The following is a 266,815-nucleotide window of genomic DNA, read 5'->3' as shown; positions in this document are numbered from 1 at the left end:
TTAATTCAAAATGATGTGACTGTTCACATTAAATGTCACCTAAGATGATATGAAAATGTGGTACAAAGACATTGTTGAATAGCATTACTATTGGTTTATTGTTTAAGCATCAATAAACGTGCTCATTTTTATTGATGACAAATCATTTAATTTGTAAATTTAACCTCTAAATTTAATCTTCATAACATTACTGTTTAAGAAATGTTTTCCGCATGCACTTTTATTAAGTTTTTATCCAATACTTGCTCCATATTTGAACACAATAAACAGAAAAAGAATGTGAAATAAAAAGTACTATCTGATTTTACTTTATTAGTTTGATTAAATTATTATCGTTTGTCCAGATTTAATTTATTTCTTACTTTTTAGTGTACATAATGTTTTAAACAGAGAAGTAGAATAGTCATTTAGTAATTTGAATGTGGTTTATGACGGTGGACTTGGGGCTGGGGGCCCACAAGGGTCTTGTCGGGGGAATATTTTCCAAACTCTGGGCGAGACAGAGCGGCTCCGTGTTTCCGCGACTACATGTAACGATCTGATCGTTGGATCCCGGCGTTTGAGAGGGCGTGAGCCGTTGGATTAGAGTATTACACTCGTTTTTTAATTCTTGTTGAAGTTGTTTGTGAAGTGTTGGGATGGGTGCCGAACTGCCGCCTCTTCGCAGCTTTGAAGGAAGAGAGAAAGAGAGAGAGAGAGACAAACTCCGAGTTCCAATGAGTGGACTGTCAATGACTCAGCCATCCCACTTTCGTGACTAATCTAATCACACTCTCCTATATTTTACTCCCTCAATTTTTGCCTCGCGACTAATTTATTCATAAAAATAATTTAATTGGTAATTTACTTGCAGAGGTATTTGTTGATTTTTTTTGTATTCCTAACTTGTACGGAGTTGATGGTTTCTTTTATGAACTTTAGTTTAGTCGATTATTTTTAGAAATTTTTACAATCAGCTAATTTTTTCATTATGTGAAGATTTTGAAATTTTGAAATTTACTTTATTTGATCCATTTTGGTCACATTACATATGTTTGATGTAAAACTTCAATGCTATATGAAGGTCAGTTGACTCACCTAGAGAGATAGAAAAAGAGGTACGAAATTATTCTAAATGCTATTACAACCATCTTAAACAGTCACTAACTCAAATGTCGGAGCATTTTTGCAAGTCTTTCATTCCCTCATTGTTGGCAAGCAAAAATGATGTCTATAGTTTCTTGACGTGATTACAAGATTACTTATTTGAAGATTAGAAGACACGAAATTGTTTTTGCCCCAACAGGGAAGCACAAGTATGAAAGCATCAGTTAGCAGGAAATATGAAAATATTTTTGCTCACCACCTTGTTTATCACTGTTAAATGAGTTTGAATTTCGAGATTTTTGTAGTAGATATGCACAAATCTCAAAATTCAAACTCATCTAACGATGATAAATATAATGGTGAACATACACCACACTAAATGATGGTAAGCAAAAATGCATTCTGAGAAATACACCTGTAGGGCCTCGCAGAAATTTGCTTGCAGAGTTTTAGCCGCAAAGATCTTGGTCCACCGGGACCATTTAATATCAATGGGCTGGGCTTAGAACGTTTTTGGTCAATCTCAGTCGAATGGTTCAATCTAACTGTTGGGTCGGATTGGGCTAGACAATCATAATCCTGGTTTTTTCTTTCTTTAAATAATCATAATCCTAATATTATTAGGGATGTGCTATTCACACATCTCAAATTACTTCTCACACATCTCTTGTTAATTTTTATCTGTTGATCTTCTTTAATTCATTCAATCCGACAACCAAAAATTAAAAGGATGTATGAGAAGTAAAATGAGATATGTGGGTATCACACCGCTATTATCATTACTACCAGCTAATTGGCACACGCAGAGTGTAAAAATTCTCTGTGGCCTCACTGTGGAAAGCCATCTTGCCTATTTCTATTAAATCTACTTCCATACTCATATTTTTTTAAGCTTGATGCGTGTGCCAATTTTTTTTTTTCACTCAATTCATTGGATTATGAGTATCCATTTATGCTTTAATTTATAAAATCAGTATTAAGCTTAAATAAATAAATAAACGACAATACCACTACTCCACCCCCGTCACTTATGCCAAACGCTATCCCAGTGAAACCCATCTAAGTGGTGGCCTCGTCCAACGCTCATCACACGCGCGCACCCCTCCACCTACCTAGCCCACCCTCTACCACCTAACCTCCACAATTCGATCCACCACCCACTCCTTCGAACCACTCATGATCTTGTTCCCACACACCCCGTCCTATGAGACCTGTGGAGCCAAAAATATTCACAAAGCGACACGTGGATTTTTGATAAAAGAAGACAAAACTACCCTTGGGGCATACCGGGATTCTCACGCGCAAGCAGCAGGCAATTATCCTTCAACCAAGTCAAAAGTGCCCAAAATAGGTATCAACTTAAAACCTAATTTATTCATATATTTCCTATTTCATTATTTAGCTAATCAATTAGCTAAATATTATACCTATTCCATAATTCCTAAAACAAACCTTCTAAAATAATGATAATTAGCTAATTATTCCCTTAATTAGCATTTAGACCATTAACTTTACCCTAACTCCCACAAAAAGGCCGGCCATCTTTCATCCTTCTACCTTTTTTCCTTTATATGATAAATAATTAGCCAAGTTAATTAGGGAGTTATTGGCTAATTATTTTGTAACTCCTAATTAAACCCAAAAAACCCTAGCCACCTCCTATCCCTATAAATATACTCCCATTCTCACCAAAAAGAGGAGAAAAAATTCCAACACTTTGGCAAAAATCCCAAAATTCTCTAAACACTCTTTCTCTCTAAATTCTAACTTTGGCATCGGAGGTTTTTCGGCCAAAGCCCCCCCATTCATCGTGGGCGCGTGAGGCTCTTGGCCTTAACCTAAGGTGTTAATTGTTTTGTAGTTGCAAAATCGTCCAAGATCGAGGAGGAGAAAATTTGCATCCACAAATTGGTGCTTTCATTGAGAGTTGAAATTCATACTCGTAGAAGACTCTCGCACAAAAAAGTTTTTTCTTTATTTTTTTAGTCCATTTGAATATTTTTCATACGTTCTTATTATTAGAATTTTTTACTTGCAAAGGTTCTTTGATAAAACGTATAAGCAAAATATAATGGCTAGAAATTTAGAAAATTCCACAAGTGAAAATTCTAATGTTCAAGAAATGGGATTGTGGAGATCCGTGAGGCTAAATGCGACAATAAGTGGAGCAGCACCACCACCACGAGTTTCCACCATGGGAACCACCACGGTAGCTACCTCGGTAGCCACCCGTGGCGAGGTCCATAGTGCCTTCACCATAGCTCGAGCCGTGCCATCCAAGGCTCACGGCATCAAGGCCACGGCCCAAGTCGTGCCATCCAAGTTTGCACGGGCCCGGGCCCAAGCCTCGCATTCGCTTGCATCACATACTAAGCAGCCTGCTCCCGCCAAGCAACCTGCTCTCGCAGCCCAGCCTGCTCCCGCCAAGCAACCTGCTCTCACGGCCCAGTCTGCTCCTGCCAAGCAGCCTGCTCTCGTGACCCAGCCTGTTCCCGACGAGCAGCCCACTCCCGTGGTCCAGCCTGCTCCTGCCAAGCAGCCTGCTCTCGTGACCCAGCCTGTTCCTAACGAGCAGCCCACTCCCATGGTCCAGCCTGCTTCCGTCGAGCAGCCCACTCCCGTGGCCCAGCCTGCTCCTGCCAAGCAGCCTGCTTTCGTGACCCAGCCTGCTCCTGACGAGCAGCCCACTTCCGTGATCCAGCCTGCTTCCGTCGAGTAGCCCACTCCCGTGGCCCAGCCTGCTCCCGTCAAGCCACCCACTCTCATGGCCCAACCTGCTCATGCCGAGCAGCCCACTCCCGTGGCCCAGCCAGCTCCAGTCGACCAGCCCACTCTCACGGCCCAGCCTGTTCTCGTGGCTTTCCAAGCAGCCCAAGCCTCGCATTCGCTTGCATCACATACTAAGCAGCCTGCTCCCGCCAAGCAACCTGCTCTCGCGACCCTACCTGCTCCCGCCAAGCAACCTGCTCTTCCGGCCCAGCCTGCTCCTGCCAAGCAGCCTACTCTCGTGACCCAGCCTGCTCCCGACGAGCAGCCCACTCCCGTGGTCCAGCCTGCTCCTGCCAAGCAACCTGCTCTTGTGACCCAGCCTGCTCCTAACGAGCAGCCCACTCCCGTGGTCTAGCCTGCTTCCGTCGAGAAGCCCACTCCCGTGGCCCAGCTTGCTCCTGCCAAGCAGCCTACTCTCGTGACCTAGCTTGCTCTTGACGAGCAGCCCACTCCCGTGATCCAGCCTGCTTCCGTCGAGTAGCCCACTCCCGTGGCCCAGCCTGCTCCCGTCAAGCCACCCACTTTCACGGCCCAACCTGCTCATGCCGAGCAGCCCACTCCCGTGGCCCAGCCAGCTCCAGTCGACCAGCCCACTCTCACGGCCCAGCCTGTTCTCGTGGCTTTCCAAGCAGCCCAAGTCGGCCCAAGACTATCTCAACTATCCGGACCTACCATCGAGCCGGGGGCAGTCTCACCATATTTTTTCATGGAATTGGCATTTCCCAACTCAAATCTCGCGCCCGGAGTCTACCACCATTCCACTGCACAAGGAGGCGCATTCCTTCCAAGCTCTTCCAATCCAACTGGCGAACAACACTTGTCTCGACAAGTCATAGAGTTGATGAGCGCCCTTGCACAACAGACAACCTTGGTGAATCAACTTTTGCGGTGAATCAACTTTTGCAACGCATCGGGATCCAACGTGCCCCAGACGAGGTATCCCGAAGTAGGACAAGGGCAGACAGACCTTTCCAGCAGCATCCCGGTAAGCAGCCACTCGACCAGCCACGAGCCGAACGTTTAGGCAGTGTACATTCCCGTCTTAGCACGCGGAGGAGCATGCACTCTCGACTAGGCCCACGGATGAGCATACATTCACGGTTGGGGTCATACTCTGATAGTCAACATAAGCAACCTTCCAGACAAAATGTTCATTCGCGGCTAAGCCCACAATGAGCATCTTCCACCTCACATCAGAGTAGGCAGCACGATGGACGGAGAGAAGCAGTCACTTAATCCTGCTCAAGTTCAACTAGCAGCCTGCGAAGAACTCGCTCGCCTGGTAGGAACGCACCACATGCACTACATCCGCGGCATAGACGAGCCAAACACATGGAAGAGCAGCCTAAACCAGCAAGTCATGGCTGGGGGCAGCTGAGAGCTCCGCTACCCCAACAAAGACAAATTCAGGAAGAAGTAGAGAGACTATTGACCAAGCGATTGCATGATTTCCAACGCAACGAGGTCATCGACGAGGCACTACGACGAAACATGACCAACATAAGCAGGTCATCCTTCACGGACGAGATCGAGCAGGCAGAGCCTCCACTCGAGTTCAGCATGCCACATTTCACATCTTTCAAAGGGGATGAAGACCTGGAGAGACACTTAAAGCACTACCGAAGCGCAATGATCCTTTATCGAAACAACGATGATCTCATGTGCAAGATATTCGCCACCACTCTACAAGACGAGGCGCAAGATTGGTTCTACACCCTGCCGCCACAATCCATCCGGAATTTCTACGAACTTTCTTTGGCTTTCACTAAAGAATATTCATCTTATCACTCGATCAAAAAGAAGTCTGACCATTTGTTCGACGTCAAGAAGAACCCAAATGAGTCGCTTCATGACTATGTGAAGAGGTTCAAAGTAGAGAAGTAAAAAATAGTCAGATGCAACAACTCGATAGCTAGAGCAGCATTCCAGAAAGGACTTCTAGCAGACCACCCGCTATTCGAAAAATTGATCATGAAAGAAGATCTAACTCTAGTAGACTCTTTTGCTTTGACAGAGAAGCACGCACTTTGGGATGAGGCTCGCCAATGCACATTCAAAGACTTGAAGAAGTACCCAACATCACCTCCCTAGAAGCAGCGGAGGACTTATTCGCATGTTTGACGGTATCTAAAGTAGCAATAAGCTCTACCATCATGCGAGAAGAGATGGGGGCCCGACTATCTGTATTCTACAGTTTAAAAGCTCTCATCGATGCTATTAAAAATTCAAAAGCTAACTTTGACGATAATTGTTGTAACCCAAAAACTTAAGTTTTACCTTCAAACGCAAGCAGTCATCATCATGACGCACTATTCCGTCGAATCCAAACCGGTGATGATAAAGGCGTAGACCCTAGCAGATGCAAAGTTTTCTGACGAACGTAACAACTCGGCCCAACGACGCCCCGAAGGTAGCCGAGCATACTTTAGCCACACCTGCTCCCTCAATGGAGATTTCTAGCGTTTGTATGTCGACGGCGCATCCAACTACGAAGGCTCATGAGCAACCGTGTTTCTTGCCACCCCAGACGTTTCAATGCTCAAGCAGGCGATCACCCTAAACTTCAAAGCATCTAACAACGAAGCAGAGTACGAAGCCCCACTAGAAGGCCTTCGAATGACAAAAGACTTGGTGGTGAAAAAGCTTTCCATTCATTCCGAGTCCTAGCTAATCACCAGCCAGACTACCAGGGGCAAATGCATGATGATCGTGGCAACCGATTACTTCACCAAATAAGTAGAAGCAGAGCCCATGACGATCATGGTTCAGACGGACATAGAGCGCTTCATATGAAGGAGTATCATTTACCAATTTGGCATCCCTTAATCCATTGTCATCGACAACGGCCCGCAATTCGTGGGCAAAGATTTGGCGAAGTTCTTCCAAAAATATGGCATCAAGCAGCACATGTCTACGCCAAGATATCCTCAAGGCAATAGGCGGGCCAAAGCATCCACTAAGATGATCCTCGACTGCCACAAGAAATCCCCCACAAATAAGAAAAGAAAATTGCCAGACGAACTCCAAGGATGTCTATGGGCATATTGCACAACCAAAAGACGAGCAACCGAAAGGAGATAGCCACAAGTTTAGATCTGGCAAACGAGAGGCGCGAACAGACTATCACTCGCATCGCAGCCTACCAGCATCAGCTCCTCTCCAGCTACAACAAAAAGGCCAAGATCCAGCAGTTCCAGCCTGGAGATCTGGTCATAAGAAAAACCTTCATCACTGCCAGCAGAAAAGGCTCAAAAAGTATGGATCTCATCTGGGAAAGTCCGTACAAGGTCAGCAGAGTAGGTGGCAAGATCCGGCAACATCAACTCATCTCCAGCTACAACAAAAGGGCCAAGATCCGGTAGTTCCAGCCTGGAGATCTAGTCATAAGAAAAACCTTCATCACTTCCAGCAGAAAAGGCTCAAAAAATATGGATCTCATCTGGGAAAGTCCGTACAAGATCAGCAGAGTAGGTGGCAAGATCCGGCAGCATCAGCTCCTCTCCAGTTACAACAAAAGGGCCAAGATTTGGTAGTTCCAGCCTGGAGATCTGGTCATAAGAAAAACCTTCATCACTGCTAGCAGAAAAGGCTCAAAAAATATACATCCCATCTGGGAAAGTCTGTACAAGATCAGCAGAGTAGGTGGCAAGAACAATTACAACCTCGCCACCATAAAACGACAAAAAGATCGAAAAACAGTGGAACGTCTACAATCTGAGGAAGTACCATGTGTGACCTTTCGCTACATCAAAGCCCGAAGACTCAAGCAGCTCGATGGGCACTACCTCACCAGCCGAGGATTATCCAGTTGTTATGCAGTTTTTACCTTACATCTCAGTTCTCGTTCGTTTAACTCGTTTTTCAATGAGGAATTCAGAAGTAATCACGACTTGGCTTGGCTGCATGCTTACAACAACTGATCACTCCTGCACTTCAAAAGAAGACCGCGCCCTTCTTAGGGACTTACCGCAGGAATTGTGCCCCTCGAGGGACCAACCATGCTCTCCAGTGCGAGAGGGTAAACTAATTGCTCTCTAACGCGAGAGGGTAAACCAATTCCCCGACACCCACATGGGTCAGCTCTCCAAGAATGAGAGGATAAACTCTACACTTCGAATATCCAGACGTGGATGAGCCGGGCTGCCCTAGTATAACTAGATGCACGATGGCTTGCGCTGGGATTCCTAGAAGTAGCCGCAATGGTCCTTTTCAAGGCTTAGCTAACTAAAGGATTGTGGGTCTCTTGGCCTAATCCGTGGGGAACCGGGCCCTAGAGACGGAGATGGCACATTACGCAGTACATCCGATAGACGGCTACCCTGGAATCCTAAATCTGCTACCGAGTGCACTAAGGTAGTCTACGGATTCCGGAAGACTGCCTACGACTTGCCATTCGAGCAGTAAAGCCGCACTAGACTTATACAACCACACATTCTTATGAAAGGTTAAACAAGCTAGCACGCATATACGAAGTTTTATCCACTGCCGACATGCTACGTAGTCGATAAGCTTCACCTCTGCCAAGCACGGAACAACCTATACCAAGTCCTAAAGTGTTGTGATACTTGCTACGCAACCTACGGAATTTGAGAAAGTCAAGGTTAACAGCCTAGTGGTTACGCGGACTTGTCTGCTTCTATAAGTAAGGCATCCGGCTGCCAACCCTATGGCTAACAACTTTGCAAAGTTCTACACCAACACCTACGGCTGCATAGGCCACGCGGGCTTGTCTGCTTATAAAAAAGTAGTATGCCTGCCACTAGCCTATCAAGTCTAAAGGTTAGGGCATGAACAAAAAAAGCAAAGATGAAGAAAAGCAAAGGAAAACATGTTTATAAACAACTAGCAAAGGCCGATGGAGTTCAAGCAAAACAAGAGTTACAAGGAAAAACAAATAAAATCCTAAAGGCTACCTAGAATACTATAGCAGCTTGGACATCCCACGACTACTTGGTTGCCACACCTTCAGCAGCCGCAACGCTCTTAACAGCGGTATCATCTGGCGCTTCACCCTCGGCTGCCCCAGCCTGGGCATTAACTTCTCCAACTACTTCACCAATGGAAGCCTCAAAAGGAAAATCAAGTAAGTCTTCCGGAGAAATAAAAAAGGTCTCGAAACCCCGAGCCCAGCTTTTTCACCTTTCAGCTGCTCATCTTCCTCGAGCAGACCAACATGGATGCTCTGCAGCTCATCCACTTCCTTCTTCAGACTTTCGTTGATCTTCAGTACACCTTAAAGTTCCAACACTTAGGGTTCAAGCCTATCGACGATTCTCTTGAAGTGGATCACTTGATTATAAGCAGCAATCAACTTTTCATCCTTTGCATAAACAGCGAAACAAAGCTCAGAAACTGCAAACTCAAGATCTTGAATCTAAGGTATGTAACATCCAATCTCTTTCTCTGCACTTTCATGCTTAACTTGGATCGCGTCAAGCCTAGTCTTCAAGCCAACGATCTTTTAACGAGCGGTCTCAAGCTGCAAATGAGTGGGGGCAGACATATGAGACCCCTTCAAAGCAACAAGCTCAGAATCTGCCATAGTATTTGTCGTCTCCTTAGCAGCCTTGCTATATCTGTATCATAGCAAGTAGAACAGTCCTTCTATAATTGGGTCGTATACTTCGCAAACGAGCTTGGGCAAACACCTTTCTGACGCCATCAACAAACTTGGCACAAGTGTCCATGTTTTCAAGAGATCTGGTTTCAAAAGCATATAGATCTCAGCAGCCCCTCCAGAAGCAAGCTTAGTGGATTTCTCACAGCTGCCTACGCAAGTAGTTTCCTCATTCCCAGCAGGCGAATCAGTCTCAGCAGCATAAGGAATGGGCCTTGGCGCCACTTTAGCAGCAAAGTCCACCTTATCGCTCTTCATAATAGCAAGCCTCTCCAAAGATGAACCGGACTTTGCTCCCAACAGACGTCTTGGTACAAAATTCAGCACTAAGAGCATGACAGAACCTTTATGCCGAACAATCCTATCAACAATCGTACTAGCCATTCTTGACATGGCAGGCGCCACATGCTCAGATCTAGCAGCCTCATTTTCATCCCCTTGGAAAAAGTCAAGTCAATCACAAGCCTGGAGGCAGTCAACGAACCCGCGCGAGCGAAAGAAGTCTTTGGTTTTTTCTCAGCCGGTATCTCTGGAGCAGGCAGGGAAGATCCCTTTTCCCACCTTCACTTGCAGCAGGATCCACAACAGTGATTGGACGAGCCAATGCATCCGCCTTGATCCTATTCATCTTCTCTTTTGGGAGCAGCCCACGTTTCTCCTGACGAATAGAGCTAAAGTAGCCAACGCCATTTGTGGTACCTAGCAAGGGAGTTCAACCTAACATTCCAGCAGCTCATGAGGCCCGCAACCTCTTCATTTCTCTCATTCACCAACCTAGCTCGCGTCGTGTCCAAAAGCCTAAAAGGACATGAACCATGTGACTCGCCTAGTACTGCGCCACGGCGCCACAATCCGCGGCCCCAGCCACACAAGCTGCCCTTGGTTCTAGCTAAGTCAAGCAGCTTAAAACAGTGGTCCCTGCCACAATACCTCATTGGCCCATGCCAAGCCGACTCCTGGCCCATGCCAGCCGACGTGCCGCACCACCCTGACGGCTGCCCCGCGGTAGCACCATCCAAGAAGAAGACAAGGAAAATTAATTTTTTCTTACCTCAGTGCGGCACGAAGAAGATGAAGAAAACAACGAAAGATGGTCCTTTGCACGGGCAAGATGTAGAAGATTGCTAGAGGAGGGGGAACAAATATCCTCTGAGCTATCTCTCTCTTGTAGGGTAGAATAAATCGCTCTCCAAAGTTGATTTAATAACCCACTTAAGGTGGACTTAAATAGGCTTTGAGAGAAATTTATTTCCCTTTCCTAGAAGGATTTAATTTCATATGAAAGAGAGAATCTATATCAAAATAGGAAGCAGTCCTAAGTTTCCTAAAGCAAGAAGATCTCTACACCTGCTGCCTTTTTCTGCGAGCAGCCCAACAGGTGTGGGGGCATTTGTGGAGCCAAAAATATTCACAATGCGACACGTGGATTTTTGACAAAAGAAGACAAAACTACCCTTGGGGCATACCGGGATTCCCACGCGCAAGCAGCAGGCAATTATCCTTCAACCAAGTCAAAAGTGCCCAAAATAGGTATCAACTTAAAACCTAATTTATTCATATATTTCCTATTTCATTATTTAGCTAATCAATTAGCTAAATATTATACCTATTCCATAATTCCTAAAACATTCCTTCTAAAATAATGATAATTAGCTAATTATTCCCTTAATTAGCATTTAGACCATTCACTTTACCCTAACTCCCACAAAAAGGCCGGCCATCTTTCATCCTTCTACCTTTTTTCCTATATATGACAAATAATTAGCCAAGTTAATTAGGGAGTTATTGGCTAATTATTTTGTAACTCCTAATTAAACCCTAGCCACCTCCTATCCCTATAAATATACTCCCATTCTCACCAAAAAGAGGAGAAAAAATTCCAACACTTTGGCAAAAATCCCAAAATTCTCTAAACACTCTTTCTCTCTAAATTCTAACTTTGGCATCGGAGGTTCTTCGGCCAAAGCCCCCCCATTCATCGTGGGCGCGTGAGGCTCTTGGACTTAACCTAAGGTGTTAATTATTTTGTAGGTGCAAAATCGTCCAAGATCGAGGAGGAGAAAATTTGCATCCACAAGACGCATCCCACCCAAACCTAACCCGATCTGCGACGTTGACAATGGAAGAAGAAAATAGAGAGATAGAATGAGAGGGAAGAGAGGAATGTGGCGAGAGATTGAATTTCCAAACACGGTTTATTATCATCACCTGACTGTGAGGTCCATATAAAAAACAATAAAATTTTTGTTCATGAAATTACTAAATTGCCTATTATTTTTATTTATATTCAGTTTTGATTAGAGGGTTATATTAGTAATTTCATACAATTTTGGTTGACAACCAGAGTTATATTAATATAGTGTTTAGATTTTTTTTGAAAAAAAATGTTTTGTTAATAGTATTGGCCAAACAAAAATTATGGAAAACTCAACACGAATATCACAAACAAAAAATCACATCTTAAAAAAGCGATGTGCTTGAAAAGTTTCACGAGCATAAAGAAGAAACGAAAACTAAAGACAAATATATTATATAAGCATCTTCTTGTATCTACCAAAATTTAAAGCATTTCTAACAAACGTCAAGTCATGTATAGTACAAGAAATGCTTTAAATTTTGGTGTTGCAATTTTTTTGCTGATGCTCAATACAATAGTTTACTGTATTAGGTCAATACAGTAGTTTACTGTATTGGGTCTCAGTAAAAAAAAACTTTCTCAAAGAAAACCAGACCGCAATAAATTTATAGCTTGAGCGAAAAATCAAGTGCACCCCAAAACTCACCTTATCAGTGACAACCTCCTGCACCAAAACAAAGAAACAAAATATATCATAAGAAGCACAATCCTAATATTCAAATATACAAATATAAGTTTCCAATATATATATATATATATATGTGTGTGTGTATGTGTAGGTACACACACACACACACAAATATAAAGGAGGGCAGAGTAAAAAACTACAACATTCAACACCGATATTATCCAAACTTGGTAATTATCACTTGCATAAACTGTCAGGTGTAGAGTTTTATCATAAAATGTCTCGGTATTAGTTTGAGTGAGTTTAAGATATTGAAACTCTTTTTTTCTCAGAAATTGAGTCGATGTGAGATATTCAATAACACCAGCATTCGATGTTTTGTTTCCATAAACTGCAACTCATAATTTTACCTTAGTAGACTCCAACTACTACAATAAACATATGATCTATTTTGTTTTAGTAATTACATGTAAAAAAGAAACAAACGAAAAAAGGAATTAAAATTTTGATCCATATTTGAATCCCAACGGTCATTTTCCTTTCATATCTTTATTTCTTTTTCATAAAATTACTTTGCTTTCAATCATGACTACTGTGGATGCTTAAAATTAGTCTTACATGGTAAAATCCACCTCACCCCAAAGAGAAAATAAAAATTGAAAATATGGATTTTAATTGTTGGAGGTAAATGAGAAGTGGGCAAGCATTTTTGGTGGTCGATACAGAAGCCATGTGTCATCTCACAGATGAAAAATCAAATGTGGGCAACAATAGCACTTCCACCTCTGCTGAAATGGTCACAAGACTCACAACCCACTTACATAAGTGGTCCTGCTCGGGAGAGAGGTTACAAATATGAGGTACGGAGTTGTGACGATATTTTAAATTAATAATGTAATATTATGCGTTCTAATTTTTTATATATGGATAGTATTATTACATTGAAATAGCGCTATCATGATGGTATATTTGGTCTAGCTGAGAAAACAGGTGTGTTCCTTTATCACCTGTGGGACTCTCCGTATTTCTATCTTTAACATTGTGTGGCTATGTATCAAAGATAATTGTTTCGACGATACATAGTAGTTTCTTAGTGTTACGGTATCTCTACCTCCGCATACAAGAGACGTAGCCGGGTTGAGGGGTGTTGGGATACCTGCTGTGGTCGGCCTACCAAACAAGAATGCCGTCCAACATCAAAAGTTTACCCTTACAGTCATCAAACAATACAATGAACTTGACCCGAAGAAGCTTCTTGGAAGAATCGATTGTGTGGCGGTGTGAACATACATGTTTAGGTGCACGAACTGCGCTAATCTTCTTTCCTAAATTTGACCCAGCACCTCATCACAACAAGAAGATTTTTAATTGCCATAAACACTCACGACCCATGAATCTAATACCATGACACGTCATAAATTAGGTCATCAGCCCAGATCTGAATACGTATTGAAGATAAAAATCAAAGCCATCAAGCGGCCAAACCAAAATACTGACTTTGACATGTATGACTGGTAAGTTTAACGGCACTGTATTTATATTTAAGAAAAAAAAATTAAATTCGACGCACAATAATGTGAGGATAATATATAGTGTAGTGTGTCATATATTTAGATTGGGCCATTGACCCACTCCTAACCACACTTATATTGCCCCGACTTAAACACATATCACTAGATATTGAGTTTTATCACAAAAGTCTTCAGTGATAATAGAAATGGAACCATACACTTGTATACTTATTTTTATTTTCTCATATGGGATGAAACTTACATTCAACACAGTACACATTGTTTGACTTCTCTCATTTTTACATGTTAAACTGTGATTGATCAGACAAACTATTATCGATTTTTCAACTTGTCGTCGTGTGTAACGTCTTATTTTAAAAGTATATTAACCAAAAAGCACAGTACTAACTTACTGTTGGACTCTATGAAAATTTGACAATTAGTGAGCTCCACTCCACAGCCACCACGGTTGAAAGCATTATTGATTAGGTAGGCATAGTAATTGCAATGTTAAATATCCTAATCCCATTTGCGATAGAAGAGCATCAAAAGGGGGTCTACGATGCTGTAGTTGCCGAGTAGGTTAGCCGACCAACTAATAAATCATTGGGCTTGCAATTAGCTCACTAGTTAGCTACCAGTTTATTAATTCACCCCCCCTCTCGCGTGACGAAGTGGACATGTTCTCTTGATGTTGAACTCTACACTGCATGAGCAAGAGATCACAGCCACAAGAGTTTGGGGCTTTTTACAAGTGGAGTGGGGCCCCTGCTGAGTAAGTTGATAGGTCAGTGTTTAACTTTTTTTTTTTATATAATTCGGTGCACTCCCCGTTATCATAAGTTAGAAACCTTACCAAATATGTATTTTAGTGCCAAATGAGCCGGCGTGGACAAAAGACATTGTGATGTCAAACCGACCAAATTAAAACAGTCCAAACAGTAAGTTTTGGCTTTTACTCGAGATAATTGTAGTTTTAGACCAAATCGGAAAAGAAACTAAACGTTGGTGTTAATATTAGTTCATTCGTAGTTTGAGATGTAAACTAAATCAGATCGGACTGTTTTTCAGCCATAATTTATAGCGTGAAAGGAAGATATACAAATGTGTACGGTTGCCCTCAATTCTAAGCCATTGCCAAGACTTTGGGAGTGGACTCGTGGCAAGATTGCCATCCCACGCGGTTTACAGTTTATTCCACCAGTTGTTGCATTTTATACACTTAGTAGCGACTAGCAAGTTGACTGGGAGCTTCATATATTATTCCTTAATACTAGCATATGCTATACGTTATTATATGTAATTAGAACACTACTCCTTAAATATATGTTCTTCTCCTACACGCAAATGCTACTTGCCGTATGTAACCCATACTCTTGATTCTTCACCTTCCGGCCCTCCCCTAGTCGAGCAGAGAACATGTTCAATTCAAGGCTACGGTTATTTGCCTTGGTCAGTTCCTCAAGTAACCTATAATTTAAGTCGGGTTGAAAAAGTTTGGGCTTAATTTGGTCAATACTCTACGCAAGTGGTACTTTATCTAGATACATTCATTGTATATGCTTTTCTCCCATTGTGTCGTTCAAGGACGTTCATTGTGACGAATGTCATGTCCCCCCCTTTCAAGAAGAGAGAAATTGAGAAAACGTAATGCGCCATTCCTCTAGCAATGGTTGTTAAACTGAAGATTGCACAACAAGATTTATCTCTTGAACTATCTCAGAAAATTGAATTAGAATGTATCCTACTTATCGACAATCAAAGAGCACCGCTTTTATGCATTCACTATATTTAGTTTTACATATTGAAGCAACGTATCGCTTAACTGTGAACCAATATGCATGTTTTTTGATATCAATGTAAGCATATCTCATGGCAAGGAAATGGCTACTTGCAATCTACCTCCCGTTGACAAATGGGTTAGGACTTTTGGTAGCGTTGAACGTAGAAAAAGTCAGATGCGCCCTGGTTGCATCTAGGCAAAGGCATACCCGTAAATATAAGGCGCCAGATCGCGCCACAGCAGGGGGAAGTTGGGAACTAACCAAATACACATAATAAATAAATATATAATATATAGAGATGAATGTGGCCAACTTGGTCACTTGCTATTTGCACTTACAACGAGAAACATTCTACCATTTATAAATATTTTTTTTAATCACCAAAAAAAAGAAGAAAACAACGTTGATTTGTTCTTTTTAACACATGGTAAACGACCTCAAAGGTCTGTAGGTATGGCGGTGGGTCGTGGCATTTTTGCTGACTTTTACCGTAACAGGTGTCACTCTGTATTATCGGAAAAATTGGGAGAAAAAAAATATAATAAGCAGAGAAGCTTCTTTGGGTAAGGTCCTAATATCCACCTGGCATCCAAATCTATTCCACTAGTTCCACACGCGAACACCACATCCAAAGCCCCCAACTTCTATCCTTCTTCTTATCCAACCCAAGTTTTTTACTTTGTTGATCTCTTCCCCCTCAGTTGCCACTCGCCACCTTAACATACCTATCAATTAGAAAAATGAAACAGTTCAGTCTCATGTTCGAGTCACTTAAGATAAATCATTGAAGAAACGAAAATATTTTGGTAATGTCAATCGATATTATGCCTTTTCCGAATTTGCTCATGAACGTTCCATTTCATTTTGAGTCAGTTAATATGTCAAAACATGCCACTAGCTCAACAATCAAAATTCGAAAGATCTTCTTACGAATTGAGAATTAATTTCATCCACTTTATAAAAGCAGTAGTAATAAAAAAGAAATGGCAAAAATAAAGTAAGTTTGGTAACGAGAGTATATTAGCAAGTGTTTAAGTTGAGGGTGAATTGACACAAATCAAATCATAAGGCAATCCTTTATTAACTTGTTCTGGAAGAAAACGATAAATAACCGACGTGCACGTGCATTTGTGCGTGAACGTAGTGAGCACTATGAGAGAGCGTGAAATGTGTGCAGAATGTTTTACATTTAAAAACCGTCACAAAAACACGCACTCTGCCATTTCTCTCCAAATACAAAACCAACATGCGCAAGCGCAAGCGCAAGCGGCCTACTCTTCCTCTCCGCCACCACCCACAACTCACGCCGACTCGGTTTTGACTCGGTTGCGCCACTCATCCACCAACGTAAATAACACGCCATGAAATTAATAAATTAAATAACATCTGTGCTTCGCTGATTAATTTTGGAAAAAGAATTAATTGAATATTCCAATTACTTCAACAGCATGTTTATACAAGAACAAAATAATCCAAACCCGTAAAACAAATCAAAGAAATAACTGAAATTACACGCCGGATATTAATTCCAATATTTAATTCCTAATTTAATGTCTACAGAAGCTGATTCGCAGAGTCGACCGGAATCGTCGTCCTAATTTTGTTGGTCCTGTGAAGTCTCGGTTTTGGGCTTCATCATCAGTAGAAGCCTGGGCTTCTTCGTCGGGTGGGGGCTCTCCACTTCGTCCTCGCCGGAGATGAAGAAGTCGCGGGAGAACTCGGGCAACGCCGGCAGGTTCAGGTCAAACGTCTCTCGGGGGTGGCCGTGGCTGACCGCGTGAGAAGTTGACCCAACTCCCTCAGAGGAAGTTATAGCGCTCGTGGTAGCGGTGGTGGTGGCTGTGGATCCGGCGGCGCCGCCATCGTAGTGGCAGCGCTTGTGGCCGCCCAAGGCTTGACCGGTGGGGAAAGACTTGTGGCAGATGGAGCATTCGTGGGACCTACCGGAAGCGGTGGCGGTGGCCGCGGCAGAGGTTGTTGTGGTTGATGACGTGGACGGGCCGTCGATGGCCGATCCGGCTGCAGAGCCTTTCCGGTGGCTGGCCTTGTGTCCTCCGAGCGCCTGGTAGGAAGAGAAGCCCTTGTCGCAAACAGAGCACTTGTAGCTCAGCTTAACCGGCGGAGATGCTGACGTGGAGGGCTCCATAGAAGGGGATTGAGTGATGATCTGGTGTGAGGCGGCGGAGTTTGTTTCTTTAGTGGCTGTGGCGGCGGTGGCGGTAGTAGAGGCGAGGTCTCCACCTCTGTTTCCGCGGGCAAGCATGATGAGGCAGATGGCAAGATACTCCTCCTCGGAGTGAGGGGTGTCGAGGCGTGGACGCTTGGAACGCTTGCGTTTGGTCCACGGCTCGGCATAGCCGAGGCTGGAGGCCTCGTTCTCAAATGGGAAAGGAGAGGCTCCGGCGGCTGTTGGCGAGTTGAGAGCTTGCAGAGCCATCTGATGATGGTTGATAAAAAATTTTAAGAGGTTCTGTTTTCTGTTTTTAGAGAGAGAATGGGAGGAGAGAGAGCTGAGAGAATTGAGAGTTGAGAGTTGGAAGTGAGAGTGGAAGTAGGGGAATGGGGGGTATATATAAAGGGACGAGGAAGAGAGGGGAAGTTGCGTGACAAGTGGTAGAAGTAAGTGTCCGTATTTAAATAAATATCATATGTTCTATTTTTTATTATTTCGGAAAATTAGAGAGAGACTTGAGGAACTTTACCACGTTCAGATTTGGGTGGGGGGAGGTTGAGTTGAGTTTTCTTGGTGGCCAAGGAGGACTGAAGTCGGTCAAACAGTTGAAGTGGTGCCCCTCTGGGTGCGTGGGCCCACACTGGACTCGGTTTGTTTGTTTTTTTTTGGGTAACTTTTTAACTACAGAAGACTTGGGGCTCAAACACCAAAGACGGTTTCAAAGTCAAGGGTCTGGAGAGAGTGGACACTTTCTAAATCTTCTAATTTCTAAATAAACGCGGTCCGGATTTACGTGTAATTTTAGGGTTTCTGTTGTACTGATTATCATGTGTTAGTACGATTACATTTAATATTGGAAACTTTAACAAAAAAACTTGTAGTACTGTTTATTTTAATGAAAAAAATTATATTTTTATACTAAAAAGTGAATCATGATACTATTCAATTTACCATTTATTTTGTCTTTATCGTTAAAACTCAAAGTTGTCAAACTTTTTTCGTTAGTTTTCTTATAATATTTTGGGATTAAGTATGTTGTTGCGGGTTTTGTTCGTCTTAATTTTGCACATTAAGTTGCTTGGATTATAGCGTACATAATTTAATTTGTAAAATTTACAGATAAAAAAATATAATTTAAATCAGCAGAACATAATACTATGCATGTAATTTTATACGTAATTTAATTTCCATCATATAGGTTTGGATATTTTAAAGGAAACTTTAATGAAAAGCATCCGGTACTGTTCACTTTAACGAAAAACCACATTTTTACACTAAAAAATCAATCTTGGTACTATTCACTTTACCCTTTATTTTGTCCTTATCATTAAAACTCAAAGTTTTCAAGCATTTTTCATTAGTTTTCCTTATTTTAAAATCTGTTATAAGATTGGAAAAGATAATAAATGCGGTCAGTACTACGGTCTGATGGTATCTCTTTTCATTCGAAAGTGAGAGATCTTAGATTCGAATATCATGGATGGTGAATTCGATATCAAATTAGGTTGCACATTGTGCGGCTTAGTCGAACTCTCCTTTCTCCCAGTGTAAATATATCGATGTACTTAAAAAAAATTTAAAAAAATAAATAAAAGGCTTTTAGTCCAATCTAATTTCCAATTTCCAATCGGAAGAAGCCGACGTCGTATTGATCCCCCACATTCAAGGAAGCACAGCGACTTTTTCCTGGTGCTTTCGATCCCTTCACACACGTATTACTAGATAATTTCGGAGAGTTTATCCGGTTGGAAGTTGGCATCTTAAAATCTCAATCAAAACACCACCGTCATTGCTTAGTTAGGGGGTGACTAAGGGCCTAATCACATGTGATGTCTCGTTAGTGTGGTGGAGATTAACTGTGCTTAACTAGTGGTGCACAGAGACTGTGGGCGTGGGGTCTTTTGTGCAAAGCCTAATTTTAGGCACGCCATTTGCAAGGGTTGGGGAAATCTTTGTCTTTAATTGGGCTTTGGAATCTGATTACTATAGAAAATCTTATATCACGTTACTTTAATTAGCCTTCCTATCACAAATGCCATAAAAACTTTGATTGGTATCTCATCATGTTAGCATTAATTTTCTCAATGACCTAATGAGCATTCCACAATCACACAAATGAAATTTTGCTAACTGCTAAATGAAAGGATAAATGCTATCTAAATTTGCTTAAAATGTAGTACTACTAACGCATTATTTTGGTTCACTTTACGAGAGGTTTCTTGATTTGGACGCTTGTATCACGTAGTTGTATGATCAAGACTCATTAAGATGGATCATAAATGAGCAAAGAGTGCCTGAATACATGATATAAGCATAGGTTGTAAGTTTTTTTATGGTCTTAGAAGTAATGATGACTAGATAGCGTGACATGATCATACGATGTAATTTCTCTTACTTTATCCAAATAAATATGAGATGACAGTAAGTTCATAAATCGACTCTCTTTAACTAAACCCCTTTAGCATTCCTTTTAAAAAAAAAAATTCAAAAATATTGCTTACATGTTATGTATACGTTGTCAAGATAGCTCATCACAATTGTAGAGTCTTGTAATTAATAACTTTTTTTACGGAATTCCGTCTCGTTTTATATTTAGTTACTTTCTTGTTAGTGTGTTTCAATTTCATCGGTCTCTATTCTAAAATACAAAATAGTGAATTTGTATTTCATATCCTACTTTCTAAATTAATGTACTCGTTTTTGCAGCCACAAATACCCTTAACCAATCGGAATATGCTAATTTAAATGCATCTTAGGACCCATATATTGTCGTATACTCAACACTCACCACTATTCTCAGTCGTCGTTCATATTACAAATTTTATGTTTGACCTGGAATATAATTTATCTCATCATTTTTGGGTCAGCTTTCCGAAGAGACCTTTTGATTATTCGAAAAGGTGAGAGTTCAGTACTAATATTCATCAAAGAAATTAAAATCCGGTAAATAATAAAATAATAAAATTGAGGAACTAAACAAAATGCTGTACAAATTGTTTTCTTACTCTCTGATCTGTTTGAATTTGACTCCTCCATTTAGATGGCTTTTCTTGGATGTTCGCCTCTCGTGCTTGCTGGAAAGTAACAAGAACATATGCGAAGCCTCTGGATCCTTGAAACGTGGCTATGCCGACTATATTTATATCTGCTGACCTAGTCACTTGTTTTTGCTTTTATCGTCGGTTCATCACTAAGATATTTTTCTTTACAATTTTTTACCCATTTTCCCCCAAGAACAACATTTAACCTCATGGGTTAATTGTCGTTTTTCTATTCTATGTCATAATTAATATTGCACTAAGCTGGACTGAGAAGCGAAAATAATTTGTACTCGAGATGCAGTGTAAATTACAGTCAACAATTAGTCACAAATGTTACAATTTTAAGAAAAGTGTGAGTATTTGTTACTTGAAAGAAATTAATGCCTTAATCCCTAAGAAATTTACGTGGACGCGTATGGGATTCGAAGCTCACACTCCACCTATAAGTTATGAGGGACAAGGAGCTGCCATATGGCCTCGTACTCAAGGGCCAGGCCGGTTGCTGCCTTATGGCAACTGCATTAAGAAATAAGGACACTCAACAGAGAGGCATGGCCTACCCTTTGAGTTTATCTACATTTCCTCTTAATTCTAATTAAAATAACATCATTAATAAGTTGCTTTTTGGCTAAGAAGAACTCGACCCGAGATTTAGGGTTCGACATCACAAAAGAAGATGAAGAACACGTACCCATGAGTTAGGAAGAAATTGTTGAGCACAATCAGGTCATGTGGTATAATCAATCTGTCTATTGCGATATAAATAAATAACGAATTTATATTTTAATAGAAATAAAATTAATTCTCTTACGTCGTGACATGTGTTCTATGCGTATTTCTACGGGGTTGAGGACGACGACACATGGCATTGAAAATCATGTTTTGCAATTTGGATGTTGCTACGCTACCATACATATATATACAGGGGCACCCACAAAGTAGATGCCGTTTTGCAACTATTTAAGAATTATTAATTATATTTAATTTTTTAAGCGAGATATAAGAACATCATGCGGTTAACCACTTGTTGAAACGACAAGTAAAAACAAAGCAGAAAAAACGAAAAAAGGAATAGAGGTGGCTTGGGCATGCAAAGATAAGTGTTAAGAGTAGTGAATAGGTAGAGAACTGGGAAGGTGAAGTCACTGCTTACCTACGATGTCGTTTCGTTTAGCGAGCAGCCGGTAAACGAGCGCTTAATTCTAAATTTCTACTTAATCAACCATACCCAGATATACAAAACACGACTTCCATATTTGTCAAAAGAAAAATAAGAAATTAATTTAGAAGCATCCCCAAGATTCCCCCGCTTAACAAAATGCGACTTTAAAAAAAAAAAAAAAAAAACATGCGACACATGATTTTTCTGACGTATGTGATTACTGATTAGATTAGATCTGGCAAGTCTATCTGCAATATAAAATTATACTTTCATGTCAAAAGCTTAAAGATTTTTTTCTTCGTAAGCACATTAACTTTTGTACAATGTCACAGTAAATTACGATAACACTAATTGTTAAAATCATCACAAATATATATCGTTATCGACGTGAGTTCGAGGGAAAATTCTACAACCAACTGGGGAGTTTAAATAATTTCGTGTGAACTGCTAGTGATGTGCAGCAGAAGAAAATAGAAAATGTGATGAAAAAAGTTGTGGGGTGTTTGGAACCGTGTGACGGTGGGTTTGCATGTGGAAGAAGCTAGGAAGGGGCCGCTTTGAGATATGTTGACGCGCGGTTTAGTACAGTTACAAAGGCGGCATACGCTGTCTGAACCCTTTCATCCTTTCCTTGCGTTTACGTCAGTGGGCCTACTCAGTTGTACTTGTAAAGTGAACTATTTGGTATATGAGGTATTTTGATCGAAACCCATTGGATATAAGCCCAAGGCCCATTTTGCTAAAGTTTCGAGGTCCAACAACTATAACGTGGAAAAATCACTTTCTGCAAATAAGTACGTGTAAATACACATCAATTTACATAACACCGGAGAATTTAAGGCCTTTTAGCTAAAATAATCTATTGAGATTGGTAACTCTTCACTTTTATCTTCGAGATTTAAAATCGATAAAAATGGTTTTGATCATTCAGTGAGAAATCTTCGTATAATTGAGGGTATTTTTGTCAAATCAACTCCTTCACTTGAATTTGTGGTTTCTTCAATTTAATTGAGATTTTTCACATAAATTCTATAATGATTGAAGGTAGGAAACACTTTTAACAATTTTAAATTTCAATGACCAGAGTGATGAATTATGACAATTTCAAACAACATTTTTACTAAAAACTCGAGAATTTAAGTCGGTATGTGTAAGGAATATTCACAATCATTTCGCCGCCAATACCCTACTTTCTCCTGCACAACAATAAAATAGTGGCAGCATGAATCATGAGGAATTGAAGCATTGCATATGAATAGGGTCCGCGCTGCTCCTTTTCCAGCTCCAATATGCCAAAAACTATTGCTGGACTTAAATATTTTATAAAAGTGATGATGTAAAGATAGCATGCCTTTCCGCCGCCCACAGCATCAACCACACCCTAGTGGAAATAATTTTTCCCTTCATGCACAGTTCTGTTTATTGCTTATGTACTGACAAACAAACAAAAAGAGTAGCGTTTTACCTTCAATTCCAAATTCAATAACTTTGTTCTTTCTTCGCGAGAGAAATTTACATACGATAAGCCACAATCACATTGTCAAATAATATTACAAAGTTACCTATAATTTAACAGGTGAATTTAATTTATTGACTGTACATTTAATGTCTATCATATTAATCGAATTATACTATAACATGTGAATTAGTAAATCAATATTGTGAGTGCCGTCATACTACAATAGTGCATCTTAACAAATCACGAAACAATAATTTTTCATATGACCAACACAGAGGTGGCGTTGGGGGGAAGTGAAATGTGCAATCGTACAGAGCCTCCAAAAAATTTTTGGTATCTTATATTTATATGTAATAATGTTATATATTAAAAATATTCTTTTATTAGCATTTTAAAATCTTATAATGTACTTTTTATAAGTGTAAATTTTTTTATTTCTAAATAAAAAAATTTGGAGTGCACAATGAGATAGTATGAGAGCCAATAACAACACCTTAAAAAACGATTTTCTTTTCAATTTTATTGTATAATAATGCTATATATTCAAGTGAAACTTTAAAGTTAGAGTTTTTGAAGCTTTTTTTTTAGGAAAACTAATGAAAAGAGCTTGAAAACTTTGAGTTTGAATGATAATGACAAAATAAAATGTATAGTGATTAGTAATATGATTGACTTTTTAATGTAAAAATATGATTTTTCGTTAAAGTGAACAGTAACGGGAGCTTTTCGTTAAAGTTTCATTTTTCTTTATTTGGTTGCGTAAGATTAAACTGTTTTTTATTATTTAGTGAAGATTATATTTGTAACTCTTTTTACTTATTTAAATTTGTAAACTTACATTGAGTCCTAAAAGTTATTTTGTTTTGATTTACGTTATTATTTTCTAGTACTAATATATTGTCTTATTTTTTTTAAAAATAAAAACTATCTAAAAAATGGATTTTTTTATAAATTTTGGACAGGGCCCCGAGCGGCCTGACCAACATTTTCCATATGCGTTGCGAGTTACGAGTTTAACATCAAACTTGCGTGAAACCGAAAAGCCCGCTGCTGCTCGTTGAGAGTTGACGGGCCCGTTGCTATTTTGTTCTGATGCTTCAACTTCAAACCATCTCACTTTTCTCGTCGAATTCCTTCACTTTCTCACCCGCCGTAGCCTTCCGCACTCCCGCAGCTAAAACTTTGTCCTCCGCCGCCGCCGCGCTTCCCTTCATTCGTTTCCCAAATTACCGATCCGCCCGCCCTCCCCCGTGCTGCTCTGGTAATGCTCTAAATCCTGCAAATCCTCAGCCCTGAATCTATCGATGAATTATAAAATGTGTATTTTAGCATGTTAATTGTCAGTGTTGTTTTGAATAAGGATGGATCTTTAAGCTTAGAGCATCGTAATTTCAATTAAATTTCAGAAATTTTCCAGTGTTTTCCTTCTTTTTTTTTTGTCAAGCAATGGGTAATTTGGTCATATGAAAAATAAAATTCATGGGGTTGGTGGATATTTTTATTTATTTTTCTCAAAAAAAAAGAAAAAAAGGTGCAAGATTGTGACTATATAATTTCTGAGCCTCTCTGTTTTCCCTTGTGTGGTTAGTGGGTAAGAGTGAAGCACTGAAAGTTGAAGCAATGGCGGCGGAAGACGGTCAGGATCTTCGCCTTGCTAGAATTTCATCTGCTATCAGAGTCATTCCGAACTTCCCCAAGCCAGGTACTTCTTTTTTAAACATATTATGCTGTTTGTAATTCAATTATTTTGCATTATTTTACAGCATCTTAGTTTTTGCTTTCTCATATGTAAGTAGAAATATGTTTTTCTCTAGTGGGTTCGACTCGATTCGATCAGGTTTTGGAGGTTTTAACTCACTGTTGGGTCCAATTTGTCATCTGGGTAGTCTGTAATTTCTGGGTTTTAGTTGATTTCTGGCCTCGAATGGAGGTGTTTTGGTGTTTGAATATGTGAGTTATGCTTGACTTGACTTTTTGCGGCAGGGATTTTGTTCCAGGATATTACCACATTGCTCCTGGATACCAAGGCTTTCAAGGATACTATTGATTTGTTTGTTGAGAGGTACAAAGACAAAGAAATCTCTGTTGTTGCAGGTAATTCAATACACGATCTTTCACTTTTAGCCAGTTTACCCTGAATTTGCTTGTTCACGAAATTTTAAGGGCAGTTCAGTTGCGCACCACCTATGATTGGTGGTCACTTATGAGATAAACTTTTATGGATAAGTATGTCATTTATGCGCAAATTTAGTACCTTTTATTTTTTTAAACTAAACCATATCCAGAGCATAATCTTCAGCATTCTGGCATTGCAGTTGTGTAGAATTTTAGCTTAGGTGGTTCTTATTGATTTAGTGGCTGTTTCGTTGTATATACTGAACGTCGGGTTGTGTTTATGGTCTGAAATTTTATTATGACATAACGCAGGTGTTGAAGCTAGAGGTTTTATATTTGGCCCTCCTATTGCCTTGGCCATTGGGGCAAAATTTGTGCCCTTGAGGAAGCCAAAGAAGTTGCCTGGTAATCTATCACCCCCTTTTCCTTTTCCTCCTTTTAAACTGCATAATTTTTTTAGCTTTGAGAAGTTTCTCTGTAGGAGGGATTTGAGGGATTCATTGGTTAGTGACTGGCTTACTGGGAGAATTAGGATAATTTAATTTTTACTCCATCTCGTTAAAATGTCTTTGTGATAAAATTCACAACATTATTTTTTATTTAACTCACATGATGTATTGATCATGTATACATCTTTTGTTACAATGCAAATGCTAACTGATCCAGTTACAGTCTAGTTCTTTAGCCATATGTTGGACATAGTGCTATACATAGTTACGTTGAGAGTAACAGGAATGAGTGTTTATGCCCTTGAATAGTGATTTTGCATCACTTTTGATAAAACAAGAAGGGTAATCCTCTCAACGCCCATAAATTAAATCAAAATCAGACATTCACATAGACGCCAAAATTCACCGTTGCTTTAAAAATATCACAACGAATATAACAAGCGCTGGGTTAAATATCTTTTTTCCTTCAGAAAGTTTGCTCCTTTGCATGAGAAGTAGTGTTATTGGATCTTGTGGCTTTTCCAACCGCCAATTGTTTAAGATATCATAAACAGTCAAGTTCTGCTATGTTTATTTTACATTTTATTTACCCGTCAAGTATCATGTGCTTTCAATAAATATAATTCTCAAGATGGAATGTAATCTCATATGTTTATGGTTCTGCAGGGAAGGTTATTTCTGAAGAGTACTCTTTGGAGTATGGAACAGATAAAATAGAGATGCACGTGGGAGCTGTAGAAGCCGGTGAACGTGCCTTGATCATAGATGACCTCATTGCAACTGGGGGAACCTTGGGTGCTGCCATCAGGCTTCTTGGTAGTTTATCAAACCACAAACTTTATGTCTTAAGTGTTTATGGTTGGAATTTTTTCCCTCAACTTTTATTCCCATTTGGGCGGGAATTCAGACGCATAGCATAAAACAGGTTCACATCTCGATGTAGGAAGGGGTCTATTTAGAAATTTAGGCATACGACCAATTCAAATGTAGATTGGGAATTCAGCACAAAATTTTACCTCAACGCATGGTCTAATAGACGGTCAGTGGAAGAATTTGACTGTCTTTTTAATCAAAAGCCTTCATGCATTTAAGTTAAATTCTCTAGCTATTGACCAAAAAAAAAAAAAAAAAAAAAAAAAAAAAGAAGTTAAATTCTCTAGCAAGAAGCAAGGGTGTGGCAACAGGAGAAGGATTCTCTCCCCTTCCCTCCCTTCCTACTTGAACGGTTACGGTTAAGCCACATCAACATCTTATATTGATTTTTTTATAGAGACAATAAGACAAAAAGCAAAGTGTGTGAGGAGGGGAGGGAAGGGGATGAGAATAGGAGGGGACAAAATCTACTCCGTGGCAACATGGTGACAATGAGAATTCAGGCACTAGTTTAATGCATTATTTCAATGTTTTAAGTCTGCCGCTGCAAGCATTGTGATTGTGTATTGTCAGTTTCACATTTGGCTCAGGGATATGAGGCCTTGCACAACTCACATGTTTGCTTTTTCTGTTGCAGAGCGTGTAGGGGTGCATGTCGTTGAGTGTGCCTGTGTAATTGAATTGCCAGAACTAAAGGTATGACATTAAAACACCCTTGACTTGTTGATGCTTAAGACGGAATCTGGATTTTCGTTGTATATTTTGGTACATTAAATGCACTACTGATGTGCTTTTATGGATCGTTTCAGGGTCGGGAACGATTGGGGGAGAAACCATTGTTTGTTCTAGTTAGCGGAGATGCATGAGCATGGTTTCTTTTGGGGCTGCATATTTTCAAGAAACCAACTTGATTGTTAGCAGGGGCGTACGGTTGATTATCGGTGTGTTTTCATTGGGTGATTGAAGAGCTAAAAAACACTTTGGTACTATGCAGAGATAAGTTGTTTTTCTGTTTCACTTATAAATCTGGTAATATTTTATCAACAGATGATTTAAACATCAAGTCGCCAAAGTGAAATTATCTCAGTTATCTCGTATTTTTCTCTTCAATATTTGAAGGGACATCAAGTTTGAATAATTTTCCTCCTTCAATAGAAAAATAATATTCTCGAATTGCATCCCTCCATTCTTGGTAGATGCTCTTTATCCAAACCATGAATGGAATTGAGCATATTCGGGTTTGGCCAACTGATTAAGAGCATCTTCATAGAAGATGTTATAAATTTTATTTGGACTGCTCTGACGATTAAAAAGGTGATTTTCAGTTTTAAATGAGATGCCATTGCTGCTAAATTTGAAGACGACATCAAAAGTTTTGTTTTCTTTTTTTTTTACGGGCTTACATATTTCTTTATTTTTCTTCACTTATTGATTATTTCAAATTTGACTCACTTAATTTTATAAGTAACTAAAATAACATTTTAATTTGAAATCATTTGGAATGTGAGACTTTTCAGATATAAAACTGAAATTTGGCGTCTCAATTAAAAATGGTCTAAGATAGTATTTTTGAAGTTGATAAGATTAAGATATTGTTTTTCGTACATTATGTCCGACCTAGAAAGCCAACAGTCTTTGACTTCAAAGTGTTATAGTATTTAAAAAGTAATTAAGAAGTATTATAAGGCTAAAATAAATGTATTAAGTTAGGTGCTGGGTTTTATTCTCCATTAATCAACACTCGGTTATGCAAAAAGGTGAATGTGGCCACATCACAAAGTTAGTATAATATAATGATTATCGGCTAGTCAGTATCAAAATATTATCTTTTAACCGATTGGCTACGATAACAATTAATAATCAAAATTTATCAAGCTATGCTAGTTTGGCATTTGACATTGTCCAGAATCTGCATGACTTTGTATTTTGTCAAACCAACTGTTAATTTGATACTTAATCGATGTGCTATATATGAAGTTGGAACAACAAAAAGCAAAAGAATAGGACAACGACAAGCATAGCGCCTTGCCTTAAGTAATTTAATTAGAAAGATTAATGCATCTTTATTCCCTAATAATCTTATTAATTTAATAGGATTAATGCACCTTTTTATCTTTTATACTAATTGATAAAACATCATTGTCAACCAAAACTCTATGAAATTACCAGTTTAACTTTCTAATTAAAACATGAATAAAAAATATAGGGCAGAAATGTAATTTTACACAAACAAATTTTACTGTTTTTTTTTTCAAAACGTCATCTATATGTAATCATAACATATCTCTAATTATAAAAATAAAATAAAAAAGCTTTATGCTCCCACATTCTCTATCACTCTCTTCCTTTCTCCTTCAATTTCAAAAACAAAAATAAAAAATTTTCTCACACACTTTATGTGTGCCCATATGCTAGTTCCCTTAATAGAAAGCGTATCCTTGTGATCATTTTCAAAGGATTAGTGCTTTTTTTATTCCCGATTAAGTCTCCATTAACTCTCCCTATCAAGCTAAAAATGCAATGGACGTGTGATTTTTAATTAACTGGTTACAAGAGTGGTTAAAAATACAAGCTACTTTGACATTATACGTCTATATGCTTTACAATTTTTAATTAAATTTGATGCTCAAGTCATGTACTATCAGAATTTGGTTACAATAATATGTATCACTCAATGGTACGAGTTTAATTTATGCAAGATCTAACTATTGCAAAAATCCATTAAATCTCTTTATGCATTACCCTTGGTTTTCCAAATCACTTAGTGGCACAATGTCTACTCATTTCAAATGTTTGGCACAATTATAAGTAATACATTTTAAGTGGTAACTAAAATATGAGACATCGGGATCACTTTTCTTTGTAATTTAATAATTTTACTAATCCAGTTTCAATTATCGATTGTATGATTATGTTTGCAAATAATGAGCTAATTAAATTGGAAACCATCAAATGACAGTTCATAATGTTGAATCAACGAATCAAATTGCAACTAAATATTAAGTGTTGTATTAATTAATGACACGATACTTTTGTTCTCTCACATTATAATAGATGAATAAATAACATTAAAATAATAAATATTAAGTGACAATATCATTAAGTGATACGATAAAATCGTTCTCTCAAATTATAATAAGGTGAGTAAGTAACATTAAATGAGGGTATCAATCATGCATGAACACAAATTCCTCACGAACAGCAACGTGCTGTTCCCATGCTGGCAATTTTTTTCATCTTTCAAAAACCCTATGATTGCACACGTTGCATGATATATGATATAGGGTTATTATTTATACTTCACACCATCTAAGCACCTAACTTTAATTGCTCTTATCAAAGATGTGTGTATATCTACAGTCATATAGCCTCAACACATCTTTATTCTCTTTTGTTCATTAATTGTTTGTTGATTTATTCAATTCAACTACAAAAAATTGATATAGGTGTGTTGAGAGAAAATAAAAGTGTGAGAAATCATTACTATGCTTAAAAACATATGCTTCCCTTACCATTTATTTGCATCATCGTTTGTACCATCTCTATGTAGAGTCTAATACAATGTGAATCTCATGTCTATTTAAAAGAAGATTCAAATGATGGTACAATTAGATGATAAAAATAACATTTTTGCGATAGAAGGACATGACCAAGCGCTAGCCTAGCTATTTGCTTAATGGCTATGCATGCTTTTTTAGGTAAATCCTAATGCAAGTTTACAATTTTTTTAGGAAGGAGAAAAAACCAAAAGAATGAAATCATTGGTGCGAAAGGGCACGTGGCTTGAGCTTAGGACAAAAACCATGAATCAATTAGGTTTAGTTTTGGTAGTTGATGAAACACAAACAGATAATATAGTTGTTATTCTTTGGATTTGTTAACCCTTGAATTTGTGGGAGGAGGAGAATGTATGCATTGGCCAGACGGAGTTTTATTTTCTCTGATTAAGGAATAAAATCAGATTTGTGGGAGTTTTCAAATTATGGGTGTGTAGATTTTATTCCCCAAACAATTACTTTGCTTATGTGCTTTTTTCTAGGGTATAAAGTTTTTATTTTTGTTTCTTCAAACTTTCAAACGTCGTGCAATGGCCGGTACCGAATTTCCAAAATATAATGAAGACATTATCGAACTTTCGTTCCAACAACCGATATACAGTGCCTAATAATATATGCAGAAAAATGGTCTCTTTCTGACGCGTGGAACTTGAGAACTCCAGCACAAGACGCGCAGCAGCTGGATAAAGAAGTTTTAGTGAGGGACAGTTGGGTACGTGTTCTCTGTTCATACCCCCAAAACCCTAGCTAGAAGGCTTTGCAGTTGGCTGCTTAATCGAATCTTAAAAGTAAAACTCACTGTCGACATAACAAAACAACCATCTATAGATCGAGTTATACTGGATTATTATATAATACATTGTGGATTACCTCTCTAATAATTTATCGATCGACGTCATACTAATTTTGTTATATATTTAACAAAGTTCATATATAATTTTATGGGACAATTAGGTTCACATCATTTTTTTTGTTATTTTCAATTTAGAGAACCCTAGACATTTTCAATGATTAAAATCCTAGTCATTTTCAATTTTTTATCAAGGTCCTTGGGTATTAATAACATAATTAATTATTTGAATAATAAAATATTTTTATTTTTAAATATATTCCTTTAATGTTAAAAATGTTACAATTAGTATATTTATATTTATGGCTAAATTTTTTATCATATATTTTTATTTTTAGTTTGTACCTATTTTTAATTTACAAATATTTTTTAATTTGTACCAATTTTCTTTCATTTTTAATTTGTACCCATATATTAGTTTCTTTTTGTGCCCATATTTTTTAAAGTTTTATTTGTGTTTGTACCCATGTGTATACCGTCACGTGACATTGTATATTTGATCAATAATAGAAAAATTACATATGGTATATTTATGTTTTATGCCTAAACTTTGTATCATATATTTATATTTTTAGTTTGTACCCACTTTTAATTTGCAACATTTTTTTTTTTAATTTGTAGTATTTTCTTTTTAGTTTTATTTTGTACTCATGTATTAATTTCTTTTAGCGCCTATATTTTAAAAAATTCATTTGTATTCATAATTTTTAATCTTTTATCTATACCCTAATTTATTTCTAATGTACACATTCTTCTTTATTAATGTACCACTTTGTTATATGTGAAATGTACCAATTTTTTTAACACTATGGATACATTATTTTGCCATTTATTATTTCTTATTTTTACATAGTTTTTATCCATTTATTCAATCAAAATATTTGAATTTTTTTATTGTAACCGTTTCTAATAGTATTATAATGAGAGATTTAAAATTTATAGGATTATAAATCTCATAAAATATCAAACAATTAATGTCAAAACTATAAATATATATATATATATATATATATATTAATAGTAATATAATGAGGTGTACAAAGTCAATGGACCTTGATCAAACTTTGAATACTATTAAGGTTTTAATAAAAAAAATGTTAAGGATTAGGGACCGCATCCAAAATATCCCTAATTTTATTTTATCAAATTTATATGTTACCATATTGAAGTTGTAATACACATTAGATAAGACTCAACTTCATCGATAGTTTTGATTCATATATAGTTTCCTAATGTAAGATGCTTATGCTGCCATACATTATTCAATTAAGAATACAAAACTTGTGATTGTGCGGAGGGAGCATTTTTATGTGTGTCTAGTAAGAGAATATTTTCATGATAGATCATTATGTTTCCAATTCCCATCAACATTAACAAAGGTTTGATTACGCTCTTAAAACAATGCACCAAGTTCAAAATCTTGAAGGCTGTGATTATTGACAAGTTTTGGAGTCAGTGATGGCTGTTAACCCAAATATATGGTCGTACCATCCTTGCCACTCATTAAAATACCCAAACTACTCTTTGTTTTGTTCTTATTTTCTAGAAGATAAATGCTAAATAGACTTTCTTAAAAGTGAGGTTCTTTATAAATTTTCTGTCATCTCATATTTTTTACGTAATATTTTGTAATGGTGGTATAAGAATTAATGTTAAATTGTTAGCAGAAAATTCATGAAAGTTTCACTTTGAGAGTCTCCTTAGCATTTCTCTTTATGAGACATAGAGAAAACTGCTGGATGACATGTCCCAAAGAGGCATAGCTAGAAAATAAATGAAAATTCCTAGGGTTTTACATTTTTTCTCATAAAAAAAAATTCCAAATCCGCAACTATTTTGAACAATGGCATAACCTAGCTAGTTTAAAGCAGTAGATCAAATGGCAGGCCAAAAACAGATGCTGATCACTTTTGAAGTACTTAGAGATATGGAAGAGATGAGGATGATGAGTTGAACTTGTAACCAGACATTTAACTTTACAGATTGTATAATGCTAGCTTGACGGTAGATTAGATATATACATATATAACAGTGTGAGTTTTTAGGGTTTACAAGGTGAAGACAAAGAGCGAGTTCTGCGGTTCCCTTGTCGGGGTTTTGAGTTCTTTAGAGAGCTCCCACGATGTCCTTCTCCAAAATCGGCCGTCCCTATTTTTCTTAATTTATTCCGCCAACAATTCTAATGGTTTCTATTGTATTCTAATATTCAGCAACACACCATCCACGTTCTGATTTTTTGAAAAGTAGTTTGCGCATGCTCTTGTTAATTACTTTCTCAATTCAGTCTTAAGCATTATCACAACTTAATTAGTTTAGAGAACCCTACACTGGATACCCCGACTGTATGAGGTGGTCACTTCGTATGGTACTCTTTACTTGTAAGTGAGAGGTCTTAATTAAGTTTAACTCCGGTAGATGACGAGTTCAAAACCAAATTATTATCAATGACCCATTAAGTAGTTTAGTCCAAATCTCTCACCCCTTAGTGTACATGTATGATTTGTATTGGTTAAGAAAACCCTAAACCTAATTATTATGATTTGTATTAGTTTAGAGAACCCTAAACCTAATTATTAAACAAATCACTAATTAACTGACCTTTCAATCATTTTGCTTGGACTCGTTTTTTGTTCCTAATGACACCAGTTTTGAGCTTTCCTCAAGGTCTTATGTGGTTTAATCCCGTTGGACCTTCTTCTTATTTTAATCACATCATTGCATGAACTTGGCTTTCTCATGAGCTGTACTTTGCCTGGTTGTGGGCCTAGAGTGGACTCCTGATATCAGTTACAGAGAACTAGGACAAACCCCCCATCCCAACAACAATCATTGGGAATTAAGAATTGCATTTTATAATTGCAAGTCAAATTCTGTTGCAAGGGGGGCCGACGGCCCCTAGGGTTGAGTATATAAGTGTTTCTACTTCCTTGCTTATCCTCAGTGCAAACATTTGAGCTAAACAAAATATACAGAAGGCCAGTGCTCTTTCTTTCCTCTTCCGTTTCATCGATTTTGTCGGGATCCTCTTTTTCTCCTGGAAAAAAGGAAGGGGATTGAAAAGGATCTTTCTACTCCGAAAAAAAATGGAAGCCGTTGGTGTTTTTGCTGATGGGGAATGGGAATCCTTGAGCAGGTTGTTTTCCTCCGAAGAGGTTGAGTTCACACCACATTTTCTTTCCCAGGGAAATTCATTCCCTTTCCAGCACAATGAGGGAATGGGATTTGAAACCCTAGAAACTTTTTACCCTAATATTCCTGGAGTTGAAACTTTTTCTCACCTTCCTTCTTCAGATAGTCCCAACTCTAATGTCTATCTTTCTTCTCAAGAAAGTTGCAACTATGGTAATAATAATCATGGCAATTTCACTGCCATGCTGAACCAGGAAAATTGCTACTTTAGAAATTCTTGCAATTTCCTAGTGAGTAATATTGATGTCTCTGAATCCATGGATGTTTATATGAATCATGATGAAAAGAGTTTCGCCTCCTTCGTCCCGGATTTTTCCAACATTGTGATGCATGGAAGTGAGTGCAACAAAGAGGATTCCAGCAGTGATAGCCAACCGGCTGTTGTTTCGGTTCCTGAAAAGGAATTGCGGCTCAAAAGGGTGCATGATGCGCCGGGAAAATCCAACAATGATGCATCCAACTGCAATCCGAAGAAGAAACCTCATATTTCGAAAGATGTAAGCATCATTTAAAGATTCGAACTTTAGATCAATGCCTTGGTTGGTTCTAGTATTTGTGAAGCAGTTTTCTAACTGTGAATTCCACACATTGCAGGCAGAGAAAAGTAAGAAAAATAATGTAAGGCCAAAGAAGGGGCAAAAGGGTAATTCAAATGTGAAAGTCAAAGATGAAGAAGAGAGGCTGGAGAGCACAAGTTCTTGCACCTCTGAGGATGATAATGGTTCTCTGGAGATCAATGGAGCAGAAACTTCAGACCCCAAATCTTCATCTGCCCTAAACTTGAATGGGAAGACCAGAGCCAATAGAGGGTCTGCAACTGATCCCCAGAGCCTCTATGCTAGGGTAAGTAATTACGCAATATCTTTGAAAACTAAAAACGAAATGTTTATCAAGAATGCCCATACAGTTTCTTACGATTAAAGTTTTGATTGGATCTTGCAGAAAAGAAGAGAGAGAATCAACGAGAGACTAAGAACCCTACAGCATCTTGTCCCTAATGGAACAAAGGTTGACATCAGCACAATGCTTGAAGAGGCAGTTCACTATGTCAACTTTTTGCAGCTCCAAATCAAGGTAATTAATAATAATTGTTACACTTTTAACTGCAGAAGTATGCACAAATAGAACAAGTGACAAACTGTTAATTAAAATAAGAACTAGAGGATGCTAAACAGACAATAATAGAGTACTAAATCATGGTTTACACACTGTTTATAGTCTGTTTAGTGTCTTTCAGTTATAGTTCTTATTAAAGTTTGTAACCAATTTTATTTTTGGACATTTATCTTTACCAAATTGTCAAATTTCTTCGCCAAATTAAATTAAGCGGTCATATGGCTTTGATTATTGATTAATTTTCTTGGTTGTATATTGCAGCTTTTAGGCTCAGATGATATGTGGATGTATGCTCCCATTGTTTATAATGGAATTGATATTGGTCTTGACCTGCAGAAGCTCTTTCCACTTCTATGACACAACAGCAGCAGGAAACTGTCGTACTTGCTTTCCCTTTTCATTTTTTAATTGTTAATTATTATCGAGATATATAATATATAATTTAACAGCTATATAAAATGTGCAGAATGAATGTATACTAATTAATTTAATTCCCTAACTTTGTAATGGGGTTTATTAATTAAGTTAAATAAATTCCAGTTTCGATCACGAGGAGAGAATCCTCTGATCAGATTGTTATGAACACGTATGAACTCAATACGCAGGCTGTACTGATGAACGTTAAGGCATGCGACCCCCTTGGACACGGAATATAATTAATAATATTTAATAACTATCTTCATGTTAATTGTTCTAGTTTGCATAAATATTGAGAATACAATCTTCGATGTCAGATTCTGATGATGGAGATCCAAAAACATATGTGAAAGTACAGTTCATTGGAATTTGGCAGATGGATTTCTAAGCTTCGTGCGACATTGTTTCAGGAATATATAATGTTAAGGAGACCAAAATTTTAAACTAAATGAGGTGTCATCAATAAGAAATAAGCACGTTAATTGACACTTAATTAATAATTCAATCATATACAACCGCATCACTTAATTGCAATTTTGGTTTAAAAAATTTGATCTCCCTGGTATTACCATTGTTTTAGTATTGACAATGTCACATCTTGACCCGGGCTCGACTCTACCGTAGCACGATATTGTCCGCTTTGGGCCCCGACCACGCCCTCACGATTTAGTTTCTGGGAACTCACGGGAGCAAAACTTCACAATGGGTCACCCATCGTGGAAATGTTCTGGCCCCTTTCTCGCTTAACTTCGGTGTTCCGATGGAACCCGAAGTCAGTGAGCTCATAAAAAGCCTTGTGCTAATTGAAGGTGGGCATGTATAGATAAGGCTTAGAGAATCCACCCCCCTGGACGATGTGTAATGTTACAGACAATCAACTATAATAGTTAATACATAAAATTAAGAATAATTAATACCAAATGGTTAATATTTGTGAGAAGATGAAGAAAGTAGAGCCATTTGTGTTACTTGTCTCTTTTCTCCATATGAGAAGGGAATTTGAATTCAGAACATATTTCAGATCTCACGTGTATATATATGTGGATAAATGGCAAGCTACACGAAAAATGTATAGCTAGATCTATGACGGATATGTTAAAAAATATTTATAAATGAGAGCTTTTTTTTTTTTTTTTTTTTTTTTGACAAAAATTGTTTCTTAAATTTTAACAGCATAAAAAATCAGCATTTCACAACTCTACAATTTGGGATCACGAACTGAAAAAGAGACCCATGACTCATTTTTGAAGAATTTCTACCCACTGGGGGACTTCCACCCGGAACATGAACAAAAAGGGTAGAGTTGGGAGCAACCCACTTATCTTTCATACGTAACCGCGTGGTTAAGTTGGTATACAAAACATAGATAACGTGATATATTTGGTACATACAATTAATATAACTTCTCGTCCTGTTGGGGCAAAGAGAGATTACTGAGGAAGGTACATAAAGTATTCCCGGGTAGGAAGCGAAAAAACTAGCACAAATAACCAAAAATATGAGTCTATGACTTGCAAGGTTGTAGTTTAAGTGGTTGATTTTCAATTCCGCTTCTGCCAATATCACCGGACTTAAACGTTCACTCCCAAAAAAAATTTCATACATACGATTGTTTCCAAAAACACTGAAGCTGGAATGCGATTACTGGATAGGTTTAATTATTAATTTCTTTTTTAGTGCCTGGGAACATACTTCTTCACTTCTAATGACACAGCAAAAAGCTGTTGCGTTAAGTACTCAATAATTTCAGTATCAAGTTACATATTAAAATAACCCTCATCTAACAACTGTTAATGTCAAATGCAAACTAAGACCATCTCCAATCCTGACCTAAAATCTAAAAATATTTAGCCCAGAAAATTTAGGTTTTAGCCCAGAAACAGATTTTCTACTCCAACCCTTTTGACCTAAAATTTTAGCCCCAGATTATCAAAAAATGAATTAAGGCTATTTTTTTAAATTAACTTTAAAAAAAAAAATTATGTAGACTATTCTAAATTAATTTTATGAACATTTTAACCTAAAAATATTTAAATTCCAATAAATTTTGAAAAATCACTAAATCAATATATGAAAATCATGATAAACCACATAAACTTAAAAAAAAAATTATTCTAGCCGTTGGAAAAAAATATTTAAATTCCGATAAATTTTAAGATTATTCTAGCCATTGGATTTAAACTTGGACCGTTAGATCTTTTTTTTTTACCGTTAGATTTGATTATATTCGATTTAAGTCGTTGGATTCGATAAATATATAAATATAAAAAAAAATTGAATGTGGACCGTTGGATTAACCAACGGTCCAATTACCACCACCACCCGATGAAGAAAAGTAGTCGTTGGCTACAGGACAAGGCCCACTTTTCACTCTCATCCGTGGGTCCCAACAGCTTTTGTGTGCTAAATTTGTGACCTATATTTACCTTCATTTTAAGTTTTAGGTTTTGGGTTGGAGTGGATTTGGAGGGGGAAAAAAAGGGGAAAATTTAGGTTATAAGCCACCATTGGAGATGGTCTAACAGTTCGATAAGGGTTTTTTTTTCTATTCGAAATGGTATTTTAAATGTTTTTTTTTTTTTGTTAAGAAATACAGTTTTGAGCATCTAATCTTTGATCTGACTCTCTCAGATTCTGAAAAAAAAAAAAAATACATATATATGTTGAACAAGTTCATTGGAGGGTAGCAGGTGAGCTGCCAGACTTTCTGGCAAGCCCGCGTTCATACGCCATTGTTTACCATATTTAATCACTATTAAATAAAAATTAATACAAATAATAAAAGAGAATAAAGCACGTTTGATCGATTTGCAAGAACAGTGCTGCATATTGTACTTAATTACGTACCTTGATAAATATTGGCAATGGAATTTGTCTGCTCTCAGCTCCGCCAACATTGAAAAAAGTTGTCGGTTTGTTTTATTCCATATGAGCTAAAGGCCATGGAAATTTATCCGCTCTCAACAACGAAGTGTTGATACTGGAATAAATAGGTTGAATTAATGTAATATAAAGGAAGAAAATTGAGATTTCATTATAAATTAATTAATTAATCGTATATTGAAGTATTTTTTTATAAGTTTATGAAATTTTGGTAAACTTTCAATGTGTGATATTTTTCACATCCTTACCTGTGAATGAATTTTAAATTAAACATGTGAATAACACAAAATAAGTGACATAAAACATATGTTGCTGTCATTTGGCTTCAGATATATATGGGCCAACGGACAAGGATTGTCTGCCCTCCTTGTTCCTGTGTCCTCCCATGCCCTCCCATGCCCTCCTGTTTGTGTGGTCACGGTTAAGCCACGTCAATATTTTATATTACTATTCATTTTGTCTTATTATATCTATAAAAAATAATATAAAATGTTGACGTGGCGTAACCATGACCACACAAAACAAGAAGGCATGAGAGGATATGGAAACAAGGAGGGCAGACAATCCTTGGCCATGAGCAACAAGCCCTCGTACCATGCTTGGATCATCAAGTCTCAACATAATCTCAGATATTATAAAATAAAGCAATGAACAGAGAAGAAGATTTCTAGGATAGAGAGAAAATGAACAGATCAGATGCATAACGATTTATAGTTAGAGATAATATTAAATGGGTAAATTACATAGTAGCCCCTCAGGTTTGAGGTCTATTGCAATCTTATACAACATCTTTAAAACATTTCACTTTCATACCTCAAGTACCATTTTATTTCAAAATAATATATCCGTTAGATTTTCCGTCCATTAATCCGTTAAATGCTGACGTGGCTGCCACATTTGTGCCACGTGGCTGCCAAATGTGAGCCACGTGGCAAAAATAATAATTTTTTAATTTTTTTTAGAAACCTGTCTGCCACACACACATATATATATATATATATATATATTTTTTTTTTTTTTATTTTATTATTTTTTTTTTTTCTTCTTCTCCTCCTCTTTCTTCTTCTCTTCTTCTTCTTCCTCATTCTTCTTCCTCCCATCTCCTCGCCCCCATACCTGCACCTTCAACCCAAAACCCATAAAAAAAGAAAAAGAAGAAGAACCCCAATCCCATATCCCCCCACACCCAGATCCCATTAACCCCCCTCCTTATCCTCCCCCCGTGAAACCCATAATCCGCCCCTCCCCCCGCGCGAACCCAGATCCCCCCCTTCTCCCCCTGCGCGAACCAAGATCCCATGCATCGTCTACCATCCTCCACCCCCGTGAACCCCCCAACCCAGAAAGAAAAAATCCACCCCCTGCCCCCGCGAACCCCCCCAAACCCAGAAAGAAAAAACCCCCTCCCTCCCCCCGCGACTCAACCCCCCTCCACACCCACCATCTTCCCTCCTCTATACACCCCCCACTCCTTAAATCCACACCCATTCCTCCCACCTCACGAACCCGGCGATGATGGGATCTGAGTTTTTTTTTTTCCTGGGTTGCAGGTAGGGGGTCGGGGGAGGAATATGAAAATGGGGGAGAAGACAGGAGGAGGATGAGGGGTGGGGAAGACAAACTGAAGGGCTTTTTTTTTTTTCTTTCTTTCTCTCTCTCCTGGGTTGCAGGGAAGAAGATGAAGATGGTGGGGGTTGAGGGGAAAAGAGGGTAGGAAGAGGAGGGATAAAGTTTCAGTTTTTTTTTTTTTTTTTTTTTTTTTTTAAATTTAGAAGATTTAGGTTTAAAAAAAATTAAAAAATTATTATTATTGCCACGTGGCTCACATTTGGCAGTCACGTGGCACAAATGTGGCAGCCACGTTAGCATTTAACGGATTAATAGACAGAAAATCTAACAGATGTATTATTTTGAAATAAAATGGTACTTAAGGTATGAAAGTGAAATGTTTTAAAGATGTTGTATAAGATTGCAATAGACCTCAAACCTGAGGGGCTACTATGTAATTTACCCATATTAAATTATCTAATCTAAGAATTAGCTAATAAAAAGAGGTAATTTGTTTTAGGTCATAAAATATTTTTAACACAAACCTTTTACGATGTTAAGGAGTGGTTAATGAAGTGAAATTTTATTAATATTGATTTTGTTTGAAGAGAAAAATTATTTTACTAATTTGTTTTTATTAACCTATGCTAAAAAATAAAATAAGAATTGACTTATGTCGAAATATGGATTTGTTTTTTATTTTTTTTTATTACATCAATATTTTTATATTAAAGGAAATGGGAGTTCGGCTAAGTCACACAATAGGCAACCTAATTTGGTATCTAATTCGTCATCCACAAGATTCAAAACTAAGATCTCTCACATCCAAGTGAAAAAGAATACCACAAGACCATAGTATTGCATGGCTGGAATTGTTTGTTAATCTAAACTAAATTTCATTTTCAAGATACAATGACCAGCTAATACGTATGTGCAATAATATATTAACATAAAAGAGCAATGGTAATTTTGCACTTCAAATTTCTATATTTAGAAAGAAAAAAATATTTAGGGCATCTACCATGGAGAAATGTAAATTTGAGATACAAAAACTATATTTCCATCCTATTTTACATTTTTGGTAAATATAAATGAAAGTTCAATTCCAACTAGAGAGATGTGAATTTAAGATCCCATTTAACTTTATCTCTATAATTAGTAGGACCCATCCCCAAAAGAGGAAAAAAAGAATGTAAATTTAGGTTATTATTTACACCTTCTAGCGAAGATGGAAAATTTAACATTCCACCGTTGCAGAATTTTCTGGCAAAGATAAGATGTAAAATGCTAATTTCAAGATATTTGGAATCTCTCATTGGAGATGCCTTTACGAGGAGTGCACGATTAGATTTTTGAAATGACAATAATAATTTTCCATTTTAATTATATTTATAGTGCTCGTATGCGGCCTTCTCTCACAAAAATTGGGGTCACTCATAGGGCCTGATAATATCTCAACATGAAAAAAACTTGCATGAAACGAGTTCAACGTTATGTAGTGTTTCATTTCAATAATACAATGTCTTATAAAGTGAAACTAACAGAAAAAAATATTATATTATTAAACTGAAACACGATAGTAACAGTAAATTTGTTCCATATATGTCATTATCCCTATACAATAATTATTGTGTGTGCGCGGCCGCATATGTCATATGGGATGACATGCAATATGCACGCCACATTCACCATGCAAAAAAAAAAGTTGTGATTGTCACTTCCAATATTCACCTTGCAAATAGAGGGATGAGTACCGAAAGAATAGAGACGGAGCAAGTTTAGGGGTGGAAAAAAATACTGAAAATTCCAAACCTAACAAAAAAAATCTCAAACCGAAAAATCCCGAAAATTTTGGTACCCAATCCTGAACCGATCTTAAAATTTTGGTACAGAAATCGGTCTCACATTTTCATTCGTTCGGTAATCCCGAACCGAACCGAACCGAAATAAAACAAAATATATTATTTAATTTGAAATATATATTTGGAATTGTAACAGCCGTTGGATTTGGTTGAGAACTTGAGATTTAATCTCAACTGTTGAATCCAAATAGAACCCTCACTCAATCACTCTCTCTCGACCTCACCTCACCCTACTATCTCATTCTCACCAATTTATCTCAATCTCTCTCCTCCTCCTGATTTGCCATCTTTGAATTTGGCCACATCACATAAGTGACTCACCTCTCTCTCAACTGACCTCCCTGATCTCTCTCTCGACTTTTCATCCCTTACTAAAAAACACATTGCAGGAATGGCAGCAGCTCAGGTGATAGCATCGTCAATCCTCACCACGAGTTTGGCTTCGTTTAAAGGACTCAGACCTTCAAGCCTTAAGCCTTAAGCTTTAAGTTCACTCAGTCTCAGACTCTCTTTGTCTTTATGTCTCTCATTCTCGAATTCAAAGCTCAGCAGCCACCTACCCTTTCACAATCTAACTCCAACAAACTCTATTCACTCTGGCCACCACCACACCTCATGACTTCATCCCCCACCACTGATTATCTCCAGTCTCTGTGTGTGTGAGGTTTCAAATTAAGGTTAGGGTTTCAAATTGGGGCTTAGGGTTTTGAATTGGGGGCTCTGGTCAGGATGAGGACGCGGGTCCGTCTGACCATCTCTTCACTCTGTTTCTCTTTCTCGACCATTGATTCATTGTCACTCTCTCTTATTTCAATTTGGGTTTTTAATGTAGGTTTGGATGATTTCAATTTCAATCTGGATGATTTGGATTTTGATGCAGGTTCGGTTTTAGGAAATCCCGAAATACCGAAAATATTTCGAGAATCCCAAAGTTTTAGTTCGGGATCAGTCGTTGGATTCTTGTCCTGAAAATTTTCGGTTCGGGATTTAGTATGCCATTTTCAGTTCGGTATCCCATACCCAACCAACGCTAAGCAAACCTATCAGTCTTATAAAAGATATAAATAAGATATTTAAAACAGTTAATTAGAATTAGATGCCTCATTTTAGATTTTTCTAAATTAAACATTTGTTACTTTTCAACTTTTGATTAAAGTTGTAGACATCGAAATTTCAGTAAATAAATGTTGACCGATAAATCAAAGTGTCAACGCTCATGTATTACATAAATTTTACACGTAGCGTGTGACTCAACGAAAATTGAAATGAGTTGGAAAAGTCATCAAATAGGACACGTGTCAACACCTGGCAGAAACGACTTATTTCATCTGGGATATTATATTCAAAATTAGGCCTTGGAAAATTCTATAAATACAAGCCCATTTCATTCATTTGAGGGGAACCAATTCATATTACACATTGAAGCTCTGAAGCTCTGAAACTCCAAAGCTCTCAAGCATCCAGGTTCCCGAAGAATCAAGAAAGCCTTCTTCGTTCTTCGTTCATCGTTCTTCCAAGATCAAGCCCCAACGGCCATTTGGATCAACAATCATCCACCAATTAAAGATCAAGCCCCGACGGCCCTTGAAGAAAGCACCATCGTTCATCATCCGTTCATTCAAGATCAAGCCCCGACGACCCTTGAAGAAAGCACCATCGTTCATCATCCGTTCATCCAAGATCAAGCCCAACGGCCCTTTGGATCAACAACGTCGGCGAATCCACACACATCCAACCGTTCTTCAAGATCAAGCCCAAAAGCCCTTGAAGATCTGTTCATCACTGTTTCTTCAAGATCAAGCCCAAAAGCCCTTGAAGATCCACTCATCACTGTTATTCAAGATCAAGCCTCAAACGGCCCTTGAAGAAACATTCATCCTCAAGATCAAGCCCCAACGGCTCCTTGAAGATCCGCTCAAATCCACCTTCAAAGATCAAGTCCACGGCCCTTTGAAGAAACTTCCAACAGTTAATCCAATATCAAGCCCCGACGGCCCTTGGATCAACGAAACATCCACAAATCAACACCTTACGGAGATCGAATCAGAGGATCAAAATAGAGAGAGATTGTAACCCAAAATCATCAAATACAAATATTTGTTTGTGCACGTCGTTTCTTGTCTCTTTCGTTTCAGGAATTTTCCGTGTTCACAACCAATTCATATTACACCTTGAAGCTCTGAAGCTCTGAAACTCCAAAGCTCTCAAGCATCCAGGTTCCCGAAGAATCAAGAAAGCCTTCTTCGTTCTTCGTTCATCGTTCTTCCAAGATCAAGCCCCAACGGCCATTTGGATCAACAATCATCCACCAATTAAAGATCAAGCCCCGACGGCCCTTGAAGAAAGCACCATCGTTCATCATCCGTTCATTCAAGATCAAGCCCCGACGACCCTTGAAGAAAGCACCATCGTTCATCATCCGTTCATCCAAGATCAAGCCCAACGGCCCTTTGGATCAACAACGTTGGCGAATCCACACACATCCAACCGTTCTTCAAGATCAAGCCCAAAAGCCCTTGAAGATCTGTTCATCACTGTTTCTTCAAGATCAAGCCCAAAAGCCCTTGAAGATCCACTCATCACTGTTATTCAAGATCAAGCCTCAAACGGCCCTTGAAGAAACATTCATCCTCAAGATCAAGCCCCAACGGCTCCTTGAAGATCCGCTCAAATCCACCTTCAAAGATCAAGTCCACGGCCCTTTGAAGAAACTTCCAACAGTTCATCCAATATCAAGCCCCGACGGCCCTTGGATCAACGAAACATCCACAAATCAACACCTTACGGAGATCGAATCAGAGGATCAAAATAGAGAGAGATTGTAACCCAAAATCATCAAATACAAATATTTGTTTGTGCACGTCGTTTCTTGTCTCTTTCGTTTCAGGAATTTTCCGTGTTCACAAAAGTGCTTTTACTTTTAATTAAACTTTATATTCCAGGTACATTCTTAATTTAAGTATTTTATAAATTCTTTTAAATCCATTTCTATGTAAAAAAAAATGCACTCAATAATATTCATTAATTTATTGCTATTTTTATGGAATCTCATCCTTTCCTCAATTTAAGGATTCAATTATATCTACTGGGGTTCAAGATTAATTGGATGAAATATAGTTTTTCCAATTTCCAACTCAACATTTTATATAGATTATAAAAAAACAAGAGTTCATTTATAATTAAAATTGAGATGTAGACTAGACTGCCTAATTTCATGCAACTGAAAATAAATTTGAATTTTTTAACAACTACTTATAGTAGAAACGTGAACTAAGAGTTTTCACATTTTTATTTTTATATAAAATGAGTCCTTATTCCAATAATTAATTAATAAGAGTTGACAAAATATTTTTTAGTGCAATGTTTTAATGTGAAAAGTTATATTTTTTTGGGTTACACAACTTACACATAACGTACCATAAGTTTTGTACGTACCAAAATAGGGATAATACAACGTACTAATAACTTGGTACGTACTAAATAAAGAATTGCATAACGTACCAAAAGCAATATTTATAACGTACCAAAATACTTATACGTACCCAGATTAAATTTATATAACGTACCAATAATGTACCAAATGATTGGTACGTTATATTTAATATATATGTTTGGTACGTTATATTTAATATATGTGCATGTTATATTTCATAATTGTATGTTAATAGGATGTTTATGTGTTTTTAGAATTTAAAACAACAAATTAGTTGAATAAGAAAAATTCATTTTGAACGAATTATAATAAGATAAGATAGGAAGTTTGTGGTGATTTTAGAATATTTGTTATATTATTTTCTGAACTAGTTGGTTAATTAAATACAATAAAAATCATAATTTTAATTAAAAATTAGTAGAAGAATGTTTGATCAAAAGTTTAAAAGTTATAGATATTTGATTAAAAAAATTCAAATTTGAGGCATCTATATCAAAATGTCCCTATTTAAAAAGGTGGAACTGGTTTCATTACTTGCATGTATTTAATACAATCATTATCAAAATAATTGTGAACATCTATATGATTTACTTATTAATAGACATTCTTGGTCAACAAAAAACTAAGAAAAATAATATCATACTCTTTCATGCATAATTAAAAAAATATAGGAAAATAAATTCATAGGCATTAAAGTAAATCAAACAAAAATATGTTGTTGTTTTTTCTTACCTCACCCAATGTGTCTAAATAATAATAAAAAATCCATATTTTATCTCTCATACATTTCTCATAAACTTCTTGCTCTTCTATATTATAGTTTTTTATATTTACAAACAGATATATATCTAATGCAATTATTGTTTGACGGTCTAGATAATAATTGTGTTAGATACATGTAATTGTAACTGAAATAAGTATTATAGTTAAATCTTAATAATATATATATAATTAAAAAACACAAAAATAGAAAAATAAAATAAAGAATCAATAGCCCACCAGCCAGTGTAGGCTTTTCTCGCCGGAGAGAACATGAGAGAGAACACGAGAGAGAACATGTCGAACCGAAACTCTCACCCCCGGCCCGCCGGAAGCAAGGGTTTCCCAAAACCCCAAAAGGTCTTCGTCCCCAAGAATCCAGACCACAACAATCCAATCCCTCGAGAGCCCAATCCCAACCCCACGCTCTCCACCTCACTCCGGCAATCGCTCTCCAAGCAGCAATCCAATCCCGAAACTTCCCCCGCTGCTTCGGCACCGCCGTCGGGGAGCAGGGTTCGGATGGGGGAGAAAGGAGAGTGGGTGCCGAGCAGAGCTCAGGGTGGCAATTTCGTAAGTTACTTACCTCAGGACGAGGCGGTGGCGGCTGGGCTGGGCGCCAACGAAGGTGGATTGGACGCCCTGGAGTCGCAAAGAGTGGTGGATCTTCTTAACAGAGAGCTCTCTCGCTTGCTGAAGTTAAACCCAAAGGAGTTTTGGCGACAAGGTAAAATTACTGCTACGACATTTACATCTCGACTGGCAAAAGCTGGAAACTTCACATTGAATATTCAATTTATTGTTAACATCTCACTGTTTTTTGTTGATGGTGCACATTTGTTGTCAGTGGCTAGTGATGCATCGTTGCATGAATTTCTGGATAGCTTCCTACAGTTTAGGAGCAGGTGGTATGATTTCGCTCATCGCGGCGCCAAGGAATTGGTGGCGGGGGTCATTGTTGGGGAGTTCGAATTGAGCCGGCGTGTTTTTATGGTGTTATATCGAATGTAAGTCTGAAGTTGTAAGTCTAAGGTTGCAGCTGTGCAGCATCATATTCTGTTGTGGCATTGTTATTATCGCTTTTCCTATTCACTCTGAGTCATTGTAATGCAGATCTTCTAATAGGGATCCTGGCGCTCGTCTTGCTGATATTCTCAGTCCAAAAGATCATGAAGGTGTGTTCTGTCATTATGTATTCTCTTTAAATTGTTATTCATAAAGTTTGGCGGGCGGGATAATCCACTTTGTTAGAACAGGATTAATGTAACCCTTAAAGAATTTGGATCTTACTATGCATTACTTTCTGTCGGTTTCGTCCATAACATCATTTGCTTCCATATTTTTCTCCCAAATTTGTGCAGTATGGTAACTGATGTAATTCGTTAGAAATACCGTACCATATACATACATGAGATGGCTTTTGCGTCCATATTAGAGTTTGTTGGGTGCTTTTAGGTCTACCGTAGAAGTCTGCATCCATGTCCTATATTTGCATTCGAGTTGAATTTATCTCATTGGAGAAAATATGATTAGGATGGTTTTGGTTTGTTTAATATTATATCGTAATAACCGTTGTTCGCTAATTCCACATCTAGTTCTTTTGCAGGAGAAGAAGTTGCTGGGCTTGCCTACGTTGTTAGACATATGTGCTATATATGGCCATGAAAATGAAGATTTGACCAGAGTGCTGGTAGGGATTTTATAAATAGTGGCCAGTGCACTCTCTCTCACTCGGTCAGTCAGTCATTTTTGTTATTATGTTTTTCAGGTTGGCAATGCAGTGAAAGCTCATACTAGGATCCATGACAATTTGACTGCAGTTGCATCACATTTCCTTAGCATTGTCCAAACAATGTACCAACGTAGCAGCTCAGCCTTGGAGGTATATCGTCAAATCTTTTAAAGTCAAAAGTGACTGATTCAACCTTTTATTCCATTCACCCTGTTTAGTAAAGTCGGTTTTATAGTCGTAAGCGTTGCTACACCTCAGCGTTCAGGAAGCTTCGTGAAATAAATAATGGAACTCATCTGTCCATTAATAGTGTTGATCAAACTTTTCTGCCTATCAAATAATGGTTAACTCTATACTAGTTATGTATCTCTTTAATACACTTTAATTGGTTTTTACTGGAAGGATTTATAAGCACTCCTGATATCTTGTGCAGACCCTTTTTTCCCATGGAAACTCTGGAGTACATGGATCCAGCCGTCTTCTTGCTGATTTATTGGAAGTGAGTTGCTTTCTCTTCTTATTGATTGAACTTATTAGGACAACTGATTCCATCCTCATCCTCCCTCTACTCCTTTTCAGTACTTAGTTGCAATTTGAATTAATTCCTTCAAGAGATTTAGGGCTGGTTTGGTATTGCTGTGTGAGAATAAGCGGCTGTGAAAAAAATTAGCAGAGTGTTTGGTAAACTTTTTTGTAAAAGTGCTTTTGAAAAAAAAAGCAGTTTGATAGTGGGTCTTTTCATTAAAGGAGCACTGTAGCTCCGTGTGCTTTGAAAAAAAACCAGTTTTCCAAAGCTACAAATAGCAGCTTCAGCTTTTTCCTTTGATTTCAGCTTATTCTCACAGCAGTTTCCAAAATAAGCCATTATTTTTTCAGTTTACCAAACACCTAAAACCCTCACAGCTTTTTTTCATTGGTGTTTTTTTTTTAAGCACCTGACTCCCAAACCACCCCTTAGAGTTATAGTGGGTTTTAATTTGGATTTGTTCAGCTGCATGCTGTACAAAATTAAATTAAATTAAATTTTTAGAAAAATGGGGGATATTATTTATGGAAGTTGTTGATGTACAAACCGGAGGGGTCTTGGAACAACATAAATTCGATCGTGAATCTGCAAGAAAGTAAAGAACACAAAGATGTATCGTGGTTCACCCAAATGTTTGGGCTACGTCCACACTGATGTTGATATTGTTTCACTCTGAACGGTGAATATACAAGAAGACTAGAGGCAGTGTGCTCTCTAGCCTATTTTCTGTGTTTGCCCTCTCTGAGATGTTTTCTCTCTTCCCATGGCCTAAACCTTGACCTCTCATAATAAGGAGAGTGAGGAGTCCTTTTATAGAATAAGGGCTCCTCACTTATTACATATTTGCCCCTTTATTTATTACATAATTACATTTGAGTCCCCCGAATATTTATACGAGGTCTAAATACGGAGACCCTAAATATGGTACAAACAGTAGTCCCCCAAGTCTTCAATCAAGAGAATCTTTTGGCTGGAGACTTGAAATTTAGTCCATGTGTGGGCCGAAGTAACTAGATGTCGTCTAGAACTGATACTCAATATGAGGCGGTGCTCAATGTGAAATGATGCTCAACTAGAAGTAGCACATGTTGCGAGGCTACTTGGCAGGCGGCGAGGCGGTTGTTCAGCAGGCGGTGATGCGGTTGATGCTCGCGGCGAGGCGGTTGCTCAGCAGGTGGCGATGCTCTCTAATGATGGTGAGGGAGTCCCTTTTATAGAATAAGGGCTCGCTCCTCAATACATAAATGATGGGCTAGAGTTGATGCTCGCGGCAAGGCGGTTGCTCGGCAGGCGGCGATGCTCTCTAATGATGGTGAAGGAGTCTTTTATAGAATAAGGGCTCGTTCCTCAATACATAAGTGATGAGTTAGGAGTGATGCTCGCGGCGAGACGGTTGCTCAGCTGGCGGCGATGCTCTTTAATGAAGGTGAGGGAGTCCCTTTTATAGAATAAGGGTTCGCTCCTCAATACATAAGTGATGGGCTAAAAGTCTCTCTCTAATGAAGGTGAGGGAGTTCCTTTTATAAAATAAGGGTTCACTCCTCAATACATGAATAATGGGTGCTCTCTAAGGGAGTCCCTTTTATAGAATAAGGGTTTGCTCCTCAGTACATAAATAATGGGCTAAGTCCTCCACATATTTTTCATGAGGCCTAGTTGCGGAAGCCCAATATATGGTACATAGTGTAGTCCCCTAAGTCTTCAGTCAATAGAGTATGTTGGCTAGAGACTTCAAATTTAATCCATGTATGCCGAAGTGGCGGTTGATCAGAGGCAGTCTTTGTATACCATGCACTGAAGCTTTGTAGGTGAAGCTTTGAAAGTGAAGTTTTATAGGTGAGGCTTTGAAAGTGAAGCTTTGAAGCTGGAGCTTTTGTAAATGAAGCTTTGAAGTCGGAGCTTTGTAAATGAAACTTTCGAAGCTGGAGCTCTGTAAATGAAGCTTTGAAGCTGAAGCTCTATAAATGAAGCTTTCGAAGCTAGAGCTCTGTAAATGAAGCTTTCGAAGCTGATTGACATGAGTGATGCTCATGAATGTTTATGTTGATTGACATGAGTGATGCTCATGGATGTTGAGATGAATGATGCTCATGAATGTTGACATGAGTGATACTCATGAATGTTTATGTATGATTGACATGAGTGATGCTCATGTATGATAGTGATTGTCATGAGTGATGCTCATGTATGATTTCTTGCAGGACGGGTTGTACTTTTGATCACCTGGTTGGTGATAATAACGGCAGACTGTTAAATAATTTTGGAGTACTGGACGTAATTTTGATCACCTAGTTGGTGATAATAACGTCAGACTGCCGAATAATTTTGGAGTACTAGACGTACATTTGATTACCCTCTGGTGGGGTTATACAGATGTCTCCAAAATATAAGAAAAGTAAATCATTAGAGATCATCATGAGCACGTGGCTCATCAGTCTATAAGTTGGTAGACTTCTTTAATCAGCAAAAATATTGATCAGTGGATCTAGTTGCTCAATAATTCCTGATAATAAATGACAATATAAGTACGACCGTATAATGAATAAATCAAATTGACAAAGTTTGTCAAGGTAAAATATTGTTTTGTGTGCTTTCTATGAATAAATGATTTATTCAGTTGTGTGGTAAATCACATGTTGTATAAATCAATAACGTGGTAGTAATTATGTGATATTAGAAATAATAATTATATTATTTAATCATAAGTCATCATGACATAAAAATAATAAAATTATTATTTTATAATTAGTCATCATGACACAAATAAAATAATAAGATATTAAATAAACAATGATATTGAGAAAACATAATGATGTTTGCTGAAAAAGAAAAGTAAAGTTTTCTTTATTTTTTTTCCTTTTGTCAGATGGCAGACGAAATAATGATAGAATTAATAATAGAGTGATGACAGATGGCAGACGGAATAAAAACTTATCTTTCTTTTGAATTTGGTGGTCTGTAGCTTTTAATAAAGCTTCCTGCACGTTCTAGCCTTGACTGTTCAACCAAAAGCAAAAGCAAAGACATCTTATCTTTCTTTTGAATTTGGTTGAACAGTCAAGGCTACATCTTGATCAAGCGGACCCTCATGGCGCCGTCTGTGGGAAACGACACAAAAAGCTATGTCGGTTCTCTTTCATTTTTTCATCTCACCACTGTGGAACCTCACCACTGTCCACTGTGGATCTGCAGAAACCAAAAAAAAGGTCGTCGTACCCAGTGCACAAGGCTCCCGCTTTACGCAGGGTCTGGGAGAGGTGAATGTCGGCTAGCCTTACCCCCATTTATGGAGAGGCTGCTCCCAAGTCTCGAACCCGAGACCTACCACTCATGGGTGAAGGCACTTGCCATCGCACCAAGTGCGACCTCTTATCTGCAGAAACCAAAACCCAGAAGAAAAAAAAATGCAATAAGGAAGCCGAGCAGTTTCAATGATGCGATCTCCGCTTCTTTGCCGTGCCGATCCTGGTCTCTCTTCGTCTTCCTCTGATTTCAAGCTCAGGCCGTGGACTTCAGTGTCGTTAGTCGATTCCGAGAAGGAAAGGGTGTCGGTTGTGATGTTCTTCATCCCTAAATATGAGGCAGATATTGGGCCACTCAGAAGCTTAGTATCCCCCCAAAACCCACCACTGTTCAAAAGGATTGGGACGGAAAAGTACGTGAACGATTTCTTCTCCCGCCATAGGCTTGATGGAAAATCGTATTTGGAGCAGATGAAAATCCAAAATGTTTGACTAATGGCTGATCGATATTTCTGGAAGGTCAGGGATGACAAAGGTGTACCCAAACAGTGCAAATGCCAATATTGTCCCTTCCTACGAGCCTTATAGGCTCAAAAGTTCCGGCTCCGACGATGAAACCGCGACGGTCCTCACGGTGTGGAAGAAGTCTTTGCTGCTCAACTGCAATGGGTTCACAGTGTTCAACCCTAAGAACCCCTACTGGTTCAAATGTGACCGATTCGTGTTATCTGCTGGACACGGTTGTATGTTGCAGTATGCTCTGCTCCACCTTGCTGGATACGACAGTGTCAAGTCACAGACATCCATCCACTTTCATCAAGTGAACAGCTAGAGAGAGACCACTAAATTCAAGGCTTGAACGTGCAGGAAGCTTTATCAAAAGCTACAGACCACCAAATTCAAAAGAAAGATAAGATGTTTTTGCTTTTGGTTGAACAGTTAAGGCTAGAATGTGCATAAAGCTTTATCAAAAGCTACAGACCATCAAATTCAAAAGAAAGATAAGTTTTTATTCTGTCTACCATACCATGTGCCATCACTCTATTATTAATTCTATCATTATTCCGTCTGCCATCTGACAAAAGAAAAAAAAATAAAGAAAGCTTTACTTTTCCTTTTCAGCAAACATCATTATGTTTTCTCAATATCATTGTTTATTTAATATCTTATTATTTTAGTTGTGTCATGATGACTAAAAAAGGTCGTACCCAGTGCACAAGGCTTCCGCTTTACGCAGGGTCTGGGAGAGGTGAATGTCGGCTAGCCTTACCCCCACTTATGGAGAGGCTGCTCCTAAGTCTCGAACCCGAGACCTACCGCTCATGTGTCATGATGACTAATTATAAAATAATAATTTTATTATTTTTATGTCATGATGACTTATGATTAAATAATATAATTATTATTTCAGATATCACATGATTACTACCACGTTATTGATTTATACAATATGTGATTTAGCACACAACTGAATAAATTATTTATTCATAGAAAACACATATTACAATATTTTGCCTTGACAAACTTTGTCAATTTGATTTATTCATTATACGGTCGTACTTATATTGTCATTTATTGTCAGGCATTATTGAGCAACTAGATCTACTGATCAACATTGTTGTTGATTAAAGAAGTCTACCAACTTATACACTGATGAGCCACGTGCTCATGGTGATCTCTAATGATTTACTTTTCTTACCTTTTGGAGACATGTATAACCCCACCAGAGGGTAATCATAAAAAAAAAATGGCAAAATGTCGGCAAGCCCAAAATAGTGGGCTGAAATGTTATGTGGAGGGGGAAGGCCCATATGCCCAAAAGAATCAGACCTTATGGCTTCAAACTCCAACCTCCATCCCTCCACTTAAGGTTCACCCTCTATTATCACCAACCAGGTGATCAAAAGTACGTCTAGTACTCCAAAATTATTCGGCAGCCTGCCGCTATTATCACCAACTAGGTGATCAAAAGTACGTCCAGTACTTCAAAATTATTCGGTAGCCTGCCGTTATTATAACCAACCAGGTGATCAAAAGTACAACCCGTCCTCCAAAACATCATACATGAGCATCACTCATGACAATCACCAACATACATGAGCATCACTTATGTCAATTATACACAAACATTCATGAGCATCACTCATGACAATCACCAACATACATGAGCATCACTTATGTCAATTATACACAAACATTCATGAGCATCACTCATGTCAATCATATATAAACATTCATGAGCGTCACTCATGTCAACATCTATGAGCATCATTCATGTCAATCAACATAAACATTCATGAGCATCACTCATGTCAATCAGCTTCGAAAGCTTCATTTATAAAGCTCCAGCTTCAAAGCTTCATTTACAGAGCTCCAGCTTCGAAAGCTTCATTTACAGAGCTCCAGCTTCGAAAGCTTCATTTACAAAGCTCCGACTTCAAAGCTTCATTTACAAAAGCTCCAGCTTCAAAGCTTCACTTTCAAAGCCTCACCTATGAAACTTCACTTTCAAAGCTTCACCTACAAAGCTTCAGTGCATGGTTACAAAGATCGCCTCCAAACAACTGCCACTTCGGCCCATACATGGATTAAATTTGAAGTCTCCAGCCAACAGACTATTGACTAAAGACTTAGGGGACTACACTATGTACCATATATTGGGCTTCCGCAACTGGGCCTCATGAAAAATATTTGGGGGACTTAGCCCATTATTTATGTACTGAGAAACGAACCCTTATTCTATAAAAGGGACTCCCTCACTTTCATTTGAGAGCACCCATTATTTATGTATTGAGGAGCGAACCCTTATTTTATAAAAAAGACTCCCTCACCTTCAGTAAAGAGAGATTCTTAGCCTATCACTTATGTATTGAGTAGCGAACCCTTATTCTATAAAAGGGACTCCCTCATCTTTATTAGAGAGTATCGCCGTCAGCTGAGCAACCGCCTCACCGCGAGCATCACTCCTAACCCATCACTTATGTATTGAGGAGCGAACCCTTATTCTATAAAAGAGACTCCTTCACCATCATTAGAGAGCATTGCCGCCTGCTAAGCAACCGTCTCGCCGCGAGCATCAACTCTAGCCCATTGAGGAGCGAGCCCTTATTCTATAAAAGGGACTCCCTCACCTTCAACGCCACAAGCCGAGCCAACCAAGGCAACATAAGCCACAAGCCAAGCAGCCTTGCAACATATGCTACTTCTAGTTGAGCATCATTTCACATTGAGCACCGACTCATATCGAGTATCAGTTCTAGACGACATCTAGTTACTTCGGCCCACACATGGACTGAATTTCAAGTCTCCAGCCAAAAGACTTTCTTGACTGAAGACTTGGGGGACTACTGTTTGTACCATATTTCGGGCCTTCGTATTTAGACCTCGTATAAATACTCGGGGGATTCAAATGTAATTTGTAATAAATGAAGGGGCAAATATGTAATAAGTGAGGATCCCTTATTCTATAAAAGGACTCCTCACTCTCCTCATTAGAGGAGGTCAAGGTTTAGGCCGTGGGAAGAGAGAAAACATCTCAGAGAGGGCAAACACAGAAAATAGGTTAGAGAGCACACTGCCTCTAGCCTTCTTGTATATTCACCATTAAGAGTGAAACAATATCAACATCAGTGTGGACGTAGCCCAAACATTGGGGTGAACCACGATACATCTTGTGTTTTTTACCTTCTTGCAGATTCACGGTCGGATTTATGTAGTTCCAAGACCCTTCCGGTTTTGTGCATCAACAGAAGTTTTAGTAACCAAGTTTTTGCTATAATACAGCTAAGGAAACTCTTTTCATAAGGAATTCAAGTGAACCCTTTTGTTTTCTTCTGCGGGTTGGATCTATGATGTTTCTATATGATCATTACTGTTTTCTGCTTCAACTTTCAAGATATGAGGATGTTGACATACTTATGGTACCCTGTTTAAGATTTTTCTCCTTTCTTGGTAGGTTATGGACTTCATTAACGATGCAATTGTATCCATGGATGCTTTCCTAACTGCATACGAACCATCCGCTGTCTTCTTTTTGTGCCCTGTTGAAACCAGGTATCTTACCTTTGTTTAGCAATGGGATTTTCTTAAACTGTGATCTAAAGCTTGATTGGTAATGGCTGTACTCCACAGTAAGAACATGTGGATGCATAAGAAACTTGAGTTTTCCTATGGGCTTGGCTGTTTCATTCAACAATCAGAAGGTGTATCTTAGAATTGAGATTTCATCAGCATGTTTTGGTGGTTGTCTAGGAGTTTTTGTAGTGGAACCTGCTTGTTTGGGAAATCAAGTTTTTTTAGCAATAATGCTGTCAAAAGTTTCAATAATGATGAAATAATATATCTTTGCTTTCTCTTTCTATGCAGTCATGGGAACGAGGGATTACTAAGTACTCTAGCAAGGTTGCATGATTCATTGCTTCCATCTTTGCAGCGTGGGTTTCGAATAATTTCAGAAGACGGAGAAGATAAAATGGTGTCTAATATTGCTTTCAGTTTGAAGATGTTATCATTGAGAATTGTCAGATTTGGTTGGAAACTATTGGATTTATGCTATCTAAGTGATGATGCCTTCAAAGATAACCTCCCCATTCCGGCTGCTGCGGAGATGTTTCCAGCCAAAGTGGAGGATCTTTTCATTAGAGCAGATATACTGGTTCAAACTTTAAGAGAGATTAATGGAATTTCCGTATGTGCTCAGGAGAACCAGAATAGGCAAACATTTCTTCAAAACGTTGAAAAGAACTTCAACATTATGAGCAAAATGGAGAATTTACAAAATACTGGTGAGCTATTACATGCTATTACAGTATAGTGTAATTGTATGATTTTTTATTGGCTCGTTTGGTATAATTATGCTTGAAGAAGCAAATTTATATGTAGTCAGCTTTGTTTGTGCAGGGTGGATAATCATGGATGATGAGCAACTGGGCTACGTATATGTAATACTTACGTCTACTCAGAAACCCATAGTTACGCAGCAGCCCAGTACGAAAGCCGCTTTGACGAACAAAAAGGTGCAGATAGATGAAGATGTTGCAATTGTGGAGTCACGAATCAGTCAAATAAAGGACCTCTTCCCTGAATATGGAAAAGGTTTTTTAGCTGCTTGTCTTGAAGCCTATAACCAAAATCCTGAGGAGGTTATTCAGAGGATTCTTGAAGGAACTCTTCATGAAGATCTGCAGTCCTTGGATACGTCATTAGAGACGATGCCAACACCCAAGACTGCGACCGTTAGTAAGAACGATAAAGGGAAAGAAAAGCTAGTTGAGTTTACAGCACCACACGCCACTGGTACAGCAGCCGTTGTGAGGGATAAACAAAATGGTGGCCCTTTGGTTTCATCATCCTCATCACAAGGAAGGTTTGTTAGGAAGTCTAAAGCAGACATGCCTGACACTGATACACTGGATGACAGAAATGAGAAATACATTGCAAAAACTGCTGCTCTTATTTCACAGTTTGAGTATGACGATGAGTATGATGACTCCTTCGATGATCTGGGTCTGAGTGTTGCAGATTCAGGAGTGGGGGAAAGCGAGATATTTAGTCAAAAAAGCAGCTCAATTACGGGTGGGCCGTGGGAAACACAAACTGGAAGTTCATCCCAGGATGCAGCTAATTCCAAATGGGGCTCCAGAAAGAAGCCCCAATATTATGTCAAGGATGGTAAGAATTACAGTTACAAAGTTGCAGGTTCGGTTGCAGTTGCAAATGCTGGTGAAGCATCATTAATTACTGAAGCACAACAAGAAATGATTCATGGCCTTGGTCGTGGCGGCAATCTTCCTCTTGGCGCGGTTAAGAAGCTGACAGAATACTCGGAGGAGCAAGACAAACAATTTGACAATTCTCAGGCCGAAGAGAGGGGTCAGATGGATGGGAGAGGGAGAGGGTTTAGTGGGAATGCTAGGGGCCGAGGAAGGAGAGGTGAGGAGCAAGATAATAGACAAAACGATAACGGTGACGGTGAAGACGGAGAGAATGCCGGAAATCAAAGGGGGAGGAGGGGAAGGAGAGGAGGAGGCAGAGGGGGAGGGGGAAGAAATAATTTCAGGAAGGACCGGGCCATGAATAAGCACTTTTCTGGTTTAGGTGGCTTCTAGATACAATAAAATTGCACGGACATGAATCCTACGATATTATTTTTTCGATTTCAAAAACTGATTAAAATAGTGAGTTCCACCTCGGTGCTACGTAGCATTAGAAACATAATATAATCCATTTAAAAGAATGGAACTCTAATAACAAACTCAATAAGGAACTACAAAATTTTCTGTCACAAATGACTGATAGCCTTATCCAACCACCACCAATTACATTACCACACAATGAAATAAGATTGTTTTAAATTCGTCTACTAAAAACCGATAAAAGATAAGCACGTGAATTTTTTTTACGCATCGTCCCCCAAATTAGCTGCAAAGCGGCCGATATTTTTACCCTGCGAGCACACAGAGAAGTGAAAAAAAGGTAAGAAGAAAAGTATAATTCAAGAGCCAGCATGTTCACCCTGAACACGTTGAAGCAAAAGCGTTCACAAGCATACCTCGGATAACATTCGCTGCTTGTTAAGCAGCTGGGTCCTGGCCTTGTTTTGTACCGAGTTCGGTGACTTAAACATCCTCTGTAACCAAGACACAACATTAATGAATGACTAGAAAATTAGCCACCAACAAAAGAACACCTGCTGCAGACCTATGGAATATCAAAACTAAATTGGAGTGGTTGTAAGAACAAACCTTTTCACTACCAGATAGACGATGTTCAGATTCCAACAGATTCTTTTTCTTTGGATTGAAGCCAAGAACATCCTGGAGGAGTTCATTTTCCTGTTTCAGAAGATGTATTATTCCATTAGCCTTTGCATAACCAAAGAGGAATAATACCGGCACGATCAAGAATAGATATGAATTTATCTGGTAAAATGATGAAGAAATCATATCTAGGGGCAAGGAAAGCAACCTGCATGTGCTTGATAAAACCTCCTCCAAGAAAACGCTTCAAAAAGTTCAACTGTAAATGTTTCAAAACGAAAACGAGTCAATGAATAGAAATGAATAAGTAAATAAAAATTTGAATTCAAACGCAGGGAGAGAAGAGGAGGCATGAGAGGGGACCTGTATCATCTGCGACCACGTTGATGTCTGTAGTGATTCACCACCAATCTTTATCGAAATTTCAGGAGAATAACCATCCTAAATTGAAGAATAAGATCAGTATACAGGATCGATAAAATTAAGCATCCATTTTAATCACAAGGGTATAAATATACCTCAAAATATTCCAAGATATCCCGAAACGTGTTCCGCTGACTACTAAGATCTTTTTTAGCAGAACTTTTGCCACCTGCTTCGGCTGACAGGTTTCTGGCTTGATTAACAATCTTCGCTTTCAATCCTTGTATATGTACATATTCCCGAGATTTGTTTCCTACTTCAGTTGAGCCATCACTTGATGTTTTAGCGCCAGCAGTGAACTTCTCTAAACTTCCAATCTCAAAAATTAAAGCCAAAGCTTCACCAGCAGCCATACGTATGGACCGGTCATCCTTATCTAGCAGACTAGATAAGTATGTTATGGACCTGCATTATTGGCCAGAAAATAATAGGGGGAGTTATTATAAACGACTCAACGTCAGAACTGTTATAAGTTTCTGTGCTGCAAAAGTATTCACACTATGCAGGTCTTGTATTCCACAAGGTTGCTGCATCAGCCTGGTTGCAGCCAAAGCCTTAGTACATAAACGGATGTGGTTCGAACCATAGATTAACATGCAGACCAATCCTTATCAAACGAAAGAAAAGCAGGAAAAATAGGTCACTGATAAAAATTTGCTCACTCTTGCCAGTCTTTCGGATTAAGATTCCAACCCTCTACAGTTGTAAGAAGAAAGGACCATGCAGACACCATGGTGGTTATTACTGCTGCTGACAGTTTAACTGCAATCACCTAAAAAAGTTAAAGAACGGAGAACAGTCAAATCATGAAACATTACCTTCACCAGGCCCATAAAAGAAAATAAATAACGGCGTGCTCGCGAACTTTCTGGAAATATAGCTGGAACATGCTTGCTTACATTGGAACTCTGTTTTGGATGAACTACTTGCCACATAATTTGCATTGACTTTTCTGTTTGCTCTGGGTCACTACCACCAACAAAAGTGATAATAGCTAAACACTCCAGTAACTGCAATTAAAAACCAAATTGTGTGTTCAGAAAAAGAACAACAGGTTCAGTATCATGATATGTCCAACAAGCAGAAAGCCCTTGAAGCTAAAGCCTAAAGAAGTATGATATCGCTACCGCTGATGTCTTTGAAACTTCAGATCCAGATTTGAAAGCCTGTGAAATCACAGGTACTGATTCTTCCAGTATTTCCTGAGCATTGTCTCCACATCCAACAGTCAAAGCCAATAGTCCTACAAGCACACATGAAAAGATTAAAAACTCATTTTGATACTTGGGGGAGAAGTATAAGAGTGGGAAAGTAGCAAAGGACTAACCGATCACATGAGATGCCAAACATATCTCTTTTGAGGAACCCTTTTTGATGCAATTCAGACACTGATGCAATAACGTTGCAAACCTGATGAACAACAAATAAGTTTTATGAGAATCAATGCAAAATACAAAAAGGTAACAACTAAGGCATCCTGGGTCTTAGGAGCATAATTGAACACAATCAAATGCAAGTGCTTACTTCTTTTCCACAAACTGATGTTGCAAGTTGCTATTAAACGAGTCAATAATTGCTGACAAAGCTTTTTCTCTTGATGAACCCCTGCACATACACAGAGTTTAACATTTTAATAAGCACAATGGGAACGATTAAACACGCTTTTTCCTCTCTTTTGCCGGCTATTATTAGTATCATTATAGAACATAATGATCAAAAAGTGAGTATATACCTCTTCTCATACAAAGCATCTACAGCTTGGTCGAGTAAACTATCCCTATCCACTTGCATATCTTCATTCACAGACACCGATATATGATCGGAGCGCATAGTTGACGTTGAACTCACGCTACTATTATCATCATCGCTGTCCATTATCGCAGCATTCTTACGCTGAGAACTACCTGCCAATGCCAAAATCCACACTAACCTCAACACCAGAAATTCCACAATTCCTATCCATCAAGCCTATCTCTTTGGAAAAGAAATTAAAAACCCACATGTACTATGAGCTCAATCAAACATTAAAATCAGCAAAACCAAAACTTGTTGCAATAATTGGAACCAACCAAAAATTAATAAATTGCAAGCAAATTTGGGATCTCAAGCAATCAAACGAGCAACTTCCAATTAAAATTAACGAATTGAAACATAAGAAATTATTAGAAATAAGAAGACCCTAATTAACCACACACAAAAAATTCAAATTGAAAAGTTAAAAGGGATGAAGAGCCTTACGTTTCCCCATAACTGTGAATCGTATGGGGGATCCTTACTATACTTTCTAAATCCCTAGTGCGCTTTCTCCGTCAGAAAAATTTACAAGGGCGACTGAAAATCTTAGAAGGAGGAAACGGAGGAGGAGAGCGCTGCCAAAGAGAAGAAAATCTGACGAGATGAGCAAAATCGAATTGGTCGGAGACGAGAAAAAACTGCGATTCAGAAAATCCCGAGAGCAATTCAGCCATTAATAGAATTAGGGTTTCCTGATTTGGGGCTAAAATACCTCTTTCCGCTTAGAAATCAAAATTTGGGGAAAATTGAAATCTGGAACATTTGATTTCGTAAGGAGCCAAGTTTCGTGCTTTCGCATTTGCTTGGTGGAATTTTAAAAAGGGAATGTTTAAGTTTGGATGCAAGGGATATTCGGGTGCTAACATGTGTAAATCAGGTTCACGGAATCGATAGATTTTTCAGTATGATCGGTACACATAATGTTAAACCACGTGTTTCTAAATAAATAGTGGGATATGTGTGCTAAAAAGTTAATAATTTAAAAAATAAAATTTCTCACAATTCCTATTAAAACACATGGTGTATCACTTGTGTTCCTGTTACAACTAAAAATTTCTCTATGAAATCGTATGGGTTACGACGTGGCGCGTTGTGAACCGCTCAATTTGATGACGCTTGTGATAGGATTATGGGGTTGGAGTTGTTCCACCCGCGAGTTTGGAGAGAGCATTTTTGCCGGGCACCATATGTTATAACAATTATATATATTTCATAATACACCTAATTATCTTAATTTTGACATTAAATGTTACATTTTCAATTTAAAAAAAAATAACCAAAGTTAAGTGAAATTACACACGTCAAATGATTAGGTGTATGTAGTAAGCAAAAATGCTCCTGAGTTTGGAAGATGGCAGACCACCAGGAGAGAGATTAAATCTTGCACCCAAATTATTGAATGACATGTATAAGCTTAATTTTATTTATTTATTTTGTTGTCATAAACTTAATATGTGTCCGTGAATAACTAGAGTCACATATAAGTGAAGCACATGTGATATGTGAGTTTTGAAAGAGACACGTGACTGAAGCAAAAAGTTTCATTTCTGGTTGGAAACTGCCTCTTGGATGGAGTAGAATTCTCTCCCTTACTATTATCATCTTCCCTATCCTTCTCTCACATATTGACGTGAACCGTAACCGTTCAAGTATGAGGGAAGAGATAAAAAGAAGAATTAAGAAGGCGTGATTCAATCCAAGTCTGCTTCTTGGCCATGGTTGAATTTTAGTGTGATGTTCATACGGTTCACGTGGTCGTATTACAATTGATTTTATATATGACATGACGTGATAATTTACAAACACACGTTCTACAGCCAATAGTTCGTGGACACGTTGGTCACTTGGTTAAGTTGTGGTTGCGATTGATACGATGTACCACAACACGCAACAGGCAACACGCAAAACTCAACGTCGACGATGCAGCCTGAGGACGAAACAAAAGCAAAAATATTGGGGTTGTCTTTTGGGCCGAACAGCCCAACCAACTTGGATTTTGGACATCTGAGCGAGATTACTTGCTCGGACAATATGGATTGGACAAAATTCAGGAGGATCCCTCTTGCGTATTTTGAGCAAAAACTACAAAAATAATTGAAAATAATTTATGCTCCAAAAAATAAGATATATCATAACATACTAAGAAATCTTTCGTTGTTGTAAAATCGACTGTGGGTGCAGTGGAATAAATGAAACAAGACACAAAATTTACGAGGTTCCTCTACAGTCAGTGTGACTGGAGTACGTCCTCGGGGCAGCAGTGGTGCTTTCATTATAATTTGAAATAATAGGAGTACAAAGATAACTCTCTCTATTATCTCCTCTCATCTTCCTCTATTTTCTCTCTTCCTCTTCCTTCTCTCTCTTCCTCTTCCTTCCTTCCTCTCTTTCCTTCCCGTGAACTCCTCACATTCATCTATCTATTCTTCCTTTATATAAACAAAAGAAAGCACTATTCACTTTACAAATTTTCCACAAATGAATAGTGAAAATACTGTGCATAAATAGTAACAAACTATTCATGTGGACCATCCACATAATATTTACAACACTCCCCCTTGGATGGCCACAAGTCTTCGATTGACTCGTTAAAATCTTGATCTGTCTTGGATGCTCCCCCTGATGAGTATCTCCCCCTGATTTCAAATCATTTAGGTTGATCGTTGATTGTTCTGCTTTAGTCTCTTAGTAAGAAGAGTTGCTAAAAGAGTTGCTTTACTTATTGTTAACTTTCCACAGCCTTTTTCTTGAACTGGGTTGTAGGACTTTCTGCTAGACTAGCATCGAAGATCGGAATTTACTCCTTTTATCTGGAGCGGAATTTGATTCAAAAGTGGTGGACACTTGATCTTGAATCGGACTTGTGATTTCTTCAAGGACTTTGGGGCTTGATCTTGAATGAAATTGTACCGTGAAGAGCTTCTTCGACTTTGTCGGGGATGAATCAGCACGTGTTGGTTGCGCTTGTCTCCACATGCTCCAATGTATCATTTTCACTTTCCTTACTTGCTCCCCTTGCTTAAGTAGTATTTTCACTGCTTTCCCCCCCCCATGCATATGTGGCATCTTCTCTTGTAGGATTTGTCCCCTGGTGCAGAAGTGGAATGCAAACCCTTGCATTTGGATGGTTCATCACTTCTTGGTGACTGGAGACCCAACTCCAACCGTTGAAGATGACTACTCGAGAGCAATACTAGGTAAGCAATCAGGAAAGGTTCCAGGCAATCGGTTCCTTACCGGGAGTTTGAGTGGAGGTTCCGACATATTGCTTTCCTTATCCTTGTCTTTGCAGGCAAGAACATGGACAAAGGAAAGGACAGGGAGATTGCATGATATGAGATAATCTTGCTCTGGTCCCTGAAGATATGTGATAATCTTGCTCTGGTGTGACATGTTTGAAGATGTATTCTCGGAGAGGAAGAAAACTGAGTATTTCGAGATGCTATGTTGAAGATGCATTCTCGGAGATGAGGAAGAGCTAGGTATTCTTGCAGTGTTGCGAGTCTGCCTTGTTATGGAGAACAGATGTCGACATATATAGAGATTTCTCAATAGCAAGTGGTGGTGCTGTGCTTTTACTCTTGTCAGCAACTGTGGTGTAAATAGAACAGTAAGATTTACGCGTTTTCAACTTTGTCAGAGATCTTTGACAAAGTTGCACGCGATATCTGAAAAGCTGAGATTACGTCTGAAAAATGCCAACGAATTTTATTCAGGAAAATCTGGCTTTTGAAATTCGGAGAGCGGTGCCTCATCGATCTTTGAACAAGTGGCTCTGCTGCCTCTTCTTTTATAGAGACATCAATTGTGTTCAAGAGTATGCTCAGAAAGTTGCTGCTTGTAGAAATTTCCCCTATCTTGCACCTTTGAAATTTTATTTGACCTCTGTTTTTCCTTCATCATTTCTGAAAAATGACTTGCCCATCTAACATTTGCTTAGATTTGAGTCTTAGGAGTGATACAGACGAGCAGCGTCAGGATAATATATGGCGCCCGTCCTTCTTATCTTCTAATGGTCCTCTTACGGTTGGGGACTCTATGATGAAGAATAACATAACCGCTACTGTGGTAGCTAGGAATCTTCTCACTCCAAGGGATAACAAGATCCTTTCAGAACGGTCTGAAGAGTCGGCCGTTCAAGACTCATTGGCTCTCAGTGTTCAGTGTGCTGGCTCTGTGTCCAATATGGGCCAACGCCTACTTGCTCAAACTCGCCAAGTTGAATCATTGATGGCGGAAGTGGCAAGTCTTAAACAAGAGATCAGAGGGCTTAAGCACGAGAATAGGGTGTTACACGTGCTTGCAAATAGTTACTCTACGAGCATGAAAAGAAAGCTCGTCCAACTGCAGGAATCCGAAAGTCGGATTCAAAGTGATCACCAGAGGTTCGTTGCTAGATTCCGAAAGCAACTGATGCCTTCCCCTTCTGGTGTTTTGCTAAGTACTGGGGTGCCACATGATCAATCTCCAGTGCCTCCCCCTTCTGGGGTACTTCCGAGTACTGAGGCTTCACATGAGCAACCTTTGTGAAGGCTCCATCCTGTTTGTTTGTTTTAACTCATGTGTATGTATATATCTGTAATTTCTTGGAGATATTAATAAATAAGCTTTATTTCATTCAATGTATTGTGCCAAATACAATAAAGCATATACTTCACTAAGATGTGGTACTTCTGGACCAAATATTAATTTATCTTTACCCTCACGAAGATAAATGATTATTCTTAGTGTCTTCATCATATGAGTATTCAACTCATAATCTTCAATCCATATGGTTCTTTTAATATCATAAATATCATGGATAAGATTCGTGTTGGTAGATTGTTCGATCTGCAGCTCGAGACAATAATTCCTTCAACACTTTATAATTTTTCTAGACTCTTCAGGAGTCCCAATTTAATATCATCAACTCTTCAAGAGTTCTAATTTAATGTCATTGACTCTTGCAAGAGATTTTAGTATGTTGCAACAATATCATAATGATAGTACTTACTAAGGCAATTTATATCATCCATTGGTATTGAGTACATATTTTATGTTTTACCCTTCAGAGGCTTACTTCAAGCAATTTGAATCCTTCAAGGGTTTTCTACACTTCATGACACATTTTCCTTTGGAATTTATACAGAGCAATTTGCTCCCATGTATACTTGAGGGATTTACTTATGGAAATATAATGTGGGCGACTCACAACCCTTCGTATATAATTCTCCATTCATATGAACTCGTTTACAACCTTGTGTCATATCATGTAAGTGTATTACACTATATTACAAATGCCCATATATAACCTCCTTGGTTTAACATTCTTTGGCTATTTGTATTGTATTCAAATATATATAGGTTCATTTGCCCACGTTCTTACAAAATTTGTAATGGAATTGCCTTTCTCCATTTTGGCCAATAATTTTTCTTTTGTCGACGAACAAAAGAACGTGACTCAATATTAACACAGCTCATTGATGAATTTAGTAGCTACTTGTAAAAACCAAAATTACCATTGGTTATCATCAATCCGTGATCCCATATTCTCATGTGCATGCGCATGCATAAAAGCTTTTCATTTCTTTGGATATCCATTGCCTCTTCAAGGGCATGACGCTATCTCTTCCAGGATAGTCATAATTGAGAGAATGTGGATCATAACCTCCTCTTGAGTGTTATAGAGCTTGGATTTTAATCTCCACTTCCGGGAGTTGAGTCATTGGAACCTATATGTCTATTATGCTTCATGTATGAGACATCAACATTCCCATGTCTGTGGATTGTCCTATCTGGGACGTGTATCCATGCGGTGACTGTCATGCTTCTGGCATGCAACAGTTATGCTTCGGGAATGCAATAGTTCAGTAGTGCCATATTATTCTTCTTTCGAATAACTGAACCTTTTGAGTCTAAAAATCTGCCATGCTTCAGGCGTGCAACAGATAAATCATTTACTGTCTCATTATTTTATCCAACTGAGACATCAATTCTTGTAGGCACATTTGCAGTAAGTATATATGATTTCATCACTTTCGTTGCATCATTCAATTATTCATATTTCATTTTCTCATTGATTGCTTCGTGAATCAAAATAAGACAAATTCTCTTCGTTCTTCTGGAACGGTCTTTTCTCATCATTCTTTTGGAATGATATTTTCTCATCGTTCTTCTGGAACGATATTATTTTCTCCCCCTAATGGCAGGAAAATTGTCTTATCAAAATGACAGTATGCAAACCATGCGGTAAACATATCCCCAATCAAGAATTCCAAATATTGAATGATAGATGGTATTCAACATCAATGCCTAATCTGCAATGATGCCTCATTTCAGTACGTTGTGGTAGTCTTACAGGCACATAGACAACACAACAAAAAACTCGTAAATGTATAATGTTTAGTTGGTTCCCAAACCCGAGTTGTACTGAGAAGTATTGATGGTTGATAACATATCTCAACCGAATTAATAATGCATCATGTAAAGTTTACATGTCCCCATGTAGAAAATTGGCAATTTCGTTTTCATGAGCAGAGCGCGGGAAATCAATTTCATTCGCTTAATAAAGGCTTCTGCTAAACCATTTTGAGTATGGACATAAGGAACTTCTGGTCCTTATTTAATAGTCTGTAAACTGAGACTCTTATGGCTTTTATTACAATTAAGTTAAGGCACTGCGGCACTTCAAACTAATGGTACTCATCTAGGAACATCATGTCCTGATCTTCAGGATCAATGGACTTCATGCCAGATCCTTTTGTATGATGGAACTTCGGGTCCAATCATTTTATATGATGAGGATCAAGAAACTGCAGGTTCTGATCTGATCAAGGAACTTCAGGTCCTGTATATACTCATAGTAACAAAAGATAAGTACAATAAATAAATTAAAGCAATAGACGGTAATTCCAGCCATAATGAATAAATTGCATTTAAGTAAATAAAGTTTGTGACAAGGGCTTTAATTCAGCACCATCAAAACTTAAAGCAATAGGCGGTAAAACCGTCCATGGTAAATAAATTGCTTTAAAGTAAATAAAGTTTGTGACAAGGGCTTTGATTCAGCACCATTCACATAAATATCAAAGCTTTAAAGCAAAGGGTAATAATTCTACCCACTATAAATAAATTGCTTTAAATAAATAGAACTTGTGACATGGGCTTTAAACCAACACCATGCACATAAATATGCCAAAACAGAAAATACAATGATTAAGTCCTCATGTTTTGCTTTTTCATTTTCTTGGTCTGCCACTTCTTTTGTTTCATCCCTTTTATTTTTATTATTATTTCACAGTTCGAAGTCATTTTGGTTACTCAGTAAATAATAGTAACAATAAGTTCCAATTGGTGTTCCTCCTCCGGTGAGTTTCGAAAAAGTCGAAACGGTTCCCATAAGTTTTGGAGTCAAGAGTGTCTGCAACTTATGAGAAGATCTAACCGTTAGTTTTAATTCAAAATTTAGTATGATATGGATAAGAGGATACCAAACAACTTTCGTGAAGAAACAATTTCGATTTGAGCTATCGAAATGGCGTTTTGGTACTCATAAGGTGGCTGCCCAGTTTTCTGCGGAAATTGGAAACTGATTTGGTATTTCAGACATCTGCCACGATCGCACCGTTAACATTTTCTGAAATTTTGATATGTTGTAGATACTGAGCAGACGAACAACTTTCAAGAAGAAAGTATTTCAATCCGAGGTCCGCAAGTTAGAGTTCCGAGGCTATTTACATGGCTGTCAAATTCTTTACGAATTTTGAGTATGTACTCTTTTGCTTCTGCAAATGATGATATACAGTCATACAACAATATATATAGTTGCTTCAAGTAAATCAATTGTACTGAGATTTGAAGATGAAATGAAAATTGTTTCTTATCTGTGAGATTCCAGCTGAAGGAGGTGAACAGGATTTGTGGCGTTGTGCTTTCCACTGACATGAGAGCTTCTCGTGCTGATAACGTGTTGTAAAATCGACTGTGGGTGCAGTGGAATAAATGAAACAAGACACAAAATTTACGAGGTTCCTCTACAGTCAGTGTGACTGGAGTACGTCCTCGGGGCAGCAGTGGTGCTTTCATTATAATTTGAAATAATAGGAGTACAAAGATAACTCTCTCTATTATCTCCTCTCATCTTCCTCTATTTTCTCTCTTCCTCTTCCTTCTCTCTCTTCCTCTTCCTTCCTTCCTCTCTTTCCTTCCCGTGAACTCCTCACATTCATCTATCTATTCTTCCTTTATATAAACAAAAGAAAGCACTATTCACTTTACAAATTTTCCACAAATGAATAGTGAAAATACTGTGCATAAATAGTAACAAACTATTCATGTGGACCATCCACATAATATTTACAACATTCGTAACTAATATAATTATAATATTATGAGAGTTAGATACAAGGACTTCCACGAAATAGGTATAACACTAAGGCTGTACCGAGAATGACATTGTACCAAAGCTAACACTCACTCCAATTTATAAAAAGTTCAAATGCATAACAATGTGAAATTAATTACTTTTAAATACCGTCAAATATCATTCTTTATCTTGTAAAATCAACGACATGTTCGTTCAAATGTTATGTACCACATTTTATTTTAAATACGTCACATAAAAAGTGCTTCTAATCATAAGCACTTTTTGTTAACTATGTACTCGTTTGGATGCACTCTTAAAATAAATAAAAGCGTTTTTGGTTAAAATATTCTTTAAAAACGCTTTCAGTCATTTTAAAATCACATTCAAATGAAACCTACGCCAAATTCCTATAGGCTCTGGACAAACAGATATTCATCCATAACAATTCCCATTTCACATTTCCGTTGAATCTGCAACCGTTAAAACGTACGGTGTCACATCATTGCTAAACTACCCCATTTCGTCTCCATCTCAACCTCTCCGGTCTTGCTGGTCAACCATTTTTTTTCACTCCAAATCTTGGATTATTCAGTCCTGGGATTATATTATCCGACTCTGTTCCCACTAGATTTTCTTGGTGGAAATGCAGCAAACAGATAGAAGGAAAAAAAAATGAAGAGAAAAAGAGACGAAAATGGTGATCCTTTATCGCGGGACCTTTCTTGCCGAGAAAGTGACAGCTTTTTCTTCAACGGAGATTGTGGAGAAGACAAACCAATCCTCAATCTCAACAACTATTGTGATGGCTTTGCACTGGAAGAAGACCACTTGCAGAACTTAATTCTCAGAGAGATCGAATTTGGGTTCGAGAAAGACGAAGATTTGGTGATTCCCATTTGGGTTTTGAACGCTCGATTGGAATCCATCACATGGGTTCTCCAAGTTAGTCTCTATCTAATCTCAAAAACCCAATTTCTTGTTTTCCAAGTTTCGATCCAAAAAGTTGTTTCGAATGGGAATTTGATTGTGTTCCTGTCATTGGTGTTTCTTGGATTTCAGAGAAGAAGGGCTCTTGGATTTCATCCCAGAACAGCATATCTGTGCATGACATACTTTGATCGGTTCATTTCCCTGAGACAAATCCCTGTAAGATTTAGTTTTCCCCTTTTCGGGCTGTGTCCAAACGATAATGCCAATGTGTTTTGTACATTTGTATTCCATTCGGTGTTTTAAATAGCGATTGTGTAACGACGCGGTTCATGTGTTTGCAGGTTAATAATAAAGAAGCTGTGTTTAGATTACTTTCAGTGGCGTGTCTATCTCTGGCTGCAAAGATGGAGGAGCAGAACATTCCATCACTGTCACAGTACGAAGTCGAAAATCCTCACCTTTTTGAAGTAAAACTGATTCAGAGAATGGAGCTTACGGTGTTGGGAGCACTGGAATGGAAGATGAATATGATTACACCCTTCTCGTTTATCGATTACTTGGTCTCCAAGTTGTGCCAAGAATCTCTATCTGATGTAAAATCCAAGATTGCAGGCCTCCTCCTTTCCATAATCACAGGTATTTCTATTTCTATTTGATCACTTAATTAACTGTGAGTTGATTTAGATGGTTAGTTAATTACGTTTTAATGTTAATGTAGAGATTAATTCAATGCATCAACGACCGTCCGCTGTAGCAGCCGCGGCCACTTTGATGGCATTGGATCAGAAACTAACAAAAGAAGCATTGGAATTAAAGATAAACTCTGTATCAGAACTGAAATTTTTGGAAATTGTGAGTCTTTTTTTTAGCCATTTTATCATTAACTAGTTGATGTTCATGTAGATTAAATGTTGGGACTTGCGGGCCTTTTATGTAGCCTAAAATTAGATTTTGATTGATGGGTTTGATCGATCTTCGGGTTTTTGGCCTTCTTGTTACAGGAAGCTGTGATTTTCTGCTACAATCGAATGCAGGAGAAGGAGCTGAAGAGTTTGAAGGACTGATCGATCCCAGTAAATGTTGTAGATAATTCTTCAGTTCCAGCAGAGAAGTCTGTAAAAACCAATTGATCACTCATGCAGTTTGATTCGAGCCCCATGGGTGGATGTTGTAGAGAATTTTTCAGCTACATCAGATTACATTAGAGAAGAGTAATTCTGTTCTGGTGTAGAAATTTCCATGGTGGAGTGGAGTTACTTTGAGGAAAGAATCTTCAGTTCGGGCGCTCGTTAGGGCAGCAAACACAAGGGGGTGGGAGAGACTTAAATACGGAGGTAGGATGCCTTGTATTGTATGTGCGGTTGAATGGTCACGTCGTCCGTAAGATTTTCTTTGTTTAACACAAAAATTAAATCGAGTACAGATAAACCGAGTTGTATAAATACAATCTAGTTCGAGTATCGTTTGGGCATTTTCAACGAAGGTTGAAAACTTGAAGCCGGTGAAACTGACTGTTAATCTGAGATGCCGAAGCAAAATATGCTCTCGGGAAAACAATGCAGCAAATTAATATGAGAAATGCTAGGATCAATCGCGCACACAAGCCTATGCCCAAGCCCAAACACCTAGCATTCATGTTTGTGGTACTAAATCTAATACCCTTCTATATATAAGTTAATAAATTGATATACAAACACTGATATTCCTAAATTAGAAACCCTAATTCTGTTAATCTGTAACTGTCAAAACGGTTTCACGTCTCTGCATTCACTTTCACTACAAATATATTCAGTCCTATACAGTCTTTGCTGGTCAACCATTTTCTCTCCAAATCTTTGGCTTCAGTACTGGGTTGACTCACTGAGTTCATATCATTTGATTCCATTTCTACTAGCTTTTCCAGAGCTTTCTTGCCAAGAAAGAAACAATGGACGGTGGCAATGACGATGATCCTTTATCGCCGGACCTTTCTTGCCAAGAAAATCCTGAATTTTTGTACGATGAGGTGCCAGTTGAAAACCCAGATGACGGCATCAACAACTTAATCGACATAGAGATCGGATTCGGGTTCCAGAGAGATGAAGCTTTGATCATTCCCAACTGGGTTTTGGAAGTTCGATCGGAATCCATCACATGGGCTCTCAACGTTAGTCTCAAAACTCCAAAACCCCATTTCTTGTTTTCGAAATTTCGATCCATTTGAACTAACGTTTGTGAAGTTTCAGTCGGGAGTTTATTCTGGTGTTTCTTGAAATTCAGAAAACAGCAGCATTTGGGTTTCAATCCTCAACAGTAGTATACTTGTTCGTTACATACTTCGATCGGTTCATTTCTCTGACGTCCATCGCCACGCCTGTAAGATTTTGTTTACATTTTGATTTAATTAGAAATTTTATTAGTATTAATGAATTGATTAATTTTTCTTTTTTCTGCAGATTGTAGAAGAAAGACCTGAAATTAGATTGCTTTCGGTGGCCTGCCTTTCGTTGGCGGCATGGACGGAGAGGATGATGCTCCCACCGCTGTCACAACACGAAGACGGAGATTACTTCTTTGCAACGGGATCTATTGTACAAAAGGCGCATGGGGTGGTGACAGCATTAGGATGGGACATGGATATAATCACACCCTTCGCGTTTCTCGATTACTTGGTCTCCAAGTTATGGCAAGAATTTCCACCAGATGTGAAATTTCAGATTGCAGCACACCTCCGTTCTGTAATGACAGGTATTTCTGTTTTTTACATGGATTAATTGATCACCTAATCAATTAATTTGTTTTTGTTAGTTGATTTAGATGATAATTACGAATTAATTACGTTTGTTCTTGAACATTAGAGATCAATTTAATGCATCATCGGCCGTCTGCCGTAGCAGCTGCCGCCACCTTAATGGCATTGGATCAGAATTTAACTAATGAATCATTGAATGTCAGGATATCGGTTCCTGATTTGAATTTTTTGGAAACTGTGAATTTTTTTGGTTAACTCCGCCTATGTCTTACATGGCCGGTCCCAAGCCCGGATAAAGGAGGAGGGGGAGGGCGTCAGGTAGTCGACAGCCGGCACTCCATGATCACGTCGAATCCTTATGAAAATGAATCCAGAACAAAATCGTGCTAAAGCTAGGGCGTCACCCGTAAGTGGCGCGCTGTGTGGCCCGAGCACAGTGATAAGTGAGCAAGGGTCGCTGTATCCCCATCGGCACCCGGATGCAGTGTTAAATGAGCAAGGGGGTCATAGAAACTTCTTTTCGAACGACTCCACTCAAAGTTGTTTGGGAGCATATGCTCCTATCAACTTTACCCGGGACACACAAAAGAAGTACTTTGATCCTATTAGACGGGGGAGGGTGAAGAAGCTAGGACAGAAGAGTAGAGTTCAAGAGAGCAAAATGCGTTTAGGAACGTGGAATATAGGAACCTTAACGGGAAAATCTATGGAAGTAGTGGAAGTTATGGTGAGGAGAAGGATAAATATTATGTGCCTGCAAGAAACTAAGTGGGTTGGTAGTAAGGCAAAGGATCTAGAAAACTCAGGGTTTAAACTTTGGTATTCGGGCACAAATAGAACGAGAAACGGTGTTGGCATCATCGTGGACAAGACCTTGGTACAAGATGTTGTAGATGTCAAGAGGGTAGGAGATAGAATCATGACAATCAAGATTGTAATAGGACAAGAACTTATCAATGTGATTAGTGCGTACGCACCTCAAGTAGGGTTGGATACGAGTTCGAAGGAGAAATTTTGGGAAGATCTTGGAGACTTGGTGCAAGGAATTGCTCAGATGGAGAAGTTATTTATAGGAGGAGATTTAAATGGACACGTGGGCAGGGAGACAGGCAACTATGGAGGTTTTCATGGTGGCCATGGTTTTGGGGAGAGAAACGAGGATGGGGAAGCTATCTTGGATTTTGCAATGGCATATGATCTCTTCTTAGCCAACACCTTCTTTAAGAAGAGAGAAGAACATGTGATCACCTACAAGAGTGGGTCGTCAAAAACACAAATAGATTTTCTTCTAATGAGGAAAGGGGATCGTATAACTTGTAAGGATTGCAAAGTTATACCAGGAGAGAGCGTGGCTAATCAACATCGCTTGTTGGTGATGGATGTACATATCAAAAGAGTAAGACAAAAAAACAAGACTTGAAAGTGCCCAAGGACTAGATGGTGGAATCTAAAAGAAGAAAAACAAGCCATTTTCAAAGAGAAGGTAATCACCCAATGTGTGTGGGATAGAGAGGGGAAAGCTAGCCAAATGTGGGATTCCATGGCTAGTTGTATCCGAAAAGTAGCAAAAGAGGTATTAGGAGAGTCCAAGGGCTTTGCCCCACACCAAAAGGAATCTTGGTGGTGGAATGAGGAGGTACAAACAAAGGTGAAGGCTAAGAAGGAATGTTGTAAAGCCTTATACAAGGAGAGGACCGATGAAAATGGTGAAAGGTATAGAAAAGCGAAGCAAGAGGCGAAGAAAGCTGTCAGAGAAGCTAAGTTAGCGGCTTACGACGATATGTATAAACGACTAGATACCAAAGAAGGAGAGTTGGATATCTATAAACTATCTAGAGCAAGGGAAAAGAAGACAAGGGACCTAAACCAAGTAAGGTGCATCAAGGATGAGGATGGAAAGGTTCTTGCTACAGAGAACGCGGTTAAAGACAGATGGAGAGGTTATTTTCATAATCTTTTCAATGAAGGACATGAAATGAGTGCTTCTTTAGGGGAGTTGAGTAATTCAGAAGAGTGTAGAAACTACTCTTTTTATCGTCGAATCCGGAAGGAAGAAGTGGTTGTAGCTTTGAAGAAGATGAAGCATAAAAAAGCAATAGGCCCAGACGATATACCAATCGAAGTGTGGAAACTTTTGGGAGAGACAGGTATAACATGGCTCACTGACCTTTTCAATAGGATTTTGAAAACGAAGAAGATGCCAAATGAGTGGCGAACGAGCACTTTGGTGCCTATCTACAAGAATAAGGGCGACGTACAAAATTGCATGAACTATAGGGGTATTAAGCTAATGAGTCATACAATGAAGCTCTGGGAGAGAGTCATTGAGCATAGATTAAGGCAAGAGACACGGGTTTCAGACAACCAATTCGGGTTCATGCCAGGGCGCTCAACCATGGAGGCAATCTATCTCTTACGAAGATTGATGGAAAGATATAGAGATGGGAAAAAGGATTTACACATGGTCTTTATAGATTTGGAAAAAGCGTATGATAGGGTCCCAAGAGACATTCTTTGGAGGATTTTAGAGAAGAAAGGAGTACGAGTAGCATATATCCAAGCTATAAAGGATATGTATGAAGGAGCAAAGACTGCCGTAAGAACTCATGAAGGACAAACCGAAAGCTTTCCCATAACTGTAGGATTACATCAAGGCTCATCCTTAAGTCCTTACCTTTTTGCGTTGGTAATAGATGAGTTAACAGGACATATTCAAGATGATATTCCTTGGTGTATGCTTTTCGCAGACGATATAGTGTTGATAGATGAAACTCAGGAAGGGGTAAATGCAAAGCTTAACCTTTGGAGAGAAGTGTTGGAATCTAAAGGTCTTCGCCTAAGCCGATCAAAGACAGAATATATGGAGTGCAAGTTCAGTGCAAATGGAGGCCAAAACGAGTTAGGGGTGAGGATCGGAGATCAAGAAATACCAAAGAGCGACCGTTTTCGTTACCTAGGATCTATCTTGCAAAAGAACGGAGAATTAGATGGAGATCTCAACCATAGAATACAAGCTGGATGGATGAAGTGGAAGAGTGCATCCGGCGTGTTGTGTGACCGCCGTATGCCACTGAAGCTCAAGGGAAAATTTTATAGGACGGCAATAAGGCCGGCGATGCTGTATGGCACAGAATGTTGGGCGGTGAAACATCAACACGTACACAAAATGGGTGTAGCGGAGATGAGGATGCTTCGTTGGATGTGTGGGCACACGAGAAAGGATAAGATTAGGAATGAGGATATCCGGGGTAAAGTAGGAGTAGCTGAAATTGAAGGAAAGATGAGAGAAAATCGGTTACGGTGGTTTGGACATGTGCAAAGAAGGCCTACTGACGCTCCGATTAGAAGATGCGACTATGGGACAGAGGTTCAGGGCCGAAGGGGTAGAGGAAGACCTAGGAAAACTTTGGAAGAGACTCTAAGAAAAGACTTAGAGTACTTGGATCTAACGAAGGACATGACACAGGATCGAGCACAATGGCGTTCTAAGATTCATATAGCCGATCCCACTCAGTGACTTGGATTTTTCAAGTCTCCAACCGAGAAGTTTTCCTCACTCGGGAAATTAAGGGAACACTACCCCAACCTACATGCTCCACTCAGAAAGCTTCAACATACAAGCTTCAACAAAAGAAAATTCAAAGAACTTAGCGAAGAAGGCTTTGGTGTATTTAACACAATACGTTGAAATGAAGGAAAGCTTATTTATTGATATCCCCGATAAGCTACAAATATGTACATATACATGAGTCAAAATAAACACACAAGAGGGAGCCTTCACAAAGGTTGCTTAGGAGAAGTCTCAGCAGTCGGTAGAGCCCCAGAAAGAGAAGGCACCGGAGGGGGATCATTTGGAGCCTCAGTACTGGACAGAACCCTAGAAGGAGGAGGCATCAGAGGTTGATCATTTGGAGCTTCATTACGCGGTACAGCCCCAGAAGACGAAGGCAATAAATGCCTTTGGAACAAACCCACAAATCTCTGATGATCAAGTAAAACCTGACCATCAGTTTCCTTCATCTGGTCAAGCTTCCTCTTCATGTTTGTAGCATAGTCATGTGCGAGCCGGTGCAACTGTTTATTCTCATGCTTGAGCCCTCTAATCTCCTGTTTGAGACTCATCACTTCAGCCGCCAATGATTCAACTTGGCGGGTTCGAGCAAATAGGCGTTGGGCCATATTAGACACAGAACCTGCACACTGAACACTGAGAGCCAGCGAATCCTTAACAGCTAACTCATCAGACCGTTTGGAAAGTAGTCTGTTATCTTTGGGAGTGAGAAGGTTCCTGGCCACCACCGCAGCGGTCATATCATTCTTCATCACGGAATCCCCAACGGTAAGAGGACCAGTAGGGGAGACGAAGGATGGGCGCCATATGTTGTCTGGAGAAGGCGGGGCTGCCTCTTCAACAAGGTTCAAGTCAAAACGACGGTCGGAGGGGCCAGACATTTTCAAAGGTTTTGAAGAGAGAAGAGGTCGGACAAATCAAGATCTTAGAAGTGCAAGAATGAAGCTTCTACTGGTGGAGATTCAAGTGTGCTTTGGAACTTAATGCCAGCCCCTATAAAAATCTGCACTCGACGGAGCTTCAGAAATCGAAGAGGCGCCTGCTCAGAAATCGAAGAGGGGTTTGCTTTCTCAAAAGCTGGGCTGCTTAGAGATCACGAGGGTTGATCTCAGAAATCGAAGAGGCGTTTGCTTTCTCAAAAGTTGGGCTGCTCAAAGACCACGAAGGCCGATCTCAGAAATCGAAGAGGCGCTCGCTTTCTCAAAAGCTGGGCTCCCCAAGTTGAGCACGTGAAGCTTGCAGCTCCCACTACATCGCTCTGACCAAGAAGGGTAAAAGAATAGCAAAGAAACAGCACTAACAAAGTTTAGACCCATAAATTTTGAAGGTCTAGCTACCATATTATTACCCATAAGGGTAAAGGAACAGTATCACTGCTGGATAATTGGAAAGTCCATGTGTGTCAACCTCTGTGCTTTGTGGCAAGGTAGACTAGCAAACATGCCCAACCTTTACTCACATTCGAGAAAACACTCACAATAAGATTGCTTGCTCCAAAATCGAAGAGGCACCGTCCTCCGAATCTCAAGAGCCAGACTCCCAACATGACTACTTTCTTAAAAATCGAAGAGAGGGTAAAGGAACAGTACCATTGCTGGATAATTGGAAAGTCCCTGTGTGTCAACCTCTGTGCTTTGTGGCAAGGTAGATTAGCAAACATGCCCAACCTTTACTCACATTCGAGAAAACACTCCCAACAAGATTGCTTGCTCCAAAATCGAAGAGGCACCGCCCTCCGAATCTCGAGAGCCAGACTCCCAACATGATTACTTTCTCAAAAATCGAAGAGACACTGCTCCCCGAATCTCGAGAGCCAGACCCCCAGCATGATTGCTTTCTCAAAAATCGATGAGGCATCGTTCTCCGAATCAATCGAAGAGGCGCTCGCTTTCTCAAAAGCTGGGCTGCTCAGAGACCACGAGGGCCGATCTCAAAAATCGAAGAGGCACCTACTTTTCTAGCCTTGTCAGCACCTGTCACACGCACACTCAGCTTTGTAGAAATTATGGGCATTCTGTCGAAGACTTCTGGTGAAGTAGAAAGCACATGAATCTTACTGTTCAATCACCCACTTCCCACACGCAACAATAGCTCATGGGTACCACAGATAACTTTGCCAAAGTTCTCTGCCAAAGTTGAGCACGTGAAGCTTGCAGCTCCCACTACATCGCTCTGACCAAGAAAGGTAAAAGAATAGCAAAGAAACAGCACTGACAAAGTTTGGACACATAAATTTTGAAGGTCTAGCTACCATATTATTACCCACAAGGGTAAAGGAACAGTACTACTGCTGGATAATTGGAAAGTCCCTGTGTGTCAACCTCTATGCTTCGTGGCAAGGTAGACTAGCAAACATGCCCAACCTTTACTCACATTCGAAAAAACACTCCCAACAAGATTGCTTGCTCCAAAATCGAAGAGGCACCGTCCTCCGAATCTCGAGAGCCAGACTCCCAACATGACTACTTTCTCAAAATCGAAGAGAGGGTAAAGGAACAGTACCATTGCTGGATAATTGGAAAGTCCCTGTGTGTCAACCTTTGTGCTTCGTGGCAAGGTAGACTAGCAAACATGCTCAACCTTTACTCACATTCGAGACAACACTCCCAACAAGATTGCTTGCTCCAAAATCGAAGAGGCACCGCCCTCCGAATCTCGAGAGCCAGACTCCCAACATGATTACTTCCTCAAAAATCGAAGAGACACTGCTCTCCGAATCTCGAGAGTCAGACCCCCAGCATGATTGTTTTCTCAAAAATCGAAGAGGCATCGTTCTCCGAATCTCGAGAGCCAGATACCACAGACCATTTTTTCAAAGTGCTCTGACAGAGTTAAAACATGTGAAACTGGCAGCTCCCACTACCGTGCTATGACCGAGCAGGGTAAAGGAATAGCATTACTACTTGTTGTTAGGGAGACTCCTATATATGTCGACCTCCATCCCCAACGGACAGGCAGACCTGCAAAAATGCTCAACCCTTCATCATATCTGAGAGGGCACTCCCAACGAAGCCATTCGAAATATTCAGCTTTCTTTCCCCCCGATAATACCTCTGCAAACAAGCTATACTAGAGCAAGAATATCTCATATCATCAGGGTTAAAAGCAAGAGTATCCCATATCATGTTTTTTCCCTGTCTTTTCTTTTGGCCTTGTTTTTACCTGCAAGACAAGGAGAAAGAGAGCAATCAGTCAGCACTTGGAATCAAGCTTCCAGCCAGGAACTGACTGCCTGGAACCCCTTACCTGATTACTTACCTGGCATTGCTCTCGAGTATTCATCTTCAACATCTTATGTTTCCAGGGAAGATTCCGCATCTGCTTGAGGAACAGATAGGGCAAGTGCGAAGGATACAAGGAAGCATGTGGAGACAAGCGTAACAGCACACGTGCCGATACATCCATTACTCTGTCAAAAGCAAAAGTATCCCATATCAGCACGGTGGAACGTACTCTAGATTTGATGGACTTGTTTTGACCCTCAAATTCTTCAGTCGGCCTTATACTCTGGAGGAAACCAGAAAACCCTCCAGCTCAGTTCAAAAATAATCCTGTGGAAAGTTACTTCTTCAAAAGCAAAAGTATCTCATATCATCTCTTCTCATTTTTCTTCTCTTTATCCTTCATGCTGTTGCAAGATGGGGAGAAGGTGAACAATCAGTCGGAGCTCTGATTGCTTACCTTGTCTGTCACCTCTTTCAGCAGACCCCCTAGCTCGGCGACTTGGATGACTCCTACTACATGGTTTGTATCGCGCTTGACCAAGCCTGAAACTACAAGTAAGCTTCAAGTGAAATTGATACATTACCTTGTGCATCTCCACCAGTTAAAGATACCACCCCTGGATGGAGGAAGAGTACTTCCAGAGAAGATGCCACATCTACCTATGAGACAGATAAGGCAAGTCAAGACGACACCACACTCCGATACTTAGAAGTTTCGTGATTACGAGATCATTCTCCCACAATATTTCCTAATGTCATTTGTACTAAATCATTCACTTGTACTCACTAAAGGAGAGCTTGAACCTATGTACTTGTGTAAACCCTTCACAATTAATGAGAACTCTTCTATTCCGTGGACGTAGCCAATCTGGGTGAACCACCTACATCTTGTGTTTGCTTTCCTATCTCTATCCATTTATATACTTATCCACACTAATGACCGGAGCAATCTAGCGAAGATCACAAAAAGCGACCGTTTTCGCTACCTAGGATCTATCTTGCAAGAGAACAGAGAATTAGATGGAGATCTCAACCATAGAATACGAGCTGGATGGAAAGAGTGCATCCGGCGTGTTGTGTGACCGTCGTAGGCCACTGAAGCTCAAGGGAAAATTTTATAGGACGGCAATAAGGCCAGCGATGTTGTATGGCACAGAATGTTGGGTGGTGAAGCATCAACACGTACACAAAATGGGTGTAGCGGAGATGAGGATGCTTCGTGGGATGTGTGGGCACACGAGAAAGGATAAGATTGGGAATGAGGATATCCGAGGTAAAGTAGGAGTAGCCGAAATTGTAGGAAAGATGAGAGAAAATCGGCTCCGGTGATTTGGACATGTGCAAAGAAAGCCGACTGACGCTCCGGTTCGAAGATGTGACTACGGGACAGAGGTTCAGGGCCGAAGGGGTAGAGGAAGACCTAGGAAAACTTTGGAAGAGACTCTAAGAAAAGACTTAGAGTACTTGGATCTAACGGAGGACATGACACAAAACCGAGCGCAATGGCGTTCTAGGATTCATATAGCCGACCCCACTTAGTGGGAAAAGGCTTTGTTGTTGTTGTTGTTGTTGTGAATTTTTTTGGTTCGTTAATTAATCTCATTAGTTGGTTAATCAAATGGATTAAAGACTGGATTTTGCTTAATGGGTTGATTAATCTTGGACTTGTTGGCCCTTGTGTTGCAGGACGCTGTGTTTTTCTTGTACCATCTAATGCAGGAGCGGTTAGGTGGTTGAAAGTAAATAACCCAAAAGGTGCAGTAAATGTTGTAGAAAATTCTTCAGTTACAGCAGAGAAGTGATTCTGTTGATAAATAGTAAATAGTAAATGGGAAAGAGAAGAGATGAGGTGCCTTGGTGAGATTTCATGCGTTTGTGTTGCATGTTGGCCATCAAAATTCAAGAGAGTTTTGGTAAAGATTTGATTTGTTTGAATGTTTAGGGTATGTTTTTCTAGGCGGGCCCTACTATGTTCTTCCTTATAAGCATTTTGGTTGGTTGGCTGTGTAGTGCTGAGGTGTCAGCAAACCCAAGACATTGTGGGATCAATAGGTTTTTCTATGCTAATCATATTTTGACAAAGTTAATTAATGGTTACTTTTTAATCACGACGAGATGGTCCAATAGTTGGGAATGAGTTCCAGACCCATATTCATCGGCACATCCTAAGTTACAATCTTAACACAAGTGAATTGCACGGTGATGGTTAGGAGGAGGCTAAAATGCTTTTGAGTCTTCTCGACCTCTGGAATGGTAGACTGCCGTGATAAAACCATCAACTGGTCTCCTTTTTATTAAAAATAAAATAAAAAATTAATTGTTCCTTTTCTAATTAATCAAACTTTGAAATTTAGATCGAATACAAATATCCTCGTATGATGTCATTTTCACACAAAACTATGTATGTAACCGGAGTGTATTCTCACATTAATATCATTATATCACGTGACGCCTCCGTTCAGTGTCATTTAGCCTTGAATTTGCTAGCTGTTCGACTTTACAGAATCGAAAGAATGATCTTTGAAATGATGCCATAACAAAACCTCCATCGGTAGGCAAGCGTAGAAGTACCTATTCAAGTTCCCAGCCGATCTCCTGTCTCGCTTACACGGGGATGAATTTCAGAGCTGCTGACACCGGCATGCCAAGGAACCCAAGCGCAACGCTAACAAACCATTGCTTCAAACTTAGAGGATATGTGCTTGCGAATGTACCCAGGAACTCGATGATTATGATTTGAAAGATAACAGTGGCAGAGAGGACAGACACGAAAACGTAGTTCTGCGTTATGCCCTTGAAGACGTTTATCTTCTCCATTTCCCTCGAGCTGATCTCATTGAAAACCTGAAGAAGGAAACAGCGTACGAGGGTGAGTGGTCTTTCCTGAATTCGAATTCTACTGTTTCAAATACTCCGATTCATGGACTAACGCAATACGAGTAAATCAATCCCCCGATAATTCATAATTACCTGACAAAACACAAATGAGTTGAAGATAAGGGTGTTCAAGATCAAATCAGAGTCTGGGCCGACAACATGGAAAGCTTCTTTTCCTCTGGTCTGTAGAAACCATAATATCACAAACTGATACAGGGACTGCCCGAGGATATTCCTCCACATCACATTAGTGATGAAGTTTCCTGTCCTACCAACTGGTGTTCTCTTCATCAAATCATCATTAGGCGGCTCAGTGGCTAATGCAAGGGCTCCTAGAGTGTCCATGATCATGTTGACCCAGAGAAGCTGTACAGCAGTAAGCGGTGTATTTCCTATGTGCGTTATCAACCCCAAACCAAAAAGTGAGCCACAATATTGTCATGAGAAAGAAAAAGAAACTTAAATAAGAAAGAAAATGTCAGTGTGCTTACCGGTTAAACAGGCAGAAGAAAAGTTGACAATAAGTGCAACCACATTAACCGTTAACTGGAACTGAACAAATTTCTGTATGTTCAAGTACACTGAACGTCCCCATTTGGCGACAGTCACAATTGTAGAGAAGTTATCATCCAGAATTATCACATCAGCACTTTCTTTTGCTACCTGAGATGATTAGCATGCGCTTAATTATCTTAATATCAAAAAGGTTCAACACATGAGAAGAAGAGAGTAAACGACCCGTCCTTGGGCAAAGGAATCACTTCTTTCTTGTATTATCCATATTTAACCTAATATGATTTAGTCTCTTACCACCACCACCACTTTCCAACCCAACCTTTTTGCAGCCTTCTGATACCTCAATTTAGTAATAAGCTCATCAATCAAAATAGTGATGGAACTTTTCTCTAAAAACTACCTACGAAGTAAAAGAGTTGTCTGTCTTTAGCATGTTATATCTATAAAAAAAGGAAAATCATCTGTGAAAATGTGTGACTTTATGATTTGAGAGAGTGAGAGAGAGGCTTTTATTAGGACACAAAAAGGAGCAACATCATGGTAAATACCTCAGTTCCAGCAATGCCCATTGCAAGCCCTATATCAGCTTCATGAAGTGCTGGAGCATCGTTTGTACCATCACCTGTCACGGCAACAACTTCTTGAAAAGTGGTCCTTAGGTGCCTTACTAGGGTATGCTTATCCATTGGTGAAGATCGAGCCATAACCTGATCACATGATAATAAATTAACTAAATGTTTCTGTAACAGCTCACTGGCGGTATTTTTGAAATTTTGATTACATGTTTCCGTGTAAGTGTCTTTCCAGAAAAATAAGACCGTACCTGAAGTTCTGGAATAATTTTTTGCAATTCCTCCTCACTCTTCTCACGAAATTCTGGGCCTTCAATTGCCAAACCCACATCGGTCAAAATTCCACATTCTATTGCAATTGCTTTTGCAGTGTTTATGTTGTCTCCAGTAACCATTCTGACTGTAATACCAGCAGACCTACAAATTGCAACGGACTCCTTGACACCAGGACGAACTGGATCTTTGATACCCACAATGCCTATACAGGTGTACCCTGAGGCGGGAATAGGACTTTCAGCTGAGAACTCATTGCCAACCTCCATGTATGCAAGGCAGAGAGTTCTAAGGGCTTCACTAGCAAAACGTTTAATGATGCCACTGAAAAGATCAATGGATGCTTTATCGAGTGGAACAACCTCGCCATCTGGGCCCATGAATTTGTCACATGCAGCTAATATTATCTCAGAAGCACCTTTAGTGTGCACCCGGAAGCCACCTTCAGGAAGCTCTAGAACAACACCCATTCGCTTCTTATGAGAATTGAAGGGCTCAATTTTAACAACTTTTGATGCTTCCCGTTCTGCCTTGCAATCACCGCCAAGCAACATCCCAAATTCCAAAATTGCAGTCTCAGTGGGTGTTCCAAGTAACTCAATCTTGCCATCTTTGTTTTTAACAACTTCTCCTCCAGTGTTGTTAAAAATAGATTGAAGTATGAGTCTCAAACCAGCGCCAGGAACTATGGAGGCCAAGTTAGAAGCTTCCTCAGAGGTTCCCACATCTCTGATTTTCCCACAAATGCAAGCTTTCACAACAGTCATGTGGTTAGTTGTTAGTGTCCCAGTCTTGTCACTGCAGATAGTTGTGGCTGATCCCATTGTCTCACAAGCGGCCAAATGCCTGACTAGTGCCTTATCGTTCATCATCTTCTTCATGGCAAAAGCAAGACTCAATGTCACAGCCAAAGGCAAACCTTCGGGAACAGCAACAACTACAATTGTAACAGCTATAGCAAAATATTCCAAGATTTCCAATGCGTCATCTCCAGACCAGATCAAGTGGGATCCTTCTTGAAGCTTGCGGCTGAACAATCCTTGAACCAACACAGAAAATGTCACAACAGCAAAAAACAGGCCTATTTTCCCAATGATGCTTGCCACACCATTTAGTTTGACCTGCAAGGGGGTTTCGTCATCTCCTCCTTCACTGAGAGTAGCCATCAGTTTACCCCACTGGGTTCTCATTCCAACCGTAGTTACAAGCATCTTGCATGATCCATCTTGAACTTTAGTTCCAGACAGGAGAAAAGGATGATCAGAATTGACTTTAACCGGTTCACTCTCTCCAGTTAAACTGGATTCATTTATCAGCACAGAAAACCCAGAAACAAAAAGTCCATCAGCTGGGACCAGATCTCCAATAGAAACATGAACAATGTCACCAGGAAGTAGTTCATATATGGACAGCTTCTGTCTGAATCCATCTCTAGTAGCCTGAACTGTAATTTTTTTCTTCTCCTTCTCCAAGTCCTTGAACTGCAGGGATTGCTTATAATCACTAGTTGCAGTGACAAATACAACAAGCAAAATGCTCGCAACAATTCCAAGTCCATCGTGGGCACCCTTTGGCCAACCTTCTGTCATTATCCCAACAAGCAGAGATACAAGGGCACAAAATGCAAGTATCATGAGGGTAGTGTCTTGAAGGGCTTCCCACACATAAACAAGAAATCCACGGGATGGTTTTTCAGCAAATTTATTAACTCCATATATTTCTTTTCTCTTATGCAGCATTTTCTCAGAAGTAGAAATTCCATTGATACTTGATGTTCCAAGCTTGTCTGTGATAGTCTCCACACCACCATGACTTTTCAGCTTTTTCACATCACGGCCTTCAACAATCGATCCAACCTCATCAGCACAAATTTGAAACCCCGCAGCTTTGACTTCCTCAGGTACGGTATAATCACTGGGCAAACTTAAGCCTGCACACATTGAAGGTTGAAAACCAAATAAACATACAAAACAGATAGAAATATTGTTTTTAAATTTACAGTATAACCAACTTCAGGACTGAGTACGTTAAGATTCTAACCATGGATAAACTGAAGCGCAGCTTGTGAAACCAAAACTGCAACTCTAAACTTCTCCTGTTATTTCCACCGAAGAAGAACAAAGGACAACACAGTGAGAAATAAAACTTTTCTTTTACAAGACATCAAAAGATATATTTTCTACATAAAATATGCTCATGAATATAAACGTTTACTAGTTACGACCCCCATTAAGTACAACGGATATCTGCCCAATTTCTGTTTAAGGAAGACGGTAGACCTTAATTCCATAGTACAGCAACTACGGTTCACCATACATGGTTCAGAAAGCTGTTAAATCCTTTTACGCATTATCGTAGTATTACATTCCATATCCCATTAATCAAACCCAGATACATGTATTTACTTGGTCAGTGTTTTCTTTTCGACATTCCGCAAGATGAGACAATACAAAATGGCAATTTCAAGCTGCAATGGATCTGCGAACAGCATGGCTAATTCACCATGCACCAGAAACAAGTAATCTCAAATTTCAGACAACACTGAGTCCAGAATTTTTCCCTCCCTTGGGTAAACCTATCATCGAAATATTTTCGAATACGGAGATGTGATTTTCCTGGCAATTAAAGCATCTCCTCAGGATCTGCCCCAACTTTCTATATACATTACACTTGTTAAAGCATGTAAACCAGCTGAAGTGTAAATCCACAAGCACGCAGGAAAGGAACACTAATTAATTATAATTACAGATTAACTGTCCAAATTATAAGATTAGATCTATTGTAGCACTAGGATCAAAGGCAACTAACAACAAACAAAAAACACTAAAAAATTCCAAAAATGAAAATTTTCTCAGGAACCAAACAGGACATAAGAAAAAAGATAGAAAAATAAACAAAAAGAGGAGCCGATTTATACATGATTGGAGCGTCGAATGGCCTCGGCCTCAAACCGCTTGGAGAAATTAGCAGTGAATCTGAACCTCCGTTTCCGATTCTTCACAAATCCACAGAGCCTCCTCCATCTCTGAAGCGCCTCCTCCGACGAGTTCTTCGCCTTCACATCGAAGTTCTCGTTCAAATAGTTCTCCATCTCACCTTCGCAGCTTCACCGCAAACAAGAAACACCGAGCCTTTATACACACAAAGGCGACCCTAGCCTTTACTCATTCAAGCTCACCAGCAAAGCTTCAAACGCAAGCTGAACCAAAAGTGCCTTCTACCAACAGCACCTGGAATCGCTTTTTCTTTTCGGCTTTTTATCTCTGACGTGCAATAATTTTGAGCCGTACAAGAGAAGAATAGGACCGGATTTGACCCCTACAGAATCTGACTTGTTCTTCTCTTCCAAATCTCTCTCTCTCTCTCTCTCTCTCTCTCTCTCTCTCTCTTAGTGTTATTACAGCTTGTCTATGGCGGTTGGCGGAAAGCTGAAGACGGAGAGAGATTGAGCGTTGACTCTCTGTGTAGAAACCGTGCAGCTCTCTCGCCTCAAACGATTCAGTAACTCCGCTCAATTTCTTGGACGAAACGTTTTAACGTTTCAACGACCATTACGCTATGGAGTGGTAGTAATTGAGGAAGACTGCTTACATGAAACCGTTTTCATCATATGTCAATTCATTAGTTCGTTGATATGCGAATAAAAATTTACATAACACTATATTATTGAAGAATAATGTTAGAAAGGTTAAACTTTTAAATTAACTTTGTAAATGTTAAATTATTACTTTCACATTGATATATCTTATATTTTATTAGTCACGCATTATTTAACAAAGATACCATATAGTTATTATCCAATTCTTACACGAATGTTAATTTTCAATTACTAAAATTTATGGTGCATTTGTTGTACCGGACTGTCTCGGACTAAACTAGTTTCAGGGACTAAATTAGACTGACTAAGCTGGACTGATTTAGTGAAGTGTTTGATGAAACGTCAGACTAAGAAGCAGGACTGCAATATTATATTTATTTTATATTAAATTAATATATATAATTAATATTTTATTATATATTAATATTTTACTATTACTTTATCTTTTTCCTTCTCCCTCTTACCTCTTTTCCCGTCAAACCCCACCTCTCCATCACGTGTCAAGCCTCTCTTCCTTCTCCCTCTACCTCTTTTCCTGTCAAACCCCACCTCTGCTTCTCATGAATCACAAAACATAAGGTCCAAATTTTACAAGTTTCTCACATATCACAAAATTCAAATACCAAATTTCATAACTTTCTACTAAATTTCACAAGTTTCTCAGCTTCTTCCCCACCACCGACGAAAACCCCAATTGGTACTTGGGCATTTGGTACACTTTCGGTCCCGACTTTTGTCTGGGTCGTGCACGAACACGGAGATCGACGACAAGCTTCTAGTGATGGTTGTCTGGTGATTGCAACCATGACGATTTTGCTGAGAAAGAGAGTGAATTGAACAAAGAAGAAAGGAAGGGAATCAATGGATTGTTTTTCAGTTTTTGTTTGAGGTCTGGGTTTAGGCTTTTGGGCGGGATAGTGAAGACCCAGGGGAGTGGGCGAAGGTGCGAATCAGAAGGGAGAGGGCGAAGGAGAAGGGAGACGACGAGGGATCAGCGGTGGGGGAGAGAACGGGACTAGCAGTCCGCTTGAAATCGAGGGGTCTCCTTAAGAAAGTTTAGTGAAACATTCAGTCGGGGCGAGTCCCCTTTAGTCCCATTAAACCTAATCCTTGTCCAGACCAAACAAGGGACTACAATCTAGTCTAGTCCTGTCCTCCTTAATCGGGTCAAACAAACGTCCCCTTAGTCTTACTAATATTATCGTTATTAAAAAAAGATACCATGCAATTATTTTTCCATTTCATTTAAATATTTATCATAGTTGGAGGATGAGTGTGACAAAGTAGTTAAATATATTAAATAAAGATATCTTTGCCGCGTGGTAGAGTTGCCTAGTTTAGGAAAAAGAGAGAGTGGTAAATTTGGGAAATTCCAGGAATTTAATATCTTATCTTATGTTTGGAAGAAAATAAAAAACTCAAAGAACTTGGATCCATTACATGGGTTGCACTACTTTATTAACATATTTTTAACTTAAAAATTAATCAATTATCCTTTTAATTATTTTTATTTCTCATCTATTTTTGTCAATTTTCAATCACCGAATTGAAGAAAATTAATAGGTAAAATTTAACAAAATATGTGAGGTAAAATTTAACAAAATATGTGAAAGACAAAAATAATGTGTGAATAGAAGTATTATTTAAGTAAACCAATAAGTAGGGAGGAAAAAGTGGGGACTGAAATCCCACTGGAAGCTTATCCATGGTCGTTTGTTTGTTGTACACTTATATATGATAAAATGATTTGTAATTTAATTAATTTATAATATTTAAGGAAGAGTGGGTATTTTCATAAAAGAATCGGATATATTTTTGTTCGCCATCCTCACTACCTTACTTGGGAGTGGTGAACATCTCCGTCATGTGGGACCATCGCTTAAGTTAAGAGTGATGATAAAAATATTTTCAAAGAATTTTAAATGCCTGATTGGTTAGTGAAACTTGATTCGCGGGTTTTGGCTATGTGGGCGTGGGTTTCGTTTGATAGGGACTTGGAAACGAATGAGTGATGACAACTCAGCGTGTAAGCAGAGCCGGGGCCATTAGTATTGTGATTGCAACTTTTTCTGTCTTTGTGTGTTTTGGGAAAGTTACTTTTTATGGTTTTTTGTTTTTTTCAAGGGAAGTACGATATTTATTAAACAAATCAGAAATGAGTGTGCTATCCACACATCCTTGTTAATTTCTGTTCGTTGATCTTCTTCAATTCATCCGATCCGACGATCGAAAATTAGAAAGATGTGTGAGAAGTAAAATGGGGTACCCTATCAAAAAACGTACAAATTAAAGATAGTGTGCATAAAGGGCCTCAATAAAACTTTGTCAAGGCTTTCAACCTAATCGAAGGAAAAAGAATGTTCCGCACAACAGAATAACCTATCATCAAATGACAATACATAGGCAAATTATAAAGTATCTTCAAACAAAATATCCCTAAGCAAATCAAGAGGTTCTTTAAACCACACAAACTGTTGGTTACTATCAATTCCCACTCGATCAAGGCGATGCGTAGCCGAGTTGCTTTCTCACTGAACATGGTTTAACACCAGCTGAGGCAAGGTCTTCGAAAACTACACTCATACCAACTAGGCAATAAAACTGGGCCAACAAAATAGCTTGATAGGTAGCAAATAGCTCATCATGTAAAGCATAACTTGTCCTTCCAATTAGACTGGCAATAGCAACGATGAACCCCCCCCGAGTGATCTCAAGGGATTACACCAAAACCACCCCGTAATCCTTGTTGAATCCACGCCCCATCAAAATTACATTTGACCCAATTTACGTCAGGTTTCTTCCATTTCTTGGGGGGGGATGACAATTTACCTTCCTCGCACCAACCTTATGCCATTTCTAATACTCATGCAGCCAACCCTTTGCTCGAAACACCACCTCATGCGGCGACAAATAAGACCCATTCCATAAAGCATCATTTATGTTCTTCCACAGTAGCCATAAGATCATCAAACACAGGTCAAAAACCGAGGGTGGAAAGTGCAAAGCAATGTGTAATAACCATTGCAAAAATTGTTGAGCGCTGCCATTCTCGAACCAAATACATATACCCCCAAACCAGACCGCCTTCACCGTGCTGCAATCTCTTAGTACATGTTATGTCGACTCGCTATGTGAACCACAAAACCCACATAAATTATCCACTACCACTCGCCTATTCGCAATGTTCAATCTTGTGGGAAAAGAATCCAAACATGCACACCATGCACAAATCTTTACCTTATCGGGAACACAAGCATTCCATAACCTCCTCCATTATTTTTTGCCACCAATACTAATCGAAAAAGGAGAAGCATTTGCACCACCCCCAGCTAAAGAAATGATACCTCGTGCCACATGGTAGGCACTTTAGACCCAGAACTTCTCATTGCGTTCATAATGCCAAATGCATCGATACTCAACCGAACGAATACTAAGAGGAAAGCTGACCGTTTGCTCCACTTCCTCCTGGGAAAATAACTCATACAACAGCTCAAAATCCCACCGTCGCAAGCTTGCAAGAAAGAGATTATCTACCGTGGCCTCAGCATCCCAGTACTTCGGCGGTGGACTCAAAACTTGAAAAAAGGAATCTCTCGGCAACCAATTGTCTTGCCAAATTCTGATACTTTTCCCATCTCCCAGCTGCCATCGAAGCCATTTTTGTAGCACCGGCCGTGAAGTCGCAATACTTCTCCAAACATACGATCCATTGGCATTGACCCGAGCACTTATAAAGTCGGTTGTAGGAAAATAGCAGGCTTTTAAGACATGAAAGACAAGAGAGTCTAGTTGTTGACTAAATCACCATGCTTGTTTTGACAGTAAGGTAAGATTAAAAGCATAGAGATCCCTGAAGCCAAGACCTCCTTCGTGTTTAGGCTTACACAATTGGCGCCAATTAAGCCAATGGATTTTCCGTTTGCCAAGGTCACCACTCCACCAAAATTTAGCAATCGTCATGTTTAATTCCTCGCAAAAGGATTTGGGAAGAAAAAAAACATTTCATAGAATACATAGGCAAGGTTTGTGCCACTGTTTTCACTAGCAATTCTTGTCCCACACTACTCAATAAATCACCACGCCATCTCTGTAGTTTTTTCCAAAGCCGATCTTTCACATACAAAAAACTTTCCTTCTTCGACTTTCTGATAAACACCGATAAATCCAAATACTTATCATGAAACTCCACTCTCCTCACACCAAGACAATCGGCAAGTAATTACTTGTCATAAGTCGTGAGATTGGTACTAAACAAGGTTCTAAAAAACATTAGGCGTTAGTCGGGCAGCCGAGATGGATTTAAATATATGTGTAAAATTTTAGGACTTTTTATGTTGATTTTGTAACATTTAATCAGCCCATTTATTTTAATCATTGTTAGGCCTTTGTTTTTCATTAAAATGAATTGGGCCTTTGTTTTTAATTAAAAATAAATTGGGCCTTGTTTTAAAGAAATGACACCTAAGTTCCTAACCAAAATAAACCCTGACTCTAATTGTAAATACCTCTATCGCTCCATTTAATTGCATATCGCTAACCAAAATAAACTCTAACTCTAATTGCAAAATTGCACAGCCACTCTATTTCTCTGCAATTGTAGATACCTTTATCGATCTCTCTCTCTCTCCTTCTCCCTCTCCCCAGCCAAGCCGTATTTTTTCTTTTTTTTTTACCTTGCAATTGTAGATCCACTATCTCGTCCCACATATTTACCTTTTAATTGCAGATTGTTGTCTATTGCTCTCATCCCAGCCAAATCGTCTCACTTCATTGTCTTTACAATTGCAAATCAAAACCCGTCAGGATGGTCGCCCAATCGTCCAACCTCATTACCACATTGGAAGAACAACGTTGTAATCGACTTACCGTCAAAGCCACCTAGCAGTCGCCGAGGCCGCCTAACCCACCCAGCGCCCATCTAGGCACCACCTAATACCCTTTTCTTATTTCTTCGACAATTTTGGTTTAATCGCGGTGCAAACCACCGCCCAACACCTAGGCCACGTTTTCGAACACTGGTACTAAACGAAACGCAACTCTTTTCAAAATTCGTTGCTTGTCCCAAAGCAATTTTATACTTACGCAATACCTTTTTAATATTCTGGCACTCAATGAGCGTACCCTGAGCGAAGAGAAAGTTGTCATCTGCAAAGAACAAGTGGTGAATACTCAGGACTGGGCGACACACCTTGATACCTTGCAGTCCCCCGACGGATTATGCCTTCGTAAAAAGAGCCGAGAGACCCTCGACACAATTAACAAATAAATAGGGGGAAAGAAGATCCCCTTGTCAAATTCTCCTTCCCGGATGCACATATCCTACTAGGTCGCTATTCAATTTGAAAGAGTACGAGACTGTGGAAACACATAACATAACCATATAGATCCATGTCGAGGAGAAACCCATGCAATACATCATAACCTCAAAGAACTTCCACTCCAAGCAATCATATGCATTACTAATGTCTAACTTTAACGCCATAAACCTATTCAACCCCGATGATCGTTTATGCATATAATGAGCAACTTCCGTTTCGCCATAATTTTCTGCCTTGCTTTCCATATTATAATAAATAAGGATATTTGCCTTTTACCCTCATTTGTAAAGCAGCACAAATGAGATATGGATGTACGGGTCAAGATGGAGATCACATGGGTGAGGTTGGGACAAACAATCACAACTTCCTGGAAAGCATGCTAGAGGTAGGAAAACTAAAGAAAAATCTAAAAGAAAACTTTAGTTTTAATGAAAAAGAACAAATGAATGTGTAGTGAATAGTACTAGAGAAATGAAAAAATATGATTTTTCATTAAAAGTAAACAATATCGGGAGTATTTCGTTAAAACTCCTTATTTCTTTTGATATTTCTACGTAAAATTGATAGGCAAGTTTGGTCACTTATATTATAACAATATTTTCAATTTTTAATATTTAAGTTTGAGGTCATTTATATGGTTTAAAAGCTCCTCCCGTCCATTTATTGTAAAGAAAAGAATCAATGGATTGAAAACAATAAGAAAACTAATGAAAAGAGATTGAAAACTTTGAGTTTTAACGATAAGGACAAAATAATGGATAAAGTGAATATTATCGTGATTGACTTTTTAGTGTAAAAATTTGGTTTTTTGTTAAAGTGAACAGTACCGAGAACTTTTCGTTAAAGTTCCCTTGAACAATTCTATTTTCAAAAGCTCATCACACCCACCCATCCATATACCATATATACTATCCGCACAATTAAAATTTAAGAAGAAATATTATGGGAATTTTTTTTAAAGTGAGATTCTTTATGATCATATGACAGCTCATGCTTTTGAAATAATATTTTATAATATTAACATTAAAATTAATGTTAAACGACAAAAAGACAAAGAGTCTATAAAAATTTCATTTTGAAAGAGTCACGGTAGCATTTTTCAAATTAAAATGGGGTCCATGGTTTAAGAATAACATAAGAAATGTTCTAAACATTTTTTTCATCTTACAGTTTTCAAGCCGGCTTTAAAAATTAGGAATAAAGTAGAAAAAAACAGAAGTGGTGGAGGAAATTCCACTCACCGAGTGGCCCCTCACGGCTTTTGAAATTACTGTCGTGCAGCCACGTGCCCTTCGAATTTCACAGTTATGGATAAAAAGCCCAATTTCAAATAGAGGACACAGCCCAAATGTTACTTAACTGGGCTTGGTGTCCAAACTTTGCTTGTGCATCTCCCAATTTATCCATTAGTCATCTTAATATTAATATTTTAATCCAATGCACGACAAAATTAATATGAAAAATTGAATAAAAACCGTTAGATAAATTTATCTGACGGTTTTTATTCAATTGTGCAGGTTAATTGTGTAGTTTTGTTGTGCACTAGTAAAAGCGTTTTCATAGTGAGTCCCAAAGTTTGCACCATGGGTGAAAGTTTAGAACATAGACTTCAATGAACTACATCTACGAAATAGTCTTAATACGCTTACTAAATTTGTTAACATGGTAAAAACACAAAGATCGGTTTGCCATTTAGCTCAAAGGAAATTTTGTTTACACCAGAATGGTATTTATCGACACCGCTAACCCCTTCTTGGGTAACATCTCCGACGGCCTCTTCGCCGGAATCAGCGCCTACTACCTCTCGATTCCTCTCCCTTGGTTCCCCACAAGAAATCACAACGATAAAGTGAAGTACAAAAATTTGGGCCAATGAAATGGTAATTTTCAATTGAGGCCCAAGAGGCCCAAAATAAAAGAGAGTTGAATACCTGTGGACTCTCATTTCATGGGTTTCAAAATTCTACCTCAAGGCCCACAGCACCATTTTTCAAATTTTAAATATATACCAAAAGATATATAATTTTATTTGAGACACCTATATATTATGGTTATAGATTTGTGATGAAATCGTCACGAAATAGATAGAATAGTAATAAAAACACTAAGCAGACAACAACTTGGAAACCCACAATCTCACAATTACATATCCAAAAATGTGTGGACGGACATATATTTCCAATGCACGCGTGCAGACAGACCATAATCTAATCTTGATAATCCGTTAGATTGAAAGATTTTACGTATGTGCTAAAATGTGATCACTCAACAACCCTAAAATCATTCAAACTTTGTACAATATCTTTAATTTTTATTTTTTGATTTGAACTTCGACTGCTAAATGGGTGACATGCGTCATGCATGCATGTAAAATCATGAGAAGGTCCTCCTCGTTTGATCATGAAAGTGCATACTTGACATAGAATATAGCAAAAGTGAAATCATGAGAGTAACAAAAGTCCTACACGTGCATGATTCTAAATACTACTCTGTGTATCTAATTCGACTTAAAACTAATTGGTAATTGATAATAAAATTGAAAATCCACTCGTCGACGACAAGTATAGCCTTATACATGAAGAAGTGTGTGTAACACTCATTCTTCTTTTTGTGAATTCTTATCTTTAACATTGTTTGTGTGAAATATTTTTTGTGTACTATTCTTCTTATTTTTGTTCATTAGTTCTTCTTTAACTTATTTAATGGTACGTCTAAGGAAAGAAAGTTGAGTGATGCAGTAGAAAAAAAAGAAAAACTAATGAAAATGGCTTGAAAACTTTGAGTTTTAATGATAAGAACAAAATAAAGGGTAAAGTAAATAGTACCAAGATTGACTTTTTAGTGTGAGAATTACTAATAGAAATTAGTGCATGCGATCAATTTTTTTGTGAGACTATAATCTCACCACCTGATATCAATCAATTATATAAATTATATACGACTTGTTATAATCTGAAGTGTAAACTTTTCTTTTAAGCATGTAAACTATAACAAGTAAAATTAATAACACAATATGACTGATGCTACCTACCCTTTGGAGTAGATGCATGATGATCTTCATGACCATGTAATATTCTAAATTGCGTAAATAGGAGGAAATTGATCGATCGTTGTTGCCCATCGTATCCAAGTACGTCAAATCTAATCAAAGTGATGAAAAACCCAAGATGCAAATGCAAGACACAAAGTCGCATCCTAGCATGGGAAACCATTAGATCAGTGGGAGGCAGATGAGTCATGTGGCACGCGTGCTTTGAGAAAACTAATCTGATTAAGACTTCTCTATCTTAATATATGTTACCCATTTTTTATTATACCTTTACACGTAATATCATTATTTCATTCAAATTAAAATATTTGTATATATATATTTTTTTTAATGTGAAAATATTGGGCATCAAATTTTTCGTTCACCTATATTGTACATTCTTTTTAGTGTATCTGAAACACAGTCTGGTAAATCAAGTGTTATAATACAAGTAGTTAGAAATTATTTTTTTCAAGCATTCAATCACTTAGATTATAAGACATGTTGTATCAGACCTTATTTTTGACACTCTGAAAAATCTCTAGAAAAGTAGAATGAAGTTGGTCCATGCAAATGGAAGAAAAGCTAGAAAAGTAGAAATGGAGTTTATGATACATGGTTCTAACAATGATTACGTCCAAAATCGCTCCAAGTAATTCTCCTAGCTAATCATATATATGGATTATCCAATCCACCCTTTTTTAGTTGACATGGAATCAATGAAAGAAACTAGGTTCATTTACTTAAACAAGTTAAAAATAATACATAAACATAAATCCTCTTTTGTAATATTTCAGCTCAACAATAATTAAGGACACTACTTTCCACTTGTGAAATATTGATGAGGGAACGTGGCAATTGGTAGTACCATATAGTTGTTTATGTGATGACATGTATTAAACCCAAATTAGTGGGAAAGATAAACAAAGTTCCAACGTTCGGTTTGGATATAGGAAAAGTATAGGGGGTGATAATTGTGGATGAGTGACAAGCTTATATTTGAACAGTATTATTCACACATCTTATATTAATTGTTTTTTTTTTCTTTCAATTTATGTGATATCGAGAATTGAAAAAAATGTATTTAAAATTAAAAAAAAAGTGTGAATAGCTACGCCCTTATATTTCAGGTTACGGTGTTAATAAGTAAATCGCATGTGCTTGCATAGGGTATCCCATTCTAATTAGCCATAGACAAGTCGAGAATTCGAGGAAGATGCTAGATATAATAAAGTAGAGAAAAGTAAAGAATTAAAGGCCCCAAAAGTAAATTAGATAAGATGATAAGCCTTATGACTCATCGCCACCAATTTCAAGCCAAGAAACTTGACCTATTCCACGTACAACTAGTATATACATACATACATAGGCCTTTTTAACGAAAGAGATTCCTATTTTTTTTTTTTAAATAAAGACATCTTATTGATCGTTAAATTTGACTTTAATGAAATTCTATGATTAAGATTAAATCACATGCCACAGAATCTCAACCACATAATTTCATTAAAATTAAATCTAACGGTCAAAAGGATGTCCCTATTTTTTTTTTTTTTAAATAAGGATCCCTGCCCTTAAAGCTTCCCATACAGGTGCGCGCGCGCACACACATATATATATATATATATGTATATGTATGCATGTATGAGAACGCACACTTTTGACACATATTATAATATATGTTTCTATGAAGGTTTGTAATGTATTTCAACGATCCAACCGTTTATCTTATATGTCTTACGTAAAAAATTGTCTATAAAAAGTTATTCAAATCCCAAATTATGTAATTGTTGGATTAAATTTAGTATTTCTTGTAAACCTATGTTCTTTTATTCTCTTTATTGCAAATGAATATCTTAATAGTTTTGAATTTTTTAATATTTTGCAAGAATAATCTATAAATTATATACTAAATATAAGCGGTTGGGATAACAACACATTACATAATGAACCCTGCAAAATATATATATAAGCTGTATCTTTGAATTCTTACCGTATATATAAGGATCCGGCTTCTCTGCCCTCCCACTTCTCATACACTTTCATCCCTTCTTATTTTATGCAATCACGGTTAAATCACGTTAATATTTTATATTAATTTTTTTATAGAGATGATAAGATAAAAAATAATAGTAATATAAAATATTAACATGATTTAACCGTGATCGTAAAAAAAATTATATATATATACATGAGAAGTGGGAGGGCAAAAAAGCCAAGTCCTATATATAACTCCCTTATCTTCTTCCATTAATCTCTCTTCCCAACATTTACAATGTCATTGTCAAGTATCAAATGGGCGGGGGACCCAAATTTTTATAGATATCTACCTGCAAAACTTTCTAGGAGCTCACATGCTTTCATCCAATCAATGGATGTCACCTACTATTCTCTTTAATCCCCATTATTATCAGTCCTTTCATTTCTCACTTAATTTTAATATACTTTATTTCAACTACGCACTTAATTTTTTTTGCATATAAATATAGGAAAATTAATAAAAAAAATTGAAAATTTTAAGTTTTAATGATAAGGATAAAATAAATGGTAAAATGAATAGTAATATGATTGATTTTTAATATAAAAATATGATTTTTCGTTAAAATAAATAATACCGGAAGTTTTTTATTAAAATTTCCTATAAATATAGGACTTTGGACCCTATGAAATTTTCAAATAAGAACACGCCATTTCGATGTTAACGGTTACTAACTTGCTAGGAACATTTCAAACATTTACTATATATATTATGCAGATTAATAGTGATTATCACACAGCCGACACTTATAGTACTAACTAGAAACAGTAGTAGCAAGAGAGAGAGAGGTTTATCTTTTTTTGCTCGGAAATATCTTTGTCGAAGATTGGAAATTTCGTAGAGGGGATTAGAAAAATGTAATGTAGAATGTCAATTTTGTAGCCAATTATATCGAGTGTTGGATGCGGCAACGAGAAAAAGATGGACCATATTTCTCATTCCATCGTGTATTACCATATATATTTCCTTTATGTTGAAGGCTACCCCCATTGAATCAGATTCTTCTCTAACCCGCCCTATATAGATAGCTACATCAAACCAATTCATCATCCATTCTTCTTGGACTCTGCCTTTGCTTTTGATGACTAGTGAGACTCATTACAATCTCATCCGTATAGGAGGAGGATAGAATTGAGACTTTTGGTACTATCTACAGTATCTCTTGAAAATAAACGTGTGAAATCATTATTTGCATTCCTAAGATGAGTCGGAAGACTCTTAGTGATGTCCATAATGTATGTTGATTGAATTATTCCATGGTTATAATCTGCGTGATCACCAAGAACATTAAAGATCAACTTGCATGGAAAGATTAATTGTTGCGTGACGTAATTGTCTAATAATCTAATGTTATGCAGAAAGAAAACTTACAAATAACATTATATTGGTGTACCGAGACATCATAATTTTTGCCTGGCTAGCTTCAGACAATTCAGTCCGTATAGGGCCATTGCGCATCTTCCCCTTCAATCTAGTCCAGAATTTCGATAATGTGTTCCACACCCAGGAGTTCTCCACCGATGCATCGTCGTCATCATGCATTGGTGAACGTACGTCACTTAAGCTGTCAGCATTTGTACTATGCAATAGATCTAGGGTACTAGAAGCACCACGTGGCACATGATTAACCTTGTTAATTGATGGAACTTCAGAGGTACACACGATTTTCTCATCCCTGTGCTTATCCTTTAACTTTGGTAATGCTTGCCAGGCAAATTCTCTGGGTTGGAACAACTTTAGAACCTTCATGTGTACTCTATATTCATGATAGAAATATGGATCAGTTATAAAGCTTATTTCATATCGAATTTCAACGATTTTATTTTTTTAAGTTTCACTTTATATATTATTTCTGTAAAATATTAGTGCTGAGAATGAATCCAACATTGATGAGATGAGGGACTTTGCATGTGCTTATAAGTAATTGGACTACTATCTATGTTGTTAATTGATTTTATGTTGGAACCACAAATTTCTTCAATTAACCAAATCGAAAATGTTTGAGATATCTAATTGAGTTCAAAAAAATTTACGAATGCTATGTTTTAAGAAACATTGACATTTCATCAAGACAATTAAATAGGTAAATGAGTTTGGATTGAATTGATTTTTTGCAAAAATGATCTACGATTGAAGACTCAAAAAATAAACGGTTCGAATTATTGAAATTCGATGTTGAGTAAACCCCATAATCAGTCCCCATTTTTATAAAAAAATAAAATAGAATCCCTTTGAATTAAGACTATGTTCTCTTTATATGAATTATTAATTAATATATCACTTGATTTTACTATTCTTGAAGATAAAAAAATAAAAATAATTGTCAAACAACCCTATATTTTTTAAGAAAAAGTAAAAAAAAGAAAAAAAATAGTTTTGAAAAAGAACAAATGAAGGTGTAGTGAATAGTACCAGAAAAAAGTAAAAATGTGAATTTACGTTAAAATAAACAGTACTATAAAAGTTTTGTTAAAACTCCTTATTTTTTATCGATCTATTTCTGAATATAGGTTCGAGTTTCGAGTGCTGGAGCAAATGCCATCTCTATCAGGATGTCGCCGTATGTGCCAACGCCATAAACCCTGTGAAAACATATGAAGTTTCTCTCAGCAAGTTGTGTCATATTTTTCTCATAGCTTTTGCTACCATAAGCTGGACCAGAGAGAGTTTGGCGTAGGTAAGCCATGTACCAATTTAAAAGTGTCAAGTCCAACGACCAACATATCATAGCATTTTACTTTGGATAATTGGCGGAAATGAGGATTTTACCAATTTTAATTGTCAAAATAACCAAAATTAAATAGCAACGGCATATTGATCTAATATTGATGATATTGTATTATCATTGACGAAATTTTGATGATATATCAACAAAATTTCCAAAGCAGTAATTAGTTTAGCAACTGAGATTTGTGTTTTTAACTACAAAACTTTATTTTACTAAGTGGAGTCTACTGTATGAATCTTATAACACTATTGCGGTCAGTTTTGCGTCAAGTCTTCCATTAGCTCTGAGCACTCCGTATCCTTTCTTAGTTTATTTTAAAGTTTTCATAGGTCTTCCTCAATATCATAGTTGCATCTTCTACCGAAGCATCAGTAGGTCTTCGGTTCATATGCACAAACCATTTTAACCAATTTTCTTTCATGTTATCTTTAATTGCGGCCACTCCTACTTTACACATGGTATCCTCGTTCTTCATCTTATCCTATCTCGTGTGGCCACACATTCGACGAAGCATTCTTATCTCTGCTGCACTAATTTTTTCTTTTGACCAACAAAATACATATGAAAGAATACCTTTATCCATTAGGAGGCAGATTGTCTGCCCTCCTGTTTGGGTGCCCTTCTCATCCCCTCGTATTTGTGCGGTCACGGTTAAGCCACGTCAATATTTTATATTCTTATTATTTTTTGTCTTATTATCTCTATAAAAAAATTAATATAAAATGTTGACTTGGCTTAACCATGACCGCACAAAATAGAAGATGATGGAAAGGGCACCCAAACAGGAGGGCATACAATCTGCCTCCAATCCATTTATCCATTAAGCCAAGTTCTAATCAGAAGTCAACCATGAGGATAATCCCTTAACTAAAGTAAACTAAAACCACCAATTGGCTTAGTTGTTTGAGGTATGGTACATGTCAAGGTGTTATCTAGGGACAAGCATGCCTTTGCTATATGATCAAGAGTCATATCGTTGATGATTAAAGTTCAACTCTTTCTCTGTTTCCTGAACAACTTTGCTTTGTTTTTTTGGCTTTTGGTTTCGTTTAACTACACACATATTTTTAGAAATCATCCGCATAACTCCATGCTAAACATATCACTTAGGTGGTAATTACCTTTTTTCTCTACTCATCATCATTAATACAACTTGGTGTGCACATTTAGATTTCACTTTATTGTATAATCACATCTTTTGACGAGTGAAATACACACATAAGATATTCTCACTTGGTAACACATAAGATATTCTTGGGCATGGCAATATCATTTCCCACTCATGGCAATGTAATTTCAAATTTGCCATCCACATTTCCTAAATTTAATGTTTTTTTCATTTCATGCTTGTTCTTTCCTATTTCTCTTGTGATATAGGAAATTCTTAAGTCGGAATGAACAAACTATATGATCATCCAATTAAACCTATTAAAGAGTGTGACTGTAAAGTTGAAAGAGTGAGGTGTTTCGTGTCTTGAAGACTTCAACGGTACAACCACAAACCACTTGATATGTTCGTCCTAACTTGAGAATTTCTTTTGTTTTACTAGAGAAAACTCATTGAAGAAAAAATATATAATTGTAGCGATGATCCCTTAACATTAGTCAAATTGGAGCGTTAGTCTTTGAAATAAAAATTCGGTAGTCTTGGTTCTTGAGCTTGTTATAATGTGGAACGATGATCATTTTCGCTAACTCCGTTAGAACTTTCATCTATTTTTTATCCCTTCAAAAAACCTTTTATTTTGGACATAAGTTCTTACAAATTTAGCCGAAAGAATTATTGTTTTGCATTATAACAAGTTCAGAAACCAATATCCAAAGATTTTTAGTTTAGAAGCCAAAACTCGAATTGAACTATAAAATTAAAGGACGGTTGCTTTAATTTTATAATTAAAAAGGAAAAAGAAGGAGCTTAGCTAAAACAACATGGGGCCCCATCTTTAATGCCAACTACCATATGAATGAGAGAACCATCACACTCCAAGCCTTGTCACACCTGATAAAATTAAAATCTTTTGTCCTAAAACCATATATACTCACCAGTCAGTCCTCCATATAAAACGCAGAGGTGCATCACACGCAAAAACAAACCTGTCGCAATTTGCATCACAACCCTCGTCCAAGCCAACAAAATGCTGCCAATCTTCTTCCCTCCATACAAAGATTTTGGTACTCCCTTCCCGATATAAATACGACAACACTACTCGCCAATCCACTCACCACTCTCCACCTAATTCTTCACTTTTAATCCTCCCCCCAAAATTTAAAAAAAAAACTAAATTAACAGTCAACCATGGTCAACTCAATCCTCGACGCTCTCAACGTCCGCGTCGTCGGCTCAGGCGACAGGTACGTCGTCTTCGCCCACGGCTTCGGCACGGACCAGTCCGCCTGGCAGCGCATTCTCCAGTTCTTCACGCCTTATTACCGCGTCATTCTCCACGACCTCGTCTGCGCCGGCAGCGTCAACCCGGACTACTTCGACTTCCGCCGTTACACCACCCTCGACGCCTACGTCGACGACCTCCTCAACATTCTCGACGCCCTCGGCGTCAACCGCTGCGCCTATGTTGGCCACTCCGTCTCCGCCATGATCGGCATCCTCGCCTCCATCCGCCGCCCCGAACTCTTCTCCAAGCTCGTCCTCATCGGCGCTTCCCCAAGGTTAGTTAAAATCCACACATTCTCTCAAGAAATTGCTAGTTACCCGATTCAATTTTTATCCGAATGCAAAAACCCAATTGTTTAATTTTCGTTTTAGGTTCTTGAACGATGGAGATTACCATGGAGGATTCGAGCAAGAGGAAATTGAGAAAGTGTTTTCTGCAATGGAGTCGAACTACGCGGCGTGGGTCAGCGGCTTCGCGCCGCTAGCCGTCGGCGCCGACGTTCCGACGGCGGTCCGAGAATTCAGCCGGACCCTGTTCAACATGCGACCGGACATCTCGCTTTTCGTGTCTCGGGCCGTGTTCAACAGCGATTTGAGGGGGGTTTTAGGGCTGGTGCGGGTGCCGTGCTGCATAATCCAGACCTCGAGGGACGTGTCCGTACCGGGGTCGGTGGCGAACTACCTGAGGGACCACCTGGGCGGGCGGAACACGGTGGTGATGCTGGAGACGGAGGGGCACTTGCCGCATCTGAGCGCGCCGGGTCTGCTGGCTAGGAAGCTCCGCCACGCCCTTGCGCCGTAGATGGGTCCCAACGGAGGGCCAGGAGGGGAGGAGGCGGGGTCCAGAGAGGACGAAAATAGCAATAAAGATGGAGACGGCGACACGTGGTCTAATAAGCTACGGACGTTAGTCCTTTCCGAGCGAAAATAGTTTTGGATTTATGTGATGTACGCAGGAAGGATAAGAATCTCCACGTGAATGTCACGTGATGACGTAACCTTCTTTTGTCAAATGGCATTGGCCCAAATAAATCCTTTTATTTTTGTCTTCCATTTTTCTTGTGCTTTACGATTTTTCTTGTTTGGTTTGGAATCTTGCTTTAATTCTGCAATTGTACTTGACTGCTTATATCCACTTTTCTTTTTAACTTCACAAGAATATATTCACTTTGTTCCAAATATATGATTGTGTTTTGTTTTCAGGAATATGATTGTTTAACGCTGTCAACACCAATCACAAGTAACAATGAAATATGAAATACCTACATCAATGCGTAACGGTTTGTGACGGACTTGTAGCTGAAGTGTTTATACTCTTGAGTAGTTGAAACTTTTTTTTTTTCTCTCCAATCTCATTTTTATAATATAAAAAAACCAAGCTAATGTTGTACAATAAGTAATAAGATTAATCTAAATCATACATAATAAGTTAATAACGATAAAGTTACCATGGAGATGAAGGGAAAAAAATTATATTTGTCCAATTGGTAATTTTTACAAAATCTCGACCATGCCCTCTATTTGTACCTCAAGATAGTTTTGTCTGATGTGCACAGAGTTTCTTCGTGTTTTTTTAAGATGGAGGCTGAATCCAAGGGAAACAAAAATAGACCTAAAACATACATTGTTGTAGACATACTTAAGGCTTCGTTAGACAAGGTGCTCGACACAACAAAAGGACGATCTAAAAACATATGAAATGTGAATCAGCAAGTTTATCCGCTACCATAATTTTTCCTCGTAAACACGAATTAATTGGTCGGCAACTCTAGTATTTGTGAAGCAAGTCCGTACAAGACTGAATGAGGCTAAAGAGAAGATGATCGGTACCAAAATTAACTTATTTATTCTTTGTAATCCATGCACAAAATTCGTTCCAATGAAGTTAATGACGAGAATAAGGAACAGAATATTGTTGCACATGACTTGTACCTCAACTAGTTAAATTCACTCGATATCTTAAATTCATTTATTCTCCCCAATATGGATTGTATAAGAAAAGATAAATGCAGTATCATTTTTATACTCGGTTAATATTCTTAGGTTAAAGCCACTTAGTACTACGGTCTAGTAGCATTCATCTTCACTTGTAAGTGAGAAAAACAAATTTGAACCACATTATGAGCCCACCTCCTCCCAATATCGTTTGTTCAAAAAATATTCTTTAAGTTAAAAGGGGTTGTGTCATTTAACATTAGTTTTCCGTTTTGGGCTTCTACGTGTAATTTCACTTGTCAGAGGCTTCAGAGCCCAGTCATGGAGGCTCTAGCTTACCTGACAAATTAGGCCTGTCCAGTATTTTCTTGTTGTGAAGGCCTGCTAATTGTTATTTCCCCCTGTTGGGCTTATCGTTTACAAGGGATCTTGTCATTTTACATGGGATCTTGTCATTTTACATTTATTTATAAAAAAGGCGAAATGCTAAGGAGATTTTCAGAAGTGAAAGAGTTCCGGAATTTTCTGTCACCTCATGTTTTTCACACAATATTTCATAATGTTAGTAAAAAATTGAAGTTAAATTGTGACCTGACAAAAGTTCCATAGAAAGTCTCAGTTTGATATGGTCTTCTTAGCATAGACATGGAATCGTCGCATTCCCAAAATTGAAAAATATTTCACGGCGGGTAATCATGAGTTAGTTAAATTGTTGTGTATTAGTAGATGTTAATATGAGCTAGGTTAATCAGTTGATTTCAGTTACTTTTCTAGCCTTATCGTCAACTTTGGACACACAAGTTGCACCCTTCACTTGTCAAATGCGTTCATCAATTTCGATTTGTAGGAGCAAAAAAAAGTATATAAATAGAATAAAAGTTTGGCTAAAGCCGTGAAAGGATAATGTCGGAGAGATTAAATTTTTAAGAAAATGATCATTGCCAGATCCTTTTCCTGGAGATCTCGTGCTCATGGCCGTTCATCGTACATCGTACGGTCAATTTTTATTAGGTACTATTTATATTTAATTTTAAATTTTAAATTTCAAATGATTTCTTACCGCATGATGTACGATGAACGATAAAAAATTTAAACCAACTTTGGAAATTAAATGATGTGTCACTAATAAAAACTAAGCACGTTAATCAACACTAATCAATGTCGATTTGTAGGGGAAAAACGTATATAAATAAAATAAAAGTTTGGCTAAAGCCGTGAAAATATAATACTAGAGAGATTAAATTTTTAAGAAAATGATCATTGCCGGATCCTTTTCCTGGGATCTCGTGATCGTGGCCGTTCATCGTACATCGTGTGGTCAATTTTCATTAGGTACTATTTATATTTAATTTTAAATTTTAAATTTCAAATGATTTATTACCACACGATGTACGATGAACGATCAAAATTTTAAACCAACTTTGGAAATTAAATGATGTGTCACTAATAAAAAATAAGCACGTTAATCAACACTAATCTAATTATCAACATCCACATTATTTGATTTACAAAATTTGGTCTCTCTGACATTATCTTTACACAGCTTCAGCCAAACTTTTATTCTATTTATATATATTTTTTGCCCCTATAAATCGAAATTGATGAACGCATTTGACAAGTGAAGGGTGCAACTTGTGTGTCCAAAGTTGGCAAGAAGCTTAGAGGAGTAACTAAAGTCAACTAATTAACCTAACTCATGATTAACATCTACTAATCCACAACAACTAATCCGAAATCAATAAAACACAAGTTAATTATGATCTTACGAGTTGGACTTTTTTGCATGTTCAAAATTGGGGGCCGAAAATCGGGTGTCGGTTCGTTGTAGAGGAAAAGGACGAAAGTGAAGTGTAGAGGAAAAGGACGAAAGTGCCATTTGACCCCAATTTTTAAAGATTGGGTGGGTAGGAATAGCAAAGTAGAGGGTCTGTATCGTCACAGCCGCCCGATGACTCGAGCAAGACCTGGTCAGTTTCTGAACCGGATTAGGATTCTTTCCTATCTTCTTTTCATTATCTTTAATCTCCTCCTCTCACTCTCTATTTTATCTTCCTATTTCTAAAAAATTAATATAAAATGTTAACGTGATTTAATCGTGACCGTTCAAACAGGAGAAGAGAGAAAATGAAGAAAAAAAAGAGGAGAAAGAATCATACTCTTTCCGAACCACCCATGAGCCCACCCTATCTTCTAAAAAATGTTGATTAGTGGTGCAATTAAATCTTTTCGGGTATGAAAACGAAATTGAATAATTATGATTAATTAGGCCGCAAAAGAGACGGACGACTCAGTAAAGGGAATAGTGATGTGGAAGCTTCTTTGTCACAAGGAATCGAATCGAATGTGGAAACAAATGGTGATGGAATGGGACAAGTAGGCTACCATTTGAGCTCATGTTTTGAACCTGGTTCAAAATTGGTGCATAATCAAGTGGGTTGAATAAAATTTGGACACATCAAGAAAGTTTAGGACATAAGTTTTGATTTGGCCGAATTTAAGAAGGTTGCCGACGACAAATGAATAGCCTCACACGCAAAACCCTAAACGTTATGTCTTCAAGTGGTTAAGATTTCAGAGCTTGTTTAGCGACTGATTATTAACTAATATCGATGTTGTTTTAACAAGTGTTGTCTAATTCCATAGGTATTAAGTAATGTTCTTCAACACAAGTGTTTTTATTGAAGCATGGAGATAATTTACTCTTGCACAATCTTTTAGTAGTTTTGGATAGTCTGCCATATTGTTCGTTGTTTCTCTTTTAGACCCAACAATAGTCTTTGGTAATTGAAGCTCAACAACTTGCATGCATGCATGCATTCCCAGCAACAACGTCGCTACTTCTCCAACGATATCCTCTCTCTCGATTGTTTAATCTCCTTATTTCGTGTTGGTTATTTTTTGTTCACTCATTATACTTTCTCTCTAAATATCTTCCGTATGATCGTATCCAAATCAAATTGATCTGACTCGTGTGAAATGACCAAATTAGATTGATCAAGTCTTAAGGAAAATGATCTAAGGGATAGAGAAAGAAACATATTACAGAGAGAGTTGATGTCAACCCCTACATTTGAGAGGAGGTTTTTGTATAGTGAAATGGTTTCCTCACTTTCCCTTTGTCCCCTTGCGATCATTCTTTGTAATCCTCAAATTTAACTCATCCACAAGGGATCAGTGGATATAAACAAATAGAAAAGTACATAAGAAGAAAAGGAAGTGAGAAATTCACTACCCTTATTATTGAGCGTGGTGCTATATAAACAAAATTTATGCACCAAATTTATTTAGGATTTAAGGTGTGATGCATTTTATACCCGTTGGAAAAAATTATTATTTAGATTTATTTTAATGTTTGGTATTTTGGGGTTAGCCCGTTAGTATTAGGGTTTCATCTCCGTGCCTATTAGGGTTATGTTAGTTTTCTATATATATGGTATTTTGTAACTCTATAGAAAAATAAGTTATTCACAATGTAGTCTCTTAGGTTTTTTGTAGCCGTTCCGGCATTCTCGTTTGTTTAATAATATTTCTATTATTCTTGTTCGTTGCGCACTCTGATATTCAACTTGGTATCATAGCAGGTTTGATCTTTCGGGATTTAATCTGTTCTTGATAGGAATCCATGTTGTTTGTTTGATATTAGTTTTGAAAAAAAAAAAGAATCAGTTTGCTTCGTCATGTCATCGTCCTCTGCTACCGTTCGAAATTGCATCCGCACCTGATATGCATCACCGCTCGTGCTGTTTCACGTTTTCCCTTGAAGTCATGTAAACCTGCATCTGTTTCGTATCTGCACGTGTGCTGTTTTTTGCATGAATTGAAGAAGGGCAGAGAAAAAGGAATAAGAAAAAAAAGAAAAAAAAACAGAAAGAAGACGTGATGTTTGAAGGAAAAAAGAATAGGAAAAAAAAAAGAAAAAAAAAGGTAGAAAAGAATAAAGACAAAAAACGTTGGTTTTTTGTTTGAAGGCCCACACGGGTAGAAAGAAATATGGCCTGTTTGGTTGGATTTTTTTTTTATTGTTTGTTTGGAAGTTGGTATTAGTATTGGTATTCGCATTGGCATTGATATTAGTATTGGTATTAGCATTGGTATTGGCATCGGCATCGGCATTGACACTGGAATTTGGAGTCTTGCATCCACATCTACTTTGGCAAACCCATGTCGTGTACCGCCATGAGTTTGACGGGGGTTGTTGGAAAATATTATTATTTAGATTTATTTTAATGTTTGGTATTTTGGGCTTAGCCCGTTAGTATTAGGGTTTCGTTTCCTTGCCTATTAGGGTTATGTTAGTTTTCTATATATATGGTACTTTGTAACTCTATAGAAAAATAAGTTATTCACAATGTAGTCTCTTAGGTTTTTTGTAGCCGTTCCAGCATTCTCGTTTGTTTAATAATATTTCTATTATTCTTGTTTGTCTTGTTCGTTGCACACTCTGATATTCAACTTGGTATCATAGCAGGTTTGATCTTTCGGGATTTAATCTGTTCTTGATAGGTATCCATGTTGTTTGTTTGATATTAGTTTTGAAAAAAAAAAAAAGAATCAGTTTGCTTCGTCATGTCATCGTCCTCTGCTACCGTTCGAAATTGCATCCGTACCTGATCTGCATCACCGCTCGTGCTGTTTCACATTTTCCCTTGAAGTCATGTAAACCTGCATCTGTTTCGTATCTGCACGTGTGCTGTTTTTGCATGAATTGAAGAAGGGTAGAGAAAAAGGAATAAGAAAAAAGAAAAAAAACAGAAAGAAGACGTGATGTTTGAAGGAAAAAAGAATAGGAAAAGAAAAAGAAAAAAAAAAGGTAGAAAAGAATAAAGACAAAAAACGTTGTTTTTTTGTTTGAAGGCCCACCCGAGTAGAAAGAAATATGGTCTGTTTGGTTGGATTTTTTTTTATTGTTTGTTTGGAAGTTGGTATTGGTATTGATATTCGCATTGGCATTGGTATTAGTATTGGTTTTAGCATTGGTATTGGCATCGGCATCAGCATCGGTATTGGCATCGGCATCGGCATCGGTATTGGCACTGGAATTTGGAGTCTTGCATCCACATCTACTTTGGCAAACCCATGTCGTGTACCGCCATGAGTTTGACGGGGGGTGTTGGAAAATATTATTATTTAGATTTATTTTAATGTTTGGTATTTTGGGCTAAGCCCGTTAGTATTAGGGTTTCGTTTCCTTGCCTATTAGGGTTAGGTTAGTTTTCTATATATATGGTACTTTGTAACTCTATAGAAAAACAAGTTATTCACAATGTAGTCTCTTAGGTTTTTTGTAGCCGTTCCAGCATTCTCGTTTGTTTAATAATATTTCTATTATTCTTGTTAGTCTGTTCGTTGCGCACTCTGATATTCAACTTGGTATCAGAGCAGGTTTGATCTTTCGGGATTTAATATGTTCTGGATAGGTATCCATGTTGTTTGTTTGATATTAGTTTTAAAAAAAAAATAAAAAAATCAGTTTGCTTCGTCATGACATTGTCCTCTGCTACCGTTCGAAATTGCATCCGCACCTGATCTGCATCACCGCTCGTGCTGTTTCACGTTTTCCCTTGAAGTCATGTAAACCTGCATCTGTTTCGTATCTGCAAGTGTGCTGTTTTTGCATGAATTGAAGAAGGGCAGAGAAAAAGGAATAAAAAAAAAAGAAGACGTGATGTTTGAAGGAAAAAAGAATAGGAAAAAAAAGAGAAAAAAAAAGGTAGAAAAAAAATAAAGACAAAATACGTTGGTTTTTTGTTTGAAGGCCCACATGGGTAGAAAGAAATATGGTTTGTTTGGTTGGATTTTTTTTTTATTGTTTGTTTAGAAGTTGGTATTGGTATTGGTATTCGCATTGGCATTGGTATTGATATTAGCATTGGTATTGGCATCGGCATCGGTAGCTGCATCGGCATCGGCATCGGCACTGGAATTTGGAGTCTTGCATCCACATCTACTTTGGCAAACCCATGTCGTGTACCGTCATGAGTTTGACGGAGGGTGTTGGAAAATATTATTATTTAGATTTATTTTAATGTTTGGTATTTTGGGCTTAACCCGTTAGTATTAGGGTTTCGTTTCCTTGCCTATTAGGGTTATGTTAGTTTTCTATATATATAGTACTTTGTAACTCTATAGAAAAATAAGTTATTCACAATGTAGTTTCTTAGGTTTTTTGTAGCCGTTCCGGCATTCTCGTTTGTTTAATAATATTTCTATTATTCTTGTTAGTCTTGTTCGTTGCGCACTCTGATATTCAACTATACCATATAAATTTTTATTACAACTAATAATCAAATTTTAACTTAAATTTGATTGGTGAGGTGCAAAATTTGTGTGTGTCTAACCTTAGGTTTTTTTTTAAAATTATTTTTCTAGAAGAAGTTGAATTTAAATTTTCCAAATGATTTACATAATGTCTCTCTCTAAGTATCTTTCTACAAGTCAAATCAGATTGATCTGACTCGAGTGAAATGACCAAATCAAATCGATCAAGTCTTAAGGAAAGTAACCAAAGGGGTAGAGAAAGAAACATATATATACACAGAGAGTTGATGTCAACTCCTACATTTGAGAGGAGGATTTTGTATTGTGAAATGGCTTTTCCACTTTCCTTTTGTCCCCTTGCGATCATTCTTTATAATCCTCAAATTTAACTCAATCCACAAGAGAATCAGTGGATATAAACAAATAGAAAAGTATATGAGAAGAAAAAGAAGTGAGAAATTCACTACTCCTATTATTAAGTGTGCTGCTATATGCATTAAATTTGTTCGGGATGGAAGGTGTAACACATCCTATACTATATAAACTTTTATTATAATTAAAAATTAAATTCTAACTTGAATTAGACTGGTGACCTATCATTTAGTGCATAAAGTTGGTACAAAATTTTGGTATGTCTAACATTATTTTATTATTGTTTTTTTTCAGTTAATTTTTTAAAAGAAGTTGAATTTAAATTGTCCAAATGATTTACATCATGTCTCTCTCTAAGTATCTTTCGTATGATCGTATCTACAAGCCAAATCAGATTGATCTGACTTGAGTGAGATGACCAAATAAAATCGATCAAGTCTTTAGGAAAATAACCAAAGGGATAGAGAAAGAAACATATATAATACACAGAGAGTTGATGTCAACTCTTACATGTGAGAGGAGGATTTTGTATTGTGAAATGGCTTCCCCACTTTCCCTTTATCCCCTTGCGATCATTCTTTATAATCCTTAAATTTAACTCATCCACAAGAGAATCAGTGGATATAAACAAATAGAAAAGTACATGAGAAGAAAAGGAAGTGAGAAATTCACTACTCTTATTATTAAGCGTGATGTTATATGTACTATATTTGTTTGGGATGAAGAGTGTGACACATCCTATACTATATAAATTTTTATTATAATTAAAAATTAAATTCTAACTTGAATTTGATTGGTGACACATCATTTAGTACACAAATACAAAATTTTGGTATGTTTAACATTATTTTATTATTGTTTTTTTTTTTCAGTTATTTTTTTAGAAGAAGTTGAAGTTAAATTGTCCAAATGATTTTCATCATGTCTCAACTCTCAAGAGTAGACTGATGTGTTCTAATATGTTGGATATAATTAATAGTTTTAACTTTTAATTAGCCGGTAGTTCGTACTTCATGTTCCCATCCTCAAATAATTATTCAGATATAACACTAATTTTTTTCATACAAAAAGCGGCTCCTTGATGGGGAGAGATCCTTAACTGCGATAGAAGGATTCTCAAACCAAACTATGTTAACTATCTAAGCTTAAAGCTTTCCCTCTTTTTTTATATGAACGACCAATAACATATGGTAGTTGTTGTAAATTTGTGTAAACCCTGTTTGCTGTAATCTTTCCTAAACTTGTAACATACAGACAATTTACTCTCTGAATTTTAATTTCAGCCAATTACCCCCATGAACTTGTATTTATGGGTAAATTCCCTTCTTCCGTTAAATATCCTATATTTTATTCATGATTCGGTTAGTTTGGAGGACAAACATTTCTTATTAAAACATTGTTTTCCCTTTTTGAATAAGCATTTGCTGGTAAAACAAAGAAGATAAGGGCTTGTTTGGTATCCTACTTAAGTTCAATTTTTTTTAACTCAAAAACACTTTTTAAGTTTTAGACTTTGAATTCTTGTTTGATAGAACTCTTTTTAAAAATTAGATTAAAAAAATAACTTAAAAACACTAAAAAAGAGTTTTTAGAGTTTTCCTACTATCTTCTCAACATTTTTTTTGCTCCTTCATAACCCTCTCTTTCTTCTCTCCCCACGTCCACTGGCGGATCCAGATTTTCAAGATCGGAGGTCCCAACATAAAAGCTCAAAAAAAACAAAAATATTAGACTAATTTGGTTCCAAATCACTATTTCTACTGAACTTGGTTCATTGAATAAATCAAGATTAATCTTAAAGGTAATAAAACCAACAAATTCTCCTCAACAACATAACGCAATTAGTGACTCTACAAAGATAAAATTTGCTAATGTAACATATATCTTATTAATTGGGAGTTGGGACTAGAGTCTAGGATTAAAAAAAGTTATATGAATTTGGAAGAAATTAAATTAGGCAGCTAAAAGTGATGGAACGGCAAATGGTGGTGGGGAATAGGGTAACTTGGGTTTAAAGTTGGAAGGTTGCGACGATTAGGGCTGTGAGTTCTTAAATATAATTTGGGGATATTGGAAAAGATCGGGGTTCTCGAGCTTTGTAGAGAAAACAGAGATATTTTAGTTTTTTAAACTTTTTATAATAACCAGGTTAAAAAACGTTGTCGTTTTGGCTAGGTCTTTTAAAACAAAAATTAAAAACCTCTTATTTATTATAAGCACTGCTGCCTGCACATCCATGGAGGCAACAAGCCTCTTCATTGCACCTGCCCAAATTGTTGGAGGGTCCCGAAAGTCGATCATAAGTGTTTCTTCGGGCTTCCGAAGGGTCCCGGGTCCTTACATGGATCCGCCAGTGCCCACGTTACACCTTGTCTTTTCTCTATCCTCAGCCTTTGTCTTTTCTCTTTCATTACACTCACTTTCTTCTCATTCCTCACCTTCTCACCGTAATTTTTTGCTCTCCTTATCCTCCTCGTCCTCTCCCTGTCATTCTCTCTCCTCGCCAACTATTTCCTCTCTCCTTTCTCTTTTCCAATTCTTTCACTCCTTCAATTTTTGTCCAAGGAAGTTTGAATTCAAACTAAAAAAAAATTATTTTTAAAAATTCAACCAAACAGATTTTTGAAATTTTAAGACTTAAAATAATACTGTTTTTAAGTGATGTTATTTGAAAATTATTTATATAAACAACTAAAGTTTTTTGGTAAGATACCAAACAAGCCCTAAATGATTCGAAAACAATAAAGGGGGATGGGAGAGAAAGCGCAACGTGGAGCTGTTGGTGAGTTGGTAGGTAGGCTGCAAGAAGGTGGGTTTGCAGGGAGGAAGGTGTTGGATATATGTCAACAATCTGTGATAATTTATATATGCTAATAAATAATAAATGCAATAGGAATTAACAGAATATAAACTAGAATACGAATTATAAAACAGACAACTTGAAGATCGAGGCTTGCGTACCGCAATGTCATTGAAACAGAAATTTCGTCCATACTTTGTGCTTGTAGTTCTACGGACGTTTGCTTCACCAGGATTCAACGATCAAGTTAAAATTCCAGCACCGGAAAATTTAACTTCTGGCGAATTTAGTGTGGTTCTCTCAGTAAGAAGGTTTAGGAATGTAGAAGATGAAGTTGATTATTTTCTGTATACTAAATGCCATGCAGATGGATGTATATATAGCAGATGGATGCCTGTTTGCAACATGTATGAGAATGGGGTGTAACTGTTGAGAGACATCTCTTCAGAGGGGTGCTTTGCTTTGTGTTCAGAAAGAACTCTTAGACTTCATCTGAAATGATGAGTCTTTTCATAAATAATTAATTAAATTTGAATTTAATTAAAAATAATTAAGTAAATCCGAAAAATAATTTAATTATTAAAGCTCAAGAGCCCAACCCCAAGGATGAGCCCAATTTTAGTCTACATGCCTATTACTCAAATCACTTTCTCTAAAGGACAAAGCCTTATAAAGTGATAAAATCTTTTGGGAATTGCCAATGTGGGATAAAGAAATTTCTACTCAAACTACTCAAATTTCTAACCGAAGGAAGGGGATCGTAGCTTGGATCCGAAATCTGGGACCTGCCATTGGAGGTTGTGGGTTGGGTTGGTTTTGGCGGGAGTGGTACTGGGGCTCAATTGGGTCTAAATTTGGAGTGCTGGAAAAGGGTGGGAATGAATTTGATCTGGGATTGGAGGTGGCTGGTGGTTTGAGGTCTGGAGTGGGTGGGATGGGTAGTTAGATCGAGGAAAAGTGAGAGAGATAGATAGATACATTTTTTTTTAAAATTAATTAATTTCTATTGCGAAATGTATGAAATGTGAGAAATTTAAACCAGAGAAATTTAACTATAAATAAAAGTTTAGGAGGTTTTTTTGTGTATTTAACTTTTTTTTTCTTTTCAAATGAATGAAATATCGTTATCGTTCTTTGACAAAAGCATCTAATAATTGTTGAATAATAATATATAAACATCTGATGTGGATTGCGACATGCATGTGATGTAGATTTAGATTTTATCCACATCCTCTTTGTGAGGATTCATAGGCCTCATATTTTACCTGTTCATTGTGTGTTTATACATAATATTAAATTTTTTATTTAAAATTAAACAGAAATAGTACGTAATAAAAACTAACCATATAATATACAATAAATAAATAAAATGCAAGCATTCGAGAATCCTCACAAAAAAAATCCGGAAAGAATACTCTTGCATGTGATGCGGACCGCATGCTGTACATCAAATTATCAATCTCACAAATCCTAACCCAAGAAGCTCGCCTCAATTTTCTCTCAAATTTCAGTCCGTTTGTCAAGCCATAAAGTAGAAATTAGGAAATACAAAATCAAGAGCACATTAATTGGGTGGGACCCACAACCGAGACCCTTGATGATGGGACCAAACGACCAACTGCTACTAACAACAGAAATTTGAACACGTGGAAAGCAATTAGATGGCAGATTAATAACCTTGGAAAACGAAAGGTTAATTATAGGTCTAATTACACTTTGCATCCCTCGACTTTAAGATATATAATAAAAGCTCGATTATATGTGGTTTCTTGCAAACTTGCCCCTCAACTCTTTGGTTCCCGCTTTGGTTCTCAAATTTTGTTTTCCATCTCAAGTTGGCCATAAACTCTTGCAAGTGTTATTACTAAAGACGAATGGTGGCTTCTATTAAAAATTCTGACAAAATGGCCACGTGACAGGCTCGTTGAAGACGTAACCTTTAAAATAATGTATTGCAACCTTTACTAGCCATTTCAGTTTTTGAGATCATTAGAATGAAGTTAGTGTGAATCACGTCTTTAAAATGAGTCTGCAAACCATGAATGACATTCAATCGATTGAAGTTGCGGTGTCAAGTTCGTTGCTAAATTTTAATGAGTGATTTTTTTTTAGTGGTCAGAATCTTTGTCGCATATAATGTATTAGTATGTTTCAACATTTCAACGTAAGTAACGACGTCCTTATACAAGCATGCAAAAGTTGAAGGACTAACTTGGAAGGAAGTAACAAAACCCAAAAATTTGAGCAGTGTGGTAAATGACCCGTTATATGAAGCCAAAACTGCCCAATCGTCCTAACCCCATGCGGGACATCCCTTTCATTTTCCTCATCGTCCTTCTCATGAACGCAAAGCTCGTGATTTGTTAAAAGCAATATATCCCACTCCCACCACCGACCCTTCCAGACTTCGTACAGCTTTTTTCCTTTCCACTTGATTAATCATTCCCCTTTTCTTCTATATCTATGTCTGTACTAATTAATAAAATATTCATTGTTAACTAAAATTATATAAAATTATCAGTTTAATTCTCTAATTAAAACAAAATATGAATAAGAAATATAAGGTAGAAATGTAATTTCACACAACCAAATTTTGTTATTTTTTTTTCAAAGCATGCCCTACTTGGAATCCTAATACATCTCTAATTAAAAAAAAAGAAAACTTCTCGCTCCCACATTATCTATCTATCACTCTCTTCCTTTCTCCTTCCATTTCAAAAACAAAAATAAAAAAATTTCTCACACACTTTGAGTGTGCTCATATGCTAGTATATATAAGGTGAACACCCTAAAATGGTGAAACATTCAAAATATCATAAATTGCTCTTTAAGAATTTCATAAATTACAATTGAACTAAAAGAAGCTAAAGTATTTAACCATATTTTTATTTTGAATGAATTTAATATTTAAAATTATAGGGAAAAAAACCAAAAACAAAACCTCCCACGTTAGTGGGTGGTTTCACGTCTTTAATTCATCTTTTTTAAAATATCTAAATTAATTATTTAAATAAAAAAAATATAAAAATATCAATTGCCACACGCGTATGCGTGTCGCAAGAGACTAGTTTTAATAAAAAACATGGGTACGTTAAACTACACTGCATAGTGTTTGAATTAAGTCGCATAATGGCATTTTGTATAGTAATTTAGTATCAAATTACCAATTCACAATTGGCGGATTTGAAAAAAAAAAATTTGACAAGTGAAAGAAAAATATCACTGCAAGTCTGTGAGAGAGCGGTCGTTTTTAGTGGGAAGTAGAACATACTTTTCTTTCCAATTATTCATCTCCCCCTCAACTCCCACATTTTCGTAATTAACCAATAAAATAACACACAAAATGATCTATTGATAAACACACTAGCCACTAGTGATAGTCTTTAAGACACATTTCTTTTAATTTTTTTTTATATAAAGAAATATAAGCTCCAAAGAGGCCAACCAAACTCAGCTCAATTCAACACCTTTCTCACAGGTTATACAATCCTCTCCTAACACAGATATTTACAAGTTTTAGATTTTTCTTCCTTTTTTTTTTTTCTGGTTTTTTTTAACTCTTTCAGTGTTTGATTACATGGCCATTGCTATATCTGGGAGCGTAGCTAGGTAGTGACGTGGAGGGGTGTTATAATGACACGTCTGACGCTGGTGCAGCGACGTTGCCGGACCTCGGTTGCCGTAGAAGCTCTGTCAATGTCTCCGCCTGTCCCCATAAAGACACACAAAACGACAATCAAAATACAAAACCACTCCCCCATCACGCACCAAATTATTTAAAAAATTATATAAAAAACGACAAAATAATTTAAGTGGCTGAGAGAGACTGAGAGACTAATCTACGACCTAAATGACGATCCTACCCATGGTCTTATTGGGTACGTTAGCACCAAAACTGGGGGGGGAACTGGGATTTTGAATTAATTTTTCCCCGAATAAGTATAAATCGGAAAAAGAATATGCCACCCGACTGACGTGGGCCACGCCCCATTAAATTGGGGAATATTTTCAAAAGCCCACCCCACGTCAGCGATGGCTCGCGGGGTCGTCGACCAGTGGACCGATTGGACCCGAAAAAAAAAACAGAGAAAGCAAATGTTGATTATTTTTACGTGCCGGAAAATACTCACCTTTTGCTTGGCGCGATTGGTGCCGGACTGAGACAAAGCGACGAGGGGAGGAATCGCTCCTTCGCGGACGACCATGTTACGGTGGACCCCACTGTTCTCGCAAAGCTTCAGCAATATCGCCACCGATATCTCCTTCTGCCGCTGCGACCCCACCTCTACAATCTCCACCAGCACCGGAATCCCACCTTCCTCCACCAACGCTGCGCGGGCCTCCGGCACCGACACGAGGACGCTCAGCACGTACGCCGACTTGTCCACCATGTTCGACCCGAAGTCCGCCATCAATTCCACCAGCGGCTTCATGATTCCCGACTCGACGGCTCTAATCTTGTTCTCTTTGACCGAGCACAGCGAGTACAAAGCCGTCGACGCGTCCTTCTTCCCACGAAAGCCTCCACACTCCAGAAGGTTCACCAGAAGCGGAATCGCTCCCGACCGTCCGATTGCGGCTTTGTTCTCTTCGATTTGCGAGAGGCGGAGCAGAGCGCAGGCGGCGTTCTCTTTCGCTGTGGCGGTCCCCGTCTTGAGCGACCGAACCAGCGGCTTGATTGCTCCCGACGAAGCGATGAGCTCCTTATTCTCGTCGCACAGCGAGAGGTTGAGAATCGCGGTGACGCCGTACTCCTGGAGCTGGAGATCAGACGACGATAGGAGCGAAATCAATGGCTTAATCGCGCCGTTTCGGGCGATTTTGAGCCGATTTTCGGACTTGTTCTTGGCGAGGAGCCTGATTTCCATCGCCGCCTGCTTCTGCGCCTCAGTCGAACCGGCCTCGAGCACGGCGACGAGCTGTTGAATCATATCGTCGGAGTTGTCGGAAGCGCAGGCAATCAGAAGCCGCCGGCTCTGGGACGAAGTCGTCGGGAACTCTTCGGATCTATCGCTGTTACACTCGCTGAAAGCAGAGGAGTTATCCCCGTTGCTCAGATCACTGAAGTTCCTCCCCATGTAACTGAAATTCGCTGGATTTTCCATCTCCATATCTGAAATTCCGAAATTTCTCAGCCCTCAACGAATAAACCCGTCACCGAAAAACTAATCGAATCGGCGAACGTTCGGGGTCCGATTCGGATTTGGTGGCTGGGGCCTCTGGTTTCAGAAAAGGAAGGAGGAGATATAGGGGATATAAAAGAAGGCTGGGAATGCTACCACGTGGACGAAGGCCTTGGGGTTTTCGCTGACACGTGCGCCTTGATTGAGAAATGTGAGTCCGGCTTGGAGGCGAGGAGAGCACGCACGAAGGGTCTCCTTTACCGCGTGCGTGGAAGGTTCGCTACTCGATAAAAGTTTTCGAAGCTTGTTCTTCATGAAATAAAATAGAAAGAGTAATGTTAAAAAAATTAAATTTAGAAAATAAATTTAGAAATTAAATGATATGTTATTAATAGGAATTAGTATGTTTATTAATATTTAAGTAATAAATTAATTATCAACTTTCATGTCCTTTAGTTTCTAAAATTTAATATACGAATTTAGTTTTTCTAGCATTATCCTTCAGAGCATGAAACATTTAACACCTTCTAGTTTGAGAGTGAGTTTAATGTGTTACGAGGTTTTAATTTTTAATATTTTACTGAGATATTGTGTAATTCGCTCGATGAACAATTGTAAATCTTTGCTAGGTGAGAAATGATAAAAGGTTTTTTTTTAAATTATAATTTTATGAAATTTTTTACACTTTTCAATTTACATTAATTCTCTTACAAATATAATATATTGTGTTAAAAAAATAAAATAACAGAAAAGTAAAACTTTTAAAATCGTACCCTTTGCATTTCTCTTAATAAGCCAATTGCTTTTAGATAATGGTACCAAAGTGCGTGATATAGTAAAATGTAATCAGCATGTTTATTGTGTTCGATCATTACTGTGATGCATAAACAGTTGTTGACCAAGCAATTACTCAATGATACATTTTCTAACGTACCGCGTTTTTTTATTTAATCTCTTTGTGTTTCAGGACTAAACAAAGCAAATGGCAAATTGTCTTTGTGATTAATACGCTCATCTTCAATATATTGCATCACAGTTCTAACTTTTCTATTTTCACACTTGTGATAAAAAAAAAATATTAACTCAAAAGTCTCAAAAGCTCTCTTTTTTCACTGATGGGGACTCCAAAGTCCAAACTTTAGGGTTAGTTTGATATTGTTGTGCTTTGAAAAAAAAAATGTTACTACTGTGCTGTGAGAATAAAATCATTTTTACTGCTTCTCGTTTTTAGCATTTTTTTCACCAAAAATTGTGAAAATCAGTTGTTTTTAAGTGTTTACTAAATACCTTTTTCAGTTTAGTTTTTTTTTATACCTACTTTTTATAAAAGCACCTGAGTACCAAACAAGTACTTAACGATACGTAATATTTCCCCCTGTACAGTAAGGTAGGTTTTGCGTCTTCCTACGTTTGCATGCTGGTTGTGTGCCACGTAGGACATGAATACGAGAATTTAATTTGTTTATTTGATGGGCTGCACATGGTTTGATCCAGTATTTGCATCTGTAGAGGTGAGGAGTCAGGCCAGCCCATAGCCGGTGGGGGAAACAAAAAATTAAAAAATCGAAAGACCCTGATCACTGTCAGCATCACCAAACATGGGTCGTACCCAGTGCACAAGGCTCATGTTTTACGCAGGGTCTGGGAAAGGTGAATGTCGGCTAGCCTTACCCCCATTCAATGGTAAAATGTATTTCCCTTTCCCCATGAAAAATCTTCGGTCATTATTTTTCAACGAATTATATTTTGCGTACCAAACACATCCTAATAAATTATGTATACAATCGGACTAAAATGAAACAATAATAATGCAACAAACGTTCAGTAATTTTGATTTCTAATGACTTCTCGTTTCTTACTGTTATCTCTCGACCGCTTGGTCTCAGAAGCCAAAGTTGTAGCTATCCCCGTTGAGCGCAGACTTGCCCAAGAGAAGCCACTTCCCAGTGCTTATGATGAAGATGCATGGCTGGGCTGCCCTTCAATGGGTTGCTTCTCGCACAAGCAAACAAAGAATCAGATGGAAAACTATGGAGATCTTGATAGAACCTAGCTAGCTATGGAGGCAGGAGTTTGAGAGCTTGTTTCCTGGTGTGAAAGTTTTGGGGGCATTTTTTTCTTACCATTATTATGGGGTTCCAAACCAATTAGGCCAGTCAGAACCTAAAGCTGAATACTTTGATAAGACTCTGGGGCATAAAGTATGGGACTATGGTTACACATCAGGCCCCGGAGGGATTGACAATCCAATGGTTAATGAAACTCTGTACGCTAGTTTGAGTTGTTGTTCATAGCTTTTTAATCTGTTTCGACTTATTTGAGACATTTTGTTAAGCATCTTACTCTTGTGACAATCATGTTCAAGAACATAAAAATAAACTCTAAATGCGATATAAGAAGTGGGGATATTTGATTACACTTGTCCATATGTGGATCCACTATCGGAATCAACCGGTAACTAGTGCTACACGTTCCATACATATAGTTGCTAAGCCATATCAAAGATTATTTGTTAGGTTTTAGTGTCTAGAAAGGAAAAATTAGAAGCTCTTATGCAAAAAATTTACCTCATCTAATTGAAGACTTGGCAGTCAAGTTGAATTCCTCGTAATTTTGTGTTTAAACTTCAATGGAAGCAGATCGTGTGGTTGGGTTTTGGATTGTCAGCGAGCACAACCTTTTACATATTTTTTCCTCTTCAAATGTTTTGAAGATATATCGGGTATGCAGGAGTTTGACAACTGCTCTCGTAGCTCAGTTGGTTAGAGCACCCGTTTAGTAAGCGGGAGGTCTTGAGTTCGACTCTCAACGAGAGCAATTTTTTCCGACTGCTTTTTTCCTTTTTTTTTCCTTTCGTTTTCCTCACGCACACGAAACATGTTTGCCTGACCCCAAAACCGCAGCCAAGGGTTTTACATAAACCCCAGGCAGCCCTTGTCTCTTCCGCGCTCCCTCTCTCTAGAAAAACCTCCCAAAAGTTTCTCTCTCCTCTCCATCCGCAGATATGTCGACCAGAGGCCCTGCCCTCTTCTCCGCCATTGGCAAGAAAGCCACAGGTCTCTCTCTCTCCGTCTGAATCTTTATTGGGCAATTCTTAAATTTTGAAATTTTGAATCTTCTGATATGGGTTTTTGATGTATTGATTGCTTGAATTTGCAGACTTGCTTAACAGGGACTATAACACTGACCAGAAGATCAACATTACCACCTACACTGAAACTGGACTTGTAAGCCCAAATAATATTTTTTCAACAATTTTTAATTTGTTGCAAGTTTTATGTTGTCAATTTTTTGAATGATATGTATTGTGTTGGTTTACGATTTGAATCATCAGTTATTTGCTGGCGGGATTTTCTTTTCATTTATTTATTTGTTTTTTGTAATGGGCAAAAAGTGTTTCTTCAATTGCTGCATTGGATTGGAAGCAATTGAATCTTCACGGTGCATATTTTGGTTTTCTTAGGTCATTTGAGGGAGAAAAATTGGGGCTTATTTGGATCCCTTTGCCTTTTCCGAATCTATTTTCTTCAAAGAGAATAAAAATGACTTCTTGAAACGTTTCTTGTACAATATTGTGGGCTGGTTCTTGTAAGTTGTAACCATAAGCTTCAATTCAAATCGTGCAAGCTTGTTGATATGTTGGACTGGTTCGGTGAATAGGATTACATTGAAGTGGATAACTCGCATTCTCTTTAGATTTGTGCTGAAGTGCCAATTTAAAAGTTTGCTATTTGTATATCTGCTTAGTGCTTGGTCTTGCTTACGAATTAAACAGGGAAACTCCCCTTGAATTTCCTTATTTTCTTCGTTGAGAATGAGAATATATCGACTTTACTAGTTCCATGTTGTGATTGTAACGGTTGCTTCTTAAAGGCTTGCAGAAGTTAGATATGATGAATTTATCTCTGATTTCAGGCCCTTAACTCGGGTTTGGCTAATAACGGAGGTCTGTCTTCTGGGGATATAGCAGCACAATACAAATACAAGAATGTCGCGCTCGATGTCAAAGCTGATACACAATCAAATGTGGTTTGCTAACTTTCGTTTTTCCTTCTCAAGTTTGAAGTCCGATAATTGTTTCTGACAGCTGGTCTCTTTTTTGAGCAGGTCTCAACAATGCTCACTGTCACTGACATCTTGCCTTCTACCAAAACCATCGCTTCAATCAAACTCCCTGATTACAAATCTGGCAAGGTATCGGCTTTTGTTAGCATCAAATGGGACATTAATTTACAATTATTACAGAAACTGATAATCATTCGTTCAATATATTGCAGTTGGAAGTCCAGTATCTTCACGAACATGCATCCTTCACAACCGCTGTTGGTCTGAACGAGTCCCCTGCTGTGGACTTTTCGGCAACCATTGGTACCCCGGCCATTGCCTTTGGAGCAGAAGCTAGTTTCTGGACAGGTTCCAGAGTGTTTTCTAAGTACAATGCCGGTGTCAGCTTTACACAGCACGATTCAACAGCTTCTGTGATTCTGTAAGTTCATCAGTTATAGGTCACTAATAAAAAAATAGACATAGTTGTTAGACTGTTAGACTGATGCAATATTTTAGTATACATGAACTTTCGTTCTGCTTTGATTGTTTGAGGAGAGTAATTGTATTGGCAAAGAAAATGGCAAACATGTTTCTTTTCATTTTGTAGGGCTGACAAAGGAGATTCACTACGGGCGTCATACGTGCATCAACTGAGCAGGCTGAATGGGGGAGCTGTAGTTGGAGAGGTGAACAGAAAGTTCTCCACGAACGAGAACACGCTAACAGTCGGAGGTTCATACGTGGTTGACCCTGAGACGGTTGTGAAGGCGAGGCTCAACAACCACGGCAATCTTGGGGCTCTTTTGCAGCACCAGCTCTCACCCAAATCTTCACTTACACTCTCTGCAGCCTTCGACACCAAGGCATTAGAGAGGCATCCGAACTTCGGGTTGGCGCTCTCCCTCAAGCCCTAAACAGTTCTAAGAATTTTGCCAATGAAATTTCACAATTGCTTCTCGAGAAAAAACTTGAGTGTAAACGGTGATATGTCAACGTAATGATTACTCATATCTTGAGTACATTACAAATCTATTTAATGACAATTTGTTTTAAAAGTCTCTAATCAGTCGTTAAACTTTTCTTCAAGACTGTTTTTGAAAAGTCTGCTTTTAAAATTCATTTGCAATTTTCCGTCCTATTGACAATTAGTTTGGAAAGCAACAGAGAATCTATTTAATGAACCCCAATCACCCTTTGCTTTCTTTCGCTACAATTTTCAACTGCGTATTTTTTAATTTTCGGCTAAAAAAGAATATAATTTTCTTCCTCTCGTATTCAATAAATATCTTCATACGTTAGTATCATTTTAGTGTGGTGTTTAGTATAATATAAAATTATTTAAATGACTAGTAGCAAATAAACAAGGATTAGCCAAGTCGTATTCATTGAAATTTCTTCCAAGTGTGGAAATATGGACCGTATCAAATGGAGAAAGGAGGGTGACATTTGGGGTTAAATCTAAATTATATCTCACGTTGAAATAATTCTTAAATTACAGTTAAAATTAATATATTTTGTCAATATTTTTAACATAACATAAAAATATTGATAAATTATCGTATGACATTTTATAAAATGAATATTTGATATTTTCACAAATTTTTCGATACTACTTATAATAATATTTTTATAAATTCGCGTCACTTGTACTACTGAATAAAAGGAAGGGATGTGTTGTCAATCATTACAAAAGATCAGTGAAAACAAAACAATATTCTGAAATCCCACAAACATAAAATATAAAAAATCCAATCTCTAAACAGATTTCCCTTTATGAATACATACAGAAGCAGAATCGAATCAAGCAAAGAACCTAAGTACTTATTAGAGCAGAAGCAGAAATTGAGAAATAAAAAAAACAACTAAACTTAATCATCTTTGCGTGTTGCTTCGTGGAAGTCTTTCTACTCAGGCGGATGAATGGAAGTTCGGTACAAATGAAAACCACCGGAATCCGCAGCTGGATTTATCCGGCAGAGACGGGCATTTGGGGATCCAATGCCACGTCCTCCTCGAGATCTTGAAGTACAAAATCTCCGGCCAATTGTAGCAGCAGACGCAGATCAAACCCTGATGCCAAAAGCAGTACAGATGCTCGTAGTTATGGAAGCAAACCGACATCAGTTTCTTGCACATCCTGTCCGGCAAGCTTTCCACCTCCACCCACTTCATCCCACCGCCAAATTCCAATTCCCACACTTGCAAGCTCCTGGCAATCCCATTCCTGCCGACCCCACCAATCAGATACAGCTTCTTCTCTCCTCCTCCGCTGACAAGCCGAGCAAACACGAGCTCTGTCGGAAGCTCCGGAATCGGTCTTTCCCACTTCCCGCTCTCGAATTCGAAGCAGACAATCGAAAACGGTTCCGGCGTCACGAAATACAAACACCCTTTGAAGTAAACTCCCTTCTGGTGACAATTGTCGCTTAAAATCGTCTCGATAAAGTCGAACTTTTGCCACGATCGCGCCTTTGAATGGTAGACAAAAGTGCTTTTGGACGACGACCTAGAAGAGGCCATGAACAGATTATACCCAGCAGGGGTGGATATCAAAGAGAAAAGCTCGAATCCAAAAGGGCTATCTGGAAATTTGATCACTCTCGAGGACTTGGTCAGAATATTGAAGACGAGAAACGAATTGGGGAGAGAGAAACAGAGCAACCCATTGGAGACACAGAGGAGGGAGGCTTGTGCTGCTGCGCCTGCAGCGCAGGGTAGCGGAGCGGAGAGAGAGAGAGGTAGCTTGCGCCAGGTGGCGGCGTCGGAGTCGTAGAGAGGGAAGTGGCGGAAGCACTGAGGGTGGGAGAGGAGGAGGAAGGCGGAGGAGTGCTTGAAGACGAAGGAGGGAGAGAATAACAGCGACTTGAAGCGCTTGCAGGTCGATCTGAGAATCAGGAAGTTTTTGAGAGGAAGGAAAGAAAGGACAAGGTCGAGGAGCTCCTCCGGCAGCTTGCTCCATATCCTGGCGTCCATCTTCGGTGGGGTGGAAGGAGAGGTGGGGACGGCGGTGGTTTGGCCGTAGTGATTTGGCGGAGAGTGGTCTTTCATTTCAAACAGAGCATTTGAAAGGAAAGAGAAAGTTTTTAGCTTTTAAAGATAAATGCCGAGAGAGAGAGAGAGAGAGAGAAAGCATTGACTTACACTAGTGCGTTTAATTATTCAAAGATAATCAAGTGTTAGCTGGTTAATCGTTTTTTAGCGCAACATTTGGGATGGAAAAACAAGTGCGCATCAAGAATTTGATCTAGACACGACCGCATGTTTATCTACCTCAATCAGGAACCTCGCCAATTAAAATGATACATAATCACTCCTTAAGCAGCGTTTAATTTCTAATCGTTTAGTATTAGATAACGGATTTTAATATAAAATGCACTTTTTCTTTTTCTTTTTTGTATGTGAAAATATGATATGTTATCAAGAAGGTGACGAATGTCATTATCTTATATAACAATTTAGAAGAAGTAAATATGCCCTTAAAAGGATCTACTAGCTCGTTTGCTAATCCATAATTAGAATGAGAATAATTGAATTGAAGATGAATTGAATTAAGGAGAAGTTAGATTGGGGAGGAGTTGAAATTGAATTCCTGTTTAAGCTGTTTATTTAAATTTTCTAAAATCGAAGTAAAAAAGTACCTATTCCATATAAGTGTACTAATTCACTATAATCGAAATATAATTCAATATGATTACAAAAATACCCTTATTCAAAATCTATAAATTAAAATTTTGTATAATAATTCATAAAAAAAAAGTGAGTATATATTTATTTAAATAAAAAATAACTCAACCCCACACTCATCTTATATTTTTCTTCCCAAAGAACCCACTCCTCACCGCCACCTCTCGCTATCTCAATCCATTCCATTATGATTTCAAGTTTATCTATTTCAAGTCGTGGGCATCTGATGGCAAATAAACTCCATTGTAACTCTGTAACTCTTTCTCTCTCCCTCTAACCCAGAGCATTTGATTTCAAAATTTTCTTGGGGAAACATAGAGATATGGCGGAGAGTGGGAGTATAGGGTTTGGGTTGCGTCGTTGGGCATGGGTGGTTGTGGTGTTGGGGGAGGGAGTGGCACTGGACATTAGCGTTGGACATCAGCATGTGGGGATCTTCTGTTAATGCAAAGGGTAGTGTTGGGATTTTTAAAATAAAGTGAGGACATAAGTGGTAAAAAATTTGTATTCAGGATTCCCCATATCAGGCGAAATTGAAATACCCAAATTTCTCCAAAAGAAGGAATTGAATTCCAAAATTTTTATGGGTCCCACCACCTTTTCAATTCCTTAGGATTTAGTAAACGTTGGAGTACTCCGTAATCGGAATTCAATTCTACATTTTGATTTCCATTATGGGTACGTAAACAAGCCATACATATAATACTATAATATATGTAATAAAATAGAGCTTGCTATAGACTTCTAATTAAATATAAAAATGAGACAAGACACCAAAACATACTACGATTTATTATTATTTTTAAAAATTTTATTATTAAGTGAGAGAGGATTTCAAATTCAAAACACATGAGCATAAACGTAATACTGTACCTACTAAGATATTCGATCATATGTAAAAGAAATAAAAAGACTGGAAAATCAACTTTTTGCATATTTCTGTTGACCCTAGAAATTACAAAGCCTACGTGGCGCGCAGGCCGAATATATTCTAAGCTAACTACGTCCTTCGGTGATTGCGGGGCGTGCCAACTCGTCGGCCGAGGCTCGGCCGAGGAGTAAATTTGATGATGCTGCGTTGGGTCGCGCTACTGACTTCTGCGTCTTGCGATTGCGGCCGAGAAAGGAACGCGTCTCGGCCTCTTGGGTTCTCGAGCCTGAAGACAAGGCTGCTATTTCTTACAAAGTTCACGAACCGAATTCGGCTTACAATGTGCCGAATGTAATAACTGTAACACCTCACCTCGCCGAGAAGGCTAATGAGATGACCTCGACCAACAAAGATTCGAAAACCCTTCTCGACCGAGACTTGGATAGGCAGTCGACCGTTCTCGCCGCAGTGCTGTTGATGCCAACGGAAGATACTGCGAGACCGACCGACTCTACGGTGACAGAGCTATCTATGCCGACTTAAGATATCACCGGTTGCTTCCACAGTGCTGTTGATGCCAACGGAAGATGTGTCAGCGAAAAAGGAAAAGAAAAAGATCTCAAGTTGTGAGAGTTTGCGCAGGGCAATTTTGTATTGATTTTTGTGGGGCTTTTTCCATTGCTGAATGTCTTGTATTTATAGAAGCAGAACACCGAGCCCGAGTTCTAATCCTATTCGAACTAGGTTTCCTTCTCCGGATTAACGTTACCTCAATCAGTCCTACCTCTGCTAGGACTACGAATCTAGTCCTTAACTGAGCCGGATTCGCCTTCTAGTTTTACTGATCTCGTCGAGGGTCCCTATTGTATTAGGACTCGACTTGCACTCTGATTTAACCGATCTAGGCCTAGAAGCCCATGAGCTGAAGCCCCCATGACTTTCTCGCCGTAGTCTTCCCGGGCCGAAAGTGATACCTCCCTCGGCCCAAACTGCTATTTTGGGCCCAAACAATTTCCCACTGATTTTTGTGGCAAAATATGAAGATGACCCAGATTTGTTATTTGTTACATATAATTATAAACTAGAATTTGAGCTAATGGAGCTTAGTTGTTTTGGATGTTTCCAATTTTATATACAACAAATGTTGGAAGTGATAAAAGTCTATGAAATTCGGTGCGCGGCGTTTGGAACTTTGCGTTTCGTGCAATCAAGGATGTTTTTTGACCATTGATTTGAGCCCTCTTCACTTTTTGGAATGATTTATCAACGGCTCCTAGTGATTCGCTCACGAGTTGGTGCCAAACATTTTGAATTGAAATCCCTAATCCAACTTGGATTAGGAATAGGTAATAAATTGGAAACTTTCCAATAAATAAATTTGAAAAACCAGAAATCCTCAGCCCGGTAGGAAAACCCGACCCGGCCCATACATATAAAACAATCCTCAACCGTCTCAAATACTTCACCATTAATCTCTCTCAGTTGTTCTCCAACTACTGCTGCTTTTTTTTTTTTTTACATCGTCAAATATTTACAGAGATAAGATTTTCGCTCAACGCCAACAAATTTTGAAGAAAAAAAAGTGGAGATGAATTCTGACCGTTGATCTGGCCAGAGATCAATAGTTTCCTGATCGTACTAGGATTCCGTAGCACCCAAGTTAAATATCCCATACCTCTCCTCGATCACTTTGAACCCTAATACAACTCTCCCTCTCCCTCTTACTTCTCTGTCTTTCGCAATTTCTTGAGTTCTTGGATTGTACTTTTCTGCATTAGGGTTTGAAGATTTGATGAAGGCTGTGAAGCGAAAGCCGGTACTTACCGTGGAACCAGAGTTATGCCCCTCGGCAGTTCAGTACTGGGCGAATGACAACACGAAGAACGGCCGTAGGAACTCTGATGTTACCGAGAAGGCGAGAAGGCACCTCTCCGCCTTGGGATGGAAGTTCTGGTATGCAACCAAGAAGCAGAAGATCGAGTTGCGGTACGAGTCTCCCACTGGAAAAGTTTACTACTCGCTTCGCATGGCTTGCCAAGCCTGTGTAAATTCTCCAGGACGAGGAGGAGTGTTTTCCGAAAGCATTGGTTCGAATTCCGTGGAGTGCTCTGCTGATCTTGATATTGTAGTAGATATTACACCGCAGTCGACATCAAGGAAAACGTTTAAGAAGAGAGAGATTGGTGAAATCTCGAAGGTAGATGATGATTGGAGTCCGAAACAGGAGCGGGGGAAAACAGTTAAGAAGAGAAAGATTGGTGGAATATCGATGGTCGATGATGATTGGAGTCCGGAACAGAAGCGAGGTAAGGTTCATGCGGATATGAAGAGACTAAAGAGACAGAATAAAGCTAGTAAACAGCAGGCCAGACGCATTTTACGGTCAACCAAAAGAGCGAGAGATATCGAGATCACGGATCCCGGTACTCGAAACCCTAGGACAGTCCTGTCTTGGTTGATCGAAAGTAATGGTGTGTCCCCGAACGCCAAGGTACACTACCGCCCTAGAAAGGGCACTGACAGTCCATTGGCGACGGGTCGGATTACTCGCGAGGGAATCAAGTGTGACTGTTGTTCTAAGGTGTTTACCCTCACTGGGTTTGAAACGCACGCTGGTAGCACAAACCATCGACCAAGCGCCCACATTATATTGGAAGATGGCAGAACTCTCAACGATTGTCAGAGGCAAACGATGAAGAGTCGGAAAGGAAGCACCAACACCGTCACGAGGTCAAATGAAGTAGCGACGACTGGCAATGTGCATCAAGATCATCATCCTCCTCGTGATCAGAACGATGATATATGCACTGTGTGTCACTTTGGAGGCGATCTGATTCTCTGTGATCGGTGTCCCGCTGCATTCCACACTAGTTGCCTTGGTTTGAAGGATGTGTCGGAAGGCGATTGGTTCTGCCCATCGTGTTGCTGTGTAAAGTGTGGTAAAGGAAACCCTAAGGAGGATAGAAATAATGGTTTTGTGATATGTGGCCAATGTGATAAAAAATACCACTATGGGTGCCTTAGGAATGAAGGGGTTGAGGAATTGGAAAGGGATTCCAACGGAAACTGGTTTTGCAGCAGAAAATGTGAAGGCATATATCTGGGGATCAACAAGATTGTGGGGAAACGAATTCTGGTGGGTCCTGACAATCTGACCTGGACACTGTTGAGGCCTTCTCCTCCATCTGATTCTGATATGGAGGACTTGGCAGAAAACTACAGCAAGCTCAATTTGGCTCTGAGTGTGATGCACGAGTGTTTCGAGCCTTCTCAGGATCCTTACACGAAACGAGACATTGTTGAGGACATTATTTTCAACAGAGAGTCGGACCTGAGCCGGTTGAACTTCAGAAGGTTTTACACATTGCTTTTGGAGAGAGATGAGGAAGTGATTACCGTCGCTTGTGTAAGGATCTACAGTGAGGTGGTGGAAGTGCCTCTGGTGGCAACTAGGTTCCATTATCGTAGACAAGGAATGTGTCGTGTTCTGATGGACGAGCTCGAAAACCAGCTCGCCAACTTGGGAGTTGAGAGACTGATTTTGCCTTCTGCATCTAGTACCCTGGATACATGGACTAGCACTTCATTTGGGTTTTCAAAGATGACAGCTGATGAGAGAATGCAGTTTCTGAATTATACTTTCATGGATTTCCAGGGCACCATCATGTGCCATAAAGTATTGAAACAAACCAACTCTGCGACGCAAGCAGTCATACCGTTTGAGGGAAGTACCAAATTTGATAAATTGCCTGGTGCCATCTCTACAGTAACTCAGGCGGAAGACAATCAGCCGGAGAATGGAGCTTTAGATCAAGAATTGGGGAATATTGGCTCCGGTCACAAGTTTTTTATTGACGATGTTGATTGCATGCTGTTGGACAACAACGAACCTAGTTTCTTGGCATGGTACAACGAACAGAACTTTAGGTTGATTCCAGAATCTTGTAAGGGTGTAACTGTACAGAATCGCCGAACAGATTATTGAGAGATATATTTGACAGACACATCTGGTAATTATGCACAATTTTTTAATGTGTTCTTCAACTAAATATCAATCGTCAACTTTCGTTTTTCATTTGGAACTGACTCAGTTTTTCTCTTTTAATTCATCAGCGCACAATTTTTTCCATGAATTTGTCCCTTGATTCTACTTAAGAATGAGTTTAAATTTACATATATACACGCCAAAAAAAAAAAAAAAAAAAACAAACTCTGTACTAATGATTGTGCCTATCAAATACAGCATCTTAGATCTAAAAGCAAAACAGAAAACGACAGAGAAAGACCAATGCACTCTACCTAGCAGAAATGAGGATCGTAAGCACAGCAGATGCTAGTCGCTCCAATTATCCTCGTCCTTAGAGGGTCCTTCATCCTGCATTTCCAAAAATGTATAAGATACAAGGCCGCTAAGCAACTAATACGGTTAGTTACAAAAAACCATCAGGTGTACCACCTCATCAGAAACCAATCTGGGCGGCGACCAAACTAGAATTTGTCTATCATTGCCACCAGTGTACAATTCCTGCAATGTGAGATATGAATTACAATTCATGAGGACAAACTTCACTAGGACAGTTAGAAAAAGGTTTACAGCTCCTATTAATTGACATAGAAGTTGGAACAACTGACTGGAATATTAACTTGCCATTTTAGTTTATAAAGTGTTGATTGGAGAAGGCCTATAGATAAATCCTAAATTTTTTGAAGAGTACCTGATCCTGTGAACTAAACCAGCAACAGTTTACATGTTCATAGTGACCGCGAAATTTCAGGGATGTTTTACCCGACCACATATTGAATGCCTGAAAAAACAAATCTGTATGTCAAACTTTGAAGTTTTATGGAAATGGTTGAATTTTAATCCACATGTAAAATTCAGAAAGAATAAAACCTACAAAAAAAGGCATTACCTTCACAGCTGTCATGCAGGGAACAAAAACAAGCTCCGAATTCTGACTTGTAGCTAACTGTATGGGCCTGCTGGTTTGCATACGCACAGTTTCAAAGTTCACCAAAGTATTGCAGCCAGATTCTACATCCCACAACCTCAATCTTGAATCGGAACCTGAAATGTAAAACCTTGATCAATGACATAGGCAGTGAGGAACGAGTGAAAAACCCAATCAGCTGACTTTTGCACGAAAGGAATAATTTATATATTTAATAGGAAACTAAGGTGAGGGCCCCCGTGCATGATTTCTCTTTTTATTTTTATTTTCTGTTGGAGGTCAGCGTGATCCATACTGTACAACACCAGCAAATCGGGTTAAACTGCACTGATTCTGTGAGTATTTGATCACCTCACCAGATTTAAAGTGTATTCTTCATTTCTTTGTCAGATTAAAATGTATTTGTTAATTTGTAATATAGATCAAGGTTTTAAGTTGTAACTGTCACTTGTCAGTGACCTGCAGTAGTATGGTAGTATAAAGTATAAACTAATGGATAGAAATAAAAATAAATAGAGAGTAAACCTAAACCGCTATGATTATTATAAATATTAACTCCGTTAAAGGGATTCAAAATATGTATAGACTATTCAAAATGGATTTCCTTCTTAAGTATAACAAACGTCCAAAATGAAATAACCCAACCTGCACTCAAGAGGTACATGCCGTCTTCGGTGACTTTTAATCCAGTAACAGCACCATAATGGGCAGTGGCACGATCCTGACTAGACAGCATCCCTGGATGTAATCTTTGCTTCATAGATCCCTTTGCTGGACTTTTACCAATGGGTGAGTGCTTTGCACCACTCCCATTAGAAAGTTTCCTTTGTGGTGCCCGAGCTTTTGCAGATGTGCTTTGACTTGATGACGAGGGCTTAACTGTTGAACCCTGACCGGACATAAAATCAAATATTATCAGTAGAAGGGAAAGTTCAACATAATAATTTTCTCCAGTTAAAACTAGATTCTCCTACTAACTACAAGCTTCAATGACAAACATTACTAATAATGCAAGCAAATAGACAGTGCATATATAGAACCATTTCAGATTTGCTGGTGAAACAGGCTAACTAACTGTGAAGCAAATAATATAATCATAAAAACTGAACGCAATCAGTAATTTAAAAACAAACGCTTTTGGCTCAGCAAAGCAAAGAAGAAAACCTTAATTGTGGCAGAGCGTTCCAGGATGGGTGGACGCCTCCCAAGCTGAGACTGAGATTGATCCAAAACACGAAAACATCCGGCACGTCTAATGTCCCAAAAACGTATTGCACCATCACATCCACCTGTAAGCAATACCCACTCGCTAGAAGTAGACCACTCCACAGTCATCACACCATCTGCCATCATGAAAAATACAACACGGTGTATCGTAAATTCTTGCTGTCCACAAATGCCAGGCCAGCCTTGAGCCTACTATACGATTACAGGGTTCAACCAGAAATGATACAAATTTACAGAATGCTGAGAAAACCGAGTAGGCCAGGTTATTTAAAGAAGTGATTTTCGCAATATTCGTGATCATCCACCCCAAATTTCAAACAAAATCCTTACTTATACCCTCAATACTGTCATCCCCAATGTTTCATGTGTTCACTCATGATATCAAGTTTTGATTTTTCTAACTCTGTATGTATCAAATGTGCATCAAACGTTTAATTCTGCAAATTTCGGGACATACCGCGGTGGCCAGACAAGGTGTGAGCAAAAGCCCCAGAAGCAATATCACAGAGGCGAACTTGAACATCTTCGGTACCGGCAGCAATGAGCATGTGAGAAGTTGCCAGCGGGGACATTGCAGTCCGGTACACCTTCCCCGGCATCTTGAAGTCCATCACTACCTGCGTCGTATTCGTATCCCAAACATTGATGTGATGATCGTACGAACCCGTCACAAACAGTCCGGTGTCGACCGGATACCACACGGCGGAGGACACCGCATACTTATGCCCGTGCTCGTGCTGCTTATCCACCACAAACAAGCACTTGTGCCTCGTGATAGCTCCGCCGCCTCCGTAATCGGTCCCGCGCTGGACATCGAACACGGCAGCGGAAGCATCGGAGGCGCCGGATAACAGGTACCGGGCCTCCGTCAAATCCAGCTGAAGAGTGTTGACGGAGCCGCGATGAGGGGAGATGAAGTCTTTGTGATTGGAGAGTTGGAGCGTTTGGATCCGGGTGGACTTGATTCGATTCGAGAACGAATTTGGGCGGAGCTTGCCCGCTTCTCTGTCTCCGATTTGCCGCCACATTTTCGGAGCATCTTCTTCTTCTTCTGCCAGATGCGAAGCAAAGCAGAGGTTCACAACGCAACGGTGTCGTATTGCAGTGTTGCCTCTCTCACTCCGAATTTTCAAACCGGAACAGGTTTTGTTCTCTCACCCCTTCGTTTTCTGTTCTTCTTCCTCTCTGCTTCGCTTTGAGTTTCCTCCCGGTCGACCGGGATTGATTATTCAGCGGGTTCGGGGTATACAATTTCACAAGGTGACACCTCCGCATTACGACGGTGTACGTCAGAGTCTATCCAAAATTAACAACTTTAGGCGAGTAGGATCCTCTTTCCAGGAATTAGGAATTCGGAATCAATCACTCGTGTCCGTTCATCGTAGTTAAAAATCATTTTAAATTTTAAATTTTAAATTAAATATAAATAGTAACTAACGAAAATTGATCGTACGATGTAAGTTAAACAAACAACAATTGATTGATCCCAGAGAGGATCCTTGTCCAACTTTAGGTTGTTAATTCAATTGTGCTTTTAAAATTCAAGAGGATCCCTACAATTTAACGTTTTTTTTTTTTTTACTTATAAGTGAAAGATTTTAGATTCGATCATCGCTAAATATGAGTTTGAATCATATTATGAGGGTTGGCTCACCCCATCCTTAGTATAGATTATCGTTTGTTCAAGAAAACCAAAGGAAAAAAAACTCCTAAACTAGCTCTATGATTAACTCATTTTGAATTATTTATAAAACGTTGTATGTTACTTTAAAGTTTATTATTATTGAATGATGTTATAAACTTATAAGATAACATTCTTAGCACTTCTGAGGGCGCTTTGGTGTGCCTCTTAGCTCTATACATTTTAGGAATACAATTATAGGAGATGAATTAAACAAACAACACAGTATCGAAAAGGTCCTAAATTTTGAAGTTCCGTTTTAGACTAATAAATTATGGAATTCAACAACAACAAAAATGCCCCTACGTCGAGGTGAACTCCAAGTCTTGTTCACTTCATTGTTCTCATTGAAATGGCGAATCATGGGTGCAAATTGGACATTTGCCCAAATTTATAATCTTTAGGCCTTATTGCCCATTTTCCCAAATCGCACACTAAGCCCAAATATACGATGTTCGAGCATTGCTGTCGATTTCACATTTATTCAATTGTTCTTTAATCCTTGTATTGATGCACAAAATCAGTAAGGATTTTGGTGCAACAAAAAGTGTTAAATTTGTGACCTTCGCTAGATTACTCCGATCATTAATGTGGATAAGTATGTAAATGAATAGAGATAGGGAAACAAACACAAGATGTACGTGGTTCACCTAGATTGACTACGTCCACGGAGTAAAGAAGTTCTCATTAATTGTGAAGGGTTTACACAAGTACATAGATTCAAGCTCTCTGTTTGTGAGTACTAATAAATGATTTAGTACAAATGACATTAAGAAATATTGTGAGAGAATAATCTCTATTTATAAAAGAGAGTTTCTAGTTTCATTCTGACATTGACACGTATCGTATTGTGATTAGCTTCTGATGTTAACACGTATCGCGATATGATTGGCTTCTGATGTCGACACGTGTCGCGCTATGATTAGCCTTCTGTTGAAAGGAAACTCTTCTGAGTCCTTAACGGTATAACGTTAACCGGTGCTCAGTAATTTCGAGATTGGTCAAGTATGGTACAAACACCTTACAAGTGAAAAAGAATACCACTAAAGAAGTAAGAGTAGATTGGTTGCGAACTTACAATTCTTAAAATTCAAATCTAAAATCTTTTACTTACAAATAAAGAAGAATATCATTAAACTATAATATTAAATCACATTTATATCATAAACTTTAGTAGGCCGAGTTCATTGGCAGTCATACACACCAATACACCATAATAACTTTAGGCTTGCTAAGATTAATTCTAGCCACAAATACTCCCATAATAAAAATTCAACAACATTACACTAATGTAACTTTAGAATGAGACAACATTACACTAATGGTGTTTCTTTTATATCTGATTTATACACAACTTTAGAATGAGACAACATTCTATGTAACATAGCATTTCTGCGATGTCCTAATCTGTGGTGCCACAAGAAAGCCTTCATGATTTGCCCAAGAAATGCTTTTGGATTAGAAACACCATGCTGCTTATTCGACTATTTGCGATGTAATACAGACCTCCACTACTCATTCCTCTCATTAGAGCAATTCCACCCCTAAGGACTTTGCGCCAGCACCCAGCGCATTTATCCACTCAAGTGAACAGTAATAGACTGGAGTGAATAGTAATAAAATTACATACTCATCAAATAAACTATAAAAAAAAACACACTAAAATGAAATTACATAAACTCATCAAATACACTTTATTCTTCAACCACAAGCTTTTTGGTATTTTTTTTCACACAAAAAGTATATGAAAGCTTTGGTAGAAAGTGTAGAAAATATTGAAATGTGGTGTAAGGTGGAAGATGAGGGTTAGGTATTTATAGAATTTTTTTCTTTTTTTTAAAACTTTTCTGTATTTTTTAATAATTTTTCTGTATTTTTTAATAAATTTTAATTTAGTTCATTAATGTGGACCGTTGATCTGTGATCGGACGGTCCTTTTTAAAAGTCAAATTTAAATTTTTTTTACCGTTGGAAATCCAACGGTCTACAAAAAATAGCCGTTGGAAATCCAACGGCACTGAGGAGGGCCACGTAGCCCTATTCCGGGTGAACACAAGTGGGCTGACAAGCGGGCCCCGCCGCCTGCAACCCTGTATGCTACTCGCGCACAGGCGCGATTCTGCTGCACGCGCCAGCCAATAGGCCGGCCTCTGGGTCTGTCCGAAATGGGCTGGCCTGTTGCCTGGCATGGGCTGGGGGCTGGGACATTTTGTGGGCTGGAGCAAATTCACTGAGGGCTGGCTTGTTTTTTGGACTGAGGGCTGGGACATTTTGTTCCCGGTGGAGTTGCTCTTAGGATTGCCCTTGCTCTGTTTCAACACGAAAGCAAAACAATGTAACATGACTTAACGGGCGACAAACGAAATACAATCAGAGACTCAACCGATTACCCCTCAAAATTATTCCAAGAGTAAATTAACATAATTCATATGCAAATATTTGGTCATGACAGTATCTGAACCTACAAATCACTTGCCAGGGACACATGGTAAGGTTAGAGCAAATGCATCAACTAATTATTTCTCCGATAATTATGATACGCTGGTCCAATTGAGTACTAGTTGAATCCAAAACTATCTACTTTTTCGGATAATTTATACCACAAAGCCAATGAATTACAAAGAGAGCCTGATAAGAGGACCCTTTTACTTCAATGGAGCTGAGATTCTTGTCAGATATTTTTACCTGTTCTTTTTCCTACCACGAAAATAGGAAGATATTTTTATCCATTTTTCATTTTTACAACACAAAAAATTGGAATTATGTTCACATGTGTGGTCTCAAAATACAAGGTAACTCCTGGAAACATGGAAACTGCAAAATCTATGCCTGAAACTTTGGATTACGAAATTATCAGCGACCATCAGCTGTTTTAAGTGAACAGTCGAAGGTTGATTTAGGTTAAACACCTTTGCTTAAGCAACAAACAATCAGATTAGCAAAGTCAACGACTCCCTAATCACACACCTTTGCTCTATCATCAAGCAAACCCAAAAGTCTAAACGGATTATGAACACGCAACAAGACAAACATCAATGATTAATCATTAACAAACAAATAAAACCAGAATTATTTTCGTATTAACAAAAAAAAAAAATTAAATAAATAGGATTGAAATGAACTTACCGCAGCTGCCTTGGTCTTTGACTGGACTCACCGCGCCCTCCTTCCTCCAATCAACGGCGATAATCAGGAAATTGGGAGGGAGCGGTGGAAACAGTTTGTACGAAATGACCAAGTTTATGGACACCATGAAGGCAATGAACGCCATGAACAACAAGATGAAGGGTGCGCACCACGCGGTGGCCATTCTCCTCCCAGGACATGTTATTGAAACGGTTTACAGGAAAATGAGAGGTGGTGGGGTGCCTGTATAGGAGAAATGATGATGGGGTCGCTCAATATTTATTTATTATATATACTAAACCCAAACTGTAGAATTTTTTATGTGTATTCCATGAAGAAACAATTACAAGATGAAACATATATATAGGGAAAGAAAGAAGACATAAACCTAACTTACCTAACTTGCCTAACTTGCCTAACTTACGTAACTTAAAGAATACAAAAGCCTAACTAGCCTAACTTACCTAACTTACCTAACTTACACAAAGAAAGTTGACTAGCCTAAACCACTAGCCTAACTTGCGTAACTTGCCTAACTTGCCTAACTTACACAAAAAAAGTTGACTAGCCTAAACCACTAGCCATCCAATACTCCCACTTTTCCACCACTAACAAACCAACTTCTAAATTTGTTTGTTGAGCATCTAGCTAGTAAACAAAACAATAATTGAAGGCATTTCATCCAAAAATTATAGGGATAGAGAAGGTGGAAGTGAGAACTCCCAGAAAGAAAGCTGCAAAGGGGGAGAACTGGAAAGGGCGGAGACTCTCAGGCTCTCAGATCAAAGTGTCAGAAACCATTTGCAGAAAAGTTACAAAACGACATCAAAACCATCACTGGTTCCAATCACACCACGGGAATCCCTGGTACCGTGACATTATGAGCGAAAAAAGCACATCACGTGAGTTTTTTTCTTCTTATTTCTAACAAAGATAAAATGAAAAAAAAAAAAAAAAAAAGTGATTTTGCAGTACTCAAGAATTTGGTGTTAATTATTATTAAAGAAAATTGTTTTCTTTGCTCAAAACGTTGTCACAAATTTCACAAGCTTCAAGAATTTGGTTTGTACTTGACAAGAAATGTTGGAGTATTATTACAGACTCACGCGTAATAAGTAGTATAATACAAATAACACTAGTATAATTGATATATCATAAAAGTATAATATTACACGTACGTAAGTGATTGATACACGAGCATTGCAACTGTTATACGCTGAGAAAAATCACTTCTATTTTGGTTCGTAATTTGTTAATGCGATGATTAAGCAAGAATACGATGCGCCAATCTCGTTGCAGGGTGTGTTTATATATTGGAATATTGGACTTAATGCGATCATTGGGTGTGGGTGTGTATGTTCTTCTTGAGCAACGTGTTGGTGTGATTCTGGGAGAAAGGCAAAAGGATAATTATTATCTAAATATTGGTACCATGATGTCCTGCTTTTGCTTAGTCTATGCCACTGAGGTTCGCATCCAATAAATTAATCCACACAACCATAGCAAATGACTCAGTGGTAAGAAACGCGAACTGAGGCTCTCCAATAAACAAAAAAAATATGGGACGTTTAGAGTTAGATGCTCCGAGCTAATGAGTCGGCTTGACTGTGACCACGAACATGGTGAAATTCTTCACAGTCTATCTCGACCAAAAAATAGGTGTATAACTGTGATTTAAACAAACAACACAATATCGAAAAGGTCCTAAATTTTAAAGTTCCGTTTTAGACTAATAAATGATGGAATTCAACAAACAAAAATGCCCCTACGTTGAGGTGAACTCCACGTCTTGTTCACTTCATTGTTCTCATTGAAATGGCGAATCATGGGTGGAAATTGGACATTTGCCTAAATTTATAATCTTTAGGCCTTGTTGCCCATTTTTCATCTTTTCAACTGTTCTTATATCCTTCCAAGCGAAGACCCAAATCGCACACTAAGCCCAAATCTACAATGTTCGTGCCTTACTGTCGATTTTACGTCTATTCGATTGTTTCTTAATCCTTACAAGTGAAAAAGAATACAACTAAAGAAGTGAGAGTAGATTGGTTGCGAACTCACTGTTCTCAAAATTCAAACCTAAAATCTCTCACTTACAAATGAAGAAGAATACCACTAAACTGTAATATTAAATCACATTTATATCATAGACTTTAGTAGGCCGAGTTCGTTGGCAGTCATACACACCAATACACCATAATAACTTTAGGCTTGCTAAGATTAATTCTAGCCACAAACACTCCCATAATAAAAATTCAACAATATTACACTAATGTATTGCACACATTGTCGATGTGCTTCCTTTAAATCCATGGTCAAATCGAACGGCTTGAATCTGACTAAAAGCACAGTGTATTATGTATGTAATGCATAAATGTAAGGAAGACGTGAAACAACTTATTCCCCAGACAAGCAAAGCTATCAAGGTTTGAAACCGGGAAAACAAACAGATTCGAAGTTTGGAAAAACCAGAAAACGGAGACCTGGACAATATCGAACGGAGAGGCTGCTGCTTTCACGAATATCACACAAGCATTTCCCGACCGGCAGACGCCTTCTGCAAGCTTCTTCTCAATTAAGACAAGGCAACAACGGCGATCACAAAAAGTTTAAGGTGCAACAAAGAATGTCCTGGACAGACAAAAATTGGAAAATATGAGTAACACAATTGATAAAACTTTTTAGGCTCAATATAGCGCACCGCATATTAGCAAGTGATATTAGTAGTGAACATTATCTTGTTACAGCTTCAGTGTGAGACTCTATTCTCCATTCTCCAACAACCATAATAAGAGTATTTAGATGGTACTCACCATATACATCCTTGCGGTGAAATGTGCTCCTCTGGAAACATCAAATGGAATTTTCGGGGACCTATATCACAAAGAAAAATACAACGTGCATTTCAATATTCATGTCAAGAAATTTAAAAAATGGAAGATTGGGAACAAAAACTTACCATTTCAACATCGTCATCACCATCAACAATGTGGCTATAAACAAAATCAAAATACCTATAAAATTGCTCCTGTTGTGGTATTCTTTCCAGTTCCGAGGAAATCTTCAACTTAGGGCAATTTCTTACAGAGAAAGTTTTTAATTGTGGGAATTTGACAATGCAATTTCCAGAGCAAAAGTCTTTCAAACTCGGAAGACTTGAAAGTTTCAAATGTAGCAACCGGCTAAAAGCAATCTCATTTCCTGCTGCATCTTCTCCGTCTGACGTTTCCACTATTTTTATCATTCTTTTACAATTCACAAGAGTCATTTCTCTCAGTTGCATTAACGTTTTAGCAACCGAATAGTTTGTTAATGACTTCAATCTATGACAACCAACCACTTCCAAAGTTGTTAAATTCTGGAAGGATATTTCAGATGTCACTAGATCCTGTAATCTGATACAACCCAACACTCTTAGAATTTCCAAGCTCGGAAAAACCGGGCATGCCGACGGAGAATTCTCTTTCCAAAGATGCCTTAGCCCGCCCGATCCTTGAATCTTCTGAGCACTTACATCTTCCAAGGTAATTTCTGCAGGTCTACCTTGCTCATGTGAAGTCTCCACTATAGAGTATGGAGCACGAAACTTGACAGATTTGAGTTTGCGAAAGACCTCAGCTGGGAGTAGGTCGCCACAAATCTCCATAGTGCCATCCAAGACCAACTTCTCTAACTTGGGGAATGAATCCTGACATATATTATGGATGGATCAACAATGAACATTAAACAACATAATGAGTAAGAGATTGGTTGTCCAGTTACTTTTTTTTTTTTTCAAGAGAGGAATTTCATATTTGCTTGAATAAATTCTTCGAAAGTACTTTTATTACCTTCTCAATTAAAAAGAGAGGTTGTTTAATTGGAGCAGATACACCACCCAGAACATGTTTCTGGAAACTTGGAAGTTCCACAGAAAAAATGTCCAATTGATCACATCCGCGCACTATCAATTCTTCAAGTAACGGCCACTTGGAAGCATGTATTCCCGGATAGAATCTCTTAAGTTGGGGCAGCTCTTCTAATCTAAAAGATACTACTTTTGGGAACACAAACTCGGGCGTTGTTTCTACTCCCTCTACCTCGGCAATGATTTCCTCAATTCCAGGACAATACAATATATATTGCAAATTGCTGCACTTCCGTATGACTGCCTTGACTAGATTTTGAGCAGATGCTTCATGTTTTTCCTTAGTATAATCTCCTCCGCACAAAGAGCCTGGAACATGTTGGTTGTGCCATATTGCCTTCAACTTATTTAAGCCACAGATGAAGAGTCTCTCCAACTTTGGAAACCCAACCTACATTCATCTTATGGAATTGTTAGATCTTTTTTCATTCAAGTGAATATATTAGACAAACATAATGATGAAAGAGAAATGATAGTACAATATTTCACCTTGTCGTCAAAAAGAAAGTATTGTACAACCGTCTTCTTCAAGTCCTCTTTAGTTTCTCTGCGAACTGTAATGCTTTTACTCCCAGGTTCACAAATGAATGTCTCCAGTACATTACAATTCACTATTGCCAAACTTTCCAAAGATGGAAACTCGATATAACTTCCTGAGCAGAATCTAGAGAGGATTTGAAGATTTGTTAGCTTCAAACGTTGTAGCTTACAAAACATGCCAGCTGCATTTTCTTCACCATATTCTTGTGTTGAAACTATCTCTTCCATCATGTAGCATTTTTCTACCTCAAGATATTTGAGTTGTACTAGACTTCTAGCCGTGGAAGATGAAAATAAGAATCTTGAGCCACATTCACACACAATCAACCTCGTTAAGTTTGGCAACCCAACCTGCAGTACACACTTCGGGTTTATAAGAAGACAATTAATGTACATCAATTAATGTTACTAGTCATATGCATTCCAAAACTTTAGAGATCAAATTCCTATAATTCAGTTACCATAATATGGTTGAAGATGAATTTCATACCTAACCTAATATAAGTTCTCTTTATGAGGAAGGAATGATTTGTATATCGAATGTCTTTCAACATTGGGAACACCACTAGATCAAACAATGCTTTTTTGCTTTGATGTTTATATAAGAAAATTCTTCGAATAACATAAATGTTTGTTACTATCTTCCCTGGTTGACTCATGTTAATCACTTCGATGTTCGAAACTTACAGAAGGATGACAGGAAAAAAATAATGAAATGCAGAACTGCGCTTTCCGTAAAATTTTGGATGATAATTATAGTGTACAACAACAACAACAACAACAAAGCCTTTTCCCACTAAGTGGGGTCGGCTATATGAATCCTAGAACGCCATTGCGCTCGGTTTTGTGTCATGTCCTCCGTTAGATCCAAGTACTCTAAGTCTTTTCTTAGAGTCTCTTCCAAAGTTTTCCTAGGTCTTCCTCTACCCCTTCGGCCCTGAACCTCTATCCCGTAGTCACATCTTCGAACCGGAGCGTCAGTCGGCCTTCTTTGCACATGTCCAAATCACCGGAGCCGATTTTCTCTCATCTTTCCTACAATTTCGGCTACTCCTACTTTACCTCGGATATCCTCATTCCCAATCTTATCCTTTCTCGTGTGCCCACACATCCCACGAAGCATCCTCATCTCCGCTACACCCATTTTGTGTACGTGTTGATGCTTCACCGCCCAACATTATGTGCCATACAACATTGCTGGCCTTATTGCCGTCCTATAAAATTTTTCCTTGAGCTTCAGTGGCCTACGACGGTCACACAACACGCCGGATGCACTCTTACACTTCATCCATCCAGCTCGTATTCCATGGTTGAGATCTCCATCTAATTCTCCGTTCTCTTGCAAGATAGATCCTAGGTAGCGAAAACGGTCGCTTTTTGTGATCTTCGCTAGATTGCTCCGGTCATTAGTGTGGATAAGTATATAAATGGATAGAGATAGGAAAGCAAACACAAGATGTACGTGGTTCACCCAGATTGGCTACGTCCACGGAATAGAAGAGTTCTCATTAATTGTGAAGGGTTTACACAAGTACATAGGTTCAAGCTCTCCTTTAGTGAGTACAAGTGAATGACTTAGTACAAATGACATTAGGAAATATTGTGGGAGAATGATCTCGTAATCACGAAACTTCTAAGTATCGGAGTGTGGTGTCGTCTTGACTTGCCTTATCTGTCTCATAGGTAGATGTGGCATCTTCTCTGGAAGTACTCTTCCTCCATCCAGGGGTGGTATCTTTAACTGGTGGAGATGCACAAGGTAATGTATCAATTTCACTTGAAGCTTACTTGTAGTTTCAGGCTTGGTCAAGCGCGATACAAACCATGTAGTAGGAGTCCCCCAAGTCGCCGAGCTAAGGGGTCTGCTGAAAGAGGTGACAGACAAGGTAAGCAATCAGAGCTCCGACTGATTGTTCACCTTCTCCCCATCTTGCAGCAGCATGAAGGATAAAGAGAAGAAAAATGAGAAGAGATGATATGAGATACTTTTGCTTTTGAAGAAGTAACTTTCCACAGGCTTATTCTTGAACTGAGCTGGAGGGTTTTCTGGTTTCCTCCAGAGTATAAGGCCGACTGAAGAATTTGAGGGTCAAAACAAGTCCATCAAATCTAGAGTACGTTCCATCCTGCTGATATGGGATACTTTTGCTTTTGACAGAGTAATGGATGTATCGGCACGTGTGCTGTTACGTTTGTCTCCACATGCTTCCTTGTATCCTTCGCACTTGCCCTATCTGTTCCTCAAGCAGATGCGGAATCTTCCCTGGAAATATAAGATGTTGAAGATGAGTACTCGAGAGCAATGCCAGGTAAGTAATCAGGTAAGGGGTTCCAGGCAGTCAGTTCCTGGCTGGAAGCTTGATTCCAAGTGCTGACTGATTGCTCTCTTTCTCCTTGTCTTGCAGGTAAAAACAAGGCCAAAGGAAAAGACAGGGAAAAAGCATGATATGGGATACTCTTGCTTTTAACCCTGATGATATGAGATATTCTTGCTCTAGTATAGCTTGTTTGCAGAGGTATTATCGGGGGGAAAGAAAGCTGAATATTTCGAAAGGCTTCGTTGGGAGTGCCCTCTCAGATATGATGAAGGGTTGAGCATTTTTGCAGGTCTGCCTGTCCGTTGGTGATGGAGGTCGACATATATAGGAGTCTCCCTAACAACAAGTAGTAATGCTATTCCTTTACCCTGCTTGGTCATAGCACGGTAGTGGGAGCTGCCAGTTTCACATGTTTTAACTCTGTCAGAGCACTTTGAAAAAGTGGTCTGTGGTATCTGGCTCTCGAGATTCGGAGAACGATGCCTCTTCGATTTTTGAGAAAGCAATCATGCTGGGGGTCTGGCTCTCGAGATTCGGAGAGCAGTGTCTCTTCGATTTTTGAGGAAGTAATCATGTTGGGAGTCTGGTTCTCGAGATTCGGAGGGCGGTGCCTCTTCGATTTTGGAGCAAGCAATCCTGTTGGGAGTGTTGTCTCGAATGTGAGTAAAGGTTGGGCATGTTTGCTAGTCTACCTTGCCACGAAGCACAAAGGTTGACACACAGGGACTTTCCAATTATCCAGCAATGGTACTGTTCCTTTACCCTCTCTTCGCTTTTGAGAAAGTAGTCATGTTGGGAGTCTGGCTCTCGAGATTCGGAGGACGGTGCCTCTTCGATTTTGGAGCAAGCAATCTTGTTGGGAGTGTTTTCTCGAATGTGAGTAAAGGTTGGGCATGTTTGCTAGTCTACCTTGCCACGAAGCACAGAGGTTGACACACAGGGACTTTCCAATTATCCAGCAGTGGTACTGTTCCTTTACCCTTGTGGGTAATAATATGGTAGCTAGACCTTCAAAATTTATGTGTCTAAACTTTGTTAGTGCTGTTTCTTTGCTATTTTTTTACCTTTCTTGATCAGAGCGATGTAGTGGGAGCTGCAAGCTTCACGTGCTCAACTTTGGCAGAGAACTTTGGCAAAGTTATCTGTGGTACCCATGAGCTATTGTTGCGTGTGGGAAGTGGGTGATTGAACAGTAAGATTCATGTGCTTTCTACTTCACCAGAAGTCTTCGATAGAATGCCCATAATTTCTGCAAAGCTGAGTGTGCGTGTGACAAGTGCTGACAAGGCTAGAAAAGTAGGTGCCTCTTCGATTTCTGAGATCGGCCCTCGTTGTCTCTGAGCAGCCCAGCTTTTGAGAAAGCGAGCGCCTCTTCGATTGATTCGGAGAACGATGCCTCATCGATTTTTGAGAAAGCAATCATGCTGGGGGTCTGGCTCTCGAAGATTCGGGGAGTAGTGTCTCTTCGATTTTTGAGAAAGTAATCATGTTGGGAGTCTGGCTCTCGAGATTCGGAGGGCGGTGCCTCTTCGATTTTGGAGCAAGCAATCTTGTTGGGAGTGTTTTCTCGAATGTGAGTAAAGGTTGGGCATATTTGCTAGTCTACCTTGCCACGAAGCACAGAGGTTGACACACAGGGACTTTCCAATTATCCAGCAATGGTACTGTTCCTTTACCCTCTCTTCGATTTTTAAGAAAGTAGTCATGTTGGGAGTCTGGCTCTCGAGATTCGGAGGACGGTGCCTCTTCGATTTTGGAGCAAGCAATCTTATTGGGAGTGTTTTCTCGAATGTGAGTAAAGGTTGGGCATGTTTGCTAGTCTACCTTGCCACGAAGCACAGAGGTTGACACACAGGGACTTTCCAATTATCCAGCAGTGGTACTGTTCCTTTACCCTTGTGGGTAATAATATGGTAGCTAGACCTTCAAAATTTATGGGTCTAAACTTTGTTAGTGCTGTTTCTTTGCTATTCTTTTACCCTTCTTGGTCAGAGCGATGTAGTGGGAGCTGCAAGCTTCACGTGCTCAACTTTGGCAGAGAACTTTGGCAAAGTTATCTGTGGTACCCATGAGATATTGTTGCGTGTGGGAAGTGGGTGATTGAACAGTAAGATTCATGTGTTTTCTACTTCCCCAGAAGTCTTCGACAGAATGCCCATAATTTCCGCAAAACTGAGTGTGCGTGTGACAGGTGCTGACAAGGCTGGAAAAGTAGGTGCCTCTTCGATTTCTGAGATCGGCCCTCGTGGTCTCTGGGGAGCCCATCTTTTGAGAAAGCGAGCGCCTCTTCGATTTCTGAGATCGGCCTTCGTGGTCTTTGAGCAGCCCAACTTTTGAGAAAGCAAACGCCTCTTCGATTTCTGAGATCAACCCTCGTGATCTCTAAGCAGCCCAGCTTTTGAGAAAGCAAACGCCTCTTCGATTTCTGAGCAGGCGCCTCTTCGATTTCTGAAGCTCTGTCGAGTGCAGATTTTTATAGGGGCTGGCATTAAGTTCCAAAGCACACTTGAATCTCCACCAGTAGAAGCTTCATTCTTGCACTTCTAAGATCTTGATTTGTCCGACCTCTTATCTCTTCAACACCTTTGAAAATGTCTGGCCCCTCCGACCGTCGTTTTGACTTGAACCTTGTTGAAGAGGCAGCCCCGCCTTCTCCAGACAACATATGGCGCCCATCATTCGTCTCCCCTACTGGTCCTCTTACCGTTGGGGATTCCGTGATGAAGAATGATATGACCGCTGCGGTGGTGGCCAGGAACCTTCTCACTCCCAAAGATAACAGACTACTTTCCAAACGGTCTGATGAGTTAGCTGTTAAGGATTCGCTGGCTCTCAGTGTTCAGTGTGCAGGTTCTGTGTCTAATATGGCCCAACGCCTATTTGCTCGAACCCGCCAAGTTGAATCATTGGCGGCTGAAGTGATGAGTCTCAAACAGGAGATTAGAGGGCTCAAGCATGAGAATAAACAGTTGCACCGGCTCGCACATGACTATGCTACAAACATGAAGAGGAAGCTTGACCAAATGAAGGAAACTGATGGTCAGGTTTTACTTGATCATCAGAGATTTGTGGGTTTGTTCCAAAGGCATTTATTGTCTTCGTCTTCTGGGGCTGTACCGCGTAATGAAGCTCTGAATGATCAACCTCTGATGCCTCCTCCTTCTAGGGTTTTGTCCAGTACTGAGGCTCCAAATGATCCCCCTCCGGTGCCTTCTCTTTCTGGGGCTCTACCGACTGCTGAGACTTCTCCTAAGCAACCTTTGTGAAGGCTCCCTCTTGTGTGTTTATTTTGACTCATGTATATGTACATATTTGTAGCTTATCGGGGATATCAATAAATAAGCTTTCCTTCATTTCAACGTATTGTGTTAAATACACCAAAGTCATCTTCGCTAAGTTCTTTGAATTTTCTTTTGTTGAAGCTTGTATGTTGAAGCTTTCTGAGTGGAGCATGTAGGTTGGGGTAGTGTTCCCTTAATTTCCCGAGTGAGGAAAACTTCTCGGTTGGAGACTTGGAAAATCCAAGTCACTGAGTGGGATCGGCTATATGAATCTTAGAACGCCATTGTGCTCGATCCTGTGTCATGTCCTTCGTTAGATCCAAGTACTCTAAGTCTTTTCTTAGAGTCTCTTCCAAAGTTTTCCTAGGTCTTCCTCTACCCCTTCGGCCCTGAACCTCTGTCCCATAGTCGCATCTTCTAATCGGAGCGTCAGTAGGCCTTCTTTGCACATGTCCAAACCACCGTAACCGATTTTCTCTCATCTTTCCTTCAATTTCGGCTACTCCTACTTTACCCCGGATATCCTCATTCCTAATCTTATCCTTTCTCGTGTGCCCACACATCCAACGAAGCATCCTCATCTCCGCTACACCCATTTTGTGTACGTGTTGATGTTTCACCGCCCAACATTCTGTGCCATACAGCATCGCCGGCCTTATTGCCGTCCTATAAAATTTTCCCTTGAGCTTCAGTGGCATACGGCGGTCACACAACACGCCGGATGCACTCTTCCACTTCATCCATCCAGCTTGTATTCTATGGTTGAGATCTCCATCTAATTCTCCGTTCTTTTGCAAGATAGATCCTAGGTAACGAAAACGGTCGCTCTTTGGTATTTCTTGATCTCCGATCCTCACCCCTAACTCGTTTTGGCCTCCATTTGCACTGAACTTGCACTCCATATATTATGTCTTTGATCGGCTTAGGCGAAGACCTTTAGATTCCAACACTTCTCTCCAAAGGTTAAGCTTTGCATTTACCCCTTCCTGAGTTTCATCTATCAACACTATATCGTCTGCGAAAAGCATACACCAAGGAATATCATCTTGAATATGTCCTGTTAACTCATCCATTACCAACGCAAAAAGGTAAGGACTTAAGGATGAGCCTTGATGTAATCCTACAGTTATGGGAAAGCTTTCGGTTTGTCCTTCATGAGTTCTTACGGCAGTCTTTGCTCCTTCATACATATCCTTTATAGCTTGGATATATGCTACTCGTACTCCTTTCTTCTCTAAAATCCTCCAAAGAATGTCTCTTGGGACCCTATCATACGCTTTTTCCAAATCTATAAAGACCATGTGTAAATCCTTTTTCCCATCTCTATATCTTTCCATCAATCTTCGTAAGAGATAGATTGCCTCCATGGTTGAGCGCCCTGGCATGAACCCGAATTGGTTGTCCGAAACCCGTGTCTCTTGCCTCAATCTATGCTCAATGACTCTCTCCCAGAGCTTCATTGTATGACTCATTAGCTTAATACCCATATAGTTCATGCAATTTTGTACGTCGCCCTTATTCTTGTAGATAGGCACCAAAGTGCTCGTTCGCCACTCATTTGGCATCTTCTTCGTTTTCAAAATCCTATTGAAAAGGTCAGTGAGCCATGTTATACCTGTCTCTCCCAAAAGTTTCCACACTTCGATTGGTATATTGTCTGGGCCTATTGCTTTTTTATGCTTCATCTTCTTCAAAGCTACAACCACTTCTTCCTTCCGGATTCGACGATAAAAAGAGTAGTTTCTACACTCTTCTGAGTTACTCAACTCCCCTAAAGAAGCACTCATTTCATGTCCTTCATTGAAAAGATTATGAAAATAACCTCTCCATCTGTCTTTAACCGCGTTCTCTGTAGCAAGAACCTTTCCATCCTCATCCTTGATGCACCTCACTTGGTTTAGGTCCCTTGTCTTCTTTTCCCTTGCTCTAGATAGTTTATAGATATCCAACTCTCCTTCTTTGGTATCTAGTCGTTTATACATATCGTCGTAAGCCGCTAACTTAGCTTCTCTGACAGCTTTCTTCGCCTCTTGCTTCGCTTTTCTATACCTTTCACCATTTTCATCGGTCCTCTCCTTGTATAAGGATTTACAACATTCATTCTTAGCCTTCACCTTTGTTTGTACCTCCTCATTCCACCACCAAGATTCCTTTTGGTGTGGGGCAAAGCCCTTGGACTCTCCTAATACCTCTTTTGCTACTTTTCGGATACAACTAGCCATGGAATCCCACATTTGGCTAGCTTCCCCCTCTCTATCCCACACACATTGGGTGATTACCTTCTCTTTGAAAATGACTTGTTTTTCTTCTTTTAGATTCCACCATCTAGTCCTTGGGCACTTCCAAGTCTTGTTCTTTTGTCTTACTCTTTTGATATGTACATCCATCACCAACAAGCGATGTTGATTAGCCACGCTCTCTCCTGGTATAACTTTGCAACATGAAACCAGCGATGTACCTTCTCATTTATGATGTATGTAAATTTAGCAATGTTTTGAACATAGAGGTGTTTCAATTGCTGAAAATCTTCACTATCTGATTGGAATTGGAAGTCGTTCTCCAACCCATGCAAGTACAAAGCTTCAGATCTCTTCACTAGCATTTTTAGACCATCGTCCAATTCTTGCCTAGTGGTGAGCTTGAGCTTTAATGTGTTGAGGGTTCCATCCATACTGTCCCATATTCCATATATATCGGTGATTTGGGCTTTTGCTGTGAGAAAATAAGTGTAATCGGTATCACCAATTGATATATCATATCTTTTCAACTTGTCAGAGAACAAGCCCCTTGGCATAATGCTAGCATCCGGAATATGTACGGCTAATGCCGCTAGATGAGGCAAGTCCTTCAGCTCCAAAAGGCTAGCATTACTTCTTTCTCCGGTGACTCCTTCAGCCACCCATCGGTGGAAGCTGTTTTGCATTCTCAAGTCTTCTAGACTATTCAAGCTTGATAATACATTTGGTGAAATCACTTCAAGCTGATAGCAACCTCTCAAATCCAACAACCGAAGATGAGTTAATTTCCCAATTTCTTTAGGCAACTCCTTAAGATCAGAATCGGCAAAGCTAAGAATTTCTAATCTTGTCAGCTGCCCAACTAGAGCTATGTCTCCCAACACGCACCTATCCAAGCACAATGTCCGAAGATTTTCTAGGAGCTGAAGAGATGAAGGTGGTGATCCAATATCCAGTTTAGTTAAATCCAAAACTTTTAGTTTTATCATCCCTTTAAAAAAGGTGTCTGGGATTTCCACTGGGTCACCACCATTAGAGCCCAAAATAAACATCTCTAATTCTTGGCATTCGAACACTTCAGGAAGTCTGGGGATATTGCAGTGAGCCAAAGAGATAGTCGTGCACTTTTCTAAAAAATCCCTATCATTAGGCCATTCTTTCAGCTCACCTCCAGATGTTCTAAACAAAGTGCATTGATCTTTGGATGCAATCGTGATCGCAACATTGTGTACAAGATCATGCATTCTGATAAATTCATCACCCACATTGTCTAATAATAGACAAGAGTCCTTAAGCTGTTCGATCCACGAATGCAATGCATTGCTTGCTTGTTCCAATGAATGACAGTTCTTAAACAAACCCAAACCCATTGCATATTTAAACAAGTCGGACAAACGGGCGTCTGACAAATGGGCAGAGTTGTCTGAGGCTACGCCAATGACGATTGCACAAAGCAAGAACAATGGCTTAAGTTTACTGTCCAATTGATTGAAACTCCACTCCAGAGCCGAATATGCTTCTTCTGTTGACTCTTCACCGTCAAACGCTTTTAGGCATCTCAAGGCATCATTCCATGCATACAAAGTACTTCTATTTTTTAAAGCGCTTGCAACTGTGACAACTAAAACAGGCAAACCTCTACATTTTTCAGATACTTGGATTGCTATATTCCGTATAGCATGATCTTTAACAACGTCGCCTGCCTTCTTCTCAAATAAACTCCAAGTTTCCTTTTCGTTTAAAACTTCAAGCCGAAACTCTTTTTGGGGTCGCATCTCTGACGATAAAAATTTTAGATTTCTGAGGTCAACAATATTTTGCAATTAGACAGACATGGCAGTCCCACAGTCTCCAAATCGATTTTTTCCCAAATATTATCTAAAATTACAAGAACCTTCTTGTCTTTTATCCTGCTGCATAAATGACGTGCTCTTTCAGCCATAATCTCGTTTTCACCAACTTCCATGCCTAATTTCTTGGCAATTTCTTTTTGAATTCCTTGTAGGTCCGGATTTTTCACATCACGAACCATAACTGCATCAGTGAATAACTTTTCTGCTACAGCTTGCCTAAGGACTTCTTCCACAAGTGTGGTTTTTCCCACACCGCCAATTCCATACACCACAATCAGATCGGTACTTGGAGCTCTCAATTCATCCATTATGTTCTTTAGAGTTGAAATCCTTGAATCAAAGGCTTCGTAGTATTTGGTAGACACGGCACATACCTCTTGTGGACGAGCATCATATGAAAAATTGGTGAAGTCTCTTTTTTCATAGAGTTTAACAGCAACCTGTTCCAATTTTTTTGACTTTCTGCTTAGCTGGTAACGAAGAATAAGATTAGGACAAAACCCATGGAGACAGTTCATCTTTGCTTGGATTTCATCTTTCCACAATTCGCCTGCCTTTCCGGTGATCTCATCCACTTGTTTCAGCCAGTTCTGTACCTCGCCTTCGATTCTTTTACCTTGTCTTTCAGCTTCATCAACCTTATGCTCCACCCCCTCTCTAGCAGAAGTTAATTCTTTCACTTGAGTTTGTAGATTCTGAAGGCTGCTTCTGCAATGAGTAGGGTAGCCCACTCGGCGTATAGCTGGTTCAATTGCATACTCGGCAACTTTTCCAACAATTCCAGTAACAATCTCCATGCCTGTTGAACATATACAAATCAAGAAATTGGTACACATGATACAATATTGTTTGGTGTTAGCTAGCCAGCACTAGCTTCATAGATATAACCAAATCTACTAACTTCTTAGACATATTGAAAGTTGAAACTATACGTACATCCTTTACGTGCATGATGCAGTTTTGATTGGCCAAAAAACTCTCCGATCGAGAGATGTAAAATACTATCTTGACCGAAAAATATAAATAAAAACCTAAATTTAGGTTCTGTACATCATTAACAACACACGCATAGAGTGTTAGTGTAGGAGAGAATACATGTGAGAAAATGGGACTTTAATGAAAAGCTCCCGGTACTGTTTACTTTAACGAAAAACCACATTTTTACACTAAAAAATCAAACATGTTACTATTCACTTTACCCTTTATTTTGTCATTATCGTTAAAACTCAAAGTTTTCAAGTCATTTTCATTAGTTTTTATCGTCGTACCCAGTGCACAAGGCTCCCGCTTTACGCAGGGTCTGGGAGAGGTGAATGTCGGCTAGCCTTACCCCCATTAGTTTTTATGTGAGAGAAAATGCTTATAAGTAGGAAATTTTAGATGTGGTAAAATTACAATACTATCCTTATTTTCTTAAATGAATAATTAAAACTCTCTTAATTAGTAAGGACATTTCAACCTTAGTATGGATAAATTTTGAAAACTATATCATTTCTAGGATTTCATTAAAACTAGATTTAACTCATTTGTAAACACGAAAATCCTGTAACAAATGAAATAAGGACACATGTACAAAATAATTGTATTGTATTAATTTGAATGTAGGGTTACAATCTCTTTACAACTTGATCCTCTGATTAATGTAAGGTGTGTAGTCTTGGCAACAGAGGAACCAGCACGTGTAGGGGTGCTTGGTGGTTCTTCATGGGGTTGATGAAGAACACGTAGGGTTTTCCGAGTATTCTTGAGTGTTTAAGAGTGTTTAAGTGTATGAGGGGATTTGAGTGCTTGAGAGTGTCAGAGTTTCAAACCTTCAGCGTCTGGGCGTGAATGATTTTATGGACCTTTCTTTTTCTTGGAGCCTCGTATTTATAGACCTTCCAAGCTTTGCCTACGAATGGATTTTGTCACATCTCGACCCTGGCCCCCAGGGGACCCAGGCTCGACTTCACCGTAGCACTATATTGTCCGCTTTGGGCCCCGACCACGCCATCACAGTTTTGTTTCTGGGAACTCACACGAGAACTTCCCAGTGGGTCACCCATCATGGGATTGCTCTTGTGTGAACTCGCTTAACTTCGGAGTTCTGATGGAACCCGAAGGCAGTTAGCTGCCAAAAGACTTCGTGCTAGGTAGAGATGAGAATATACATATAAGGCTTACAGGATCCTCACCCATGGGTGATGTGGGATCTTACAATCCACCCCCCTTAGGGGCCCGACGTCCCCGTCGGCACACTTCCAGCCAGGGATTGGCTCTGATACCAAATTGTTACATCTCGGCCAGGCCCCCACCACAACCCGGGCTCGACTCTGCCGTAGCATGATATTGTCCGTTTTGGGCCCCGACCATGCCCTCACAGTTTTGTTTATGGGAACTCACAAGCAATGTCTTAAAAATCGATATTATCGGCGATATTTCGCCGATAATATCATTTTTTTTACCGGCCGATATTTTTTTGAGTAAAATTAAAATATCTTTAAAATATCACGATAATATCACTAATATCGCGATATTAGCGATATTATCGCGAATATTCGTCATCGTCGCCGTCGCCGAGAGGTGAGAAAGGGAGGAGGAAACCACAGGTGGTGGGTACGAGCTGAACAACAGCAAAATCACGTCTTCCAGGGTGTAGAAAGATCGTAAAAAGGCCCCAAGCAACTCGGCGGAGTTGTAGAGAAGAGATGGGGGGAGGTGGTGATGGTGCTCGGCGGAGTTGCAGAGAAAAGATGGGGGGGAGAACCGGAGAAGGATCGAGTTCGAGAGACTGAGGGAGAAGAAGAAAGATGGAGAGACTGAGGGAAGGATCCAGATCGAGATCGAGATTCGAGATTCAAGAGAGACTGAGGTGAGGTGACCCAGCATAATGGACGGACTACGGAGAGACCGGACCGAGGGAGAGAAAGAGACGGAAAGATCGAATGAGAGACGGAGACGGAGAGACCGAGGCAGAGAAGGATCCAGAAAGGCTCTGTGTTCTACTTATTACGTGTGCGTGTGAAGGAGACGGAGAGACCGAGGGAGAGAAGAAGACGGAGAGACCGAGGGAGAGAAGGAGACGGAGAGATCAAGGGAGAGAGAGAAGGATCCAGAAAGGCTCTGGGTATGCGTGTGTGCGTGTGCGTGTGTGTGTGTGCTTGTTGCGTGTGCGTGTGTGTGTTGCAGAGTGTTGCAGAGGTGAAAATAGGTGAAAATAATTTTGCACCCAGAGGTGAAAATATGTGAAAATAATTTGCCTGTGAATGTGAGATGTTGGCTCATAGTAGGTTGGAAAAATTAGTTTATTGCTACTACAACATGAAGCTTCAAGTTCGAGATAAGGAAGCAGAGATAGATAATGTCGACCGTGGTGACCCACTAGATGTGTTTGATATTGTTGCTGAAGATGATGATACAGAGGGTAACCAACTTTATCAGTGGATTAGACCTCTTCATTTAGATGATGATGAAGGCAACCTAGCTCCCAGAGTTGCTGAAGAAGCACGTAATGAAGGGATAAATGTAGAAAGAGTATTAGAAGAGGAGGTGAGATCTAGTAGCGCTGACTCTTTGGAAGAACTTTTGCGCCCAAGACCAAGAAACACTGGAATTCCACCTTCTTCCAATCCTACACAACCACAACATCGTGCTTATACTAATGATAGCTCTAGTACAAGATTATGAGACTAACCTACCACCGGAGGTGAGAATGATGAAGGACATAGTGGAGCTGGAGGTAGTGGTGGTGGATATGGAAACTATTATGGACCACCTTCCGGATTTATGAGCCCCTTCACTGGTGAGGCAAACTTCACGCATGCAACACAGGATGATGACCATGGCAGTAGGTGGGCAGGACCAGGAATTTGTGCCATAGGGAAGGACTATACTCGTAGAGAAAGAGGCAAGGGGATTTTGTCAAGTCAAGAAGATGACTCATTATCTAGAACATAGGACTCTGTTGGAGTGGGAAGTAGTAACTATGGTTATACTCATAACTAACCATTTCCCTACCCTTCATATCCCATTCCTGTTGGGATGGAATCGAGCGACTCATGGAAAGAATCTGAGACTCAATCTTCAAATGATTTTGCTTATGGACAACGTCAACCAATCTCGGATCCATATGGGTGGCATGTTAACAATTACATGCAAAACTATTTTGGGGATTTATCATTTGATAACTACTCTTCACAATACACTCACTCTACACATAGAGATGATGAAGATAGTGAAAAATTTGAACCTCATAGGAACTCTATGTGGTACTAAGTCACTCATTTATCTTATCATGCAATGTATAAAGTGTAAAATATTGTACTAATTCATTATATATAAATGATTATGGTGTATTTAAACTTCTTTCATTAATTACTACATATTTTCTACACTCACAATGTTTGTCAGCTCGCTATATAATCAACTTGATAATGTTAAATCCATCATGCAATGCATTTCCTTCCAATTTTTTTGTGATAAACTAATAGATAATTGACTAAATAAACATCCTGCAAAGTTTCAATTAAAATTTCCAAGTTTTTCTTACAATTTCCATGGTTTCGATATAATTTTTATCGATATCGATATTATCCCGATATTTCCGTGTTTACGGATTACCGATATTTCCGATATTTAATACCTTGCTCACAAGAGAACTTCTCAGTGGGTTACCCATCATAGGATTGCTCTCGCGCGAACTAGCTTAACTTTGAAGTTCCGATGGAACTCAAAGCCAGTGAGCTCCTAAAAGGCCTCGTGCTAGGTAGAAATGAGAATATACATATGGCTTACAGGATCTTCACCCCTCGGCGATGTGGGATCTTAGTGGACATTTTGGGTTGGGGTGTGTCAGATTTGGCCTTGATTGTGGGCTTGATTAATTGAAAAAAAGAAGAACCAGGACTCAATTTGTGAGCCGATTCGTGATTTGGCTCCATCAATTAATATTTGACTTAATTAAATTAAAATCAAATAATTCATTTCCGTCAAGTGCTGACACGTGTACTTCTTGATGGCTCGTCTAATTTTGATGAGTCGCATCCACATGTACGATTTGCAAAACACATGTCGCATGTCACGTAAGCATTGGCATGTCAAAACTTTAATGTATTGGTGAACATTTATTTCACTGAAATTTCGATGTTTACATCTTTAACTTTAAAATAAGAAAAAAGGGATCAACTGATGGCTTTGTCACAATAGTCCACTCTTCTGAGAGTCGGGAAGACTCCTCTAGTCATCATCGAGTGATTCACCAACATCAAGAATCGAACTTAAGACGTACCGTGCGAAATATGGACCTGAAAATCATCCTCAACCACTAGGCCACCCCTTGGTAGTTCTAGCTTTAACTCTTTATCATTGTTGCTTCTAGCACGTTACTCAATAGAAGAGAGAAACCTAGTGGGTGGTGTACTTAGGGTGCTAGTTGGAATAGTCTTTTCTGACTTTGAAATTAAAATTTTAAAATCTGAATCCGATTATTTTTTAAAGTTAGAAGCATTTAGAGAATCTGAAATTTTCTAACTACCGATTTGAAATTTTTCGTTTTTTTTTTTTTGAAATATGCTAAATTTTAAAAGTTATTTACTAAAATTATGTATTTTGTTATCAACTTTTGTATTTTATTAGTTTTGGAAACATTTTGTTCATTGTTTTTTATATTAACCATATATTTATGTATTAAACAGGAAAATCAAGTATATTCCACAAAATTAAATAAATTTATAAATAAGCATATACCAAATATCAAGATATAACAATAAATTGCATATACGAAAAAATTTCAAGAATATTAAAAAACCTTGTAAAATATATGAACTTTCAAGTTATGTCATGAAAATTTCGAGATTACTCCAACCCTAAACATTCCGAAAATTATAAATTCAAAAATTGTGATCCTCTCCAATTCTGAAATTTGGAATAGAAATTGAAAACTTTGTTTCTTTGATCCGTTCGAAAATAAACTTTTTGGTGTACTAGTTCACCACTGTTTGAACATCTGGGAATATTTCTGCCGTTTGGAACATCTAGGAATTAAATTTTCTGTTGGTAATATCTTGTTTGTGATACAAACAACAAATCAAAGAGATCAAAGGTAGAAAGAATCCTAGTTAATAAATAACTTGTTTGGAGTGGGATGAGGTTAATTAAATAAACAAAAAAATAATAATTAATGAAACAGATAAAACGGGACAAGAAAATGGAGCAAATTAAAAATAAATCTGAAAGACGTACCGCATTCTCTACTCTGTTTGCGAATGAGCTGGATATCCGAGTGAATGGTACAAGAATGTCTGATCCACTTATTATCTCACCAAGACCAAGACCAAGACTTATACAACTGTAAATGTGAGTGAACGGTACAAAGTGGGAACCACACTTAATTATTGGTGCTAACTTTTTGTTTTTTTTGTTTTTGGACAAACAATTATTGCTGCTAACTGTATACTGCAGTTAATATTTCCCGCGCTGAACATCGAACATCGAACATCGAACATCGCAGCGTAAGCAAAACCACATCGTAACTCTATCCAAAATTAACAATTAGGAGGTTGGAGGTTCAACTTTCTCAATTATGACTAATCCATTATGACGAAACACGATATATTGAACATAAAAAACCGAAAATAGCCTTACCCTAAAATCCACTAGCAAAGTGGAATCATCCGGAATTGATAGACTTCAAAATTTATTATTGAATGATGAACCATAGCACTTTAATTAAAGAATTAACAAAATACCGAAAACATCCAAAAGTCTTAAAACACCAAAAAAAAAGTCCTAAAATCTTAAAACCCCGTGTTTTGTGCTAACAAATGATGGTATTTGGCCGAAAATGCCCTTACGTTAGGGTGAACTCCCTCTCTGTTCTCTATGAGACCTTCTCCAACCATAGGCTAAACTCAAATTTTCCATTTCTATTTCCCCCCCCCCCCCCCCAAAAAAACACTCAACCCAACCCAATGCTAAAATGTGACATAAAACCTAAAACTTAAATGGAAGCCAAATTTAGCCCATAATTAGTGGGTTTGGCCCACCATATATGTATATTTTGTTTAGTTTTATATTTATAAATACATTGAATCCAACGGTTAATATGTAATTTGATGAAATTCAACGGTAAAAAAAAAAAAATTAACCATTCAAATTTAAATCTAACGGCTAAAGTAATTAAAAAAATCTTTCATTTGTTTCATATTTTTTCATAGTATTTAACAAGTTTCATGGTGTAACATCCCACATCTCCCAGGGGAGTGGATCTTGTAAACCTTATATGTATATTCTCATATCTACCTAGCACGAGGCCTTTTGGGAGCTCACTGACTTCGGGTTTCATCGGAACTCCGAAGTTAAGCGAGTTCGTGCGAGAGCAATCCCAGGATGGGTGACCCACTAGGAAGTTCTCATGTGAGTTCCCATAAACAAAACCGTGAGGATGTAGTCGGGACCCAAAGCAAATAATATCGTGCTACGACTGAGTCAAGTCCGGATGTGGTGGGGGCCCGGGGTGAGATGTGACAATTTGGTATCAGAGCCAATCTCTAAGCGAAAGTGTGTCGACGAGGACGTTAGGCCCCTAAGGGGGGTGGATTGTAACATCCCACATCGTCCAGGGGAGTTAATCATGTAAGCCTTATATGTATATTTTCATTTCTACCTAAAATGTGACATAAAACCTAAAACTTAAATGGAAGCCAAATTTAGCCCATAATTAGTGGGGTTGGCCCACCATATATGTATATTTTGTTTAGTTTTATATTTATAAATACATTGAATCCAACGGTTAATATGTAATTTGATGAAATTCAACGGTAAAAATAAAAATAAAATTAACCATTCAAATTTAAATCTAACGGCTAAAGTAATTAAAAAAATCTTTCATTTGTTTCATATTTTTTCATAGTATTTAACAAGTTTCATGGTGTAACATCCCACATCCCCCATGGGAGTGGATCTTGTAAACCTTATATGTATGGTGTAACATCCCACATCCCCCAGGGGAGTGGATCTTGTAAACCTTATATGTATATTCTCATCTCTACCTAGCACGAGGCCTTTTGGGAGCTCACTGACTTCGGGTTCCATCGGAACTCCGAAGTTAAGCGAGTTCGTGCGAGAGCAATCCCAGGATGGGTGACCCACTAGGAAGTTCTCATGTGAGTTCCCATAAACAAAACCGTGAGGGTGTAGTCGGGACCCAAAGCAAACAATATCGTGCTACGGCTGAGTCAAGTCCGGGATGTGGTGGGGGCCTGGGACGAGATGTGACAATTTGGTATCAAAGCCAATCTCTAGGCGAAAGTGTGCCGACGAGGATGTTAGGCCCCTAAGGGGGGTGGATTGTAACATCCCACATCGCCCAGGGGAGTTAATCATGTAAGCCTTATATGTATATTTTCATTTTTACCTAGCATGAGGTCTTTTGGGAGCTCACTGGCCTCGGATTCTTTTAGAACTTCAAAGTTAAGTGAGTTCGCACGAGAGCAATTCAGGATGGGTGACCCACTGGGAAGTTCTCGTGTGAGTTCCCAGAAACAAAACCGTGAGGGCGTGGTCGGGGCCTAAGGCGGACAATATCGTGCTATGGCGGAGTTAAGCACGGGATGTGGTGGGGGCCCGGGCGGGGATGTGACACATGGTGTCGGTTAGTGATTTTTCAGTATTTATCAGAATCTAAATATTTTTAGGTTAAAATGTTCATAAAATTAAATTATGATAGTCTACATAATTTTTTTATTTTTAAAAAGTTACTTTAAGAAAAAAATTAGCCTAAATTCATTCTTTAATAATATGGGGCTACAATTTTAGGCCAGACGGGTTGGAGCATAAAAGCTTTTCTGAGTTAAAAATTTTAGATTTTAGGCCAAGGGTTGGAGATGGTCTGAGAGGGTGAATCACAGTGAAATGTGCTTGCAAATATCAAGTCTTCCAAGTAAATTTGTGTAAAAAGAAAATGGTTATCAAACAAGCACTAAACCACAAGTAAAATTATATATACTTCGCTCAATTAATAAATAAAAAAGCACTTCGCTAATTTGGATCATTTGAGACTCTTTTTTCAGATAACTAAATCTTTTTTTGGTATACGACGAGATTTGGATCCTGCTTTCACTAGGGCAATTCTCTCTAAGAATTATATAGAAATAATGTTCTTTAATTAAAACAGAACAAAAAACAAAGCAAAATGAAGCCAAAGAAGAAGATTAAATGACCTAGCTTTGTCTCTTTTGGATCATGTGGAGATTGGAGACTTCATCTTTGGAAGACAAAGCTAATTAGTAAGTTTGCTTCTTGTATTTAGTAACAATAATTGAAACCATCGTTCAAATCGTGGGATAGATAATATTAGTGAGCCATGTTGATAGCGGTTGGACCCGTTAACTAATTAATGAGTTGCGTTTTGTGCTAACTCTGTTAGTTGAATAGGTTGTGTTCGTGCTTGATTTTTCTAGCCGTCAGTTTAACAAGTCGTATTTTGAAAATAATCAAATATATGTTGTCTTACAAGCTATAAGAATGGGTCTGCATAGGATTGCACTTTGACTCATTTCCAATCTTATCTGGTCTCGGTCACCACATGAGCCCGTAAGGTTCATGTGACTTTCTTAAGGTTCAAGCGTTGATGAGCTAAGGTAAACATGATTACAAACTGGTTAAGATTACTTTTAAATTTATTAAACACTTTCACATGATGCGCAGCCAACATTAAGTCAAATAAAACCAAAATACAGAGAAATATTATGTTTGTATAAATTACGTCTTACTAATAACCTGATCGATCCAAGTTTTCATGCCCGATAAAAAACAGAAAAATCAGAGCCATGGAGAAACGAATATTATGGTTTTGATTCAGCCCAATATGACTGGTTTGGACCGAGTCCTACTAGCCTAACATGAGTTGACCCATATCCATTAACATTCTTATCAAACCAATTCAAAGAACCCAAGATTTTCAGCTGGCCTGATGACATTTCATAAATAACCCCCCATACCGACCTGCTTCAAGCAACCACCACAATTCATATATGCATTGATATTTAAAATAATTTTTTTATTATGTTTCGGTGTATCATATTCCCTGCAGTATACTAAAAAAATCTTTTAAAACATGTAGGTGTAACCAACTACTTATCTTGTTTTATGAAGATGATGATGCATGCCAAGTAGTAAGTTGGAGTTTTTAAATTTTTTAGTCAACCATTAAGGTTTAATTAACTTTAGCAAACCAACTACGAATTATTATTTATGGTTAAGAAACCAACTTCTAAATTTGCCTGTTGAGCATCTAGCTAGTAAACAAAACAATAACTGAAGGCATTTCATCCAAAATTTAGAGGGATAGACACGAGAAGGTGGGGGTGGGACTCCCAGAAAGAAAGCTGCAGAGGGGGAGAACTGGAAAGGGAGGAGACTCTCAGGCTCTCAGATCAAAGTGTCAGAAACCATTTACAGAAAAGTTACAAAACGACATCAAAACTTCACCTTTCCTCCCCGTGCTATGGTTCCGATCACACTACCACAATCCCTGGTACGTGACATCTCAGAGAAAAAAGAAGACACATCACGTGGGTTTTTTCTTCTTCTTATTTTTAACAAAGATAAAATGAAAAAAATAAATATGTGATTTGCAGTACTCAATGTCACTTTTTTTTTATAATTTGCTTGGGTGTGACTTTAGGAATAGGATTATCTCCCTTTTTTTTTTCTTTTTCTTTTCTCATATTTGAACGGTCACGGTTAAATCACGTCAACATCTTATATTAATTTTTTATAAAAAAAAATGGCAAAATAGAAAATGTGAGAAGATGAGATGGAAAAATGAGATGAGATAATCTTAGTCCGTGACTTTAATATTGCGACTTTAATGTTATTAAATACTCAATGCTATGAGTGTTTTAGTTGTTAGATTTGACTTTAACAATTATTAGATCTTTTACTTTCAATCGTATTCATTCATTTTTTATACTACTTGGTGTTAGGTACTACTAAAGAAAATTGTTTTCTTTATTCAAAACGTTATCACAAATTTCACAAGCTTCAAGAATTTGGTTTGTACTTTACAAGAAATGTTGGAGTACTGTCACAAACTCACGCGTAATAAGTAGTATAATACAAATAACACCAGTATAATTTGAAGTATAATATTACACATACGTAAGTGATTGATACACGAGCATTACAATTGTTACACGCTGAGAAAAATCACTTCTATTTTGGCTCGTAATTTGTTAATGCGATAATTAAGCAAGAATATGATGCGCCAATCTCGTTGCAGGGTGTGTTTATATATTGGAATAGTGGACTTAATGCGATCATTGGGTGTGTATGTTTGTTCTTCTTGAGCAACGTGCTGGTGTGATTCTGGGAGAAGGCAAAAGGATAATTATTATCTAAATATTGGTACCATGATGTCCTGCTTTTGCTTAATATATGCCATTGAGGTTCGCATCCAATAAATTAATCCATGCAATTAGTGGTAAGGACGCGAATTAAGACTTTTCAATAAATAAATAAAAATGTGTGAGGTTCGGAGTTAGATGTTCCGAACTGACTGTGACTATGAATAGGATGAAATTATAAATAGTTTTTTCAGACAACAAATAAGTGAATAACCGTAACTTATCACTAGTTGTCAAATTTTTTATTTAAAATAATAATAATAATAATTAATCCACGCACAAATAATACCTTAATTCATACACGTGATTATTAGACTTCAAATCACACTCTTTAAAAAAAAATTCAAGTGAAATTTGCTGACCCTTGTAGTATTTGTATTAAAATTTACATTGTATTTTATGCTCATTATAGTACATGCGGATAAACAGATATTACTTATATTTAAACTTGTTTTTAAAAAAGTCTGAATAACATTATTCTGATAAAAAATAGAAAACTTTAACGAAAAACTCATGATACTGTTCACTTTAACGAAAAATCATATTTTTACACTGAAAAGTCAATCATGGTACTATTCATTTTACCCTTTATTTTGTCTTTATCGTTAAAACTCAAAATTTTCAAACACTTTTTATTAATTTTCCTTAAAAAATAACCAAACTACACATTACAAAGCAAATTTTAACAACCCTAAAAGTAAATCAAGTAAGTAAAAAGGGTAAAGAGATCTATCTAATGCTAAAACACAAATGATGGCAATGGCGTTGGAGTGAGTAGTTTGTACTCATCCCCTCGTTGCCTTTGGGCATGGTATCATGATTCACAATGATTCATGTTAGTTGAACTAAACAAATAAATGAAAGATTTTTCAATGTGACCGTCACATTAGGTAGTATGCCACGTGTTTCTATAGAAATTGTGGGTTATGTGTGTTAAAATGTTAATGACCTAAAAATTAAAATTTTCCATTACTTGCATAAAAACACGTGGTGTACAATCCGTGTTCCCGTCACAACTAAAAATTTCCCTGAATAAAAAGGCCAACCAGGCAGCCAAGTCAGCAACCTACATTCACAGCACATGCTCTTCTCCTTCAAGGGGGCAGCTACCCCCAGCTATATACCTTGAATTCAACATGCTGTGGAATTTTGGATTTAATTCATTCAACAAGATTTCCCTCCCATTTAGATTCAATAGTAATCCAAGCAACAAAACCTCTCTCTGATTACATAATGCACGCAAATTGTTAACATGTTAGTACATTATGTTAGCTTTTATGATATGAATAACACATCAAAACTCAATTTTTTTAAGAAAGGATGTCCGTTAATATCAACACATTATCAATGATATAACGATAATTAATTTTTAATCAACGAATCTCATTTGCATAACCACACTGATGCAAGAACATAACTAGATTAGCTAATCATGTAGTTTACCATGAACATTTTTAGATTGCAAATGCTAATGTGTGAGGCCTACAAGCCTGCAACAACTTTTGCCTAGGCAGGCAAAATTTTATTATCCTTTCTGGACTAAACAAAGTCAGCAGATAGAAAAAGACAACCCAACCATGAAAAAAATCTGACCATCTACTCATCCCACCTCGTAATATTTGTTTTTCCCTCCATCGTCACACCATTTTCATTGGGTTCCTTTGAACCTGAAAAATACAAAAAGATTCCGAATTTCTGAAAGAAAAAAAACCCTTAAAAATCAGACTAGAGAGAGCGTGAAGAGAGAGAGAGAGAGAGAGAGAGAGAGAGAGAGAGAGAGAGAGAGAGGTAGCTTTCACATCTTCCACGACTGCTACAAATCACGTTGTGATTTTCTTTCTGGGGTAATTTCAAAAAACCCTGTCCCTCATCGTTTGTCTCGCCCTTTTCAACTTCCTCAATGTTCTTTTCAAAGACTCGGTCTTTGCCTCCAAATCTATGCCCTTTAATTTCCAGTATTTTTATTGGTTTTTATTTTTAATATTAAAAAACTCGGATTTGCTGGGTTTTGTTTGCAAATGTTGTTTCTTGTTCGGTATTGCCTATGCTGCTGTGGGGATCTACGTTGTTGCTTTCTGTTTCCGACCATTTTTTCATAGCAAAATCCGTACGACTCATAATTTTGTTGCTTGCATTTGTTTTTGTTTCTTCAATGACGGTGACATGTTGACATGTTTTGATGTTTTACTATTTCCAGGTGTGTGCACAATTGAAACAAATCACATAGAAGTGAATTTTTTTGCCCCAAGATTGTGTGTGAATCGAATCACAGGGGTCCAAGATTTGTGGAGAAGATGTTGTGTGCTTGTTCAGGAGAGCAATTCAAATTCGAGGAGCCGCCGCAGTCCCCGGAGTCCCTTGCCACGAGGGACTTCTCGGCGAGTTGCCTTTCGTCTAGGACCGGCGACTGGGAGTCCAAATTTGAAGACATTCAAGTGGATGAAGCTGAATCCACTCTTAAAGAAGCTCTATCTTTGAATTATGAGGTTAGTGTGTGTGTTTCATTAATTGAAGTTCATGTTAAGAATACTAAAAACTAAAACCCGAAAGCTAAACACCGAAATGGTTATCAAACGGGCCCTAAGATTGTCGATCGATGATTAATTGGTTTCCTTGCTCTACTTTTACTAATGTTTAATATCCTTTTCTTATGGGCTTTTAGGAAGCTAGAGCTTTGTTGGGGAGGCTTGAATTCCAAAGGGGGAATTTTGATGCTGCACTTCAGGTGTTTCAAGGTATTGAAATTAGAAATTTAACCCCGCGGATGGCCAAGGCTATCGTGGAGAGAACTAGGCAAAGAAAGCCGCGCACGAAAGGAGATACTGTGGTTCTTCCCAGTGTAATGTCAATGCACTCTGTGAGCCTACTTATTGAAGCAATATTACTCAAGGCAATATCATTGGGAGAACTTGGAAGATATATAGGTATTTGCTTACGCTTTCGTGTTGTAGTATAATTCAGCATTGGATCGAGATTGGTATATATTGCATCGAGCAAGAACTTCCCAGTAAATTAGATTGCAATCAGATTATTATGATGAGATTTTGATTAGTATTGATTAGTTTGCATGTTTTTGTGCTTTCTTCTTATTCATCAGATGCTGCAAAGGAGTGCAAAGTTATTCTTGATACGGTTGAATCAGCTTTACCTAATGGAATGCTTCAAGACATTGGCGAGGACTGCAAATTGCCAGACATGTTTCACAAAGCGCTCGAGCTGCTCCCCAATTTATGGACAAAGGCAGGCTATCTTGATGAGGCTATTACTGCATATCGCCGGGCTCTAATCAAGCCATGGAATTTGGATCCGGAGAGGTTAGCTGCTATTCAGAAAAGCTTAGCTTGCACATTACTCTACGGCGGTGTTGAAGCAAACCTTCCCCCTCATTCACAAATATGGGGCATAACTATGCCTAAAAATAATACAGAAGAAGCAATTCTGTTGTTGGTAATTCTTATGAAAAAGGTGGCTTTGCGAGAGATAAAGTGGGATCCAGAAATCATGGATCATCTGACTTATGCTCTTTCTCTTACCGGATTGTATGAATTATTAGCAGATCATGTGGAGCAGGCTCTTCCGGGATTATATAGACGAGCGGAGAGATGGTACTTTCTTGCTCTTTGTTATAGTGCCTGTGGAAAAAATGAAGTAGCCTTGAACCTTTTGAAAAAGGTTGCAGGCTGTTCGGAAGCAAAGAACAAGCCTCACTTCCCTTCTTTTCTGTTGGGAGCAAAATTGTGCTCACAAGATCCAATTCATGCTCGCGAAGGGATAGAATTTTCGCATAAAGCTATTGACTTGGTGAATCATCAATGCGAGCATTTCATGGGTCAATGCCATAAATATCTTGGTGTTTGCTATGGCGGTGCAGCAAGAGCTTCTCTGTCGGATTCTGAAAGAGTGTCTTTTCAAAGTGAATCCTTGAACTCTCTAAACCTTGCTGCTCTTAACGGGAAGGAGGATCCCGAGGTGGTGTTTAGTCTGGGCCTCGAAAATGCAGTGCAAAGAAATCTGGATGCAGCTTTCAGTAACGCAATGAAGTACTCAGATATGGTGGCTGGCAGCTCAGGACAAGGTTGGAAGCTATTGGCGCTTATAGTTTCCGCAGAGCAGCAGTTCAAGGATGCTGAAACAATAGTTGATTTTGCTTTGGACGAAGCCGGAAGAGTGGATCAGTTAGAACTGCTCAGACTGAAAGCTGTGCTTCAAGTTGCTCAGGAACATCCTAAGCAAGCAATAGAAACCTACAGAATGTTGCTAACTGTTGTCCAAGCACAAAGGGATCAAAAAGCGAAAAACTCCGAGCAAGAGAAACCCTTTGATTCTGAGGTTTGTATTCTTTAATTCTAAACCCTTTGCAATATACATAGTTGAAAGTCGGTATGCTTTTGCTTCTCTGTAAACATCTTGCTCTTCTTTGCTCTGCAGGCATTTGTGGAAAGAAATTTGGAAAAGGAAGCCTGGCGGGACTTGGCAACCGTTTATACAAAACTTGGTTTGTGGACTGATGCAGAAATATGCGCCAACAAAGCCAAGTTGATTGAATTCTATTCACCCCATAGTTGGCATACGACAGGTACGATTTTTCCCCTCGTGAAATGTTTTCCTAGAGCATTAAGATGCAAAATATGTTCATGTTTTTGTCCAATTTGTCGGCAGGTAAGTTATTTGAAGCTCAATCGCAATACAAGGAAGCCCTGATTTCCTTCTCGGTCTCATTGTCGATAGAGCCAGATTATGTTCCAAGCATCGTTTCGACTGCAGAAGTGTTGATGAAACTCGGTAGCCAGTCACTCCCTATAGCAAGAAGCTTTCTAATGAACGCGCTGCGATTAGAACCGACAAACCACGAGGCGTGGTTGAACCTCGGATTGATTTCAAAGAAGGAAGGATTGTTACAACAAGCAGCAGACTTTTTTCAAGCTGCGCACGAGCTTCAGCTTTCAGCTCCAGTTCGAAGCTTTCTGTAATAGTTAGTGGATTCCTAATTATTCGTAAGATTAGAGGTGATTACTTGTTCCACTGACCATTGCTTGGTATCAGATTCTTATGATTGGAATGTACATATCTATTCACTATTAGTTAAAATCCAATCTGTATTAGCCACTTGATGGGGGCAAACCATGAACAAAAACTGAAATATCAAAATATAAATTTGTAGGACCAAAAAATGAACGGCCCGGATTGAATTATTAAGATACGCACAAAAGCACGAATTTTGCAACTGTTATTATTTTCTTGACATTCCATATGCAAAAATAATGACGAAATGAATGACGATCGATAACAGCAACTTTCTTTGGAGATCTGGAGTATTGTTCTCGGCACAAGAGGAATTGGCAATCCACGAAACATATTGTATCTGTATAAACACTGCAGACAGTGAAGATTAAATGCGAGAAAAACGAAAACAAAAACTTGTGGAACTATATGAGATTTCATCTCAACCAATACGCTACAACACATACAGATAATCCGTCTATTGGAATTGAAATGAACTTATATGCAAAAAGTTGAAACCATCACAAGATTATAGTTTACGCAGAACTTAATGTGTTTTACTAGGTGGAACGTTCATTGACTTACAGTTGGGAGTTGATGGAGAGACAGACAAAAGGCCTCAACCCATTGACCACTGCATCCACAAGATCAACAAAAAACAATCAAATATATGAACTATACAAGGTGGCAAATCAAAACCCCAGCACACCATATGAATAAGCTGCATCGTAGAGTGCCTTCATAGCCCGTACTTTCACAGCATCATGCATAATTAGCAAATAAGCGACAGAGATTCCGCCAGTCCTATGGTATTATTGAATACTTGGAAATTCAGTCAGTCATACGACTCATACCTTTAATACTGGTTCGCCTTTGTTAGAGCTGGCAGCTTGCTTTGCAGCTGCTTGTTGCTGTTGCTGTGCACGTGCAGCTCTCCCTGCTGCAGACTTTTCAAATTCTTCTTGCCTGCAATTTTGGTTGCAGTACATAAGTTTACGTAAATAGCTAAGAAAGAAACGAAACCATCATGTGGGCACGGAAGTAATGCAACCACGAAATGCAAATACTGTGCGATATCTGCCTAACTAAATGCAAATACGACCGTTGGCAGGTGTTATGATCAGCATTCACACTCTATACTTGGGTTTTGCTTGCAAGATTGCCAGTCCTCATAATTACAGCATAATGCCAGCACATTTTTTATTTTTATTATTATTATCGAAACAAAGCAAATTGCACAACCAGAAAATTGAAATTTTGCAAGCAGACAATCCGATAGCATTGTAAGTTGCAAAGAACTAAGAAAACTTTAACGAAAAGCTTTCGATACTGTTCACTTTAACGAAATACCAAATTTTTACACTAAAAAATCAATCATGTCCTATTCACTTTGCCCTTTATTTTGCCTTTATCGTTAAACCTCAAAGTTTTGCCTTTATCGTTAAACCTCAAAGTTTTCAAGCATTTTTCATTAGTTTTCCTAAGAATTAACTATGGTAATGCATTCTCCTCTCTAACAAGGTCAACTCTGAATTCCGAATTCTGATCATCACTGCCAGTGCCATCCTATTTTTATCCCTATCCCATTTCCAAACTACTCTAATCTTAGAGGAGCGGAATTTAAAATCGGGTGCCAATCAACGGCGAACTGCCTAACCCACATCTGATTCGCTATCCCTTTTCAAATTAAAAGAAAAAAAAAATCCGAACTTTATCACGACAATTATAAATCAATCCAAAATCACATCTTTACATAAAAATTGGTTGCAACTGATATACAATCGACGATGCACAAAAACGAATTCAAATTTCCGATTTCACAAATTGAAAAATGATCGAATTAAAAAAAAGAAGAATAGAAAACTGATTATACCTTCTCTGGGCGGCTTCGGCAGCTTTGGCAAGAGCTTCCGCGGAGGCTACCCTTTCTTCTTCCTTTCTCTGTGCACTGTTGCCTCCATCGAAACAACACAGCAGCCCCATCTCTCTCCCCTCTCTCTGTCTCTCTCGCCGTCTCTCTCCTCAATCTGGGACTTCTGCTCCGATTGACTTCTAAATTCTGATACATTTTTCTTTTGGTGGTAAATTTACTTATACTTCCCACCTGTATGGTTCATTTGCCGCGTGCCACGTCATAAAGTGAGGACAGTCTCGTCATTTGGTCTGCCTTACAAGACGTCGTGTTACGCATGGTGAGACTAAACGTGGCGTTTTACTGGTTGTGGCTCCTTGTTCTGCTCGCCCTAAGACTCTGATTGTTGCAGAAGCAAAACCCTAAGTTTAAACAGCGATGAGCGCCAAGCCGTTGGATTCGCTGCCTCCGACCGAAACCCTAGAGATAGAGAATGGGCTTTCGCTGGTGCCGCGCGTGAGGCTCAATCTCACGGTTTACTCGTCGACCGGAGTCGTGACGAAACCCGTCGACGAGTGGAAGATGAAGCGGACGCTCATCGACTTCCTCAAGAACTCGCTTTCCGTCCCCATCACCGTCCCCGAAGACGACCTCCAGATCCGGCGGCTCAGGGACCTCAAGAAGCGGAAGCGCGACGACCCCGTGGCTTTCGGCGTTCTCGTGATTCGCGACCTAGGGTTTCTGAAAAAGGGCGGGAAGCGAAGTGACGTGGAAGAAGAAGAGGATGCGAAGGAGTTGGAGAGGAAGTTTCTGGAATGGAGAAAGTACATTGTTGAGAAAATGGACGGGATTGAGCTCAACATCGAAGGGGTTAAGTACAAGCTGAATGTTGTTGTTCCAGATTCGGATGATTTCGAGGGCACCAAGAAGGCTTGGGAGGAGTTCTACGCCTTCGGAAATCGGGGTTTGTAGTGATTGGGGTTGGATTTTTTTATTGGAATTGATGGCTGCGAATTTGGTTTGATAAAGTTTGATTGATTTTTGGTTGCAGGGTTTTCGAGGGGGAAGCAAGAGCCGGATACGATAATAGTGAGGGGTGTTCCGTCACGCTGGTTCGCAGAGCCGCGGGTTTCTTCCTCCAAGTTTTCAGTGCTGGTTACCCATACCATATTTTCTACATTTGGGAAGATAAGGCATGTCAATGTCTTTGTTTTAAAACTCTATTTCTCGTTGTCGTCTAGAAATTGCGATGTATTTGTTCTAATCTAATCTACTTTTTGAACTGCTTAGCTTTTCGTGTATTGTAATTTTGTTCCAAATGTTTGCCTAAACATAGTTGTTAGAACTGAGCTGAACATGTGAAACTACATAGAAATCTTCAATTTTCCAAGCACTATAATGTGTTTGAATGGCCTTAAGCTCGTGTGTGTTGTCATTAGAGTCCATGGTGTAATGGAGCGGCTGTAGCTAATCATACATCATTCATGTTGCCTGTTTTTAACTACAATCTTTAGGAATCTTAATGTTGCTGAGGACGATGGTCTAGGTAAGGATGCAAATGAGGATGGCGATGACTTAATTTCTGGTCTCCACTGTAAGATTGTGGTTCAGTTTGAGACATACCAGGACTTCTATAATGCCTTCAAGGTGTTATGCGGCCGCTCATTGCAGAAGGTACGCAGTTGGTTTTTGTTCGTTATATTGTTGTTATAATAGCTAGTATTGTCGATCAAGCTTGTTGAAATGCTAGATTTCAAGCATTGAGATATTTTGGTGCTACGATAGAGTTAGCTGAGTCTAAAAGAAGCTTTAGTGATTTTTTTGTTTGGAATTATTGATCAGCTGTTTAATGTGCCTTTCTATGGAGCAGGAAGGATCTAAATTGAGGGCTGATTATGAGGTTACATGGGACAAGGACGGATTCTTCCGATTCTCAAGAAATCAACCGGAGCAAAACAGTAGTAGGATACGAGAAATGACGACGACAAATCAGAGAAGTGAAGCTCCCCGGCATCAGCAACGCGTTTCTCAATTCAGTGCGGACCAGGCTCCCCGAAAGAGGTTTAAGGTTAGAAATTAAGTACCTCAATGAACAAGTAAAACCATTTGGTGATTTTTATTTTTCCTTTTTCAAGTTTTTAATCGCGTTCCCTCCAAATGAAGACATAAACGTTTCTGTATGTATACAGGAATAGGGCAAATTAATCTGAATATTTTTTCTGGAGCTGGAGCTGGGAGTTTGAAGTGTGTTAACTTGGTATAATTACGAAAGAAACGACTGAAGCACTCTTACTTTTCAAAGATGTATTAGCCTATTGCAAATTCCTCAATTACTTTTCAGCCCCAAATTCTTGTTCGTTCCTCCATATATCGTCGGGGGTGTTTTAACACTACCGGCCCCAATATTTTTGTGCTTTTTTCTTCTAATCTTCACTCATCTTCGTTTGGCACCGAATTATACTTATTATGCAGCAGCTCTACTTGTTTTACTGCACAAGTTCAAACAGGTTTTTTTTTTTTTTTTTTTTTTTTTGAAGTGTTTCCTCAAAAGTTAAATTCCATGTCTAACTTCCCATTATTTAAATAAAAACTGAAATATAAATATATTTTGTTATTTTTCATTTGTCTAAAAGAGCAATCTTTTGAAATTTACTTCGTCCGCATACATGACACCATGAGCTGTATTCAATTGGAATTTTGAGGGGTTTTAATAAACTTATACATCTATGGATTTTGATGTAGCATTGATTTCTAGAGATTTCATGTAAACTTTTGGTTGAGTTCTCTCAAATTCTCAAAGGTTGAGGTGGGATTTGTGAATGCTTATAGTGCAGTACTAAACATCTCTAATTCTCTTGAATTCTTTGACTTTTAAAGTTGTTTCATAATTAAAATGTTATAAATCTGTTGACTCTAAAAACTACCAAGCCTAAGTGGTGCGTAGGCTGAGTAATCTACGAGCTAACTACGTCATTCGGTGAATGTGGGGCGTGCCAACTCGTTGGCCGAGGAGTAAAATTTGTTGATGTTGTGTTGGGTGCGAGGCTGACTTCTGCGTCTTGCGATTGTGGCCGAGGAAGGAACATGTCTCGACCTTTTGGGTTCTCGAACCTGAAGACAAGGCTATTATTCTTACGAAGTTCACGAATCGTTGTCGTCGGATTCGGTCACAATGATGGTATTCGTCAGAGTAAATTCACGCCGAATTGATACCAAAGTGTAAGGGCACAAATACTCAAAGCGGATATAAGTCTTAATAGTGAACGTGGTTCGGCCGTCTGAATGCCGAACTCTAAATCCCACCTGAGAGTATCCAATCATAAAATAACTCGACGTGCAATGCGTCGAGTTCAGTAAGCTGCAACACCTCACTTCGCTGAGAAGGCTAATGAGATGACCTCGATCAATAAGGATTCAGAAATCCTTCTCGACCGAGACTTGGATAGGTAACCAACCGTCCTCGCCGCAGTGCTGTTGATGCCAACGGAAGATGCTGCGAGATCGGCTGATTCTATGGTGATAGAGCTATTTATGCCAACTGAAGATATCACCGGTTGCTTTCACAGTGCTGTTGATGCCAACGGAAGATGTGTCAGCGAAAAGAGAAAATAAAAAATCTCAAAGTTGTTGAGAGAGTTTGCGCATGGCAGTTGTGTGTTGAATTGGAGGGGTTTTGAACGTTGCACAATCACTCCTATTTATAGAGACATACATGCTTGACGTGGCTTAATCTCCAAAGAATTGTATTTGACCTTTAGCATGACTTGTGCAGATTAATCTCCCACTAGTCCTTATCTTAAATTAGGTCAATACCAATTTGATGGGATCAGAACCATCATAATTGTACACGGTTATCCAACCGAATCAAACCATGCTTTATTCAAAATCTCCACATCCTTGGCCGTAGGATTTGATGGAATCAAACCATCAATGCATGCGTGTTTATCCCCTGAAGACTATGCTAATTATTAGCATATAATTCTTATGCCAACAAATATCTCAATCTAGGATACGTGTGGCTCCATTATTTTTGGTGGTTATCAGGGATTTCTTCTTGGTATTATCCCGCGCATAGAAGAAGACCATACACCTCGACAATTCTAGTCACACCCATCACGCTACTCCAATCTGATAACAAGAATTCCAAGCCTATTCGAACTATACTGCTTGTTTGGAGATAATTATTTTCATAAGAAAATGTCGAGATAAAGCATTATTAAAAAATAAATATTATGATAAAAAACCATAAAATTATCCTTTAATAACAAAATTATCCTCACTTTTCCATCCAACGGTCGGGAACCATGCTCACTTAACGGCCTCGATCACTTGGGGCGATGGTGTAAAATCGGGTCCAAACAAAATCCCTTTAAAATTTTAATTGAATACACTCGAATTCTCAAGAGACTTGAGATTTGTGATTTCTAGGGTTTGGAGATGTTTCGCTGTCGAAGAGAGACTCAAATTTTCCGTCTCTTGGTTATTATATTATTAGTATCATATTTAAATTTTTGGCATTGTCGTATGTTATTTTTTTTTTTTTGAACAAATGATATTATCCACACTAAAAGGGTGGGAGTCTATATGTTTTAATACTCATGTAAACATCGATAGAATTTGAGTTTTCTATCAAAATCTAAATGGATAGAGTTAGAGTTTTTGTCAAATTTAATATTTTTCCGTAACAGTTATATTATTATTTTTTTAAATCTGAATTTATCTTTTAAATTAAAAAGAAAAAAAAATTAGAATTCGTGTCAAAAGGAAAATTTACAATCTTTCAAAACACACCCAAACCATCAATATACATATTTTTTAAAGATAATATTAGGTAGACTAAATTATTTAAATTAAATTTGTAAAACCAAAAGATGTGATTATTGATATTAACTTATTAGTTAAGTGTTGATTAACGTTACTTTGTAAATTTGGTTTAAAATTTGGTCACCGCATTATCTATTTTTTAATGATTAAAGATAAAATTGTTGGGTTCAACCCACTCCCGATTCTATGGAGTCTCATCAACTCCAGCAGGCCAGTTAATTAAGCTCAACCTGCTCTATCGTTTTTTCCGGTGAAGTGTGTGACGGTATGGATGGAGTAGGGGATGTCGGAGGGGGTGGCGTGGGGAGGTGAGGGAGAAAGAGACAGTGGGATGGGGTGTTTCTGTTGGCATGCACGTAACATGTTCGATGGAAGTACTAAAACAAAAAAAGAATCCCAAACCGAAATGGAAAAGAACTGCGACTAATATCTTGGTGGGTCTAGCTACATTCTCCCGCGCGAGGAATCCCATTTCCAAAAGGAAAAGGATTAAAACAGAGACTATCAATCAAACTTCGATCATCAAACTTGCATTCTTAAACATCCGAGAAAATCTTAGGTTTTCCAAAACCAAACATGGCTGCTGCTGCTGCTGCTGTTGCTGATTGTTGGAAGAATCTGGAATACCTTTCCTTGGTTTCCAAGGTATTTTCGGAACTCGAGACACATCTGTCGTTGGGGGACAAAGTTGTGGCGGAGTTTGTAATTGACATGGGGCTAAAGTACCAGACGGCAGATGAGTTCGATGCCAAATTGAAGGAAAACGGTGTTAATCTGCCCGATTGCACCGGCCGTGCACTCCTCACTGCTATTCATACAATTCTTCCTCCGAAACCAAAGGCCGAAAAGGTGTCGAAGAAACAGAGCGGTTCTGATTGTAAGAATGCCACCAAGGTTATGGCTCTAGATCTTAATGATAATAAGAGAGGGGATAGGGATCAGCAGAATGAGCAGCGCTTTTCTGATGAGCCAGAATTGTATAGGGTTTATAAGGGAAGGGTTTCGAGGGTGATGGGCAGCGGCTGCTTCGTTCGGTTGAGTGGTTTTAGAGGGAAGGAGGGTTTGGTTCATGTTTCACAGATTGCAAATCGGAGAATTAGTAATGCTAAGAATGTGGTGAGGAGGGATGAGGAGGTTTATGTTAAGGTGATTTCAATTTCGGGTCAGAAGCTGAGCCTGTCGATAAGGGATGTTGATCAGCATACCGGAAAGGATTTAGTTCCCTTGAAGAGGAAAAGATCGGAGGAGGATGACACTCCTAGCACAAATCCACAGGGGCCAAGGGACGGGCATGGAAGTAGGACTGGCCTCTCTGGGATTAGGATTATGGATGAGGATGATGCTGTCCCATCACGCCGGAGGGCATTGAAGAGAATGAGCTTGCCGGAGAGGTGGGAAGCGAAACAGTTGATTGCCGCAGGTGTTCTGAGTGCGACAGAGCATCCAATGTATGATGAGGAAACAGATGGCATGCTTTATCAAGAAGAGGGAGCTGAGGAACAGACGGAGATTGATAACAGTGAGGACGTGCCACAGTTTTTGCTTGGGGAGGGCGGGTATTTTGGTGAGATGTCGCCCGTGAGAATCGTTGAGAATCCAGAAGGGTCATTGAGGCGTGCAGCTGCACTTCAATCTGCACTCATTAAGGAGCGTAGGGAAGTGCACGATCAACAGCAGAGAGCATTGATGGATTCTATCCCGAAGGATCTGAATCGTCCCTGGGAAGATCCGATGCCAGAGAATGGCGAGAGACATCTTGCGCAGGAGCTTAGAGGTGTTGGTTTGTCAACAACCTATGAAATGCCCAAGTGGAAGAAAGAGGCCTATGGGAAAACCATTAGTTTCGGGCAGAGATCAAATCTCTCCATTCAGGAACAGAGGCAGAGCTTGCCTATCTACAAGCTGAAGGAAAAACTGATCCAGGCGGTGATTGAAAATCAAGTGCTCATCGTCATTGGTGAGACCGGTTGTGGTAAGACAACACAGGTAACATAGTATCTTGCAGAAGCGGGTTACACGACAAAGGGTAGGATTGGATGTACACAGCCACGTAGGGTGGCTGCGATGTCTGTGGCCAAGAGGGTTGCTGAGGAGTTTGGTTGTCGGTTGGGGGAGGAAGTTGGCTATTCCATTCGTTTCGAGGATTGCACTGGACCAGAAACCGTCATCAAGTACATGACGGATGGAATGCTGCTGAGGGAGATTTTGATTGATAAGGACCTTTCTCAATACTCTGTGGTCATGCTTGACGAAGCTCACGAGAGAACAGTCCACACAGACGTTCTTTTTGGATTACTCAAGCCGCTATTGAAGCGAAGGCCAGATTTTCGCTTGATTGTCACCTCCGCTACTTTGGATGCGGAAAAGTTTTCAGAATATTTTTTCAAGAGTTGGACATTCCCTATCCCTGGAAGAACTTATCCTGTGAAGGTATTTTACACGAATCAACCAGTGATTACCTTGACGCAGCTCTAATCACCGTCCTACAAATCCACTTATCCGAACCTGAAGGCGACATCCTTCTCTTCTTGACTGGACAAGAAGAGATTGATTTTGCATGCCAGTCTCTCCATGAGAGGATTAAAGGTCTTGGTAGAAACGTCCCCGAGTTGATTATTTTACCGGTGTATAGTGCGCTTCCTAGTGAAATCCAGTCGAGGATATTTGATCCTGCTCCCCAAGGGAAGAAGAAAGTAGTTGTGGCTACTAATATCGCTGAGACATCACTGACCATTGATGGGATATATTATGTGATCGATCCTGGTTTTGCAAAGCAAAATGTTTTTAACCCGAAGCTGGGGCTAGACTCATTGGTCATAACCCCGATTTCACAAGCATCCGCCAACCAGCGAAAAGGGAGAGCTGGTCGTACAGGCCCTGGGAAATGTTTCCGCCTCTACACGGAAAGCGCATACCTCAACGAGATGCTCCCTACTACAACACCAGAAATTCAGAGGATAAATCTTGGGTTTACTGCACTTACGATGAAAGCTATGGGGATGAATGATCTCTTGACTTTTGATTTTATGGATCCTCCTCCTCGCCAAGCTCTTGTTTCTGCCATGGAACAGCTGTACAAATTGGGGGCACTTGATGAGGAGGGGCTGCTGACTAAATTGGGTAGAAAAATGGCCGAGTTTCCTCTGGATCCACCCTTATCAAAGATGCTACTCGCTAGCGTGGACCTCGGATGCAGCGATGAGATCTTGACCATCATTGCAATGATTCAGACAGGCAATATCTTTTACAGACCAAGAGAAAAGCAAGCCAAGGCTGATCAGAAGAGAGCCAATTTTTTTCAGGCAGAGGGAGATCCTCTGACTTTACTCGCAGTCTATGAGGCTTGGAAAGCAAGCAATTTTTCGGGGCCATGGTGTTTCGAGAAGTTTGTTCAGTCTCGCTCCTTGAGGCGGGCACTAGACGTCAGAAAACAGCTTCTGAGCATTATGGATAAGTACAAACTCGATGTTCTGAGTGCAGGAAGGAATTTTACGAAGATCAGGAAGGCGATTACAGCAGGGTTTTTCTTCCATGCTGCTAGAAAGGACCCGCAGGAGGGTTACAGAAACCTGACAGAGAACCAGCCAGTTTATATCCATCCAAGCAGTGCCCTTTTCCAGAGACAGCCGGATTGGGTCATCTACCATGAGCTGGTTATGACCACGAAGGAGTACATGCACGAGGTGACAGTCATCGACCCCAAATGGCTTGTGGAACTGGCACCCAGGTCCTTCAAATTTTCAGATCCTTCAAAGATGAGTAAGCGCCAGCGTCAATAACGGATTGAACCGCTGTATGACAGATACAATGAGCCTAACTCTTGGCGTCTTAGTAGGCGCCGTAGCTGATATGTTTGTATTGAATTTTGGGATGTCATATTTTTGTAACATTGTTAAAAAATAACCATAGTGTATTTCCTACATTTGGGAAGATCAGGCATGTCAAAGTCATTTTTTTCTAAGTCGATTTCTTATCGTCTTCAAAAAATGATCATGTGTAATTTAGTTTCAAATGTTTGCTTAATCAATATTCTGATAATTGAGCTGAAAATGTGTAACTGCATAGTAATCTTTATTGTTGCTGAAGACAATGGTCTAGGTAAGGATGCAGACGAGGAGGGCGGGGACTTAATATCTGGTTTCTTATATGTGCACGATTTTCCTCACAAGAATATAACCACTGTTAATGTTGGCAGTAAGGCATTCGTGCTTGTGCTTTCTGTCATTGAGTTGCATGGAATTAATGAAGATTCTGAAGCTGATCACATTCCTTCTTGTAAGGTAGCTAGCCCTTGGAAGATTTATGTATGAGATATGGTTGTCGAAACTGTAGGAAATAGTTATCACAAGCGCGAGCGAGGTGATACGCGGGATGCCATGAAATTTCACAGTGACTTTGTGAAAAATATGGCAACCATCCAAAAACCAGCTTAATTTCTGATCTTAGGGCCATATAGTATTGCATTCCACTTCTTGGAAACTACCGTAAACCGTGCCAAGCTTTTGAGAGGCAGCTTTGTGAGAATTTTCTAGGATTTCTCTCATGCCTCTAATTTTTCTGCTGAAGCGGAACCCGAAGGAATAGCTTCTTTGGATTTGTTAGGGTGCCACTGCTCAAGCAGTAAAAAGGTATAACCTCTTCTTTGACATTATATTGTCTAAATATTTCAGTTTAGTCATCAAAAGACTCTAGACTTTAGTATCACATAAGAGACATGAAATTTCTCATTTCCATGGTTTAAATTGATGAATTTGGATGATTTTTTTTCCTTGTTTTAAGGGTGATGCTAATTCAAGTGTATCAATTTTGTGTCTAAATATTTTGTTGTTCTTTGTTGAGATATGGTCCGTAGCAATCCTAAACGCTATCTTTTTCTTTTGAGATGAAACGGTGAGGACATTCGAAATAACATCCCAAAGCTCTTCAATCCAAATAAACTTTAACAAAACATAAATGGCCAACTTGGTCAAATTACTTAGCATTGTACTAGTGGATTTGAGGGCAAGGAATCTTGACGGTATTATGCCTATAAAGATGAGATAGAAATTAAATTGCATTATCATGTCTAAATGTTTATCAATTAAACCACTCTAAACACTAGTATCATACTGTAAGTGGGAGTTTTTGGTGTCTTTCTTAGATGGCTAGCTTCAATACTAAATTATTATTAATGACCCATTATATATATATATGTGACTTAGCCTGAATTCTCAACTTCTTAATTTTCTTTACTATTAATAAAACATCTCTTTCGGTCGAGAAAATAACACATCTATTTAATACATTATAGCCCATTTTGTAAGGGTGATGTTCTTTAAATACACAAAACTAAGACTTGTTGATACAATTTAAAATACAAATGAAGCCATATAAAACAGTTCATAGGGCACATCTATCAAATCGCGCATCATAAGGTGTGTTGATTTTGTGTGGCAACAAAATTTTATTTGATTTTTATATTCACCAAATATTCTAATATTCCAATACTGATTTTCTTAATTTCCAAAAAGCTTCAATTAATTTTAAATTAATCAATCAGAAAAGTCTGATATCAACAATTTCCCTAAGAGTAATGCTAGGAAGATTAAATTTGTAAACTAAGTTTTGTAAACTAAATAACATAGAAGTTGATGATTGAATTATTACTTAAACTGATAAACGTGCTCATTTCTTATTAGTGATACATCATTTAGTTTACAATTTTAATCTATAAATTTAGTTTCCGTAACATTACTCCTTACTTGAATTACAGACGTGTTGAAACAAAGCGCATTATAAGTCACTCTTGTATCCAAAACTTGAGCCAAAAAAGTTCGATGGAAATTAAATACAACTTTATTCATCAGAACTAAAGAAAAAAATTAGAACTTTAGTAAAGTTACAAATATAAAAAGAAGTACGAATACAACTTGCAAAGTGGAATCAAGTTGTTCTGTCTACGAACATTTTTATTTTTTTAACTCACAATTAATCATGCTCTTTTATTTTAAAATTAAAAAAAGAAGAGGAGAGAGCAATATACAAACTGTATAATATACCTTTCATGTCATCACAAAATTTGGACCCAGATGCCTTCACTTGGAATTTGCTGATGCACCACATATAGAAGATAATATCCGGAAGGCGCAAGATTACCGGAAGCCGGCGTCGTCACCTGCACTTGGTACGTCATTTCCCATACCTTTCTGACGGTCTCCGCTGCAAGAACCAGCAGCCTCTGATTCATTGAGAACGAATGTGTATTAAATGACGGCGCCACCATCGTCACCGACACCAAATTCGTTGCTATGTTTCCCGTCAATGAAAACCGAATGAATAGTTTTCTTCCATAACTGATTTTAGCTTGTGATTTGGGATCAATGATTCTCGGACGCAACTTCGAGTTCTTGGCATCCAAATAATCAGGACTAATAAATGCCTCTAATCTCAATTCTGTTGGGAATAGCTCGTCGGCTAACTCGTAATTTTCATGAGGGTTACTATCTCCAACGAGTACCCTACCATCACGTAATAATACCGCCGTGGAATGGTACATTCACGGTATGGTAGCAGGGTTTTGCTTTTCAAACAGCTTTATCTGGTCGGTACACAAGTGGTTCCAGCACAGGATTCTGTCTGAGTTCCCAACCTGCACTCCCAAAAGATGCACCGTTGATGATCACAACGGTGCCATCTGGGAGCAATAGCATGTCACGCATGACTCTAGCTTGAGGCATAGTCTCCACAACCCACTGCGGGTTCGGGTCGTTTATTTTGATATCCGATCGCATGTGTTTAGAGCTTCCACAAAAATACCCTCTGTTGCCTGAATATAAGACCCTTTCGGAGCTCCACTGCAGACCAAAGCCTCAGCCTCAATAGATGGAGCCGTCAAGTTCCTTAACGGCAGAAAAACGGCTGACCCGGTGCTAGGGTACGACCTTGGGTCGCCGCCGGGTATTTGTGGGTAGGTTAACCACGTTGTTCTTCGCATAATCAAACAAAATAGCTCGATTATTTGTGAAAATAAATAAATTCCCATCGACGTTGAGGAAAACATAAGGGTAAAGATTGTTTTCTTCGTTGGGGTCGTCAGTCTGCACAAGGAAAGGCAAGCTGTGGACATTGCTCAAAGACTCGGTCTTTGGATAAAACTCATAGTTGAACTCCCGCCTTCCGCCGATGATGATCTGCCGTCCGTCTGGCAGAATATGATTGGTGGCGTACCAACGGCGCACGCCTAATAAGGTATTCTAGTACTCCTTCCAATCACAACCCTTGCAGGGCTAGAAAACGCTAACGCGATGCTCTCCGTCGTTGAAGCCCCCGGTTTGGATCAAGTTGCCGTTGGGAGCTACCGAGCCGGAGGAACAACAAACATCGGATTGAACCGTGAGGGGGCGGAGGGTGTTGGTTTGGAAGTCGTACTCTGCAGAGTGGGCTGTGCAGTCGTTTCGGTCACATGAACCGTTCGCTAGGGACAAGTTGGATTTGCCGAAGTCGGTGCGGTCGAACATGATGACGCGGTCGTTGCGGAGGAGTTGCATGTGCATGGCGGAAATGCCGACGCTTTCCTGCAAGAGCTGCCATTTCCCACCAGCAACGTGAGTAGTGGGGAGAATTGAAATAACAAGAGAACTAATGACAAAATCATAAGATCAGAAACTATACTAATTGGCTTCATTTTTTTCTCGTGTTTTTTTAGTATTTTGAAGCTCTTAATTATCCTGGGTCAGAAAATAACTTCATTCAAAACACATCCTTGCCCGGAAAAAGCAACCGAGCAGGGTGAAAAACAAAAAACAATACAAAGAAAACCCCGGCAAAACAATCATTGGAGAGATGGAAGGGTTTGAATCTCTTAATTTGTGCTTCAACGCTATGTGAGTGATCTGCCTCAACTCTCAACCTGGACCTCTTTAAATACTAGGGTTTGAGCTACACACATGTATTATAATCGCGTGGGACCGACAAGGGGACCGGTAAGCGATAAGGATTGTTGTAGTTGAAGCGCGCTTTTAACATAATTAATCTGATATTTCACAGTTAGAATGCTAGCTAGCTAATCAAGCTGGCTAGAAGCCACTGGAGTGAGCTTAGTGATGAGGGCAATTAAGTAGAGTGATGCAATGTATAGAAGTAGACCATCCAGAATAATGAACCTATGATTACTTTTTTGGGGGGAGAATTTTTCTCATCACCTTAAATTTTGGTGTATGTTTATCATACACCTAAACATTTGTCACATGTCATATGGCTTTATTTTTTAGGTCATATTTTCTTGATCATATGATGTGGATATTGATGATTAAATTCTTTCTTCAATGATTTAGAGAAGAGTCCAACCATCAACCGCCACATTATGTGATTCACAAAATATAATTCAAGTAGATGATCTCTCTAGCATCACCCTTAGATCTAAACTCAATTCCTTAAACAAGTTTTAAGTAAAACCTAAGAAAGAAAAAAAAAACAAAAATTTTACTCGTAACACTTCTCTAATAGAGATATAACACACATGTGTTTGTAGGTCTTAACTCTATCAACAAATATAGTGTGAAAAACATAATGATGTGGCATTACTCTTAAATTTTTAGAGTGCTTATAACAACTCCCACTATTTTTTTTCTTCATTTTACGTTATTCTTTTGTTAATTGGAGCTGCTTTTATTAGGTTATTCCTCCCAATACCTAAATCAATACCAAAAAAATAATATTTTTTTTACATAAAGATTGATACTTTTGGAAAATAAATATGTTGATGCACAAATTCAGTGAGGACTTTGGTACAACAGAAAGTGTTAAGTTTGTGACCTTCGCTAGATTGCTCCGATCACTAGTGTGGATAAATATGTAAATGAATAGAGACAGGAAAGCAAACACAAGATATACGTGGTTCACCCAGATTGGCTACGTCCACAGAGTAGATAAGTTCTCATTAATTGTGAAGGGTTTACACAAGTACATAGGTTCAAGCTCTCATTTTGTGAGTACTAGTGAATGATTTAGTACAAATGACATTAGGAAATATTGTGAGAGAATGATCTCTATTTATAGAAGAGAGTTTCTAGTTTCATTCTGACATTGACACGTGTCGTGTTGTGATTGGCTTCTGATGTTGACACGTGTCGCGCTATGATTGGCTTCTGATGTTGACACGTGTCGTGCTGTGATTGGCCTCCTGGTTGGAGGGAAACTCTTCTGGGTCCTTGACGGTATAACGTTGACCGGTGCTCAGTAGTTTCGGGAATGGTCAAGTATGGTACAAACAAAATAAATAAAGATTGATACTAATTTTCATCGGAAGAAACACTAATTAATATATAAATTGTAAACTAAATGACATGAAAATTGATGATTGAATTATTACTTAAGTGTCAATAAATGTACTCATTTCTTATTGGTGACACATCATTATGGTTTGCAAATTTAGTCTGAAAATTTGGTCTCGCTAGCGTCATTTATGTTTGTATGTTTGGGGAAGTTAATAGGGCGACAGGTTTATATATTAGAAAAATAATAGGGAGACTATCTTTTTAGATCATATTTTATATGTGGTGATTGATGGTTGAATTTCTTTTTTAATTGTTGAATCTTAGTATTACGGTCCGATGGTATTCATCTTCACTTGGAAGTTTTAAGTTTGAATCTCATGGATGAGAAATTTGTTACAATTAGGCTGCCCAGTGTGTGACTTAGCCGAATTATTTTGCCCTTAGTGTAAAAATATTGATGTACTCAAAAAATAAAAATAAATCATCAACCGTCACATTATATTGTCACATTAAACGGTCTACAAATATAGTTTTAAGATATTGTCTCTCTAGCATCTATTCCATTAACTCTCTCCCTCTCTCTCTCTCTCTCTCTATATATATATATATATGGATGTGTTATTCACACACTTCTTTTTACTTCATACACACCCTCTTCATTTGCGGTCGTCGGATCGACTAAATTAAAGAATATCAAATGACATAAATTAACAAGGTGTGTGTGAGAAGTAAAAAAAGGTATATGGATAACACATCCCTATACTATTTTGGTCAAACGTCCCTACAAGTTTATCCACGCATCCGTTTTTACTTTTCATACATCATTCTCAATTTTCAGTCATTAAATTAAATAAATTGGAGAATATCAATATCAAAACATTAACAACGATATATGAAGGTAAAATTGAATGTGTGAATAGCATTATCCTACAAATAAATCCCTCGTTTAATTTATTTTAATCATATTCTTACTTTTAATTAGATTATCTAATCTGGGACCTGAAGGCTGGGCCGCTGAAGGATGGGCCAGCACAGTTTCCATTCCCATTTATTTCACTTTAACAAAGGACCTGAACATCCCATTTTTCAAATAAATAAATAAATAAAGGACCTGAACATCCCATTTTCCAAAAAAAAAAATAAATAAATAAAGGACCTGAACATCCAGAAGCAAAAGCTTGAATAATACACATGCAAAAAGAAAGAAGCTTTTGGCATAAACAGCCATGCTGATATCTACACTGTCATTAATCACGTTTTCGTGAGCTTTTTCTCTTTGCCATTGATTCTTTTAGTTAGGAGATACTCTTTTATAAATAAAGATATCATGCGACAATTATTTAATGGATGTCGAGTGATTTACTTTTTGAACACGTGATAAATATTTATTGGACGAATGATATCATCAGATTACGTCTTAGTTACAACTTGTAAGAAATAATCCCTTATATTTTCTTATTTATGTTAAGTAAACATGTTATCCACTTTTTTACTAATGTGCATAATATTTCTTGCAGTCAAATATATCTATTATACTATTTGATCGCCATCTTTTTCGATTGATCTTCATTTTTATTTTTCAACGTACTTACGGGCAAGTAAAAACTACCTGTTGACTATAGTTGACTGTCAGCTCATATGCCATCTCAGCATAGTTAATTTCTTAGAAGTCTGTTATAACAGTATATAGTCAGGGGCAATGGTTATAAGTTAGTTTGTTAATAAGCTTTTGTTTAGTATTTACGAAAGCTCTCTGAGCTATATGTACAGAATGTACTACTCATTGTAATTATTCAGTAAAAATAACAAAGTTCCAAATTCTTCATTTGTCTCTTTATTTCTCTCTGTTACAATTCTTCATTTCGTCTTCTACAAGATATCATTTCTTCTTCGTTTCTTCTACAAGATATAATTTCTGGTTTCTATAATTTCTAAGAGAATTGTCATTGGTACTAATTCTAATGGTGCACTCTGAACTTTCTATATTTAGAAAGAAAATACTCTTATATGAAGTGTACGATTAGATTATTGGAGTGTCAATAACAGTTTTCATTTTTTAATTGTAGTATTTATTTAGGATTTCTTATGTCAAACCCTATATAGATTGTAACTATTGTTATTTATTAATTCAATGAGTCATATTTCTACTTCACAGCTTCATTGCTAAACTATTTTAAATTTGTTTGATTTTCGGCAGGATTGATCATAAAATGTTGGAACTAAAAAAAAACAATTCAAATCATCGTGTAAAATTGCAAAATGAGAAAGAGTGGCGAAAATTAGAATCAGAATGTTTAAATAAGGAGGTTTCTAGCTTTCTTGTCTAATTAATTGATGTATCAACCAAACGTTTTTAGTTCAGTTTTAGACACTGGACCATATAAGTTGAAGTTCTTAATTCATAAACCTGAAGAATGACTTAACCACCATGCGTGCTTGTTAACCACCAAACTGTACGAGTCAAACCTTTGATTCATGAACTTAGAAGCATTTGAGGGAATAAGTCAGTTTGCATACCAGCAGGAGACATAACCATTTCTGTTGAAGAGACATATAATATTGCAAGAAATATTATTTGACAAGGACCTTGTTTAGCCTAAAGACTTTTTTGATAGGGATTGGATTTGTCACATTAATTTACAGAAAGAAGAATAAACTGCTAACCACTTGGCAAACTTGGACACGAGACAGAGTTGGTTTTTTCTTGCTTTTGGGAATCCTCCGAAATATAATAATAAGAAGAAATATAGTAAGTGTTTCTCTAGTGTTTGACAAAAATGAGTTGTTAAGGAGGCTATACTTATTCTAATTTTTGCATAATTTCTGAATTTTTACGGGTCTTTCTACTATTTTAGCTATTTAGAAAGTTCAAAATAAGTTTATTTTTTAGGGTCGCCTAGTCTATTTTTATCATCTTTGCATGTCTATCAATTCTGGGATCGTTCATAGTGGGATGTTTATTCTTGGAAATTCTCAGGGTTTTGACGCTCATATCATTCTTCTCTGGGAATCCAACATATCCCTCGCAAGGCGCCAACTATTCTTCTTGTACTTTGGTCTTCTCCTTGGTTTCCTTGGATTAAACTTAATACATATGGTTTGTCTAAAGGAAATCTTGGTCCTGCTGCTTGTGGAGGAGTTTTTCGGGATTGTCATGGTCAGTTTCTTGTGGTTTCTACTAAGGGATTGGTCATCACAACTCTTTTTATGCAAAATTATCAGCATTTATTATTGGTGTAGAGTTTGCATATCGGTAGGGTTGGCATTGTCTTTGGCTAGAAAGTGACTATTTTAGTGTTATTTCTGCTCTCTATCGACTGATTTTGATCCTCCTTGGCCTTTTCGTACACAATGGTCTATTTGTTTGGATTGCATTCACAAGATGCCTTTCTATGCCTCTCACATATATCACGAAGGAAATGTAGTTGCGAACAATTTTGCTAACATGGGCTTGTCTTCTCCAACTTTGATATGACATGATTCCCCTCTGATGGCAATTTATGCCGCTTTATTTTTAGACTATGTTTGCTTTCTTGGCTTCTGCTTCTCAAATTAATGTGCATCTCGGCATACAAGTTTGTCTTACGTTCTTGTTTTTTTTCTTCTTAACCTTGTGATGTTTCTGGCTCTGTTTTGCAGGTTTAGATCTTTAGGTTCGACTTTAGAAGGGTTAGGTTTCATTTCCCACCCCTCCCTCTTTTCCTTGTATCTTTGTTGTTTTTGCTTCTAGAAGGGTAAGGTTTATATCCCCCTTCTTTTCATGTATTTTTTAATCATTTTTTCTAGTATTATGAGAGGTTAGGTTTATGTCCCCCTTGACTAGGTGCATCATTTTTTTTCGATATCAATAAAATTTTCCTTGTACCGTCGAGGTTTTCTAATATATATATATATATATATATATATATTCGTCATACATTTTCACACATTTCTGTTAAATTAATATTAAAAAAAAAAGCTGAATAGTTTCGATTATGATGCTTGTACGGTGAAGATATGTTAATTATAAGTGGGGGGCAAATTAGTTCTCTGCTAGAGTGGGATTGACTTTGTGGTTTTCTGAAAAAAAAAGCTTTATCATGAAAAAAACACAAGTGTTATCCATTTCAAAATTAGAGTAGACAACCTGAATAATCACCCCATCTCTAGAGGTAATTCCAAAATGGTCTAATTTTTTTTAAAACATTTCAAATAACTACCTAATGTTTTTAAAATTAGACATTTGTTAGGTCACTAGCGTTAAGTGAAGACCTTGACAAGTATTGAAGTGACATATCACTCTCATGTCATTTATAAAGCTCTAAATCTCCATACATATCCCTTTTAACTAGATAAGTTAACGTTGAACTTGGCTATAAGAGGTCTTGAGGATCCAAAACTCTAAATGACTTCTTAGTAAAAAAATTCAATATTTGTCTATAGTATCACTTAACATTAATGACATCATCAATTAACACTTGTAAGGTCAACACTTAATACCAGTGACCTGACGAGTGTCTGTTGACCAATTTAGAATCACCTTTGGAAATTTGGTTGTTATTCGGACTTAACCCAAAAACTTTAATGTTATACACATCATTGCAGCCCAATAGCCCCATAAGGCATACGGCCCATATTTTGATCAATTAATATTTATTTATTACCCAAGCCCATTTCCAAGCCAAACCAATAGACTTCCATGATTTTAAACTACTACTAATTTACCAAGTCAGTGTGGATAATTGTTTTTCACATGGACGACTTACTTGTCCCACTTTCGAGTAACGAATTTTTGCAGTTTAAACATCATACTCTAAAGGTTATATATGAAAAAAATTATTCAAAAAAAAATTATTCTAAAGATTATATATGCAAAAAAATTATTCAATTTTGAAATATTTTAGCCACTCATATGCATAAAACAAATGAACGGTTCAATGAGGATGTTACTTATTACTGAAACAGCTGATTGGTGTAACACGTATGGATGACTAAACCATCTCCAATAAATTTTTTATTTTTATTTTTATATTTTACATATATGATATTTAGATAATGATTACCGATTATGATGTTTTAATCATAAGTGGGGGACATACCGGTAGTGTCACAAGCATTATCCTGCTGTGTGCAAAGTCTTTAGCGAATGGTCTTAACCCCCTATGATAAGAAACATTTTTGGATTAGTGACAAAAAACCGTTGGTTTCAATGGACACCATTATTAGCTAGAGTCAGGCCGGGAAATAGGCCGTAAAAGGCTTCAAGACAAAGTCCCCGCCGGTGTAAAATGTGTACTGCTATGACCCGACTTTCGTTCTTTGTCCTTTTAAATCGAAACTACGTGATCTGATCTTGCATGTCTAGGTTTATTGCATTCATGGAAACCAAGTAAGCATCGTTTTTTCGCCGTTTCTACTTGATGGAAATGCTGAATGTTGTGCTGGACTTATCTGTTTTGTACAAATTGTGCAAATTGTTGGTTTAGTGTCAGCAAAAACTACAGAGAAATATTGATTTTTAGGTAGTATATTAGGCCGGGGTACCAGATCTTTTCAAGGATTCTGTATTAAATTTTTTTGTAGGTTATCCTATCACTCAAATTGTTGAACGTGCTTTACTTCTAGATGTCTAGTCAACTACTGCGCCTTAACGGATTAGAGAACCAGCTAATTCTACGTTCCTAGTGACATTTGACCCCTAACAACAACTCATTCGCTAATTCTTTAACATTTATGTTTTTTAGGATAGAGCTAACACCACACGTTTACATTGGAATTTGAGACTGGATGTGATTGGAATTAAGTCTAACGACCCAATTTTAGTCTTGCATCTGATCGGATGGGACTTGTAAGATGTTAGTTTTCAACGAAAAGTCTAAAAAAACTTCATTTTTAATGAGAAGTCATTTTTAAAGGTATAGTAAATAGTACCAGGGAAATGTATAAATGTGGGTTTTCGTTAAAAATGAACAGTATCGGGAGTATTTTGTTAAAACTCCCTAGTTTTTATCCAATTTCATAAGTCCAGTTTCAATATTTTAAGTTCATTTCAGTCCGGACCGAGCCACCAAACCAACCCTTAATCCTTGATTTAGCTTTTGTTCCGAGAAAATTGTGGTGAATGACTTGAGCATAAAACCAAAAATCTAAAGACCAAAACATATACTTAACCACATATATCGTGGAATTACAAGACAAACTTCACTAATCACATCTTACAACATGACATCTCCAGACTAATCTCGTACTAATCACCATAATTTACATTTAGAAACAGTCAAAATACAGGGCTTGAATTTCTAGGTTTCAACCCAAGTTGGTACACGTAACCAAAAACAGAACCTTGTCTGGATATACAGGGCAGCCAAAACTTGACCGAGAAAAAAAAAGAAAGAGGAAATATGAAAGAAAGAACCAAGGAATATACGGAGAAAATTCACAAGTCAATAGCATCACCGCGGTCACCAACTTTTCCGGTGACCGTGTTGTTGCGATCGGGGCGTACTGTCGGCCGCCGTGTTGTTACTCTTTGGAGAAGACAATGATCCATGATTATTATTATATATATTGTCACTCAATCTTCTACCATGGTCTTTCTTCTTTGATGGTTTTTTTGTCTCGGAATTGCTTTCTTTCAACGTCGGCAATGCGTACCAGCCGATAGACATGCACAGAATCGCAAACGACCGCCCGAACACCGCCAGCAGCACCAAAATGAACACCACAACCACCGGCAAATAGTAAGATGGCCTTCTCCACATACCCAAGTTCATTCCCTTTAAGTTCAATGATGAACGCACCCTCTTATCATTCTTTGGTGGTTGCTGAACTGCTACTTCTTTTGTGGGCGTGGAGGGCTCAACGGTAAACTTATCCAAACTTCCCGAATTACGCGTTGCATGCTTTTCTTTCACCAGCTGAGTTTTGGTTTTCTCTTTGTGGTCTTCTTTCTTGTTGTCCTTCAACTTGATCACGATCGGGATAGGAGGGGCGTCCTCCTTCGAGTCCTTGAACACGAAGCGGACGAAGGATATGTCTTGCGGAGGCGTTTGGGCGTAAATCTTCTGCCGCTTCTCTTCGAGATCGGCTAAGAGCGCAGAGAACTTGTCGAGACCCCGACTCGAATAGGGGTTCTTGCTGTCCTTGCTGCTTCTCTTTGATCTTCTCGGCGTGGAGCAAGGACTCGAAACGTTTATGGGTTCATCTTGAACGTCTTCCGAGTGGAAGAATCCGCAGCTGAAAGGGCTTAACATTTCAACAAATTCAACGGACTAAAAATGAAATGATTGTCAAACGAGCCTGAGTTTTTGAGTTTTGGTATTTGAGTATAGAGTGATTTGGTTTGATTGGAAGCAAAGAGAGATTATATATATATAAGGGGTTGTTTTGCTGTGATTTGATGTGATCTGCTGAGAAGAGAGATCCAAAACGAGCCTCCAGTCAAAGGAATGGTTTGACAAAAGCAAAATGCCACGGAAGCTTCTGCTACCCATATGGATTTTGGGGTGGGTTTGACTTCTTGGAGGGGAAGGAAATAATGCCATATATGCACGTCTGAGATTATTCTTTTGCAAATACGCAGACTCTGGATGTCTGGAGTCTGGACAGAGAAAATGGTAAGAAAATATTATATAAAATTTAGTTAATTACATGGTTTGGTCTTGATGCTTTGCTTGGGGAAGTGGGTTGAAATTTGAATTGGTCCAAATTTACAGGAAAACATTTTTAGTCATAAAATATTGAGCGGCGCATGTAATTGTGAAAATCATAAACGAGTAAGATAATGTCTTCTAGAAGGAGCACTTGGCCCACTAGGACCATGAACTATTAGTTGAAAATGCCATGGAAGTTTGGCGTGTATGGCATAAGAGTATTTACCTTTATTATATGTGTCATTGATATTTTAATTTACAGAGAATGAGAATTAAATTCAGTATATTTAAATAATTTTAATTTATGTCACTTAATACTACGGACTAATAATATTTTTGTTTATTTGTAAGTGAGAAGCTTTAGATTCGATTTTCGCCAAAGGCGAATTTGAACCACATTATTACTAGCTCATTGTGAAACTAAACACCTCCCTTAATGTAGATAATATCGTTTGTCAAATAATAATAATAATAATAATAATAATAATAATTTTAATCCTAGTTTTTCCTATGTTTACTAACGCATATGGAATCGAAAAAGAAACACCCTTAAAATCTACAGTGTATACTTGAAAATTAGAATTCAAATTACACGACTAGTTCATCTTGCCTCATCTTTTACTTTTTAAGCTCTACAATTCTTACTTATCCAACTCACGTTAAGTAAACTTGCCATGAATTCAATTTCCCCTCCCATTTATAGCTCTAATGATGAAACACATGAATCTAATTTTCATGTATATGAGGACGAAAATGGGAACAAACATTAGACGTCAAACGATTTTAAATCTTGTATTAATTGTATAATTTTGTTAGTCACAAAAGTGAAAAAAAAAAAAAAAAATCTAATGTATGCAAATTTTGTATGGATGTTTATCCATAATTGCATATTTAATTTCCCGGCCATTTTTCAATAACTTGTGGATGACAAAGATTAAATAGAACATCATGTATGCCTTGACGTATTTGATTACGTTTTAGAGCAATGGAGTAGGAGCAAAGCAATAATTGCAGTTATTTTAGTAAGTAATACGATATTAGCAAATAACTAATTTAAATGATTCGTCACTGCTGGTCCATTCCATGCTAATACCAAATCTAAGATCCCTGAAGAAAGACCATAAATCAATATTATAATTTGTGAAAGCACAACTTGTGAAGCACGCAATATTATTTGAAGTGAAATCTCAAGATTATTGTGATGGGTGAGATATTTCAAATGTAATACGTCTTAATCATGTTTGTTAGTACTAATACGATAACCCTCAATCTTATTGTTGAAAAAACGAGAGGCAATGAAATTAGTATTTGCTCTCGTGATAGTTGCGTTTGGTTGGTTGAACTATTGAAGGATATTTAAAATACTTCGACTTGCATAAATCTAATACGATATATCTTTTCAATGAATTCAATAATTAAATATGTCTTTTTATAGACATCATTGTCCGAAATAATAAATAAATATAATTTTTTTTTAAATATCCTGGCCAACTGCCAAGTCATTACGTTACAATAGGATAAGCTAAATTCAAATATATATCATAATTATTTTTTTTAGAAGAAAATATCTTATGTCGGAAAATTTGGTCACATTGCTGCTTAATTCGAATATGATTCTGGTTTTATACAATATTTGTTTGAATTTAATTATAAAATATATCATCATCTGCGCGATTCATACAGATAATCATTCCCGTCTCATTCCATCTAGAACAAAAACTCTGACATCCAACCTACTCACCAAGTGTCCCTACACCCACCCAAGTCTTCATTTTGGAGCGGGGCAGTTTTTCCACTTGAAAAAGGGGGCCCCAACTTCGTCACCCTCAGACATTTATGTCAACAACACTTAAACCATGTTAAGGGCTTCCAGAAGCCTTCAACATCTACAGAAGTGAAGGCATTTTCTTCACTTCACACAAGCAGACTGCCTGCGTGTGCTCCCGCGACTTTTACATAAACAAACTTGATATCCACTGACTACTATACTATACGTATACAGAAGCGAGCATAATTATTGAGTTCTTAAACAGATCATCGACATAAAAACTTAATCTACGCCGTTAAACCACAGTTTTGTTATAAAACCCACATCATCATATGCTCAATCTCTTTGGGAAACAGTTCTATGCAAGTAACATATTTGTATAAATAATCCGGCATGACTAAAAGGTATATACATCATACAAAAATTGTCACTTTAGCGGGAGTTGCCTGATCTTGTCGGCATAAAGTATCCATGACGTTGAGAATTCTTCCGATCTGAAGTCAGTGAGGGAACAGTCATGGACTTCTGAAGCATGCGACCAACAAACTAAGCTGTACTAGACAAGCATCATTCTCTTATACATACATATTATCAGTCTCTCAGCTGTTCATTGTCGTCGTCAAAAGTTTCGTCATCCTTCATGTACTTCTCTTGCACTGCTGCAACTGTGAGCTACTTTGTTAAGCGAAACAGAAAATGTCGTTTCTTGATAATGCAGATACTGATGTGGCTAAAGGACAATTCCAAATACTTTGTAGTATAATTCACAAGTATCTTGACAAGATAAGGAGCTACCCGCAAACTTTTTATTGTAGAATCAAAATAAAAAGGATATCTGTAATAATCCCAATCAACAGGACCGACTGCAATCTTGCTGAATTCTACGGCACTCGCGTCTATACCAGCAAAAATGTACCCATTGCTCTTGTCTATCAGTTTAACTAGATTCCCTACACTCTCTTTATCCTGAAAAGTAGCATGTGAGAACACAAGGCATAAAAAATTCAAGAGGTCGGGAGTAAAGTGGATAGGGACTGGCATGCCTGGATATCTAAGGTTGCAAAATTGACAAGACTGTAATCTTCAACTACTTCACAAAGCTCCTTAGTAAGCTTTCTGCAATATAAACAAGAAACATTTTCGTTATTAATAAAAATTAAAAAAAAAGCCAAGGCAAGATTTTCATAGTCTTTTCCCATAAGATCATATATAATCAAACCTGTACTTAGCCGAACGAGGATCCTGATCAATCTTGTACTGAAGATAAGATAAATCCTCTACATCTGTGAAGAAATCAAGGTTGAAAGCTGCGGAGATTAAAAAGAAAACAGTAATATGAGTCAGATATCTCAAATGTGATGTATAAGGAAAAAATGAAAAAAAAATAAATAGCAAAAGAACAAGCCATGACCATACCTAGCTTTCCATAACTCTCTATTAGATCAATCTTAGACAAGACATTTATGTGAGGGAGTTCCATATGAAGCATGGTTGATAAAGAGAGAATCAATGCACTAACATACTTTCCAGGATCACTGCAAAGATGGGCATCAACCAAATGCACAGCGGTCAACTGCATCAAATCAGGAAGCCATCAAGATAACAATCCAAGGGCGCATCCACTATCATGGTCCAAGTGAATGGTGCAAGCTATAAATATACAGAAGATTAAAATCATACCCTGAGGTTTAACTTCTTTACAAGCTTCATGATGACATTCTTGGCGTTCGAGTGAAGAAAGAATAGTTCCACTTGGCCGGGGAGATCAAAGAGAATATAATGATCTGCAAAGTTCATAACAAAGATAGGCAGCAGCATGGCACTATTACAAACTAGATGAACACCAACATTCAATTCCTTTCAAACGTGCTATTATGATGCATAAGTTATACCCGGAAAAAAAGAAGTAGAAACAAGCTAATTTTGCTTTCAAACAATAGTTAATTTTTTCCACAGGTTTCATTTTCATTCATATATTTAGGCATCATTGGTCAAACCTTTTAAGTTTAATACCGAACTATCATAAGATCCAATTGGAAACTGTTTCTTGCAATAAAATGCAACTACATGTACAGAAGTCCTCCCACCAGCCAATACATGAATACCCTCGGAAAAGCTGTACAAGCGTACAGTGTTTCATCTAAACAACATGAAAAACACAATTGCAACAAGTTCAAGAATCAATAATATAGCATGGAAAGATCACGATGAGACTGGACGTCTGAATATAGAAGGGGAGGAAATAACCGCGATTACCATCCCCTCAGGTTAACAAAAAAAGGATTATCATGATATCAATGTCCAGAGCCTGAACATTCTAACCAAGTAAAGCAAGGCAGAACACACCAACCTTTCATAAGAGGTTTCAACTTCGCCTCCAACCAGTCAAAATTCTTCTCTAGATAATCCATGCAATACACAAGACCTGGATGAACATGATGAAAGAAACTTCAGTAATTGCAGCCCAGACAAAGCATCATTTGTTGACTCTAACAAAAGGGCATACTTCAGCACCAACTAATGGGTTAGTCATAAACTCAAGAGGATCTCCGCAAAAAATAAACAGGAATACATGATTATAAACCATCTGATGCACAACACCATTTCAAGCTTTACATGTTTTCATCTTGATCAAGTACATCCACAAAAAAAGGTATCAAGTGACTTCATGTTTTATGGTATAGAAGCTCCTTGAAATGCAGTTGTTAACTGTCGTGCTGTCTATCTATCGAGGATTTTAGCACCTTTTACTCCATTTAGCTCACTCCCAAAAATAGAAATAAAGGAAGAGCTTTTATGATGTCAGTAAACGGAAATCGTCCTTAAAATGCTTAAATAACAAAAATAAGTCAGTAACCATTGTTCCTACCATCTAACTTCTCCAAATGTCACCTATTTTCGAAGGAAAAATTCGAGAGTCCAATAACTTCCTATCTTTCCATCGTTTTCCTTCTTCATTCCCGAACCAAACAATTTCTACTCTTTAATTTACCCAAGTATTGAACTTTTATAGATTCAATAAAGAACAGTAAGAGCTCACCTCCATTGGGACCAAGAGAGTGCTCCACCATCACATCACTGAGTTTTACAAGATCCTCAATGTTCACAGCACATTCATACCTATATTCACGTAAAGGCTCAACATTCTACATTGGAATGCAATGCAACAGTGCAATTACGAACAATAAAACACGAAAAAACTGGAAAGGATACGGCAATGCATCGTTGGCAGGATCCAAATTCACAACTGCAACTTTCCTGCGAGCCGAAAACGATGAAATGGTCGATGCAAACATTGAGAGAGATTCAAAAACAAAAAACTGTAGCCACCCATAAATCAGAGTGAAATTTTTTACCTTCCGATGAGCTGGAGGAACTGAGACATACCGTTGCAGTAAGTGGTCTTCCCTGACCCGGGCGGGCCGATCACCACTTGCCCAAAAACCATTTTTGGGTTTCAGGGTTAAGTCGCCGGAAAACCGAGAGGAGTGATTGTTCAGGGCAATGCAATCGAAGAATCGAGAGGGTTTTAGGGTTTTAAATTTGGGGGCGGTTACTGACGGACTGAGTCGGCGGCGAAAAGGTAAAAGGAGGTAGAAATTAATAAAAGTGAAAAAAAAAAGGGGCATTCCGAGAATCGAACTCGGGACCTCTCGCACCCAAAGCGAGAATCATACCACTAGACCAAATGCCCTGTCTGTTTCTTACCTGAGAGTAAAATAAATTATTCCATAAATATGAAAGAACACGTAAATGTAGCCATGGAAAAGGTATCCCAATGGCTGCGGGGCCCATGGTTCTCTCTCTCTTGGACTTTTGTGTCCCATGGTCACAATTCGGACGAGCTTTTATGTCAGTTCACTTTCATGCACATGCGATGAGGTCCTACTACGGAACATAAGGTCAATATGTTGGTGTTAATATTTTTTGTAGTATATTGTTATTAAAAAAACGTATCTAACATGTTATTGATATTGTTCTTTATGATATCAATGCACATGAAACGTTATGGACACAAAATTTCTGACATTCCCGGTGATTTTTGGCTGGCCTTTAAATCAATGTTTGAACTAATAGATGGAGGAAGACTATATTATAGCTCACATTAGGCAAAAGAAAAAACTCCAATGTGGGACTTCCACAAATTTGCATGGATGAAATTTGGAATAAGATTTGTCACCATGATCGAGTGTGGTGAAAGATAAAAAGAAAGACTAGGTTAGTACCTCCATCATTTCAGACTCATGTGCAATGTTTGAAACCTAAGCTAAGACATGTTTTCCTTTTCTGTACTTAAATTCGAAAGCCTAATTTAAAATAGATTATAACATCAATTTGAATCAAACAAAAACTAGGCAACTCGGAGGATCGAGCAATTCTAACTATTTACACACAATTCAAACTATATGGAAATGATTTTTTAGCAAAACAGTACTACGATACGTTGATAGATTGTCAATCAAAATGCTCTGTTAAGTATGGTTGAGACAATTTCACTTAAAAGATTTAACCTTAATTCAGAGGCCATGTCCATCTTTATAAAAATGAATAATATTTTGTCTACTCAAAAGATGCATGACTCCTACTCAAAACTGTTTATTGTTGATTCATAGAACTTCATGTTGCGATCATAACCGTTCAAATTAATCACCTTATAAAGATCGTATTTGGAAAAAAATCAATTAAAACTAAGTCTTTGAATTATATAAAAACAGATGAACGGAATTAGTAAAAATCATTACGATCACTCTATGTATTTGTTATAATAGAGTTTTGACTAAACAATCTTAGTTTTAATTCATTTTTCGCAAATATGATATTTGCAGAGTGTTTCATAATATGAACGGTTCTGACCCATCAACACAAAATCCTTCGAACACAAAGAGTTTTGAGTAGAAGTTCTTATTCATCCTAAGTAGCCAAATATTGTTCTATAAAAAGAGTGCAATCATGGAGTAAAAAAATATCTTTGAGAATATAAGCATGCAATGCAAGCCAACTAGGCAAGCAAATGAGATGATGAAGAAGTGCTGGCATTTGATGGCATGGAGGCATCAAACTTGGGAGAAAAGTCACAAATTTGATGCTTCTAAGTTCAATTTTTTCAAAAAGGGGTTTTTGGGTGTTACCCAATGGGCCAATATCCACCCTTACATGTATCCCAGTTACTAGTGTCCCACCCCTAATTTAGCTTCCAACTTAATTAATAAAAGCAAAACAAACCAACTTATTAATTAGTAGTCATTTTATGAACAAATTTAGGCTCTTTACACAACACCACCCAACTAATCAACTAAGAGCTCGATTAGAAGTATTTTTGTAATGACTGTAAGCGTTTTTTATATTCAAAAATGTTTTTCGAACTAATTTTTAATAAACATGCAAGTGGATTCTGAAAAAAAAAATGAAAAAAAAAAGAAACGCTTAAAATGCTTTCTAAAAAAAAAGACATCATATGTTGAATATATCTATTACATATTTACAAATGCAACACTCGTTCAATAAAATATATATCATGTTGTGTCTTTGATTACGTGAGTTTCTTTTCAAAAATTCATTAGAAAAAATCAGATCAAATGCATGGTTTAGATGGCGAGGAAGATAATTAAGAAAAATTATCTAGTGAGAGCGGTAGGTAGGTGCTTTGGAAGTGGGACAACATGATTGCTAATTGTAGCAGCTAACTTTAATCATATTCATCCCAACAGCATGACAGTTGTGCTTCTCTTTTGGTCTCTGAATTCCCATTCCCCCCTCCAACCCTAATCATCTCTCTCATTCCATTTCTCACATCTGCCCTCCTTCTTCTTATTCTCACAGAGAGAGAGAGAGAGAGAGAGAGAGAGTGGAGAAATGGCATTTGCAGGAACAACTCAGAAGTGCATGGCTTGTGACAAGACTGTGTATCTGGTGGACAAGCTCACAGCTGATAACCGAATCTACCACAAAGCCTGCTTCCGATGCCACCACTGCAGGGGTACCCTCAAGGTTAGTTAACTTACGCTGCTCTAAAACTAAAAACGAAATGGTTATCAAACGACTCTTAAAATCTATGTTTTTCATGTTTGGGGGACGGAATGTTGAATTGAAGCAAAATGTAGCAAAACCGGTCTCATATTGCTTGCACTAAACCAATTACTGCAATAATTAAGGGTTGTTTTCTGCATACTTTTCGATCTGATAGACGTTCTTGTTTAAAGTAAACTTGCTTTGTGGTGCTTAATGCTTATCATGAACAAGTTTTTTTCAACATTGAGAAATTTCAAATTTCACCTGCATCGTGATGTTATAAGATCATAGATTAAACCATAAAATTTGATATGTGAATTGTTCAAATGCAAGAACAGAACTAGAGTTCACAGATTGACAAACTTTCATCTATTACATATAACACCAAAGAGTGAACAATTAGTCAGAAATCGGACTCCGGCCATTTGATTCTACCAGTTATTCTAGCATTGTTCTATGCTGGAATCATCTTATATCGACTTTGATTTTTAATCTTCATCTGTAAGTTGTTGAAGAATGATTCCGATACAGAAGATTATATAACTACTTTGCATTTTTGGTTTTCATATACAACTCCATTTACAAATTGATGAATTCGCAGCTTAGCAACTACAACTCCTTTGAGGGAGTACTCTACTGCAGGCCACATTTTGATCAGCTCTTCAAAAGAACCGGCAGTCTTGACAAAAGTTTTGAAGGTAAAATCAAAATCCCGCTTCAATAACTAACCTTCCCTTCTCTTCATCGCTTAAGTTGATCAACTTATGTTTCAATTTCCTTTCTCAGGGACACCAAAAATTGTGAAACCAGAGAGACCTGTTGATAATGAGGTATAAATTCGTCCGAAAATCTTTAAATGCTTGCCTATGGATTACACAAGTTTTTAACATCTGCTGATCATCATCTTTCGATGGTCTCGATGGTGAATTGTTTTACAGAAACCTGCAGTAGCGAAGGCTTCAAGCATGTTTGGTGGAACCAGAGAAAAGTGCTTTGGCTGCAGGAATACCGTCTATCCAACAGAAAAGGTGTCAGTGAACGGAACTCCTTACCACAAGATGTGTTTCAAATGCACACATGGAGGGTGTACAATCAGCCCATCGAACTACATTGCACATGAGGGCCGGCTCTACTGCAAGCACCACCACACCCAACTCATCAAGGAGAAGGGAAACTTGAGCCAGCTTGAGGGTGACAATGAAAAGATCGCCGTGGATGAGAATGGCAGAGAAGTTGCTGCTGAAATATGATTCGAAGACAACGGATGACTCTATTTTCAATTGCCTTAGCATCCGTTCTTTAAGCCCAGGCGTGGTGTTGCTGTCCTTCATACCTTATCATTTTCCTGCAAGACAGATGAGTCTTTAAGTATTAATTGAAGCGTGTGGGTTCATTCATTTGTTGTGTTTAGTTTCCTCTGAGGTTTGTGAATGCTCAAATGAGATGCCAACTCCTATATTTTCAATCTAAACCCTATTGTTTTCATGCTTTGAAATTTTGAATGAAGGATGAGGATTCCCATGTTTTGAAAGCAATAAAACATGCAGATGTGGGAGTGCCCACACTGGCTAGAACCGATGTGCTCTTCTATGCACTCGAGTTCGAATCTTCGTTCCCACATCTTAGATTGCTTGTGTCAAAAGAAAACAATAAAACTAGAATACAAATTCAGATATGAGCCAACTGATTATTGAACATCTCATTAGATGATTCTACAAGAGAAAATCTGAAATGCGAATAAATTCAGTCATCGGAATTATGACTGCAGTTTAATTCTGTACAAAAATAAACAAAAAAATGAAACATTCCGAAAAGAGTACATTCGTCACGACAAAGGATCCACGGTATCAAGAAGACAACCATTTTTGGCAACATGCTTCAAGTCTCTGATAAAACTATCTTGAAGGGATCCAAACCCAAATGTTCCATCCCCATACTGCCAAATCCTTCCATGTGCATGCGGTGGGTTAGGTCCGACCCAGTCCGGAAGAGCTAGATCATGACTGAAGTTTATGCGCAGAATGCGGGAGACCCCCTCATTTCCCGTGAGCGGGAGATGCTGATGAGTGTGATCCTCTGCTGCACTTGGTCGAAGATGTACACGACTAGTGTACAAATTTTCTTCCTCTGGGGAAATCGGAGACTCAATAAAAGTAGGGCTCGCTGCCCAAAACACTGGTTGCTTGCTGATAAAACGCATTAAATGGCATAAATTTTCCGACGGGTTGCAAATCTTTTGGCAGGAAATGCCCCCAATGTTATCATATGCAACAAGGTAAAATCCCAAGGCCATGTCATCATAAATTCCCTGCAGTTGGAAGAAGATGAGAGGGTCAGTTGAATAGTTGTGCTATACTTGAAAACTCATCCGAATCCACCATCTTGTAATGGCACATTATAAGCAAAGAGCGAAAAGAGCAAAACCAGTTAGTTAAAGCACGCTGATCCGACTTTCCTAACTCAGCAACGAGACTTCTAAATAGTCCCGTGTTTTTGTTACACTCGGTAGTTCGGAAATTCTACTCAAATTGATTGATGCAGCCAGATCTTCGCTCGCAATTCTCATACATGACAACAATTCAATGAAGCAATAACACTGTCAGAAATACAATCAATGGAAATTCTTGGAGAGAACAGTCCTATTTTGTTTCGGAATAAATTCGGGTGCTAAATCTAAATTCCAAAATACAAACTAGATACAATGCAGTCCTCCAATAATCAACAAACACTTCACAATAGGCGAAATCGAGATCAAACTGTTAATGCTGTCTATATAAAAATGGCATAACATCTCTTGAGGCAATAACAATCTTCTATTCAAATTTTCAGCTGAAAAATGGCAGTACAAAGAGAGAGAGGGAACCTTCCAGAGGCCCTGCAAAGGCCTAGCCGCCGTAGGCGAGCAATCAACAATCTTGACATAATGCTGAGGCTCCAGCTTCCTCCTTGCTTTCCTTTCCTTCTCTTTCCTCCTCTGCCTCCTGGAAGATCTATCCGCACCCGGGCTGATCCGGTTCGCAAAGTACTGATATATCTCCACCACCGCCTGGTCTGGCGAGGTCCCCGGAGAGCCACTACCCTCGGCGGCTCCAATCACATCCTCGTCGACCACGCCGCCGTTTACGCGGCCACTCCCTGAGCTCAAACGTCTCCGAGCCCCAAAGCCTGTATCTTCCTCCACAACAAAATAGGTCTTCCCCACCAATCTCACATTCAGCGGAACCAATTCGTTCTCCGGAAATTTGAACCGGTCGGAATCCGCGAAATCTTCCAAAATCTCGGGCCGGCCTTCCGAGTCCAGAAAGTTCACGACTTGCCCCTCCGGCGAGAGGCTCATCCACAAAAACGGCGCCTTTACGACGCCGTACGTGCCGTCCTTGGCCGGAGATACTCGGAACCCCGTCACGAACGACGGGCCCCACTCGAAAAAAATCAACAGCGGCGATGTCGCGACGCCGCCCTGGCGCCAGAACCCAATCAGATTCTCCCAATCGCTGAGGGTCTGGTAGAGATTCCTGTACGTGATTTTCCCATTTCCCCATTTCTTGATCTGGGTCTTGGATCCCCACCTGCGATAGCACATGTTGAACCAGAGCTTGACGTCGGATTTGCAGAGCGAATCGAACCGTTTCGATGTGCAGGCGAAGCTGGCGACCTCGGGAGGCGTGAGGAAGGAGAGGATGCAGAGCTGTACGTCCTCGGGGAAGTCGGAGAAGTCAATGGCGCAAGCCGATTCGTCAATTTCGAGACTTGGGTCTTTGATTGTCGTCATTTTCGGATTTGGGAACTTGGGGCTGGTTTTGTTGGGAAAGTTGTGAATTTTCTGGGAAAATAGTTGGGAATTTTGAGGGGAGAATTGGTGGGAAATATGGGTGTTAGGACAAGGAAATGAGAAGGTGTTGTGTTGGATTGGATTTGCGAGATTCTTGGGCAAGAAGGAATATTCTCTTTCTTCAACCTGCTGCAGCACAGAAGTTTGAAGACCACCACGTTTCAGTGCCAGTAAATTGACGGCGTTTGTTAGGGTACAAGTGTAATTTAGCCGCTCGAGTCATATGTGGCACTCTTGAAACGTGGAGGCCCGACGGCCCAAGCAGATAAATACTCACCCAAGGCCCAACAATTCCAACCGCGCACGCATGGCGTGATATGAGTAGGTTGATGGAGGAAACCAGTCAATCAGACCACATGATCGTTTAGATGAAGACACTCAAGTGTCATACAAAGGAATTTATATACCATTCTCTTGGTGAGGCGGGGTGGATGCCTGGGTGGACCGAAATCCAAAGAGTGGGGCTAGTTGTGGTATTTTTGTATCTTATGTTGAACAACACACTATCTGATCATTCAAACTTAAGAATTTCTCAACTTTACGAGAGAAAGATAAATTATATGTACTCAGATGTAAGTATAAATACTTCAAACAAATTGAATTACATGTCTCATCCAAGCATGTTGCCCAAAGCATTCTCTCAAGCCACATGACGCAACCCATTCCTTCATATGGGCAAAAGCCCTAATGGAGCCACTCAAACCTCGTCACAGTAGCATTGTAAGGCGGCATTTGGCTATTATCCTCGAATCAGTGTCTACTGTCTAGTGATCAAAGCACACCCATGCGCAATAGACATAGATCATAAACAATGCCCGAAGTGATCACAATACACAAAAGTAATCAAATCCAACGACATCAAAAGCTCTCAAATGTCATTAGTACTTGATCTGGACCGTCGATAGTCCTTCACCCCACCATCCATCCCTGAGCTCTCACCACCCGTCCGATCCTTAGACCCTCTCCGCTTAAGCTTCCCATCCCCACCGTCAAAAACTTTCTCCAACAACTCCTGAACCGAGTCAGGACCCAGATATACCTTCCCCTGCAACAACCCCGAGAACGAGTTCACGAACTCGGTGTATGCCGGAACCACCAGCTTAACGGTAGCCGCCCTAATCTGCTCCCGCAAATCAACGTCCGGAATTACACAGAATCCCCTGTGCCTCTTCGAAATGTCGCCCAAGCCCTTCATGAACGCCTCGATTTTCACCCTCACCAGCACCGCCTTCGCTTCCTTGCTCTGCTGCTCCTCCAAATCGTCCCTCTCCAGAATCCTAACCAGCGGAGCCCACGATTGCTTCTGGTACAAGTAAGCGGATTCCTCGGCGACAACCTTGTAGTTGTTCCTCAAGTAGCCGTCGCCCAACAGCTTCCCGAGCTCCGTGTTTCTCGTCCTCATGTAAATGTACCAGTACGTGTTCATGCCGAACACGTGTGGCATGTGAATTGAAATGCCGATTTTGTCCCTGTCCCGGCTGTTGTTGTTGTAGCTGGAACGTTTCGACTCCACGTTTCTCTGCAGAGCTTCCATGATGTTGCAAATGGCGTTTTTGAGTAGATTCTCGTCGGTTTCCGGTTTCGACAAGATCCCGGCTTTCCAGATTTGCTCCGTTCTGAGAACTTTCGCCATGGGGACGCTGTAATTTTCAGTTGCTAAGTATTTCAAGTAGTTCACTGCGTACCTGTTGAAGGATGTAAAAAGTCGCACGTCAAATAAAGGTTGGAAACATAACATTGAAGCATTGGTGCTTAATTTACGATTGGAGCTCTTGCCTCTAAATTTTAAATCAATTAAAACTGATATCAGAATTTTATAAAATGTAGAGCATTGGTCCTTGAAGTCAACTTCGTGAGAATTTTCGTCAAAATTAAGCACGTAAAATGCAGGTGAGTCTTTTTAAAGAGCAAATCGAAGAAATGAATGTGCATGCATGTTGCGTTCTTAATTTTGATGACATTCTAATGAAATTGAGGTTTAATAACAATAACCAATATGCTACATATTTTTATCAAATACTTTTAATAAATTTTAATTCAAAAGCTAAAGCTACAATTTTATCATAGTTCAAGAACAAATCCTTTAGTTTACTGCCAATCCGTCTCCCTAAAATTTTGACGTACCTTACTATTTTCGGCACCGAACCGTCAGGTGGTGGAGGCAATCCATCAGAATTGCCTTCAATTTGAAGCCCAAATTCCCAAAAAACTTTACTCGAAGCATGAACAAGAAGCTTCTCCAGCTCCCTGAATCTTGTACAAATGTCGGTTCCTGATTCGCCATCAAAAACTTCTGAGAATCCAGCCTTCAGCTTCTCTAGGGAATCAAACATGTCGAGGAGCTTGAACAACTTCTGTGGTTCTTTGCTGCTTTGGGCAACGCCTTCGCCAAACCGGAAGAACACCGCCATGATTTTGTCTGCGATTTTGGCGAAGCATTCTCGCCATATCAGTCCTTCGACTCCTTCCATTATTCCTCCTAGGACTTGTTCGCAGAGTTTCTTCTCCGATACGAGCACTGCTTTGACTGCGAGCTCGAAGTGCTGGATCCAGAGGGTTATGGCTGTCTCCAAGCTCTCCCATGGTATTTCATCTATTTCTTCTGGTGTGTGGGTTTTTAGGTAATCAGGGTTTAGCCTCATTAGTGCTTTGGCCACTCTTTTGTACCTCACCTGTTGAACGACAACAAGCATAACAATTAGAAATAAAAAATAAAAAAGTTACAGTTTTTGTTTTTGAAGTGGTCTATTTCAATTTTAATTGCACTAATATTGTAGTCACTAGTCGATTAACTTACAAATTTAAAGACATAGGCTTATTAAATCATAGAACAGTTGAAGATATTAAGTCTTACAAGTCTCTTTTAATTATTAGAGGCCGTTGAGACTATAAAACCATCTTAAACGCAATCCCAATCATTTTCGGTCTCAAAAAGTGTTGAGAACATGTAATAGTACTAAAAATTCATTATCATATCATGTTGAGGTCACATTTTGTACGACCCTAATCCCTCGGAATAATAGCTAGGGGTGCTGCTCACCCTAATATATGGATAACAAATCACATAATTAACAACAACAAAAAACATTTCTACAAGTGAGGAAAAAAAAATAATGAAAATAACTTGAAAACTTTGAGTTTTAATCAAAATGACAAAAAGATGTTGAAAGTGAATAATACTAAAAGTCATTTTCATTAAAAGTGAGCAGTACTGGAAGTGTTTCGTTGAAACTCCATCTAAACCAAGTTACCTTAACATAAATATCGATGCATATATCCAAGCAATCATCGGCAGCTAGGGTTTGTGAAATCCTTCTCAGAAGTTCAACCTCCAACTCAGTCCCCAAAACCGAACCAACGATAGCCATCTCATCGCTCCGATCATCTTTATCCGAAGCAGCCTGCAAATCCACCACATTCCGATGCCTAATCTGCTCCAATATACTCTCATACTCGTCCTGCAAATTCAACAGCGCCTCATCAAGCAGCCCTTCAAACCTCATGGCGTCAACCTCTGTCTCGTACAGCGCCTTGAGAGTCACCAGCGTCTCCCTCAGCCGGTGCGTTCTGTACTGGTCCGTGGCCTTCGTCCTGCTCAAAAACTCCACCACTTCCTGCAGCCTCTGAATCACTGGCTCGCCCTCTTCACAAATACAGTTAATCGCAATTTTCAATTGGTCCACGCAGTCCACGTACTTGACAAGCTTCTTGAGCCGTTTCTTCATTGACTTCTCGCTCAACAACTTCTCCGAGAGATCCAAGAGCTTATCCTGGATGGTCTCAGATAGCTTGAAGTTGTGAAGAAGCGCCAAAGCTGGCGCGACAGCTCGGTTGATTCTGGTTTCCAAGGCTTTCGAGGCCATGGCTAGTGATTGTAAAGGAGCTACTCTTCTAGACGCAGTTAGAAGCGTTTCGTCTATGACTTCAAACTTGTTGTCCATCTTTTCAAGATTTTCTTCCATTTCCGCCGTCGCTCGTAGGATAGTTTTCAAATCGGAACATGTTAGCTCGAGATCGGAGAGCCTTGAATCGGCTGATTTGTAATTAGACGCCATTGTTAAATGCAATCTAGGTTTAATGGCTTTTTTGTATTGTGTCTCTGTGTGTTTATATGATCGTTTATGACGAAAATGATGTGTTTGTGGGGGCACAAAAGGACAAGGAAGTAAAATCATCTCGATGCAAACTAAGAACAAATGGCATTTGTGTGTTCAAAACGGACAAATGGTTAATTCTGGAAAGTAGTGGAGGGGAGTAGTACTCCGCCGGTAGAGAAATTATTAGGCGTGCCAATTCGTTGTTTGTAATGTACTATTTTAGTGGTGAGAGATCTTTGGTGATCAAAACACGGGATGATATATCACGTGTCATTATGTAAATGGTGAGACATATGTGTGTTAATAACTTAAAAAGTAAAATTTCTCACCACTTATATAAAAATACGTGATGTATTAATCGTGTTTTGGTCACAAATAAAAATTTATTGTTATTTGTTATAATACGATAAAAATAATCATTAATTTGTCGTACTTTTTAAAATATATTAGCTAAAAATAATATAGAATAAATTACATAATACCCCTTCAGGTTTGAGTCCAATTATAACCTCATACAACATCTTTAAAACATTTCAATCTCATACATTTACTTTTTTTTTTTCAATTTCATACAACCGTCTTTTTTCCTGTTAGTCCTTATGCCTACGTGGCTGAAGCAAGTCGGACATGTGGATTAAAAAATTAATTAGAAATTCAACTAAAAATTTGAAAAGATAATTGAATAATTAAAAAATAGAAAAATGTTTCAAACACCCAAAAATTCATCTCGTCATGTTCTTCCATCTCCACTTGGTCCACTCAAGGACCAGAAGTCCCAGTAGAAGCTCAACCTCAAATTCAACGAAGCCACACTGAGATCTAAGCCTCTGATGGAAGGCAGAGGTCGTTCAGAAGTCATCGAAGGTGAGCTCGACGAAGCCGCATTAAACCTAAAGCCGAAACCCCCAAAACCCAGATTTCGCTGCCCTTCAATTTCGTTATAAGCGACCAGTCGAATACCAAAATCCCCAAACTCCCCTTCGATTTCGTTGCTGGATGCGTCTTGCAGTTTCGATCGATGCCAATTTGAGGTTAGAGTGAAAGAATGAGGAAGAGAAAGAAATGGATGAGGTTGTTAGGATCAAGTGGGAGGGCAGCAATGGTGTTTGTAAGGGAGGGGAAATAGGTTCCACCTTTTTTTTTATGGGTAATTTGTTTCAGATCTTATATATATTTTTGGTTGATTCTTGTGTTGAAAACAAATATGGGTACTTTTTTTTTTTTTATGGGGGAGGGGTTGTTGTTTGATCATGCTACTGGTTGTTGTTTAGGTTGCAGATGGGGGGAAGAAATGGGTAGCAGGTGAGGACACGACTTGGAAGAAGAAATCAAGGCAAGGTTTTGAGGTGGTGAGGAAGGTGGGGCAAAATTCATAGTGAGGCCTTGGGGTTTTCTGGGTTGCTTCAGGCTTTGCAGATGAGGAAATTGATGGTGGTGGTTATGGAGGAAGAAGCTTTGTTGGTGCAGAAGTGATGGGGGATGGGGGTGGTTATGGTAGAAGGGTGGCTCGGGTGGGGAAAGGGGTGGTGGTGGTGGTGGGAGAAGGGGTAGCTCATGTGGAGAAGAAGAAGATGAAGATTTGAGTTCTTTTTTCTTTTTCTTTTTAATTAATTATTTTAATGTTTTAAATTTTTTATTAAATATTTAGTCACTTTTCACAAATGTATCAGTCACGTCAGTACAAATGATGACCTTATATTTGTCACGTCATTACTTAACGGTTAATTTAACAGATTTTTTTAACAGTTGTATGAAATTGAAAAAAAATAATAGTAAATGTATGAAATTGAAATGTTTTAAGGATGTTGTATGAGGTTGTAATTGCACTCAAACCTGAGTTGGTATTATGTAATTTACCCAATAATATACACAAAATAAGTTGAGCAAAATAATAATATTATGTAAAGAAATACCATTACACGAGTAATCTTTTTAATCAATAAAAAATTGTGCGCATGCCAGTATACCGTCGTCTTATAACATAAATGAACGACCTAATTTATGTCTTATTTTTCAATAAAAAAAAACAAATATACCTGTTTTAATTGAAATTAAATAATAACGCCTGGATTATTTATACACCAAAAAATCCGGCCGGTGGATGAAAGAATGAATCCAAATGACGATTGTGACTGTTGGGGTACGGGCCATGCAGCTACGGCAAGCCAGGTCCATCTTCACATTAAAATCATGCCATTTGGGCTTTCTGCCGAATTAAAACTTTTTTTTTGATACATAAAGATTAATAATTAGGAACATGTGATTTGCATTTTTTTTTTTTTGGAAACGGAATATGTGATTTGTTTATAAGAAATTTTCATGAAAAGCTTCCGGTATTGTTTACTTTAATGAAAAATCACATTTTTATATTAAAAAATCAATCCTAGTATTATTCATTTTACCTTTCATTTTGTCTTTATTGTTAAAACTCAAAATTTTCAAATCATTTTCATTAGTTTTCTTTTGTTTATATTCCGGTTTGAAACATGTTTACGTCTTGAGTGGTGCCTGGTTTGGCATGAGATCAGCCACATACTTTTTTTTATTTTTTATTTTTTTATCTGACGAATTTTCGCACGGCAAGAGTGAGTGGAACCAACATCTGTTCTCGTAAGCCCTGCGGCAAATGCAACAGCAATATCCCCAACGGATAATTTTTTTCAAAATTTTAAATTAAAATTAGAAAGAAAAAATAACTAAAATACGAATTAAAATTTGGAAAAAAAATATGAAAAATCCAAACCATCTTCTTCACTCCTACACTAAAAATCTAACATGTCCACTATTGATCAAATAACTTAATTATAAAAGTAAAAATACATATATTTGTGAATTTAATTGCCTATTTTATTTATTTATTTTAAACAAACGTTATTATCTATATTAAGAAAATGGGGTGGGCATAGACTTACAATGGGCAAACAATAATGTGGTTCAAATTCGTTTTTGGCAAGAATCAAACCTAAAACCTCTCATTTACTAAGAATATTACCAAACCGTACTATTAAGTGACAATTGCCTATTGTCAATGGTAAAACAGATAATATTGCACAAACACAAATGGAGCATTTTTGCTCACCACTATAAACGATGTGCATGTTTATCATATACATATATCTAATCAATTGACATGTGTTCTTTCAGTTAACCTTAGTTATTTTTTTTTCAAAATTGAAACATTTAATGTGACAATTAACTAAAATAAGATAAAAGAATATATATCAATTGATTAGGTGTATGGTAAGCGCACACCTTAATTATGAAGGTGATAAAAAATGCCTCGAAACACAAACACTTTACAGAAAAAATGGTAATTATCATTGGGCTGGGCTTGCCTTGTCGAACTGATCGGATTGGTGTTAGACCAACCTTGCGTTTGGCAAATAAATGAACGATCAAATAAAACAAAAGCAAAAATGAAACATGGGACGTGGGGATAATTATGCCGCAAAAGGACCAACTCCAGAACCTTCTTGTAGTAATTCCATCAAGCATTCGTAGTCACGCGATTTGGCTTCGTCACGGAACCCATTGTTGCGCTTTCGCCTGAGAAGATCCTCGAAGCTTTCCGCTCACAGAAAAAATGGCGCGACCTCTACGACACGGCTTCAACGTCGCCCGAGCGCACGTGCTTTCGCGGCCGCGATGGGCGTCGTCGCAGTCAGCGGAGGCACTGGTGGAGGTCAAAGTCTCCGACATAGGCATGATATCGGGAATCCCCGAACAGCATCTCCGACGAAGGGTCAGCTCTTCAATTACTCGTCGTTTTTAAAATTTTAATAATATTCTTTTTAAATTTGAAAATTTTGATTTATTTTTCAAAATTTGGAGAAAATTTAATCCTGGATTTGGGTGTGATTAGGTTATAATCTATTCGCCTGCTCGAACTGCGACCCAACAAGGTTCTGGAAAAGTCGGGAAATGGAAAATTAATTTTCTTTCGACGCAAAAGTACGTATATTGATGTCTTAATCATGTTTTGCATGCATAATTAGGTGATGTTTATAGTTAATTTCATCGATTTTACATAATTAATTGTGTATCTATAGTATAGTTAGCTCAGCTGTGTTGTGCGTCCTTGAAATTTTATGAGCAATATTGGTTGATCTGGAATTCCATTATTGGATGCTAATTATTGAAGAATGTAAACATTCCCAATTGGAAAATTGACGAAATAAAACACAATATGAAAACTAACTGCACCGAGAGCTTTTGCGATAAAACCCCACACCTGCCATGTGGTGAAGAGGAGGGAATATGCAAGATATGAGAGTGAAGAAGCTGCAAGGGCATTTGCTGAGAAATATGGCTGGGATTATACGGTCTGTGCATCTTTAAGTTTTGATCTTTCCGTGATGATAGAACTTCAAAATGTTTTGGATTTTCTGTAGTTTTATCATATGTTTAAGTAAAAAGGAAGGCTTTATGCTTAGGATTGGATTGAATTAGATAACTCACTATATTCAAGATGCGTAGATATCTTATGTTAAAAGGAAAAAATGACAATTTTTGTCCAACTTGAAACCTATTCCACCCAATCCCCAATGTTAGATTATGAGGGATGGATCAGTTTCCTTGTATAATCCCTTATATCACCTCAAAATAGAAACTCATTTACCTCCACCTGGTAACGGACCTTGAATTTTATGAGTTATCCAGTCCAATCCTAGGCACGAAATGATCCTAATGTTCCACAAAATTTTTGTATGGAATTGAATATATTGTGTGGAAATTGACCAAAATTATGTACATTCTTGACACAATGAACTGTATTTGCAGGTCAGGAAGCGTCACACACCACTTTTGAAGGTTTGAAATTCTCCTACCAACTTATTTGAAGATGAAATAACTAGTTTCTCCAATGGGATCTCAGAACACTTCAAGTATCATCTAAATCTTATGACCATTTGTAGGCTAAGGCATATGCAGACAACTTCAAGTGGAAGGGCCCTGATAAGAGTGAGAAGACTGCAGCTGATGCTGTAAACATCTGAGAACGTTATTTCCTCCCCCAGAATGTCCCTACCCACACCTGCAAATGCCATTGTGCGCGGTACTTTAGACCAATAGCGCAAACAATGGCGTCAAGTCGTGGGTGTAGGTAACTCTCTCGTTCAATGCTATCAGTACTTATGCTTGTGTGTTAGTACTTGTGTGTGATTGCTGTATTGGAAAATAAGTTGAGATGAACAAGCATTTTTTCTCTCTTAGAAAGCTGGCCAAACTTTACATATACTTCCTCTGGCTATATGCACGCATAGAACATATATATACTAGACACTTAAGGACCTAAGATGCATTGTTTCCCCTAGTGAGCTAGCTACACTACTCCTCATAATTACTGTAGAAAATTTTCAAGCACTTGACCTGGAGGACTGACAACCCTCCCTGCTGTGGGTGTGGAACCTCCATTCAAAGAGGTAGTCCTTGGACTCACAGGACAGCTTCATCACGTCACAGAATGTGTTGATCGTGTGCTTGTTCATCTCGTTCCCCTATTCAATCCTCACCCAGCACGAAAACTCGTTTGAAGAAACGGGCACCCCGGAACCAGAAAGCTGCAGACTGACCTCCCCGCTGATCCTCTTGCCTCCGAACCGCCCATCTCCGGCCACGATGGTGTCAAGCCATGGGCACTCTGGCTGTCCCACCATCTCCTTGTAGGCAGAGTTTGCTATCCTCACTTTGTTGTGCGAGTCTGATATGACTGCTGGCAGGGCTTTAGACTCCATCTCCTCCTCAACGTCATCTGGTTTCTTAGGAGCTTGCGCTGCCGGGGCTAGACTTGGGTCTGCGCTGATGCATCCGACACTTGTTGGAACCCACTAGTCGAATTGGCTGCGGCTCTATGACATTGTTGTTTGTTGGTGGAGGTGCAGGGGAATTCCCCTGTAGTTGCTTGAGCAGATCTTTTTCCTCTGGGATTTCAGCCGCTACGATGTTCAAATCAATCAAATTCTCCTCTCCTCCGCAGGGTTTCATCAACTCGAGTTCTGCCGGAACCACTGCTTGGTTTGTGGCAATTGGGACCGACGACGGAGGGATGTATGGCAGGAGAGGCAGAGTCATCAAAGCGGCGGTGTTGGCGGTGTCGAAGCTTCCGTAAAGCGCACGAGCAAAACCGTCCAATCTCAGATTTTTCACCGGAGATTGCACATGACAAGGAGTGGAGAATCCTAGCATGTGATGACTCATCTGCCTCTTAAAGGTGATGGGAGAGAGAGCGGTTCGACCTCGCTTTCGAGTCCTGGTGGGTCTGGCCTGGAATCGTGGCCAGAGGTTTCTAAGGTAAGAAGAGTCCCTGATTTTCTGAGACATGGACGGGTTATCGCCTGCTGGGTTTGCTGTTATCTCAGGTTGCGGCGCTATGGGCCTGTACCTGGACATAATCTCAGCGGTTTTTTTCGCGTCGGTGTAGGGGTTCAACGTCTTGATCATGTTATGGCGGTAGGCGGTTCTCTTCGCTAACGCCGGCCTACCAGCTGTTCGGTAATGACGATGGTGGCGACGGCGGTAGGGAGGCAAAAGAGAGAGCGCTGGAAGACATGTAAAGGAAAGAGGAAGGGATTTGGGAGGAGGTTGGTGGGGGGGGTTTAGAGAGGGATTGGAGTTCTTAAGAGTGAGACTTGACCAATCAGAGAAGGGCAGCATAAATGGAAGAGTAAGAAGAGATTGACACTTGGAATTTTACGGTGGGTACGTGTTTGTGAGGGCTCACAGAAAATATGTCCATGTAGGAAAAAATTCTTAGGTGCTCTGGTACTCCGATTATTTTAATCTTTATATTTTAATTTTTTAATTGCAAACAAGTATTTAAAATATGTGGATACCGGGTAATCCAGGCCACTGGCCAGGAGGATCTCGCCGGGCCTTTCAATCACAACGATTCATCATATATCGTGCGGTTATAAATTATTATAATTTTTTTTAATTTAAAATTGAATATAAACAATATTTGACAAAAATTGATTGCACGATATACGATGAACAGATGTGATTAAAAGATTTCGGATCCTTACTCAATCGAGGCATTCAAGGAAATATGCCATGTAGGACTTCGGTTGGGTCCATTTTTCTGTGCTGGGTATAAGGCTCGGTACACCCACCAATCAGACGCTTGGCTTTGCATGCAATTTTCTCTAAAACTGGGACCCTCTCACGACAACGTGTGTGCGTTTTGGCCGCCATACGTGGAATCAGATTGGTGGGTGAAGGCCTCATAAGGTTAAAACGTTACAGAGAGAGGGAGAGAGGAGAGAACGGACTATGAGCGGCGCGATTTGAAAACGTGGTCTGTGCAGCTAGGGCTCTGCGTGACGCTGCGGTGCTTTGGGTGCTCGCCAGGCCACTGAGTGAGTGGTGGTTGCGTGGGAAGCGCCGGACGAAAAACGGATGCGGGGGGGGGGGGTTGGTGTAGGCTATTGGGGGTTGGGTTAGGTAGTGAGCCCCATGCCACTATAGTGAGTGGGCTTTTTCTTTTTGTTGCAAATCAATGGTGATAGCCATAGTCCATAATAAAGCCCAATATCTTGGATACAAGATAATGTAGGTGGTCCATGACTACAGTTTGACATTGCTTTTGTAACAAGTAGTTTTTGGTACTAAAGCATTACCCATCAAATGTTCATGAATTACTCTATTAATATTTTCCCAATGAATATGATTACTCTAGTTAATCCGTCCTTAAACCACTAATAAACTGCTGATGAGGAGTCCAATGCCCAATGGGGTGCAAACATTTTACAAAATAGAAAAATGAAGTCGTGAGTGTGCACCACCCTCATCTAATAAGTCATCCATTATGTTCAAAAAAATTTGTTTAAAAAAAAGAATGAAAAAACAAAAACAAAATATAAGTAAAGCAATGTGTTAATGCATGGTCCTTTTCGGCCCCTCGAAACGATGCAGCCTAAGAAAAGGCCCGAGTAAGACCTAGTTTGGGAGTGAGGTGCTTAAAAAAAAAGCACCTGTGAAAAAAAACTATGAGGATTTTAGGTGTTTGGTAAACTGAAAAAAAATAGCTTATTTTGGAAGCTGCTGTGAGAATAAGCTGAAATCAAAGGAAAAAGCTGAAGCTGCTATTTGCAGCTTTGGAAAATTGGCTTTTTTTCAAAGCACACGGAGCTATAGTGCTCCTTTAATGAAAAGACCCACTATCAGACTGCTTTTTTTTCCAAAAGCACTTTTACAAAAAAGTTTACCAAACGCTCTGCTGATTTATTTCACAGCCGCTTATTCTCACAGCACAGCCGCTTATTCTCACAGCAGTTTTTTTTCAAAGCACAGCAATACCAAACCAGCCCTAAGGACCAAGGACCAGGGAAAGAAGAGAAGACTAGGACCCAAAGGAGGAAGGGAGGGCGAAAGACCTCAGGAATTAAGAGGACCAACTCTTTGGCATTGATAGGTTATCTCTTGAGTGCTAGGCATGCAGTGCTGGGCAGATTGTTGGGCATCCAGTGTCGGCCAAGTTGCTCTACCGAGACCACTAGAGAAATGTGCTCTACTTAGACCAACATACCAGAATGCTATTAGGCATGAGGAATTCGGATCCTTTTTGTGAGGATTTCGGATATTCATCAATCTTGTCCTACATCATGCAGTTATAAATTATTTTAAATATTTTTATTTAAAATTAAACACAAACAGTACTTAACAAAAACTGACCGCATGATATACGATAAACGGACACGATTCACGAATCCTCACCGAAAATATCCGGAGAGGATCCTGTTGGAGGCATGAGTGCTAGGCATGTTGTGTGCTCTACCGACGACCACCTCCTAGAGTGATCCACGAAAGACCATTAAATGGAGGCACGTTAACGAAGGTAGATATTTATTAGAGTTTGTTAGTCAAGATATTTATTAAGTGGATAGAAAGATGCCACGTCACCTTGTAAGTGTGGACTTTTCCTAGCCCCACACACATCATCACCTTATAGTGGAAGGTCTCAAAGCCTGTGCAAGGAGGCCATTGGAGCAATTTCACCCCTAAGACCAACTTTAATGGTGGATTAAAGGTCAAATTATCCTCTAAAATTTCTTCCCAAACCCAATCTAACTCAAGGGGAAAATTTGGGTTAAATGCTAAACCAATGCCAGATTCCCCTCAAAATTTAGCCCAAAAATCGGAATTTAATTTTTTTTAGATTAAAATATTCATAAAATTAATTTACGATAGTCTACATATTTATTTAAAAAAATATAATTTAACAAAAAAAAAAGCATAAGTTCATTCTTTAATAATCTTGGGCTAAAATTTTAGGGGAGAACGGTTGGAGCAGAAAAGCTGTTTCTGGGCTAAAAGCTAAATTTTTCGGGTTAAAATATTTGGCTTTTAGCCTAACCATTGGAGATGGTCTAAAGACTTTGCGCTAGCACTATTTATCCACTCAAGTGAACAGTAATAGACCCCAGTGAACAGTAATAGGCTAAAACATCTCCACCCCTAAAAAAATACGCTGGTACCCAGTCTAAAAATGAGCTAGCACAAACGATTTTCATCCCTACAAAATGCGCTGGCACCCAGCCCATTTAAAATATTTTACATTTTTAAAAAAAGAATAAATAAATAAAATAGTTTTATTTTCAGATAAGATTTTTAACCAATTTCGGATAAAATTTCAAATAAACTTTAAAAAAAACACACTAAAATAAAATTACATACTCATCAAATAAACTTTAAAAAACACACTAAAATAAAATTACATACTCATCAAATAAACTTTAAAAAACACACTAAAATAAAATTACATAAACTCATCAAATAAATTGAAGAAAAAAAACACACTAAAATGAAAGTGTAGAAAATATTGAAATGTGATGTAAGGTGGAAGATGATGGTTAGGTATTTATAGAAAAAAAAAATAACTTTTTTAAAAATTTTCTATATTTTTTTTTAAAAAATTCTGTATTTTTTAATGATTGTTATGTATTTTTTAATAATTTTTAATATAGTTAATTAATCTGGACAGTTGGATTTAAAAAATATTCAAATCCAAGAGCCAAGGCGTTGCCACGTGGCCAACGGTCATAATTCTGACAGTTGGGCCTTTTTTTTATTATTTTTATTTTTATTTTTTTGTGAAAAAAATGTGGACCATTGATCTGTGATCGGACGGTCCATTTTAAAAGTCAATTTTTTTTTTTTTATCGTTGGAAATCCAACAGTACTGAGGAGGGCCACGTAGCTCTGATCCGGGTGAACACAAGTGGGCTGACAAGTGGGCCTCACCACTTGCACCCTTGTCTCATACTTACGCCCAGTCGCGAGTATGCTGCACGCGCCAGCCAAATAGCCCGGCCTTTGGGTCTGTCCGAAATGGGTTGGTCTGTTGCCTGGCTTGGGCTAAGTGCCAAGCTATTTTGGGGGCTGGAGCAGATTAATAGGGTGCTGGGCTGATTTTTGGATAGGGTGCTGGGCAATTTTGTGTCCGGTGGAATTGCTCTTATGTAAGTCCATCTCAAACCGAAGGATCCAGAGAGCCAAATGGCCGAAAATTGCCCGAAAATCGTCTCCAATAGAGGGCCAGGCCAGAGGGTTGTGGAATTAGAGAGGGCCCCACGAAATTAAAGAGGGCTAGAGAGCCAGAGGGCTAACCACTTCCAGCCAGCCAGCCCTGGGCTGGCAAGAATTTTTTTAAATGTGTCGGATTTCCTGTCGGTTATAACCGACAGTAATACATTTATACTAAATAATATGAATGTATTCTTGTCGGTTATAACTGACGGACTGCTTTGAATTTTTTTTTTACAAAATTTTTCCTATAACTTCTATTTTTTATTTTATTTAAATTCTATTTTTTTCCTATAATTTTTATTTTACAAAATTTGTTTCATATATTTTTTTAAATTCCATTTGTTTCTTATTTTTTTTAATTCTATTTTTTTCCTATAACTTCCTAAGTCATTATACAACATTAAATTAAATTAAGTAACATGAAACAACATTAAACAATATGAAACAACATTAAATAATATTAACTAACATAAAAAAAATATTTAACAACATGAAACTTAAACAACATTTAAGTTGTAGTTTTTAAATAATAAATTATGTTTGGCTCTATGGCCCTTTGGCCCTCGGTTGGAGACAATTTTTTGTGACAGGACTCAAATGAGCCCTCTGGCCCTTTGGCCCTCAGTTGGAGACGGAGGCAAATATGGCCATGTAATGTTCATTAAAATATTAATATCTTGGAGGATCATGAAATGAAGAAGGCTAAAACGAGCATTCTAGCCAGTCATTGGTTGGACCCTTCGATCTGGGGAGGGCTTCCAAGCCAATTCGAATGTATCATAAATAAATAAATAGACTACAGTGGACATAGCTTTGTTTACGAGCAAACCACTGTATACTTTTGTATTCATTTCATTTCAACCTATATCTCAAGCCCACCAAAGGTTTCATATTTTAATTTGTTAACTTTTATGTTTTGAACATTAACACAATACTTAGGAGTTAGGATTGCCTCCTTTTATCTATTTCGATTATGATTAACGTATCTTTATTGTCTATATCTCATAGTTCAAATAGTTCATTCGATATCACGATTACAGATTAAAATAAATTTAGAAATTTATTAGTAATCCACATACATTGAACAAATTGATGATTTTGGTAATAATTAAAATTCTGGCAATGAACATTAAATGGTAAACTTAACAAACAAATGGTTTCGGTTAAGACAGCTATGCGCTGAGAACTCGTCAGTCACAACTAGTGCGGATAAACATACTACCTAATTTTTGTCCTTAAAAAAGTCATATTTGACGATAAGGATTGAAGTTGTCACCTGTTATGTTAGTTTCACGATGGAAATGGACAAAAATGACCTTCAATTTGACGGAAATATGAGGGTAAAAATGACAACTTACTAAAGTTGCAAAAGTCGAGAGAGCAAATAAAAAAAAAAAAGTTATCGGTATTATTCACTTTAAAAAAAATCATATTTTTATATTAGAAAGTCAATCATGATACTATTCATTTTACCTTTTATTTTATTATTTTAATTAAAACTCAAAATTTTCAAATCATTTTCATTAGTTTTATTAAAAACAAATTAGAAATTGCCATTGTTTTTTTCTTCAAACGATGAAAAAATGGTGAAAAAGACTTTGTCCTTGTCTTTGGGATTGGCTCATTCATTTGAATCATTTCTTTAGTGAACTGTGGAGCGAAAAATCGCCCCATTTCGGAGTATTAAAAAATGGAGGTCACCAAATTCAAGAGGCCCCAATCTTTGCCCGCCAACTACGTCACCATCAACGATCTCAAGGAGCGCTGGCTCAGAGACCAGGAACGAAAAAAGAAGCGAGCAAGAAGAGCTGAAGCAAAACGCCCTCGTTCAGAGAACCAAAATCGATAACAAGCGTCATCGGGCACAGTTTCGGCCAGTTAATCGTGGTGTCTCGGAGCGTGAGGGTGCTGAGATGGAGGGGAATGGAAGCGAGGAAGAACAGCCGAAGCAAAACGGCGTCGTTCAGAGAACCGAAACCGATATCAAGCCGAGGAATCGGAGTGATCGGGGGCAGTTTCGGCCGGTTAATCGGGGGGTTTCGGAGCTCGAGGTTGCTGAGCTGGAGGGGAAGAAAAGCGAGCAACCAGAGGAGAAGAAGAAATGGACGAAGAAGAAGAAGCAGAAGGGTAACAAGAAGTGGAAGAAGAATGCTCGGGAAGATAAGGAGGAGGTGACTGAGAAGGAAGGTGGAGTGGATGCGCATACAGCAAGTGCCGAGAAGGAAAGTGATCGGGCGACTGGAAAGGAAGAACAGGGAGTAGGAATAGAAATTGAAACTGAAATTAGGGCAAAGAGCGTGAATGTGGGTCCGGTGACGGAGATGGTGCCCAAATTTGGGGGTTTATCGGTGGATGGTGAGGCCGGAAAGGGGGATGATCAGCTGAGGAGGTGGACTGGAGCTGATGGCCTCGGTAATGGTGAAATTAGGGGTTATGGTAAGAGAGATGGCCGCTTTGATTTGCAGAGACAGAGAGGTTCTGGGTTTAGGGTTTGGGTTAAGAAAGGTGAGGTTGCTGACGGCAATGGTGGCGGAGTTTAGAGCTTGGAGGGGAGTAATGCTGTTTCTGGTGAGTCAAAATTCACTCTGTGTTTAAGCAATGCCTTTGTTTTATTGTGTGCTATGGATGTTTGCTTTTTGATCATTGCCTATTTAACTGAGTTTGGATATAGGGAATGCAAGATTTGAACAACAAAAGGTTTTGGTATGCTGAGAATCATAATGTATCATGAACTAGAGTATTTCGAAGTTAAAATGTTGTGGGAAAAGGTAGTTTTCGTGTCTGATAAGATTAGGAACAATAGGGATTGATAGTTTGAGCGAAAGATTTGATGCATAGCAATGATCAAAAGTTAAAAACTTCGTAGGAGAATTACAAATGTTATTAGAAGATTTGACTTGAGGAGAACACGCGGTGTAATATCAGGGTCAGCCGGTATTCTTGTAGGTTACCAGAAGGGAAGTATAGGCGCTGCTGGACACGGTTGATGGTTTTGTTGTTATTTCGTTTCTTGATTCAAATTTCTCTTCAATTAATACTGGAAGTCAGAAATATGAGTTGATCTGCACGCAACCAGCTATCGATGATTACAGGAATTTACGAACGTTAAACTAGGATTTAAAAGGTTGAAATTATTGACAACCCACCGAAGTTGTGGAATGTAAAATAGTTTGATTCATCGTTTCCACGAGGAGTTTAGCAGACAATATTTCATGCGTACCATTTCCTCTTTATGAACCTACTTTACCCGAAGGCAACATTGTTTCGTTTAGAATTGCAGCTTTAAGAGTAAATTTTCTTTTTCATGATTGCTCTGCAGGTCCGAGTGGAACATGTTTGAATGCAAGTTCACTGAAGTTGGCTGGGAAGACGAGCTAGAATTATCCAACAAAGAGGGGGCGAAACAGATCTGAACCAGAACTTGTCGCGCTGATGCAGTGGTTTAGTTGATGACTTGTAAATGCACCGGATGACATTCATATTTCGGTTTGTTGATTGATCTAATCATTATTCGGGTACTTTTACTTGATTATTGATCATGATTTCGGGTGGAACTAATCGTGATCTCGGCATTTGAATTTCATGTATGAAGAGATGGTGATGTTCTGTTATCAAAATGTGTTGGTATTTTCATGACTTTCATTAAAATCTCCATGTCTTCTAAGCTCTCTCCCCTCCCTCTGATTCTTGTGTATCCGATCATTTTTAAGATACACAATCATGCTATGATTTCCGCTTTAATCATCATAAATCAGGAATTATTTTCGATTTTCTAGGAAACTGAGGTCCGTAATTAGTACGGAAGTGATTTCCGCACACCAAGTGTCCTCTTGCACACTCTAATTGAGGTTGAAAAATAGAGCAAGTGTGAGCGGAAATCATTTCCTAGTTAATATTCAATGAAAGTATCTTATTATTACTTAGAATCATTTCAATAAAATGACCTGTCCAAACCTTTGAAGCAAATTTTATTCAATTTTTCCACTAAAACAAAATCGTTTTTCAGTTTTGAAATCATCAAGTTTAAGACCATGTACTTTATGAAAAAAATCTGAATTTTTGTTCGACCAAATACTAATTACCACATAAGATTTCAAATTTTCAATTATTATTGGTTAATTAAAATTTGTAACGGTCGACTTACTGGTTATATTCCCGCGCAATAAAAGGGTGTGCCACTTATCTCTCTTCCTACTTCCTAGCACTCTAGCCTCTCTTTGGTTCTCCACCCTCCTCCGTTAACCCCTTCAACTAGCAAAAAACATGGCCCAAAACGGGGGCGGTGGTAACAATAACAACGGTAATGGTGGTGGTACTAATAACAGCAACAGTGGTGGGGGAAACAACAACAATAATAATGGTTGCGCCCGTGGTGGAGGTAACAACAGCAACAATGGTGGTTTCCGTGGCGGTGGCAACAACAATAACAATAATGGTGGTGGTAATGGCGGCGGTGGTAACAATAATAACAATAATAGTGGTGGCCGTGGTGGCGGTAACAATACCAATAACGGTGGTGGTAGCGACGGCGGTTGTAACAATAACAACAATAATGGTGGTGGCCGTGGTGGCGGTAACAATACCAATAATGGCAACGGAGGGAACAACAACAACAACAACAACAACAGTAATGGTGGTGGCAACAAGGAGGCAGAGGAGTTGCAGCCTCACCCAGTGAAAGAGCAGCTACCCGGTGTTCAGTATTGTGTCAACAGCCCTCCGCCGTGGCGTCAGTATACTAATCCTCGCTTATTACTATAATTACAATCTTGATTACTTGGTTTTCGGAATAATTATTAGCCAAGTTCTTCAAATTCTGAATCTTCAAACTTTGATGGTTTTTGCAGCGGAAGCTGTGATGCTGGGTTTCCAGCACTATCTGTTGACTCTTGGTATTACTGTCTTCATCCCAACCATGTTTGTTACTCAAATGGGCGGAGGCGATGTAAGGATTTCATTACTGAGTTTCATTTTCTTTTTCTCGGTCATGTTTTCGTGATCGATGTAGTCTGGCAAGTGGCAATGGACCGGACATCCGTTCTTTGTTGTTGATACAATTCCGACAGGAAAGTGATATCCAGACATCCCTTTCTCCTCTGCACACCACAATTTATTTCTGAACGTCGGAATGAAGAGACATAAATAGCAGAAGTATGCAGAAGGAGGAAAAGGGTGTACAGAAATCATTTCTTTTCCGACCATATCGGTCACACCGATACTTCAACAAAGAATTGACTTCACAGATAATTTCTGTTCTCGATACTCCCATTTATTAGATTCGTCGACTCATTCATTCCTTTTTCCTCCCCACAGATTGAGAAGGCCAGAGTGGTGCAAACCATGCTGTTTGTTTCGGGGTTGAACACATTGTTGCAATCTCTGTTTGGGACCAGGCTTCCCACAGTGGTGGTGGGTTCCTACACATATATAATCCCCACAACTTCAATAATCCTAGCCAATAGATATAAGGCATTCACAGATCCTCATGAGGTCAGGCTTCAAATTAATAATTTTGGTTTTTGAAATATTAATTTCCTATCTCAATTTCTTGACTTGGCCTTCTTGATGAACTTTTCAGAGGTTTTCGGAGACAATGAGAGGTATACAAGGCGCTCTAATCATCACTTCCTGTTTTCAGATGGTTGTGGGTTTCCTGGGGTTGTGGAGAAACGTTGTAAGGTTAGTCGTTCTGAACTGGAATGTTTTCGATTTTTTGGTTTTGGATTCATTCATGAACTTCTCAAACTAGTGGTACTGTAGATGTTTGATAATTTGAATTTCTTGTGACCCAAGTTTCTTGACTTACTGATTTAGGTTTCTTAGCCCTCTTTCTGTTGTCCCATTCATAACTTTTGCCGGACTCGGGATCTACAATCTTGGTTTCCCTCTGGTACAAAGCTCTTAATCCTCCATTATTTGCTCATATATGATGTTTATTAGTTTTAAACCATCTGGTAAAAAAAGCTCTATTCTCCTTCTAGTTGGCGAGGTGTGTTGAACTTGGGCTTCCAGAGTTGCTCATCATGGTTTTCATCTCACAGGCAAGTTTTCGATACCACAAGTATACGAAATCATAAGACAAGTCTTTTTCCTGGAGGTTTCTCATTCAAGTCTTACGCATTGCAGTTTCTTTCTCGTTTCATACATACAAAGAAGCAAATCTGCCACAGATTTTCCGTGCTGTTCTCTGTTGCAATTGTATGGCTGTTTGCGCAAATTCTAACCTCAAGTGGAGTGTATAACAATACACCAACAAGTACTCAGATTAGTTGCCGCACTGATCGTTCTGGCCTCATTGGTGCAGCTCCCTGGTGAGCATTTGTAATGCAAACTGCAATTATCGACCAGTAATTCCTTTCCTTTGTTGAACATTTTGAAAACAATACATCTTGTCTTTTTTTTTTGTTATGATATGCAGGATATATATTCCGTATCCATTTCAATGGGGGAGCCCCACTTTTAATGCTGGAGAAGTTTTTGCAATGATAGCTGCTTCTTTTGTTTCGATCTTTGAGGTTCACATCGATCTCTTGTAGCTCAAATTATATGTAATAGTTAGCTAACTGCAATGAATCAGTAGAGAAATCTGCCTTTTCAAAGCCTATCACAAATATTATTTACCAAATATGTTTATAATGATAATTTACCTTCAATGCCTGCAGTCCTCTGGTACATTTTTTGCTACAGCAAGATACGGAAGTGCCACGCCCGTACCTCCTTCTGTCACAGGCCGTGGCGTTGGCTGGCTGGTACGACATCTTTAGCTGTTGTTTTTTAGTTTAGAATTTCGACCCTCATTGATTCTAGGCGCTTTTGAATTTCAGGGTGTAGGAGTGCTACTTAATGGGATGTTTGGTTCTCCAACTGGCACTACTGCATCAGTGTAATGAGCTGAATCCTCGTATTAGTTCGTGTGAAAAATTCGATCAAATTTATCCTTTCAGACTTTATGTCTTTACGAATGTGTAAAAATGCAGCAAGATCCTACCCTTATGATTCTTACTTCACCGAACTTATCTCCTCATTACCGCTCGTTATTTTCTGCTTAGGGAAAACGCTGGTCTATTAGCATTGACAAGAGTTGGAAGTCGAAGAGTCATCCAAATATCAGCTGGTTTCATGATTTTCTTCTCTATATTTGGTATGCTGCCAATCACACGGCATAACCGTGCGATTTTATTCTTCATCAGTATCCCACCAGAAAAACTCCTTTGGAACATGTCGTATGAATCTCCCTCCTGACGTGATACGCAAGGGAAGAAACAGACAATTGTTTCATACAACATGTTGCATGGAAGCTCCTTTTGTATGCTAAATGTTTCTCTTGTTGCCTAATGGTGCTCTTTTGAATCAGGAAAATTTGGAGCACTTTTCGCTTCTATTCCAACACCGATCATAGCAGCTCTTTCTTGTGTCTTATTTGGCTACGTTGGTAAGTCTTTCTGTTCTTTAAACATCTGATTTTTCCAATGTCAGATTCCAGTGCCTTAACATTTCAAAGTCACTTGCAGCTTCTGCAGGCCTTAGTTTTCTCCAATTTTGTAACCTCAACAGCTTCAGAACGAAATTCGTACTAGGCTTCTCTTTCTTCATGGGAATTTCGGTACCACAATACTTCCGAGAGTACAGGTCCGACCATACTCAAAGCGGGCCTAGATGGGTGAGGATTTCAATTTTAGTAACCACGGTTCTAGTTTTGTGAGTTCGGTCACTGTACTTGATTTCGTTGGAATCAAGTCCAACTGCTAACTTCCGCCTTATTTTTTCGGTTCATTTACTTTCAGTTAGAGGACATGGTGAATGTGATCTTCATGTCCCACACAACGGTAGCTGCTCTTGTTGCCCTAATCTTAGATTGTTCTCTGTCCCGTGACAACGATGCAGCTCGAAAAGACAGCAGTTTAAACTGGTGGGAGAAGTTCGGTTTATATGGTTCAGATGTTAGGAACGATGAGTTCTACAAACTGCCCTGTAGATTGGACAAGTTCTTCCCATCCTTTTGAGTCCATAAAACTATTGCCTCAAATAAAAGCCAAGTGCAAAATGCATTCAAATATCGAGAGAATCTCTATGTAGGACGTCCATAGAGCCAAACAGTTGACATGACTGCTTAGTTTTGTAATCAAAATTTTGGACTCGATTATTTACTTTTGATATATAGCAGTTTTTGGTACTATTTCAAACTCTACATTAAATAAGGAAATAGAAATTGTGTGTACTTTGGTTAGTGAAAGCAACTTATATGAAATAGATTCACCGTAATTGTGGTATTCCGGTTCAATAATACATTGTCATAAAATAAACATACTTACAACAATGCATTATTGGACCGAGACGCCAACGGTGAACTCCTTCCAATCCTTCTCTTTGGGTAGCAGTTTCATGTCATGGTTGTGGCAGGACAATTGACAATTTGATAACACAATACTTGCTGAGCTGGTGTATATATCTGATGGCAGAACTTGCAAGTTGTAAAGGTTGTTAGGATTGATGATTTGGGGGCCAAATAGTATGTTAGGTCAATGAAGGGTCTTTTCTAGGGCTTTTTTGTTGGGTTTGGCTTTGGGGTATTTTTCCTTCTTCTGAGTTTACACGTTCGAAATTTGGTGAAAACCAAATTAAGGTCTAGTTGTTAAGAGAATATGTCTGTCGCCATTTGACTTGATTGGCGGCACTGGTTATAATTTATACAAAGAGATAGTATACTAACATAAAATCATCCAATTCATTTTCTAACTAAGATTCTCCTCCATGTATACGTTGGTTATCGTATACAAAATCCTCTAGAAACTAAGATCTGCCGTATTGGTTTCTATTTAAATCTTGAGTGTTCTTGTCTATTTCTTTGACTGTTTGTGATTTGTCTTAGGAGTGTGCAAAACTTTGACAAACAATATGCGTAAGGTCAGGCTTCATTTTATCCACAAGGCTTATTCGCATATCCCTTTTGCACATTGGATGTGGAGGCGAATAGAATCTAGAAGATCGCATATTTATATGCATTTAAACAATCTTTAATCCTTCATCATAACCATAACCAACATGTTTACAAAATTTTCCTCAATTTATAAACATTACCGATACAAATATCAATATTATCAACACAACTCCCCATCGTTTAACGAAGGGAAAATGTCCTCCACATAAAATTTCTAGTTAGCTCTTGTTGAACCGGCGTATGTCTCCTTTTGTTGTGTATATCTTTCTCACCACATGACAGACCAAATTTTGTAAGGCCATCTTCAACCGAAGGGTCCAGAGGGCCGAAAATAACCCGAAAACCGTCTCCAATTGAGGGTTAGGCCAAATGGCTCGTGGGCCCCACGGAATCTAAAAGGGGCAAAGGGCCAACCGGCTGGCCCAAAGGAGCCGCCAGCCAGCCCCTGGTCGGGCTGGATTTAGCAGTATTTATATCTTTTCTGTCGAATATCCGACAATATTTCCCTCTTTACTGTCGGATATAACCGACAATATTGTTCTTTTTTTTTGGGGCCAAATTTAAAAAAATATCCCCTTTTTTTCCTATAAATACCTAAGTCATTTCTCACATAATTTTCACCATTTTTAAATTTAAGTGGTTGTAGTTTTTAAATTTAAATAATAAATTATGTTTGGTCATATAGCCCTCGGTTGGAGACGGTTTTTTGTGACAGGGCTAAAACGAGCCCTATGACCTTTGGTTGGAGATGAAGACAAATATGTTCATGTACTATACATTAAAATATTAATATCTTGAAGGATCAGAGGGTTGAAGATGGTGTAAAGAGAGAGAGAGAGAGAGAGAGGTCCCACTTTAACCTCTTTGAAGAGTAGTACTCGTTTGCTGTTGGTAGCTGTTATCCACATAACACATGATTGCGCAATTTGGGCGACTGTTTTTTGAACGTGACTTATGGAATGAATGACAAATCAAACTCTGATATGAAAGAGAAAAAACACAAAGCATATCAAATCAAAACCGTCGAACCGTTTCATATGTGCAAGGGTTTGAAATGGATCTTGTTCGGATTTACTCATTTATGTCTGTGTCGTGTCCATTGGTAAATTAATAGCTCATACTTCTCAAAAAATTGAATGTTATCATTTTATTCAATAATATTAGTTGAACTGTGTCGATTGGTTTATCGTGTACACGTCGAATCTTATATTCATATAAATTTCGAGTCGCATAAGCTCTCCGACACTTCCACTCATGCAAAGACGAGAAGGATTTGTTTGAAACTTGCAATGAGTTGTGTGATGTGTGTCCCTTCTGGTGCCCAGAAACAATAAATTCATGGTCCCTTGAAACGTAGTTTTTGTTTTCTTGAAATAATTTGCAAAATATGGCTCTCGGTGGCATTATTCATCAGCCTGAGTTGTGATTCCATGTGGCCTCATACGTGGGATGTGACAAGTATATTCTTGGTCACAAGCTAATTAAGCTACACACATTTATATATGGCTCCAAATAAATGCCGTCTATCTAATTCTAGACTACATCCCCCACAAGAAATTAAGGGAAAAACTTAATAAAAAAAAAAAGATTTATTTTTTGGTGAATCAAATGGACATTGCATTCATAATCTGGTCACAAAGACGTAAGTGCGATTTTGATGCGAAAGATATTAGAAAAATTAATCAACAACATTTAGAATACAAGATCTTCGTTAAGCCACAACGACAGTCACAAAAAGGCAATACAAATTTGTGTGGCTAAAAATCCTCAAATTCCAATCACTTCTTTCACTCATTAGCAAGCCAAATTAAATTAGTGGGGGCAGAGACGTACAAATACATCAAGAGATGAAGCCATTATTATTCACTCTTTGAATTTGGTCAAAAAGGCCAAGAAATGGGCGGTTTGTTACCATCCTTCTCCAGAAAGACAAAATCCAATAGAAAGGGAGGTTTGACTTTCATTTTCTTGAGCCAGACTTTGGGATTGTTATGTTTAGGCCTTGAAAGTGAGAGAAAGTGAACTTGTCTTTTAGGAGGGAAGGGAGAGCCTTCTAGGTGTTTGATTATACACAAGCGCACGCACACATTGTAGAGTCATTTTCCGTTTTTGTATGACTCATTTCATATCGTATTTCAACTATCTAACTATTCATCTTTTAGGTTTGTAGAACTCATTCCACATCGTATTTTGACGATTCAACTGTTCATCTTTAATTTAGGTTTCCCTTTAAAGATAATCTCTACAAAAAAAATCACTGAAATTTGAAACTACTTTAGGTCTTCCATTCCACACACATATACTGTGGGTGTAGGCCGGTGGTGCGATATTTATACAACTCACAGTGGATTTTGCTATAGCTAAACTAGTACTAGCAACTGGCATTGTTTGACATTTTCATATATTTGTAGGGGACCATGTTAATTGGCAAAAGCTCAAGCTGCAGGGCAAGAGAGCCCATACCATTCCTCTCTAGTTTCATTAGATATTCCACCAAGGAGCTAACAAAACTAGGGTTTGGTTCCGTTGATATTTAGCCAGCAAAATTAGATATTTCACCAACAAATCTTTGGTTCACGTGAGGATATATATGCATTGACGACTTGTCTCGCATCCAAAAATTTGAAAACTTTAAAAGGGCTTATTATTATTAGGAATTGGTCTACTCCTCTCACTGCTGTTTGTGGCAAGACTTTGAGAGTCTCGCTCTATGCCTGGGTTTGAGTTTCCATAGCCACTTGTTGGGGCTAAATCTACTCTTTAACACTCACAACATGTTATGGGACTATTTGCAAAGTTCAAAAACTTCGCAAGAACTTATTAGAAATTGGGTTACCCCCTTATCACTTTCAACAAATAAAACTTTTGTGTTCTCCCTCAATGCCTTGGTTTGAGTCTCCATAGGCTCTCGTTAGGGCTAAACTTACTATTCAACGCCCGAGCACACTGTTGGGACTCAAGCATCGGCCTGTACGCATATCCATTTTCGAACAGAAAATAAACAATGAATTAATGTAATCAATCTTATTCACACACCTAACCAGAAGTACTAAAAAAGTAGTGAGATGTGTCACCCGAAATATACTCAAGAAAGTACATGGAAATTTTTGAGGAGGAAACGAATGGCACTGGACCCTATAAAGCAAGGGGGGGAGGAAAAGCCAAAAAACCAAATTGATCATCGACTGTGTTTTCGTACATAAATTGTGGAGGATGAATTAAGTAAGGTCCACAAGCAATAAAAAGGGCATGTGCTCATCAAGTTAGAAATTTGGATCCTTCTAAATAGTCACATTTCAAATCATTGATTCATGTCACATTCACATTGTCACCACATTTGATTTTCCATCGGAGATATATGGAATTAACTTCACATGATCCCATTTAATGAGTGTTGTCAACTTTCTTTCGACTGTTCAACCCTTTATTCGATCAAAGACGTTAGAAATTCTAATGTTTGATTTTTTATGTAAAGAAATTCTAATGTCTGACTATCCAGACCAAGTTACTTATACAATTTTATGCACAAAATAACAACCGTCTATTTTGACTCGAACCAACCTCACGTTGGTCATATACCTAATCAAGTGTGTTGTCATATACGTCTAACAGACACAAGAGCTTCTCCTTTATTATTCGATCATTTCTTTATAATTTTGGCACTTTTCACATACAAAAGGGGTGAGAATTGTAGAGTTTCAAAGGGTGTCATTTAGCCCTTCTTCTATCTTGTAAAAACCTCCTAACTTGGGTCAAATTAAAACTCACATTTCGAATTTTTACAGCAGAAAAACAAACGTTCACAAATGATGATCTCAACTAAAGTTAATCCAAAAGATTCAGCACAAATATGTGTGACATATTATTGATTTTTCTGTTTTGTTCTTGCATTATTTTTCAACCAGAAAAAAAAGTGTTGGCCAATGGGAATTATTATATCCCAGCAGGGCCCCAACAAGATACATAATGGATGTATTCGACCAGATTTTCTACCTTCTAATGAAAAAAGGGTTCTGTCGTCAAGCAAATTCAGCAAATATTCAATTCTGCTTCTTCCCAAACTGATTAGTTATTTGGGTTTTTTTTATTTATATAAATTATTGTTATTAAATCATGGAGAATTATTGTCAAGCACCAATGTCTTGTTTAGTGTGGATGTCTTTGAAGACTTGGGTCCTCAAATCAAATCAAATGTAGGTCAAAAACCAAACGAATCAAGGATATTTTTGTTATACATGTACATTAACCAAGGTCGGTTGTATGAATTTTAAAACACCACTGCGCTCGATTTTGCATTAAGTCTTTCGTTAACTCTAAATACTCCATGTTTTTTTCTTCTTAAAGTCTCTTTTCAAGTCTTCCAAAGTCTTCCTCTATCCGTTTTGCTCTGAACTTCTGTGTCATATTTTCTAACAAGAGCATCACAAAATTTTTATATGTAGTGAACTCTAAACCAACATGGGCGCAGCAGGAAATTTTTTTAATTTCAATTTCCTCTCTCTTGCTAGATTCTCTAGCAAAAACCATCTATGGACAAGTCAGTTATATGTCTTTTCACTCCTGCTCTACAATATTTGGGGCATCTAAATAAAAATGAGTTGAATAATTTACCAAATTCAAGGTATTTTGAAGAAAAAATAAAAAAATATATTAAATATAGGGGTGTGATATCCACACATCCCTTTTTACTTCTCTCACACCCTTTCAATTTTCGACCGTCGGATCGGATGAATTGAAGAAGATCAAAGAACATAAATTAATAAGGGTGTGTGAGAAGTAAAAAAGAGTGTGTGGATAATACATCCCTAAATATATACAAGAAATTCTTTTATTTATTTATTTATTCATTCATTCATTTTTTAAGCCATAAATAAATATGAGTGTTTGAGAGAAAGAGTGTACATATTTGATGTATACAATCTTGTTTATTTATGCAATAGGTAAAATAAGAACACATTTATTCTCTAAACCCTTACGCCTTTAACATATCTTGAATCTTATGAGTTATTCAACTCAAATCAATCATGGACACAATGAGCCCTTGGAGTCTTGGATATCAAAACAGGGTAACAAACAATCCATGGCACCAAACAATTTTTTGAGTTATCCAATTTAATGTAGTCTAGGTTCGTTTCGAAGTGCTAATCCTTACAAATGCAAATTAATCATGGAAAAACACTTGAAGTACTTCATGAAATGTGTTTCTTGTAGAAAACACTTAAAGTACTTTTGGAACCTCAAAATAAATTTTCACCAAAAATACTTTTAGTTATTTTAAAAGCATTTCCAAACAAGCATTTGACACCAAATGAGCTATTAGAGTCTTGGACAACAAGGTAAAAATAATGAAATACGATATTAAATAAGTGGTCACCATCTAATTTACTTTAATTATTTGTTCAACTCTTCAACTTCATAGAGTAGTGGTTAGGAAGGAAGGTTTAGGCAATTGGGGAAAAAAGGCAAAAACACAAGTAAATAGCGAGAAATGTTATAGATCTCTCTTTTGATCAAAAAAGTAGAAACAAGCTGTTTATTGCTAAAATTGTATGCAAAATTATAACCACATCCCTCATCACAACACTTTACCAATTGACATTGTTTCCTCTCTTCCTCTCCCTCCCCCACACACACTCACAACCAACTGGCAAATTTGATTCACCCACAAAGAGATAAAATAACAAGGCCAAAAGATAAGAACAAGGACACATGCAGTCTAGGATTTGAATGTGATTTGTTTGGTTTTTTTCCTCCCTCCCTCCCTCTCAACTGTGTTTATATAAACAACCACAACCACAATAACAGCGACAGTAACAGAAAAGAAAAGAAAAGAAAAGAAAGGGAGATTGCCAGAGCAGCAGCTAATTGTACTACTGCAAAATACACACTTTCTTCGTTTTTTGGAGCCTCAATAACAGCACCCTGTTAGAAATACCGCTCGAAGTTAAGTGTGAAAGTCCGTTTTGGGCTGAGGAGAGTGGAGATGAATATATCACCATCACAATACAATAGTGGATGTGAATCTGGATGGACAAGTTACTTGGATCAGTCCTCTTATCTTTCTCAAAGTCAGTTCCAAAAACCTGGGGGTTTTGCTGATTATGTGGAGACAAAAGAAGAAGAAGAAGAAGAAGAAGAGGAAGAGGATCTTTCAATGGTTTCTGATGCTTCTTCTGGACCTCCACATTACCACGATTTTGACGAAGACTGCGTGTACGAAGACGGATCTTCTTTTTCGGTTTCGTGGGGTTCCAAATTGGGAAAGAAAAGCAAGAAGAAGAGCAAAGGAAATGGCAGCAGAGAGCTCCACCTTGATGACACCGCTAGCTCCCCAGTCCTCAACTATTCCAAGGCAAAAATTAATAGCAACATGTTTGCATAAATGTATATATTTGTTTTTCGGGTCGATGTATTTACATAAATGTGCTCTTATTTTACAGAAGAAGTTGAGTACTAATTTCTCAAAAGATGAATCTTCAATGCAGAATGTATTGGGTTACTCTGAGGGTTTTTCTGCAACACACAAGAAGGTTCTTTCTTTGTACTTTTTCGTAATTCCGGTTTTTTGTTATCTGCTTCTGTTCTTTAAAGAATGTGGTGCAAATGTTGATTTCTTTCAGGGAAAATCTGCATTGCTGCAGCACTTTGGTTTCTTGAAGTCATCTCTACCCAAAAGTCCAGCTTCACAAAAACCAGGTAAAGCCAAAAACCGATAATTTTGCTTACCATTTCAAATATATTTCTTCCGCATTACTCCCTTCTTCTTTTCCCTCGTTTCTGCCCGTATTTCTCTTAGATCTCTAACCACAAACTAAAAACGAAATAGTTATCAAACAGGTGATTTGCAAGGTGAAAGTTGGGAGTGATATATATAATGACAGGAATGAAGTATCTCATTTCATCTGCTGCAGTTGGGGAGAGAAGAGATCGGGAAACAAACAATGTAAAAGCTAAAACGCAATTAGATTTAGATCCCGTGGGATCTTGTTCCTTGCTTTTTTGCTACCTTTCTTTCCAATAAATTACATTTTATTTCTTCTTGTCAACGCAGTGGGAAACAACGTAAGGAACATAAAAAAAAATATTAGTAAATTATCGCCCTATTGATCTCTCATTTCTCCCACGTATTCATTTTACATGCATTAAGTTCAGCTGCCGCCTAGATTAGACAAAAAAATAAATAAATGCATATTAAGGAACGAAAAATACTTACTTCTTTCTGTCCTATAAAATTTTACAGTGTAAGTCACTTCAGTATGTGTGTCAGCCGATAATTTATAAAATAAAGAAGAATGACTAGTTAACTCTACATAACCGACCAACATTTCTAAAAGGACGTGATGTGTTAAAATAGTGTATAATATTAAGAATAAGTGACCTATAAAGTGTTTGCTTCTCAATAATCCCATAGTTTTAGGTTAAATAAGGGTGTAGGGAATAAAGCTAAGTATAGAAAGAGTTGTGGTCCACTCAAGACCAAAGAGTGAACCTGCACTTTCCATTTATAAACAGATGAGATGAGATGACCATTTGCACCCACACACTATGATTAAGCATTTCAAACCAAAAAAAAAGCCAAAGCCAAAGCCAGAGGAGCAATAATGGTTCAACTTTATTCTTCTACTCCAGCTTGCCAGCCTAGCTCACAACAACTTTTAGGTGGGTGAATTTGGAGAGAATCTCTCATGCGTCCAATACATAATATCAGTAACATCTCTTTCATTTTTTATTGATAAAAACTAACTACTAATAGAAGAGAGAGAAAAAAATTAATAAGAGATAGCTATCTGATATCTTGGATGCATGAGAGATTTCTCTCGTAAAATTTGGCAATGCAATTTTCAAGCCAACAAAGATCTAAGAAAAAAGATAATTTGTCGATGAAATGGAACCAAAAGGTAAGCTTCATTTGCAACCAAAAGGGGCACCCCACCACATTGTGATAGCTACCCTCTAATCTTATGATACTCATTAGAAAATATTGGTGCAACTATTGAATTTGTTTTGGCAGATTTTTCCCTTGACAATTATTTTATTGAAAGGTTGCCATCCTCAAATTTAGTAGTCCACATCTTGGGAAGGGATTTTGATCTAATTTTTATTGAAAATTTTAAAAGTCAATACTGCTTCGCTTCCTATTTAATCAGTCATTCTTTCTTTAGTTTTACTTCTTCGATTCTCATTTTCATTCTGAAATGTTAAACAATGATTTGAACTGTCTGTTTTCTAGGTCACTCTAAAGTTCAACTTTAAAAAATCCACCAAATATGAATTGTCTAATCATCTAAAAATTCCACCAAATATTAATCGGTCAATTCTCTCTTTAGTTTTACTTTCTTGATTCTCATTTTTATCCTGAAATGTTATACGATGATTCGAACTGTTTATTTTATAGGTCACCCTTTAAAGGTCAAAATCCACCGATAATGAATTGTCTAATCATCTTAAAACTATCCATAAATAAGTGAACCATGTTATTCAATTGAAGATGAAACCTAATTGAATGGTTACATGATTTTAATTTGATTGATTTTTTGCATAATGAACTTGAAAAGCCTATTGTTTTGACCGTCGTGCAACATTACAAAAGAAAAAGGAGAGCCGAAAATTTCCAACTAAAATGGTCGATCCCTCTTGTTATCATCAAGGTCGATCCCCTTATTATCACCACTAGATAAGTTTAAATTTCGACATTAATGTTTCACCCTATTTATTAACATTGGATGAGTTTAAATTTTGAAATATGTAAAGTAAATAGATAGAAATTTCAAAATTTAAACTCATCAAACGATAATACATATGATAGTAAACATTACCACCAGCATTAAGCTCAAATGCACCCCTCTTAAATTGTTGTTGGGCGTATTCTCAAAGTGGCAAAATGCCGCGTTAAATTCCAAAAACTCCAGAAATTCTTGGGTAGGGACGATTGGCATGGCTGTCCGACCAGCACCCCTCTTACATTGGTATGCGTACTCTCAGGTCCCATCCCCCTTGTTTCGGGTTATTCGAACCGTGGAATTTCTACGGACTCCAAAACTTTATCAGCGCAGGGTGAAACCGGCAAGAAAATACAGCTCGATGGAATTGACCGTGTAAAACTCAGAACAAGAGCAAACCTCGCAAATTCGTCGGCCGAAAAGCAAAATTTTCCGTAACATCTCATGTCACCGTTCACAAGCAAGGATAACTTCCCAGTTCCTTCAATAAATGGAACCTACAAATATACATTTTATAGTCTCTTAAAAATGCAAAAGATAAGAAATCATACTGCTCCAAAGCCTACAAGGAACCGAAAGGGACGTACCCATCAAATGCACAAACCTAAAAGAATCGTAAGACAAACTTCTTTAAACTGGTTAACAAGAACAAAATTTTGAAGAGTAAAATTACACAACATGCTTTAGCCCTTCGTAACCAAAGAGAAGAAACGATGGCGAATATGTAAAGGAGATCGAATGCCACATTTGATCGCTCTCTCACTCTCTCGAAGGCTAAACCATCCATGGCATTATGTCCCGTAAACATGTTTGTGTACAGGTGCAGAGTCCAACGATTTAACCACTTCCATCCACGGTTTGTCTATCATCAACAGAGAACTATTCGAAAGATGACCCAAAAATAAAGCTGGACTTGGGAACCAAATAAAATCAAAATTCTTCATAGCCATAAGTCTACTCTCAGTTTCACTGTCTGTCAATTTACGTTTTAGAATCTTCTTAATCGAATTACTACTTTGCAAATTCATCGATGTCGGATTCTGACCGTTTGGCATGCCACTTTCATCGTCTGGATCAATGGGCTTCCCAAAATCAATCCAGCACATTGCCCTAAAGCATAAGATAACCTTGAAATTAGTTATATCATAAAAACTGATATCCCCAAAATCTACTATAAGCTGCACTACTCATTAAGGAGATCGCAAAAAAAACCATGGGACACGCGAGTCCGTCAAAATGGTAACATTTACACGGTTAAATATCACTAACTGACTTGGCTCTAGAATGGGTATGGCATTCCAATGCCATCCCCTCAGACACGACTCCGGCATATGGTACCACCACCTTCATGTCCTAGGGCAGGTCTAGTGTTTATTGTAAAATCCTCACAACATAAAATCTAATGCCTAAACCGGACTCGGATTCAACCAAAGATTGTGTTACCTCTGGATACCAACATAACAAGGGATTATCTTTCATTTTTTCACATTAGCAACTTCCATGGTTTTGAGCTCTATAACATGCGCAAATCACACCTCATTCATAGACAAAGAAAAAGGAGCGCACCTGGCACTGTAAACAATAACAGCAGATGAACTTGAGGAGGGTGGGAAAGAGAGCCCAATAACTTCGCCTGGAAATTCTTGGAATTTCTTTGGTAGACAATACGTATGCTGCCTCGACCAGTTTCCCAGTTCTCTCTCCTCAACATCCAATGCATATACATGATTTGAAGAGGTTGTGATTACAAGCACATTGTTGTTTCGAGGAGAAAAACCACCAGCTGTCACAGATGCGCCATTTAGTCTTGAAATGAACCAGTGCTGCCTGTTTTACATGATAAAAAAGAGTTATAATAGTAAATTCGTCAAGGTCCTAGTAAAAAATAAAAAAGAAATTTATTATCATAGGCACTGATCAGAAAAAGAGACACCAAGTATAGTTTCATACCTTTGTATCTCCAGATTAAATACATAAATATCTCCAAAGCAGTTGATGGCAGCCAACCACTGCCCATCACAACTGGTGAACAGTTTTGTTATGGGAGGCTCACTAGGTGGTAATTCTTGATCCTGCAAATCGCGACAAGGGGTGAACCTGTGCACTAGTTCTTCTCTGCTCACATCCACAACCTATATCATGTGAGGTAAGTCAAGAAATGGAAGCCACATAACATTAAATGAATACGCAGGTTTTGTCCCTATCTAATCAACGTGTTTTACAGGTTATCATGTCTCAAATAATCAATCTCTTTACAGTCAAACCCCCAAAAAAAAAAAAAAATTCTTTGAAACAATAGATGAAATAGAGCAACAAGAAGGAAATAGCTTACATATATTCTTCTATCATGCCCAGCTATCATCAAGCGAGAAGAATCAGAACTAAAAACCATGGAATGGGCAAATGGTAGTTTCTGTGGAAGCTGTCTTTTATTAACAGTCAGTGCACTTTTGCCAACTTTATTCTTCTTCAGTTCATATAGGCTAGGTTTCACATGATCAGAATATGCAAAAAGCACTCCCGTATTTGAAATTGTGCTGCAAATGATCTTCCGATATGCCTTACTCTTGACTCGAACCAAAAGATCTGTTGAGGCTTGGCCCCATTTGGAGACAGGAGCTATCTTGGAAAAGGTGCCACTTTGTGCACGTACAAGAAGAATATCCACCCAACTAGAAGCTTGTACAAGAAGCAATGACTGTTTGGATGTTCTATTAAGCACCAGTTGAATTGGTAGTCTCTGAGGCGCAGGGCAGATATCATGAGGTTTAAACTGTGTGAACTCCTTAACAGGATATGCGATTAACTTTGTGTCATCACCAGCAGATATAAGCATGGGAACACCCAAATGTGCCCATTTACGATAACTAAACTCATTAATATTATTATGCGTTATCTTACGACGTTCTTTACGGTGTATTTTTATACCTTCATCTGGCAAGGGATCTGCAAATTAGAGAATGACTTGATTTAAGAATTGGAAAATAGTTGAGACGTAACAAAGAGCATAAACTAATGAATCTTTTTATGTGTGAAAAGGGAAAGATTAAATAACAGCAAAAACAAGGAAAATCAATAAATCATGCATAAGATATGGGCAAACCTTCTCTGCTGATTGGTACAGCCACTGTCAAAGCCCTAACATCGTGTGTATGAGCTTTTACAAGACCAACATAGATCCATTTCTTCAATAACTCAGAAGAAGACTTGTCATCACTAGATCCCACCGTCACACTAGAGAGCTTATAAAGAATAACCTGACAAAAGTAAATAGTGAACCATTGAGGTTATTGTAGTCAATCAGCGAATTGGACAACAGAATATTACTTGATAAAATTATCAAATTCAAAACGATAAAAAAAAGTGAATTTCAGCAATAAAGAATTATTAGCATGAATATATACCTATCCTTTCATAAGTGAGTTTGATGTCTCTAACTTACATCCATTTTTATTCAATTAGTTCAAGATGTTAGAGAAAATAAGAAACTGTTCTTGTTACTACTCATAAGTTTATAACTACCGCCACAGAATTTCACTTCAATGCAATAAGAAATGATTGAACAAAATCCAATTATGGCATAAAAACAGTCTAATGGTACTGTATGCAACATAAGATGCAGGGTTCAAACAATCCACAACAAAAGAAAGAGAAATGAATGCATATGTTGCTACAACTGAAGTGATTTATAATTTCCTCACAATCTGGAAAGACATATCAAATTCGTGATTCCTAAAACAATTAGCAGAATAACTATCCAGAACTACCAATGATTTTTGTCTCCAAAACATAACCTGTACCTGACCATCAGAACCAGCGGAAAACACCCTATTATGGCTGGGGGCTGCTGCCAGAGCATTTACATCACCTTTGTGGTACGAATGTGCCTGCAATAGAGTTCCATGCTGACTGTCCCAAAACTGAACACTGCCAGTACTGTCTGCACTGACAAGGTTCCCACACCTGGTGTAAAGAAAGAACTCAATTTTCAAAAAGGTAGTTCAGCAGCTAATAAACACCACTAGATGCGACAAACTGAAAAATCAATTTGAAGCTGCAGAAAATAATAAAGATGTGCCTCGTTTTTACCTCAGAGAAAGTAACGACCAAACACAAAGTTCAGGTCCACTTCCCAGACCTCCAAGCCCAACTGTAATCCTATAGATTTCATGGCCCAATTTAGCATCCCAGCATCTTATCATCCTACCCAACGAAAAAAAAAATCATCAAATGCATGATAGAAATGACAATAATATAACACATTAATTTATACAAGTTCACAACAAGTAAGTTGCTGTCAATGTTCATACATACCCATCACTACTCCCCGAATATATAAATTTAGTATCAGGACTCCATGTCACACTCAAGACACGTCCTGAAATATAGAACATCACACATCAAAATGGAAACTTACGAAGAGAATTAAATATGGAAGAGAAACAAAACTACAAGAACTAGAAGGACGTTGAAGAGTAGATATCTCACCACTGACCCTAGGCAACGATCTAGTGTAAACAAACTCATCTGTTTTAGTAATACTGTATATTCGCACACAACCATCATCACAAGCTAATGCCACAAGCTGCTCCTCAACAACTGATTGTTCATTAATCTCAGAGGAGTCGGAATCATCTTCGCTATCGCTTGTTTCTGGATCACCCCCCTCGGTACTATTAGCTTTTAAACACCCATTTCCAATAGGGTAGTCCTTTGATTCTATATCACTACTACATGGTGCAACAGCCATTTGCCAGATCGAGACCCCAATAGAATCCAACACGGTCTGAGAATGAAATTCAATATTTAGTCACAGCATCTGATAATTCATCACAGTGAGTGCTTCGAGAACTAAAAATTAAGAAGAATTATGAAAGTTTTAGTAACTCTTAATGTTCATTGACTGTTTGCATAAAATTTGCCTTTCAAGCCAAAAATTGGAAATGCTCAATTTAGCTTCATTACAAACATAAAAGCATACCTTCTGCTTCAAATGGAAAAGATCCCACTGCAAAACTGAACCATTGATGCTCGAGGAAAACAACCGTCCACAAGGCAATCCTTTCGAGCCGGCACGACACCAAATAAGCGACGATACTCTCGATTCAGGATCGCCATGAATCGTCTAAGCAAAAAACAAAACAAAACATAACATTGATATTTCAACCTTTAAATTCAGCTAAGCTATCAATTACTGAAGATTATCAATTCAATAGCTATATATGTATACATAGAAAGAGAGCTCGCGGTTGTAATTGTACCAGCTGACAGTGCCAGCCGACGGAGCCGGGGGAGACGAGCCAAATCTCGAGGGAGCCATCCTGGCGAGCAGCGGCGACTTGGGAGTCGTCGACGCTGGTGGCTAGGGCAACCAAGGGAGAGGGCTTCCAATCGACGGAGCTGGTCCTGTAAGCTTCAGACATTTTCGTCTGAGACTCTAAGTCCGGAAGCGCCCCTGCAAATGATTAGGGTTAGGGTTAGGGTTTGGTGTGTCTGCGAGTGACTCCGAGAGTGAAGGGAGTGTGATGGAGGTGCGAGGGCATGAGAGAGAGAAGACGAAGAAGAATGAAGCTAGGTTTTTGTTCGAGGGTTTAAGCGCGGCGCGGGTTGAATGATAGGTCTTCTTGATGGGACGTGTGAACCGGATCGGACCGGTTTAATTGTGGTGCTTGTGTGTATTTATAGGTCAAGTTAGAGGTGAATCAAAAGGCCCATTGCGGATTGGTCCACGCTGTTGAAAACGTGGCCTTTGATGGAATGAAAGCTCCGGCCCACCGCTTTACATATGTCAAGGTATGGAACGCCACTCTTTTATTCCAAATTATCCCTTTACTTTACCTTCTAGATATTTTTTTGAAGTGTAATCGAAACACGAATCGGTATACCATATGGTATAATCAAGTTAAGCAACACTGAATCTCTATTTAGTTATATTAGGACACTGATATATGAACTTATGTTTCAAATATATGAAAAAACTGATATATTTGTTCGTGTTCCGCGTACAAAGAAAAATCTCGGGTTACTTTGTAAGAGAAAAAATGGACTCAACGTATTAAGAGATGACGTTGCAGAGTGGGCCAACCGAATGATTAGCGCTTGATAAATTTTATAGAATGCCTAAAACCATTGTTTATACCATATTTAGGGCTTTGTATTTAGATCTCGTACAAATACTCGGGGACTTAAATGTAATTATGTGATAAAGGAATGGGCAAATATGTAATAAGTGAGGAGTCCTTATTCTATAAAATGACCCCTTACCCTCACAATTAGGGGAGGCCAATACCTAAGGCTCCTCATCCCCTCTCAAATCTTTCACTCTCAGAGCTCTCTCTCCCTCAGATAAATACATAACCAGTATGGACGTAGCCCAAATCTTGAAGTGAACCACGATACATCTTGTATTATTTACATTTCATGCAGATTCACGGTTGGATTTACGTTGTTCCAAGACCTCCGGTTTTGTGCATCAACAACCATGATTATCCCTAATGATTTAATTAAACTTAAAATGGGTTGCATCAAATGGTTAAATTAAATTTGGGTTGCATCAAAGGTTTAAATTAAATTTGAGTTGTTGAATGTATTGGAAACTTGAATATTGGAATTTTTTTATTTTTTTTATTTTTATGATCAAGAATATTAGAGTTAGGCCAATACATTAATTTTACATTTCGGCATGAGTAGACTTGACAAGTAGATTGTGTTTGCCATGTTTGTGTCGTATTCGTGTAATATTCAGTATTTTAATGAGCGATCTAATAATTATCTGACTCATTAATGAGTTGACCCGAAACATGTTATTCTCGTATTAAGTTAACAACTCATGTAAGAAATTGTCACGCTTAATATGACCTAGCAAATAAGTCGTATTCATGTCATACTCGTCATCTCAACGGATTTTTAATGAATTATTAACGGATAACTTAATAACAGTCTGATTTATTAACTGGTAGACCTAAAATCAGTTATTTTCGTGAAAATTTAACTGGACGTGTTAAAAATCGTGAGGATGCACATATCATTTGATAACATAGGTCAATAAATTTTTGTTGTCAACTAAAATCAGTAAAAACAATTTCTCTCTTTAAGCAAGATGAATTCCGCTTGCCGATGCGAGAAGGCAGAAACCATTTATTTCAAGCGGGCCACGATCCAGATCCGAAAATCGGCCTCATTCCGGCCAAAAAAACCAAAAGCGTGAGTCTCGTGGGTCAAAAGCCTTTACGAATTAAGAAACGTAAAGGCCACAAGCCAAAACGACGACGTTGCTTAAACGCAACGCCTCACTCCAAAATTCCCCCTTTCTCATCAGATCTCTCACCCATTACTCGTCCAGTGGCTGGTACAAAACACAGAAACTTGAAGAGGAAGAGGTAGACGAAGAGGAAGAAAAAGTGCCAAAGGCTCCGATCGCGTCCAAGCTCTTCGTCGTCCCTCAATGGAGGACGCTTACGCTCGATCCGTCACCGAGGTAGTTCAGTAACTCAGTAATTCAGTAATCCAGTAATCCATCGGTTTTACCAGCTTCCAAATTCGAAGTGTGTGTGTTTAGATAAAAAAATTCGAATTCTTAAAGTCGACTAATTGAATTCTTTGGAAATTGGAAGCTTCGGTTGCAGCGTTTCCTTGGGAATGTGGCGTTTTTTAGTTCCGGTTATGTCATTGATTAATTCACTACTCCATTTTGTTGCCCTTGTATTATTGGTTAGGTGTTGGATTTCTTCGGCGTGGACCCGAAGAAGGGCCTCAATGACTCACAGGTATGGTAAAGTTTGTTGCTTTTGGCGCGAAAGCTGTGAAATTTGTACTGTTTTATTGGCCATTTAGTTCTAATTCGGTTTTGAAGTTAGTTTATCTACTCTTAAGGTTTGAAATGTTATGCTGTTCGCAGGTTGCGCAACATGCAAGACTCTACGGCAAAAATGGTATGTTTTCTCTGCTCCTAGCACGAGTGCGTATTCGTTTTCCAATTCGGTTGTTGTGTCCTCCAGACTAGAGTGCTGGATTTGGAATTGTTTGTCTAGTTCTAATGTGGTTTCTCTTGGATTGCATGATTGGAATATTGTATGCAGTGCTTCCGGAAGAGAAAAGTAAGTACACCACACGTTCCTTTCCCCTTACTCTATCCATCTTGCATAAGCAAGTTTTTGCGACGTTTTTTTCATTGATTGCACGAGTACATTCTCATTTATGTCTTCTCAAAATTTCCCTACTCTTTCCAGTACTAAATGAAGCATGAGTTCCACATGGAATTAATTTTTCTCGTCATTGTACTGTATAAACTGTTATTTGAATGTGTTTTTTAGCAGCCAATGGCTTGTGTACCACCAATAATTTGTTAATACTCCCTAGTTCACAAAGTGTAGAAAACCACAGTTATGAATCCGATCTCTTTAGAAGAGTAGCTGGTTTTGGTGAGTTGGTGAGTTTTGTGAGAATGAAGAATTTAGGGAGTCTAAATACAAAACTTTTTTTACTGGATTCATATTTCAGGAGCATGCTACTGGTTTGATCTAAATTTCTGTTAACACTGTAGTTTTCACAAATCAAGATCATGCATTTTATGCCTGTTATGAATACCATCTATATTCCATATGCAGGGGCTTCATTCTGGAAATTGGTTTTGAAACAGTTTGATGATTTGCTTGTAAAGATATTGATTGTTGCGGCGCTTGTTTCATTTATTCTGGCTTTGATTAATGGAGATACGGGCTTAACAGCATTTTTGGAGCCTTCGGTAAGATATGATAATTTTCTGCTTTGTTAAACTGATTGCTTATTACTATCATTATTTTTCAAAGTATGAGTTGAGTTCATCTTTTAGGAGTAATCTATTAGCTGAAGAAAAAAAAAAAACAAAAGAGAGTATGCATTTTCTTCCTTAATACTATTTATGTTTCCTTAAAAAATAAAGAGGGAAAGATGCTATGCATGTTAGACTGTCAGTTTAGACTGGCCAGAAAAGAAGAAAAAGTTTAGTTATCGATGCCTTGTCTTGGTGTTTTCTTTTTCCTCCTACTTTTACTTTCAATGTCTAGATGTGATCCTTTTTCCTTAGTGTTTGATTTGCACTCAGCTATTCTCTCTTCTAGTACTAATTTTTTCCACCTATAAGTCTTTAATGCATGTCCTTTTTAATAAGTATTGAAACATCATTGTTCGAAATTTGTTGAGCACTTGAAACTTTACAAGTTAAGGCTTTGAATGTTGTGATATTTGATATCTGTTTTTTATGTTTGTTGTTGATTAAGCAAGTGGGATACAACTCGGTCTTACTAAAGATTTTATTGTATGAAATTAATGGGGAACAGGTTATTCTCATGATATTGGCTGCAAATGCTGCAGTAGGAGTGATTACAGAAACCAATGCTGAAAAGGCTCTTGAGGTAAATTTTACATCTATAGTATTTCAGAACTTGCATAAATACCAGAAACATCTTGAAAGACTACCATTTCAAGTGGATCTTTTCTTTCATGCGGAAACCAAGCTCTTTTTTCTAAACTCAATTCTACTAAAACTTCAAATTGTGTTCAATTTGTTGATTGACTGTTAGCACTTAAGTTGATCTATTTATCATTGCCCCTTTCCCAAGTACCCATTTCTACCCTTTTCCTATGCATGAGTGCTTTTCTGTTGCATGTTGTACAAGATGAATGCATGAATCCCTAGGTAGCCTTCTTTTTGTTCTGTGATGTAGGACAGAGTAGGGCAGCAGAAATTAGATTGTATAGCAGAAGCGAAAACACATAAAACTTAAATTAAAACAACGATCAAGGATAACTGGAATCACTCCAGTGGCCTCTCACTCGTTCTTGACCTCGCACCAAAAATGCCTTGCACCAAAAATTGGAATTTGGAATCACTCCAAATAAACTCTTGTCGCAGGAAATTTAACTCAAACTTTTATTCATAAACTCATCTGTCCTCTATGTGGTACAACCGTACAAGGAGGGGTTTCTTAGTTCCCTATTTTCTTCATCGCGTGACCTGAGCAGTACCTTAAATCTAATACAAATAGGAAAATATACTTATAGGAAAGAAATCCTAATCCAAAATAGAATAGGAAATTAACCAAATCCTTTTAGAAATGGGAAACTCTAATTAAACAAGGAAAATAAGAATAAATTTTCATGCTCCAAAAGGATTAAACCAGTCCTAATGGAAATTGGATTGTCTTCTTTCTCCTTTTTATCTCTTCCAGCAATGGACCCTAAAACTTGACGTTCATGTCCTCATCATTCTGGAAATTCATTCATTAGTCCTTAACTTCAGCTTGTTCTGATTCCTTATTTTTACCCTTGACATTGTAGGAGCTACGTGCGTACCAAGCTGATATCGCGACTGTGCTGCGGAATGGTAAAAAATTATTTTATGAAGTGACTTGACCATGCTAAATGCTGTTTGCACTTTGATGTTATGATTTCATGTTTCTAAGTCCTCTTTTGTATTGTAAGCATTTCTTTCTAGAGCTTAAATTGTGAAAATCAGATCATAAGAAGTGTAAGGTAGTGCTCCCTTTTGTTATGAGGGTGCTGGTGGAGATCTCATCAGTTTGGAAAAGACACTTGATAGCTAGTATTTATTATTGTTGGTTCTTTTGGGATGCTTTGCTTTTGTAATCACTCGTGACTCCTTGGCTGGATCTTGGGGATAAATTGAGAAACTGATGGAACATTGTTAATCACGCTTGAAAAAGGAAGATAATTGCTACCTATGTACAACTTAAGCTTTTGGGAGTAGTGGGTGACCAAAATCTCATGAACATCATATCAAATTGCTTGATGCATTGTTTGTACTGTACTGACAATTGTGTGATCCTTTACCACTCAAAGTTGACGTAAAAGTAACTCCTTGCAGGTTGCTTTTCCATACTTCCAGCAACAGAGCTTGTCCCAGGTGATGTTGTAGAAGTGGCTGGTAAGTTGCTTTGAGTACGCAGAATTGGTTTACTACTGTGGTTACTCGTGGATACTGAATTTATTTATTTATTTTTTTGGATTCTGATTTTTTTTTGGTTGGGCAAAACGTATAGTGGGAGGCAAAATTCCAGCTGATATGAGAATGATTGAGATGCTAAGTAATCAATTACGTGTTGATCAGGCAATTCTTACAGGTTATGTACTGAATATAGTAAATCAAAACAGTACTTGTTATTATCATTGATGGATATTTGTCATTATTGTCTTTGTAAGTTGCATGAATCTTTCGCTGTCAAAGTATTATGATTTAGCACATGCTAGATCAATGTATTTGAGAACTTCTGTTTGATGATGGCAGGTGAGAGTTGCTCTGTCGAAAAAGAGCTTGAATCCACTACTGCAACAAATGCTGTATATCAAGACAAGACAAGTATTCTTTTCTCGGTAAAATTTATGTGTTTATTGAAGCTAATATGCTGGATCCAATTTCTCTATTTTATATACTTTAAGGGAATGTGTTGACCAAGTTTTCTATTTCTTTGTGTCGTACTATTGTTCTGTTTTGGATGGAGTTTCTTGAAAGGGTATCCGTTAGAAAGCAATGATTATCTTCCTGCATATCTTGATCGCCAGGGTACAGTAGTCGTGGCTGGTAGGGCTAGAGCTGTCGTAGTAGGAGTTGGAACACACACTGCTATGGGCGGCATACACGATTCAATGTTACGAACAGAAGATGTAAGCACTCTAAATTCAGATTGTTCTCAGTAGTTTATCTCTATGTGCTCTTACCCTGTCAGTGGCATGGAATCTTGCTTTAAATTTTGAAATTTCTTTCTAGCACTGAATTTAGCAAAACTTTTTGTGTACTTCCATTTTACTGCCTAGTTCGATGAAGTGTGGTTCTGCTTATCTATATGTTCCTCTCTTCCTACTTGAAACATCAGTAGCGAAATAATGGAAGGAGTCACGACATAGAGCATAGTGCTCAAATATCTTTGCTCCACGGAGACCATTTCTCTAGTTCACCGTTATGATTGACACAGCGCTTTATGAAATTACGTCCTTTCTTCACTGCTCCTTTTTTTCTTCTGAAACTCAGACAGGAAAGAAAATTGAAAGAAATATCCTTTGTTGAATTTATAGTTTGTATATAGATGACCTGAGCTTTCAATTATTCAATTATATGGCTGTTTGCAGGAAGCTACGCCATTGAAAAAGAAGCTGGATGAATTTGGTACTTTCTTGGCCAAGGTAATTCTCCAAGTTTTTGTTTGGTCATTACTCTCTAGTATTGCTTTATTATGCATTTCTTAACTTTCATTGCTTTCTCAGGTTATTGCTGGCATATGCGTACTGGTATGGATTGTAAATATTGGTCACTTTCATGACCCTGCTCATGGTGGGTTCTTGCGTGGTGCAATTCATTACTTCAAGGTATTTTCTTAGTAAATTTATTGATCATTACTTACAAAGAAAATTCTTTTGGGTTTTTCAAATTCTTTTTAATTTTTATTCATCACATTTCTGTTTCAAGGCCTTATTTACTGGTTCTTACTCATCTTTCCTGATTTAATGTTTCCGAACCATTCTTTTGTGCCCACTAAGATTGCAGTCGCACTTGCAGTTGCAGCAATCCCAGAAGGACTTCCAGCTGTCGTTACAACGTGAGTGCTTGAACTTTTACTTGTGTATAGAAATGAGAAAGACGTTATACTGCAATCTCTGATGCTTTTCTTTATCATGGTCTTTCTTTGATTTTTTTTTTTCTAGTTGTTTGGCTCTTGGAACAAAACGAATGGCTCGATTGAATGCCATTGTAAGGTCTTTGCCATCTGTTGAGACTTTAGGCTGCACTACAGTAATCTGCAGTGACAAAACTGGAACCCTGACAACCAATATGATGTCTGTCTCGAAGGTAATCTCATGACCTTGCCATAGTAAACAGTTGAATAGGACTTTCCTGATCTTTTTGGTTTCCTAAATTGCTGTAAATAGCCAGGAACATAACTTGTCACTTCATAAATTTATTGGCATGTATGCTTTTGCTATGGTTTGTGGCTTTGTATAGTCTTTATATATTACTTGTGGTTGAGAACTTGTAATAACTTACCTCCTAAGGATGCAACACATGCATATATATAACTTGTAATAACTTACCTCCTAAGTATGCAACACATGCATATATATATATGCATGAAATACATACATACATACATACATACATATGTAGTGGGAGAAGCAGAGGCCCAGAAGTGCACATCACGTCCATATTTAAAGGCACGCCGGATAAAGACAAGGAATTTATGAGTTATGTAACATTCGACTGCATGAAGTTTCAATCTGTCAGATGTTTATTGTCGTGTGAAATTGTATTTGTTGATTGTACAAGTCATCACTCCAATCAAAAGATTACTTTGCTCTCCAGGTTTCAATATATAGCCTGGCTACCTGATTTGATACAACTTGTTTTACCTGATTTAAAATCTTTTGAGTGTTAATTTCAAACTTGATTCGCTTCCTATAATTGGTGCTTGGCGTAATTATGTTTCTTTCAAATGATTAGTCACCCATTTCTATTCTTATCTCGCCAGGTTTGTGTGCTTCATACTGTACAGCATGCTCCTGTTATTTCCGAATACAGTGTCAGCGGGACAACATATGCACCGGAAGGCATTATTTTTGACAGTACTGGGCATCAGGTAGGTTACTTTTGCAAATTGATAAGCTGCTGAAAGTTAAAAAAAAAGGAAAAAAATGAACCTTGATGCTACATATAAACATGTGACCTGATTGGGAGCATTGTTTCATATTCTAGTGTAAATGATTTGCTTGCAAGTGTATATATTATATAACGACAAACTACAGGATAATATCATGGCCAACCCCCTACCTGGCATAAGTTTTTTAATGCTTCATTCAGGTTCCTTTATAGTTCTGCACTGATTTGAAGTGTTATCTATTTTTCAGCTTGAACTTCCAGCTCAGACGCCTTGTCTTCTTCACATAGCAATGTGTTCAGCACTATGCAATGAGTCTATCCTGCAATATAATCCTGATAAGGGCAACTATGAAAAAATTGGCGAGTCAACTGAAGTAGCCCTCCGTGTTCTTGCAGAGAAGGTTCATTTATGTACTAATACTCTTTTCTAAAAGTCTGAAAATTTGCTAATAACTGAAGTTTTCGATTCTTATTTTCTTCCCCTTCTTTCTCTATTTTGTTGGTCATGCAGTTATTCAAGGCATGCACTTTTATGTTCTTAACCTAATTTCTTTCACTGCCAGATTGGTCTTCCTGGCTTTGATTCAATGCCTTCTTCTCTGAATATGCTGAGCAAGCATGAACGTGCATCTTACTGTAATCACTACTGGGAGGACCATTTTAAAAAGGTTTGTTTTCTGATCCCTCCACCCTCACATCACGCCCCAAATATAGAAAGAGATTAAATTGTTAAACTAATAGATCAAGAGAATCATATATAGCTTATTAGTAGGTATATTGTATGGCTTCCAAAAATTCAGTATTTTAGTTTTTAGTCTGAAGCTTTTATATAATTTATTTTTTCTACTTTATATTATAGTTTTATGATATGAAATATGTACCAGCTTCTTATATGTTTCTACAAAAAATAAACCTGCTGAAGAATTATGATGTTTTATGCTTTTTTACCTCCTTACCAAACAACTCGGACTAATTTGTTATTCTACTTGTTAGTTTGTCTTCTTGTGTACTTCTGCATATTTTTATTTGATTCTCATGTTGTCTGCTATAACTACTTGACTGTGTCTTGACTTCTGGCTGCAAAGTCATTGGTTGGTGTTTATGCTTATGCATCTATTTTTTTGTTCTTCAAGTTTTATATCATAAGCAGTAACAGTGGAACTATCTACTTGAAAAAGACAAAAAGAAATGCTCTGGCAAAAAAACTCTAATTCTAACTTGCCATTTTTGTTGCAGTAATTTTTTGGTTTTGCTTATTGGTTTAATATATTACTTGCAGATTTCTGTTGCAGATTTTACTCGTGATCGGAAGATGATGAGTGTCCTTTGCAGCCGAAACCAGTTGCAAATTATGTTTTCAAAAGGTGCTCCGGAGAGTATTATTTCTAGATGCACAAGTATTCTGTGCAATGATGATGGTTCAGCTATACCACTAACAACTAGTATTCGAGCTGAGCTGGAATCAAGGTTCCGTAGGTTAGGAATATTTTCTTCATCGTTATACTCTCTCTCTCTCTCTCTCTAGGCTTACGTGCTTATCATTGTAATATATATTTTTTGGTCAGTTTTGCAGGGAGGGAAACACTAAGATGCTTGGCCCTGGCCTTTAAGCGGATGCCCATGGGTCTACAGAGTCTCACCCATAATGATGAGAATGATCTAACATTCATTGGGTTGGTATGCTTTCTTTTCAAAATAGAAAGTCAAGTTTGTTTGGTTGCTGTGCCAAATACGTGATTTTATTTTTATTTTGCAAGACATGAACTTTGTCTCTTCATGTCCATTAGCTCAATTATTTAATTATTTACGTTGTATACATTTTCCTTGCTTTGTTTCTTTTGAAGGTTGGAATGCTTGATCCACCAAGAGAAGAAGTGAGAAACGCGATGCTTTCATGCATGACTGCTGGCATACGTGTTATAGTTGTAACTGGGGATAACAAGGTAGGTCTGTCCTTTTATGCATGGGTGTAGGACACATATGGTTAGAACACTCCGGCTGATTTTGGCATGATTTCAGTCAACAGCTGAATCACTTTGCCGCAAGATAGGGGCTTTTGATCACTTAGAAGATCTTGCTGGATACTCCTACACTGCGACTGAGTTTGAAGAATTACCAGCATTGCAGAAAACTCTGGCGTTGCAACGCATGGCACTATTCACTAGGTATACTGGTTGCATCCACGCTGTATGTTCATTTTCTGTGGAAGATTAGATATTTACCATTTGTTCCATCTTTTTTAATCAGTTTTTTAAAGAAATTTTCTCTTTCTATTTCTTTAGTAATTGTTCATTTTTTTTGTTCCTCCTCTGATTGGTTAGGGTTGAACCTTCTCATAAAAGGATGCTGGTTGAAGCCTTGCGACACCAAAACGAAGTGGTACACCCTCTATAGCTTTATCTCTGGTTGCTGAATCATTATATAGATGCAATAGCTTCATTTTAGCCTAGGAATGATGTTTTGCTCCCTCAAAATTTGTAAACAAAGAAACTTTTACATTTGTTTAGACCTTTTCATGCTTAGTCATCTTACTATCATACTTTTTCATGCTTACTGCCATACTCTTCTTTACTTTCCTGAAGCTTTAGTGTGCTTGTTAGGTGGCAATGACTGGTGATGGTGTTAACGATGCACCTGCACTTAAAAAGGCAGATATTGGAATTGCCATGGGTTCAGGAACAGCTGTTGCCAAGGTAGAATGGGATACATACTCTTTTCACTTATGTCACTGTGAACCCAACTTCTATACTTTTGGTCCCTAGAGCTATTCTTGGTTTCATTATCATTTTGTAGTATTACTTTACTCTTCTTACCACTGCTATTTCTGTCTTTATCAGAGTGCTTCAGATATGGTTTTGGCCGACGACAATTTCGCTACTATTGTTGCGGTGTGCCTCTCTTTCTCCATTTTCTTTCTCATATTATTTTCGCAAGTATTCTATTTTTACTACTTGTCAGCAATGAGGACTTTTACCTTACATTCAAAAGTATTTCTCTGCCATTCAACTTAATTACTGGTTAATTCTTGGCAGGCTGTTGCAGAGGGAAGGGCTATATACAATAACACAAAGCAATTCATCAGATATATGATTTCTTCAAATATTGGTGAAGTAGTTTGTATATTTGTGGCAGCTGTACTTGGCATACCTGATACTCTAGCCCCTGTAAGTCCTTTTATGTACGAATTGTGATATTTCATTTTCCAACCCTTTCTATTTGAGAACTGTAATGTCTTCTGCGTCTTTTATTTTCATGTCCTCAATACTTTATGAAAACTTTTTCCAGGTCCAGCTGCTCTGGGTCAACTTAGTTACTGATGGATTGCCTGCCACTGCTATTGGTTTTAATAAGCAAGATTCTGATGTGATGAAGGTTAAACCTCGGAAGGTATTGCATAAATTAAGTCTGCTATCAGTATTCTGGTTTTTTTCTTTTCTCTTCCTCCTCTTATCCGTCTTTAATACTAGTTGCCTAAAAGTGGCTGAATGAGAAATGGTATTGAGTTTGTTTTTTTTTTTTTTTCCGCTGGGGAGATCAATAATAATATCAAGGACAAATTTGGACTTTTATTTTGTTTCATTAGGTCATATGTATGTTTCATCCATTAATGTTATTATCTTACTATCATAAAACAAGTCCTTCTGTTGTTGAGAGAAGTTCTAGTTTTCGCATAACGTCACTTTAACTTTTATCTGTGTGTAGGTCAATGAAGCAGTTGTTTCTGGATGGCTGTTTTTTCGTTATTTGGTAATCGGAGGTATGCATAAATCATGTTAGATATGGCTCCCAGTGAAATTGATGCCGCATCCGCATGTACTGGTTTGGTTTACCTAGTAGCTATAATTAAAAGCTGTAAATCCCTGTAGTGCATCTCTTTTACATTATTTTTTCGATATGAAGCAATGTTAAGCCTTACAATAGTCAGCAATTTAATCTCTTTCATAAGCTTATATTTTGAACAAATGAATTGGTATCACTTATATAATGGCCTTTTGGTCCCTACTGGTTACACTCCTTTCAATTATGAATCAATAGAGAAAATCAGTTCTGAGTCTTCTGACAATTAGTAAAAAAACTTGAGACATAACACGAAGCCATTTACTGTATATAACATGATTGATCCTATTTGTTAGGATTTTTTTTGTGGCGTGAATTTAAGTTTACGTTACGGTAAATGTGTTTGTTTATTTTCTCCATGCAAATCAAATGAAGGTGTATGAATTGCAGCTTATGTTGGGGTTGCCACGGTTGCGGGATTTATATGGTGGTTTGTTTACTCTGATAGTGGTCCTCAACTGCCATATTCTGAATTGGTAAGATCATACAGGCTCTGAAATTCTGCAGTTTCTAAAGTCATTGTCCGGTTGTTTACTGGTTTCTACAGTTTGTATGACATACGTTTAATTACTACCTACATAGAAATGTCTGTAGACTAGACGCTTATAATATCCTCCGTTATGTATAAACTGGGGTCTCACTTTTTTAGTTATTTCATTCCAGATGAATTTTGACTCATGCTCAACGAGGGAGACAACTTATCCATGCAGTATATTTGATGATCGCCATCCATCAACTGTATCCATGACTGTGCTTGTGGTGGTTGAAATGTTCAACGCCTTGAATAATCTCAGCGAAAATCAGTCTCTTGTGTAAGCATATACGTAGATATTAACATTACAATTTACTTTGAATGATTAAGTTATTTCATTTTTACATTTTGGTTGGAGACTAGACTGGTGTTAGCACTGACTTTCTCTCGTTTCCAGTGTTATCCCTCCATGGAGTAACTTGTGGCTTGTTGGTTCAATTATTCTAACGATGATCCTTCACGTACTAATATTATACGTCCATCCGCTCTCTATTCTTTTCTCTGTAAGTAGTCTTCTTCCTTCTCTTGTGTTTGACAGTTACTTTTATCGTTTTTTTGTAAACGAACATTACTGATGGTCCCGTAATATTTTGTGCTGTAGGTTACGCCATTATCTTGGGCTGACTGGACTGTTGTGCTATACCTTTCATTTCCCGTATGCAATTTACCTTTCAGAGTGTCCTATGTTTTGATTCCCTCTTCCGACTGCTCATTGTCAATACTCATTCAAGCTCTCATTCGTGATCTGATTTTAGGTTATTATCATCGATGAAGTGCTAAAGTTCTTCTCAAGAAGTTCCACTGGTAAATCATCTTCGTTTTTTGAAGTCTTATCATTTTTTATTTCGTAGCAGTGTGTTTATCTCCTTTGTCTATAACATGTATGAATAATGTTAGCTCGGGTTATATTCGAGTAACAATATTGCTGTCTCATAGATTTTGATGGCCGTTGCTCCTGTTGTAGGCATGCGATGGTTCAATTTCCGGTGGAGGAGGCCTGATTTACTGCCAAAAGGGGAGTCGCGTGACAAATAGAAACGGAGTTTCTGTGATCCGAATTCTTCGAGACACCGAGACTGGGAAAGAAGCCTATGTTTATGTCATCCTTCAACACAAAGGGAAGAACTGCGCAGTCCCGATGGCTACTCACCGATGTACATACTTCCTCGACATAGAGGAGTGAAAAACGTTGAGAAGTCTGAAAAATGTCCCAGAAACGACGTGTCACTACAGATAGCAAAGATGTACCATTCGTCATTTGGGTCTTGTATCCATTAACTTTGACAAACATGTTTCCTTATACGACCATATTATGGACCATTTGTGTTCAATGTTAATGTCGTTTTCTCATGCAAGCATTAATTTATTTTCATCTAAATTGACCCACCATACCGTTTATAGTGTCAAAATTGAGAGATTTTAATTTTTGCATGTTACACCCCGTCGTTTCTGAATTGCGTTAGAGCAAGAATTTTTTAGCTTAGATTTGTTTGGGGTACTAGTGGAAATAAAATTGTTACATTTTAAGCACATTAAATATTTAGTTTTAAGTGAAAATAATGTCCACGTTGCATATAATAGAGGAAGGTAACTAGCATTCCTCATTTGAAAAAATAGAAAAATTATCTAGATAGTTAATATTTTCTTAAAATATGGACCTTAAGCCTCTTAAATACGGATTGAGATTCTCTGCAGATCTCACTGTTAATTCCGATTGCATGTGAGTTTTCTTCTCGATTTATAGAGGTTCCTCGTATAACCACTTCGTATACATAGTTGAACATTCTTCAGGCTTGTACTCAGGAGCTGTGTGCCCCGCCCCCTGCACATGCAAAATTATAACCAAACAAGAAAGCCAAAATTAAAAAAGACTCAAGTTGAATCAAATCTTCCTTTGAAATTCAGAAAATTGGATCGGAAACTATTTCTTGCCTTCACGGTAGCATAGGTCATCCTGTTTGAATAAGTCCTCGTATACCTACATCGTACATCCCCAAGGAAAAACTTGATTGGCAAACTCAAACCCAATCGAAACCTAAAAATAAGATGCCCCAAGTTCGATTCTCTCTCCATCAATATCGTTCGTATCAGAAATATTTACGTACCCCGCGACTTGGCCTTTGACAAACCATGGTCTCCAGTCATTAACAATGGAATAATTTAAAGATCTAATCCATGCTTGTGTAGCCATGAAGGGCACTATCATATCATGGTCTCCGCTGAAATAATTAACAAAATCAAAGAAATTAAAGTTAAAAAAATATTTAAACATTATATAAACGCAGAGTTGATGCATGGAAAATATATATGGAGATGTTAATTAAATTTAAATTCCTCATCACCTGTATATTAAAGAGCGATAACAGCCTCGAGCACTAAACTTTGCATGAAACTGAATGCTGGTGTGAATGTCATACTCGTAAGGTATATCGTAGCTGCATCTCTTCCATCTCCCTATACTTCCCTGCACTGCGTACTTTCAAAATATCTCTTTTTCGGTTTTTTTTCATTAAACAAATGAGTTGAAAAAAAAACTATACAACATCGACATCTCTCTAGTGTAACTCTATCACTCGATCCTCATAGAGAAACGACACTATTTTTAGTAAATTTTATAGTTAGTCGTTTTCTTAAAGTAATAACTGTCAAACATCTTATAAATTTGAGCTTCCGGTCCTATACATGTATGATTTTACCTTTTTATAAACCTATAACATTATTGACCTAAATGCACAATTAAATGAGCACTAAAGAGCGGGAATGTACGCTAAGCAAAACAATAGCATGGGTTGGCCAAATGCAATGAGGATAGTCCTACATCTGTCACCACTTAGTTGTGCACCCGGTAAGCTAACTTTCTAGTTCTGCCCCTGATTGATCTCAATATATATTTTACCAATTTAAATCTTGTTTAGTATTCATCTCGATCGTATATACATATACCTTCCGTATGTGAAGGGCTTCACGGACGTACTGATCATTCGTCCAATATTCAGAAAGCAAATATCCGTAACTCTGCATGCACAAAATCGAGAGCTTGTATTCAAGAAATGTTCCCTATCAACAAGTATTAGGTCAAGAAAATTAGTAGAAAGCGACGAAGGGGGTTACCCGACAGTCTAATATAGGAGGAGGAGTTGATTCTGAGAACACATTGTAGTCCTTGTTACTCAGATATCTTCTTTTATCAAGCATATGTAGCGGAGGTTTCGGAGAAACAAGTTCGCAGTTCCATTCCAAAATATGCGCCAAATTTATTTGTGAAATGCACTGCAGTACATGAAAAACATGAGATCAAAACTAGGAAGCAAGACGGTTAAGAAAGATTAATTTTCGGGTAATTGCACCATACAGTATGATAAGCCTGCTTATGTTTCAAACACTCTGCGTTTCTGGGGTCTATGGTTTGATATTCTCCTCCGCAACTTCTTTCCAAGGACTGCATTATATGAATTTTAGACTAATTAATTATTAAAAAGTACTTTTAATAGGTTGATTAATTGGTGATTAAATATGAGATCAAATTAGTACGTACCTCAAATAGGTCATCAGGAATAAGTCCCATCCCATGAGCAAATGTGATTTGTGAGTTGCCTTCATCTTGTGGCACTGTTACTGGGTTCCCTAGTATATAACCCTGAAAAAATGAGCATGGATCACAACTTAGAAGTTAGAACTACACTACTACCGCTACAACTACCGATTCGATTTTTCCGTTGTAATTATTTCACTGACATGGATTGTGACACAAGCTTCCAACACAAAATAGACAGTTAACACGAATATACAAGAATATATAGTTATAAACCTGCAGATTTATGGCGGGTCTGACTCCTTCTTGATTGCCTGCAGTACGTACCAACTATCAAGTTAGCTATATCAAACTAACTGCAGAATTATACACACACACACACATATATATATATATATATATATAGGAGTAATTAGGTTTTCATCCTTATTTTTACTACTCTATTGATTAAAACCTTATTACTTTTCAATTTTTGATCAAGGTCCTTTGTATTAATAATATCACTAATTATTTCAATAATAAAATATTTTTTATTTCTAAATATATTCATTTAATATTAAAAATATTACAATTAGTATATTTATATTTATGGCTAAATTTTTTATCATATATTTTTATTTTTAGTTTGTACCCATTTTTAATTTGCAACCCTTTTTTAATTTGTACCAATTTTTCTTTCAGTTTTAATTTGTACCCATATATTAATTTCTTTTTGTGCCCATATTTTTTAAAGTTTTATTTGTATTGTACCCATATTTTTTTATTTATTTGTACCCATTTTTATTTTTGCTAAATGTACCCATTTTGAAGAATGTACCCATGTTTTGATACAATAATTTTTTGGTTATTTTTTATGAATGTACCCATGTTTACACACACACACACACACAATAGTATATTTATATTTTAATATTTTTAATCCCACAAATTATGGTTTTTTATTTAAAATCTCATTACTATAAACAACTATAAATTTTAATTTTTAATTTAAAAAATATAGTAACGTACATAGAAATAAATTATCAATTAATTTCAGGGACTTGGATCAAAAATTGAAAACCAACAAGGTTTCAGTCAAAGACTATTCATAACTAGGGACCGCATCCAAAGTCTCCCATATATATATATATATATATATATATATATATATATATATTAAGCTAATTAGCAATTATTTGCATACCATCTGAGATTAACTGAGCAAGAACAGGAACAGGAATGCCAGAATATGAATCGCCACCAACAAAGAAAGGATTGGACATGAACTCTGGATGATCAACAAGCCACTACAAGGTGCAATTGAACAACATTTCATAACAAAAGGAAAATGGAGAACTAAAATTAATTGAACTTATTACAATTACTCCTTTATACCAAAGAGCTACTATCATTATCGGCAAATGGCAACCATGTTTGTTTTCTTTTCGCCACAGACGATTTAATAACTTTCTAAGTTGATTCGAAAATGTTGCTGCTTAAGTACTATTAGGTGGGAATCATGACACAGAAGTGTTTAAAATGATGTTTAAGACCCCAATTAAGTTTGTATTAATATTTCTCATTACCTTCCTTAAGAATTGGAGGGCATGCCCAACTTGTTCCGAATCACTTGGCGGAGAAGCAAACGAACTTCTTGCATAGGAAAATCCAGTCCCCACCGGGGAATCTACAAAAATTATGCTAGATACCTGCCATTCGAGATCAAAATGCCATTCGGAAAACAAAGGTTTAATTCCGTGTTTAATTTCGGTCATGTAAAACAAGTAAAAGAGTAATTTAATTTTCTTGTTTATATTCGTAAGATGATGATGTTAATATTATCACCTTTGTCCATGCGTATGGATTTAAGGTTAATGTAGGCAAACTCCCATTGTACTGCTCAATGTTAAAATTTAATGGACCTACAAAATGCAGAAAAAGGTCAATGATTGATGTGAGAGTAACAAAGTACAACTAAAGAGGTCTTATGCTCATAAGCACTTGTACTAAAAACGTCTGTATTAAAATTCTAGTTCATTTATCATTCATAAGCACTTTTAACTAGCGATTTTGGTTATCTTATAACGGTTTTGAGCCTTTCCTAAAGCACTTTCAAACAAAGCAAATAAACCTTTTAAGGAAGAGGACTAGCTAGTTGTTAACTTATTAATTCTTGTTAATAATTTATATGGAAAGTTAATCATTTATATGGATAGTTAATAATTTATATGGATCATTCTCTTAAATATGGCCTAATGAGCAATAATGTTGATTGGCTGTGTTAATTAACAGTTTACGTACCTATTTCATACAAAAGGGCAGTGAGGGAAGAGCAACCAGGACCACCAGATAGCCAAAGCATTAGAGGAGCCTCTTCAGGTTTCCTTTCTGTCTTGACAAAGTAGTAAAAGAGCTGCACCTCCTCTTCTTCCCCCACTCCCACGTACCTAACAATCGACATAAACGTAAAGTTATACACGCGAACGCGCTTACTTGAATTAGGAGATACTAAACACACAATAAATCGTATATCAACCACAATTTAAAACTTGTTTATTGTCTGTTTAGCGTCCTTCTAACTATGCAATTTATTAAAACTTTGTAACCAGTTGTATAATCACTCAACACAGAGTGAGATTTGTACCCGGTTTCGAGTTCGAAAGGAAGAGGTCCCTGGAATCCAGGAAGAAATTTAACCAACTGTGAGTTAGAGACTGGAAGCATCTGTGAGCAAACATTTGAAAGAGGTAGGAGTAGAAGCAGAAGTAGAAGCAGCTGCAGACCACGGCAAGGAGAAGAAAGTCCTGCCATGCGACGTGACATCATTAACTGGTACTAATCCTAGTTCTGTGTGTGTGTGTGTATACTCTCTGTGTGTGCGCATATATGTACACTATATATATATATATGAAGTGTCGTACTTTGAACGTGCGGTGTTACGGTGGCTCGGAGAATACAGCGGCCTAGAGCGCATGAGTTTGGGATAAGACGACGACAAGTGAGAAATGGAAGGCCCGTGGCTTTTGGTAGTAATTGAAGCCACAACAAATTAGTTAATTGATCACAAACAAGAAAAATTAACTCTTGTATTTTAGGAAGTATTTCATAAGGATTCGACGTGATCATGGAGTGCCGGCTGTCGACTACCTGACGCCCTCCCCCTCCTCCTTTATCCGGGCTTGGGACCGGCCATGTAAGACATAGGCGGAGTTGTATTTTAGGAAGTATGCAGGCATAAAACTTGTAAATTATATATCCTGAAAGTCGGTGAGAAAAATAGAGTAGATTCTTCGACACGTGAAATCGCATTCCCTCCACTTGTTTCCTACTCCCCCTCTCCCTCCTCGCCTCATTTGCCAAAACCTCCTCGACCGCATCTTCAACTCCACCTACGCTCCTACCCCTCCACCAACTTCCTCCCTCCCCGCGTGGCCCCTCTCCTCCTCCGCTATTCACACTTGAATTTTCTCTCTACAAAACAAACGACAATTTGGAATTGAGGGCTTCTTGATCAATCGCAGAAGCAGAAATTCGGAAACAAAAGGAAACATGGCCGCTATATTTTGTTATAAATATTTACGTATCTTTTTACTTTTCGCACTCCTCTCAATTTTCAGTCGTCGAATCGGATGAATTGGAGAATATCAAATGACATAAATTAACAAGAGTATGTAAAAAATAAAAAGTACTATATAGATAGCAACATCCTTCTATTATTTATAAGACATTATATGTAAGCGTCTCCAGTTTTATTAGTAAACTCAAGTTTGAACTATATTTTTCTCAAAAAAAAAAAAAAAGTTTGAACCATGTTTTGACAAAAATACTTCAAATTGAAAAATGGGCTAAATTTGGGTTTAAGCGAGTTCGTTGTATCTAAGTTCAAATCCGGCTCTCCCGTGTATCATAGTAGTTATAAAATAATTTGTTGTAAACATAAAATGAAACACATTCCTTGTACGTCGATTGTCGGAGATGGGGATGAAAAACCAAAATTTGAAGGGGAATCTTTCTTCCATATGCTATACTATGGTTTTAGGGACAATAACAGAAATCCAACCATACATCAATGTATAGTGTATTGTCTTTTTAAGTGACTCATCTTCACCCGTTAAATTCTCTCGAATCCTTTCCAGCCGTTACCTTTAGTGTATGTCATACATTGATGTAGTTTATATAACCCGTACCTTCATCGACTGTCTCTCTCACTACTCTACGCATACACAAATCATGAATCATGAATCATGATCAGACATTTTTACAAGAATCAACCACTTCATTTTCAGGCGAGGAAGAAACCGGTATATCAGCAACCATTTACAGCGCCACAGCCTCATCTTTTCTCGTCCTCGACTTTCAATTTCTGCCGTTACAGTAAAGAATCTCGGTTAAGATGGACCTTGATGGCCAATTTCAGTTACAATATTGTCACTGAAATTACTCAGAGCTGATGAAACATAAAAAACAATATTCACCTTTGTAGCTCGTCCAAAGATGTTTGTGTAGAGCTTAGCATCCCTCTTGTCGCTTTCAACTTGAAGTCGTTTCAAGTTCTTCTCAATCAGCTTGACCTCCCTGGAAAATTGAAAAAGAATACTAATCGTATAATGCTCCACGGAGTACGTGTCGCTTTAAACAAATGTACATCGGGAATACGGGATTGCAAAGATCAGTTTTTCAGTTACCTGTTATGAGGATCAACCTCAAGAGCTTTCTTGATGTCTAATTCAGCCAAGACCAAATCTGCAATTTCCATATACGCTTGTGCCCGTCTGTACAAGGCTTTTACATTGTGGAACTCGATATCTAGTACCTGTACAAGATCGAATTCAGAAAATATGATGAGATTTGCCTCAACGTTATCTCTGAACATTGAGAGACGTGTAGAACGTTATTCTTGCTAGAAGAAGCTGAGACTTTGTCATCATGTTTTTCTTTCTGTGTACAGCTTACCTTTGAACATAGCTTGATCGCTTCCTGAAAGTCATTTAGTTTTAGGCTACATGCTGCACCGTTCAACCAACATAACATTCGCAGTGTTCTAGCTAGCTTCGACTCATCATCCCCAAAGTTTCCATCTTCACTAACATAATCAGCAGCCTGAGAGGAGGAAAGCAGCAAATAAATATGAATTTAGTTTAAATTGAACCAAACTATGGTTAGTTTGGGAATAAAAATTCGCATTCCGTTACCTTATCATATTTTTTCCCTGCTTGTTGAAGCTTTCCCTTTTTAAAGAGAAGGTTGCCTTCCTCTTTCTTCTTTCCTGCTGCCTCAAGTCTCTCTTGATTACTCATTTCCCATGGTGCTTTTTCCTTTTCATTAAAGAAAATTAGAGAGTAATAATTGAGAAAGCAATGGTTGCGAGAGAAATTAAGAAAATATGTGCCTTCTAGCTTATGCTGTATATATGATGAGTAAGGACACCAAATTACCAAAGTATGTCTGTAGGAAGTGTAGGAAATATGAATATCTTAGAAAATTATCATTGCAAATTCCACAAGTTCATCAAAATGGTCATTACCCTGATAAAATCTAACATTTCAACTTCAAAGAAGACATTCGAACATGGTGGTACAACAGCCAGGTCCCGCCTTACTTCAACGCTTCCAAATCCAAAATCAGGATGTATAGTCAGTATTGCCAGCTCTCCCTTTTTCATTGTTGCAACTGCTCGGTCTAAACCAGCAATCACTTGTTCTACAGATAGTAAGATGCAGATATTAGCCACAACTACTTTTGAGCTTTCTTCTTGTGATTATCAGGCAAAAAGATGCAAATAACAGAAAAAAGAGATGCAATGGAGTAACTGACCTTCATCTATGATAAACTCCAAAGGCTGCTCTCCATCTACTCCCTTTTTGTCAAAGACAGTGCCGTCTTCAAGCCTAGCTATATAGCTAACTGCAACAGTTGGACATTGTATAGCAGTTTTAAGTTAACTGTGATTGTCATAGGTTAATTATATGTTTCAAATGCAAGGAATTACAAGCCTAGCTATACACTTATGTCATGATTCTAGTAATATTGCTATAAAAGTGGGCATCTCAATAAACTTACCAGTAACACTTGCACCTTCATTAGCAGTCCATGCGCCTTCCCCTTCTTTCAAGATCTTCTTTAGTACCTTGGCATCACCTGTAACGTCAATAACAGGCTTGAAAGACACCAACTCTGTGTCAATATTGAGCACAGAACTTGGAGGGATAGAATTAAACCCCTCGTTCGCATCCCTCCCCTCCTCTCGAAAGGCATCTACAATTATTTAAAATATTTCATGGTTAAAAGGTTCAATTTTTTCTTCTCTAAAATAGCAGTGTGATAACAAGAATACAAAGACATACACCGAGGCTGAACAATTAATTTGGCCTTCTCTCCCCTTTTCATTGTCTTGATCGCTTTTGGCAATGCTGGACAAAAATGACCTGAAACACACGCAGATAACAGAGTTATTCAATTATCACAATTCGGCACATCTCAAACATAGTTGCTTTCCACATTGAAACCACACAAAAATTACCATCTTTCACATAGAATTCAATTCCTTCTTCTGGCGTTTCTGCAACAACAGTGCCATCAGCCAACGCCGCACGATACTTGACTGCATTAGCAACAAAAGTTCCAATAAAAACATTAAAATTGAGGTTTACAGTAATTACATGCTTACATGATGAGGAATCAGAGTACCAATAACTTCATCCAGATCACCAGGCAGCTCGTTCCTCTCTCCTTTCTCCACAATCTTCTTAACAATCCCACCATCTCTGCTCAAATCCACCACCCTAATCCATGAAACGAGCTCAACTTCATATCGAACAGCAGCATTGTCATAGCCCAACTCAGCAGGTAATGTGAATAATGCAATCTCTCCCTTTTTCATAGTCACGACTGCATAATCCAAACCCTTCACCACTCGGCCCTCACCGAGCTTAATAGTGAGAGGATCGTCTCCATCTCTAGTGGACTCGATCTTCGTCCCATCAAGCAAAGTCCCAACATAGTGCACTAAATCCAAATTTCCACAATCAGTTTTCTCTAAAATATTATTAATTGAGATAAGAAATGTCTAAGGGCGTCTTGAATGGTCAAAGCAATTTTAGATGATCAAAAGCACGTCTAACAATGTTTAGAGCCTGTTTGGCACTGCTTCTTGAATGGTCAAAGGTGCTTTTTGGTAACAAATTGTGCTTCTGACTAGCCAGAAAAAACTTAAGAAGCGCCTCCAACTGGTTCTTCAGGATTCAGGAAGCACTTGAATTTTTCACGAAAATTTCAACATGCTTCCTACAAAAGGATTACCAAACAAGCCCTCAGCAGAAAATGCAATGCTTCTCGATTGTACAAGCAGCAGGTATGGGTTTTATCAAATTCCAACATGCTTTTATCACAAGTGCTTTTAGCAAAAGGGTTTTCTGGAGAAACACTTACCAGTGGCTTCGTCGCCGAACTCAGGGGCTTCGTAGCCATGGCCGCGCTTGAGGAGCTTCTTCTTGATGCCGGAGCTACCGAGCTCTCTCTCTTCGCCGACTTCGAGAGGCGGTGCCGATTCGATCACCTCGCCGGGTTCCTCGTCGAGGTCGTTCTCGATGTCCGACAGGTTTGTGCCTTTCTCAACCTCCATGGTAAAATCTGGACTCCGAACGACGGTAGCAAGGGAAACTGTGAGTTAGAGTAGTGTGGCTCGGCGGTGGGGCGGTTATGTGGCGGTACGGGAACGATGATTTCGTGGCAAATGGAAGGGATAAATGTAAGGGCGTTTTAGTAAATTGAGGCAAGGGTGATTTTGGACCCAAGGACAAATCTGACTAAAAATCAAGGTTTTAAAAAACATTAAGCGCTAGTCGGGCGGCGAGCTGTAGCATAGATCCTAGGCGGTCTAGGCGGATTTAGGTAATTTTCTTGTATATCTTGTAAATAAGTGCATATTAACACTTACAAAAAATTATACTTGTATAAAATTCATGGATAAGATAATAAAAAAATGATAAAATGCAAAAAGAGTATCCAACAAGTCCAAAATTTAAAAACACATTAAGCATATATGCCATATAATCATAGTGAGGAGTATTGTAGGATGATAAATGTACAACAAGTTCACAATTTTAAACCACTTAAACTTAGATAGGATTTTTTATTTTATTTTTTAATTTCATTAAAAATAATAATAACCGCCTAGCCTCACCTAGCCCCGCCTACCACCGCCTAGCCGCCTACCCC

At 38.3% G+C, this 266,815-nt stretch overlaps 31 protein-coding genes, 4 long non-coding RNA genes, 2 other non-coding genes and 3 pseudogenes across 55 annotated transcripts; 18 read left to right on the top strand and 22 right to left on the bottom strand.

Moving 5' to 3' along the window:
- Positions 1-16,932: 16,932 nt before the first annotated feature.
- On the bottom strand, positions 16,933-18,091 carry LOC126601720 (zinc finger protein ZAT10-like). Its single transcript, XM_050268468.1, has one exon. It carries the CDS (start codon positions 17,967-17,969, stop codon positions 17,127-17,129), a length of 843 nt encoding a protein of 280 aa, XP_050124425.1. The 5' UTR covers positions 17,970-18,091; the 3' UTR covers positions 16,933-17,126.
- Positions 18,092-24,357: 6,266 nt separating this feature from the next.
- LOC126601721 (adenine phosphoribosyltransferase 1-like) lies at positions 24,358-27,977 on the top strand. The gene is made up of 7 exons (XM_050268470.1): positions 24,358-24,628; positions 24,956-25,069; positions 25,351-25,461; positions 25,795-25,887; positions 26,598-26,747; positions 27,442-27,500; positions 27,614-27,977. Exons 1-7 carry the CDS (start codon positions 24,460-24,462, stop codon positions 27,668-27,670), a joined length of 753 nt encoding a protein of 250 aa, XP_050124427.1. The 5' UTR covers positions 24,358-24,459; the 3' UTR covers positions 27,671-27,977.
- A 6,188-nt stretch (positions 27,978-34,165) lies between these two features.
- LOC126601719 (transcription factor RSL2-like) lies at positions 34,166-36,099 on the top strand. The gene is made up of 4 exons (XM_050268467.1): positions 34,166-34,897; positions 34,995-35,243; positions 35,343-35,474; positions 35,778-36,099. The coding sequence occupies exons 1-4, from the start codon at positions 34,295-34,297 to the stop codon at positions 35,871-35,873; spliced, it is 1,080 nt and encodes a 359-aa protein (XP_050124424.1). The 5' UTR covers positions 34,166-34,294; the 3' UTR covers positions 35,874-36,099.
- A 10,533-nt stretch (positions 36,100-46,632) lies between these two features.
- Positions 46,633-58,104, top strand: LOC126601716 (uncharacterized). Of its 2 annotated transcripts, none has more exons than XM_050268465.1 (9): positions 46,633-47,145; positions 47,266-47,425; positions 47,544-47,593; positions 48,014-48,108; positions 48,187-48,300; positions 48,584-48,649; positions 55,874-55,971; positions 56,284-56,702; positions 56,818-58,104. In XM_050268465.1, exons 1-9 carry the CDS (start codon positions 46,692-46,694, stop codon positions 58,023-58,025), a joined length of 2,664 nt encoding a protein of 887 aa, XP_050124422.1. In that variant the 5' UTR covers positions 46,633-46,691; the 3' UTR covers positions 58,026-58,104. The 2 variants fall into 2 exon arrangements, with proteins under 2 accessions (XP_050124422.1, XP_050124421.1); XM_050268464.1 differs by having other exon boundaries at positions 46,634-47,145; positions 47,532-47,593.
- Positions 58,105-58,143: 39 nt separating this feature from the next.
- On the bottom strand, positions 58,144-61,753 carry LOC126601718 (uncharacterized). Its single transcript, XM_050268466.1, has 14 exons — positions 61,606-61,753; positions 61,338-61,468; positions 60,832-61,003; positions 60,624-60,704; positions 60,427-60,509; positions 60,227-60,342; positions 59,999-60,109; positions 59,762-59,871; positions 59,195-59,504; positions 59,040-59,117; positions 58,885-58,935; positions 58,662-58,751; positions 58,469-58,546; positions 58,144-58,363 (listed from the first exon to the last, which is right to left on the bottom strand). Exons 2-14 carry the CDS (start codon positions 61,345-61,347, stop codon positions 58,316-58,318), a joined length of 1,338 nt encoding a protein of 445 aa, XP_050124423.1. The 5' UTR covers positions 61,348-61,468; positions 61,606-61,753; the 3' UTR covers positions 58,144-58,315.
- Positions 61,754-69,713: 7,960 nt separating this feature from the next.
- LOC126603679 (cyclin-D5-1-like) lies at positions 69,714-81,780 on the top strand. Of its 6 annotated transcripts, none has more exons than XM_050270615.1 (7): positions 70,720-70,803; positions 71,169-71,501; positions 72,071-72,313; positions 72,427-72,522; positions 72,603-72,894; positions 73,005-73,135; positions 81,380-81,780. In XM_050270615.1, the coding sequence occupies exons 3-7, from the start codon at positions 72,095-72,097 to the stop codon at positions 81,428-81,430; spliced, it is 789 nt and encodes a 262-aa protein (XP_050126572.1). In that variant the 5' UTR covers positions 70,720-70,803; positions 71,169-71,501; positions 72,071-72,094; the 3' UTR covers positions 81,431-81,780. The 6 variants fall into 6 exon arrangements, with proteins under 6 accessions (XP_050126573.1, XP_050126569.1, XP_050126572.1 ...); XM_050270614.1 differs by having other exon boundaries at positions 72,062-72,313; XM_050270611.1 differs by having other exon boundaries at positions 71,169-71,810; positions 72,062-72,313.
- A 172-nt stretch (positions 81,781-81,952) lies between these two features.
- LOC126603678 (calcium-transporting ATPase 1-like) lies at positions 81,953-87,526 on the bottom strand. The gene is made up of 7 exons (XM_050270610.1): positions 86,849-87,526; positions 85,972-86,026; positions 83,910-85,861; positions 83,635-83,793; positions 83,062-83,233; positions 82,664-82,962; positions 81,953-82,537 (listed from the first exon to the last, which is right to left on the bottom strand). The coding sequence occupies exons 1-7, from the start codon at positions 87,020-87,022 to the stop codon at positions 82,298-82,300; spliced, it is 3,051 nt and encodes a 1,016-aa protein (XP_050126567.1). The 5' UTR covers positions 87,023-87,526; the 3' UTR covers positions 81,953-82,297.
- Positions 87,527-102,710: 15,184 nt separating this feature from the next.
- Positions 102,711-104,083, top strand: LOC126605892 (strigolactone esterase RMS3-like). Its single transcript, XM_050273341.1, has 2 exons — positions 102,711-103,305; positions 103,403-104,083. The coding sequence occupies exons 1-2, from the start codon at positions 102,935-102,937 to the stop codon at positions 103,830-103,832; spliced, it is 801 nt and encodes a 266-aa protein (XP_050129298.1). The 5' UTR covers positions 102,711-102,934; the 3' UTR covers positions 103,833-104,083.
- Positions 104,084-117,788: 13,705 nt separating this feature from the next.
- On the bottom strand, positions 117,789-119,640 carry LOC126605573 (U-box domain-containing protein 4-like). The gene is made up of 2 exons (XM_050272979.1): positions 118,526-119,640; positions 117,789-118,101 (listed from the first exon to the last, which is right to left on the bottom strand). Exons 1-2 carry the CDS (start codon positions 119,504-119,506, stop codon positions 118,024-118,026), a joined length of 1,059 nt encoding a protein of 352 aa, XP_050128936.1. The 5' UTR covers positions 119,507-119,640; the 3' UTR covers positions 117,789-118,023.
- Positions 119,641-122,261: 2,621 nt separating this feature from the next.
- On the top strand, positions 122,262-122,335 carry TRNAT-AGU (transfer RNA threonine (anticodon AGU)). The gene has a single exon. It is a non-coding gene; the product is annotated as a tRNA-Thr (tRNA).
- Positions 122,336-122,397: 62 nt separating this feature from the next.
- On the top strand, positions 122,398-124,628 carry LOC126601852 (mitochondrial outer membrane protein porin 2-like). Its single transcript, XM_050268619.1, has 6 exons — positions 122,398-122,574; positions 122,678-122,745; positions 123,434-123,544; positions 123,626-123,712; positions 123,796-124,004; positions 124,173-124,628. Exons 1-6 carry the CDS (start codon positions 122,523-122,525, stop codon positions 124,477-124,479), a joined length of 834 nt encoding a protein of 277 aa, XP_050124576.1. The 5' UTR covers positions 122,398-122,522; the 3' UTR covers positions 124,480-124,628.
- Positions 124,629-125,222: 594 nt separating this feature from the next.
- On the bottom strand, positions 125,223-126,698 carry LOC126601230 (F-box/kelch-repeat protein At5g43190-like). The gene has a single exon (XM_050267908.1). The coding sequence runs from the start codon at positions 126,611-126,613 to the stop codon at positions 125,474-125,476; it is 1,140 nt and encodes a 379-aa protein (XP_050123865.1). The 5' UTR covers positions 126,614-126,698; the 3' UTR covers positions 125,223-125,473.
- A 3,214-nt stretch (positions 126,699-129,912) lies between these two features.
- Positions 129,913-132,105, top strand: LOC126601289 (increased DNA methylation 1-like). The gene has a single exon (XM_050267980.1). It carries the CDS (start codon positions 129,913-129,915, stop codon positions 132,103-132,105), a length of 2,193 nt encoding a protein of 730 aa, XP_050123937.1.
- On the bottom strand, positions 131,733-135,613 carry LOC126604618 (WD repeat-containing protein ATCSA-1-like). The gene is made up of 8 exons (XM_050271907.1): positions 134,757-135,613; positions 134,237-134,415; positions 133,718-133,961; positions 133,034-133,188; positions 132,836-132,925; positions 132,577-132,645; positions 132,420-132,495; positions 131,733-132,076 (listed from the first exon to the last, which is right to left on the bottom strand). The coding sequence occupies exons 1-7, from the start codon at positions 135,325-135,327 to the stop codon at positions 132,454-132,456; spliced, it is 1,350 nt and encodes a 449-aa protein (XP_050127864.1). The 5' UTR covers positions 135,328-135,613; the 3' UTR covers positions 131,733-132,076; positions 132,420-132,453.
- Positions 135,614-137,112: 1,499 nt separating this feature from the next.
- Positions 137,113-139,419, bottom strand: LOC126602275 (uncharacterized). Its single transcript, XM_050269101.1, has 2 exons — positions 139,138-139,419; positions 137,113-138,289 (listed from the first exon to the last, which is right to left on the bottom strand). Exons 1-2 carry the CDS (start codon positions 139,288-139,290, stop codon positions 137,873-137,875), a joined length of 570 nt encoding a protein of 189 aa, XP_050125058.1. The 5' UTR covers positions 139,291-139,419; the 3' UTR covers positions 137,113-137,872.
- Positions 139,420-141,222: 1,803 nt separating this feature from the next.
- On the bottom strand, positions 141,223-142,621 carry LOC126603948 (uncharacterized). The gene is made up of 3 exons (XR_007616437.1): positions 142,066-142,621; positions 141,920-141,980; positions 141,223-141,737 (listed from the first exon to the last, which is right to left on the bottom strand). It is a non-coding gene; the product is annotated as an uncharacterized LOC126603948 (long non-coding RNA).
- An 11-nt stretch (positions 142,622-142,632) lies between these two features.
- LOC126601282 (probable disease resistance protein At4g27220) lies at positions 142,633-159,538 on the bottom strand (the record flags this gene model as incomplete). The annotated part of the gene is made up of 5 exons (XM_050267968.1): positions 159,462-159,538; positions 151,611-154,041; positions 143,503-143,904; positions 142,937-143,404; positions 142,633-142,794 (listed from the first exon to the last, which is right to left on the bottom strand). Coding segments are annotated over exons 2-5 (2,586 nt in total), but the record flags the coding sequence as incomplete, so codon positions are not given.
- LOC126603950 (uncharacterized) lies at positions 145,013-148,993 on the bottom strand. The gene is made up of 2 exons (XR_007616438.1): positions 147,851-148,993; positions 145,013-146,935 (listed from the first exon to the last, which is right to left on the bottom strand). It is a non-coding gene; the product is annotated as an uncharacterized LOC126603950 (long non-coding RNA).
- Positions 159,539-163,543: 4,005 nt separating the features above from the next.
- On the top strand, positions 163,544-169,732 carry LOC126603864 (protein NPGR1). Of its 3 annotated transcripts, none has more exons than XM_050270866.1 (6): positions 163,544-163,755; positions 166,824-167,112; positions 167,289-167,550; positions 167,724-168,955; positions 169,055-169,202; positions 169,286-169,732. In XM_050270866.1, the coding sequence occupies exons 2-6, from the start codon at positions 166,921-166,923 to the stop codon at positions 169,594-169,596; spliced, it is 2,145 nt and encodes a 714-aa protein (XP_050126823.1). In that variant the 5' UTR covers positions 163,544-163,755; positions 166,824-166,920; the 3' UTR covers positions 169,597-169,732. The 3 variants fall into 3 exon arrangements, with proteins under 3 accessions (XP_050126823.1, XP_050126822.1, XP_050126821.1); XM_050270865.1 differs by lacking the exon at positions 163,544-163,755 and adding an exon at positions 166,215-166,470; XM_050270864.1 differs by lacking the exon at positions 163,544-163,755 and adding an exon at positions 166,477-166,733.
- Positions 169,733-169,780: 48 nt separating this feature from the next.
- LOC126603868 (uncharacterized) lies at positions 169,781-171,706 on the bottom strand. Of its 2 annotated transcripts, none has more exons than XM_050270869.1 (4): positions 171,501-171,706; positions 170,482-170,593; positions 170,213-170,261; positions 169,781-169,988 (listed from the first exon to the last, which is right to left on the bottom strand). In XM_050270869.1, exons 1-3 carry the CDS (start codon positions 171,608-171,610, stop codon positions 170,247-170,249), a joined length of 237 nt encoding a protein of 78 aa, XP_050126826.1. In that variant the 5' UTR covers positions 171,611-171,706; the 3' UTR covers positions 169,781-169,988; positions 170,213-170,246. The 2 variants fall into 2 exon arrangements, with proteins under 2 accessions (XP_050126826.1, XP_050126825.1); XM_050270868.1 differs by having other exon boundaries at positions 169,781-169,999; positions 171,501-171,705.
- A 116-nt stretch (positions 171,707-171,822) lies between these two features.
- Positions 171,823-173,968, top strand: LOC126603867 (uncharacterized). The gene is made up of 5 exons (XM_050270867.1): positions 171,823-172,443; positions 172,531-172,672; positions 172,994-173,153; positions 173,350-173,547; positions 173,669-173,968. Exons 1-5 carry the CDS (start codon positions 171,918-171,920, stop codon positions 173,672-173,674), a joined length of 1,032 nt encoding a protein of 343 aa, XP_050126824.1. The 5' UTR covers positions 171,823-171,917; the 3' UTR covers positions 173,675-173,968.
- A 2,911-nt stretch (positions 173,969-176,879) lies between these two features.
- Positions 176,880-180,353, top strand: LOC126601319 (probable pre-mRNA-splicing factor ATP-dependent RNA helicase DEAH5; annotated as a pseudogene).
- A 1,762-nt stretch (positions 180,354-182,115) lies between these two features.
- On the bottom strand, positions 182,116-184,147 carry LOC126605148 (aldehyde oxidase GLOX1-like; annotated as a pseudogene).
- A 7,538-nt stretch (positions 184,148-191,685) lies between these two features.
- On the bottom strand, positions 191,686-193,065 carry LOC126601628 (uncharacterized). Its single transcript, XM_050268359.1, has one exon. It carries the CDS (start codon positions 192,787-192,789, stop codon positions 191,998-192,000), a length of 792 nt encoding a protein of 263 aa, XP_050124316.1. The 5' UTR covers positions 192,790-193,065; the 3' UTR covers positions 191,686-191,997.
- Positions 193,066-195,244: 2,179 nt separating this feature from the next.
- LOC126605952 (GPN-loop GTPase QQT1-like) lies at positions 195,245-198,559 on the bottom strand. Its single transcript, XM_050273406.1, has 10 exons — positions 198,313-198,559; positions 198,170-198,214; positions 197,997-198,076; positions 197,307-197,381; positions 196,637-196,740; positions 196,373-196,529; positions 196,176-196,263; positions 196,000-196,072; positions 195,792-195,922; positions 195,245-195,623 (listed from the first exon to the last, which is right to left on the bottom strand). Exons 1-10 carry the CDS (start codon positions 198,402-198,404, stop codon positions 195,548-195,550), a joined length of 921 nt encoding a protein of 306 aa, XP_050129363.1. The 5' UTR covers positions 198,405-198,559; the 3' UTR covers positions 195,245-195,547.
- Positions 198,560-198,578: 19 nt separating this feature from the next.
- On the bottom strand, positions 198,579-198,650 carry TRNAP-UGG (transfer RNA proline (anticodon UGG)). The gene has a single exon. It is a non-coding gene; the product is annotated as a tRNA-Pro (tRNA).
- Positions 198,651-200,666: 2,016 nt separating this feature from the next.
- LOC126603958 (LIM domain-containing protein WLIM1-like) lies at positions 200,667-202,450 on the top strand. Its single transcript, XM_050270984.1, has 4 exons — positions 200,667-200,944; positions 201,567-201,663; positions 201,752-201,795; positions 201,904-202,450. Exons 1-4 carry the CDS (start codon positions 200,810-200,812, stop codon positions 202,213-202,215), a joined length of 588 nt encoding a protein of 195 aa, XP_050126941.1. The 5' UTR covers positions 200,667-200,809; the 3' UTR covers positions 202,216-202,450.
- Positions 202,451-202,640: 190 nt separating this feature from the next.
- On the bottom strand, positions 202,641-204,909 carry LOC126603957 (F-box protein At3g12350-like). The gene is made up of 2 exons (XM_050270983.1): positions 203,829-204,909; positions 202,641-203,273 (listed from the first exon to the last, which is right to left on the bottom strand). Exons 1-2 carry the CDS (start codon positions 204,735-204,737, stop codon positions 202,791-202,793), a joined length of 1,392 nt encoding a protein of 463 aa, XP_050126940.1. The 5' UTR covers positions 204,738-204,909; the 3' UTR covers positions 202,641-202,790.
- Positions 204,910-205,334: 425 nt separating this feature from the next.
- Positions 205,335-208,960, bottom strand: LOC126603955 (exocyst complex component EXO70I-like). Its single transcript, XM_050270982.1, has 3 exons — positions 208,049-208,960; positions 206,922-207,469; positions 205,335-206,482 (listed from the first exon to the last, which is right to left on the bottom strand). The coding sequence occupies exons 1-3, from the start codon at positions 208,850-208,852 to the stop codon at positions 205,666-205,668; spliced, it is 2,169 nt and encodes a 722-aa protein (XP_050126939.1). The 5' UTR covers positions 208,853-208,960; the 3' UTR covers positions 205,335-205,665.
- A 647-nt stretch (positions 208,961-209,607) lies between these two features.
- Positions 209,608-210,604, top strand: LOC126601932 (uncharacterized). Its single transcript, XR_007615866.1, has 2 exons — positions 209,608-210,041; positions 210,166-210,604. It is a non-coding gene; the product is annotated as an uncharacterized LOC126601932 (long non-coding RNA).
- Positions 210,605-212,477: 1,873 nt separating this feature from the next.
- On the top strand, positions 212,478-214,127 carry LOC126601267 (NADH dehydrogenase [ubiquinone] iron-sulfur protein 4, mitochondrial-like). Its single transcript, XM_050267950.1, has 4 exons — positions 212,478-212,636; positions 213,088-213,216; positions 213,674-213,703; positions 213,808-214,127. The coding sequence occupies exons 1-4, from the start codon at positions 212,478-212,480 to the stop codon at positions 213,886-213,888; spliced, it is 399 nt and encodes a 132-aa protein (XP_050123907.1). The 3' UTR covers positions 213,889-214,127.
- On the bottom strand, positions 214,075-216,822 carry LOC126604593 (uncharacterized; annotated as a pseudogene).
- Positions 216,823-217,048: 226 nt separating this feature from the next.
- Positions 217,049-217,694, bottom strand: LOC126604595 (uncharacterized). The gene is made up of 2 exons (XR_007616689.1): positions 217,562-217,694; positions 217,049-217,484 (listed from the first exon to the last, which is right to left on the bottom strand). It is a non-coding gene; the product is annotated as an uncharacterized LOC126604595 (long non-coding RNA).
- A 3,331-nt stretch (positions 217,695-221,025) lies between these two features.
- On the top strand, positions 221,026-223,063 carry LOC126604594 (uncharacterized). The gene is made up of 2 exons (XM_050271885.1): positions 221,026-221,983; positions 222,735-223,063. The coding sequence occupies exon 1, from the start codon at positions 221,329-221,331 to the stop codon at positions 221,953-221,955; it is 627 nt and encodes a 208-aa protein (XP_050127842.1). The 5' UTR covers positions 221,026-221,328; the 3' UTR covers positions 221,956-221,983; positions 222,735-223,063.
- A 615-nt stretch (positions 223,064-223,678) lies between these two features.
- On the top strand, positions 223,679-227,677 carry LOC126601262 (putative nucleobase-ascorbate transporter 10). Its single transcript, XM_050267947.1, has 14 exons — positions 223,679-224,144; positions 224,263-224,360; positions 224,729-224,905; positions 224,994-225,094; positions 225,230-225,305; positions 225,397-225,456; positions 225,542-225,726; positions 225,834-225,930; positions 226,078-226,164; positions 226,240-226,298; positions 226,465-226,556; positions 226,770-226,847; positions 226,927-227,075; positions 227,200-227,677. Exons 1-14 carry the CDS (start codon positions 223,679-223,681, stop codon positions 227,416-227,418), a joined length of 1,944 nt encoding a protein of 647 aa, XP_050123904.1. The 3' UTR covers positions 227,419-227,677.
- A 6,366-nt stretch (positions 227,678-234,043) lies between these two features.
- Positions 234,044-235,399, top strand: LOC126601525 (protein SOB FIVE-LIKE 5-like). Of its 2 annotated transcripts, none has more exons than XM_050268250.1 (4): positions 234,044-234,705; positions 234,794-234,883; positions 234,974-235,049; positions 235,180-235,399. In XM_050268250.1, exons 1-4 carry the CDS (start codon positions 234,337-234,339, stop codon positions 235,305-235,307), a joined length of 663 nt encoding a protein of 220 aa, XP_050124207.1. In that variant the 5' UTR covers positions 234,044-234,336; the 3' UTR covers positions 235,308-235,399. The 2 variants fall into 2 exon arrangements, with proteins under 2 accessions (XP_050124207.1, XP_050124208.1); XM_050268251.1 differs by having other exon boundaries at positions 234,061-234,705; positions 235,191-235,399.
- A 2,141-nt stretch (positions 235,400-237,540) lies between these two features.
- On the bottom strand, positions 237,541-242,723 carry LOC126604587 (WD repeat-containing protein PCN-like). Its single transcript, XM_050271878.1, has 11 exons — positions 242,335-242,723; positions 242,055-242,198; positions 241,562-241,859; positions 241,388-241,451; positions 241,163-241,276; positions 240,874-241,036; positions 240,177-240,330; positions 239,406-240,019; positions 239,024-239,205; positions 238,640-238,900; positions 237,541-238,183 (listed from the first exon to the last, which is right to left on the bottom strand). Exons 1-11 carry the CDS (start codon positions 242,494-242,496, stop codon positions 237,865-237,867), a joined length of 2,475 nt encoding a protein of 824 aa, XP_050127835.1. The 5' UTR covers positions 242,497-242,723; the 3' UTR covers positions 237,541-237,864.
- A 1,560-nt stretch (positions 242,724-244,283) lies between these two features.
- LOC126603298 (calcium-transporting ATPase 3, endoplasmic reticulum-type) lies at positions 244,284-256,442 on the top strand. Of its 2 annotated transcripts, XM_050270101.1 has the most exons (34): positions 244,294-244,550; positions 244,789-244,839; positions 244,971-245,004; positions 245,152-245,169; positions 245,680-245,816; positions 246,391-246,465; positions 247,391-247,436; positions 247,938-247,997; positions 248,113-248,193; positions 248,358-248,443; positions 248,633-248,734; positions 249,197-249,250; positions 249,332-249,433; positions 249,605-249,663; positions 249,770-249,914; positions 250,591-250,698; positions 250,967-251,119; positions 251,282-251,386; positions 251,998-252,194; positions 252,284-252,395; positions 252,563-252,661; positions 252,738-252,883; positions 253,040-253,097; positions 253,319-253,411; positions 253,556-253,606; positions 253,751-253,882; positions 254,004-254,105; positions 254,421-254,475; positions 254,946-255,031; positions 255,219-255,367; positions 255,485-255,590; positions 255,689-255,742; positions 255,843-255,891; positions 256,052-256,442. In XM_050270101.1, the coding sequence occupies exons 1-34, from the start codon at positions 244,518-244,520 to the stop codon at positions 256,120-256,122; spliced, it is 3,009 nt and encodes a 1,002-aa protein (XP_050126058.1). In that variant the 5' UTR covers positions 244,294-244,517; the 3' UTR covers positions 256,123-256,442. The 2 variants fall into 2 exon arrangements, 1 of the variants encoding a protein (XP_050126058.1); XR_007616234.1 differs by lacking the exons at positions 255,485-255,590; positions 255,689-255,742; positions 255,843-255,891; positions 256,052-256,442 and having other exon boundaries at positions 244,284-244,550; positions 254,931-255,031; positions 255,219-255,236.
- A 158-nt stretch (positions 256,443-256,600) lies between these two features.
- LOC126603299 (serine carboxypeptidase-like 7) lies at positions 256,601-262,036 on the bottom strand. 8 transcript variants are annotated; one of them, XM_050270102.1, is made up of 15 exons: positions 261,520-262,036; positions 261,243-261,402; positions 260,900-261,045; positions 260,444-260,520; positions 260,185-260,307; positions 259,803-259,905; positions 258,896-258,933; positions 258,623-258,724; positions 258,440-258,526; positions 258,199-258,357; positions 258,031-258,102; positions 257,430-257,563; positions 257,193-257,306; positions 257,020-257,065; positions 256,601-256,909 (listed from the first exon to the last, which is right to left on the bottom strand). In XM_050270102.1, the coding sequence occupies exons 1-15, from the start codon at positions 261,905-261,907 to the stop codon at positions 256,826-256,828; spliced, it is 1,833 nt and encodes a 610-aa protein (XP_050126059.1). In that variant the 5' UTR covers positions 261,908-262,036; the 3' UTR covers positions 256,601-256,825. The 8 variants fall into 8 exon arrangements, 6 of the variants coding, with proteins under 6 accessions (XP_050126059.1, XP_050126060.1, XP_050126062.1 ...); XM_050270103.1 differs by having other exon boundaries at positions 257,430-257,551; XM_050270105.1 differs by lacking the exon at positions 261,520-262,036 and having other exon boundaries at positions 261,243-261,482.
- A 557-nt stretch (positions 262,037-262,593) lies between these two features.
- On the bottom strand, positions 262,594-266,342 carry LOC126603301 (70 kDa peptidyl-prolyl isomerase-like). Its single transcript, XM_050270108.1, has 12 exons — positions 266,027-266,342; positions 265,286-265,603; positions 265,119-265,199; positions 264,943-265,023; positions 264,659-264,853; positions 264,413-264,502; positions 264,123-264,298; positions 263,791-263,913; positions 263,552-263,698; positions 263,284-263,411; positions 263,074-263,173; positions 262,594-262,961 (listed from the first exon to the last, which is right to left on the bottom strand). The coding sequence occupies exons 1-12, from the start codon at positions 266,217-266,219 to the stop codon at positions 262,932-262,934; spliced, it is 1,662 nt and encodes a 553-aa protein (XP_050126065.1). The 5' UTR covers positions 266,220-266,342; the 3' UTR covers positions 262,594-262,931.
- Positions 266,343-266,815: the final 473 nt, after the last annotated feature.

This window comes from Malus sylvestris, chromosome 15, assembly GCF_916048215.2.
Source record: "Malus sylvestris chromosome 15, drMalSylv7.2, whole genome shotgun sequence".
Classification (NCBI taxonomy): Eukaryota; Viridiplantae; Streptophyta; class Magnoliopsida; order Rosales; family Rosaceae; genus Malus; species Malus sylvestris.
This window is presented reverse-complemented; position numbering and strand designations above follow the sequence as displayed.

Coding starts and splice junctions, on each gene's coding strand:
- LOC126605892 (XM_050273341.1), top strand. CDS start 102,935: ATGGTCAACTCAATCCTCGACGCTCTCAACGTCCGCGTCGTCGGCTCA. Junction 103,306..103,402: donor CTCATCGGCGCTTCCCCAAG/GTTAGTTAAAAT, acceptor TTTTCGTTTTAG/GTTCTTGAACGATGGAGATT.
- LOC126603299 (XM_050270102.1), bottom strand. CDS start 261,907: ATGCGATTTCACGTGTCGAAGAATCTACTCTATTTTTCTCACCGACTT. Junction 258,934..259,802: donor TGCTCAGTTAATCTCAGATG/GTATGCAAATAA, acceptor TACGTACTGCAG/GCAATCAAGAAGGAGTCAGA. Junction 258,725..258,895: donor GACCCGCCATAAATCTGCAG/GTTTATAACTAT, acceptor TCATTTTTTCAG/GGTTATATACTAGGGAACCC.
- LOC126601628 (XM_050268359.1), bottom strand. CDS start 192,789: ATGTTAAGCCCTTTCAGCTGCGGATTCTTCCACTCGGAAGACGTTCAA.
- LOC126603864 (XM_050270866.1), top strand. CDS start 166,921: ATGTTGTGTGCTTGTTCAGGAGAGCAATTCAAATTCGAGGAGCCGCCG. Junction 167,113..167,288: donor CTCTATCTTTGAATTATGAG/GTTAGTGTGTGT, acceptor ATGGGCTTTTAG/GAAGCTAGAGCTTTGTTGGG. Junction 168,956..169,054: donor AGAAACCCTTTGATTCTGAG/GTTTGTATTCTT, acceptor TTTGCTCTGCAG/GCATTTGTGGAAAGAAATTT.
- LOC126601718 (XM_050268466.1), bottom strand. Junction 58,936..59,039: donor CGTGGTCGCAGATGATACAG/GTCCCCTCTCAT, acceptor AAACATTTACAG/TTGAACTTTTTGAAGCGTTT. Junction 58,752..58,884: donor GTTTTATCAAGCACATGCAG/GTTGCTTTCCTT, acceptor CTTCTGAAACAG/GAAAATGAACTCCTCCAGGA.
- LOC126605573 (XM_050272979.1), bottom strand. CDS start 119,506: ATGGAGATGGAAAATCCAGCGAATTTCAGTTACATGGGGAGGAACTTC. Junction 118,102..118,525: donor CCAATCGCGCCAAGCAAAAG/GTGAGTATTTTC, acceptor TTATGGGGACAG/GCGGAGACATTGACAGAGCT.
- LOC126601267 (XM_050267950.1), top strand. CDS start 212,478: ATGGCGCGACCTCTACGACACGGCTTCAACGTCGCCCGAGCGCACGTG. Junction 213,217..213,673: donor AATATGGCTGGGATTATACG/GTCTGTGCATCT, acceptor CTGTATTTGCAG/GTCAGGAAGCGTCACACACC. Junction 213,704..213,807: donor GTCACACACCACTTTTGAAG/GTTTGAAATTCT, acceptor GACCATTTGTAG/GCTAAGGCATATGCAGACAA.
- LOC126603955 (XM_050270982.1), bottom strand. CDS start 208,852: ATGGCGTCTAATTACAAATCAGCCGATTCAAGGCTCTCCGATCTCGAG. Junction 207,470..208,048: donor GCATCGATATTTATGTTAAG/GTAACTTGGTTT, acceptor GTCGTTCAACAG/GTGAGGTACAAAAGAGTGGC. Junction 206,483..206,921: donor TCGGTGCCGAAAATAGTAAG/GTACGTCAAAAT, acceptor ATCCTTCAACAG/GTACGCAGTGAACTACTTGA.
- LOC126601852 (XM_050268619.1), top strand. CDS start 122,523: ATGTCGACCAGAGGCCCTGCCCTCTTCTCCGCCATTGGCAAGAAAGCC. Junction 123,713..123,795: donor CTGATTACAAATCTGGCAAG/GTATCGGCTTTT, acceptor AATATATTGCAG/TTGGAAGTCCAGTATCTTCA. Junction 124,005..124,172: donor TCAACAGCTTCTGTGATTCT/GTAAGTTCATCA, acceptor TTCATTTTGTAG/GGCTGACAAAGGAGATTCAC.
- LOC126602275 (XM_050269101.1), bottom strand. CDS start 139,290: ATGGCCACCGCGTGGTGCGCACCCTTCATCTTGTTGTTCATGGCGTTC. Junction 138,290..139,137: donor ATTGGAGGAAGGAGGGCGCG/GTGAGTCCAGTC, acceptor GTGTTGAAACAG/AGCAAGGGCAATCCTAAGAG.
- LOC126603867 (XM_050270867.1), top strand. CDS start 171,918: ATGAGCGCCAAGCCGTTGGATTCGCTGCCTCCGACCGAAACCCTAGAG. Junction 172,444..172,530: donor CTACGCCTTCGGAAATCGGG/GTTTGTAGTGAT, acceptor TTTTGGTTGCAG/GGTTTTCGAGGGGGAAGCAA. Junction 173,154..173,349: donor GCGGCCGCTCATTGCAGAAG/GTACGCAGTTGG, acceptor TCTATGGAGCAG/GAAGGATCTAAATTGAGGGC.
- LOC126603678 (XM_050270610.1), bottom strand. CDS start 87,022: ATGGAGAACTATTTGAACGAGAACTTCGATGTGAAGGCGAAGAACTCG. Junction 83,234..83,634: donor TGGGCATTGCTGGAACTGAG/GTATTTACCATG, acceptor TAATCATCTCAG/GTAGCAAAAGAAAGTGCTGA. Junction 82,538..82,663: donor ACTCATTTGTGTTTTGTCAG/GTAATTATGAAT, acceptor TTCCTTCTTCAG/GTTTTCAATGAGATCAGCTC.
- LOC126604618 (XM_050271907.1), bottom strand. CDS start 135,327: ATGTGGCGGCAAATCGGAGACAGAGAAGCGGGCAAGCTCCGCCCAAAT. Junction 132,646..132,835: donor GGTTTAGTTCACAGGATCAG/GTACTCTTCAAA, acceptor CTCACATTGCAG/GAATTGTACACTGGTGGCAA. Junction 132,496..132,576: donor CCAGATTGGTTTCTGATGAG/GTGGTACACCTG, acceptor TTGGAAATGCAG/GATGAAGGACCCTCTAAGGA.
- LOC126604594 (XM_050271885.1), top strand. CDS start 221,329: ATGGAGGGGAATGGAAGCGAGGAAGAACAGCCGAAGCAAAACGGCGTC.
- LOC126603298 (XM_050270101.1), top strand. CDS start 244,518: ATGGAGGACGCTTACGCTCGATCCGTCACCGAG. Junction 248,735..249,196: donor CAATGTTACGAACAGAAGAT/GTAAGCACTCTA, acceptor GGCTGTTTGCAG/GAAGCTACGCCATTGAAAAA. Junction 255,892..256,051: donor CTTCTCAAGAAGTTCCACTG/GTAAATCATCTT, acceptor CTCCTGTTGTAG/GCATGCGATGGTTCAATTTC.
- LOC126605952 (XM_050273406.1), bottom strand. CDS start 198,404: ATGGTTTTTGGGCAAGTGGTGATCGGCCCGCCCGGGTCAGGGAAGACC. Junction 198,215..198,312: donor TTCCTCCAGCTCATCGGAAG/GTAAAAAATTTC, acceptor TTCGGCTCGCAG/GAAAGTTGCAGTTGTGAATT. Junction 197,382..197,996: donor CTCTCTTGGTCCCAATGGAG/GTGAGCTCTTAC, acceptor ATGTTCATCCAG/GTCTTGTGTATTGCATGGAT.
- LOC126601716 (XM_050268464.1), top strand. CDS start 46,692: ATGAGAGAGAACACGAGAGAGAACATGTCGAACCGAAACTCTCACCCC. Junction 48,109..48,186: donor AAGATTTGACCAGAGTGCTG/GTAGGGATTTTA, acceptor TATGTTTTTCAG/GTTGGCAATGCAGTGAAAGC. Junction 48,301..48,583: donor GTAGCAGCTCAGCCTTGGAG/GTATATCGTCAA, acceptor TATCTTGTGCAG/ACCCTTTTTTCCCATGGAAA.
- LOC126603958 (XM_050270984.1), top strand. CDS start 200,810: ATGGCATTTGCAGGAACAACTCAGAAGTGCATGGCTTGTGACAAGACT. Junction 200,945..201,566: donor ACTGCAGGGGTACCCTCAAG/GTTAGTTAACTT, acceptor ATGAATTCGCAG/CTTAGCAACTACAACTCCTT. Junction 201,796..201,903: donor AGAGACCTGTTGATAATGAG/GTATAAATTCGT, acceptor ATTGTTTTACAG/AAACCTGCAGTAGCGAAGGC.
- LOC126603957 (XM_050270983.1), bottom strand. CDS start 204,737: ATGACGACAATCAAAGACCCAAGTCTCGAAATTGACGAATCGGCTTGC. Junction 203,274..203,828: donor CTTTGCAGGGCCTCTGGAAG/GTTCCCTCTCTC, acceptor TTCCAACTGCAG/GGAATTTATGATGACATGGC.
- LOC126603301 (XM_050270108.1), bottom strand. CDS start 266,219: ATGGAGGTTGAGAAAGGCACAAACCTGTCGGACATCGAGAACGACCTC. Junction 265,604..266,026: donor GTTCGGCGACGAAGCCACTG/GTAAGTGTTTCT, acceptor ATTTGGATTTAG/TGCACTATGTTGGGACTTTG. Junction 265,024..265,118: donor TGAATTCTATGTGAAAGATG/GTAATTTTTGTG, acceptor CGTGTGTTTCAG/GTCATTTTTGTCCAGCATTG.
- LOC126601230 (XM_050267908.1), bottom strand. CDS start 126,613: ATGAAAGACCACTCTCCGCCAAATCACTACGGCCAAACCACCGCCGTC.
- LOC126601289 (XM_050267980.1), top strand. CDS start 129,913: ATGAAGGCTGTGAAGCGAAAGCCGGTACTTACCGTGGAACCAGAGTTA.
- LOC126604587 (XM_050271878.1), bottom strand. CDS start 242,496: ATGTCTGAAGCTTACAGGACCAGCTCCGTCGATTGGAAGCCCTCTCCC. Junction 241,277..241,387: donor TATTCGGGGAGTAGTGATGG/GTATGTATGAAC, acceptor TTCGTTGGGTAG/GATGATAAGATGCTGGGATG. Junction 240,331..240,873: donor CCGCTGGTTCTGATGGTCAG/GTACAGGTTATG, acceptor TACTTTTGTCAG/GTTATTCTTTATAAGCTCTC.
- LOC126601721 (XM_050268470.1), top strand. CDS start 24,460: ATGCTTCAACTTCAAACCATCTCACTTTTCTCGTCGAATTCCTTCACT. Junction 25,462..25,794: donor AGAAATCTCTGTTGTTGCAG/GTAATTCAATAC, acceptor GACATAACGCAG/GTGTTGAAGCTAGAGGTTTT. Junction 27,501..27,613: donor TTGAATTGCCAGAACTAAAG/GTATGACATTAA, acceptor GGATCGTTTCAG/GGTCGGGAACGATTGGGGGA.
- LOC126601719 (XM_050268467.1), top strand. CDS start 34,295: ATGGAAGCCGTTGGTGTTTTTGCTGATGGGGAATGGGAATCCTTGAGC. Junction 35,244..35,342: donor CCCAGAGCCTCTATGCTAGG/GTAAGTAATTAC, acceptor TGGATCTTGCAG/AAAAGAAGAGAGAGAATCAA. Junction 35,475..35,777: donor TTTTGCAGCTCCAAATCAAG/GTAATTAATAAT, acceptor TGTATATTGCAG/CTTTTAGGCTCAGATGATAT.
- LOC126601720 (XM_050268468.1), bottom strand. CDS start 17,969: ATGGCTCTGCAAGCTCTCAACTCGCCAACAGCCGCCGGAGCCTCTCCT.
- LOC126603679 (XM_050270611.1), top strand. CDS start 71,724: ATGCAGCAAATTAATATGAGAAATGCTAGGATCAATCGCGCACACAAG. Junction 71,811..72,061: donor ACCTAGCATTCATGTTTGTG/GTACTAAATCTA, acceptor CATTTCTACTAG/CTTTTCCAGAGCTTTCTTGC. Junction 72,314..72,426: donor CCATCACATGGGCTCTCAAC/GTTAGTCTCAAA, acceptor CTTGAAATTCAG/AAAACAGCAGCATTTGGGTT.
- LOC126601525 (XM_050268250.1), top strand. CDS start 234,337: ATGAATATATCACCATCACAATACAATAGTGGATGTGAATCTGGATGG. Junction 234,884..234,973: donor TTTCTGCAACACACAAGAAG/GTTCTTTCTTTG, acceptor GATTTCTTTCAG/GGAAAATCTGCATTGCTGCA. Junction 235,050..235,179: donor TCCAGCTTCACAAAAACCAG/GTAAAGCCAAAA, acceptor AAAACGAAATAG/TTATCAAACAGGTGATTTGC.
- LOC126603868 (XM_050270869.1), bottom strand. CDS start 171,610: ATGGGGCTGCTGTGTTGTTTCGATGGAGGCAACAGTGCACAGAGAAAG. Junction 170,594..171,500: donor GCCGAAGCCGCCCAGAGAAG/GTATAATCAGTT, acceptor CCAAAATTGCAG/GCAAGAAGAATTTGAAAAGT.
- LOC126601262 (XM_050267947.1), top strand. CDS start 223,679: ATGGCCCAAAACGGGGGCGGTGGTAACAATAACAACGGTAATGGTGGT. Junction 224,145..224,262: donor CAACAGCCCTCCGCCGTGGC/GTCAGTATACTA, acceptor TGGTTTTTGCAG/CGGAAGCTGTGATGCTGGGT. Junction 226,557..226,769: donor GATTTTCTTCTCTATATTTG/GTATGCTGCCAA, acceptor CTTTTGAATCAG/GAAAATTTGGAGCACTTTTC.